Here is a 218513-nt window from a genome sequence, read left to right as displayed (position 1 = left end):
CGTAAATGTGAACTCATGGAAGAAACGTACTTCGAAACTTGGAGTTTCGTATGGACGACGAAACGATTGAAAAAAAGGATAGAACTTCGAAGCTCAACCTTTGTTCCAGCAGAGAGTTAAATTTTCAACATAAATGAAGGTCGCACCTGGGGTGGGTTTATTATGTCATTTCGACGGTAGAACTTAGGGGAGGGAGAGGAGAAATATATAAAATTTAATAACTTAAAACAACCGATCTCGAGTAAATTTTGAACATAGATGATGATGTTTGGGCCTGTTATGATTTTTATCATTTTACTTTGACAGTGCAACTGGGGAGAGAAGTGGTGGACGATGCAACTTAGGGGAAGGGGACATGTAAAAAATAAAAATAAAAGTGACTGTCTTTATGACTTCATTTCTGTTGAACTACCCGACTAATCTCCATCAAATTTTCAACATAGATGAGGTTCGGTTCTGGGATGTTTTTCATCCTATAATTTTGACGGTAGAACTTAGGGGAGGGGGAGATATATATATAAAAATAAATAAAACTTAATAACTCTTGAAACACCAAACTGATCTCGATCAAATTTTCAACAATGATGATGTTCGGGCCTGGGTTGATTTTTATCATTTTACATTGACGGTGCAACTTAGGGGAGGGGAAGGAACATTTATAAATGACCGATATTAGTGTCGAATCTATAGTTTTCGGGGTCTCTGCGATACACAGTGACACTCCTGATGCTGATTAAATCCAAATTCAGCACCGCAATTCGAGGGAGAGAGAGGAAGGAGATATAAAAAAAAATGATCGAAAATTACCAATATCAGTGTCGAATCCATGGTTTTCGGGCTCACTGAAATGAACAATGACATTTCCGATGCCGTGCCTCGCAACATGGAGTAGAGGTAGGTGGAAATATATAAAATAATCGAAAATGACTTATATTAGTGCCAAATCCTTAAATCCAAATTCAGACCTGCAACTTGGAGAAGGGGGTGTGACAGGGGTGTAGCCAGCAGGTTTGTGTAGGGGGGCCCGTCGTTTTTCAGGGGGCAACTACAATGTACAAAGCAAAACAATGTGTTGCTGCTAGTGTTTTTGAGGCCTGAAAGAAGGAAAATTTTGGTTTCCTTCTGGAAAACTAAAAACACTATTTTAGCTTCTTCTTCTTCTTCTTCTTCTTCTTCTTCTTCTTCTTCTTATTATTATTATTATTATTATTATTATTATTATTATTATTATTATTATCCATAAATTATATCCAAGATAGTTTTTATTATGCTTAATCAAGAACTACTGCCCGGGGCCAAACGCTATTCTTTTGTGCATAACTATAAAGGTAACCAAGAAAGTTCTGTCCCTTTCGTGGAGGTCTGTGTTCAATTGGACCTCACACCGTGAGTTGAATGCGAATGGAGATAAGGCGAACGTCAGTTGTTGGTGTGGGTATATCCAACATACTACCTGGTTGTGGCAATTCAGACACACCGTGAACTTGCGTAAAGACAAGAGGGAACATGGGACATCCACAGAACGTCCTAAGAGCATGTATGCTGAACGAGTTCAAATGGAGGTCGAACGCCGCTGTAGCGGAACAGAAGATATGCCAGGCCTTTGGTGAGGGTGTCGTGACGACACGGGCATTGCAGCGATGGTTTAAAAAGTTTAAGGACGATGACGAAACACCCGAAAACATCACGTGCCAGAAGACCAACACATGTACAAATTGGAACTGGGACTACAATTCAGTGTGTGGAGAAACCATTCGGCAGCACATCCATCAACTTGTGAAGCACTACAAATTTGGTCGATGGGTCTCTCATATTTTGACTCCGGGCCAGAAGGCAACGCGGCAGTCGCCTGTGTTATTTCTGGACAGGGCGTTGACATGTGATAAAAAGTGTGTCCTATACGAAGCTCCACGGTGCCGTCATCATTGGTTAGCATCCCATGAACCGATTTCAAAACAGCCGAAACCAGCATTATACCAGAAGAAGGTCCTTCTATGTGTTTGGTACATCGTGCATCGGGAACTGCTACCAGCTGGTCAGAGTATCAATGCAACTGTGTAGTGTCAGAAGTTGAGCTGAGCTCAACAAAAACTCAAAACTCTGGACCCATCACTTCTGAATTGCAAATGGGTCCTCGTTTACGGGACAACGCTAAATCCCACGTGGCTAGGATGACTCAGGACTATTTTTCCCCTTGGATGGGAAACAATATTGCAACCACTGTATTCCTCGGGTATTGCACCGTCCGATTATCACCTGTTCCATTCTTTGGACAATCACCTTAGAGGACGCCAGTTCAAATCCCTAGTACAAGTCAAAAATGCACCTGATACTTTCTTCGTTTCACGGCCCACCATGTTCTACCGCGATGGATTCCATGGCCTTCCAGAACGTTTTCTGAAGGTCGTCGATGCTGATGGGGACTATTTTTGATCTTCCAGGTTAGGTGACATATCGATGTTCGAAGGTGGTGGGTGAAAAAGCAGCAAAACTTTTCTTGGTTACCTTTATATTTAAATTTAAGACCTTGTATACAGAACCTATCTACACAAGATTGATTTTCTTTGAAATTTCACTTAATTTCTTTACGGTTTCCTGACAAAAATATTTATTTATTACTCGTGACTAAAAAAAGATGATTATTTTATTACACTGAGTAGAAATAAAAGAGAGAGCGAATGAAATCCAAATTGAATAAAAGCATTGTTTCTCACCAAATTTTTCATCCTCTATGTCTCTTAAAACACTTGTTAAAGCATATAAAAATATACTGTACTTAGAAATCAGTTTAGTACCTTTGTTTTATGGTTGTATTTGTAGTACCTTGTTAAAACGTTTGTCTTCAAACTCTCAAATATAAAGCGCAGTAAATTGTGTAATCTGCTGTCACAAAAAATATCCTATTTTTCGATCGGTATAAGGAAAAGATGCTATACTATTTTTCGATCGGTATGGAAAAACAATATTTCTCCATAGTATTTTACCATCAATTATTAATTGTCAATAAACTTTGTTACTTTTAAATGAATGAAGCGAGATAATTTTACTATGATGTTTTAAAAGCTGGTCATTTGGGGGGAAGGGGGGCTGGCCCCGATCTATCTTATTCACATCTACCTTCAACACCCATTTATCAGGGTAGTGTTGAGGCCATTGATCTTTAAGAACAAATCGTGGGAGTCCAAGCCTCTTTGTCTTCAGTTACAAATACAGAACATCTGCCTCCCATATGGGGAATACGAAAGAGTTAAGAAAAATAACAAAACAGTATTTTACGTGGCCAAGATACGCTAGTAAATTTATCATTATCATCATAGGGTAAACACTGCTTCAATGCGGCCAACTTCCAAGGACAAGTGGCCAACTTACAGAGTAATAAGTAATGAATATATTATGGGAAAATGCAGGTTCAAGACGAACCAGGCCAAAATAAGCAGATGGCCAAATTAGAGAGGTGGCCAGGTTAACAGGTTTTACTGTATATAAGATTTAACTTCATTGATGATGTTCTTTCATGTAAGTACAAGGTATGAGAGACAAAGTGCGATATAACTGAATATATACATTACAATAGCACACAACATGTTTCAAATTGAGGTTACACATGTACATAAACTATGAACGAACACATAATACGTTCCAAAGTTCGTTAAACACCAGCACAAGTTGAATAATATACACGCTTGACAGTAACAGCAACATACTTTTCATAAATTGTTTTTTGGCATTCCTCACAGCTGGCAGAAGTCTTATTCTATCCCTTCAGCAGTTAAAGGTCATATTTCTTTCGTTTTGTGTTGTGCATGGGAATGATTGGAGGGCATGTATTACGCAAAACACCATCACAAGAATAAATCTTCCACGCTAAATTGTGAAACACAAGGTTTTCTTGAAAAGTATTCCAGCATTGAATGTGGCAACGTCAAGAACGTTGTAAAATACTTGAACAGACAAATGCGAGTTTCATATCTCGTAGTATATTTCCTCAGCACCTGACCTGTTACACTCGTATGCCATATTTAGTGCTATTGTAGTAAGTGACAGTGTTCGGCTTCTCGTTTGCGGACACACTCATGTATTGTGCTTATTAAAGTGCCATGTCCAATAGGAGGCATGCATCGTCTTAGTAATTGTGGTTTTCTTCGACGGAAGTTCATCTCCAAGTTTCACAGAAGAAAAAAAATCTGTAGTGACATCCCATCCCGATGTGTGGTTGCAGTAATTTGAATGCTACACTCTTCCCAAGTTGTACATCATTTGGTCCTTATTCATCCTTACCCAATTACGAATAGTCGCTCAAGACATAGTTGGATTTTACATCAGTTGAACTTGATGCCATATGTTGGATAAATCTGCATCTTGATTTACGTGGCAATAACTGTTCATCAAAGGTTATTTCTGATCCAGGACTTAAACAGCTTTCCATAAGCTTATACCAAATATCAGAAGCGAAAGCAAACTTTTTAGTAGCTAGACAACTCTCTACTTAGAACGTCAAATCTGAGATACTGGGTAGCTTCACGGGACCGATTGCGTAACATTGTTTCTTTGAAGACTGATGGTTCCCGATTCTTGTTCCATAATTAATCTGTACAAAATTTCGAATCACCTACTGCACCACGGGCATACAAGAACTAAAAATGCATTCAGTTCCTCCAGAGTAACATCTCAGTTGCTGTCATCTTCGAGATAACGTTGTGCTTCGGAAACTATACATGTTTGAATGTGTTTCATTATTGATTAATTCATCCTCAAGCGCCAAGCTGAAACAGGGTTTGATCTAACATGGTGTTGGTTCACTTGCAGCTGTCACAATATTGCGAGCAAGCGTGCGATCTGTGCTGCTAACGTTAATCGAGATCCAATCAAGGTGGAAAAAAATCATGATTTTTTTAAAAATAATTTTTGTTGATTTTTTAAATTTAAATCAAATCTTTCTCTTCGTACAATACAAGTTGCGAACTGAGGTAAAAACATTAGGAATTAGTATTAAATGTTAATTATGTCATATAAGTGAAAGCATTGGGGTTGAATTTTGAATTAATCCCCAATCGTTAACCTATTTCAATCACAATGTTTCTTAAGCATTATGAAGAAAGTACAGCAACATTTACCAACATACTTTTTTTTTTCACAAGTTACTGATATTGACAGGGGCATATTTAAAAAAAAAAAATCAGAACTAGCTTGCGGCACGAAATACATAAATTTCGCCTAAAGCTACAAAATAATAAAAAAAAAAGGTATCGGACCCCTCTAAATACGTCCCTATTATCTAGGAACAAACAAACAGACGCGCGCAGAAAAGAATTTTCGTCTTAAATATCCATGATGATTTCCTCGTTGGAATATTTAACGATTCAAAATCCCTATGTTACGAAGAGAAGAAAGCAGGATTTCCCCGTTACCCGTTCAAAACGGATTTTCCTTTGCATGACACTCGTTTTCGTACTATGCTGTACATACATTTGAATCTCATTGTATTATGATTATTATCTTCCATAATCGAAATAACAGAGCAGAAACGGGATTTTACTTATTTTCACTTTAAATTAATTTATTTCGGAATTCGATTTAAATCAATGATTTTTATTTAAAAAATCAAGTGGTTTAAATCTTGATTTAAATCAATCCACCCTGCAAACAATACCACTGGATGTATACTTATTGTCACTGCTACAAACAAAATGAATAAGCATGTTGTTGCCTCTCCCTTGCACACGACAACGCCCACATTCGCTTGAAAGTTTTTTCCGCGCATGCTAAAAGAAGTAATGTTAACGGAATTTCCGTCGGTATCACTGTCACTACTTTCAAAGAACGACACATTCTGTAACTCATATTAGGAAAACGAAAATCTTCATTGCTGCTATCGTCAGCACTGTTACCTGAATCTAACTGTTCCAGGTAGGGAAGACACTCCTCTACAATCAATCCTCCCTCGTCGTTTACACAGAAAATTGCTTGCACACTGTTCGAAATTTACATGAATAGTGCTGTGGAAGGTTCTGATGATATGACTACCATCAAAACAAAGCTACCTAACGTTTTCTTTTCTCCTCTCTGATACAAGTGAGTTATCAGAAACGCAAAAGCAGACTTCTCTGTAAAGCATATCATTTTTCTTATGACGATCAAAATGACCCTTACTGGCTGTTCTAGCTATTTCTATGATTATTTAGGAAAAGTAAAACCTATCAGCTTCGGCCTTGCATGGAATGTTAAGATAAATCATGGTAAATTGGAGGAAAAGGGTCAAATTGGCCCCAACGGCACATGTTGATAGCACGAGAGTGGATAGCAGTAGAAACACTTCTAGACATGTAAACCCACTATATACGCTTAAGATTATGCACACGCTTTTTCACAGCCGAGAGTATGTGACGTTTGGTTATTGTCATTCTGGCCGTCATTCCAAGATTTCCGTAAAAACATTACGGACACTGATTTGAGATCAACCAATCTCGTCTCAAACTATATGATACCTGCAAATTTATTCAGGCAGTTACTCATGTTAAGATAGTTCCGTTGGAAATTGTTACATATAACTTTAGAACTCAATGTTATCATAGCAAATTTGCAGCGAATTTTATTTTCGAAGCAAGCTTGTGAAATAAACTTTTTCCTGCACAGCAACATTATCACAACATGTTTCAAAAACTATGATTACAATCGACCTCATTCGAAATATTTTCTTTAATGAATCAGTTCAAAGCGAAATTACGTATCTCGTGTTCAACATGTTATACAAGGGGGTATCAAAAAGTTCGTGCAATCATCTAGAAGAAATTCATTCTGGAGAACTCTGACACCATGATGGTATTAGCCCTTCTTTCCCCAGTCACCATGCCTAGCAACACTTTTCTGCCAGCGGTTCTACCTTTTCGTAAGCCTGTTTTATAAAAGTCTGCAGTTTGGCTTTGAAACCACAGTTGAATCTCAGAAATGACGTCATTCCTACTGTCAAAATGACATCCTCTGAGTGGACGCTTCATTTCTGGGAAGAGAAAGAAGTCACTTGGCGCTAAGTCTGGGGGATGGGCAATATTTTATATCTTAATTCCACTGCCTTCATCATGGGCGGAATGAGCTGCTGCATTGTCTACCAACAGCAGCACCCCTTTTGTGACCAATTCAAGACGTTTCTTCTACAGTTTCTCTCGTAACTTAGGAGATGAGAATAACAGGTTCTAGTAATAGTTCGCCCCTGTGGTAGGTAATCTGTCATGATGATTCCTTCACAGTTCCAGAAAACGGAAAGCATCACCTTGGCGGTAGACTTCTGCACCTGTGCCTTTTTAGGGATGCAGGAGGAAGGATGATTCATTGTTTTCTCATTTCTTTTGTTTCTGGCCATAAAGATAAACCCAAATTTCATCCATTGTCAGTAGTTGCGAAAAAGACTCTTCATCCACCTAACAGCGACGTATAACATTTTTCTTGCAGCATCCTCGCAATTTCTCTTCTGGAAAGGTGTGAGCAGACGTGTCACCTACCGTGCTCACACTTTCTGAAGATACAGCTCGTTGTGAATGATATTCCGGGCAGACTCATAACTCATACCTATTGCCAGTGGCGTATTTAGGGGGGACTTCCGGGCTTAAGCCCCCCCCCCCGAAATCTAAAGTATATGAAATATCTTGCAGAATTTTCACCTCCCCCCCGAAAGTTAGCACAGCCCCTCCCGAAACAAAATCGTAAATACGCCACTGCCTATTGCACACATAACACTTTCAACGATTATCCTCCTGTCTTCCATTATGATCTTCTCAACTTTCTCCGCCAAGGCGGCATGATCTTCCAGATGTAGAGGCGTTCGTGGTGGTCGTGTATCCAATTTGAAACTGCCGTTTCCACTTGGATACCGTCTCATAGGATTGGCTTTCAGTATCTAGTAATTTTCCTCAGCCTGAATCCTAAACTGTTGTTTATGATTTATTCTAACCTATAATGTTCGTCTCAACTAAATAAATAAATAAATAAATAAATAAATAAATAGAAATAAATAAAAGGAAGTGATACTGAATAGCTCTTTTTTATGTGACAGTGTAATATAGCAAAGACTGAAATTAACAAAAAAAAAAAAAAAAAAAAACTAAAAAATAAAATAGTGCATTGTAGACCTGCTAGTATCTTTTTTAATCAGTAAATAATATAACAAAAAAGATATAAAGTGATTTGTTTTTATATATATAAATAGAAATCGAATCTACATTCACAATTAGTTTCATATAAATAATGTTCATTCACACCATTATAAGAACTACAAAGGGAAATTTTACAAGAAAGGAAGACATTTTGTTTCATTTACATCGATTAAAAAAGTAAATTAGAAAAGTAACATTATTGTTTTCTTTTAACATTAAACCATAACAGAGGAAACTAATGTATCGACAACACATGATAGAACATTTACATTATGTTCTTTCCAATTATTTTAATTAAATAACTATATTAACTAGTAAACTGGCAAGATATATCAGGAAACATATATTTTTTTTCTGTTTTAGGCAATGGGCAAGATCTGCAAATACTACGGGGAGAAAAATTACACTACTTCACAGAAGCTAGGAATAGTTTGCACTACAGTTTTTTTATACTTAGTTTTGTTAAGTTTAAGTTTCAGTTTTTTAACAGTATGTTAATATACAATAAAAAAATTGCATACTGACGGAATTCTATGGTTGTAAAAAAATAATCAGCACCGTTATGTATTTTTATATTGTAATATTTTTAAAAAATGCTAGTGTATATTATTTTAATACTGTCATCTAACGCACTATACAAAATTACATGTATCACTATTATTGTTTCTCTCTCATTACCCATCCACAAACACACACACACACTCAGATATACATAAAAAGAATTCACAGCCACATTTCTCATACACACTTCTCACACGAAGTTGAAGTTTGTGTTTACTTTGTGATTATGCATTATATATATATATAGTTCAAAAGAATCAACATATTTTTCTGTTTTAACTCTTTAATTTACTTTTACCCTGACGACCGTTTTACTAGTTTTACTGCAGGAACATTAAGAAAAGACGTAAGACAGACATTTAATATATAAATTTAGAATCTACAATGACATTACTGATTGTCAGCATTTAGGCAACGTTATGTAAGAGTCTATGTTACGTCTTTCTCTGAAGTTACTGGAGGTAAAACTAGTGAAATGATCGTTGAGATAAAAGTAATTAAATAAACAGGATATTACAACAAAGTCACATTAGTCATGACAATTGAAGTCTCAAACTTGCTTCGTTCGGAACACGGATTCCTTCTTCTTCTTCTTCTTCTTTTTTTAAATTACGTAACTGTTATTATTATTAATATGACGTAATGATTATAAGTTTAACAATTTCTTTAATATGAATTTACAGCATTCATTTAAATTCGCCTATTAAAATACATATTAGTAATGCTCCATTGAGAAATGAACAAAAATGTACGTACTTTATATTTCATATTTTCGTTTCATTTATTATGTAAACAATTGCAATAAAACGTACCACAATATTTAGCAGTTTCTTAAAGAAAGAAAGAAAAGACATTTATAAAGAAATTACTTACTTTGTGTTCTTATATTTCAATTTTCCTATACGCATTATGTCGTCCAAAGGCAAAAGACCGTATATGCAGATTTGGCCGAAATTGAGCTGATCATATGATAATGAGGGGCATCTATTGAGAAAAGCAGAAAGCTGTATCTATAATAATGACACAATTATCTTATATATAAAAGAGAACGCACAAATCCTTTGTTCCCTCATCACGCTAATACGGCTGAACCAATTTCTTTCATTTTTGGGGGGTTATTAGGATTTGGACCCTAGATGGTTTTTATCATATCACTTTAATTTTTAATTACCAGTGTCTTGAGATAATTGACCATTCAAGTGTCCATAACGTACAAATCCTTTGTTAGTTCATCATAGGTAAAAATAAACGTATTTATATGCAACCCGCATGACCGTGTCACTCGGCGGGTTAACATAAATGACAGGCGATATAATGTTAACATTTACTGCAATCTACTATGGTTTTTATCATATCACTTGAAAGCGAAAAAGTAAAAATTATCTAAGTAACAAAGTTTATTGCGTTCCGGGGTGACCGCAGCGAAGCGGGGCGGGTTAACATAAATGACAGGCGATATAATGTTAACATTTACTGCAATCTTCTATGGTTTTTATCATATCACTTGAAAGCGAAAAAGTAAAAATTATCTAAGTAACAAAGTTTATTGCGTTCCGGGGTGACCGCAGCGAAGCGGGGTGAACGCTGCTAGTTACTTATATAAGCCTTACCGTATCCGAAGTTTGTGACTTTTAGCTAAACAGAAAATCATGATTTTTCTTAGGGTTGCCAACTGGCCGGTTTTTCAGCGGCCTGGCCAGAAAATATTGCTGTTACTTTGATTAAAGCCGGTGACCGATACAAACTTACCAACCCCTTTAAGACCGCTTTTTTTTTTTTTTTTTCAAATGTGTATCTAGTTCGAAGCAATTTCATCTAGTTCAAAGTATAAATTTAAAAAGTAACTTTAAACCTATAAATCCAAAACTGTCATCTTTCACCATCTATCAGTGATTAATATATTTTGTTTATCTGTTCAGATAAGTTTAAAGAGATGACAGAGACTGTATCAGGGAAAATTTGAAATTTACTTGTAAGGAATTTATTCAGAGTAAAAAAGGACTTCTTAAAGCGATTTCCAGTGGTTGAAGTATAAGTTTAAAAAATAAATTTTATTTTCCAAATCCAAAACTGTCACGTAAAGATTAATATGCTTTTTTAAATCTGTTTCGATAATTTTAAAGAAATGGCAGTTACTGGTAAATACAATAAAATGATCAATGCCGATTTCACTTTCTCATTTATAGCACAATGTATATCTTAAGTTTGTTAGTGAATGTACTAAGGATATGCGGAATACAGGTGCTAATGCACTTTTGTTCAGGATATATGGACCTTTCCATGGATGGGTCCGAACAGAGATACTTCACATTTAGACCTATATCATAGGGAATTTTGATGGGGTGCCGGTTTTTTATTTTCCAGAGTTGGCAACCCTACCTTCTGCCTTTGGACGGCAGCCTATTTCAAATTAATAACACTAGTTTTCTTAAAATCACTACTGACAAAGAAAAGAGAGGAGATTCTGAAAATCTTAGTATATTTTATTACTAATGCTTTCGTAACAGAAAAAGGGAGGGAGAAAAAAATAGTTATATTAAGTACCTTTAAAAAGAAAAAAGGTTTATAATTGCTGCCGCTTGCAGACAATCGGCTTATTGATTAAAAAAAAAATTAAAACACGTCATGCAATTAAAATTTCACTTTAGGTACTAAAGGGAACAGTTAGAATGATACAGTAGCATAAAGGAAACTAATAATAGGGCAAAATAGTTACGTGCAGAAAAGATTTTCGATTAACATAAAGACCATTAAACGAGTATAGTCCCAATTTATAAATAATAATTCTGTCAATGAACAAAATAATAGACTTCACTTACTACACACGGAAAAGGGACGCGAATGAAACATGTTACGGTAACAAAATCTGACAGCAAAAACAAATCTTACGACACATTAGAATCTCCCAATCAAAGCAAGAGTAAATCGAAGGAAAACTGATTATTGAAACAAGCACTGAAAAACTGCTAAGTGAGAAAATGGAAGATTTGGTATTTGTAAGATATAACAACAAGACAGTTCAAACATTAAACTTTCAATTTTCTTGTTACAGTTTACGTAAGAAAAATCATGCTAAGACTCAATTCATTTTTTATTTTATTTTTGTATTACCATCAAGTACTTATTTGCCTATTGAATTTGTTGTTGATAACGTTATTCAAGCACTTAGCTACATTCCACATATTTACACGAATAAATTTCCAATGTATGTTTACTGGTCTCTTTTACCTCAACTTGATTCACGAATCCAGTTCATGACTGTTACCACCTATGTAACAACGGCTTTCTGTGTTAATTTTATTTCCGCTTATCAAAACTCGGCCCGAGTTTACAAATATCAATGAATTGTATTCGGACCATAAATCTGAAAATATAAGACAAGAGAAATAAGACGCCGACACTCTTTATTTCTATATGAAATCCCCGCTCACTTGAATAGTAGTCAAACGGAGATCAAACATGAGAAACAAATTTCAGAGTTGGTCAAGGCAGGATAGCGCTTCAAAAATGCGGTACGTGCAGACCTCTACTGTATTTTGTTCCCTTTAGTTTTGTATGATTTTCGTTCGTTCGTAAGTACACATATCATCCCCTTAATACTGTGTATACATCCTGGAATAATTTAAAACAGAGAAAAAATCTGCATTTAAAATTTCATTATAATTAACCGATACTATTATCTTTTAAAAATATTTAAAATCCTGATTGGTAAAATATTATGCTATTACAAATAAAATTGTCAAAATGTTATAAAAGTTAAGTTAAACAGAAATGCATTTAAAATGAGTATTCTTTCTCTCTGTGACAACATATTATTCAATTTTTCCATAAAAAAAATATTTCACATGCTTGCACACTACATACACATGTAACATATATACATGTTTACATTCACACACTTTACTACATCTGTCACCACATCAGTTGGGAGTGTGCGTTCCTCATGGCTCAGAGGTTACAGCCCATGTCGCCCGACTGTATTATTCTCATCCCCACAAACAGGAGAAAATTTTCTTGAAACTAGATTTCCGGAATGCATTTAACGAAATTAACAGAGACTCTATGCTTACAGCCGTTAAAACGCATTTCCCTTATATATACACCTTCATACATCAGTGTTACTCACAGCCTAGTCATCTATTTTTTGGTGAAGATATCATACTCTCCCAACGAGGTGTTCAACAAGGCGACCCCTTAGGACCTGCCTTATTTGCGTTAACACTTCACTCTATTGTCAGAAATATCAATACGGAGTTAAACATTTGGTACCTCGACGATGGGACTATAGCTGGTGACAAAAAAGATGTCCTCGAAGCTTTGTCAAAGATTCGTACTCAATCTCGTGATATTGGATTACAGCTCAATTTCTGCAAATGTGAAGTCGGTTTCTTAGGAGTCTCAAACGAACAGGCTAACACCCTTTACTCCCTTTTCAACGAAGTTGCACCTGGAATTCAACTTATATCATCCGACAGAGCCTCTCTTTTAGGTGCAGCGCTACACACTGATACTCGACGCATTTTGTTATTGGACAAGATATCTAAATTAGATCTCTTCTTCACTCGCCTATCTAAGATATCTACCCACTCAGCTTTTTATCTCCTACGGGCCTCATTAGCCATTCCTAGATTGTTATATTTCCTTCGTAGTTCTCCATCCTGGCATGAGACAGATCTTTTGGAACAATATGATGAATCCATCCGACATGGCCTAGAATCTCTTCTAAACTGCTCTCTCACAGATAACTCATGGCTACAAGCATCTCTCCCTGTGGATCACGGAGGTCTAGGAATTCGTCGAGCCCTTGACTTGGCTACTCCATCTTTCCTTTCATCCATGTATAGCTCTATGCCTTTGATTACTTCTCTTCTTCGCCAGGATATTCATCAGGATTCAGAAGCTGAGATAAATGATTGTATCTCCCAGTGGATATCGTGCGGCGGACAGGATCTACCTGATTTTGATAAGAGAAGTTTTCAAACTTCATGGGACGCTCCTCTTATAGACTCCAGATTATCTTCTATTCTTCAGTCCTCCACCAATCCTGAAGATAAGGCACGTCTTCTTGCTACTTCTTCCCCTGAAGCAGGTGCCTGGTTACAAGCTATCCCATCTTCATCCCTAGGGCTGCATCTTCCCGACGAAAGTTTTCGAGTCGCTTGTGCGTTACGTTTGGGAGCAGATGTCTGTGAACAACACCAGTGCCCTGCTTGCGGAAGTTTAGTGGATAAGAAAGGTATACATGGCCTATCATGTGTTCACAGTGCTGGCAGATACTCTCGACACTCCACTGTTAACGATCTCATTATGAGAGCCCTCATCTCCTCTGGAACGCCTTCCGTGAGAGAGCCAATAGGATGTAGTCGCTCTGATGGCAAGAGACCTGACGGAATGTCTTTGGTGCCTTGGAAACGAGGGAAGGCTTTAATATGGGATTTCACTTGTACTGATACCCTAGCCCCTTCTAATCTTCCTTCATCTTCCACAAAAGCTGGGGCGGTTGCAACTCGCAGAGAATATGAAAAGAGACGAAAATATAACAACCTCTTGGACAAATACCACTTCGTCACCATAGCCATTGAAACTTGTGGGTCCTGGGGTCAGGAAGGTCTAAACTTCATTAAGGAAGTTGGACACCGCATAACTATTAACACAGAAGACACCCGAGCCTCATCCTATCTTATTCAAAGAATAAGTATGGCTGTGCAAAGAGGGAACGTAGCCGCGATACTAGGAACTCTCCCTCCGGGAAAAGCTTTGGATGAAATTTTCCTTTTGTAATCAATCTCCTCTCACCAAACTCTTTGTGGCATTCACTTCGAAAGTTTTCGATTTTGGACAGAATATTTTATGTTACAGAAATAGCTACATTCCTCATCAAATAATAAGTATATTTGATTGTTAAATTTTAAATGTAAAATAACTAGGCAAAAATCGCTTTATTTGTGATTAACAATTTATAATATATGGAGCATGTGCAATTAAAATTGAACTTTACTACATAAATTTTCATTTGAACAACAATATGTAGCAACTGTTGAAAAGTACAAGACCGTTTCCAGTAATTTTGGAAACTGTAGTCACTTGTTTAAAGAAATGTTTCTAAGTTATGTAAGTACGTTTTTATATACATATATATATATATATTTAAGTTATTCATATTTTATTGAATGTTCACTGGAAAACTATTTTTTATACAGCAAATAACAATTCAACAATTGTATAAAACAACTCTACTATAAAACATTCATATTATGCTTTATTTTTAGAAACGAAAGAAGCATACAATGTTTAAAAATTCAGAAAATTTTCTGGCTTCTGATGGGTAGTCAACCAATTAATTTAGTGTAAAGATTAAGAGGTAAAGAATTACCTTCCTGTAACCACAAATAAACTAATAGTCTGCAGAAAGAAATCACGGACTGAGTACTTGAGGACATGGATTATGAAATGCACAATGTATCGTTCCTAAAATTAGATAACTAGAGAGATCCATTTGCTAAGCAGAATATTGAGATTTCAATTCATATCAAAACCATTTCAACTTGTTCACATAAAGTATGACGTGAAACAAAAATTCAGTTTCAATTATACGAATATGCAACTCTCAGTATGTAAATTTCATAATTACATTACATACATACATACATACATACATGCACTCCGTTAACTTCTATTCTCATATACATATACAACAAACAGTATAACAATATCATTTCTACTCAACTTCGGCAGAAAATATTGTTCTTAATTATTATTTTTTACACCTACATTATAATGTACTAGTGTCAAATTATTCCCAGTTTTCTACGTCGCACCACCTTGGTAAGTATTCATTTGAAATGGGTTTACACTCAAAACGGCACACATAAACGAGATTTATGGCAACTAAAAATCGTAACAAAAGAAGTTTATTTGTAACACCCTTAATTAAATTATACATGTCCAGTCTTTAATTCGCACATATCTAGAAATACTGCACCAAATGTCACGAAAACAAAAAAAGTATCTTACTCAAACACGATTTTCTCATCACATCACATACACTCATATCGTTATGTACTCCCACACTTAATTTCACATTCACTCATACAGCACAGAATCAGGGTCAATGTTCTGATTCATCTTGGTCATCTGTCATCGCGTCTTCTTGTGGATGCTCAGCGACCGGGTGGTTTGTGATATCACTTAGTCTGCCTTCTGATTCACTGCAACTAGGAGGAGCAAGCAATGGAGTATTACTTCCATCTTGAAGGGTAACTGGACGGTTATTGTTCTGACTTGTTATGTACGACATCTCCATAACATTCTGCTTCTAAAAATCAGAAGAAAAAAATTATTATTACTCGTGTTCACTAGAACTCTTCAATTATTGATTCATTCATATGTTGCTTACATTTTTAAAAGGATCTACTTAAACTGTACAAATTAAGTACTTCTAACAATCGGTGAACTATATTAATCTTTAACTGTATTTCGTTCATTACGTAACTTAGGCTCTCTCTTCGGGTGTTATACGACTCTCATATATATTTCACATCATGATTCACAATGATTTATTATCGACTTAACTAGACCAAACTACTTCTTCTGTTACTACAATAACATAACTCAGTTGTTTCAGTGGTTGCTTATCATAAATTCCTCAACAACAGTTTACTTGCGTCTACCTACCAACCGATCGGTCTGAGTTAATTCCCTCTGGGAACAGATTTCTTTTTCATTCTACTCCGTTCCAAAGCGGATCAGAAAACTTGGAGAGGAGGGATAAAGGTGGTCATTTTCTATACGTTCACGCACCGAAATCAAGAAAATGTGGAGCTGTCGAAACATGTTCTTGCATGTATTCTTTAGTAACACTTTACGAGAATATTTTTCTATGCAATACTTTCCGGTGTGTATGATTATGTTATCTTTTTTAATCCTCATAATTAGAATGTGCTTTTACGTAGCTACTTTACTAATAATTTTATGTTGTCTAGTATTATGTACGTATTCGCAATTGATACATAGAACTGTTAGCTTCATAAAAGATGATACTGACAAAGCTCCCTAATAGTTGCTAAACAATCGCAGTAAATATGAATCCGTTGTTTCTTTACCCTGAAACTTCACTTTAAGCTTCACTCCTGAAATTCACAAGAATAACAATGAAAACATCAGATTATTTCACATCATTCTTCACTGCCCTGAGAATGCTTTGAAATGTTATCTCATTGTTTTGTAGATTCAAGTTCTTTTGTTTTATCTTCCTTGATTGAAACAATCACTCACGTGAAATAAAAGACTGCCTCTCAATCAAAAATATTTTTACATCCCCTAACTTGCACAATACACTAGTAGCTTTCAGTATGATGTTTCTGTTTACCAAAGGACAAAATCATATTAGGAATATTTAATATTGTTTTAGATGTTATAAATACATGTGGAGTACGCAAATTCTTACTTTGTCTTCGTCCACATCTGCTAGTGGGTTAGTGGTAATATTCATCTTATCATGATGAACATAACCGTTCCGAAGACATCCATTTGTCAAACTTTTGCCATTCAGAGCATATGACTTCGGTTCTCTTCCAATTTGTGTTTCCGCAACTTCGTACTTGTCATCCATATCCTGGTCCTCAGGATCTATAGGAAGAAATAAAATTCAATCATGCACTTGAAACAGAACACAAAACACATGAAAATTACTTACCCAATTCTTGCTGATGAATATTACGTGATACACATTTATAAATTAAAAACAAACACTACATTGTGTCCAGCAGAATAAGTAATATTTTTCAAAAGAGTATATTACATATGTTTTTTTTTTTTTTTTTTTTTTTTTTTTTTTTTTTTTTTTAATTTTAAGTTTCAAAATCAACAGAGAATAATCACAGCACAAAAATTTATTAGATTTTTGGCAGATTCTGTGTTCTGATGTTTCAAGAATTCCTTTTACGCGAATGAATAATTAAGAAAAGAAATAGTAGCAAGACAGGAGTTATTTAGGAAGATCCCAGAAAGGGTCATATACCAAGAAATAATTTTTCTGGTTACAAGGTCAGTGCTTATTTTTTACTTCTTGAATCCTTTTTGACCTACGCATATCTCGATCAAGTCTCATCTTACAATTTTATTAAAATACCGTTAGAAACTGGTACAAAGCTTCTGTTCTTTATTTATTAATTAGTAAGCACTTAAATTAGAATGAACCATAGTCTCCTTCCGTAAAGATAATGTATTCCATTTTTGACGATCGTTTTACATATGGAAGTAGAAATAAAGCGAATAACAACTACAATTAGACACAATCTACTTGGCAATCAGTTGTGTGCATAATATATACAATTTCTTAGAAGTCTGCAAAAGATGAAACGCTGTTACTTGTTACTCGTCATTGAAAAGTCCACTGACTGTAACGCTTCTACATTTAACAGTAAATTATCATTTATAACACACCAATATTGTAGTGCATTGACAATTGAAATCTACAACGTTTCCATAAACATCTAACAACAGTTTTATAACAGTTTGTAATGTATGTTTTCATATATTTAAAGTACAGTAGGTGCAAAATAGTTATTAGGTAATATCTTTATAACGCTTGTAAGTCGTGAAGTTGAGAATCCAATGGAGACATTTCAAAACTGTGTGAGAGAAATCGTAGTGCCACTTCTCGTTTTGTATTATATAAATGGAAGTTGGTAAATATACGTAAAGCAAAGGAAAAAGTGGAAGTGGAATCAAAGGTCGTTCCTAGGAGAAGAGGCGCGCAATGTCAATATTTATTTAGTTCTCAGGCACAGCAAAGAACTCTGTACTTAGGATCCGTTTCTTCAGAAGAACTAAAATGTACATATATTTAAATAAAATATCTATGTAACAGATGGTATTAAAGTCCTGTGATTCTCTTATGAGACGATGATACATTTTTCTCCATATTGTTTTGCTGAAGTCGTCATATGCTGCTCCAATATAAGACAACCTTCTAGGGGACAAGAGTGTGAGATGTAAATCAGTCATAAATGTACAACGTAAATTGTAATTATTTTTAATATTTATTTATTTATTAACTCATTCTGTGTGGTTATGACGTCCGTACTTCTTTCGTGATACTTCTTTTCTTGTGTGTCAGGTCAAGGTCAGATCCCTCTGGAGAGCTGCTATGAATATATTAGTGCAATATATTTCGGTAGACCTTATAGTAATTCCCTACATAAATCTTAGGTACAAGCCCACCATATGAGGGCCACTCTCACTTCTCTACCCTATTCACTAGAATAAAACCGGATAGAAAATATATTCCATTTCGTTATTTTAACCACACACTTCTCACTCAAATTTTATAAGTTTCGTTTGATAGTCTTAACAACAATCTTTCTCTATTACAGGCTTACAGGTAACTCCTGAAAACACTTTGATTTACCTAACTTTCAGCTCTCTCCCGGTGCCTCGATCACGAAAGTTAAAAAAAAAGTAGAAATAAAAATATCTAGAAAGTAAACGGAACGGACTCAACAGGGTCGAGCAGTGCGAAAAAGCACACCTTGTAGAACATCTGGTCATTTACCTAATGTATGTGATTAGATGAGTGACAGAAATTTGACAACTTTTTTTTTTTTCTGCACTGCTCAATCCTGGTGAGTTCTTCCCTTTTGCGTTCCAGATAATTTTATTACTATTTCTCTTGTGATCAAGGCTCCAGAAGAGAGCCGTAAACTAAATAGTGTAAGGTGTTTTTAAAAAAAACCACAGTTACCTGTAAGTAAAATGATTGTAAGAATTCTTGAGTGTGTTAGTATATTGTATGAACCTTTCTCTACTTCTTGATCTCGGCTAGTAAGAATACAAATGTAAAAACATTTATTGCTAATGGATACAATGAGATTAATATCTACCAACTGTAAATAAAATCTGTCACACTTAAAAACATCCACAAGAAAAAAATCTGCGGACAGTATCGACTCACTCTTTACCTCTTCTTCGGCGCATTGCATCTAAAGTAAAGATTGATGCTACATAAAATAAATTATTTGTTTGTGCATCTCGTAGGAAAATAAATAAATAAATAAATAAATTTAAACGTTGATGGGAAAATGTTCTTCTTTCCCGATTTTATGTAAAATGAAGAATGCTTAGTATGAATTTCTTGTAAGATCACAAACAGCAAACACTCAATAGACGAACTTGAACTGACACTCAACAAATGATCAATTAAAGACCGTCCGATTAAATCATATCTTTACGCAGTTATGTAGTAGCAAGTATTCTTTCGATGAGAAGTGCGCCGAAAAAGAGATGAGGAGTGCCTCGAAGCTGCAGGCAATTTTATCCTTTGGATGTAGTGTATAATTTTAAACACAATTAATACACCTCACACCTCTTTAATGCTATTCTAAATACTCTCACGAACATCACAAATTTCACCCTACTTAAATATATATATATATAAACGAGGTTAGTGAAGATGTTATTAATGAATTTATTTTTTAATGAATGTGAAAGCAAAATAGCTCAACAGGGTTATTTGCTCTTGCTGATGATAAACACGCATTATGCATGCCAAAATTAAAATAACAACAAAACATGAATGACTTACCATTATCCTCAAGAAGACGAAGATTTTCTTTGTGTTTTCAATGTCGTTTAACACACAAAAGAACTTCAACACTATCATTTCGTTAAGCACTTCCCTTTGATATTTTGAATATAGTGTTTATTTTTCTTTTGTATTAGCGAAGCTCAACAATATAAGCTTTATCAAAGCGTATTATCTGATATAAGCTATTTAAAAGGGGTTTCCAAGCATTGGATGTTTGTTATGTATTAAATAATAGTTAATGAAAGTCAGTAAACTCCCGATTAGTGTATAATTAAAATCATAAAGCAACCAGAATACAAGGAAAGGTTAAATTAAACAGAAGCCAACAAAACTAAACGCTGAATTTCAGGAGAGCAACATTACATAAAATAAAAAGTTGCTTGTAAAGAATAAAGTGCACAGTACTAGAATGATTTGGTTCTATTGGGCAAGAATATATTTTACAATTGTTCCATCATCTTCTAATGTTGAACTGTTCTTCATTAGTTGTGTATTTCATGTAAAAACATTATCTCATGAGTAATTATTGACAAAAGTATTCCCTAGTATTTCCGAACTTAATTTCGCTCTTCAATTTTATAGTGTTTATGAACAGCTAAAGAATTTCATACATTTGCGTCTATGTAAATGTATTTAAATACTTTAGAAAATAAATATCTGTAAAACGGAAGTAACCGAAGTAAAATTAACAAGCTACATCGACACTTTTGATTCAAAATTAACCAGAAAAAAATTATCAGCAAGGATTGAATAATCGGGAGTTTACTGATAATTTATGTTGTGTCAATATAAAGCATACGAATTAACTGGCAATTAAAAATGTATGTGTGTACCATAACGTATACAGAATCAATCTGTTAGACTATTACAACAGAAAAAAGGGTAAAAGGGTAAACACACTGTATTACCACATGATATGTGTTCTGACATGTGATGTTAATTGTTTTTATATGAATCAATAATGAATGTCAATTTTCATAATGATATGAATTTCGTAATATGAATTATGAAATAGAATTCAAATGATTGAATTTGTTAACTATTATTATGAACAGGGAGATGCACCTTGCAGGTTTCCCACTCCCTTTGCAACCCTACGTACCATGTGATGCATGCCTCTGGCGACAAATGTAAAGTGCTAGAAAAACGAGTAACAGAAGAACCAGACCCCCAAGCACTGCTCCCAACACCATATAGAGCTGATCGTTGGACGGAGATTGATTGGTGCTGCTGGCGATATCGCTACTGGGATCATTTTCATCTTCAGGCACTTCAGCGTCTGGAGAACCTAGAACGAGATAAATTAGTTTTATTTTACTTTTAAGTTCTTAGTTAATTATAGAATATACAAATTACTGTATTTCACTTCAATAATTATGTTGATACGGATCAGTAAAGAATTAGGGGACTAGTTTATGTTAAATGGGCGATAATTATTCCAAATATTGAGAAGGAATCCTGAGTCTTGAAGATGAGTTTGTTTATCGTTCCGTTGATGTTTAAAGTAGTTTTGCTAAGTTTAATGTTTACTGGATTATATTTATGATATAAAGCGAAGTATGGGTTCATGGTGAACATGTATTTAAAGTAATAAATAATAATAATAATAATAATAATAATAATAATAATAATAATAATAATAATAATAATAATAATAATAATAATAATAATAATAATAAGGCTAAGAAAAACATCTTTCGGGTTCAAGGGACATGGGAAATTTTATCGGCAACTTCGACGCAAACTATTGCAATTAAAAGCCATTTCCGAAAAGAGAGGAGAAAAAAACAATAAGCATGACGCTCGATTTACATTTAACATTATTTTTTTACTCTTGATTAATAATTATTTCAATATAATTATGTTCTCTACAAAATCTAATTCATTTTTTGTATTTTCTTTAGCAGGTAAGCTATATAATATATGAAATATAAAAAGTTATAATAAAGTGATAAGTCTCTAATTCCTGTCTTCTCTGACTTGTATGGTTCAGGTGACATTTTTCGTAAGGACGCTCCACGTCCCAAAGTAGCTGAACAGAGTAGGAGAAGTAGTAAGTGGCCAATCACGGGATAGACTGACCAAGAGGTGCCTGTTGAGTGTCTCTTTTTATTTGTAGGTTCGTAGACACATGTTGATCCTCGGCTGTAGAATGATGTCTTCGTACTTCGTTGACATGTGACACCAGGTAAAGTGTGGTCTGCTTCTGTTGATATGTAGCAGGTAGTTTGGCACATTACAATATATAAACGACAAAATTTTATCTTTGTATTAATATAAAACATAGCTATAGTTATTATTTAGTAACTATTTAATAACTGTTTTATAGTTATTATCTGACCAGGATAACAGTGTTGATTTTGACTGGAGGTAGTATTGTGTTTAACGCAGTTATTGGGTGAGCGCGGGAAACAGGGGAGCGGAGGGTATCACCGCTGCAGTGTAACCAACAGTTCTTTAAAGTTACAGTTTAGATATTACAAGTGGCTTGATCTATTTACGCTTAGTAAAGAGCGCCATAAATTATATAGGCGTTATTGGATGTAGGACCTGCAGTAATGAAGACATATTGTGGATAGCAATATATGCATAGAAATTACCAATACAGGAATGACATAGCACAATTGACAATTCAGTGAAATTCTACTGTGATTTAAGTAGAGTGCATAAAAATTGGATACATTTTATTCAATTTCAATTATACAACACGAGCAAATGTGAAAGGCAAGAGTGACGATGTTAATGATTAATAGATTAATTTAAGGCTGATGATTTAGAGCAAAGCTTTCCAACTTGGGTGTTGTGTGGAAGCATCGAGAGTGTCGCGAGATTTTCTTTTTAGAAATTCAGACTTTTAAAGGAATAAATGGCTTGTGATGAAACAATACTAAATATCCTCATTAATTTTCGTTCAGTGCATTAACTGCGTGATCGACATGATTTCTACTATTTTGTGTGAGTAATATTTAATGATACCAATGAATGCCTCTATTCTTAATGTTGTAAGAACACTAAATTTACACTTATGACGAGAAATGTTTATAAATAAGTTTCACGTGCTGTATCGATGAGGGTTATCTTCTATACCGAACTTCTAATATGTGAAGAAAAACTAGTGAATAGGTGTTGTACAAGGGAACACTCACCTGGGGTTCCAACAGGTTCGAACCCTCTCGAAACTTCGTAACTTTTTAAATAATATAGTTGTTTTATCTGCGTCAAGGGTGCACTCTGTCCGGACCTCCTCCTATTTTTCTAGTTTGGACCCCCCCCCCCTAACAAAAATTTCTGTGGGTGGGTGCCTGGTATCGTGTAAACTTATGTGTACTAATAGGGTGTCGCCGTAAGTGAAAGGTTGGAAAACACTGTTTTAGAGAATTATCTTGTAAATGTAAGTCATTAAGGCTCAACAAACTTTATGATGACTGTGTTTCTGTTTCAACAGTATGTTTATCGATTGATACATAAATAATTTTCTCGAGTTTTAGCTATAAGAGATTTCAAGTACATTTTCACTCGTGAAATGTGAAAGTCTTCTCTGCTGCTCTAGTGGCTACAACGTGTGTCTGGTGCACCTGATCCTGGGTTCGATTCCCAGTGGGAGAGAATAAAGTAATTTCACAATAATCCACTTTTATTAATCTCATTTAGCTTAAAGAACATATTCATGAGACATTAAACTAAAAAAATCACTATTTTTTTTTTTTTAAAAAATGTTAACACTGTGGGGAAAGGGAGGTAAAAAAGAAGGAATTTTTTCTAGATTTTTTAAAGCATTATGAGATTGGGATGCCTGCCTTTCGGGACTGACTTGTAAAATTTAACTAGAGTACATCTTTCTGTTAGGATTATAACCGTCACCAGGTTATAGAAATATTTTTTGTGGAAGCTCTGTATATTTCGTAAAGAATAATTATTTTTCGATTTATACCTTATTCTGGGACGCAATAATTTCTTTCTTCGGTGGGAACTGCTTCTTTCCCACGCAACAGGATAAAGAAGTCTCTCATCGTTTATTCATATATATATCTAAAACGTTGCTTTGTGGTGAGAACATTTTAGTGAGCGACGAAGATTCTCAGTGTTTCTCCCTGACTTATTAATATGTAAAGAGTATGTTCTATGATTATTTGGAACTGAATTAAGTGTATCTTCCAATCAGTTATGGAAATACTGCGATCCAGAGCACACCAAGTGTTTGAGCTCCAGAACGACGCCAACCATATCGCTTTACCAGTTTGTTATCTAAATGTTCCCACAATCAAGTTATCGCAATGTCTAGTGCGTCGTGGCCAGTGGACTAAAATTAACGTTAATTCTTTTTCATATTCTATTTGCATGTATATACAGTTGATTTAACCTGAGTGTTTTTTGGAATGAACTGCCAACATTGATCAGGCAATCAGTGGAGCTCCTACCTCGAACCTCTGAGTTCGAGGAGTGTTACTCCGTACTTTGAGGCAGCAACCACGTACGTTACATCGGGCATCAAGTAAGTGCTAAGGGGCATACGTTATTAACCAGTCAAGGACCTAGTTATGGCTAGCCCCAATCAGTGAAATCCCAGGTTCACATACCTAATGCGTCTTAGTTATAAACGCGCCCTCCAACATTATCATTCTATTTTGGCGACTACATATTTTTGCTGAAGACTAACGTCGACCTCTAAGGATTTTCTGGAGCAGCAACCGTACCACTTCGTGGAATCATCACGATATTACTCCCACAGTGCTGATTCCCCATGTGCATTAAGAGTGTGAGAAAACTATCTATAGTGGAATCCTAATCCTAATTTTCCATTCTAATATACCGTCTGATCGTCCGTGAGGTTTCCGAGACGAGACATTCGAACCTCTCGGTGCCTAATGCTCATCTCGTTATTGAGACCGGCGGGAAACGATTTTGTAATCCCTTTTCGGAAATGTCCTTCAACGTTTTACCCAGGTAAGTCCAGGTCTCCGGAAAATACTCATTGGCAAGACAACGGAGGACAGACCCCGAAAAGCGGTTATAGGATTATTATCGAAATTCAGTCCTTTTGGGATAAAAGTATTTTATAAAACATGAACATATGAATGGTGATAGCGTAACTATCATTGTTTCGGCATATAATAAATTTACAATTTTTATTTATGAGGACAGAAATTCTTCCTATTTCCCCTCCTCTAATGAATTTATCGCTGGTTCAAGCACTCAGGTGACAAAGAATTTAATTCGATTAACTGTTTTCACACATAGTATACTTTGAAAATTGGTAGCCTAGTGTTATATTTGTGTCTTTCTTTCCAGATATAATAATGGTAACATCTCTTTCTATTGAACATCTTTTTTATGCCATTTGTCGACTGACTCGAAAAACAGAGTTTAGCCTGGAAGTACAAGATGCTTCTAGCTTAATAGTATCAAATGTATGGCCTTGTTTAATAAAACCTGCTCCCCTTTCCTCCGTTCTCTCTCTGAAAAGCCCTGTATTGTTTTCAAAATATTAAAAATTAAGATACGGTTGCAAGAAAGTCGGTGGCTAGTTGATATTATATATTAAAATACTGAATTTACATAATTCACATTAGCATCCCATCTACTTCATGAATTAATGTAAGAAGAGAGCGCGTGATTTTCGACTAATTGCTTTATCACTGCTATCGTCGAGCATTGAGATAACATACTCTACACGTCTTCTTGTCAAAAACTTCGGAACGAGCCGAATCGACCAATTTTAATTCAGTTTTCTTTGCCATGGAGAGAATCTGATCTATATATATAAAAGAGAACGTACAAATCCTTTGTGAACTCATCACGCTAATACGGCTGAACCGATTTCTTTCATTTTTGGGGGGTTGTTAGGATTTGGACCCTAGATGGTTTTTATCATATCACTTTAATTTTTAATTACCAGTGTCTTGAGATAATGGACCATTCAAGTCTCCATAGTTCATCATAGGTAAAAATAAACGTATGTATATGCAACCCGCATGACCACGTGACTCGGCGGGTTAACATAAATGACAGGCGATGCAATTTGAAAGCGAAAAAGTAAAAATTATCTAAGTAACAAAGTTTATTGCGTTCCGGGGTGACCGCAGCGAAGCGGGGTGAACGCTGCTAGTTGGTTATAAAACACTGAGGTCAATTTATTCGCAAGTTTTTATCAAATGAATACTTAGGGTGTGTATATTTTTCTCCGGGTGACTTGAAATGTTCCAAAAACGAAAATGAAATGACTTTCGAGACTTTTGAAACAGTGTTTGTCTTAAGAACATATGCGTAAAGTGATTTATTACAAACAGGACAATAAAAACTGTGATAGATTAATTACAAGTTGGTAACACTGCTGTTTACATTTTAGTAACAAAACCTGCGGTCTGCACTCATTTGCTGGTCGGGATATAGTACAATATATTGTACTAGAAAATTGATTTGATAATGTAACTTTTAGAAATATATAACTAGATTGTATGTAATTAGACACTTCCTTGAGGTCTTATGTCTCTTGTGAGTATAACAAGCAACTTGAAATAAAGAATTAACATTACTGAAGTTTCTGAAAAGCACTATACTCATTAATTTGACTTATACAATGGCGTATGTAAACAATAAACCAAAAAAACTGCTGCTCTTTGTTCCTTTTATTTATAAACAAAAGCACAAACTAATTGAAGTCATAAACTCAAAACTTACGATTTTATCTGCGGTATTCTATTTTCTAGTGTTATGGTTGATTCTTACAGCTTATATAGAGTCTCATTTACTAGTAAATTTCAACGCAGTATTAATCATTGAAACGGCACATTGTTTCATTTCTTTATAAATTACAAAGCGGTTCTAACATTAACCTAACATATCTACGTATGTGTTGCTACACGAAATATTTATCACCAAGAGGGAACAATAATCTCATATCCTTAGTCAAGAACTAATCCAATTAGTAATACGAAATATTTATCATCAAGAGAAAATAATAATCTCATCTCTAGTCAAAAGCTAATGCAATAAATAATATGGAATATTTAAAATCAAGAGAAAAGAATACAGGTAATCTCATCTTTTGTCAAAAATTAATGCAAAAAATAATATTTAGACAAACTATCTGTAGCTGATGAAAAGTAAAAAACGAAACAGTGGTTAGTTGCTATTTAGTTAAATGTAATACATATATAAAATAACTTACGTAAAGTCTTCTGTGTAATAATGGCACTAAAATCTGAAGCACCGTCTAAATTAAAGCACTGCATTTTTATTTCGTATCCAGTGTCAGGCAGTAAGTGGGTTATGATATGTGACTGAGTCTGTTCGCCCAACACTGTGTCTTTCGTGTAAGCCCCCGCACTAGTGATGATCCGATAATAAATGAAATATCCTTCGATTCGAACATTATCCACAGTAGGTTGCTGAAAGTAGAACAGAGAATTCAGTTGTTAATAATATTAATAATAATAAGTATTGTACGTTGTATTAAAATGTAATGTAAAATCTACTCAAACATGAACATTAGTGAAATTTTCAATTGTACGGATTTATCAAATTTTCCTTTATAACTTGCTTCATTTTAAATCCAAATTATTTGATAAACTGGAGACGAAATATTCAAATAAAATGTGTACAAGACATTTTCAGACCTTTCTCCCACTGGAAATGGAAAACGGTTAAACTGTTTATGTTTAGGCAATATTTAAAATTTATGACAGTATTATAACTGAACTCATAAGCACGCTTTGTTAATGCATAACTGCGTAGAGATTGTAGACACAGAAGAATGTCGTACTCCGTCTTCCAGTTCTTGCACATTAGCGAACACCAATAACTAATTAACTAATCCATGGCCTATGGAACCCTGAGGTTCAATGCCGCGTTCACAAACGCTCTCCATCAACTTCTATCCTTAGCCAACTGGGTAGAGTTTCTACTTTATGTTCCTGTTTCTGCGAGGTCCAATATTCATTCGCGAGTATCAATAAGAAGAACAAATCACAAACATGAATTCAGGGCAGCTGCTAACAACAGATCAATTTTGCTGGTTCTCATACATATTACGAGAACGAGACCGAACAAAGTAACATTGAAAGCATTCAATAAAGGGAAACAATAAGTTAAACAATTTTCCAAATGAACATCAGTGTGACTCAGTTCAACACTTTAGTCAACTTATACTACACTTCATGCGGTTTTGTACTTTTTTCTCCCCTTTTTATTCATATGCAGCATTGAGACTAGAGAGGAGGAAATTGACTACATCTATGTCATCCAAAGGGTTTTACTCTCAGGATTTGAATCTTCTAACACTGTTCAGAAAGCAGGTGAGGGATGACTATGAGGCTACAGGTAACTTTCACTTTATTAGATTGGCGATCTACAAGATTCCAGTATTATCACCTTGGGATACATTACATAGCCCACGTGAATTACATGACATTAACATGGAAACACAGATGACTGGTATTGTGTCGATTGGTATGATGATTTTCGGTTTCAGCCGTCTCGAGTCGATTATTATGCGTATTTGAGGCAGCATCTTTATTAGCTAGTGGATAGCAACGTGTCGTATAAAATGGCATGAACAGCAAGGATCTACTATTTGTTACTACTTGCAAGCTTTTATACTTCCCCAACCCAAGTTCTTTCTATATATTAAAGAACCAGCAAATATTTAAATACAACTTGGTCGAAAATCAAACATTGTAATACATGGTTTTCTATGTTATATTCACGTTCGATTTAAATAAGTTAGTAAGTTTTAAATGTAATTTATTTATCATTTATTTCATTATATTAAAAATACACACAAAAGAGTAATGAATGATTTTGACAAAATTCACATACACACATAAAATTGGAAAACAAAAGTGTTTAATAGTATTAGGTACATAATACATACAAGCTACAACTAAATGTATGTCGAACTTTATCTGTTCACCGGCTGGTGTGATCAAGACGAATGGCCATTAGGTTCGAGATTCCACCAAGACCTGTTTTGCCGAATTCTAATCTCACTCAGAACATGTATGTTATGTACTACTCATTCACCACATATTTCACTATTATCGTTCATTTTTCATCGTCTCTAACATTAGGGATGGCCATACTATTTCGAAAAAATGAATTTTTCGAAAACGAAAAGTGAAAAACGAAAATTTTTTACAAAAACGGAAAACGAAAACTTTGCCGAAAACTTTGCTGTCTATCCATCTGTTCGTCTGTCGACAGGTGTCAGGGCAAGAGCGGTAAAAAATAGCGAGAAGCGCAGTTTTGCAACACGAATGGATTCATCTAATCCATTTTGACTTTTATTTAATCCAGAAGTGGTAGAGATCTATCACTTTGTGTTACATTGTTGATCACCACAGAACACAAACGGAAATATATAGAAAAACGCGGTTTTCCAGAACCAATTCAGTGTCCCAAAAATATATTCAACCTTCACCCTTATTACACTTCCAGCTTACGCTATGCATAAGTGTCGGAAGTCTTATAGAAGGGCTTTGTCCGTCTGTCTGTCGACAAATATCACAGCAAAAACAGTAACAGATATGGAGGAGCCGTTTCTTGCAGTCAATTCAGAGCCCCGAAAATAGATTCCGTCTCCTCTATTAACCCTCCATTCAAACCGGAAGTGGTTTAAAATACCTTTTCTGGTTTCAACTTTTATCGCTATAAAACGGAAAGGGTAATACATAGCGAGAAGCGATTTATTGCAAATAATTTAGCGTCTTAAGAAAACATATAACTATCCACAACATTCTATCAAAACCAGAAACTGTTTATTATTATTTTCGGTTTCAATATTGAACTATATAAAGCAGAAACAGTAAGAAATATCGAGATGTAGATTTTTGCAATCGATTCAGCTTCCAAAATATAGGTCTATCTTGTCAATTAATCCTCTATTCAAATAGGAAGTTGCTCAAATTAACCATTTTCGGTTTCAACATTAATCGGTACAGAACAAAAATAGTAATCGATAGCCACAAGTGTGTGTGTGTTTAATCGAATCGATACAGCGTCTCAAGAGTATATATATATATATATATATATATATATATATATATATATAAAGCGAAAGTGGCTGAATTTACTAGTATATTGGTTTAAATACTGATTTTTATAAAGCAAAAACTAAGAGAAATCGTGAAGCGGTTATTCGCGATCAACTAAGCGTCCTAAGAATAGGTTCTACCTTCTCCCTTGACTTCTATTCGCACCAGAAGTGGTTCAAATTAACGATTACAACCTTTAACATTTATCGCCACAAAACAAAATTGGTAATAGATAGCGACAAGTGGTTCTCCTATAATCCATTCAGGATCTCAAGAGGAAATACCATTACAATCCGCAACACTCCACAAAGGCAGAAGTGTTGAAGTTTATTACTTTATTTTTTATTTTATAGGTAATACTAATTTCCATACAGCAAAATCAGTGGAAGATATTGAGATGCAGTTTTTTGCAATCAATCCAGCGTTCCAAGAAGATATTCCACCTTCTTCGTTAACCCTCTATTTGAACCGAAAGTGTTCAAATTAACCATTTCCGGTTTCTACACTTGTCGCGATAAAACAAAAGTTGTAATAGATAGTGACAAACAATGTTCTGCAATCGATTCAGGGTTTTAAGAGAACATACCGTCATAACCTGCTTCACTCTTTTGTGACCGGAAATGCTTGAAATTTACTACTACTTTCGGTTTCAATACTTATATTCATAGAGCAAAAACTACAAAAGATATCGAGAAGAGGTTTTCCGCAATCGATTCAGCGTCCTAAGAATAGATTTCATCTCCTCTCTTAACCCTCTATTCAAGCCGGAAGTGGTTCAAATTAGCCATTCCTGCTTTCAATCTTTATCGCCATAGAACAAAAACGGTAAGTGATAGCTAATAATGTCTTTTTGATATAGATTCAGCATCCGAGGAACATATTCTATCTTTGATCTTATTAATCTATTTCCAACCAGGAGTTTTAGTTGTGCCACTTGTTGTATTGAAGTTTGAGTATTCAATTCGCATAGATTGGAGGTCTACCGTAATTTTACACTGTGAAACGAAACTCACTTGTTTCTCTATTAAAACAGGAAGTGGGAGAAATGTATCACAACTCCCGGTTTCAGTATTGATCACCATGGTAATAATTAGCGAGAAGCATGAATTCAGTACTATGGGAATAGACAATCTCCAAGTTTTATCCTCTGGTAGAAATTTACTACTACTTCTAATTTCAATAGTGATCACCATAGAACAAAAATGATAAGAAATAACGAGATATATTTTTTGATATGAATCTAGGATTCGAAGATCGTCATCTCGATCTCTATCCCTCTATGTAAACCGGAAATAGTGAGAAACTACCATTTCCAGTTTCATAATAAAGAAAAAACGATAGCCGGAAGCAGTTTTAGATATGGATTTTGTGCCACAATTGTAGTTTCCATCTTTAATGCAACCGAAAGTGATAAATACTAAATCTCCGGTTACAATATTAATTCTCATAGAACGAGAGAGATACTAGAAAGCGATAAACGTTTCTTTTAAATATATAATTTCATAAGATTTCAAGAAAAGATTTCAAGCCCTACCCACTGGTCTAGTGGCTAGCGCGTATTCCTTTGATGCACAGGGTCCCGAGCATTGAACGTGTTATGTATGCTGGTTCGGATTCCACTTTAAAATGTAGGTCCACGTCTTGTATAGTCTCGCTCGATACTGAAAAGGGACGCTGAACTTTAACAACCAAATAAAAATATATATATATTTCATCTTAGTAGTATTTTACTGAAATTAGTAGCAGGAAAAACTTATACGAAAACGAAGACTCATCTGTTTAAAATCTGAATTCTCGTTTAATGAGATTATTATAGTCAGATACTTAGTTCTCTGTCCTACCGTATATAAAATATCTTTAGAACAAATAAACTATTCAATAGTATTTTGTTACTATTAAAGTGCCTATTTTTAAAAGCAACCAGATTCTTTTAGATACTGAGTTAGTTAGTTATAGAAAATAAGAGAAATGAATGGAGAATCTTAGTGAGGATTGTTTAGAATCAGTACCGGTACATATAATCACTTCGTGTTTCATATTTTATTAGAATCAATTTAATACAGAGTTGCTTGATACAATCACGAACAGTTTATACAAGAACCTTCTTTTTGGTAATTTGTTAAGTCCTTTTTTTTTTTTCATTATAAATATACGCATCATTTTATTATTCTGTAAAATATAAATTTTACTATGTTTACCTTTGATAATTATTATTTCTAATTTATATCCCTCGAGAACCGAGAACCAAAGGTCTGTGCATCACAATATTTCGTGTTGAGCTCGCACGCATACCAGGCTCGTCAAAGTCTATGACCATATCAACTTTTTCCAATATCGGATGAGTTTAACGCGTTTTAATGAAATTTCTTGAATTTTAGTAAGTTCAAACCCAAATTTTTGGGACAATATTTTGGGAACCAAAAAATCCATACTTCATAATATTAACCATGTATACTAAACGCGTTAAAGTCTATAACAATACAAATATAAGTCACGATTAAATTATTTCCGTCGATAATATGCATTATATCGACGGAAATCCTATCATTATTTAATGGTCAAACTTTGATGGTCAATAACTCAGGAATCAAAAGTTTGCTCATCATAATATTACATATATAAAGGTAACCAAGAAAGTTCTGTCGTTTTTTGCGGAGGTCTGTGTTCCATTGACCCTCACACCGTGAGTTGAATGCGAATGGAGATAAGGCGAAGACCAGTTATTGGTGTGGGTATATCCAACATACTCAGTTCAGTTACACCGTGAATGTGCATTAAGGATAGGGTAAACATGGGATCTCCGCAGAGCATCATAAGGGCGTGTATGCTGTACGCGGCGCGGAAGATATATCTGGCCTTTGGTGACGATGTCATGACTACGCGGACAGTGTAGCGGTGGTTTAACAAGTTTAAGGACGGCGGCGAAACATTCGAAGTCGTACCACGTGACGGAAGATCAACACATGTACAAAATGAAGATCTTCAGGCAACAATTGAGGTGAACAGTGGCCAGACATGTGAGGAACTAGGACTAAAATTCAGGAGAAACCATTCGGCAGCACCTCTATTAACTTGGGAAGCAAGGGTTGATGGGCCCCACATGATTTGATTTCGGGCCAGAACGTAACGCGAGAAGACACCCGTGTTTCTTTGCTTTCTCGTCTGAGGAAGGAGCCATTTCTGGACAGGGTGTTGACATGTGATGAGAAGTGGGTTCTGTACGAAGCTCCACGGCGCCGTCATCATTGGTTAGCATACCATGAACCGGTTCCAAAACAGCCGAAACCAGCACTGCACAAGAAGGTTCTCTTGTGTGTTTGGTGGACTGCTCGCGGTCGTGCTTCGGGAACTGCTACCAGCTGGTCAAATCATCAATGCAGTCAGCAGTTGAGCCGTGTTAAAGAAAAACTCAAAACTCTGGAGCCAGCACTTTGAATTGCAAAGAGGTCGTCGTGTTACAGGACAACGCTAAGTCCCACGCGGCTAGGATGACCCGGGACACCATTCTACACCTTGGGCAGGAAACACTATTGCATCCACCATACTCCTCGGACATTGTACCGTCCGATTATCACCTCTTCCATCACTTGGACAATTACCTTAAAGGATGCCAGTTCAAATCCTTAGTAAAGGTGTAAAATGTACTTGATACCTTCTTCGAATCACGGCCCACCAAGTTCTACCCCGAAGGAATACATGGTCTTTCAGAACGTTGGCAGATCGTCGATGCTGATGGTGGCTATTTGTGATCTTCCAAGTACGTCTTAGGTGACATATTGATATTCGAAGGCGTTAGGCGAAAAAGCGACAAAACTTTCTTGGTTACCTTTATAGTTACTACGCTCGTCAAGATCTAGCACCGTGCCAAGTTTGGTAAAAAAAAAAAAAAAAAAAAAAAAAAAAAGTTCCATCTTTCTTGCTTTAATGAAATTTCTAGATTTGAGTGATTCCAAACCTAACATTGGTGACTAATAACTCGGGAACAAAAAGTCTGTACACCATAGTATTTTATACTGAGCTTCCATGAATACCAAGCTCGTTAATATTTACGATCATACCAACTTTCGTCAAGATCGTTTGAGTTTAATCAAATGCGTCTTAATGAAATTTCTTGGTATCACTGTTAAAACTCAAATTTGATGAGCAACAACTCCGGAACCGAATTCCCACACACTATAATATTTAACGTGCGTACTAAATACATCGCAGTCCATAACCATACTAATTCTTGGTCGTGATTGGATGAGTTTCCTCAATAGTAGGCATTATACAATATCCTTTCATTAACTCCAAATCGAAGGGGGCTCAGTGGGTCAGTGGTAAAACGCTTACCTTTCGTGCACGGCCAAGTAAGTTCGTGGCAGACAACATCGTGTCCGTGGGTTTTCTCGGGGTACTCCCGTTTCCTCCCACATTACCATTCCACCAATTCCGAAAACTTTTCGTAAAACGAAAAATCATCGAGAAACGAAAAATTATCGCAAACTGAAAAATCATCGAAAAACGAAAATTGAAAAACAGATTTTTCGAAAAAGGCCATCTCTACCTAACACTTAAAAGGCAAAATTGTCGGATGTATAATTTAATAATAATTTTATCTATTTGTTGAAAAGAAAAGATCATTCGAACAAAAAAGAGTTTATTACTTTTTCATAATGGCTGTATCTTCTTCAGTTATAGTCTCTTTTAAAATTTTACTGATACAAGATTAGACCGTTCATTATCAGTAATTAATATTGGTACATTTGAACTCAGATTTTTGCGTCTTCGTTGATGTCGTTTCTTCTCACCCATTGCTAACAATATATTTCTATTATAATTCCGTTACTACTGATTCTGCAAAGGCAGGCTTAAATTGTGAATTTGAATAAAAGTAAGCTAACACTTTCAGATAAGCAGAAATGCTAATGATAACAGATAAAGATATCTATACATTTTAGTATATTTTATCCATTCTTTCGCACTAGAAAGAAAAGCATTAGTACTCTATACGCGTCACTTTGAACTTCACGTTCACCAGGTTTATAAAAATTGTGTATATTCATTCTGGTCTTGTATTCAGTTGTATACATATGAAATATATTCAAGGAGTTAGCAGATGCTCACTATATTTATAAAACTAACGATCTCTTCGCAAGGCCAGTGATGGAGGAACTAGAAATCAACTTTTGAGCACGCATAATATCACATTAAAAAACATGAATATTTTACCATTAGTTATAAAAAATAAAGTTACCAGTAAAATAGTTGCATATACTACAGAAATACCGTGATCACAGAGAAATAACGCGCTTTCGCACATTACAATCAATTTCAGGTGCATTAGATATGATGAATATTTTCTCAGTTTCGACATAATTGAGAGTATTCTGGGAGTTGTATATGCAAATTCAATGTGAAACATTTATTAAATAAATAAATAAATAAAAATTAAAAAAAAAAAAAACTCTTGACAACCTCGATATATTGATAAAAGCAAATACTTCCTCGTCCGAAATTTATTATTTGAAATAGGTTTTATTTATTGGAATTCTATCTCACAAAATCTGTTGTGAGTAGGGTTATCATTTTATTCATATTCTAATAAAATAATAAGCATGTATATGTTCTACAAACAAACAAACAAACAAACAAACAAACAAAAAATCCTATTTGTAACAAACTTATAAATGGATACATAGATCGTGTTTTACACCTTTCCATGTACCTATTGGAAATAAGCAGCACATTACACCCTTTCCATGACAACGGAAACGAATTTACAAGTTAACAAAACCCTCCCTTATATAAACAATGTATTTAAAAAAATCAACTATTTTTCTACGGTAATAAACTTGTACCATATATAATTTAAAAACAAGAAGAAGTAATCAATATGTATTGTTAGTGTTATTTTCTATTTGATGTTTTACCTTCGTGTAATTGGAACATATGCACATATTAGCTGTGGACAAAATAAATCAGATCAAATCAAAGTATTACTTACTTTATATTTGAGATTGAACTTTTAAGAAAAATTACAAAGTTAATTCATCTTTTAGTTTCAAAATGTTTCTCACAATTAAACGGTAAAACAAATATGTTTTAAACAAGATTTTCACACGTGTTTACGTACAAAAACATTAACAGATAAACCAGAATAAGACTGTATTAGAAACTTACCGTCCAGTGAACAACAATAGCAGAGGGACTTTCAGCCTTCGCAAGTGTTAACGTTGGAGGATACAAGAGTTTCTTCGTAGGTGGATCCTTCTGTAAGTGGAACTTGGCAGAATTGGCCCCTAACTTATTATCATTGTTGGAATATACAGCAGCAATACGGAACCTATGCATTACAGTATAAAAAAAAAAAAAAAAAAAAAAAAAAAAGCGCAAAACTAATATTAATATTGACTTTCGCTATGGATTTTCGATATCAGTGATTACAAAAGAAAAACAACTATATATAATTCGAAATATACATATTTAATTAAAAACCATTTTTTCCTTCTTTTTAAAGGTATAGCTTTTAGTTAATATTTGTTTACAATTAAACCACAAGTTTCGGGACTACCTCGAAATAAAATACTTAACGATACCAGAAAAAATATTACCACGTTAGTCCCGTACATCCATCCCTTTCCCTGCGACACCTCAAGGAAGAGACTCTGGAACAACCGAGGTAAGGTGTCAACTGAAATGCTGTTCAACACCACCGTCACATTCTCCTGAATCGATACAACATCCTCAAAATGCTCTCCCTTGTGGAAAAATTTGAACTTAGGTAAGAGCATGAAGTCCACTAAGGCCAAATAAGAACAATACAGGGGGTGTTCAAGAACTGTGGGCCGGTGCTAAAACATGTTCATACACGTTCTGCATCTTTCTGTATTTTTCGGTCGCGGTATTACCACATTTAACACAAAACTCGATTGAAGCATGTTACTCGATTTTCCCTACACTGACAATGGATTAAAAAAAAAAAAAAAAAAAAAAAACCGAATAAAGAATAAAGAATGTGACGGTGAAGTTGAACAGCATTCCAGTGGAAGACTTTCCTAGGACGTTCCAGAATCTCTAGCACCAGTCTCACGAGTGTTGGCGCGGGAAGAGATGTATGTAACAAACTAATATGGTAATAAATTATTCTAGCATCGTTGTTGAAGTATATTACTTCGAGGTAGTCCCACAACGTATTCAATGCACCGAGTAAACAATACACAACAAGAGTTAGCGTATGAAAATTTCCATGTTTATTTACATATTGGCTTTAACTAACTTTGGTTACTAATTCAACAAATATGTAATCAATCTGCATATATACAATCTGATATATTATCTATTTCAAAATAAGCGCTAATCCAGGCATACTTTCACATTTCTTAAAAAAAAAAAAAAAATATTTCTAGAACTTCTAAATATCCAAATATTTTGATAAATTAATATTTCGAGAAGCTCATCAATATTAAAATAATGTAATCAACACATGAAAACTAGGAGGGATATTTGCATAAAATAAAGAACTACGATGGGTGCAAAATGAATACATCTGTACATAGTCAGAGCCAGCTCAAGAGTGTACAGCGCCCTGAGGGCAATTCTTAGCTTGCGCTCTAGAAGCTGAAAACGGAAAAGAATAATCTTTACTGTTGATTCATACTACAACTATATCATAATTATAATTAAGACACTAGACCTTACATTACGATCAATTACAGGAATGTATCTGTAATTGATCAATAAGACAGATCTGTAATGGATCGTATTGATCAGACCTTACAGTACGATCAATAAGTCTTGCCTTAACGAATGTATCAATCAAATCTGTCATGTTAATTTCATTTAATAAACTAAGCTTGATGGAAATTGTTACTAAACTGTCTACCTTGTCCTGAGTCACTCTAGTTTACAATTACGTTTTAAGCCATTAGCGCGGTCTTACGGAGAAGTTCCGAATGTTTGTAAAAAGGTAAATGGTAGACTTGCAAAAATTTTCCGTTTCACCTCCCTTCGTCCCGTTTTCCGCACTACTAAATCAAGTGTTAGTACTATGTTGCATGATTCATAATTATGTACTTTTACTAATATGTGGCATGACTATGCAAGACTTTACTATGGTCTTAAGTTATTCTCTCTCTCTTTCTCTCTTAAAAGTTTGAACGCATTTTAATTTCCAGAAAATATATGTGCCAATGAATCAATTAATTTTAATTTTGAAAAATTCTGCTCTGCGCTATTTACTAGTATAGAAAAGTGTGCAAGTATTTGCAACGCTACAAACAGATTCAGAACAAACATACATTTTTTTTAATCGCAAATATAATTCAGCAACTGTATACGCGATAATTCGTCGTTGAATAACTATCTCTAAAACTGCAGTTAAATTGAACAAGCAATGGTTCTGATTTGGTGCAAATCACTTTCACTCATCGTCATAATTTATAAATCACAGAAAGATTTTTTTTTTTAATAGAAAAAATGTGCTCTTATTAATTCAAACCGTTCATGCAGTGCGTTTCTTACCTAATTCTAAACTTCGTAAGAGAGAAAAAAAAAATGAACTTTTCTTTTTCATCGCTGGTTTCATTTTTAAGTTTTCGGTTTCTGGTCGCTTCAAAATGGATTGGAATATCCAATCTGCGGGAGATTTTTTCTATACTCTAACTATTGATTCATTTTTTTTTTAATTCATTGATAGTATTGTTGTTGTTGAAAGACCTATATTATGAATCGGCTGTTTTGACATTTAAACCTGAAACTTCACTGATACAGGGTTCCTACTGATCTGGAGAAATAAATTTCCCTGACTTTCCCTGACCTTTGCCAGGAAATTTCTTGACTTTCATGACAAGTGTCGGATGACGTTGACATATAAATAAGGATTAAATAACGGTGAATATTTATATGAGAACATTTATTTTATAGAAATAAATCGTAATTAATGTTTCATACCTACATTCCACTTACCTCCCATAAAAATCTGACCAACGTCCTATACTCTGATCATTGGTGTACAATTAATATTAAAAAATATATATATATTTTATAAAATTTCCCTGACTTTCCTTGATTTCCAGTCTTTTTCCCTGAGTTTCCCTAACCTGCACTATTTTCCCTGACTTCCCTGAACCCTGTGGTAACATTTATATTTTGTATTACATCCTTTTAAATAATTAGTGAACAAAAACAAACCTAAAAATTTGAGATGTATTTTAACAATCCCTCTACCAGGAATTTATTTTTCGGCAACTGTCATCATATTATTTTTCTTGTTGGATATTCAAATAAGTAGCTGGAATATACTACTAATTCCGGTTTCAATACTGTTTTCGATAGAGCAAAAATGGTAACAGACAGCGACACGCTGTTTTCTGCAATCGATTCAGAGTCTTAAGAAGACATCACACCCCGCAATATTACCAGAACCAAAAATGGTAATGATTAATGATTTCCGGTTTCAACCTTTATTGCCATAGAACATAATAAGGCATAGCGTGTAATGGCTTTTTAGTATGGATCTAATGTCTGAGGAATAGGTTATGTCTTGGATCTTATTAATTTATTGCAAGTACTACTTAAAGTTTGAGTATTGCGTTCGCATAGTTTGGAAGACCACCGTAGGTGAAACAAAACTCGCTTTTCGTCCAGGAATGCCAAACAAAAGTTTATATATACAAGACTAATTAAGTTTTCACCTTTATTTGATTTACACACTACTTGATTGTTTACAGATAATAATAACAATAATAATAATAATAATAATAATAATAATAATAATAATAATAATAATAATAATAATAATAATGATGATGCAAATAAGAATAGTACGAAAAGTTTAATAACAATAAAGAAAAAAAAGTCATACGAGTAAAACTGAACCAATTCAAACGAGTTATTTTTGTGATTTTTACCTGTAAGTCCGCCCAGGTTCTAAGCCATACACTTCATGACTTCGAATATGTGACGGAATATCTTCGTTACTGGTAATCCACTGAGATACTTTTTGAGTCACATCTCGATATTGCACTTTGAAAAACTCGATGCGTAGTCCCTCATTCGGCGGAACACTCCATCGAACCATCACTGATTCATCAGACACTTGAGTAATGTTCGGACGAGAAGGAGGAACCATATAATCTAGGTGAAAAGAAAAAAAATATATTAGTTAAACAGAAAAATATGAAAAATAATATTAAAATTAAAATTTTCTACGTATAACGTAGTATTTACTTTTGTTTTACTAAACCAAGAATGATATGTCCTTTAATGTTACTAAATGAAATAAATCCAATAAATATTTTAAGACACGAGCCTGCTACAAGTACTGGAACATATTGAAGTCGGTCACTGTTAGCTTACAAAAAATAAAATATAACAAGCATAATTTAAAACAGAAAATAAATATATTATATACTATTTTTAGTGATCTTATTGAATAAATAAAGAATGAATCCTAGTGAAAATCGTTATTATAAAATATATTTATGTATGTAATTAGAGCAAGAACTTATTGATAAATTCAATTCATTAACAGTCAGAAACATGGAAAATATTCTCTCTTTTACACCTATTGCCTAGGCCAATAATATTGTACATGAATTTGAGATCCTACCGACCCACTGCAAGTGTTCATCAAAGATACAAATTTTTAAAATACAATACCACGGTGTTATTTTATGTCGGCAACATCCAAACTTCAGGAATCCACTGCTTACATATCTTTCAAAAATTATACTATTTGTCAATTTTCGAGCTGCTGGAATTTTCATGCAAATTATGATTTTTTTCTGTAATTAAAGGTAAACAGAAATGTTGTTCTCCTTATTACTGTTGTTTTAAACAATTAAATTCAACACTCGAACAATTGTTATAACTGAAATTTAGTTTAATAGTGTACAAATTCTCTCCTGTATATTTTTATTGTAAACTTCATCGTCCTTTTCTCTTGATCTGCTATAGATCACGCAGAAGTCCTCATAGAAATAGTTTCTTAGAGTGTAACCAAATTCCAAAATAGATAAGTGGCCAACTTATTAAGTTTTATTTTATTTTGGTTTGAATAAAAGAAAAGAAAAAGAATGTAAGAAAAAAGAAAAAAGAAACTTATTATACTGCAAAGAACTATGTATTTACTCGAGAAGGAAGTCCTGACTCGTGGTGTGTGTTGATTAATTATCTGCTTATGAGTATTGTATACCCGAATTTTGTACATTAAATCAAGGAAAGTAATGTCATAGCTGTGAAATAATAGATATTTTCATATTAAAGCAAACTATGTAGGATCAACCATTTTAAGCCTAATACTTAATCCTTATGAATAAATAACTGTATCATCCACACAACATATCTTTTTCATATCCACCAAAACTTATAAGTATTTATTAAAACATTTCGAGCTAAATGGGTTATTCATCACACTCCGAGCACCAAGGCTTTATGTAAATTTCTGCTAAAATATTGGTACACCATTAACTCTGTGTTTACAATAGAAAACAGAAACAACACACATACACAATAAAGTGATTGCCCCATCATTATTCTAGTAGGTGCCAATCAAGGAAATACTTATTACTCGTCAATATAACTTCCGCTTTCCAGCAGTGCAATGTGATGTATTCTTACACGTGATGTTTTAAGAACGAAAAAAAGAAAATTTGAACTTGTTTTTGAAAGAAAGTACTCAAAGTACTAAAACAACTCAATCAACTAAATTATCTGTCTTATAAAAATGTGTAGTTTTGCTGCAAGTTTTGCGTATCTATCATATGCATAGCTCGCCTATTTTGTTTAATACACACAGCAATGCCATTGTAATATTGAAAATGGAATTAATTTATTACGGAAATGCCTATTTAATATTGAAAGATGAACTCTGAGCTTCATTTTAAAACTTTGAAGAATCTGTCATTTCCGAAACTTCGCACTAGCGGTGCTGGTATGCAAAATAGCGGCATCAGCGACAGAAAAATTTTACTGTGTGTGTTCAAATACGATAGAAATTCATCGATAACCGTTGCTCAGAAACATTTCCACACAGAATTTGGTAAACAAGCACCGTACCGGCAGATTTTGAGAAGACAGGCTGCTGGTGCGAGGGAAAAAGCACAAGCTGACACAGGTGTGGCAAGAACTTCATTATCATTTAGATATCTGTCGCTCTGCAAAAGGGATTCTCAGTTTAGAAACTTACTTCTATAGTTTGGGGTTGAAATTGATGAGATAGAGGATCACTTGCTTCAACAATGCATGGCATCATTAGCAATAGCATATTAGATATATAGGCTGTGTGTGGTGATAGTGAAAAAAAAAAACAAACTATAAAATGAAGACGGCATTTCAGTAGGAGGTAGAACGATTAGATGTATACGGTTTGCAGATGATATTGCGCTTGCTGATCAATATCTGAAGAGAAAATCAATAAGATGTTAAAAAACGTGAGGAAGGACTGTGAAGAAAATGGAATGAAAATAAATGTTACAAAGACAAAAGCCATGGTGATTGGAACGAAGGGGTCGGTGTCAAATATAGAAGTAATATGTGAGAAAATAGAACAGGTGACTAGTTTTCGATACCTGCGTAGTATTATTAGTGATGATGTGAAAGTGAAATAAAAGCAGGGATAGGAATGGCGAAAGAAGCCTTTAGGAGAAAGAAAAGATTATTTTGTGGAGTCTTGAATAAAGGGTTGAGAAAATGACTTATAAAATGCTTCGTGTGGAGTATTGTGTTATATGGGTCAATGGTGGCAGGAAAGAGAGGGAGAGGGCGAAGAAAACTGCAATTAATGGACAATATCAAAACAGAGAAATTGTATATGAAGACGAAGTAATTAGCGAAAGGTCGTGGAGCATGGAAGTTTCTCAGTTGAAGCAAGTGACCTGACAATAATGGCAGAATACCTATGATGATTTTTAACGAACAAGAACAAAAGTTATACTCACTATCAACTCTATGCTTCTTCTCCTTCTTCCTTCCTCTTCCCTTCCTTCTCTCTTTCTTTCTTCCTCGTCTTCGGAAGCTCTTTTGGGACGGAATTGGTGTGGTGAAGTTTAAACTGGTGCGAGCATCTGGTAATAATAAAAAGTATATTGAAATAAATAAAGCACTACTGCATATAATATAATTCATTAATTATAATGGGGTCGCGGTAGGCTCAGTAGAAGAGTGCTCATCTCTATTACGTGGGGTCCCTGGTTCGATCGTGCCAAATGGGATTTGTGGCGGCCAAAATAATCGTATATATGGGTTTTCACGAAGTTCTTTTCGTTCTCTTCCGCTTTCTTTATCCAACCACTTCGTTCATTATCATCACCACCGTTTCCCTTACCTCGGGGTATAATCGTGGAACGTTAAACTAATATATATATATATATATATATATTCATTTTTCATGGACAATAATATATTATTACTAATTTCTGTACTAATTTCCAATCTTGAGTTCTAGTATTTACGTACATACAGCAAAATTTTAGAATTCATGTACAAGATAATGTTTTAAAAAATAATGTCTTTCCAAGTTTCAGCACATGCATATCATATGTGTCAAACGAGCTGTACACTTCTTTCTAATTGCTTTAAACATAATAATTTTCTTCCGTTTTCTACTTATATTATTCCATTGATATTTGGATAGAATATTTTTATTGTCGTTAAGTCTAGTTTAGGCAGTACACAACTTCGTATGTATATTTTATATAGTTAACGTCACGCTTATAATAAAACATACTCATTTTACTTATACACACATAACAGATCAAGTCATAACATAATGCTTTTACATTCAAGAAATCAATTAATATTATAAAAAGAAGTTGAAATCAGCCATTTATACAGTTTAATTTTATCAACGAACACATTACACATGTATGTTAGATATACACTCATAAATTTTATACCTACTAAAATTAAGAGGTTGTTAACTTTAATTTTTGATAATATCTAAATAGAGCATCAATACATTTATCAGAGTAGTATTATATAATGTACATCTTGTTTATAAAGCATAGCAAATGCATTTTGTTTTGTTATGAATCAGTAAAATACGGATAAATAATTATTAACAATCATGATTTTGAATTTAGTAAATGATGGTTTCCAGTGTTTATTATAAAACATTTCATTTATTATTATACCGTTTTTTCTTGAAATAACGCTATATACATCATTTACATGAATCCAATGTTTCAAAACATCACCGGTATACTATAATATTTAAGCAAAATGCACAGTATGCTGACCTTAGGTTATTTTAGACATCGATATGAATTTCTTACGACAATTTTCTAATGTTATATTATTCAAATCTTCATTTGAGCATTCACTGAGACTGAACTGGTTAGTTTTAGAAAAAAAGACATCATTTCATAGCCTGAAACAGTTTCTTCTTCTTGATTTATTTTTTGTAACCTTATGAACTTTAATTGGTCAAGTTTTGTCTTCCTAGAACCCCGTAATACCAAGTCTAATTATCCATAATAAGTAGGTTCGTACACCATTCTCATTTAAAGACTAGTCTCACTAAATAATTTCAAAAATTTATAGTTTTTTGCGTGTTTGTTTTTCAATGGGAATTTTATACTAAGTATAAGGAAAATAATTATATATGTCTTTCTCTCTTGACTTGGAAATAGAGCAGTAGAGTAATGACCTCGTCCTCTTTGAAACCATTATATATATATACAGAGTGTTAATGAACTACACCGACAAACTGTAAGAGGTGATTCCTCACATCAAAATAAAAAAAAAGTTCATATGGACCTATGGGTAAAAGTGCATAGTTCAGAGCTAGGGCCGTCCAAAATCGCGAAACAGCTAAATTTCAACAGACCCTATTTCGAATTGCAGAAACCATGGATAATGGTCCTTATCAGCGTAAAGGAAGTCCGGCATGCACAATCCAAAAATGCATATTTCATCCATTTTCAATGGGTGTGCAGGGTATTCTATACAGGGTATAATTCTCAAATATGCTCTCAATAAAGTTTCCAGATATACTCTGATTTCAAGGAAGGTCCAAAGTAGGCAGGGGGTAAGCCTTGACAACAATCGGCATCCAGTGCTTCGGAGGAAAGTTGGAAGTGTTAGGAACCGGGAGCTCCATGCTTTTTTGTGCTCTGAATAACATGTGATACGATGTATTTCGTCACGGTATATTTCGCGTTTTCTTCACTTATAAGCGTGAAAGAAAACATTACAGTATGCTTTTTCCCCGAGTACGACAGACCGTGCTGCTGACGATCCTTAACATTTCCGACATCGTGCCAAAGGATTCCGTATTCATTGTTATCAAAACTTATTGTTTGCTTACTTTGGACCAATCATAAAGTCAAAGCATATCTCAAAATTCGTTTTTTTTTTTTTTTTTTTTTTTTTTTTTTTTTTTTTTTTTTTTTTGTGATTTTGGACAGCTCTAGCTCTGAAACTATGCCCTTTAACCCATAGGTCCATACGAACTTTTTGACTTATTTTGATGTGAGGAATCACCTCTTACAGTTTGTGGGTATAGTTCATTAACACCCTATATATCTATCTATCTATCTATTTATCTATCTATCTATCTATATCTATATCTATATATATATATATATATATATATATATATATATATATATATATATATATATATATATATATATATATATATATATATATATATATATATATATATATATAGGGGTAGACAAAATAATCTAAAAAAAGCGCTTTACACAGGACACGTAAGTTTGGCCCTCACTGTACAAGCGTATTGCGGCTGCAAATCGTTTTTTGTTTTCAATGCGTCATGTGGACCTTTCTCTTCCGTCAGCAGTAACCCGTTCACCTGTGAGTGTCGTGGTGTGAAAGTGGTGCGGTAAAATGGGCGACTTGACAGACTTCCAAAGAGGCATGATCGTTGGTGCCCGTCTGGTTGGAGCTTCAATGGCAACAGTAGCAAACATTGTGGGGGTATCGAAAGGCACTTTGTCCAATATCACGAGGGCATACACAATTCATGGGCAAACGACGTCTGCAAAGCACAACAGTGGTCAAAAGACAATCCTGCCAGATAGGCACCGGAGGGCATTAAAACGGATTGTAGCAGCTAAAAAGAAGACCACTGCAATGAAAATTACGTCTGAACCCAATTCCGGTCTACAGAACCCGGTTTCATCGCAAACAGTGCGACGGGAACTTTGTAAAATGAAAATTCATGGCAGAGCCGCTATCGCCAAACCCCTGGTCACAGCAGTAAATGCGAAGAGGCGTATTCAGTGGTGCAAGGACCACAAGGCGTGGACTCATGAGCAGTGGAAACACGTAATGTGGTCCGATGAATCGACCTTCACCTTGTTTCCAACAACCGGTCGTGTTCACATATGGAGAACACCGCCTCAGGCCTATGATACAGACTGTCTACTCTCAACAGTAAAGCATGGGGGTGGTTCTGTTACAGTATAGGCAGTGATATCGTGGTTTTCTGCAGGTCCCATCATAGCCCTGAATGGAATGATAAATGCTAAGGCCTATGAGGCCATTTTGGGGGACCAGGTTCTATCCATGGCCCAAATATTGTTCCCTGATGGTGATAGCATCTACCAAGATGATTTGGCTCCCTGCCACGCTGCAAAAACTGTGAAATCATGGTTTGAGGAGCATGACCAGGAGCTATCACACCTCTCCTGGGTTCAACAATCACCAAATCTGGACATCATTGAGCCATTGTGGTCTGAGTTAGAAAGGCGTGTTTGGTCTCATTACCCTCCACCAGCGTTCCTTAAGGAACTGGAGCATGAACATGTTTTGGAGGAACAATGGTACAAAATTCCACACACCACGATTCAGGAGCTGTATACGTCCTTTTCACGTGGGATCCAAGCTGTTTTGGACGCAAAAGGAGGCCTCACACCATACTCCCATAGGATTTTCACACTTTTGCAAACGTTTTAGATTTTTTTGTCCAAACCCTGTATATCATTGCGACTATCAACAAGCAGACTCAGTCAACGTGTTCCTTACATCGTAACAAGACAAACGTTATTTTGCGCTTTGCTGAGAAGTGTCTAGTTTCGGAGATACAGGTAGTTTTAGGAAATTTAATGATAATGACGCCAGATTTGTTATACTGTGACCATCAACGAACACACTGAGATAACGTGTTCCTTACATATGTTAAAACTAAAACTAATTATTATAACTGTTAACTTAAAAGAAACCTTTACTTATGAAAGTTACAATATTAGATCATTAAGCATTGTGCATATTACTTTTCAAAAGACAAAAAGTAACTACAGTTATTAAGTTACAGTAAAGGTACATTATTCATTGTCCTTTACCTACATCTATCCATTTATGACTTATGAAAAGAAATTAATATAAATAAATATATATTGTAAATACAATTTACGATAGGCACACTTTGATCTCTCTCTCTCTCTCTCTCTCTCTCTCTCTCTATATATATATATATATATATATATATATATATATATATATATATATATATATAATAGATATAGATATAATTTTCAGTTTTAAATAGTTAGAACTTACCTTCTGGTAAGATTTCTCCGTCTGGTTGTGCGGTTATTTGTTTAGCTAATACTCGCACTATGGCATCAGCATACACTGAACCCACAACGTTTGTAGCGAAGCACTGGAAAATACCAGCATGTCTTTTCTCTACGTGGTGAATCTCAAGTTCACGACCTAAAAGATGGAATTATTAGACATTTTTCTACGTTTAAGTAAGATTAAATCTCTAGTATTAAAAATAAATAAATAAAAAATAAAAATAATGAAAGGGGATATTAGGCGAGAAGTTGAAATTACAAATAAGACAACAAAATTGAAGTACAGGTATAAGCAAAGAACGTGCTTTAGCACCAAAACTAAGAAATTTTAGTCTGAGAATTATACCATTATGTTTTATTTTTCTACAGTGAAACCTCTGAATAACGGACACCGATGGGACGTGATTATTTCTCCAGAAGTGAAAGGTGTCCGTTACAGAAAGGTTACACAACTTTAGATTACCCATAGCCCATGTGATAATTGTGTGCGATATACAGTAAATGGCATTAACTATAAACGTAAATATAGGCTAATATAGAAATACAGATTGCATTGTTCAAATTACTAGATGGATAGGGGGGGAAAGAAACAACTATCGCTGAAGGATGTGGTGAGTATGTGCTGCAAAATATATTGCATCTGTAGTATTTTTCTTCCAATGTCATACCCCTGTACCAATTCCTTAATTCGCATACTGGTTGTACTAAAAATACAAGTAACGCAATAAAAAATACAGTTTGTAAATGTTCTGTGTAGTGGTTCATCAGTCAATAACTTATAACGAAGACATTTTGTGGGGAAGGTATTTTCTGTGCTAAATATATATGAACTGAGAATAATTCTAATCCGTTATGGAGAGAGACTAAAATGTTGGGAGAAAATAAGACTGTCCGTATTTGTATCTAAATGTGTCCATGAGAGGGAGAGTTTTGTCCCGTGATAATAAATATATTTTTTAAAAAGTCTGCAATATGGAGAAGTCTGTTTAGGAAGACTTCACTATACTATAGTTAAGTGTACTGTTTGTTACTTGTACGGCTGGACCTTAGTGATCTTATAAACTGATTAATACATCAAAAAATATACTATCACAGATTTTACAGTTTCGTAAAATTCATAAAATTTGCAAGTTTTGATTGGATTAACATTTATTTTTCCCACGAACATCTTCCCCCTATACTCCCTCCTCTCCTGATTGACAATGTTTGACACATTGCGCAGACCTATTTTCTAGTTTCATACTTTCCGGACCTAATTCATTCTTAAGTTCGTATGCAATGTGTGTATTATTACTATTACAGCTACGGGTCCATTTCTGAGAAAAATGCTATACGAAATCACTATCTGGAAATCGTTAATATATGAGGAAACGACCACGTAATTAAAACCATAAACAATGTTCTGACAGGTTGAAATTATCACCACCCAATTATAATCTCATTGATACGTCATATATATATTTGTAGTCTTCTGTTAAACACTTTGTCTTGAAAGAATTAACACTTTCCTTAATTATATTTTTCCCTAACCCTCCGTTTCTCGCATCTTTTGTCATAATTATTTTACAACGAACCTCTCTTATTATATCCAGTAAGGTTTACCTCTCCTCCACTTTTTTTTTTTTTTTTTAATACACTATTACTTTTACGTTCTAGTCAGCTAATTTTCTTCCTGCTCACTAAGAGACAGCTTAATAAAATTTGAAGGATATGTTTGACATACTTTTATGATTGTCACCAGCCGGGGAAATAAAATCTAATTTTTAAGTTACTCCAAGAAAGTTAAGATTTTAATCCTACCTGATGATTCTACTCCGGTTATATTTTCTACTGGTTCGCCATTAAAAACCCATGAAAACTGAGGTTCCGGCTGGCCAGCAGCATCACACCTAAGCTTTACTTGGCCTCCTTCTTTTACGTCTGTACTCACTGGTTCAACTATAATCACCGGAGGTTCTGTAAAGAAAGAAAGAAAATGAATTCCAATTTTTATTATAGAATTAACAACTCCTGTACTCACAGCAGAGAATAAATTTCAATACGCATTTGACAATAATACTAGCACTTTTCAATATTTAAACTTAATAAAACTATTAAACTTTTAATTATTGACATTATTTTCTGCATGCTTCATTTTTGGGATTATTTCGGCCTAGTTTGATAATGTTTTTTTGTTAATCGAACCCAATTTAGACAAGAATACAAGCACTAAACACTCCAGTCGTAGGTGTATTATCATCAATTGTTGCTTATGACTGAGCGTCGAGGTCCCACTGGTGCGTATTAAGTTGTAATTTTGATGAGATGACTCTATCCTGTGCAGTCCTCGGCTTTCGTCAGGACACTCTGCAATGGTAGGTCAGTGATTGTGTTCAGTTGCCCAATCCAACGGGCTGCGGGTTAATCTGACATAAATTTTATTTCCTGTTTAATATTGTCCAAAGATGAGACATATCTCAATTGATTCATCACATTGAGCTTAATAAATGACTTACTTGAGGGTGAATTCTCATGCGTAGTTTTCGAGAACTCGAGGAAAACTTTATGGCGCTAAACAGTAGGTCGCTCGTTACCAATAATAACTAACAGATTTCTTTTTTCAGGAAGAAATTGTTAGTTACTTATTTACGTACTGTATATATAGCAAAATGCATTGTTAACTAGGGGATTGTTGTTTGTCTTTTCCTAACGGTGACACACACACTCTTTACGCACACATTATTTGTAAGTGAACAGAATCCAAGATTGGATTCGGTAACTGCAAATGGCCGAGTAGTTGGATTCGGAAACTGCAGATGGCCGATTCGCCGTGCGACCAAGTCGAATAAATAAAACAGGGTTTAAATCTAAGAAGTAGGAATAAGGAGCGGACTAAACAACTTATCGCTATTGAAGCACTGTTAGCAGGAAAACAAAAGTATCAATTGTGGAGTCAATAGTTTCGTGGAAACAATGCTCACATAGAACACCTAATACATTGTCAACACATCTCGGATCTTCTCCATTGTAGGATAACAGGCGCCAAACAATTTTCTACAGAAAGATATATGAACTGATGTTGTAATATTATTAAGAGAAAAATGTTACAAATTTTGATTTTGCAAAGATATTTTGAAAATATTAAAAAACAAATTAAATTTCCCGGAGCAAATAATATTTCAGACTACAGAATCAATTAGTAAATGTTAGTACATTGTTTTTCTTTAATGACACCTATACGACAATTCTATAAAATATCTGTAGTTTATGCTTCGCTATGTAAAAAGACGTTCTACATCTGTGAATTTGTGATATAATAAATGTAAAAACTTGTTATGTGTCTATAACACAAATTACCTTGTGAGTTTTTACATTTATTACCAAAAAAAAAAAAACTATAATACAAAAATCGGAGATTCGAAATCAAAAGTAATTGGTAATACCGCCGTTTCAATTATATCAGATTAATGTTAGCACTTTATCTTCATTGTTTCACGTTTTGGTAGTAAAACTACATAATACAGTTTGGGAAATGTGTACAGAAAAAGTTCATATTCTGTCAAACACATTTATCACATATTAAAACGATATCCCGAAGAAGGGTAACCGAGGGTCTTACTGGAAATACCACAGGAAAGATTGAGGAACATTCCAAGTGGGTGATTTGAGGTATGACAATGTGATCCATACGCTCGATAAGTAAATACCAACCTTTATTTAAATTATACCATTCCAAATAAATAATAGTTGGCTAACAAGCTTGCGTTCTATCTGCGCTATCCTAGTTGGCGTGTGGGAATTTTTTTCTGTGTTGACGCAGCGTCATGCGGATAAAGACACACTTGCATTATTTATTTTTTAAAGTACAGAACTGAATGCAAAAATAATAGCATTAGGAATCGATGTGTGAATCAAATTATGCTACCTAGTGAACAAGAGAGCACTGTTGTGGTTCCTCAATATAGAATTTATCTCCATAATAAGTGAAGAAAAGTAAAGGAATCAAGTGTTGAATGTAGTGAGAAGACGCTCAAACGTTTATGATCAGTACATAAGCATCTTAACAAAAGATGTCTCTTCCTTAATAAGAACTGTGATGTTAACAGTTTCTACATTCCTTATACAGTAAATGGTGGTTAGAACTAAATGGTCTTAATTTAAATACATGAATTACAAAATAAAGATACTTGAATGATTACATTAGTCCCTCCTCAGCAATACTGTAAACGCTGCTCTGTATTACTTCGTTCATACTGACTCCACACTAAAACTGTGTTCGATCTGCTGCATGTGTATAAGAACTACTACACTTAAAAATAACAAAAGAGAAAAACGATAGAAAACAGCTAACGATTTTGTTTCTCCTTTTAATCTATCTCAATTTCATGTTGTAATACGCAAGTAACCAAACAGTATTCCATTGTACATAACGTCCAAGATACATATATAGTATCTTTGAGATGTAGATTAGTTTCCATTTTAAATTTTTAATCTTCTATAAGTTGTCAATACAGAAAAGCTCCGAAAGTTAATTATCTTTGCATATTTAAACGCACAGTACATTGTTCTCTATATACTCAACCCAGCCTATCTAAAACGTTTCTCGTATCTCCCGAACTTAATATTTTACCCTGACTTTACCACTACCAGTCCAAATTTCTTGTTCCGCGTCTTCCAAAATATTTATAATGATATTTCACTTAGGGTGACATACTCCAACTTCACGGACGAAATCAGATTGAATCTGTAGGAAATATTTACTACTGATTTTTAGTCATAATATTAGATTTAAGCTTCAATATATATGTATTTTTTATTTTTATTTTTAGTTGTTCATTTTCATCTTGTTCGTCTCAACTTACCTTGAAGTTCAACCATGGCAACCGTGGTTAAAGTTTTCCCTACATCGTTGGTGGCTTCACAAATATAGGTGCCTTCGTCTCCATGTGTAACATGGATCAGCTGTAAACCACCAGGAACAGTCTCACTTCTCTTCCACGGCAATGTCCCACCATACTTCTTCCACGTAATTCTTGGGGGAGGGTTTCCAGATGGTGCACATTCCAATGTTACATTGGAACCTACAAAAATATGAACACGACAAATTATACATTTATTTATCATGAGTAACCATCTATTTATATTTTAAATCAAGAACAAATTTAGTATTTATCATACATTTTTCTTGAAGTCGCTAGTTAAACTCACAGAAAAACTTAATATATAATCTTACTATACGTTACGGAATTTTGCGTTTTACTAAACCTTAATCTACCAACGTCAAGTTTACTCTACTTGTAACCAGTGGAAGTTTGTTTTAAGAATAACTTCTATTTAAACAATAAACTTAGCAGTATCTTGTAACCATTCTAATCATCTTCAACACTATTACTCTATTCTACTTCTTCTAACATTTTTCTAATCCCTTCTCAAAATTACTCGTTGACTGCAGCAAGAAATCTCTACTGTTTATTTTTTAAATTTTTTTATTTTTGCTTGTAAATAATGAATATTATCAATAACTTTAATTTGTTTAACTAAGTAACTTTATAGTTAATTAATGTTAAATGCTTGTACTATCTTTGTTTTAACTTTCCCTTACATCATTAAATTATATATAAAATTTAGTATTTAATACATAAATTAAAACAATATTACGTTTATAAATAATGCAAATTCATAATGAAAAAGCAAGAGGTGTTTAATTAGACTTGAAGGAGAAATAACTAAAATCACATGCAGTTAAAAAAAAAAAAAAAAAAATCTCCATGTAAATCAATGAGCTAAAAAGCAAAGACGGCGCTCATTTGTAGTCAACATAGTTGGGAAACTTGAAGGTATCTAACCACATCTAACACCAAGACTAATCTAGGAGCTAATCTTTGATTCGGTGCAAGCATGTACGATTTCACAGTTGCACAAATTTCGTCTATATCAGCTTACGAAGTCGTACAGTGAGAGTTAAAGAGAAAGATATGTCCTTCTTTCCTCGTTTTTTTTTTTTTTTTTTTTTTTTTTTTTTTTTTTTTTTAAGTATATCACTTTCATTTCCTTTAATCATGGTGTTTTCCGCAAATATTTTCTGTGGGGGAGGGAAAATTTCTGTTGACAAGCACAAGAGGAAAGATACCTACTCTCAAACCTATACACCAATTTGTCTTTCTTCTGTACATTTCCATTGCGAAAAGTATATCTTTCCTGCACTGCCGATCAATATATATATACATATATGCTTTTCATTACAAGAAAAAGAATTGAAAGCCATTTTTAAAATAGCAGTATAGAGCCAATACTTGATATGGATAGGTGTGCGTGGAAAGTGCTATAACCCTACCTCGGTAAAAGCAATCAAGTAAGCCCCATCCTACAACAAAACGAAAATGAAATGAAATGAAAACTTTCAGTTTTATGACCCACGGTTATGTCGTGTAGACAAACGGAGAGGTGATAATGAGAATGCACAAAGTCCACTTGGAGCGAGCTGAGATCGAACCAGGGACCTCATATACCTGAGGCGAATATACAACGTAATAAAATATATTATGATGAAGCATCCTTCTCAAAATTATCCATTTCAAGCATCGAGATTAAACACAATACAGTATTACTTTTCTTTCTTTGCAGGCAGATATGTAAACAATTGTAATTCACTTTAATGATAAGACTGCAGCCATTGTTGTTGATCCAACCCGGATCTCCTCTATTATTAGAAATGAAATAACGTCAATGGTAAGGAATGTTAAAAGATGTTAAATAAGTTGCGCATTCTATGGTTTGCTTTCTTACATTATTACTCAAACATAATTGAAAAAAAAAATAATGAAAAAGGCGGGAACTCTTATTTCAGCTTCGTTCACTCACAACCCAAGTAGAAAAGCACGCACAAAAGGCTTCGTGAAAAAGCACCTGTTTCACACCTTCTTTGCAAAGTATGAATTGAGAGAAACAGTTTCTTTCTCAAAAGATTTTAAGTTCCGAAAGCCAGTCGAGTCCATTAATTTACTTTGAAGAGACCATTCACATTTCAAACTCAATACTCAGCTGTAAAAACTATAAATGAATTAGACACTAAGAAGTGTTATTTGTATGTCCGCAAGAAATGGACGGTCATGTATGGAATGTGCTAACAGTTTAATCACGAAGGCATGCACTTAATTAGTTTTCAATTAAGCTTATTATTATCTGTTGCATTTCTACAAACATTTTGAGTGTTAAGTTTCTAAACTAAGCTCCCAGTTATTCTACAAACAGCTGATAATTACAAAAATGGCATAAAGAGAACGGGGTATTAGTTAATGTGAGTCACATGACACTGGAACTAAATAAAACGGATTTGCACATACATATAAAGAAAGTTTGCAGTGAAAAGTAACTTGGTAATTCGCATCTTATCTTTTGTTTTCTGTTTTTTAAAGTGTTAATTATTTTTTTAAGGTTCTTCATTATTCCAAAATGTACGATAATATTTGCAAAACTGAAATTTCATTCAGTATCTTTCATTGAAGAATTCATAACATTGCAGAAGTATCAAAAAAAAAAAAAAAAGTCCGACAACAGATTCTTTGCCATGCCAATCCAATCTATTTGAGATTACATTTACCTATTTTCCAAAGTCTAATTTATCCTCCTTTCCCATCCAAAGATATTTTACCAAAGTCTTTATGTAGTACTCTACTTGCTCGCATATAAGCGATATGTAACGTAACTTTCTAAAAGTGAGTTTAAAAGAGCGCTATTAACTAACAGGTGACAGCACTTTTCCTTCTATCTTTTCAGTGCATTTTGTATGGATCGATAATATTCAAACTTTAGTTAAAAAAACAATTAAATCATTAATCAGAGAATAATCCGTGCCGTGTTCTATGTTTCCTTTATTTCTTCGTTAGAAGCGAGTTTCTGAAAACGTAAAATTAAGTGCATTCTATAATTTGAAACAAAATGATCAAAAAGTGTACCAATTATTCCTTGATTGGTACACTTCAATTCAATTTGCCTTTGGAAAAAGTCTGAATATTGATTTTTCAAATTCGATTGAATAATTTTGAGTATTGTCTCCCCATACAAAAATATATTGAAAAGATAGAGGAAACGTACTGCCATCTATTGGCGATAGTTGAGCCTTTATATTTACTTTAACTCACTACTTTATTCCCCCCTTTCTTCTTCACATAATTTCCTCAAGACTTTCGTCTTTGACTCTAAACCTGTATTTCTTTATAAAAATAGAGTCTTAATTTTCATATTCGTAAAGTACAACAGGCTGAATGAAGGAAAGCTGACTGACCAATATTGACAACCTAATAGATTGCATTGAAATTTTATACAGTGATGCTTTCTATAACTTTTTGGGGATATAAAAGCCTTATCTCTATTTGTAGAAACAAAATTAAAACAAGAAAGACTGAAAATTATCCTAGATTCTGGCATCTTGTGAATTAACTGAAAAATAAAGAAGACAAAAGAAGTATACCGATTAAAGATCCATAACAACAAGTAAATTTCCTTTCTCGATTTACAAACCATGCAAACCCTATACTGAAATTGGAAATTGTAATAAACTTCTATCAGTTCTGGTTTCAATAGAAGGACAAAAATGGACATGGAACCTCTTCCTGGGGTGTCAAATCCATACAAAAATTTGTTTATCGCTATGTAACGCCGCTTTTAAACTACGGAGACAAAGAATGAAACTGGAAATGGTTTCAACAAATGGATAAGGAAAGAGATGTAATCCATACTAGAAAGCATTTATTAACATTTTATTTTTATTTAATATCATATATTGTTATTAACCTTTATAAATAACAGAGATAACGTCGTTTATTAACATTATTTATTAACATTTTTGCTTTAACATTGAAGCTGCCACTTCCCGTTTAAATAACAAGATGGAACCTATTCTTGGGGCGCTTAATCTGAATCAGAATGGTTTCTTACTACCTCTGACCACTTTTGCTCTATGGGAATTAATGTTGAAACGAGAAAAGGGACAAGAACGAAGACAGAAGCTATTTTTGAAATGCTAAAGAATTAATATCACAAAATCGTTTATCGTTATCTCTTATAGTTTCTTGCTATCTATTGCCATTTCTGTACTATAAGAATCAATAATGAAATAAATTTCTACCACTTCCGGCTTCAGTAGAGGAAAATCTACTCTTCGGACTTTGAATCCATATCAAAAAAGTTTCTTGTTAGTTATCATCATTTTCACTCTATAGAAAATGAAAATGCTGAAACTGCAAATAGCAGATTTCTACTTCTTTTAGTTTGAATAAAGAAATAAGAACCGAGATGGCGTCTGTGTTGGGTTATATGCGTAGGACCAAAATGGTGCGGCGTAGGATTGAAACGGCATAGGACCGAAAGCAGTTACCTGCGTGCTCTCGAAATAATAACAAACAAATTATCATATAATAATGCAATATTAAGTAACCATCATTTTCTTGAAGACATATTGGGGAAAACCGCCTTACGATCGAAATGGTATAGAACTGAAACGGCATACAACCGAAACAAGTTTCTGAGCTGAAGTTTTCGCCGTATGTCGGTTGAGAGGCTTTCGAACTTACGACTCTTCGGTCGTACGCCGCATTCCCGTCTGTACTGACAGACGGACACAGCCGCTTTATAAGTCTTCCCATAACATGGCACAGTTTAAAAATCTATAAAACAATACTATGTACCTGAAACTGGAATACTATGTACCTGTTCTTTTATTGTAGGATTGCAATTTTTTTCTTAAATTATTATTATTATTATTATTATTATTATTATTATTTTTTTTTTAAAGACGCAAACTTACCTGAAAGCACGGTGTAGCTCCTAGTGGGTTCAGTAAGAAAATATGGCGCTTTCTTTGCAGTTGCTTGTATGACAGTCAATTGCATGTGATGCCTGGAAGTCACAACCTGACCAGTGATATGATTGCATGCCATACATGAATAGCTACCTGCGTCATTTGCAGTAACATTGTGTAAAATAAGACTGCCTGTAGACAACACTCTTGTCCAACCTACAAAATAATTTACAACAAAACAAAATTTTGTAATTTTTGTCATCTTTTTGCATTTTCAAAGATTAGTACAGAATGCTTAGTAAAACTGTTTAATTGCTCAATTAATAATAGTAACTATATTTATAACTATCAAACCCTTGACTCAGATCCAGAACGTTATCCGGCGCAAGAAAAAATTCACCATTTGTTTCTAGCCTATGCTAATCCAATCAGCATCATTATAACTCTCCCCCTTTCTCTCTCTCCTCTCCAAGATCCACCTTTGTGTTGTTGTTGTTGTTTTGGTGTACTGAAAGGCCTTCCTCTTCGAACTCTATATATTTCCATGCGAAATACATGTTTTGATAGTAATCCTTAAAATTTGTGTAGGTTTTGAGAATCCTTTTATTATGCGCATATAAACACCCTGTGTTAAGATCACTACAAAAAATTCACGCAACTAGAGGGGTATGCAAGGGGAGGTTTCGGAATTTTAACCCCTCCCCTTTGAGCAGGGTATTATGTAACGATAAACATTTATCATATATGTATAACAGGCTTGTAGGAAAAGCATCCGATCTTTGTTTCTGGGAAAACTACATGATACAGATTGGTAAGATTTTGCGCGGTAGAAAAGGGTCTATGATGCCTTTATCCTGCATGTGGCATAATTTTCACATGTATCTTTTTCGGGGTGAAGAAGTGGTTATGTTGGGTGTTCCTGTGTGGTCTCGGCGCGGATCTGAAATGATGAAGTTGTTTGTGTAAGGATAGAACCCGAAAACCCACTCACAATCGACTCAGTGGATCGATCCGAGCTTGCCAAGGCCTGGCAAGGCTCGCAAAGACCTAGAAATGTTCGCCAGGTGCGTAGTAAAATCAAAGGAATGTTGATTTGTTCTTAGATTGTTATGACAATGTGCATCATGAGTACTCACAGAAAGGACACTCAGATACAAAGGACTTCTCTTTAGGTATTTTCCATCATGTACGTGACGCTGTTTGCCTGAGAAGACCAGACCTGAGGATCTCAAAGCCCAGAAGACTACAACAGGATAGTAATTCAATTCATGTGACTCATGTGATCGCCTTTCTCGGAATAGTACAGCATTTGGATGGTTTGTCAGGATCTCAAAAATCAAAAGGTACCAGAAAAAACTCGCTTTCGCATCCGAGAGGTCTACCGCAACGCGACGGTTGCTCTCATAGCATTTCCTCAGGATGGGATGCAGGATTTTTCGAGCAGTGGAAAGACCTCCGAACTATGTGTCTGAAAATAGGAAGGAACTAGTTTGAAGGAGATTAGGACGATAGAAACGCCAGGCGAGTGTATTGTTTCCCAAACAATAGTTAGATATTTCTCCGACAGGTATCGTACAAACACCAGAAATTATATGAAGTTGGGAGCTTGAACCTCCCATGACTTACTTTGCGGACGCCCTACACAGACCTACGAAAATAAACTTTACATTGTCGAAATTATAAAATCAATGTTACTGTTTACAATTTATTATAAAGAACAATCAAAAAGCATTCTACCAGTATTTCTACCATAAAAACATATTATGCAATTTATAACCGCCCTTCAAGAATTTTAGTGCCCTACATTTTGGAGGAAAAGAGGGCGCTTACGAGTAAATACGTATGTGATAATATGAAAAGATATTAAAGCAGGGATACCTATCCCCGGCTTTCGTCCAAAACGCGCCCCCAACTGTAAATCATTTTGGAATTCCACCCCTCCCAAAAAGCAATACTACTTTTAAACATACTCAAAACTTTCCATACCCCTGAATATGGCTTTGGTTATAACGTGATAACGTACATACTTTACGAACAAAATAATAGTTGCAAACTAGTTTAAATTTCAACTATTCTTTCTTAACCCCTTTTAATTCCATTTACGTACTTTGTGTTACGACCACCCATACTCTTCATGTTGTAAGCATTCCGGGTTAACATATATTTATGATAAAACGTTTCACTGAATGAAAGAAAATATTTTTCTCAATCATTTCTATGACATTTATAGGCTGTCTTTATCAAGTGCAAAATAAAATACAAGAAGGAAAATTTCTTATCACTTTAAACCTAATTTTCTTGTCCTTTCTTCCATGACAGTGCTACTCTCTAATAAGTGGTTCCAGGTTCAATTGCCGAAAATAAGTATCGCGTTTTCCAATATCTATCTATTATAATGTATCCATCTGTTGTATTATCGTTTTGACTGATCAATTTAATTTAAAATCTTGGCAGCGCATAAGATTGTGACGTGAGGCGCCAGAAAGGAAGGATTTTGAAATTCGACGAAGGGAAGAAGGGAATAGTGTGGTAATTATTATCGTAAAATGTCCCTATCTTCGAATTTCTGAAAAGTAGAGATACGAAATTTGGTATTTAAACTTTTCATTTAAAATAATTAAAGACGTGTTCCAGTGGTTTTAGATATTTCCCCTACAAGGGAGAAATAAAAGCGGGAGTTTCTATTGTTAAAGATGGCCATATCTGAAAAATCCCTCATGGTTAGAGGCATAAAAATCGGTATTTAGCTTTTTGATTTAAAATAATTAAAGACGTCTTTCATTTCTTAGAAGGGAATTTAAAAAAGGGTGGAGGTTACACTTGTTATAATAAGATAGCTGTATCTCGAAATCCTTTAAGATGAGAGACATGTTAGAGATATGAAAGGTGCGAGTCTGTAGGCCGATTAAATGTGGGGCTCTGGGGAACGAAGTCCCTAGCTAGCCGAATTCTAGTATTAAAAGTGATAAAGATCATACCTCTGTATTAATCATGAACAAGAGACTCTATAGGAAACCAGAATGTCTATATCAGGAATATTAATTGGCATATAGTATGTTTAGAAATTATATTATCGAACTCTGGGAGGTAATTTTTTATATCAAACAAAAGAAAAAAATGTTCTAATAAACATCGGTTGAGAAACACCTCCTTTCAAAGTTATAAACAACCGAAAATGCGAAATGTCAAGTTTTAAAACACCCTGGCTTGAAAACCATGAAACATATCGCAAACTGCTTATGGAATTACACAGAAATTGGTATGCACTCTATCTATATATCCATGTTTTACAATCCTCCGGTACTGACGAAACGAATTCTATAAAGTAAATTGGAGTACGGAGATATAATTTTAAATACAAATTGAAACCCCCTCTGGAGCCTTCCTTAGTAAAGTTCTCTAGTCGCTCTTCCATCCTTACTGATTCATCCGCGAAGAGAGATAGCGCGTGTGCGTTTGGTACACGTGGTCTCGGGTTCGATTCTCTGTGAGACAGTACAATCAATTTAATTTCATAATCACTCACTTTTATTAACCATCCGTCTCCTATAGCCCAAAGAGAATAATTCTGGGATGTTAAACTTAAAAAAAAAAAAAAAAAATCATTTTATTTCATACACTGAGAAGTTTACAGGGAGGAATATACGAGTACATAATAGTTGAGACTTTGTATGTATGTTTTATCTGTATTTAACTTGACTTTAAATCCATATGTTGATGTTTTGAAATACTATGACTGTTTTCATCGTCTGAGCTGTTACAACTCTCAACTCAGTTTTATAAAAGTTGAATGAACACCAAAAAAACTCTCATTCATTCAAGTTTAATTGATGTTCAAATTCTTGTCAGTTTATACAAAATCAAAACAAAAGAATAATACTGAAGAATATTCACACAGATAACGTTCATAGATATATTTTTACTGTGAATGACGATTGAGGTCAGTAAAATATTTTTAAAATTATGTCATTTTTGAAATTAATTTGACTCGACCACTGCACCTAAATTTAATCAGAAAGCGAAGAAAAAACATTCGAAATAATACTTAAAGATTGGAAACATTCTGAAAGGCTTTAGTGTGCATAGCTGGCTTGAAATGAACATTAACTTATTGCTGGACTAGTATGTATAAGAAAGTATGTTTATAGTTCTACGATTACATTTATAATTTACATTTTTTTTTTTTTTTTTTTTTTACATAAAATTATTTATCTAAAGATGGATTTACGAATATTGAAACAAATAGATGAAAGAAGTGTTTTACTGTTGCGTTAATGTTGCTTTCTTGACACGTAAATACTGTATATACTTAAAAGTCACACAGGTTTGAAAATAAAAGTTCTCGAATCACGTAAATGTGACAAAAAAATCACGAACAAATTCAAACTGATGTAAGTAAGTACTACACATCAAATTAAAAAAAAAAAATGTTATGAAGATATAAAACATTAAACAAATGTTATTTTCACACATGACTTCCAACCGGGTGTCGAATCTGAAATTCGTATATAAAGGAAACATGTAACAATCCATTCGAGTTGAATAATTCAATAAAATAACAATACCAGCTATGACTCTAGCACGCATAACTTACTGTTTTTGAAAAAAAAAAAAAAAAAAAAAATAGATAAACATATGCCTTACCTGGCGATAAGTGTAATGGAAGCTCATCCTTCAGGTACTGAAGTAAAGCAGGGGGATTACTGTTGGGAGATTCACACCGTAACGCAACAGTAGTCCCTTCAACTGCTTCGTAATATACATCTGGCTGTGGTGGAAATTCACTTATTTCCGCAATGCTTAGTCGAGCCGGAGGGGAAGTAAGTGCCACAGCACCGAACCAGAATACGCACTGAAAGGAAGAAAAACAAATACAATCATATTAACATACAATCTCACTTTATTTTTTACTAATAAAAAAATGAGTTTGGATTAATTTAGATACATAAATTACACACTGAAATTCTAACAAGATAATAATCAATCATGAAGATATGCATATTAAAAGAGATCAGGAATTTTCTTTGTATTTACCAAATATTTTAGAAGTATATCTTCACTTGTTTTTAGTACTAATAACTTGTGAAGCTGGAAGAACTGTGATTGTGTCATCCATTGATACTTTACAGTCATCTTTATCGTTCTTCACAAAACACATCCCTCTCGCTACTTACACACTTAAGCCTTACTTCAAATTTGTCTTTAAAGAGGAACGTTATAATCTGACAGGCATAATTGCGTACATTCTTCTTTTCTTAAAATTTGGCAATTATGAAAGTCTGAACACCTAATAATAATGTATGATCGTTTACTTTATTTATACACCGAGCGCGATTCCATAAGCAAAGTGTTTTTGGTCTAATGATATGTATGTAAAATATAACCATATGTAATATATGATGCCCATTCCATATTTTCCACTAGATCTCTTTAATATTAATGTCCATCTTTAGCTTCCTGAAGAGCTTTCTCCAAATTTTCAGCCACATAGTTCTTGTAATTTCGAGTAGCACATAGTCTTAATCTGCTACCGGCCATATCCAAAGTTACTTTTCTTCTACCCAAGAATAATAAACGTTTATTTTCATTACTTCATCATCTTAACCTCAAACTGAAACTTTCTACAACTAATAAGAACATATTCCCTATGATTAGTAAAGAAGAAGCAAATTCAATGTTGAACTGTAATAGAAATATTCGTACCTTCAATGGGCGATCGAAAAAGCAATAAATTAGCACGATAATATTAATTTTCTGTACAGCATCAAAAAACGAAATTAACAAGGACTGAAACACACTTTGTAATTACCCTTGCATACACACTTGCACAAAAAAGAAGAAAAAAAAAAAAACTACACTGTTCGGAAATGAGGGGAAATTTGAATATGCCACGTAATGTCCAACTTTGCCCCATTTTTACAGCGAAATGAAATGAAAAATAATTTTAGGTATCATTTAAGTATACTATTAGCATCCTGGAAACAAAATACATAAACCATCCCATGATGAATAGTTTGTAGCAAATATCATTGCTTCAAATGTTCCTGTTCCAATCCTTATTGGGGACTTCAATGTATTGTGAACATTTCTTTTATGGATACAATTATGCTTGCCGATAACATGCCGAAAGAAATATATAATTAAAAAGAGAGGCAAGATATGAAATTTCGTATTTTAGAGCTGCAATGGGAACAAGGATATTTATGTTTCATACTATGTAGAATCGAAATAGCGACTTTTCGACTTTTTGATTTTCATATTTTATATTTAACAAAAAAAAAAAAAAAAAAAAAAGTTTCGTAAAAATCTTCATATGTATGTCTAAAGTGAATTTCTAACTTCTTGAATGAAATGAATCAGCTTCAAGATTAGGCGCACTTTTCCTCCCCATGTAAAAAATGCTTTTTTTTAACAAGTTTCTGACTGAAGTCCAATAAGCATCTGTACATCCACTCTCTTCTTACATCATTGTTTAAACTCACTTAAACGGATTGCATTAGTAGTGGTTTCGTGCGCGTAGTGCAGAGTATATTGATTGTTGATTTTGAATTTGAAAAGATGTAAGAACATTGAAACATGCCTAAAGCTAAAGCTTAACTTCGTGACTGGGTATCTGAATTCAAGTGCTTTACAACAGATGAAAAAGTTATCTAATGCATATATTACAATAAAAATGAAACTAAAATGTATGATTTGTCACTTATATTAGACTTAAAGATTGTATTATTCATTCCACGTAAGTCGATAGGCAATCAAAATAACTCTATTTTCCCCCTCCCTCTATTTGCCATTGCAAACGAGGAAAACAATTTGCTGATCATATCAGGGATGGAAGCTCTTTTTTAAAGATTAAAAAAAAAAATCGCATTTATTTAATTTCCATCCTGTCATTGCATTTTTCAGTCACTAGCAACAATAACAATACTAGGTAGTATTACACATTTAATCTTCAGAAGTATTGATAGTTATTTTTGTATTCAAGATTTGGTTTTACTGTATTTTTGAATGGAATTACTAGAAATAAGCATTCGATAGTCACGAAGTTAATTTTAGGAATTCTTTCATCTCAGGGTTGGCGAGGTAGGGTTGAGATAAAGTAATCATGCAGAGATTCTATCTTCGTTTAAAATTTCAAAGATGGTAATCGAATGTATAAAGTATTGATATACCGGTATGCAAAATATATTAATTTAGTGTTATAAATATTAAATATGGTGTCGTGTGTAATACATATGTATTACTAATAGAGTACATTTATTTGTAGCATCTTTAGTCTTTAGCGAAGTCACCAGAATTCATGATGTAACATTTTCACATTTTTTAAACTTGTGAAAAGGGTCGCATGAGACACGTTTTCTTCTATTTGGTTGGTGTGAATAAAATATTTGTTTCACGTATGATGGGAAACTCATCTCAGCAATACAACCCACGGACGGACTAAAGTAATGCTTCTAACGTCACAAATTCTTTACATGTCCAGCAAAACGGCTGGGGTACCCAGACAAACAAGGAATAGTGAGTTCTTGAACAAAGTCGTATGAAAGTGCACCGCAGAGAACACAGAACTGCGAGTGAGGTTTCTTTACGACTTGAAACTGGAAGATTCAGTATGGCGATAAACATTCTATACAGCAAAAATTAACAGTGCATTTGGGTCAGGAATGGCGAACGATCTTATCATTCGCCGTTTGTCAAATTTCGTTTCGCTGACACAGCGTTGCAAAATGAGATCCGTGGGCACCGACCAATATTTTGTTTGGATAAATTTTTGAGGAACATTATGGAAGTGAACCCTCAAAAAAAAGTGTTTGTGTCGTTTAGATGAACTAGATATACACCATGCCACTGTCGTTTGGCGGCTCCGTGCAATCGGAAAAGTGAAAAAGTTGGATTCGTGGCTGCTATATGAGTTGATACCGGCTAACAAGAATCACCGTGTTCAGGTGTGCAGCTTTCTGAGTGTAAGGAACAACCAAGAAATTTTCTACGTCGTATTGTCACTCTTAACGAAAAATGGATCTGCTTCGACTATCGTGAACAGTCAGGACTGTGGTTGATCAAAGTTTCCAAAACTCTTAAATGATGTGATCATTGGGTGATTTATGTCAAGGTTGATTCATCATGTCTTTCTCCGTCAAAGCGAAAACATTCCTACATCATATTGTCACTTTTGATGAAAAATAAATCCGCTACGAGTATCATAAACAGTCAGAACAGTGGCTGATCAAAGTTTCCAAAACTCTTAAATGATGTGATCATTGGGTGATTTATGTTCGGGTTGATTCAATATTGTCTTTCTCCTTCAAAGCGAAAAGATCACTGCGGTTTGTTACAGTGCTAAACCCCGCGAAATGAACAGCAACATTGCCTTCAAGCACATGGTGTGACGTTGCATGATAGTGCATGTGCAAATGTCGCTCAAAGGACGTTGCAGACTCTACATGAATTGCAGTGTGAAACTCTTTCTCATCCACCGTATTCTCTTAATGACTCTCCCATTGACTGTTATCTCTTCCGGCATTTCGAGCACTTCTTGGGAGGGGAAAACCTTCCCTGATAATCGGGCGGTGTAATACGACTCCAGACTTCTTTCACCACACATTTTTGCGTCTGTAGTTTTTGATTAACCTTGTATTGTAGTTTTCATTTCTTTGGCCTTTGGAAATTACTTTTACAAAGTTTTATTGCTGAAATAAATCATCTAAACCTACGCGTAACATATTTCAAAAAGGTCACTGGATACATGGCATATAAATGTAAGATTATATATATTAATATTTGATCTAAAATTATATCAGTAAACTTCTATTTTTCATATTTTGGACTTTTAATTTTCATTCTTATATTTTCTCCATATTTTGCTTCTTTTTAATTATATCACATAGGCGATATATTCCACAGTGTTACGCAACGGTCCATCAAATCACATATGATTAAAAGATTGGTCCGCTAAATTTCTGATATTAGCTGTACTTACCATAATAATTTCTGTCCAACTTCTTTTACAAAATTAAACGTTTAGTAAGGAAATTCATATTTTATCATCATAGTACAGTCACTGAATACTACAATTCAGTAAAAGGAATTCACATGTCTAGACGGATATACTGGTTTAGATGTATGTATAGCAAATTAATGTTTTTACGAACAGCAAGCTTTAAATATGATTATATATGGGAATCTGTCTGAAAAGCTTATTATATTAAGCAAAAATTGATGTAAATATAAGAGATGTGTGTAAATATTTAAATGCTTTTCGATTTACTTAACAAGATAATTAAAAAAATGATCAAACATAATAACGGGTATAATAAAGTGGTTATTATAATTACTATTTATTTATGGATCAAATCAACAAAGTGAATGAATCAAAATACAGTCCAAAATTAATCTAAATCCTGAGATATCTTACGATATATTTTTGATTATATGAGTACCTTTTATGGCTACAACACAACGGTACCTAACCAAATAATAATAATAATAATAATAATAATAATAATAATAATAATAATAATAATAATAATAATAATAATAATAATAATAATAATAATGATGATGATGAGGTACGTTCGTTTTAAAATCAAAATCTTTTGTAAAATTTGCTTTCTTTCTAATAACGAAACTTAGTTCTTTTCGGGACTGAAGAAATATATGAATGAATTTCCATTATTCAAAGATAATTAATTCGTGAAAGAAAGTACATGGTAGATGAAGAGATTTTGTAGAAGCTAAATGTCATGTGCACATTTTCTTTTATCCCTCCGATATTCTGCACTTAACATCAAATTATCTCGTGTTGTCGGCTTGTTTCTTATTCTTCTGCCGTATATCTTATTAGATGTCACTGTTACTGGCAAGTGGATCTCATTTGTATTACTAATAGGCAGAATTCAGCTGCTCAACATGACAATGACTGGAATCTGATACAAGAACCTGACATGAAAATGGAGGTGCCGACGTATAACTACACATGAATGTAAATTAAAGTTGTAAGGCAGCACGAACATCGAGTAACTATAAATATCTACCGCATATGGTAATACAAGGAATGCAAGTGACGTTTAATTTTCATCAAAAATTATTTGGAACGGAAAATAAATGGGAAAAACTTCAGTTACTATTCCTTTTACATTAAAAAAATGAATTTCTAATCAGAACTTCCCGCCGCTAATAGTAAAATTAGGCTATAAGCAGTCTTAATGGTTTTGGTTTCCAGTCCCCAGGATTTTTCGCAGGAAGATGCAAAGGTTGTACTCCACTGTTTTTTAAAAATTATTTTATGGTCTTTTGGCGGGAAGGAAAAATACGTGCAGAGAATCCAGAGGCTGATTTGTATTGTACCATCTCGGCATTCACGGCATAGCTTTCAGTAGAAAAAAAAAAATTGCTTTTATATTTTGGTAACCAATTAGTATCATAAAACAGGTATTTTTAAAACTGAAGTTGGAAACGTAAAGAAATAAAGAAAATATTGGACAATTAAATTTTTAAAAAAATATTGCACGTGTCCGGAAAATTGAAATTGTTGATTTACTTGAATTTCCGAGAGGAAGCATGCCACACTTTTGAGCAGTTCAATCGATTTAGTGATTCTACAGAGATAGACAGTTTAAGTATTCAGCATGTACTTCAGTGATACTCCCTAAAACTTCACACCGGGAAAAACATTGTCAGATATTTTCGTAAGTATGCTTCTCAAACCTACTTAGCTAGTTTTATTGTTACTGTTTTAAACAGGGTTGGCAAAAACTATGTTTTTTATTGAAAAAAATCTTCTTTTGTTTAAACCCGTTTTTCTGGTTTAAACCAGACTTTTTGTTGTTGTTTGTTTGTTTAAATAATTTGCTATATGTAGCCTATTTATATTATATATGGACAGAAATAGGTTATTCGCCTTCGTGTTATTACGCAACAACGGGGTTATGCTGGAAGCGGTCACATAAGCTTAAAGCGGAATCCAAACCGCTTCTCGGCTTACATTCGAGAGAAATTGTTCTCCATTTGGACTCGAAACCAGGACTAATTGGCCACAAATACGGTAAGTCTGCCGACTCACTCACGAAGGACTCCTGATAAAAATACGTTGTACTGATCTTTACATATTTGTTAATATAATTGTCAAGAGTCACTTCAGAAGGACAAAAATAAATAAATAAATAAATAAAAATAAATAAACAACTGCACAAATGAAACCATTATACAGAATTATATATAAATCAGGAAACTCCCGCCTTAGCTATTGGCAAAATCCTGTTATTACTTTAAATGCAAAGTATTCCCGTTATTGTTTGGCATATAAAATTTTATGGTCAACGTATCATAATCAGTACGCTAAAACTGAGGTATTAAATTACAAATTGAGTATGTAGATATCATTCAATTAAATTAAAACTTGAAGTCCAATCCAACCTAATGTTGGATGCTACGTATGCAGTCGATAAATTTCTATCAATATATTTAAGCAACCTCGGTTTCTTTATAAAACAACAGGCATTCAGGCAAGCAGAAATATACAATTTTGTTTCGTTGTTTATGTTTAGGCTTAACGTCCTCATGTAACACCTTGGTTATTAAGGAGAAGACTTTCGCTTAAAGTAACATCTGAACCGCTACTAGGTTTACACTTGAAAAAAGGGTTGTGGTTCGACCGAGAATTGAACATGGGACGCCTTGATTAAAAGGTGAAAAGGAGATAAAACTAATGCAGATCGTTTGATATGTGGAAACGTCACGATTTAAATCATTTTTTCGATTTTTCTTTCTTTCTTTCTTTTTTTTTTAAAAAAAGACAGCTGGTTTAAATCAAGGTTTAAATCATGGTTTAAACCAGCCAACCCTGGTTTTAAATAAGCTAAACATGGCATGAAATAATAACTTTGGAATTATTTTGAGAGAATAAATGTGACAGAATCACCACATTTACATATTACTTTTATGAGTATACAGTACAGGGTATATTTATATATAGGGAGTGAGCCCACTTTATAGATCTGTTCCGAGCCCCAACGACTCGAACTATGAGTTTGTTTTCGTATTTCTAATATTGCAGGTATTTTCTCTTTCCACGCTTAGGATTCCCGAGTAGCTAATTGTTTAACACACGTTCTCTTTAGTTTCAGTTTCAGTATCCGGTAGAGGAAGATATGATTCAAATCTCACATTAAAATTTAAATCTGTATCACATAACCTCGGCGCTGAAAAGATTCCCCGACCAAATAAACATTGTTTCGCCTTATTACCTAATCAATTAATACGAAAAAAAAAAATGAAATGTTAAGTTAAGAAACATTCACATGGCACGAAACAGTGTAATCTGTTATATTTACAGTACATAAATAACAATTTCTTAGGTAACGAACGACATCTGTTCTAGTGCCATAAGAATTCGTTTTTATAATTAATATTATTATCGATTTTCTCGTAAACTAAGCATGTGAATTTACCCACAAGCATATTATTTTCTTCAGCTCACGAAAAGGAAGAATGTGAACTATCGACTGATATCTGTCTTATCCTTGAACAATGTTTTAATTCAACTGAAGCTAAAATGGAGGAGTTAATTATACTTTTAGCTTATATCTCAATAACCATGTATCATTTATTGTCGTCGTGCTTGTGTCAAAATGAAGAGCTTAATGCGGATATATTTCAGTATCAGCTTCTCTTCAATATATAGCATGATTCTTATACGAAATAATTGTTTTAGGTTAAAAAAAAAAAAAAAAAAAAAAAAGTTTCCCTCCCTTTTTCCCAAAGCAACGACGGAGCTTTTATGCTCATGAATACCATATTGTTCAGCTCAATACGTGCTATTGACTAATATATGTCTTATTTTTGGACACTCTCTCCCCCTGTTAAACGCTACTAACTTTGTAGAATTTGGCCTATTGTATATCTATGGAAGTATAACGTTTGGTGTTACACTTGAAATATACGATATGATAAAATGTATGTTAGAACAGACGGAGAGAGGGGGGGAGGGGAAGAAGATATAATTGATAGACGATATTAAATAGAAGTGACCTCCCAGTGACGGCAGAATCTTATGATGATGAATATAGTTCATTTCCAAACACAAACTACATTATTTAGTATAAACAGTTGATTTAATGTAACCACCATCAGAAAAATTTAGGAAATGTACGAAAAACGTTTTCAGATTTTGCATTTTTCAAAGAGTATAGAAATTATCAGCACTCTATATATTACTAAACGCATTATCAACATTTCAAGTCCACGAAACATCTTTTGGATGTCCTGCAGATCCCATACTTATCCCGAGACATTCAAGCTCAAAGAAGAAACTTTAAGAATAATTAAAAAAAAGTATTCACGAGATTTATCTTGGACTTTAACAGGATGTATGTCACGGAATAATATTTGAAAGTCCAAATATCATCCTTTGATTACCCAACGAAGAGCCCAGAAATGTTGCACATAAATCTCACAATAAGTTCCGTTTCCGGGACATAAGTGGACATCTCTGCTATGGGGGATAGTATTGAATGTTGATAAACACAACAGATCATCGTTTCCAACGGTATCACAGAGTAATTATTTTATTATAAAAGAATCACGGACAAAGTATTATGCTACAATTGGAGCAAAATGTCTAGTTTTTGAAATTTCTGTTTCATACTTTTAAAAAATTCATTACATTATATTATTATTATTATTATGAATTTACTCTGATAGAGAACTGATTGATTGAAGTTTTTCAGAACCTAGTTTTCATTTGAAGCAAAGTATTCCTACTAGGGCTCAAATCTGGGACCATACGAGTTAGTTATTTAACCACTAGAAGACATTACTCAGTTACCAAAGGCATGCTACAAATAATTATTTTGCAGAACAATGGAGTGTATACATTAATAGCTGTAAAAGAAGAAATCGTTTCATTCATTTCCGTCATTCTTCATCTGTAAAATAGTACACAACTGTCCTTCTAAACTCTGTCACTGATTAAGACGGAGTAAGAAGAATTCAGTTTTTTTTTTTTTTTCCTTTCTAAGTTAATTGAAAAACTTGTTAGTCAAGGATAACTGTCATTCGTATTGATTCAATAGTCACGGCACTGCATCGGAAATTCCCAAAGTGTTTGCATACAATCCTTATATTGCTTTTGTTTCTTATCCGAAAAGGATACGATTGTTCGACTCAAAGAGAGAGAGGTATTTTATCATTAAAACTAGTCATGCAGTATTTGTTTTAAAAAATGAGAAAATATTCCCTGGAAAGTAACGTTGGCTGAAATGATGGAAATTACTTAAAGAGTGTGAAATTATTTTCTAACGCAGAAGGTTGCTTAACAGAAGAATATGAGTAAGTAATTATATAGGTGTGTCAACAACAAGGTCTATTTGCACCCGTTCAGAACCATAATTAGGGTGGATATAATTTTAACAGCTAAAAACGGGGCAACTAAGTTCGGAATATAAACGAACACAACAGTAAAACCATAAATCATATTCATAAGCAAGATTTTTGGCTAACAAAAACTCAAAACTCGTTACACCACGGAGGAATAAAACTATATAATAAACTACCAAAATCTGTGAAACAAATACCAAATTCGCAGTTTAAAATTCATTTCCAATTATTGTAACATAATCACCTATTTTGCAGCATAGAGGAGAAGTTTAATCAGACTTTCTAACAAAACAAAATTAAAATTTACTTTCTGTGTCGCACAAATATATATTACGGCAGTTATTGAAACGTTTTGCATTGCGTGACGAAGATATGAACTCAAGAGTTCCTAAGACGGATAATTAATGGAATACATAAATTACTCCAATCGTACTTGCTTGAAATTCCTATTGTATTCAGTAAGTCAGGTTTACTAACTTGGGAGGTCCAATGTTGCCGTTTCATCAAGGTGTTCAAATAGGCGGGAGGTAGGGGGGTGAGCCAATTAATTCCGAGTGAATTAAGCATAAATTATTTATCAGAGTGTAGGAATGGCCATAGCTAGGGATCACTAATTTTAAAATATCCGCGTGTTCCCCTTCGTACACACGACTGGAAATAAATACAGGATTCCTGTTCCCGCACTTAAATTGCATAACAGACTGCTCGGGATGCACACGATCCTCAGAAGAAAAACCCCTTCTGTAGACAACGAACACTTCATTGCGTTTTACTGACTTTTGCCAGTGTTGCCAACACCCAACCAATACCCTCGCCTCGCCCACCAGATGCCAAACTAAAAGCGTCTCTCGCCATGGCCGCAAGGTCCGGGTTTGTTATTTGCTTGTGACAAAACAACACCAAGATAAAGCGAATCGAATAGCAAGAAAACCAAAAAGACTACAGTAAGTAAAATTAGTAATATCGTAAGGAAAGATACGAATAAAGATACCCATACACAAATTAAATCACATGCAGCAATTGGATGCGCTGTAAAAACCTCATGAGTCGAGGAATGAAATAGATTCATTGCCAAGTAGTGATCTCATTGAATGGGATGTCGTAATGCAGTCGAAGCCGAGCCAAAGCGAGTAAATCGACAATAATGCACCACAAAAGGTACAATTCGGAGCTGTAACCCCATGCAAAAGATATGTATGCGTGAGATGGCTATGTCCAACCCGCAATCGGGTTAGAAGTATTTGTTCTCCACGAGACGGTCGCAAACTAATGACAGTAATTTGTTGTCATGTTACATCCCAATCCAACTGTCATTGTTGCAAAAGACAAGAACTGAACACTGGGTAAGATCAGTGCAAGGCAGGGGTGTCAGGAGTTCAATGCCATGAAGAGCTGAATCTTTTGCTACAGAATCCCCCTGCTCATAACCAAAAATACCTACATGGCTGGGGATCCCACAAAATTGGAGAACGTAACCAGCAGCGAGTAGAGAATGGCGTTTCAAGACAATACGTTGAACTAGAAAGTGTTGCATGTAAGCATTGGTATGGATGGTAAGAGCACTTTTGAAGTCAACAGGATCACAATATGGGCAATAGTATGGGTCATAGGGCTTGGCTTGATGAATAGCATAAAGTTCAGCACTAAAGATGGAAGTAAAGAAAGGGAGCGGCCATGGCTAAGGGCAAACGCATAGCCAACAGAGCCATCTTGTTTCGAGCCATTCGTATAAAAAAAATGATAAAAGTCAGCATAGTGGTGTAACTCTTTACTGATATTGGTTATCAGTAGCGGTAGACTTACTAGAACTGAAATGATATATTAAGACAAACTGCCAAGGCAAAATAGTAGAACTCAAGAGATAGAAGTTCAGTATACAGCAATACCCTAATTCATCCACAAGGTCTAATGCACGAATCTTGAAAAGGTATAGAAACACGAGGCGTGCCGCATACTGACAACAGCGATCACTCGCTTAAAGGACAGAAGAAGAAGGGAAATCAGGAAGTGCTTTAAGACGTGCAAAATAACGGAGGATAAATATAGGGCGAGTACGGAAAGTACTTATAGACAAACTAATACCAAGATGATGGACCGTATCCAGCTCATGTAGAACAGACGGTCTAGCGAAAAGAGTAAATCACACAACCATAATCGAGATAAACAGATGGGAGTACGGTAAAGACGTAAGAGTATTGTACGATCTGTATCCCAGGAAAGATAAGAAAGAACTCTCAAGAGGTTTAGTGCTCTAAGGCAAATAGGCCTATATTTCAAGTACGTAAATGTTGAAACCAAGTAAGTTTGGCATCAAACTGCAAGCCAGCAAGTGAACGATAGGCATGTTCCGTCAAAATAAGGTCAGAATCGGAAACACAGGTACGTAACCGACAAAAATGGATACATTTTGTTTTGTCGACAGAAAAACGGAACCCAATTTTAATTGCCCACATGTAGAAATGATTCAGAAGAAGCTGGAATTGTCCGGTAGATGTGCGATGCTCATGGGAACGACAATAGATGGTAAGATCATCCATATAAAGGAGACTGCGAACAGGAATAATAATATAAGGCATAAGGCATTACAGTATTCACAGCCATAGCAAACAAGATCATACTTAAAACACTATCTTAAGGGATACAATTTTCTTGAAGGAAGTGACCAGAAAGGGTAGAGCAGCTCGTAATCCATAATATCGGTCGCCTGAAAACTGTTCAAAAAACAAGGCCATAAAACTGCGCAGTTCTCAAGAATGAAGTTGATGTACGATTCCAGGGCGCCAGGTAATACATAGGCGTGTTCGAGTTCGTACACGACAGCCAATAAATGTTCCCCATGACGAAAAACTCCCAAATGACAGTTTCAAGATGGACAAGATGATTAAGTCCAACGAAATTGACGGAATTCACATTGAAGGTTCAAGAGTAAAGAATTCCGTTCCAAGAACCAGATCAACTGAAGATTAACCAGCTTTTCAAAAACTTTGCAGACACAGTTCGTTAAGAGCAATAGACCTTAGCTGGAACTACAAGTTGAAACCTTACTAGGTTTTAAAAAGGAAGAAGATGATCCTCTCACTATCGAAAGGTGGCTATCAAGCCAGATATGATTAAATAAGTTCAACCATGAGAAGGTAGATGACGTAACATAGCATAATGGATGTAATCCGGATCTGGAGCAGTACTCGTAGTAGTTGAAAAGAACATAGTCTAGTTGTTTAGCAGTAAAAAGGCGATAATAGGGTTCCACCGTGCGTTCAGCTTGGTGTTTATAGCGAAGAAAGTTCCAAGAATAATTGACAGAGCTAGAGACAGAGTCAAAATAACTCATTGACTATTTGCTTTTGGTCAGTAACCAAATTGTCATCAACGAGGACAGCTGAGATTCATAGCAGTCCATCAGAGCCATGCAAATGGCGGATTGGGGACCAAACATCAGTCATCGAAACAGAGGTAGTTAATAAGAAGACATACTCATGCGAACATTGACGTTTAGCTTGTTTAGTCAGGTATCAGGCTCGAGTACGAAGCTGACGAAACTGCCCAATTATCATCAGTTGGAAAATGTGTAAATCGGCGAAGTGCATGACGCCGAAGAAAAACAGCAGGACGAATTTCAGGAGACCACTAAGGAACTCTGTGATGAAGTAGTCCACGAGAAGGAATAGAAAAATCAGCAGCTGCCAGCAAATTTTGCCGAACTGATGCAATACGCCTATCAATAGAGAAGTTGGAAAAGTTGTCAAAAGTAAATATTTGAATATTCTCCAACAATACTGCTTCTTCTGCACTAACTTCTTTTTGGTTACACCATATCATCATACATCACTTTTAGTTTTACTAAATATCAATTCAGACTTTTCTTGTGTCAATATAGGGACTTCTTTGTTGTGTATATATATATATATATATATATATATATATATATATATATATATATATATATATATATATATATATATATATATATATAGGGTTCACATTGAAATTTATATATTGATTTTTCTGACCCTTGACACTACGAAAAAACCATCATTTATAGATAGGTTTAATAAAAAATATATTTTTTTTAACTCGCTTCCATCATTCCCATAGCCGTCTAGCGCTCTCCTTTTCATTTAATTTTTGAAATACAGTATCGGCTTAATCTCTTACTGTAAATACTTAGTCTATTATCAGTCAAACTTTCTCTATTTGGAATATAATAAAACAATAGTGCCAAACAATAATCGTAAAGATTTCTTTAATAGATCGGCATTATGAAAAGAAACAATTAATATATATTATATTCTGGCCTATTTCTAGTTATCACAACCAACACACCTAACTTATTTTTCTTCTGCAGCATTAATTTGTTCATTTTCACAGCTTAAGTTTCAGTACCTTTCGTCGCACTTCAAGCTTCTTTATTTCTGAATCTGTTTTGATTTTTTGATGCGTAACTTCTGTAGGTTAAAAAAATCCTTAATAAAACAGATCTTCCTGACTTTCGATATATTTTGAAGCATTTCTCTAACATTCTCTGACTTTCAAGTTCAATGTAAACGCTGTATAAGCGCGAAAAATAAGACAACTTTGTTTTCAATACATAATTTATATACTCTCCTTTAGAGTATAAGACAGACTCAGACTCGTGGGCCGTGAAACTGAATTATTTACATACCTTTAAAAATCCACCACTAACTTTATTCTTATTATTACTATGAAGTATATGTCAACTATTTTTCCCAATTACCGTATTTTGTCGTGTATAATAAGCACACAATATTCAATATTTTTAAGGGGAAAATAAAGAAGCGCATTATATACGGGAAGTACTAATATTCTATCTATATAAATGTTTTTTCAGTTTTTATATTCTGTGCTTAAGCGTTAAAAGTGTGGTTCCAGAAAACAATAACGACATCCTTATACAAATTATCATTAATACCATGCAATATGAAACGGATTTGTTAAGCAATTGTTATTGATTAACTGTAAACAAACGAAGAGCGACGTATTGTTAACCGCAAAGTAAGCACTATGATTATTATGGGTGGTGCCTACTTTATTAAATAATACTCCATGAGCAGCGGGTAATTTCTTTACGTGCACTTTACGCGGGAACTAGCAATCTACATTAGCAGACATTTTAGGAAAGTTGTTGAAAAAATATTTGGAAAATGTCGGAACAGTTTTGGTATACGGAGAGTTTAAAGATGAAGGTTATTAAATATGTGCTAAAGGAAATGGCAATATAGCTGCCAAGAAACATTTTGCAGCTCTCGTCAGATTGTGAAGGCAACGGAAAGAAAAACTTCTCCAGATGTTAAGAGAGACGGCAAGAAATTACTATGAATAATAATAATAATAATAATAATAATAATAATAATAATAATAATAATAATAATAATAATAATAATAATAATAATAATAATAATAATAGAAAGAAGAAGAAGAAAAAGAAGAATTCGACCCCAAAACTTGATGCGCATTAGCTACGGCAAAATACAGTAATCAGTGATGTAGGAGTCTTTTAAATATGTATGTACAGAAATTAACAACATTATTATTATCATCGGTAACAAAGTTAGTGGAGTCCACAGCTGCTAAAGATTTTATTTTCCTTTTCGTTGTTTCTTTGTGTACATAAAATCACTTTTCCTTGTTTTAATACATACTAAATATGCGGATGAGCACAATGAACAACCATTTCTTATTACTTACAGATGTCGTGGTTAGTCAGAAAACTATCAATAGATAGTTGGCGTCCTACTCCAGGGAATTAAAATCACGTATAAAGTAACGATATGATTTGAGCATAAATAAAAGTCAATAACTTGTGTGTCATCCAAAGACAAAAGCAAATTACTCATTACTTCTAAAATATAATTTGCATTTTTTTCGGTTACATCTAACAATTTATATTCATTATGTACATTGATTACTGTTATTAAAATATGTCCAGATCCTATTTACAATGAGAATTCTCTATGACCAAAAGAGTGCACTGTCTACATAAAACATTCTACCATTACTCAGATATGAAACGAAAACTACGACCAATAATTTGCTTCAAATGACAACGTTTGACAACTTTACTACGCAGATAAAAACAACTGTATGATTTTACTGATAGGAAAAAAAGAAAAAAATGAGAAACAATAATGAAATGTCTCCTGTAAACCTGTAAACGTGCCATTCGGAGTTGGCTATAAAAATAAAATATGCTTTTAAAGAAATACGGCTACGCCCTACAGTCTTCAGTCAATCTGTCCTCAAATGATTATGTAAAATACTATTTTAAAATAATAAAGTTATCAACACATTCTGTTGACGCCTTATTCAGGTTTTTTTATTGTATGAAGCGAAGACTAGAAAATGAAAATGACAATTACAGTACCTGATATTCGCCTATTTGTTCCAGGTAACGTTCTGGAACATTGCTGAGCTTAACCATCAAGTGGTTTCCATTTTCCCTAATATCACTATCATTGCTTAGGACTAATGGATGCCCTTGATGAAGCCACCTTACTTGGTCCGCTGCAACATTTGGCTGACACTTAAATGACACAGTGTCGCCTGGTGGAGCCACAATTGGCTTTGGGCTATGGTCAAACCGCAGCCCAATATCTGAAATAAAGACACAAAACATTAATATTTTCCAGGTTGTCAAGCGCTACGATAGCTGTGACAAATGAAATTTAGCCTACATAAATCTAAATTGAACGTTTCAAAGTTCCTATTATCGTACATTGTATCTTTTATTTAATGTTTTCTTTTTAACATGAAAACATATTCAAGTTGTTTCTCTATTGAATTATAAATAATATTAATTTAATATTATAAAATAAATATGTCAAGAGATTTATTTGAGGTGCATTCCTCTGACAAACAAGGCATAATGAAGGAAAAAAAAGAGCTTTACTCTATAAAATACTTAATCTCGTAAAAACTTCCATAAATAGCTGTCTTTAATTTACATCCTTAGGCTTTCGCTTATACCTGTAAAAGAAAGCTTTCCACAAACATTCTATGAATTTTCACAGAATGCTAATTATATCACAAAGTAACATGAAATTCTCTTATAAAATTTAATTAAAATACTTCAAAAGATTATTTATGTTATTTTTACTAATGTAAGGATATAAGCTAAGTTATTCTTTACATCAAACAATAGTGCTTTTTCTTGTAATAGATAAAAGAAACTTTTTTTTTTTTTCAGATTTAGTGATAGATTGAAAAACTAACATAATATTCTTTGAACCTTGAATGCTTTCATAAAACTGGGACTGAGAAGTAAAGTAGTATAAGTTATAAAATATTAATTTCACAGGAGAAACGAAAAAGTGTTTTCAAGACAATATTTTGCTGGATTGAGTCGACTGTTTATTGATGGAAAAAATTTTCACTTCCTGCGTTCCAGTTGTCCACACCTCAAAACTTTCCTAGTGTCCCTCGTACTAATGTAAGTACGAAATAACATGATAACTCAATTTCGGCCAAAAAGTGACTTGGTATAGTTTACCTCTCAGCCCCAGAAATGTAGTTATCATACTACAGAATCAGTATGTACGAAGCATTGGTTTTTTTAAAAAAAAAATAACCAATCTCGTTTTATTTTAAAGAAATAAATACAGAAGAAATACAGGAAAGCAGTTTTTTTTTTTTAAAAAAAAAAAAAGAGATAGTGACTAGAATTTTTAGAACAAAACTATGTACTTAATACAAACAATAAGCAGTAATGTCAGATTGTCAGTAAGGGAAGAGAGAGCACTTGAGTACCTGCCACGTTTCATGCCCGTATTATGGAATCAGAGAGGCACACGAGCAACAAAATTTGTCTTACTAGAGCGCGGTGCAGAAAATTAGGAAAATGAAAACGTATAAGTTTCAGTATTTGCATCATCTAGCAGATTAAACCTTAAACGAGACTCAAATATGCTAATATTTCCAACTTGAAATTCAAAATACATATTGCTTGGAGATAGTCGTCTTCAACAAGGCAAATTGTTATGAGAGAGGTGAAAAAGCAAAATTTCACGTGTTGGTCAAATGGGAACTTACATAAGTTTGATCGTGGCATATACTTACTTGCCTTTGTCGAGGGAGGCCCGGGTACAACTCCATTCCCACGTCTCATACAACCTCGATGCTGTTGTTTCGAACAAACAAGCAAATTCTCAGAAGTCTACCAACGCAACTAAGACTTCGCAAAATTGTGGGTGTAAGATAATTAATGTGTGAAAATTACGTATCGTCCATTCTTTTTCGGAACTACAACCTGTGGAGAATCATCTTCGATATTGAGTGCTGAAATGATACCAGCAGTTAATGTGATCAAATGTTGTTCTGACTACTTCACGCAAAACTGTGCGCTATCTCATTACGCTGAAATCAAGAGCTTATAGAATGGGGACCATGTCATATGGTCTCAATTGGAAGGGCCTCACAAGAAGGACTTTGAAATCTAATTTATACGCTCTGAAAAATCCGAAATTTGATGTCTGGTAAAATATGACGACGTCTGCATCTATTCTGTCAGACACTGAAAAGAATACTGCTGCAAATGTTTCAAGAATGGTGGTACACATGTGAAGGGTATTACGTAATATCTGTTCATCACTTCTACCATTAACTCTTGACTTTCTAATCACTATAACGCATATGTATCTTGCAAATCCAATATTATGTAGTAATTTAAAAATATAATTCTTATTTTCTCAAAGGTTCTTTAACATTAATATGATTTAATCTTGTGAAAGTAAATCTAGCTGTCTTAATATTTCATTTTTGTTATTATTATTTTATCTGTTAAATCTTACATCTTCATTTCCCAGTTTCATTGTTAATTTTGCTACACTAACAGAATGAGATCTGACATTTTAAATGTTAATATAATATTAATGAATTAAAATATAGGAATGAGGAAAATGAATATACTTTTCATCACTGGAAATAAATAATAGACAATGGTTTACGTATTCTTTGTATTAGTAAGTTGTATGAATGCATAAATCAATTTTTATGCACAAACAATGACTTCTATCAGCTTGATATAAATTATTTGATATCCAAAATTAAAATCGATCAACGATATTTCTTCATAAATATTGCACGACTTAATCTCCCCGAACATTCAACATGGATCATTTTGTTACCCAATTCATAGTGTAAATATTTTATTCAAACTCAAATGCTAGGTTATGGCTTACTGTGTAAGGAAAATTATCCAGAATACGTATCTTATACCGGCGTTAGAAATTCATATCTTCGATCAGAACCGGATTTAGGTTTGATGAGATCCTAATCTTTTGAAAGTAATGCGGCCCTTCATAAGTTCAGCCCTGCTTTTTAAAGGACAAATCATCGCTATTTTCTGTATTGAATATATGCTCCATGGTAATTTATGGGCCCCATTACTTACATCGTAGCAGCCTACATTAAGCAAAATACTGCTGCTGTATAGGTTTTATTTTATTTGTTTCTTATCTTATATGTTTCTTTAAATTTTTTGGAGTCCCCAAGAGAGTGGGGCCCTAATCTATAGCCTGTTTAGGTTATTCTTAAATATCGCACTGCCTTCGATATATAAACCTTTTACTACACTCCAAAATCCCGAATCTGCAAAGAATACCTTCTACTGCGAATGCAAAACAAAAGAACAAGAAGGCGGCTCTCTGTGTCATATGACACGATTTCTCTGCATATTTTGATTTTTTTTTTTTTTTTTTTTTTTTTTTTTGTATGGGTTAATGTGTCAATACAACGGAGTCACGACATAGTCTATTTACGGAAGGGCGTATCGTAAAGTTAATTTCTCGATACACTACACTATATTATCAAATGATCACATCAAAAATAGCATGCCCTTTAACACAAGATGATGTATTCCTCGCCCTTCCTCCTCCCTCCCTTATAATATGTAATCACAGACACACTTATGTGGCATGTTTATTTCGAGAAGAGCAGCATCTGCATAAAACACAATGTAAAAACTTTTGTCAAGAAAAGCGTAAGGGTGAGGATAAACTGCATGAATATATATATATATATATATATATATATATATATATATATATATATATTCGCCACCGGGGGTAACTAATAGCCACTGGTTTACAGTCATGTGCAGGTGCGTGTACGTGTGTTTGTGTGTGATGTATACAAGAGTAGTCTTAGTAACGCATGTTAAATAGCATGCAGTGGCGCACACTTCCTCTCCAATGTTAGAAACACGCAATGTTGTCTGACACTCACACTTGTATATGTATCTCTTTTCACCAAAGCTACCAATACGTTATTAAACATAAACTAAGGTTTCACGAAAGCTATATCAGAAGCTTAAGAGGCGTGGGTAAGTTTCAACCTTGAATTTATTATATGCACTTGTGTAATTACTAATACCGATGAGTTAGATTTTCGTGTCTTTTCCTTTCTTACTTGAGGCTTGTGCACGTAGTATAGTTTTATTCTAGGCTACAGATAAATTTCAGGCAAACTATTTTCCATCCTATAAAACGAATTCCTATTACTCCTACCGTAGCAGAGTGGGAAAATACACTCAAATATAGTCGAGTAAAATGGGGGAAAATACATAAATTCTTGTCCACTAACAGGATTAGGACGCAATTCGAATCAGTTCCTCAAGAGTGTACCTCAACCGTTCTATTTCCCGGCAGTTTCCAACTACGACTACCACGTGCGTCGAAAGAGTACTATATATGACCGCAGGTATCGGGGACCTCTTTATGCCCTTTTTTATTATATTTTCTCAAAATACTGCAGAAATGAATAAAATAATAAAAAATAGAGTTACAATTTCTATACGAGATTTTCTAATACTTATTTCTGATGTCAGCGGTCCCTGGTTCGATTTCAAACTATGTTAGTTTGTGGTGACGTCAACATCGTGTCCGTGAGTTTTGTTCTTCCCATTATTTCTACGCCACCAATTCTTCTATAATCACTCAGTTGCAGTTGTCACCCATCCCATTTAGCCTACATTAAACTACATCTTTAATTTAATCTTTCCCCTCTTACTTACAAAATAATATTCATTAATCAATATCATAATCATCATCATCATCAATATCATCATCATAATATATTAATTATAAAATAATATCAATGTTTTCATGCCGCTTCATAGTCGAGTGACAAATGTATGTGGACCTGGGTTTGATTGCCGGTGGGGATACTTGTTTCGGATACAAATCCGAATACTTTCGGATACAAATCCGAATACTGGTTCGGATCCCACTTGAAACAGCTAGTACCGACTCATATAGCTTCGATGCTAAAAAGGGACTTGAACTCCAATTAATGAAATAGTCGAGATAATCGATTTTCAGAATATTTTAGGACAAAAGAAATATCTGGATAATATTGAATATTTTATTACTTATTAAATCAGAGAAATTACAATAATGTGCTTTGATTTCTGTATTTAGAGTATAAGAAAATAGTTGGGCTGGAACTATTCGTAAAAAAAAAAAAAAAAAAAAAAAAAAAAAAAAAGGAATATAGATTCGAATTAAACACTGTCAGTTTACTGCAGTATTTCATAAGCTTTTATAATTACGAGGCGCGTTGGGAAAGTAACCTCCGATTGGTCACTGTGCACAAAGTAGTGGGGCAGCGCTACCATCTTTGCACAGATATGCGCGGTAGATCAGTCTGCATCCAGCTGTGGTAGAGTAAAGGTTGTCTGATTACTACGGTACTTCCACTTTTGTAGTGTCTCAAAATGTGTGCTGCAATAGAAAACCCCGCAAAGTGCGAGGTGCGAGCTGTTATACGTTTTCTTATGGCTAAACAATATTCGGCAGCAGCTATTCATTGGGAACTTTGTGCCGGGTATGGACCAAGTGTGATGAGTGAAGGAATTGTTCGTGAATGGGTTCGTTCATTTAAAAGTGGACGAACAAACATTTATGACCAAGAGAGGAGTGGTCGCTGAAGAACTCGTTCTGAAAATTGATGGAAAAGTTCGTAGAAATTGACATTTCACAATCTCGGAGTTTTCCGATGAATTTTCACAAATTTTCAGGATGTCAGCGCTTTGGGGATGATGAGAAGCTGGAAGATGCGGTCACAGGCTGGCTCAAGGAGATTTTTTTATGAAGCCAGTGCAGAGAAAATGTTGAAAAATAAAGCAAAGAAGTAGTTTTCAGATGTATATAATAAATTCTTATTATTTACTTTAGTGTTTCTTTTTTTTTAATCAATCGGAGGTTACTTTCCGAAAAGCCCTCGTACAATGATTTTATTAGATTAGATTTATGTTTGTTTATTAGAGTCAAATCTTCCAACTTAAATTTCGCGCACTAGAGCTACGACACTTTGAACATATACGTAAACCAGATGACAATATAACATTTTCACATAATTTTCACTCTAGTTAGTTTTACTGTAAAATTAATTATTTAATAGGGGTAAGCATTATTTAGCAGAAATTTATTTATTAGTTTCACTGGAATATTTTCAGAATATAGACCTAATCCATAAAAATATTTAATAATTATTGAAGTCACAGCTATTTTTTCCATGCAATACATAAAAACACGATTGAAAAATGATATCATATTAATATGTCAAAGTTATATTTAATGTTCTTTTCAATTAATTAGGTTTACGCTTCAAGCCTGTTATATAGACAGGAAGAGAGAGATCATTTCAAATATCTAGGAAGTATTTCGACGAGAGACGCTTACTGCAGCAAAGAGATAAGATCATGAATTACCGTAGCAAAACAAGCATTCAACAGAGATATATCACTCTTAACTAGCAGATTTAATATTGCTCTAAAGAAGAAATTGGTCAAGTGCTATGTATCGAGTTCAGGGACTTGTACATTACGGAAGTTAGAGAAGAAATATTTACAGAACTTCAAAATGTCGTGTTATAGGAAGATGAAGAAGACAAAATGGACAGAGAGAGTAATAAACGAAGATATTTTAAAACGGCTAGAAGAGAAGAGGACGCTTTTAGTTAGTAACCTACGGAGGAAGGCTAATTGGATTGGACACATTTTGCGAAGAAACCGTCTTCTTCATACCGCTATAAAGGGAAAGATGGAAGGAAAGCGAGGAGCAGAAAGAAGAATAAAACTGATCGATTGATGATTTGAAAAGTAGAAAAAAATATTGGGAGGCAAAAGAGGAAGGGAAAGATCGAGAAACATGGAAGAAGTATTTCCAGGCCCGAGCCTAAGAAATAAAAAGCGCATTAGACAAGAACCTGCTACCAGGTAGAATACTTAATAATATACTTAGGTATATATTTGAAATTCATTTTGAAAAAGCAACGGAGATTTAACTAGACTTAAAGAAGAAACTAGTAAAATCGTACGATTAAAATTTCAGATCGTTTCAAAGAAAACAGAAAAAAATCCCATATGAATAAATAGGCTTAAAAAATAACATATAGGTATATACGTTAAGACGGAATCTTCTGTGGTGTTCCCTCTGACCTGAAAACCTTACTATATTGACCGAGATTAGAGATTCTGTATATAATAGATACTTACTATCACATTGTGTAATGCATACTAGAAGGCAGGTCCAAAAGGCAATCGGAAGGGACCACCTTGTCCATGCCATTGTTTCAATATTGTCACCCCTGAAAATAAAAAAAGAAAAGAAAATGAAAAATACATATTAGTATAAGTAAATAAAATGAGTGTACACATACAATTATATTAACATCTATTTCATTGACATGAAACCTAAGGATAATGCATAAAATATAGATATGCAGTACCAGTATTATTGTGCATCATACACTTTTCTGTATAAAGTAAGAGATGTTCTTTAGTTCTTGAATATGTTAATGAAGACGTATAGGTGGTTCGAAAGGTAAACTATTTTTGTGATGCTCAGTAGTACAGCGCTCGACTCTGGCGCGTAGGGTCCCTGGTTTGATCCCAGCATCTGCCAAGTGGGTTTTGTAGTGGACAAACACCGTATATGCGGGTTTTCTCGGGGTTCTTCTGTTTCCTACCACTTTCGTCATTCCTCGCTATCATTCATCTCATCATCACCTCTCCCTTAATCTAGGTGCTTAATCGAGAGATGTTAAGCTCAATTCTTTTTTTTAGTGATGTTCCAGTTACATTTTACAACATATAGACTATATGCTGCCAGCTCAGTGGTAGAGCGTTCACCTCCGGTGCTTGTGGTCCCTGGTTCGATCCCAGCTCGCGCCGTGTGGACTTTGCGGTGGACAAATACCGTGCTCGTGCGGTTTCTCGGGGTTCTCCCGTTTCCTCCCACTTTCTTGATTCCACCATTTTACTCATTTCCCATCATCACGGTCTTCCTTTAGCCTAACCGCATAACCGTGGGACGTAAAATTTAAAGATTTCATTTCATTTTTTATTCAAATTTCTCCATAATGTGATAGGGAAATTTTTCCATGGATCTTAGATAATACAGACAATGTTTCGCGTAGACAATGTTGAAGTGATTCGCAGAAAAAAATGGCAACATTACTTTTGTTGGATAGCCCACAAATGCAGTGAGAAATCCCCTTCACGCTCTGCTCTGATATAAATCATCGTTATGAAAACGGGTTTTATTGAGCAATCCAGCTACAATTTACAAGCTTTACTTTTTACAGCAGATGCTTCCATAATTTCCATCAAATCGACCTTAAGACAAACGTTCGGGTCTTGTAGCGTACTTTTCAACACTTCTTCTGTAACAATTCTCAAGGCTCTAACGTTTTGAGGGAAGTTTTTCCCAGATAACATGTGTGATACTCCACCGAAGGCAGATGGTATGATCTCTTCTAAACCAATATTAGGTCATAAGAGTCCCGACACAACCAACCAAATTCATTAAAGTATGCATGCCCCCTCCCAGGAGTACAACAAAATTATGATTAAAGCCCCATTTGTAACAACGATTTAAAATTCAGCCTTAGCAAACTTCATGACATCACATGTAAGATATTTTGTCTTTACTGTTTCTATTTAAGATTTCTACGTTACTGAAAACTAAACCATTATGCAAATTAAAATTTTATCAATCAATAAATAAATAAATACAAAATGCTATTTTAGTGTCTACAACACGGGCTTATCAAGTATGAGCAAATTATTATTATTATTACCATTATTACCAGTGGCGTATTTACGATTTTGTTTCGGGAGGGGCTTTGCTAACTTTCGGGGGGGGGGTTTGCCTGAAAATATGAAAATTCTGCAAGATATTTCATATACTTTACTATAGTAAGTAAGATTTCGGGGGGGGGGGCTTAAGCCCGGAAGCCCCCCCCCCAAATACGCCACTGATTATTACTAAAGATTAGAGAATTCAATGCTGCATCTTAAATCGCAGAAGAGGTCAGACAAAAAGCAACTATAACCAACGAGCGAAAAGGAGGAGAGGCGTACGTTCGGTATGTAAGGTTTACGAAGGGGAAGGGGGAGTGCAAAGTAAATAAGGTTGGGAACTTTTATAAAGTTCTATAAACTAATGTTGACTCTTTAACACCTGCACGTTTTTCTTTTTAAACCGATTGCTTTATATGGGGAATTATTCTCCTGTTTTCTTTGAAATGAACAGGAATTTTAATGTTATTGTATTGACGTGTTCTTCAAGTTTTAGTTAAATGTCCCTTGCTTTCCAAACTGTATTTGCACTTATATACATTTAAAATTACTTAAATTTGATAATTAAATATTAACATTATGTGTAACAAAACTTCATTTTCGTGAAATTAAGGGACATTTAAATAGATTTGAAATAAATCAATAGACTGAAAAGACATAAATTCATAAACTCAAGAAAACTCCATCGAAATACATACTTCCCGCGGTTAATAAATAACGTTTCATAGATGCGTTTAATTCAATGAGATGCAAAAGAAAAGCCATTTAACAAAGCGTGTGTTAACTTTATCACTCACAACGAGTGACTGATGGCTTATAAGCATGCAAGCGTCAACACCTCTCACCGGATATCATGTAATTTGATTAGAATCCCTTTTATTCATCCGAACGCCCACTTTTATTTGCTTATCGCTATTGTTTTGCGAGCCACCTTTCACTTTTTTTTTTTAATAGTTAGTTGCTATTAATTCTTATTTGTGTAAGAAAAAGTCGTAAAAGTTCTACTTTTATTCAAACATAGTAATCGTAGTAATATTCTTACGGGCATGATGATCGTAAGTGTTAAACGTAACAAAATGAACAGAATACCATTTTCGTAAAGGTCAAATCCTGTCCCTCTTTTTTCTTTCTTTCTTTCTAATCCCTGCGGGGGAGAAAAATTTCAGAGGTAAAACTGTTCACGTTGAAAATATGGAAGAGTATAACTTCCTGGATAATAAACACACAGGTTAAGAAACAAGTCACAAAATTATCAAAACATAAAATAAATACATGTATGAATACAAAGAGTGAGAGACTGTGGTTAACCTCATGGTTATTCGTTTTCCCACAATTGTTTTTTTACTATTAGTTATATTTCATTTAAAATATTTTTTTATTTTTTCTGTTATGATGACGTCATGTGATTTAATACCATGCCAGAAGTAGGAATACAATCAATTCAAATTTATTTAGATTTAATTTACCAATTTTTTTTGCAGACTAATTAATTTTCTATATTTTGAAAGAATTATTTATATAATTTCGTAACTAATTTTTATTTAATACAGCTAAATCAACCTCTCGAACTAAATGAAATATGAAATTATTTATTTAACCATATTCCATATGTTGAAGTGGGCGTTCCTTTGTTTATACAGTTGTAACCCCTTTAGCACCAGAATTAGTAAATATTGCGTTTAGGATTACCGACTAATTCAGGAGATTTTTAAATGGATCAGACACTTAAGTTTTAACGGTATGTGGAAAAATTGAATTTTTCCCATTTTAGCTTCGACTTTGATATAAATACATATATATACGTGTTGAAGAAGTGTCTCCTTATTTTAGGCATAAGTTATTGCCTAATATTTGACAATTTTCACAGTATGACGAGATAAACTAAGTGACTGAGTGTTCTACGTATGATCCATCTTTAACGGTAAGATTAGAACAATAGAAGCATTGATATTAAGAAGTTACTTAATTACATTTTAATGGTTGATAATTATCGGTGGTGTTGACAGTATACTTTTCTTCAAATATGGAAAATACATTTACAGTATGTTTTCCTGATATTTGCATAGTGAACACAATGCTCGTGTAAAGAAATTTACAGCCTCCCGCTTTCAAACCTAATACCGATTACCTGCATATTTCGTAATAGTACATCCGAATAATTCTGTAGTACGAATTTTACAGTATGGTTTTGATTAGTTAAACTAACCTAATAAGCGATGTGAAACAGAGAGATCTTGGCTATTTCAAAATTTTCTGTAAAATATATCTTAAGAGCATGAGTATTTACTAGTTGATTTTTGCATGTCGTTTTATTTCAAATTAGTATCGTATCCAAATTATCTGAAATGTTAATGATTCAGCAAATACATACATTCAATCATTTCTTACGGTTTCGAATCGCAGTTCTCTTTTGCTTAGTGTTTTTTTTCTGATCAAATCTAAATAGCAGAATAATTCTTCGATAATAACATTTCTTTCTATTTCTGATTACCGGTAAAAATATGAACTTTGCAAGATATGTGGCCTACGATTATTTTATTGATATAATTGTGTTTATAAAAACAATAAGAATAATTAAAGAATTTCTTCGTGAAATAAAAATGTAGTTAATTTTTAATGTATGAAAAATGAATAATTTATAAAAGAAAAGAATTATGACAACCTAACGTAAGACAATTTTAGCGTAAGGTATGTATGAAACATGTTGTTAATAATTTAATGGCCACTGCAAAGTAAATCTGTACCTATAATTAGTATAAATTTTCCTTCTTGTTCACATGATTATCTGTACAATTGAATAATACGTAAATTCTATGAATTTTGAATATTATATCAAAAGACATAACTGTTCTGTGTTTCGACTACATTATTTGGCAATAATTTTAAATCCCTTGAAAATTGTGCATGCTTAAAAATCTCATTTATTTTTCCCTTTTGGAAATCTATAAACTAATAATTTCTGTAACTTCTGTTATGAAGTAGCAAAAGCAGAATTTACTGATTTTAATGAATTTCGACTGTCATAATAAAATGGTATTTGAAAAAAAAAGAATTATATTATTTCTTAAACAGCATTGATTCAGTTATATATAACAAATTGACTTTCTTAAACAGCTATAGAGTACCCACTAAGATGTGAGAGTGCCTAGATAGGTAATTGAACATTGTAATCAATTTTGTCTTATTTTTTTATGTAGTCAGATAGCACAATTATTTTCCTTTTGCGGTAGTTATTTTCCGTTGCCGCTGGCGACCTATTTCTTGTAATCAATTATTAGTATTATTTTTCGATAGTAGAAAGTGTCTACTACAATAAGTGGCTCCCCTTTAGCCAGGATTGTCTCATATCTTATGATGCTGTGCTCTATTGTTGTTATTATTAGATACAGAAAGAAGTCAGCCAAGATCAAATGCAGGTAAATATTGCGAAGTAGCAGGTTTTAGGTTGGGTTCTTGGAAGCGGGATAGGCTGTGTTTGCATGAAATAAAGCTTAACAAAGCTAGTGTTAGTAAAGTGAAGAACTTGAATTTAGCAAACTGAAGTTTTTTTTTACGACATTTAATGTTTTAGATATTTTCTTAGTGTGCGTATTGAATAACACAATGCGACGTACTAGGAAAGCTAAAGTTAACGAAGAAATAGCATTAAAGTGCTGTTCCGATAATAAAAGGGATGATTCGGTGCTTGAGTGCAAAAGCTGTTCAAGTGCTTATCACAGTACTTGTATTGTTATTAGTGATGAAGAGTTTGACAAGTACAGGGCTGGAAATTTAATTTGGTTTTGTGAGTTTTGTAGAGAAAAAGCGGCACCTATTAGCGACGACAATACTGAGAATGAATCTTATGTGGATTCAGAAAATATGCTAGGTTTAGTGGCGACAGTGAACGGAAATCCTACTTCAACTAATGTAACTGTTAATACAGAAAGTATTGTATCTTCTGAAGGAGGTAGTGATAAAGTACGCCAAAACACTGGTAATTTCACTATTGATGGTGATGCTTTTCAGGTGTTGATGAATAAACTGTCGGAAATAGGAATAGCGCAAACTGAATTAGAAAAAGGAATGAAAGAACAGGTAGACAAACTGGAACAAAATGTAAACAATAAAATCGAACAAAGTCAAGCTAGGTTAGAGAATCAAATGTTACAGGGACAAAGTGAATGTAAAATGGGTATGGAAAAGTTACAAAAGGATTTCAACAATTTCAAAGGAGAAGTACAAATGAAAATAGACAAAGTACATTCTGATTTGATTGAGCGGGTTCAAATTGTACAAAAGAATACCACGGAAGCCTTATCTCAGTTTGATGTACAATTTGATAGTGTGAATGCCGAATTAATTTCTCATAGTTCGGTAATAGATAAATTAAAGAACACTGTAAAAGAGACTAGCGATAGAATGACGATATTAGATACTAGGGTAAATAAGATAACAGACATTGTGAAAGATGTACTTAATGCCGATCAGAAATGGAAAGAACCGGTATCGAATCTAATTCGGGATGTTACTAAGCATAAGACCGACTTAAGTAGGATAGAACGAGCGATTCAATCCGGAGAGGTGAAATCCGCTAGTTTGGAAGAGCGTATGTCCAAGCTAGAGGATAGACTGGAAGAGGTAGATGTTAATAAGGCAAAAGATTCAGATAATTTGAATACACGCGAGACGAATCATGCTCGATCGGTAAAACGCAAACGAACAACTTTTGATATGTATAGCCAAGATCCATTTGTTTTCCTGGGGGGAGATAATCACTCAGAGAATGAGGATGAGATTAAAGAAATTCCTACAAGTAATGCAGTTAAAACTTCTACAATTAAACAGACAATTTTCCCTACCTTCAATACTTGTTTTAATCAGTTATCTGATAAATTTCAACCGCAATTTCCACGTTTCGTAGATGAAAGGAACGTAAGTCAGAATGATAGTTTCAGAATGCCAATGGAAGATTATCACAATAGTAATAATCCTTATTTCCAAAATCCATATCATGCCATGATTCCCAATAGTTGTAGAACAGACAGAGTCAGTGGAATTTCAGAGACAGTTCCTAGACTTAAAGCTAGTGATTTAAGAGCTTTTCCACATTTTTCAGGAAATTCTAGTAAGGAATCCGCTAGAAATTATTTAAGAGATCTAGAGCAAAGCCTGGATTATTTTCAAATTACAGAAAAACGAGATTTAATGTTCGTTTTAAATCAAACTTTAACTGGAGCAGCTAAGATCTGGTTTCTTTCGGCGGAAAGCCGAATAAATAATTTTTATGATTTTGCCCAGTGTTTCACACAAAATTTCTGCTCAGATTATAAGGAGCGTTGGGAGTTGAAACAGCTAAAGAACGAGAAATATGATAAATCTAGGCATGGGTCGTTGATCAATTACGTGTGGAATTTAATAGGTAGATATCAAAATGCAGTCAGCAATCCTACAGAGAGAGAAATAGTGGACATTGTCTTAGATGCAATTCCTGACGAGAGATTTGGATTCTTAAAAATAGTAACACCTAAATCAGTAGATGACTTAATTTGCCATCTGACTAAGTTGCAACCGCAGAAAGAAAATAGTTCTAGTTTCAATGATACGATTAAGCCTAGAAATAAGTTTAATGTGCGTCAGGTAAAATCCACGTCCACTAAGGAAAGAAAACCTGATCGTATGAATAGTAGTTGTCAGACAGAAACTAGATTTGTAAATGCATCTGTTAACAATAGCACAGACAATAGATTTATTGGCAAGAGTAGTAACAGATTCGTAAGTGATAGAAATAAATATTTTAATGGGAATTTAGCCAATAATTATAGAATCTTAAGTGACAGAAATGGTACTGAGAATTTCAATAATTGTAATAGAAACACAGAAAATGGACAGGATAGAGATGGTAGATATAAATGGAATAATTCTTTTAACAGAAATGGCCCATTTGCACATCCTTTTTCACCATTTCCTTGGTTCCCAATGGGAGTAAACTGGCGGAAATTTCCTCAATCTAGATTTAGGGGTAATAATCCTAATTATTTCAGTGACTTCAGGCGAAATAGAGGGAATAATCAGGAAACAACGCGGAATGAAAATACGGAAATCCCGCAAAATTTGGAAAATGCATCCGGCAGTCAGTGAGCTCTGATGGGGATCCTGTCTGCCTAAATATGATTTCCCCATCGAACATAATTTCTGATAGGGAACTACATGAGGCTAATATGGTGGATGAGAATGAGACTTTAATTAAAACTAAGATGTCGGACAATAGTATGGCTTTGAATATTCATTTTGTAATTGATGATGAAGAAAAAGAAACGAATGTGATAGAAACCTACCCTTCACCAATCATACATTGCAATATAGCAGATATTAAATTAAAAGCCATCCTTGATAGCGGAAGTGATTTAAATATTCTTAATTACAATATTTGGAAGAAAATTAATGAAAAATTTCCATCTGCTAAGTTAAAACCAATGACTTCTTTATCACTTAAAGGTTTTGCAGGACAAGAAGAGGTACAAGTAAAGGGATTTTTAGTTTTGAACATTGAAATTAAGGGAAGCATTTTTGAGGTACCTGTTTATATCGTAAAAAGTTTGAAAGTAGATTTTTTGCTCGGATATCCATTTTTCATACGTCATCATGCAATATTGAATTGTAAAAATAAAACATTAGATATTACAGACAATTTCAACAAAAGCATTATCATTAATCTAGACGAAGATCATACCTTGTATATAAAGTCGGTCACTACTGAAATAAAATATGATAAATTGCAAGACGATGAGAGTATAACTTCAGAAAAAGAAATCAGGGAGAGCATTGGAAGTAGAGAGGATTTGACGGCAACTATTAAAGCTAAACTATTAGAACTGCTTTTACGTTATAGGCATTTATTTTCGAGTGATCCCAGATTGATAAAGACAGACCCTTACGAAATTAAATTAACTGATAATGAACCAGTTGTAGGCAAAATATACCCAATTCCTCAGGCATTACAACCAGCTTTTGAAACGGAGCTAGAAAAATGGTTGAAATTGGGAATCGCTGTTGAAAAAAGCAGTCCGTACAGAAACCCCATTCATTGCGTGAAAAAATCTAATGGTTCTCTAAGACCAGTGATTGACTTAAGATTACTCAATGTTAAGGTAATAAGTCCAAAGGTACAAGTAGAACCAGTGCAAGAGTTACTTATGAGATTAGCAGGATCGAAATACTATAGCAGTATCGATATAACCCAAGCCTATTATGGAATAGCTTTAACTCCTTCTTCTTATGAGTGTACAAGTTTTGTATACTTAAATAGACAGTATTGTCTTTGTCGTTTACCTATGGGACTAAAATCTAGTGCTGCAGTATATCAAGAGGTTATGAACAAATATTTTGGGCCAAGATTTAAATCATATGTTATTAATTTCTTAGACGATCAACTTATATTCAGTAAATCCATAGAAGAACATTTTCTACATTTGGAAACCGTATTGCAAATTTTTGACTCAGCAAATTTTGCTTTAAACTTTAAAAAATGCGATTTCATTAAGACAGAGATAAAGTTTTTGGGCCATATTGTGACTGCAGAAAAAATACAAGTTAATCCAAAACTTAATGAACCGATTAGATATTTTCCATTGCCAAAAACAAAGAAACAAATTAGACAGTTCTTAGGTTTGATCTCTTGGAGAAGGAGACATATAAAGGGGTTTGCTGAGCTTACTGCGCCTCTGTTTGATCTCCTAAAGAAACAGCAGAGAGTAGGATTTACACCTGAACTATTAGAAAGATTTGAACAATTACGAATATTAGCCAGTGAAGCGCCCTCGTTAGCTCAACCGAATTTTGATTTACCATTCCATTTATATGCAGATGCCTGTGCTCAGAGTTTATCCTCATATTTGGCACAATTTCCAGAAGGTAAAGAGGAGAAGGAACCAGAAGTAATAGCCTACGCAAGCAGGAGAATAAGAGCGCATGAGTATTCCTTAAATATATACCAACTGGAAACGCTTGCAATATTATATGCATGTGAACAATTTTCTCAGTTTATTTTAGGCAGAAAAGTTATAGTTCATACGGACAACATGGCAGTAACTCATTCGCTAAAGGTACAAAACTTAGATCCACGAACTACAAAAATGTTGTTAAGATTACAACGTTTTGATATAGAATATCACCATATTTCGACACAAGACAATAAAATAGCTGACATTTTGAGCAGAAATCCTCCAGAACCGCCACTAGATACAGAAGAACATTTAATTAATTTTATAACAGTCAGTGATTACAATATGCTTAATTGGGAGGAACTAAAAGTAGAGCAACAAAAGGATGAATACTGTAATAAGTTAAGGAGATTACAGTTAGATAAGACATGTTTACATGAAGGAATATTATTCCATAAAGATGATAGTAGCAATAGCTGGTTGTTGGTAGTACCGAAAACTATGACTAAACAAATAATAGAAACAGTTCACAACAAAGCTCATTTCGGTTTGAATAAATGTTTAAATTTTATAAGGAGATTATTTAAGTGGAAAAATATCAGGGCAGATTTACGTCGTTATATAAATGATTGCATTGAATGTTCAAGAATAAAACATACTAATATAGTTATTTCAAAGGAGGAATGTCATATTACAGCCGTCAATAGCCACGAAAAGCTCTGCATTGATATTGTAGGTAAATTGCCTAAAAGCGGGAATTATAATTATATTTTATCCGTAATAGATGTCTACTCCAGATTTTTAGTTTTCTTGCCATTGAGGAAAGCAAATTCTAAAGAAATAATTACAGTACTAAAAAATAGATATTTTCACATAGTGCCATATCCAATGATGATAATCTCAGACAAAGGAGGACAATTTTCTTCTAAGAATTGGAAGGAATTTTGTAAAATCACTGGTATGAAACATATAATGACATCTCCTTATTCTCCTTTCTCTAATGGAATATTAGAGAGAGCTCATAAGAATTTGAATCAATTGATAAGACTTCGATGCCACAGTGATCACACAACCTGGTCTAAATTTTTACAAGAGATCCAAGATATGTTAAATTATTCTATGTGTGAAACTACAGGAAAATGCCCGTCGGAGTTATTTTATTCCTACTCAACGGATATGCATCTGAGGAAAAAATATCCATGGCCAAAAGTTTTAGAACAAACACCATTGCAGGATAGACATTTTCAAGCAGAAATACATGTTCCAAACTTACAGGGAAGTAAGAAGAAAAATAAAAGAGAGGTAACCTTAAATGAAAATGATCTCGTGCTAATAAAAACGCACGAATTATCTTCTGCACTGAAACAAAAAACGCATAAATATTGTTATTGTTATTGTGGTCCATTTATCGTATATAGAATACTAAGGAATAGAGCCATTCTCAAAGATCTCAAAGGAAATGAAGTAGGAACACAGAATTTTACAAACTTGAAGCTTTTTAACTGCTCAGAAGAGAAGAAGAATGAATTACTGAAAGACTATAAGCCCTGATTTAGACAGATAAGCTATTGTATTATTGAGGAAAAGTAAGTTAATTCTAGCTTTATAGGAATGCTGCTCTGAATAAAAAAATAATTATTAGAAACATTAGTTTAGATTAGTTGTGTTTAAGATTACATTTATCGTGTATTCAGCGTTTGACAAATAGATGCAGTTAATGTTAGAAGAATTTAAAATAATTTCATCATTTCACTAATTATGTTAGATTGCATGTGAAATTATTTTTTTCCCCAGCGAGGGCTTTGTGGTTAACCTCATGGTTATTCGTTTTCCCACAATTGTTTTTTTACTATTAGTTATATTTCATTTAAAATATTTTTTTATTTTTTCTGTTATGATGACGTCATGTGATTTAATACCATGCCAGAAGTAGGAATACAATCAATTCAAATTTATTTAGATTTAATTTACCAATTTTTTTTGCAGACTAATTAATTTTCTATATTTTGAAAGAATTATTTATATAATTTCGTAACTAATTTTTATTTAATACAGCTAAATCAACCTCTCGAACTAAATGAAATATGAAATTATTTATTTAACCATATTCCATATGTTGAAGTGGGCGTTTCTTTGTTTATACAGTTGTAACCCCTTTAGCACCAGAATTAGTAAATATTGCGTTTAGGATTACCGACTAATTCAGGAGATTTTTAAATGGATCAGACACTTAAGTTTTAACGGTATGTGGAAAAATTGAATTTTTCCCATTTTAGCTTCGACTTTGATATAAATACATATATATACGTGTTGAAGAAGTGTCTCCTTATTTTAGGCATAAGTTATTGCCTAATATTTGACAATTTTCACAGTATGACGAGATAAACTAAGTGACTGAGTGTTCTACGTATGATCCATCTTTAACGGTAAGATTAGAACAATAGAAGCATTGATATTAAGAAGTTACTTAATTACATTTTAATGGTTGATAATTATCGGTGGTGTTGACAGTATACTTTTCTTCAAATATGGAAAATACATTTACAGTATGTTTTCCTGATATTTGCATAGTGAACACAATGCTCGTGTAAAGAAATTTACAGCCTCCCGCTTTCAAACCTAATACCGATTACCTGCATATTTCGTAATAGTACATCCGAATAATTCTGTAGTACGAATTTTACAGTATGGTTTTGATTAGTTAAACTAACCTAATAAGCGATGTGAAACAGAGAGATCTTGGCTATTTCAAAATTTTCTGTAAAATATATCTTAAGAGCATGAGTATTTACTAGTTGATTTTTGCATGTCGTTTTATTTCAAATTAGTATCGTATCCAAATTATCTGAAATGTTAATGATTCAGCAAATACATACATTCAATCATTTCTTACGGTTTCGAATCGCAGTTCTCTTTTGCTTAGTGTTTTTTTTCTGATCAAATCTAAATAGCAGAATAATTCTTCGATAATAACATTTCTTTCTATTTCTGATTACCGGTAAAAATATGAACTTTGCAAGATATGTGGCCTACGATTATTTTATTGATATAATTGTGTTTATAAAAACAATAAGAATAATTAAAGAATTTCTTCGTGAAATAAAAATGTAGTTAATTTTTAATGTATGAAAAATGAATAATTTATAAAAGAAAAGAATTATGACAACCTAACGTAAGACAATTTTAGCGTAAGGTATGTATGAAACATGTTGTTAATAATTTAATGGCCACTGCAAAGTAAATCTGTACCTATAATTAGTATAAATTTTCCTTCTTGTTCACATGATTATCTGTACAATTGAATAATACGTAAATTCTATGAATTTTGAATATTATATCAAAAGACATAACTGTTCTGTGTTTCGACTACATTATTTGGCAATAATTTTAAATCCCTTGAAAATTGTGCATGCTTAAAAATCTCATTTATTTTTCCCTTTTGGAAATCTATAAACTAATAATTTCTGCAACTTCTGTTATGAAGTAGCAAAAGCAGAATTTACTGATTTTAATGAATTTCGACTGTCATAATAAAATGGTATTTGAAAAAAAAAGAATTATATTATTTCTTAAACAGCATTGATTCAGTTATATATAACAAATTGACTTTCTTAAACAGCTATAGAGTACCCACTAAGATGTGAGAGTGCCTAGATAGGTAATTGAACATTGTAATCAATTTTGTCTTATTTTTTTATGTAGTCAGATAGCACAATTATTTTCCTTTTGCGGTAGTTATTTTCCGTTGCCGCTGGCGACCTATTTCTTGTAATCAATTATTAGTATTATTTTTCGATAGTAGAAAGTGTCTACTACAAGACAATCATATTGCATTTGGAGTTCAGTCTTTATATGTCTACATAGGGAACAGAGGTGCCTTGTGGCCCCAAGTTCGAATTCTTGTAAGGACATATATGTAATGGTTCGGATCTAGCTCAAAGACAGTAGCCTCGGAGCTCAAAAGGGGGCTTAAATTCCAATCAACCATCCATTGTCCCTATCTACGGTTACCATATGATAGACTAAAAAGCAGGACACTTTAGGCTTCAAAGAAAAATTAATAGTATTGCTCAACAAATCTCTAGATGGCACAGCGAGAAAATACACTGATTCCGATAATATTGAGCTTCTTTACATCTTGCTTTAAGATGGATGTGTACAATATTCCCTCGAAAATTGCACATTGCAACATTATTAACATTATTGACAATATTATTAACAATCAATATTATTAACATTCCAACAAATATTATATACAAATATATATTTATACATTTACGAATCTTGAATTCGAAGTAGTTATTAGTAGCCCACCGAAAAGAGGACATCTCAACCATTCTCCTACCAAATCGTCCGGACCATATTTAGGACCCGAAAAGAAGAATATGTCAGGATAAAAGAGGACGTCTGTTAACCCTATCCCTAAGTTCTATCATGTACCCCTAAATTCTGTCCTGATTTGTCCCCAAAAACAAATATCTCATTTTAAATTTATTTAATATCCTCTCTCCTAATTTTAATTAGTAACTACTGCAGTTTAAATATTTCAACTCAATTTTCTCGATCTCTTTAAATTTCAATGTAATTTTCTGGATCAACACCTCTTAGTATGATGTATAAAAACCTCATGAGAGTTAGAAACATCATAATTTCATGTATATCAGAAATTAAAGCCTGTGACAAACATCTTGGCATTTCAGCTAAACGAATAAAACGCAAGCTCTGGCGTGACGTTGCCAAGTGTTAAAGGGGTGTGGCTATGGCTAAGCATACAAACTACAGCGCGATCAGATGGCAGGGGATGGACGTGGATGTGTACAAAATAAACGTGGCAATATCGCTGGCCTCTCATTTGTTAGCAGCATTTAAGAGTCTTCATCCCGGCGAAATTAAAATACCGCTAATTTTACAGTAATTATGTGATATCTTCAAATAGATAAAAGATAATCGAAATGTGGAACAAGAGCGCCCTAGACAATATTATTTTACATGAGAAACCGTTATCACGACTCACTTATCTGCTTTCGATTTCGAGCCATTTTGAAAATCGGCATTTATTTTCGCGTTTCTAAACAGCTGAAAACGGAAAGCCACTAGGTAACTTGTGATAACGGTACCTGACGCAAAATAATATTGTCTAGGGCGCTCTTGTTCCATATTTCAATTATCTTTTATCTATTTGAAGATATCACATAATTACTGTAAAATTAGCGGTATTTTAATTTCGCCGGGATGAAGACTCTTAAAGGGAACTTGGAGCGCCGCCTTCAAATGCCAAGATGTTTGTCACGCCATTTAATTCACATTCTGTAATCAAAACAAAAAACTACTTAAAAAGTAAACTTGAGCTCATATTCTGTTTCGAAAGTAATCTTGTGGAGCTTTTGATGGATCCTCATTGGAATACGATTCTGTTTTAGGCTATTTCATAGTACTGTTGTTTAAAATATTTGAATAACGAATATAAGAATAATCCATTATTCGATTTTTGACAGCACTACTTTATAGGGCAAATAAATGGTATACCAACAAAAACTAGTGGCTGAAGTCAAAACTTCGCCACCAAAAATCTCACAGGGAAAAAAGTTTTGCCAGGCCAAAACCTCACTGGACGAGTTCAAGCATATATTAAATCTTTCCTGCCAAAATCTCGACAGGACAAATTCATAATTATTTATTCAGCAAAGAATATTCAAATTATGTTCAAAAAACTTAACTCTCACATCAACTTCACAAGCTGCGGATACAAACCGACTTCTTTTCTTAGCATAGCGTCACTGCTTTGTGCGAATGCTCATCAATTTGAAACTTATTCTTGAGTTTGTTTCTGTTCTGCGTCTTTACCGATATTATGAAGGATGGGATCTGTTATTAACGTCGGTTCCGAACAAAGACTGGGGTTTGAATCCAGTTCATGGACCATCAATCAAGATCAACGCATATAGTATATGTCATTCCCCACCATCCACTGTCTCACTTTCAAGAGAGTAGTTTTCACTAATTGCACAATTGCGGAACGTAAAATTTAACTTATACTTGATGTAACCGAATATTGTCGCCCAGTGGTAAAACACTCACCATTCAGAGGGGTTTCTGCTTCAAATCCGAAGTCAAGTAAATTTGTGTTGGACAATAATATGTCCAAGTGCTTCTCTCAAGGTTCTTCTCTGCACTTTCAATCTCGTCGTCATGTCATTCCACTAGCTGTTCTATAATCATTTATTTGAATTTGCGTAGCGTAAGTAAAAGGATCAGTTTGTGCAAAACACATGACTAGATTTCGCCTTCGCTCTGTCTTTGGCGCGAGCGGTCCCAGGTTCGATTCCCGGTGAAGACACTAGGTCGAAAAAGTGTAAAAAGCTTTTTCAGGCCAGCAAACCTAAATCAGTTTTTTTGGGGGGGTTTTCCTCATTTACTCCAGGCAAATGCCGGGGTGGTACCTAACACACAGACCCTAGGCCGCTTCCTTCCTTCTCCAATCCTTTCTTCCTTGCTTTTCCTCGGATAGTGTGATCGCCGAGAGATGTCATCCCTCATACATGACGGGCTAACAGCCATATACGCCGAAAGCCCAGAAAATCTAATTTCTAACCCTGTAATCCTAGCTTTCGTCTTTACATGCAATATTAAGCGAATTAAAGTTCGGCAACAATCTAAAATAAACCACTTCCTCTAAGAATTTGTTTCTGCACGCTATTCAAGCGAAAAAAATGTTGCAAAAATACAAAATAAGCGTTTTTCGTCGCATCAAAAACTTAACATGGGAGAAATGCTGATAAATAGAACTTTTTCTTCAAAAGATTTTTTTTTCTATCCGTTAACTTTGGTGGAGTTAATAAACACATCGTTGTCAACGACTTCTGTAATTAACACGATGCCGTATGTTATTCTCAAATAGTCGCTTCAATTAACACTGTTTAGAGTGTAATGTAAATACAACAACGATTACTTGATTCTGAGAAGAAAGAAGGTTAGTATGATTTAGTGTTGGCAGAATGTATTGTTGTATAGGGTAGTAAAAAAAAAGTCGTGTACTCTGACCTTGAAGCTTAAGTCGCTAATTTTTTCTCATAAGATACTAATAAATTACTTCCGTTGTATGACGATTCAAAAAAAAAAAAAAAAAGCCATTGACATGTATACGTACACACTGTAGCTAGCATATAGGGTTTAAGCTCCCTCTCCCTTTTTTATGCGAAATATAAGAAACTTAAGGTTTCTATTTTTGTAAACATGCAAACAGATTAATCATTAATCAAAATTCTAAAAAAATAAAATAAAATAAAATAAAATAAAATAAATACTTAAGGCTCAGAAAAATCAATGAAAAAAATACAAAATTTTAGCTTAATCATTCTATCAAAATAAGAATGTACTATGTAAAGGTGTCGAATTATAGGTCCCATTTTTTTCGACACTACAATGATGACGGCTACAATCCACTAGCAGTGTGCGCTCATGGTATATAAAATAAAACAAGAGCGCACACCATCCAATCCTGCATTGCCACTTTTTTCTCTTTCTTTCTTTTTTTCTTTTCTTTCTTTCTTTTTTTTTTTTTTTTTTTTTTTGACAAGTATAGATGAGAGGTTGTTCTTATTGCACAAAAAGGCAAAAGTTAATTCTGCAGTAATACAATGGCTCCCGTACAAATCCAAATTCATTATGATATATATAAATAGTAAGATCTACTGTGTTTGGCATCTGCTGTCGAATAATTTTGTTTGACCTTTCCCATATACAGATGGTGATCAGAAAAATGGAAACACCTGAACGAAATTGCAACTTACCAGATTAATATGGTGTCGGGCCACCTTTCGCCTTCAGAACAGCCTTGATGCGACGTGGGATGGAGGCATAGAGGTCGCGAATTGTAACAAGTGGAATTTTACACCATTCCTCGTGCAGGGCATCGGCCAGTTCTGTGAGAGAGGATGGAGGTGGAAATCGTCGCCTGAGTCGTGTTTCCAAGACGGACCACAGATGTTCAATTATGTTGAGATCTGGGGATTGGGCGGGCCAGGGGAGGTGTTGAACTTCATCCCGATGTTCCTCAAACCACGCTGCAACAACGCCAGCTGTGTGAATGGGTGCATTATCATCCTGGAAGATGGCGTCATTGTCCGGGAACAACATCCGGACTATAGGATGCAAGTGGTCTCCTAAAATTGCGACATAATCGTTGGCAGTGATTCGTCCGCTAAGTGACCACAGGACCCAATGAAAACCATGATATGGCGGCCCACAGCATCATCAAGCCGCCGCCATGTTTCACAGTTGGGCGGAGACACTGCAGATCATAAGCTTCTTTGGGCGTTCTCCACACATAAACACGGTCCGTGGTTGGGAATAGGGTAACGGATGACTCATCCGACCATATCACACATTTCCAGTCCTCAACGGTCCAAGTTGCATGGTCGCGGCACCATTTGCGGCGTGCAAAAGCGTTATGGTCCCTGATGAGCGGTTTGGCCCGTGCAACACGACCCCGTAAGTTCATGGCATGTAATTCGCGGCGGACTGTGATTGTCGAAACAGGGTGGGGGAGGTGCTGATTGAGTTCCTCCGTCACTTGCTCCGCAGTGGCACGACGGTTCTGCTGACAATGCGCTTTAATACCCGGCGTGTTCTGTCACTCATGATTTTCTTCCGCCCACTGTTCCGCTTTCCCGATGTGGTTTTCCCGTGTGTTGTGTAGGCTGCCATCACCTTCGACACTGTCCCACGCGACACACCTAACACAGTAGCCACTGCCGTCACACTCACTCCACATAACCGCGCACCAACAATTTGCCCTCTTTGAAAATCTGAGAGATTTCCCTTTTTACACTATCTCCGTCTGCTGCAGCCACTGGACACTGCTGTTCCACTGCGCCTGACGTAGTATGGAGACCGACCTAACACACCACCACCAGCGGTCCGGCGCTGCGGGCGCCACGAAACCACTTCCAACCCATACATCTGACGTGTTGCCAACTACAGGTGTTTCCATTTTTCTGATCACCATCTGTATATATATTTAGTATTTTTATTTACTTTTACAGCTTCCTCCAAAGATCTCCAGTTCGACGGTACTAGTTGTTATACCGGTACACTAGTAATTAGATCCTATGAGTTGAAGCTCTATAGTAATATCCCCAATTTGTTTTCAATTGAGATTTATATGTCTTTAATATGCACCTACGAAAAAAAAAAAAAAGAATAAGGAATTAGATTTCTAGGTTTTCAGCATTAAGGCCATGTCAGCCCGCCACGTATGAGGAATGACATTCCTTGATCATACTACCCAAGGAGAGGGAAAGAAGGAAGCGGCCAGGAATCTATATATTAGGTACCATCCCGGCATTTACCTAGTGTGAATGAGGAAAAAAGAAGAAACTGTAGGATGGCTGACCTGAAAAGGCTTTTACACTTTTTCGACCGAGTTACCCCGCCGGGAATGGAACCCGGGACCGCTTGCACCAAAGGTGAAAGTGTTTGCGACTACGCCACGCGGAACCACTACGAGAAAAAGAAAGAAAAAAGTGGCCACAATATAAGTACCGCTGACTATCACACAATATGTGTTGCTGAAACTATGTTTTCTCAAGGGAAAGATATTTAAGTTCGTGTGTGTATACTATATTTTTACAAGTTTAAATAAAACAGACTTCTTGAATTGCATTTATGCACAATCATCCTTGCTCTTTAATTTGAAAATGATTACCGTGCATGACAATAGAGCACAGCCAGTACCTTTTATTATTATTATTATTATTATTATTAAAGAAGTATTAGCCAAAGCAAGGACATGAAGCGTAATGTGCTCAGTTACCTCCAAGTTACGTTTTCCATTGGAACTTATGCCCAGTGAGCACAATAAATAGAACACCCTTTGACGAATGTGTTAGTCTTGGTTCCATTATGTTCTCTTTCCTTACAAAAACTGAATATTCATCTGCGATACGCGTCATTTTATCTAATTGCAATTTGTGAGAGACTATACATCAGGGATAATGAAATATTTTGCCGTAAGGTTGGTCAGTGGTGCTTCTGTACCGAAAGATCAGTCCCCTAGTACCAAAACTTGTTTGACAGAATGTGGCATCATCGGGATGAATTCTGTGCACTTATATTTTTTTTCTTACATTACGATCGCTCACAGCCCTTTATAAACTCCCGGCCTACGGCCGTGAGGACTAAGGATTTTATACATATTAGATTTGTTGAGAATTTACAATTCTTTACATACTGGTTCTGCATTGGAAAATAAGTAACTCTTGGCAACACGAAGTTGCTTCAGCAAAGATTGTTCAGTATAGTTCAACAGAAAAAATTTGGAACAAGTTTCCCTCCTTAACTTGTAATAATATCTAGATTTGTAATCTGTTTCTGCACACAATTTTACTAAATATTTGAATTGATCCTTTGATATGCGCTAATGTAAAGTCTCCAATGTGGGTGACTGCATGATGTATCTTACAGAAGAGACTTCTCCTGCATTCATTAACAAATGTTGAGTGCTTGCAGAATAGTAGGGCTACATAAATATAGTGAACAGTTGAATATGTTCGTAGAACTGTTTAATATATTTGACGTCACTGCTTTAAAATTTGTTTACAACAGTAAGGAAATTTCTGACAGAAGATTTATATATATATATATATATATATATATATATATATATATATATATATATATATATATATATATATATATATATATATATATATATTCCATTCCTTTATTTTACCGATTCCATAACAACATGAAACCGTGTCGCAGCCTGTAAAAGCATGGAAAAACGGTAGCGCACTACATACATCTCATGGTCTTCTGTGATGTCACTTGGGGAATTGCTTTCTATTTGTTCGTACTCCAAAATCACACCCTATTTCATTTAACCAAGACTTCTGAATTTTGTTAACACCCCCATGGTTTAGATCAGAGGCATGAGAGTCTACATTTTCAATACAGATCCATAATCAATACCAGATCCATCATCAGTATGGGATAAATTAATTGATATGGCAAAGCCCTTAAACTTTCAAACTCCTTAAATCCTTCAGATAAAGTTTCCAAACCACTTCTTGTACCTTTCTGAAGACGGACGCCAGTCTTTCTCGACAAATAACGTACTCATTCAATTGATAGCTGGTAAAGACGTTTCTGATTAATTGTAATCAATAAGTTGTAATTCTCTTTTTAGTGGAATTTCAGTTTTTTTTTAAATGAACCTTCCTTAACCTTCAATATCATAAAACATAAGCTGAAAAGGGAGGAGAGCAGGATATGGAGTAAGAGAAACAAATAATTATCATCAAAAGGAAATATTATAGAATTTTCTAAGTACTTATTTTGAAATCAATATGGTAGAAAATATTAAAATTAATCCCAAAACATCAAATCTCAGATATTTTTATTTTAGCCGCTATTTTGAATTATCCCATCTCAGTTGGTCCCACAATTTGCCTTCTGGCATTTTTCATTCACTACATCATCGCAGACAGACATGTCAAATTCTATGCTGGTACCCAAATGTGCAGAACTGTTGTGCTAAGTTACCCGACTATTTGTCATACTGCGGTTACAGCTATGAATTTTGGCTAATATGTTTATAGAACATAATAACTTCAAGAGAAGTGTGGCATGCAAGATCTGATCTTACGCGAGGGACTTTTTTCTTTTCAGATTTTTAAAGGAAACGAGTCTATCGTGTAAAAGGCAAGAAAGTGGAGCATTTGAAAAACACTGTGTCCTCTACTGCTGAAATCATTCTTATTGTGCTGCGAAAGGTGTTTTCTGACCTGTGTAAACGTTTTCGCCTCAGTGAGAGATAACAAGATGATCCAGTATTTACTATGAGGTTTTGTATCTTGTAAATATTCTGATAAATAGTAAATATATTTTCTGAATGCAGTCGGGTATATCTTACAGACAAGAAGAGATTGAATTTTCGTGATTGGATACGAGACAAGACAGAGTGCTACCAATAGAAACAGATATACCTTTTGATATATATATATATATATATATATATATATATATATATATATATATATATATATATATATCACATCCTTCGTGGACCTCTCGTGGCGTGTAACGATTTCGACAACTTCTAGATAGAATTTAAAAAAAAATCAGAGCATAAATTTTGTACATAAATTTACACAATGAGATGAGAAAAGAATCGAGACCAGACGAGAAAGAATTCCTCGAGAATAGAGACGAGGTTTTACAAGATTTACGAAACGAGACAACAAAACCTTATTTCTCGTCTCATTTCGTAACACTAATAAAAAGTAATTTTATGAAGGATTTAAGCCTTCTTTATGAAGGATTTAAGCCTTCTTAAATTTGTAATTAAGTAAGTTTAGAATGAAAAAGTTACCAAAGGATGAACGTGTATTTGTACTTTAAAAGTTGTGTTTACATGCCTACAACTTTATTATGTATTACACCAATATGTGATTGAGTTATTCATGTAGCGTTTTCTCTCCGGAAAACAATAAAAAAAATAAGAAATTATCCTGAAATATTCGAATCTGGAGCATTTAAAGATCGTACTACTTCTGAATTCGGACAAATTATCATCAAACAATCTACAATTTTTGCCCACCACGCATAATCATATAAATGCATAATTTGACAGCTACAAAATAAGTATGAACCATACGAAACAAGAAGAGATTCATGCGAAGTATTAACGTGTATTCTGGAACTCACCTTATACACATTTTTAAAAAAAAAAAAAAAAAAAAAGTTATTATCTATTGCAAAAGAGAAACGCAACGTAGTTTTAATTCCGTTTACAATTTCAAGTCACAATCACACATTTTCTTCATGCAGCACGCGCAAATAACTTAAGACCTTCTTTGTCCACAACACTTCCTTATTAACCCTACGCAAAAACGGTTACATGGTACATGCACAATACCAAATAATAATAATAATCAGCATCATTGTGTGTGGCCACGGTGTGCTGACTTATCAATATCGAAGTTGCGAGGGTAACAGAAATAGTGATCTTTCAAAAAATATAAGGTTGCGAAAAGAATTGAAAAAGGGGGAAAAAAACGAACAAAAGAAGAAGTAGTAGTAGATAAATCTTTTCCGACAGACTTACACCATATGATCGTCCATATTGTATTTCCTTGTGAAACTTGATCATACTTAAAGTGAAGATGAACCCTTTACAAAAGCGATAGTCTGATGCATTACAAAGGAATAGACATCACAGCAATTTTGTACCACCAACGATGAAATTAAAGTGTATATACTCATTGACGTGATATATATAAAAGAATACTTAAAAAAGAGAATTCTAAGGATGTCTGAATGCTAGGGTAGTGTAATGAAAGTGTTAATTTATACTTTAATATCGCGGTTGATGGAATAAAAATTATGTCATGTGTATATACTGTATATATGCGGTTGGGGAGGAGGTGTAAACAGTGGTTAGACACCAAATAATTGAAATCTTTACATATTCCACATATTTTTAACGAAGATAAAGTACCTCACAGGCGGCAATTGTTCTCCTGAGTTTGACATGTATATACATTTCAATCAGTATTATATATTTACTATCAATAAGTAATATATTGATATGTAGATACTATGAAAAACGTGAAATTCATGTACATCGGAGAGTCTTCCCCCCTTCCCCCGCAAAACCTGAAATGACATTAGATACCTGTAACTAATTACATTATTTTTTTCTTTGGTATTCCACCTCTGTGATTATATATTTTCTTTTAATTTACGTTTCTAATGCATTCATCATCATAGTTCTACTAATTTGGAGAATGTAGCATTATTGTAGTTTAATTTTCATTGTTACCTTTTCATAATTTTACATTTCAAATTGAAACTATCAGATATTGTTACAATTTACGATTTTACTAAAATTCATAACATAACCGGTTACTTAATAATAATAATAATAATAATAATAATAATAATAATAATAATAATAATAATAATAATAATAATAATAATAATAATAATAATAATAACTATTATATTCTTATAAAACATTTTAAATATCACATAATTTCAAACCTTCCATTCTGTTTAATGCGGTATTACGTAATTTTACTGTCATTACTTCTCTTTATAAATCTTTTATATCCATGAGTGAATCTGCATTTAACATACAATAGACAAACAGGACGTACATTAGAAACCAGATGTGAGAGCACACACGATATAGACAACTAAATTAACCAGAAAAGTCAGCATTAGCGCAACATACACTAGAAGAACAGCATAAAATTTTTATTTGAAAATACATCGGATATGAGTATACAGATACAATCATTCATATAAAAGGTTATTAAGAGAAGCAATGAAAATAAAATTACGTGATAGCACATTGAACAGAGAGAAAGGTTTGAAATGAAGCGATATTTTGAATATTTCATAATAATAATGATAATAATAATGCTTATATTATAAATCTGAATAAAACAGTAAATTGTAACAATATTGGACTGTTTCAATTTGAAATGTAAATTTATAAAAATGTAACGATTAAAATGATTGTATAACAATTCCTCAAATTAGTAGAACAGTGATGACCGAAGTCAGCGTGTTGGAAACTTAAGTTTAAATGAAATAAATAAAACACTGATGGAATATTAAAAAATTAATGTAACTGAAATGAATAAATATTTATTTCTCTTTCTTCTTCTTCTTCTTTTTGAAAATCTGTCGAAAAGATAATAAAATACCTCTTAACCACATCGCGTACTAGTTTAATTAACATTACGAGTGAGCAGATATGGATACAGACAGTTAGTATGGACTAATAGTTTCGATGTAACACGAACCCTAAATACTTTTTTATTACGCTTCTTGGGTTAACGAAGTGTTTTTGAAAAATGGCACAATGGTTCGGGTGCGTGAATCTCATTTATTTTAAACTATTGTGCTTTTTTTTTTTTTACATGCAACTTTGTATATGTGTGATATATAACGAAAATATTCATGGTTCATGTTAAAGCGAAACTCTTAATCCATATTAGGCTGTATCTATTCCTGTTTCCTCTTAAAATGGTGGAATATCATCTCGTGTGAATCAATATACTACTATCGTATTTACTCGAATATAAGCACCCCTTAAAAATTCAATGTCTCTTTTGAGAATTCGTTTAATATGAGAATATAAGCACCACCCCAAATAGAGTGAGTTAGTAACTTTATTCATTCTGAAAAATACACGCTTGGACTTAATACATGCAGTGTTATGAACTGAAAAATTAAAACTTTACATTGTCAACTCGTTTTCGTTTTCCATTCTTACATATTTTGATTCAGTTCAAAGTCCCTTTCAGAAAGCGAGGCTATATGAGACATGAACCCGGGCCTCTCACGCGGTGGTATTTTGACAGAAAAATAAACAATGGCAGTACTTTGTGACTGACAATGGTATTACGTTGTTTCATCACTTGCTATCGATATTTTCAAATAATTGTTAATAGTTTTCGTTCCCATTCCTTATTTCGGCAGGGGAAAATTGAATAAGAGGTAAGGGCTACCGCAATAATCTTTTTTGCTCCAATTACTTAAACTAAATCATGTGCTGCAGTTATTAATGGAACATATTCTTGTGAAATATGAACAAAATTATAAGTCATTTTCGGAAATTTTCGGCCAAAGAAAACTCATTCCCAAAAGTAAACTATCTATCCCTTTTGGATATTTTCATGAACGTTACTTATGCAGCATTATAGGAATATTAATGAAATATATATTTATGAAATACGAACTAAATCGCATGAGTCGTTTTTGAGAAAATTTGTGAAAGAAAAAAACTCACTCACAAGAGTAAACCATCCCTTCTCGATTTTTCCCAGAGTAACTAACGACTACTACCACTGTACGAGGTTGTTACTGAAAAGTGGATTTATAATTTATATACAAGATCGCTAGAGCCGTTTTTGAGAAAATTGCAAATTTTGATTTTCACCCTTCGGTAAACTACTCTTATTTTTAGGGATAAAAAGAAATTTGGAAACACTCTTTTAGAGAATCACATAAAAAACCTTACAGTATGAATGTACACTCATGTCCAAAATGATTGTCGCATATCTATAACTGTCTTCTTGTAAGAATATAATTTGATAATGATTTTGCAGGGTACTTTTAATAGTCTACTGATACTATGTGTATAATCGGGAAATGTATATTTCTGGTAAATTTCATAGAAAAAGAATTATAAATACGAAAATTAGAATGAGTAAAACAAAATGTTGCTAAATTGACAAGAAAGTTCTATTTTCGTTTTATTGTTCTTATTTACTGCTCTTTTGACATGAAATTTGCCACATACATGTCTTTGCCGATTATACGTATACTAACATTATAAACAATACCGGGCGAATTCGTTATCAAAATATATTTCTACAACAATATATTTATAGACATGCGACAATAATTTTGGACATAAGTGTACATCAGGACGAACAGTACTGACCAGAGAAGTCAGCATACATACAACCACTTTTTCGATACGTATCTGCTATGAAACATGTAAATTCGTTGAAATCTGTAATTAGAGTTTTTCTTTTCACGACTTATCATGCTTTCTTCTCTCCCTTTGACGCTCGAAAGTAAAAGGCAACGTTACAAGAAGTAAATGGAAAAATAAATAACTATGCAATTATAAGCGCTCTTCAAGAATTTTAGGTCAAAAATTTTGAAACAAGAAGCTTATATTTGAGTAAATATGATAGTTTTAACAGAGTATAAATACTAATTGTAATAATTACTGTTTCCTTCAGTAACTACTATTTATTAAACAATTGTCCCTTCTTCGTCCAGTAACAAAAAATAAACGGAAACGATTTTAAACAGGGTTACCACCTATCCAGCGAGAACAAATTCCCTGATATTTCCACGTCACAACTTACAAATTTCCACGTCTTTATATAATGTACCTATAGAAAATAAACTATATTTTTCCCGCCCTAACAGTAGGTTCCGAATCTACCATGCATGTACATATATATAATGTGTGCGTGCGTGTGTGTGTGTGTAGGTACGTACAGAAGGTTTTCACAACAAATTAATTTATTTTATAAAATATCATCTATCAAATGGCCGGGTAAGATAAAAGAGAAACGGGTTCTGAAACGCAGAAATCTGTGCTTAAAATTCCCTGACTTTTCCAGCACATTTTACGAGTAGGCTCAATTCTCTGATTTTTTCAGGTTTTCTAGGTAGGTGCGAACCCTGTGAAACTATATACAGTCCTCTGGCTTCCGGTTCGAGAAACTCGTTGTCTTCTCCCGAATCTTACAGTCGACCCAAATAACTTTTCCCACAGTCCAGATATGAATGAATCAATTTTTTCGCACTCACTCCATTCATTAAAAAGTTAGGCAAAACCGTAACGATCTCCCGAAATTATGTTTTCTCGAAGTCTATGATCTAGTAGCTAAATCGTCTTCTTCACTCGAAGATGGTAGATTTATCCATTTAATGATGATAGGTTCGAAGTAATTCAACGAAACAAGAGCAGTAATTACATCTGGTGCAAGAGGTTCTTGGTTTGGATTCCACGTCACGTGAATCTGCGATTGAAGACATCGTGTACGTACGTTTTTATGGAGTCCTCCTGAATTCCTCAACTCCTCCTCAACGCAATTCCTCAACTCCATAATCATTCAGTTTAATTAATCGTCCGTCTTTTTTTAGCCTAAAAGGTGTCAGTATACGTCAACCTAATTCCTATCACAACTCTCATTTTATCACATCCTCTTGCCTGCGACCCCCTTATAATTTCTGGTTTGTAATAAGCTTGTATGGAAATTTTAATATACCTAACCTTATTGCCGAGATCTCACGATATCCATCTATTTCTATAATATTATAATCCGCTTCTTGTATATAGTGGATATAGTAACTTCCCTAAAAGCGAACAGATTAAAACCAAATTTAGTCAGTTCATTCATATTACAAATATCGAATCCGATCCGTCATACTGTTTCAAAATGGAGACCGTTTGAAAATTTAAATTTTTATAATTCCCTTTAATTTTTGGATCAAATGATAAAACATAAAGTGATTTTTAATTTTGTTTAATTTAGTATTTTAATTTTCGAGAAGCCGCCACTTTGAGTTACGGTACGTCATATTGTTGTGAATTTGGTACTGTTGTGTGTTTTCAGTATCACCAAAAACTGTTAACAACAACTTGTTTACTTTTAAAATTTAGAAAAAATAAAATCCCACACCAAAGATCTATCTCCATTGTGGCCAGCTTGCTGAAAGAAAAGAACAAAAAGGATCCTAACAAAAGCAATCCCTTTTATTGACGACAGAATAATTTGTCCATTGTTGATTTATCAAGAAACGCAACACAGCTATTTGTAGCAAACGCAACATTCATTCAATGTTTCAATTTTAATTGTATTTCAATATGCAGGGTTTGTTGCATTTGTATTTTTCTAGTATTTTAACATGCAGTTCTCATTATTAGTTTCATATCGTACCTCTTTCATTTAAATTGATTTTTAAACAACTCTGAACCTGTTGAAAATGTTTAGTAGACCTATTTTTTGTTCTTAACAGAATGTATAAAGATAAAAATATGCCAATCAGAACAAAATTCAAAATAATATTTAAAAATATTTTCCGGTATTAGATTCTAATTATATTTATCTCTTCCGCTTATCTTCGCAACCCTCATGAAACTCGTGAACCAAAGGTTAAGAAACCCTGGTATATGGTACCTTGTATATGTGTAATTTTTTTCCCTCTCCCTCGAAGGCGAAAATTAATTGAGTATGGGTAAAGCATATGTATTCTGAACATAAGCGACGCCAGGATTTTGGTAAAGTGGGTGCAGACTGGGAATAGACAACACAATCTAACATTGCTGCCAGAACGCTCTGCAGCATTGAGCCTTCTAAGATCTCAAAAATAATCCCTAAGTTTTACTTAAAATAGAAAAAAATCTAGAAAAACACGGTATGATAGCAAGTGACTTATGAGAGACTTAAGAAGTCACTCAAATCCAAACAGGGAACAATAAATATACAAAATAGAAAGGATTATTGTAGGAAATCTGAAAATCGAAGTTAATGTGGGTGCAGCACCCAATGTGGCGCTGCCTATGATTCTGAATGTCTGTTTCGTTTTGCATATAACGGTAACTATTTTATGTGTTTAGTATTTGTTTCTTATCTAAATTGTATGGAAAATAACTATCTTTAATGAAAATTGGCCTGGAAACCAAAAGTTTTTAACTAACGAAAAACATTCCCTTTTAACAACGATTGATTCAATTCTTCCATTGATTTTTATTGATCATCTTCTTGTGTCAATGATACAGAGATAAAAATTATCGTTTTTGAAGAAAAGCGCTTCTGACGGAACCCTTTTCTTTTTACAGCACTGAGGCTGTACAAGATGAGGACAAGTGTTGTAGTTTCTCAACGTTTAAAAGATGGGTATTAAAATATAATGGTTTTCATTACACAGCAACTAATGAGTTAATGATGATGACGATATATTAAAAGAAAGAAAAATTAAAGGAAAGAAGAAAAAAAACAAGGAAACTATTTTAAGTATTGAAGCTGCTTATTCTAAACAGAATTCATTTAAAGCTAAAATTACAAATTCACTAGAAAACAAATACAAGTTTACATAAAACACTGGCTTATTTGTTTCGGAAGCACGATCCATCTGCAACAAATTTAATTTCCGCACGTGATGCAGTAGTCACATCGCCTCATTAGGCATTGAAAACATTCTACTGCCCAATTAAATTGCAACTTCACTCACTGTTGCCAGCTCTGCACCTAGACAAACACTAAACATCCACAACATAAACTTCTTGTAATCGTATTTTAACCCTCGCTCAGTTACACATTCTTCATATTTTCGCAATAGCACTTTTGATTAACCTTACCTACACACGAAATTTGGTGAATGTCACGCAACTGCCCTTGGAGTTACCACATTGTTATACTGGCAATTATGCCTTTCTTTTTAAAGTGTTGTATGGAGTTATGGTGGGTTTATTCAGAGATCAGATTCTATAAAGTCTAACTCTAAATGATGGTTACCTTGTTAATCGGTACATGTCGTTATATTACTATAAAAGTGCTCTTTTATTTATGGCGAAAATGTTTTAATTTTTACTTTCGAGCGATGATATAAGAGAAGAAAGTATGGGATCGTGAAAATAAATAAATATAAATCGAATTCGATATCTCAACGGATCTACAGGTTTCATGGCACTTACACGTAGAAGAAAAATATTTTGAGTGTTCTGCCCGTCTGCTCATCTCAATGTCTATACATGTCTAGGAGGCATACCGTTCAATGTGTCTGGACCAAACTTTCAAATTGAGGTTTTCATAAGATTTTCCAAAAGGTGAGGGGGGCGCGGTGGCTCAGTGGTAGAGCGTTCACCCCCCGGTGCTTGGGGTCCTTGGTTCGATCCCAGTTCGCGCCGTGTGGACTTTGTGGTGGACAAACACCGTGGTCCCCCCGTTTCCTCCCACTTTCTTCATTCCACCATTTCATTCATTTCTTATCATCATTGTCTCCTTTAGCCTAGCCGGCATAACCATGGGACGCCATTGAAAACATTCTACTTAAAGATTTAATTTCATTTTTTTTCCCAAAAGGTGACTTTTCGAAGTTTCTATGTATCTCCCAAAATAAGAGTAGTTTGCTGAAGGATGAAAACAAAAACGTGTTTTCTAAGCGGATCTAGCTACTGTGATAATAATTCATAAATCAATATTTTATGAACAAACCTATCATACGGTATGTGATTTTTCTGAAAAAAAAAAAAAAACTAGGTATAGTTTACTTTGATTTTCAGACGATCTTCTTAAAAACGACTCAGACAACACTGTATATTTCATAAATAATTGTTTGATTAATGATCTATAATAGGACATAAGCCATAACTCTTTCGAAAAAAAAAAAACATATGGGGTAGTTTATTATTGTGGGTAAGTTCATTTCAGCCATTTCGTTGAAACAATTCAAGCGAATCTGTTCATATTTCATAAATAGATGTTCCATCAATAACCTCCAATATGACGTGAAAAATTTCTCTTTAATTTAAAAAAAAAATAATCCAAAAATGTTGGTTTACTCTTTTTTTGTTTTTATTTTTTTCGTAATTTCTCAATCTCTTGAAAATTTTTTTCATATTTCATATAACAACACTACAATAAATCGTCTCTCGTGGCCCTGTGTAGTATTGTCGCTTTTGGTGCAAGTAGTTCCAGTTTCGATTCCCGGTGGGTATACTCGGCTGAAAAAGTGTAAAAGACCTGGGACCATTATGTTAGATACCATTTCGGCATTTGCCTTGTGTAAGTGAAGTCTTCCTCGATTTCCTTCATTTACACCAGGCAAATTCCGGGACCGGGATGGTAACTAAAATAATGATTGAAAGCCACTTCCTTCCTTCCTTCCTCCCCCAATTCCCCAGGTAGCGAGATCGCCAAGAGATGTCATCTCTCATATATGACGGGCTAACATGGCCAAAGCTGACGAAAAGTCCAGAAATCTAATTTCTACTCCTAATCCTAATGAGTCGTTTCTCACAAAAAGAAATCCACAAGATATGATTGACTCCTGAGGGTGTTTCCTTTACATAAAGTTATCCGACAACACCTTTTGTTGTTTGTATGTCATAACTGCAACATAAATGGACGCTAGAAAGTTCAGTGTGATGACCCGTACCTTCTGTTAGTTTTGTTTTTTATATATTAATTGAGACAAACTTAAAAGAAAAATAAGAAAACAATAAAACGATTTAATATAAGCAATGATTTTCAAGATGGGGTGAAATTAAGCTCCTGGTACGATTGCATCTTGCTTAATCTTTGGGTAGGCTCTCAGAGTATTTTAAACGAAGTTCTATGAATCTGTAGTTATCTAAGATCATGGCTTAAGTTCATGAGATAATTGCCACAGAAATAGATGACCACAAGTACATTCCAGCCTGTGAGAAAATAATTTAATCAGCATCACATATATCCATCGCTTCAAATCCTGCTTCATATAGAATTCAAAACGTATCTTTTCTGTGGCCTTTTTAACTAAATATATGTGCCCTGGGCGTATTTTCCACACGAGTGAATGCTATTTTAACATTTTACGTCTGTTATAAATTTTTCATTTTTCAATCAGAAGATTAATTTTAAATCACTCTTCCGAAAATGTCCAATGTTTGGTCAACCTTGAAATATCTCTTAAACTTTGATAAATAATAATGGTCCTATAAGTTATAAGCTGTACCAGAAGGGAGTTATTTCCTTCTTACTTCGATTTGGAAAATGTACTTGTAAATATCTATTAAACGAAAATGACCTTTGTCTTATACGATGGAAAAGCACTCTACAAAATATTGATTGCGTAACTTACAAACATACGAAATTCCATTACGTGAAACAGGTATTCTTGTGAAGAGAATGGATATAACTAAAGCCTGCATTGTATAAGACATACAAAGAGTTTTAGGCACGTACTGTATGCTCTAACAATCACTCAGTGTTTGCTTTATTAAGGAGTTCTACCATCACAAGATTTGTGAAGTGTATGTGCAAATGTTTAGACAGCCCTCTTCTGCTTACAATAACCTGTCAACGCTCTTTTACAATTAGCGGTGCGTTTGTCTATTTACAACGCACTTTTATATTTTGTCAATACAAATCTCGAAGGTTTTTTTTTTTTTTTTTAACTTAACCAATATGTCTGCGCATACTACGGAACACAATATATTATTAGTCTATATAGTTGACAATGGATGGATATACGAGTTATTTCTAAACCATGTAACAGAGAACGATAAGGTTGTATTTAAGTGAATTTACTCCTAATTGATATATCCACAAAATTATACTCTGTCTGTTTAAAAATGGGGAGAAAACTGACAGTATCATATAGAATTCATTCGGAATAGCCTCTATACCATTCCCTAAGGTAAAGGGCAACCTCGATTTGGGATACGCATAAGGGCAAGGTTCATGTAAGGCCTCACATCTTCGAGACTTGGGCATCTACAGGAGTTAATATGGTCAGCAGTACCACACTCTAGCCGCCTGTACCCTCCAGATTTACCCAAGAACCCATTTTACAGAGGTAAAACGAGGAAATTTTTTCGTGTCTTCACCGTGTATCGAGCACAAGTCATCCATTTGCTACGTAGAAACCTTACCGACTATGATCCTAAGGCTCTATGTTTTTCCATGCTTTACACATTTACGTTGGTGACCTGCGGCTCTATGCTTTTCCATGCTTTACTCATTTACGTTGGTAATCTGCGGCTCTATGCCTTTTCATGGTTTACACATTTACATTGTCGACCCGTACCTCAGTGCCAGAACGCTTACTTCTATCGTGTGAGTTTGATTACATGTCGTACAACTGGCGCTTGCATCAAATACATAGGTATAATCCGTTTTATGGCTCACACAAGTATAATTTTAATACCAGCATTTATTTATCATTGTCTCCTTAAGCTTATGAGCAACAGGCTCTAGTTTTAAAATTTTAATTAATGTATACACATTTAATTGTATTGGTAAGTAACTATACGTATAAACGCTATTTACAATGTAATAATCTCTGATAGAGACAGCAGAGATAATCATGCAAAATATTTCCACATTGGAGATCAGGATTACCTGTTACGATATCGCCAATAACCTAATCATCCATTACCAAACAGTGTTAAACTATTTGCAGAAAGTTGGATACAAAAAGAAGCTCGACGTTTGAGTGCCACATGATCTGGTTCAAAAACATTTACTCGATCAAATTTCCATCTGCTAATCTCCACTGAAACATAACGACCTCGAGCCACTTCTGAAGCAGTTATCATGAGTGACGAAACGAGAGGAGTAGCTCCACAGTCTATCGTAAAGTACACACTAATTCCCAGGAAGATTATGTTGTACGTTTGGTGGGATTGGAGGGCATCGTGTATGACGAGTTGCTGCCGGAGGGCGGAATGATAAAACTAGGACCTGTAGTGTCAGCTATTCGCAAGAATGCATTTAGTAATTCAAAAGAAACGGCTGGAACTGGTCAATAGAAAGGGTGTCGCTTCTGTCGCATTCCACGCTGAAAGCGCCAGACCACACACATTTTTAACGACCTGCCAGAAATTGAGAGAACTTGGCTGGGAGATTTTAATGTGTCCACCATATAACACGGACCTGGCACCATCAGTTTATCATTTGTTACGGTCTGTGCAGAACTAACTCAATGGTGTTACGTTAATTTTAAAAGAGGCCTGTGTTACCATTTTTTTTTAAAAAAAAAAACAGAAACCACAGAAATTCTATTGCAAGAGTATCATTGTATTGCAGGAAAAATGGCAGAAGGTCGTCGAACAAAATGGTGCATATGCGGTTTCATAATGTTATTTTCAAATAACAAACAATAAATAACAATAAATGCATTCTCAATTTTGATCTCCGAGTGCTCAGTCCTTTTTAGACAACCTGATAAACTACTAAAAAAAAAAAAAAAAAAAAAAAAAAAAAAACACCTTAAACTTGAAATTATGATTTCTCGTATTGTTCCTAACAAGAACATGATTATCAGAAGGCCAAAACATTCAACGTGTTAAACTTAAATAAAAAGCTTTGTAATTATTATTATTTTGTCGTAATTAGTTTCAACATAAAAATTAAAATAGTTAATTCTATTTTAAAAACCGTCATTAAGATTCGGAAAGGTCTGTTTGAAATCCCTGTCTGAAACAAGAATTATCGAGACAAGAAATCTTATTTACGAGGAAAAAAGGAAAGAATCTGAAGGTCACTGAATGATGAAAAGAAGAGGTAAAGCATCTAATGTTGTAGCCCTTAATAAGGTAAGCATTTCATGTCATAAAAATATTTTCCTTTCTAATTTTTATTTCTTTACAGGACGTGTCAATAAAATGGACGTGTCATAAAACTGCGCCTACATTTTATACCTATCTCTAATGCACCCTATAAAGCCCTATTGCTTGCTGTATAACAGAGACGAAAGTTATTTTTATTCGACTGACTGAAAGTTATAACGCTTGTGATATCTTTGTTCGACTTCTAGAATATACATTACAACAACTTTCGTAAACTTCCTTTTTCGCTCCAAAAAAGGATAGATTATTGTACATTTGTGTAAAGAAGAACAATGTTAACAGTTACTTACGCTGACGATTTGAACTTAAGTTATTTAGTCCAAACATACAACCCAAAATAAATAAACTAAAAACCAGCCAATATCTTGAAAGATAAAGAAAATTATATACATAGTAAGCCATATAGTATAGAAATGTATTATTTAAGTTCACTATTTCCTAACAAAGCCACATAAGTTTGGTGTTAGGTGAGTTTTTACGAGAAATACGGGGAAATGGTGGTAAGACTAATGAAGACTTTTAAAATGATATTGTAGCAATTGTGCTTAACAGTACCAATGAATGAATTCATCTTAAAATAGAATGTTTAATGTTTTATTTACCATGTATTTCGCATGCCTACCTCTCTTCTATTACCCGAAACATATATTTTAAACAAGCGTTAAAACTGCTAGAAAACTGGAATTTGCTTTGTAAGCCCAGGAGTGAAACTGTTAATATATTCGCCACCTCATTGAACAGAATATGTAATGGAACACATTAACACATGTTACAGAAAGAAACTGAAAACCGCTTATTCTAGCCTTGAAATTATGCATAACTTCAAAAATAAATAAAATAAAATAAAACCTGACCGAAGTAATCACTTGTTAATACTAGGGGGCGGAAGTTTGTCTAAAATATATATAGATATAAGGTCTATAAAATGCTCTAAAAACATGGAAGAAAATTACCTAAAATTGCCAAAAATGACAAGTAAATTTGTAACTGTTTTAAAAGAATTCAAGAAACATACCGAGTGACGGACACTGTGTACACGATTCGAAAAAAAAAAAAAAATAACGTAGCTTATTCAGTTCAAAATTTTGATTTTAAATGAAAATAACCAAATAAAATATAAATTTAAACAATTTAATGAATAAGAAAAGTACAGTAAATTATTTATAGTAAAATGCAACTAAATTCATGCATGTCGGCCTCCTATCTAGCATGGTGTGTTTCCGTGTTTTACGCATCATAGTAAAGATAATGCCTCGATGTAAAACGTGATATTGTTGTTTAGAATTAAACAAATTGTGTGTGGAAAATCGGAATGTGAAAATCAGGGACACTTTCCGAGGGGAAGGGGGAGACTTAGGCGCGCTGCCTCTTTCTACCAAAATACAAACCGCCGAAAAAGTAAAGAATTTTCATGTGAGAAATGATTTTTAAAATGTTACGCACACACACACAAATTAATTTTGGAAATATTTAATGAAAATTAAAATTTCAATTTTTGCTCCACTTACCCTTTACATAAGGATGCAGTACATCTCCATTGTCTTTAAAAGATAAGAACAATAGACGATACCTGTAGTTTGGATCCTTTTTGTTTTGCTTGTAAATTACCATTCTATTAGAAAATATGGTTACTTCGGTGCAAAGTCTCCATCCATCATCAAAATTGAAATAATAATAATAATAATAATAATAATAATAATAATAATAATAATAATAATAATAATAATAATAATAATAATAATAATAATAATAATGGCAAATTACCGAAGCTTACCAAAAATGACTACATCACCGAAATGTAGGAAAAATGACAAAAATATCTCTGAAAATTTGGCAAAATATGCACTTTAAAATTACTTCTTTTTTTTTTCAGAATGAAAATTGTATTATCTGTATTTGATGGGCATCATGTTTGCGAAACCAGAAAAAAAGATGACCTTTCATCAATCCCCCACCCTTAGTTACTACTAATATGTTTTGCAGTTTCGGCAATATATTATTGTCTTCATAAGACAAGTTGTCTTCTGGCATGTATATACATAACGCGCCTTGTGAAGGTAATGATAAATTGTAACACAGGTTAATAATAATAAAGTTTTTTTTTTTTGGGGGGGGGCCAGATTTTATCTGTATTTAAGGATGCATTATATTTCGACCGTTACCAAACTTTTATTAAAATTCATTTCGTACCCTCTTTGCTGGCGTTAAAAATCCCATGCACATCCACAAAAACTATGAATAATTTCGAAATAGTGGTTCCAGACTTGATGGCATCCTTGCCTGGAATGTGGAAGACCATCAAACGAAAAATTGTTGAAATAATTAGAGTGCTTCCCTACCTGGAGTCGAATTCAGGGTCACATGTACCAAAGGAAGAAGAGGTATAGTGGTAATATTGTGGGCGCGAGACAAATAAGATAGAGACTTGATCTACTATGTGGAACCCAACAAAAGATATCACACATTTTTCTTGTTATTCTCTTTATTTAATTTAAACATTTTTTTTTAATTTATTTATTTAACAATCATCAGATACAGCTCCGAGGCCATTTTACACTGGATATCCAACAACAACAATAACAATGGAAAGGATTTGGGAAGGTATCGGCCAGGGCCTGTTTAGTAGGTACCATCCCGGCATTTGCCTGGTAGGACTGAGGGAAACCCTGGAAAACCTCAGTCAGGATGGTCGGTAGCGGGATTCGAACCCACGACCTCCCGAATACGAAGCCAACGCTCTACCACTTGAGCTAGGCAATATAATTCCTACAGTTCGGAAAAATCCATTATATAGAAGCATATTAAGAAGTTAGCAATGTTAGTGCATCTATAGATAAATAGAAGCGTCTCTCCCTGCGTGGGGCTAGTTTAGGAAATGTAGCTCTCCCCAAAACGAGACGTCGTACCACTTAGAAGAACCACTGGTTACAGTACGAATGTCAGTAACGTATATTAAGTACGAGTGTCAGTAACATAAATTAAATAAGTAGAAGCGTTAAGTATTTTATTAAATACTAGCTGAACCTGCGCTCTCTACACAGCGCATCATTCGCATATGAGCATAATTCTCCTTCTCATTCCTCACAACATACGTACATGTCCCTTTACAGACACAAGTGAAAGACGTCTTGATTTACCAAAAAAAAAAAAAAAAAAAAGGTAAGGGGTATCATAAAGGGGATATTTTTCCGATTATTTTTTCTCAATATCTCGCACCGTTTGCAAGATTTGAGCCTACTTACGGTTGGAGTTTCTAATTCATGTATGACCAGTGTTTTCTTTCTTCTTGCATGCAGTATGTAATAAGCAAATACATTACATATACGATTAATTATAATGTTAGTTATATATGGTGTTCATTGGGCAAAACACACAAAAAATAAAGATTGATCTTAAGACTCAAGAAATGGTTATCCTTCCTTTTTCACTATTATTTGGCCATGGAACAAACGCCTGAGACATATACAACCCCAATATACAACATTGTGGTGTTGGAATGTATAACGCATAGGATATGATGCTTTATTTTTTTTAATTTCAACGCTTCCAGTGTACCCTAAAAAAAATGTAATAAAGAAATAATGGCCATGTTTTTTTAAAAAAATATTCAATTAAAACTGGACAATCTACGCAAAATTTCCAATCGATCAGTGAAAAAATTTTTCTAGAGCCTGTAGTTTCCGAGATCTCATTGTCGAAAGGATTGACCACAAACGAATAAACATAGTTTAAAAGAACTCGGAAGATGGAAGCACAATTCACATGCATTGATTTTGGGGAAGGTTTATTAAAATACAAAGGTTTTGAACAATAATTTTATATCATAAACTTTATGAAAAAGATATAGTTAACTAATTTAGACTATTTAAAGTACAAATAGGGCCTACTTAAAATGTTTGTCTCTGTTAAACGTGAAATGACACACAACCGTAAATGAAAGATTTGAAAGCCAAAGTTATAGGTTGGAGTTCAGGCGCTTTTAATTGCTATTGTAGCATTTTAATACATAGATAGTAGTTGATTCCAAATTTTTGCTCGTGGGTGTTAGACGGATAAATTTTTATCTTATAGTTATGTTTGCCGATTGAAGAAACTGAAATAAGTATACCCTATGCATATTTAAAATATTTTAAAAGAAAAAAAAAAACAACATGCGAAAAGATATAGTGAATCCAGAGTGGCCCTATAGAGGGAATTATATTCTTCCAGATTCAGAAGTCCAATGAATGAGTTAAGTACACTACTTCCGGCTTTAACTAAAGTGCAGGTACTGTGCGTAACATATATCTGTTACGCACAGTTGTAACCTTAAGAAGGGACAAGGAACATAATAAGGCAAACCACAAGAAGCACTTCAAATCAAAGACATTCAACATTATAATGTTTTTTCTTCCTTCCGAAAAAAAAAAAACAATGCACTAGGGAACATTTTTCCATTCAGCTCTTCAATTTCAACAAAAATTAGAAATTTTCTCTTTAGTACAAAATTTATAATGCAAATAAAAAATACGGAATAATAATTCTGCTTTACGTATATACAGTAGTATACTTCTTTGGGGCCCAGAGAAAACAAAATTATGCCGGATTTATTGGTGTCAGCACTCATGCTTGACTCCAGAAAGGACCAATTAAAAAAAAAGCCTATCTACGCTTGTTGGGCACAGGACATGTTCTATTTCTTGTAAATGATGAAAGTGTTTCTATATGACACAAACTAAAATACAAAAATATTGTAGGATTTAAAAATGATCACTGGTTTTACGTTACTTCCTATACATACCCTGTAATTTAAAACCGATATACTACGTCAATCTGGATCAAATTACTGATTAGATTTTTTTTTCTTCAGGATTTAACCCTGTTAATTGATGCAGTTAACCATACAGATATGGACTGTTTAAATCATATTTGCAAACAAAACATGTTTATAAGGAATGCCTTTAGAATACTATTATCAGAACTTTGTTCTTTAACGAATATTTATTGCATTATATTCGCTTCTCTCTTAATTCATTCAACCTAACACCTGAGCCAATCCGTGAGGTCAACTATTTGCATCGTCATTCTGGATGGCAGTTCCCATAAACAATCCAACAGAAATTTTGTTTCAGAAGGTAAATAAGCATAGGTATGAAATGCATCTCGGAATCCTCGTAGTCTCCAAAAATTGCACATGTAAATTTATGCGACTGTAACAGCGACCTATTAGGAAGAGGAGCTATATAGAATGCAACGTTCGGTTCGGCTTTGACTAAAATTACAAGACTGGTGGCAGTACTAATGCAAGAATAGGGGATCATTTGAAGCCGAAGAAGCTGATGTAATGACTGCTCTTCTCAAGACCCTCGCTAACACCTGCTAGAAACTCAATGAACCTTGCTGGCCTGATCACCCCCCGCGGTGTTGCCTCGTTCGCAAGATGTTCCCCAGTTATTGTTCTGACAAAACAACAGAAGAGCCGCATCATCACATCAGTTTGGCAACAATGCTCTTCAGAAAACTCAGATGCTTGGGTAAGCCAAGGCCGGCGCCGAGGCATTATACATTTCCCGCCTAACAAGGTGAAAACATTCCACGTTCTCGTTTCAAACCCAAAAGGAAGGAACTCAAAAAATTGTAAAGATGAATTGTTCGGCGACTGACGTCACTTTGATTTGGCATCAACAAAGAAATCAGAGCTTTATACGAAGAATGAAAGAGAAAAAAAGCAATGACCTGTTGTATTAGTGCTGGCCACTGCTGTGTCAACTCTCCAGCCAACCTCCAGCGGTAAATCTTTTTTACCTCTTGCGAAGCCGTTAAAAAAAAAAAAAAAAAAAAAATACAAGAGTTCACAGGGAGCAGCACTTTCGGCAAATACAAACGATGGGGGTTTCGTGAAGAATCCATATCGAATTACATACAAAAGAAAATACATTTGAATTTGGTCATAATGGTTACAAGCAAAATTTATGAATTCACGCTATTAGTGAGAAAAATACCATAAGGCAGAAGAAATTCTACGCAAATCGAAATAAACTGTCCGTATCTAATAACGGAATCAACAAATTGGTAATTATTCATCCCAGCATCCCCGAATAACTTTGGATATAACCTTGTCATACTTGCTATCAGTGATGACGCTAACCCTTTTTCAATGAGAGTTGACGCCCCTACAAATGCGATTGAAGTTCCCCTTTCCCATCAGATCAAGACATTAATTCTTAAGCTACGTATTATGTAAGAAACGCAGAACGGATTTTTCTTAATCCCATGTAGAAACTGATGTCTGTAATGTAAAAAGTTAACATTCTACAACTACGATTATTCTGACTGATGCAATTTTTTATATTGAGAGATATAAAAGGCCAATGTGTATGTTTGGTAATAACATACACAGTAAAATACGCGACTGGGCAAACGATCGAATACAGGTCTCCAGCTTACCGTGCCAATGTGCTACTCCTACACCACCTACTCCTTTCCCGACCAGCGGTATAATTTTAGTCCTGTAATTGATATTCAGCAAATTTTATCCATATGGACTGTACCATAGATGTTATGCATGAACAAGACAGTAATATAATACTGAACACTAACATAGTCGCGCTGGCTCAGTGGTAAATCGCTCACATCTGGTGCGTGGGGTCCTTAGTTTGATCCCAGCTCTCGCCAAGTAGGGTTTGTGGTGGGCAGACCCCGTGCGCTTGGGTTTTCTCGGGATTCTCCCACCTTCTTCATTCTTACAATCATCAGCGTCTCCCTCAATCTCGAACCATAATCATGGGATGTTAAACTTTAATAATAATAATAATAATAATAATAATAATAATAATAATAATAATAATAATAATAATAATAATAATAATAATAATAATAATAATAAAACTGAATGATACGCCGATCAGTAAGAAACACAGGAATCAACAGGAATTTTAAACCACAACTTCTGCAAATATTTTTTTTTTGTTAAGTTCTATAGATTATAATTCCAAAATATTGTAAATTGTATAGGCAACTTCATATAGGCCTAGTTAACCTGTCATCTTTGCTCCAATATACCTACGGTAACATATTCGTACTGATTGATAAATGTCCTTTACTTGGTCTTGCTCACTTCTAACTTAGTTATTAACTTTGCTAATGATAACAACAATAGATTCATTTCCTTGTATTGAAAAGAAAACATCAACTCAACAAAAAAATAAGTCTTCAAAAGTCTTGAACCGCACGTTGCACCGCCCGATAACCAGGAATAGTCTTTTATCGCAAAAAGTGATCGAGACGACGGAAGAGGTGGTGTTCAGTTGGAGAGATGGAAGGATAATACGGTGGATGAGAAAAAGTTTCATACTCCAACATTCTTTGAATGACATTTGCACATGCACTGTCGCGTAACGCAAGATCACCAGGTCTTTTGAACTTTTTTTTTTTTTTTTTTTGCAAATTCACGGTGCATTTCATTGAATTCAACACAAAAAATTTACGGACGTTTCTGAATAGTAAGCAAAAATTTACATTTTAGAATTAATTTTTGGCTACATAATATATTAACTGTACTGCGTACTGTCGCCTTGCTAATCTCACAACGATAAGTTTGATGAATATACTTTGAATATACTTTAATATCAATTTCATTTCAATATCTGGTGAAGTTGTCGTGCAGCATTACAAAACAATTGTTTTCCTCGAAAACTACGCATGAGTATTTAAACTCGACCATATCATTTTGCTCACCTCAATCAGATTATCGATTAGTATATGGATCATCTTTTAACTTTTTTCTTTTTTTGTTAAATGCTAATAATCATAACACTATAGATTACGTATATTTGTGTACTACAGCAATTAATTGCATCTGCTCACATAAATTATCTCCAAACTCAAAATATATATCCTTCTTCTTTTTCACGTCTCTCTATGAAGAAAGATGGGGAAGAATAAGAGCAGGCACTACCATCACAATTATTTGAAGCAGAAGAAGAACAATCAAGGGATAATTACTTCTTGGAACGCGTAAAATGATCCTTTGGTCGTAACAAGAGCTCTCGGATAATACGATCGGCGTGAATCAACTAACCAAGTACGCACCCTCTTGTTAATCACGGCAGAGTGTTCCCACAGGCAATGCTTTTTTTTTTTAAATTGGCACCACCGGCCCCTTTTTCGGTCTCATCAACCAGCACCAAATTATAAAAGAGACAAAGGAAAAGGAAGAGGGAGGGAAGAAAAAAAGAAAGGAAATGAGGATAATCATTATTTCAGCCATTAATACTTTTCATTCACTCTCTTAACTACCTGCCGATCAGACCTTGCGCACCATAACAAGACAAAAGAGAGCAAAGACAGTTGTACGCCTCCTCATACACAAAATAACATTTGACAATCTTCGTGATCATTTCCTATACAGGGAATTATATAATATAGTATTACCCTTAATATATAATTACGAACGATGAAAAAAAAAAAGAAAAGAAACAATAACGCTTCGTTCTGTAGAATATCCAAAACCACAAAAGCAAAAGGTAAGGGGCTCAAGTTCACTTACACCTTATTTCTAACTCGATGTACGAGAGTGATTCAGAAAGTAATACCTCCAAACCCATTACTTGGCCAATAGTATAGCAAACATTCTGAACTGTTTATCATTAGTGCACTAATGTTTGAACTATAGTATGCCACTTGTTTCACCTTCATATCTCTCCTCCCAGAGTAACGGAGCAATTCATGGCATCCAGTGGTGACGTCCAGTCAGCGTTGCCAGACTGTACGATAATTATCAAAACATCCGATAATTTTGAGCTCCAGTTGATAGAAAATAATAATTACAGAACATACGATAATTTTAGGGTCGAATAGAATATACAGTTTCCACTGGTATTTTCTTTGTGCATAAGGAAGAACAGCTGTTTGTGCGGAGATGGACAGGAACAAAAATATCGACTGTAAAACGAGAGAGCAAACAAAATGACATTTTCCTTTTTGAATCCCTAACCGCTTCAGCGGACAAATCTCAGGTCAACAAGATGACTATAAAATCACAGTGAAACTCGGTTCTCTTTTTAGTGGGCGAGAAGAACAAGCGAATTGATGATCCTAACTGCTTTTTCACTTTTCCCTCCCATTATATAGCTTTATAAGTAATGTGTGAAACATATACACACACAGACACACACATATATATACATATATATATACTTTCTGTGTGCACGAAAAATACGATAATTTCTTCTGATATTCGATCATTTTTAGTTATTCTGATGATAAATTTGTTTCTGTAATCTGGCAACGCTGCATCCAGTTGAAACAGCGGGTTGTCATTGAATTTCTGACCGCTTGTGCGCCCAGGAACATGCATCGCCGGTTACGAGTCGTGGATACACCATTACGAGCTGGAAAAGAAGTGTCAGTCGATGGAGTAGCGCCACAAGTACCCTTCTCTGCCAAAAAAAAAAAAAAAATCAAAATTGTCCCATCTGCTAGCAGTGTTGTTGACATTCTGCTTCATCCTATCTATAGTCCAGATCTTGCGCCCTGTGACTTTTAGCTCTTCCCCAAATTTAAGGATCACCTTAAGGCAGGGTTGCCAGCCGTCCAGATTCTGTCGTTACTGTACCGATTTCTGACTTATTTTCTCGTATCCCGACTGGACACTCGTCGGGACGCACATTGTCCCGATTTATCGATTTTCAAAGTTAGGGTCTAATTAATATTTTACTGGGCCATTTTTACAAAGGAATTAACTTATGCGTTTACACCCATGGTTTTATGTTTAGAATTAATTTTAACAAATTTGTGTTTAATTTGACTCATGAAAAAGTAGTTAGCAGCTCGTGTTTAATTTATAGCTATTCCCTAATTGTTTTGAATTGATAATTTAGCCGATTATGATGATAGTTTTTTTCATGCAGGAAAATAATTACTGAGTTGATAATTTAGCCGATTATGATGATACTTTATTCCATGCAGGAAAATAATTACAAAAATAATAAGATGACGCATTCATTCAGGTTCATGTTATTCAGCTGATTATTTATATTGTTTTCAACGACTTGCCGTACGTATAGTTGTCCCCGAGGGTAAAGGGGGCTCCAACCTAGATTGTCCCATCCCGATTTTTCTTTAAGAAAAGTTGGCAACCCTGCCTTAAGGGTCAATGCTACTCTTGTGACTCGGAGGTGGAAGAAGCAGTTCGACAATGGTGTCGCCAGTAGCCACCACAATTCTCCGCCACCAAAAATCTTGTTTCGCGTTGGCACAATTGTGTTGCCCGTAATGGGGACTATGTTGAAAAATGATGCAACTATTTGTAGCTGACATTGCAAACTTTTCACTGATACTTGTATCGGTGTTATCTGTCAAACACAAATAAAAGTATCACTTTGGAGGCATTACTTTCTGAATCAACCTCGTATTTTGCCAAAGTTTGTTTAGCATGTTTCTTTGTGTTTGACTACTAGGGGTATTTTTTTTTTTAATTATTTACCAGCTTCTGCGGGAGAGAGATTTTAAACTTTTGGCATGCTTGTTCATCTGTAACGATTATACTGTATACAATCTGTTCATATGAGGATGTGGTGAGTCACTGGGAGAAGGCTCACCTCTGGTGCTAGGGGACTCTGGTTCGATCCAAAGTCATGTACGTTTGTAGTGCACAACTTTGTGTCCGCGAGTTTTCTCGAGATTCTTGTTTCCTCCAACATTCTCATTCTATCAATTCTTTCATAACAATTCATTTTTATTAATTGTCACTGATCTATAAAAAAAATCACTATTCTTGTTTTCCTCTGAAGAAAAAAGTTGTGATTCATATAGACATTAAGAGCTGTATATACTTAGTTTTTCTATATCATGAATGTTTTACAAGTAATCAGGTTTATAACATATTTAAATATTTTTTTAAAAAAATAAATACTCGACATTATGTGATTGCGAAACTTGTAATTACAATTACCTAGCGCGCCCTGACGTTATTGCTGCAATGTTATGAAAGCAAAGAAAAACGAAACTAATTTTACACAAATACGCCATGTTAAGCAGTGTTACAAACTTTAACAACACTTATCATATATCCGGAATGGTTTAGAGATTTCAACTTACTACAAATGGCAAAATAATTAGTTTGTTTCTTGGAATTTCGTTCGATTGATTTTAGCGTCCTTTTCAGTAGTGAGGCTATATGAGACATGGACCTACAGCGTAACGTGGGATGTAGTCTGATCCGGGTCTCCCATGCCAAAGGTGGATACGTTCGTCTATTATATAAGCATTTACATATTATAGTTATCTAAACATTTTTTTTTTTTAAATAAAGTCTTTCGAAAAACAGTCAAATTTCAACTCCTTGCGGTAACTTCATTTTCATTTGTTCAAAACAAGTCGTATCTTGACCATGATATCTTACACTAACGTACTTTCGATGTGCATTGTCGCGTTCGTTTTTGTTGTGCTGTTATCGTGATAAATGATTCTTAAATTTCGAAGTTTAAACTGTAGTGTCCTTAATTTGCAACACTGAATAATAAATGTCGTATTATACGTACTGTTTGTTTTAACATGTATATTTGAAATATGTAATAATCTGACGTAGTGCCGAGTGCAAAAGTGTTCATCTGTTGGTATGCAGAGCATGTCATACGATTTCCTCGTGTCGATAGTTGCTTAATAGAAAATTTCATAATTTATTATTATTATTATTATTATTATTATTATTATTATTATTATTATTATTATTATTATTATTATTATTATTATTATTATTATTATTATTAGTTTAAAAGTTATACGGTTGTCTCAAGTTAAAAACTCACGCTGCATATACAAAAATCTGGCCTACTCTAAAAGGAAATGAAATTCAGTGCTTAAATCCAATCTTCTGACCAAATTCAGCGTACTTACTGTCCACGAGGCGAGATGAATATTTGTGACGCAATACGAGTCAAGACAAGAAAATCTACCAATAGAAACAAATATACTTTTCGAGACGAGACTACATTTTTAGGATACTTTTTCGAGACGAGTCTGCGTTTCTAGACAACTTTTCGAAAGAAGGCCATTTTAGGACACCTTTTCGATACGAGACTGAGCTTTCAGGGCAACTTTTCCAGACGAAACAGCCTCAAACCTTGTTTCATGGGCAACACTAGTACCCGCTGATTATATGATATCCAATATAGGCATGACTTAGCCATTATGCAATAATAATAATAATAATAATATGAAGACAATCTTATTGTATAAAGACTTCACTAATACAGGGTGTTTCGAAACAACACCGACAACGTTTGGGAGGTGATTCCTGACAACAAAATAAGATATAAAAAAAGTATAGACCAACCTGGGTGCATAAACGCTTCCTTTCGGAGTTATAGGCTGCCGAAAACATGAAAAAATGAACTTTAAAGGTCTATAGATCCAAACCTATGGGGCCTAACGTAGTCGGGTCAAGACTTCACTTAGGAACTAACATGTGCCCTATCCAAAAATCCATGTTTCACAATCCTGAAGTACTCACACAACAATTTTTATAGAAGTTTGGCTACGAGCATATAGGTTGAAGTACTCACCAACTACCTCTATAAAAATTGTTGCGGAAATACCACAGGATTCTGGAACATAGATATTTGAATAGGAGACATACCGGTTCCTTAGTGAAGTCTTAACCCGACTATGGTAGGTCCCATAGTTTTGGAGCTATGAACCTTTAAAGTTCATTTTTTCATGTTTTCGGCAGCCTATAATTCCGAAAGGAAGCATTTATGCACCCAGGTTGGTCTATACTTTTTTGTCTTATCTTGGTGACAGGAATCACTTCCCAAACGTTGTCGGTGTTGTTTTGGAACACCCTGTATAGAAAACTAAATTCTAATAAATGAAACTACCGGCGATTCATAACTGAGTTTTAAGACTGCAGTTAAAGCACAGGAAAGAATAGTCTCGAAAACAAATCACTAATACAAAGTAAAAAAAAAGAAAGAACTTGTTCTCTTTCTTATATTCTCTTGGTCAATTTTAAGTCTCTTTCTCTCTTTGATTATCCTTCTCAGAAAAAGAATTCCCAGGAAAGAAGATTGAAACACCTGATATTATTGCAGTGTGTTTGGCCATGTCATTACTATTATTAATTTTTATTTTCTTCTCTTTCACTTTGGATTAAGTTACACTTCGGAACAAGAAAACAAGAAGTTAACTTGAAAGAATGTAACTGTACAACAAAACGAGAAAAAAAAAAAGCTAACCCACAATGTATCATTGTTTCCAAAGCTTTTATGTAAGGAGTAGCATATTTTTACAGTGACACTTGTATAGTGGTTTAGTTGTTTCCAAGTGACTACGCTGTATTGCAATACCCTTACACATATAATATTTTAAATACGAACGCAAACTATTCTCTAAGCTAAAATAACATTACATCCATTTCAACCTTTATGACCGGTATACCTTTAGTACAGACCAACAGATATTCTATTCTGAACCAAGTACAAGTAAAATGGCTCTGCGTACAGAACACAAACGTACATTGAGATTATTACTTACATATTTTTTGTCGGGGTTTTTGATGTAAAAGAAAAATAAAAGTAGTTAGGTAACTACCACGGCGAATAAACGAACATTCACGAAATCCAAAATTTGTATTACGCGTATAAACAAATAAAATATTTTTTTTAAAAAAATGTTTACTTATAGGCTTATTTTAAGTTTCACAGTTCAGTGCATGTAATAGATTGATTTATTTCAACATTTTAAACGTTTATCAATCTTTTTAGGCACCGTGTACGTAAGAGAAAAACCCAATCCCCTTGCAGGCAAAGCTAGTAAAACAATCTTTTGTTTTTCATGGATAATCCAGTATAGTAAATGCACCTAAACCAACATTTATGGTGCGCACTTTGATTCCTTAATAATCTTCCTAACCCTTCCCCTTTTCTTCTGAATTTTTATTATTACATAGGCAATGAACTATAGATAATTTTTATGTGTTGGTACTTTAAAACAAGTAGAAGTTTTATGTGTATACTAAATGAAACGCTAAAACCGGAAGTGGTTGATTTATACCACTTCCGGTTTCAATAACGGGTTAATAAAGAAGATGATACCTATTCTTAGAGCGGTAAATCGATTCCAAAAATACTGCTTATCTCTTTCTTTTACCATTTTTGCTCTATGTAGATAGACTAAATGTTGAAACCGGAAGTTGACGAGAATTTCTATCACTTCCAGTTTTAGATGAGAGTGAAGGATGGAAATGAAATGTATTCTTTGGACACTTAATTGATTACAGAAAATCGCTTCTCGCTATCCATGACCGTTTCTGCTCTACAGTGATCAGTGTTAAAACGGCTGGTTTGTGCCAGTTGCATCAACGTACTCGAAGCTTAAATGTTGACCCTTGCGTTCTGGCCAAAATTAAGCCACATTGTCACGTTAGAAAAACTTGTAGCTGTCATAAAAAAAAAAAAAAAAAAAATCTTTAAACCCTACCATATTTCACCGTGTACACATAGTTTTGAAAGGGTCATAAAACATTTTTTTTCCATCTTGCAATGAGTTGAACGATGTGCAACTTTCTGGGACGTCTTGCTTGCTACCTGCTATCGCCCTCTCGCTGACATAAAAGAAAAAAACAGTTTCGCCGTTTCCGAAGCAACGGATTCTTTTGGACAGGGAAGGGAAGTGCGCCAAAATACACGTTTTTAATGAGGAGTGCACTGCTTGTCCACTAGAGTGCAGTGGTGCATGTGTGGAGAAACCTTTCTTGCCTTCAAGAAGTTGTAGCATGTAAAGAGTAAATAGAAAGATCAGGTTGAAAGGTTTACATATATATTTTAGGGTGATCAGTCAAGCAATTCTTGAGATTTCTTTTTCATCTTCCGGACGGACACATTTTTTTTTTCGGGACGGATAAACGGACAAGATGTAAATAATTTTTGTAAACTGAATTCCTTAAAAATTGCAATTGAATGAACTAAAAAATGTGTTCAAGACCTTTTAGAGTGAATATATATTTGAAAACCTGGCAATCATGACATCACAAATCAGGATCACTATTTCCGAGCTTAGAAGCTCTAGTTGCTTGTATTGACTAATTCGAATTTAACGTCCGTTTCTACCACTGAAGCTATATTATAGACGACATCTATTGCTTACAATAGAATGCAAACTACTACTCACTGTCAGTGCTGTACCCGAGGAAAACATCATCATTGGGGTTTAAATCCGAGACCACGTTCGCAGAAAGCACATATTATCCACTTGGCTTTGAAAATGTATTAGGAATTTAATAGGCATTTTGTAGTTACTTTTTAAATATTCGACATTCTTAACTCTCTTTGTGTTATTTACATTATTCATGAAAATTGGAAAGAAGATACATAAAGACTACTGATTGAATAGTATAAGTAACCGTAATTGTATCAACTGAAACGTTAACACAAATAAAATTTCGTCTGAATAAGTATTTCTGATTATAGTGATACAACTTACAATTATCTTTATGACTATTTTTTTAACGTTCTTCCATCAGTAGATTTATTACTATAATGAATCAATAGAAGAAAGTAGCCGGACCCTTATCTTAAATCGGTACCATTGTCCATTTCGTCTCTGTAAAGAGCGAACAACACAATTCGGTGTTGTGGCAACACTAATATGGTACGAAATTACTAGCGCTAACATGTGAAAATGATCTTACATATTATAAAAGTTTAAAATGAAGTTCGTTCTAATGACAGCGTTCTCAAAACTTTTGCATTATTTGGTGATTTTACGGTTAATGGAATGTAAGTATGGGTAAGTGCAATTTTCGAATCTACCACGTTTGTTTATACCATGTACTAAGAGAAAACCCTAATTCGACACCCTTCTTCGTGTCCTTAAATCGGCTCCTTTCCGGCAATGTAGCTATTAGGCTACATGACACGTTATTTGAGTTTTTTTCTACAAATACTATTTTTGCACCTTATCTCAAAAAAGTAAATTTTTAAAAAAGAGCGGTGAGATCGAAAATAAATGAGATGGAAAGAAGCATGTATGGTCTATGACATCTCTAAAATTAGTCTTAGAGGACTATTTGATGAATTACATTCTGGACAAATTGCTCCTTCAGAAAATTATATTCTATATGTGTTCTCAGGAAAGTTCTTTAAGGATCATGGTGTGAAATATGAATCATGTCTCTTTAGTGGTAGAACTGGCCAAAAGTTTAATATACCAGAGTGGACAAAAAAAAAAAAAATAAATAACTGTATGATTTTCGCAAATAAGTGAATGAACGTTTTCATTATTTTACTAAGCAACCAGATTTTTATTCAAAAGTTTTCAAACAAAGTGTGTAACGAAAACTAACATCAAGAACTTTGAAAACTTTTAGTTTCTTTTCTTTATAATTCCGCTCCATTAAATTAAATTTTATTTTATTTCATTTCATTTCATATAGAAATAAAACCTAGTACGCCCTAACTAGTCACTTTTTTTAAATTAAAACTTCCAAATTTTTAACTTTTTAAATTAATTTGATTAAGTAATCCTAGTGACCCGAATTAAGACTCTTTTCCCAATCCATGGTTTTTGAGTTTTATATAAATCTTTTATTAAAAAAATCAACCTTGGTTCTTCAACCTTCAATACCGAAAAAGGTCTGAAAATATTCCCAAGTGTGTGTTGACAATGCTAGTAATTACCAAACTGTATTCATAATCAATATATGGCGAAAAACAAATAGGATACCGGATTCGGCTACTTTCTTCTTCTATTAATTGGATTTTGTGCTGTTAAGAAACCAAGACAGTTATACTTCATGAAAGATTACGCTCGTAGGTTTATTGAAAGGAAAAGTAAGTTTTTCTTCTGCACGTCTTTGCGATGATCAACAGAAGAACAAAAGTATGTTGAAGGAAAAGTTTTTAAAATGACTCGAGTCTCAGAGAGAGAGAGAGAGAGACAAAATGTCTTGGAAAAAGCATTTACCTTCCAACCTCGTATTGATAATCTTAGTTTTTTTTGCAAAATGAATTGCTTGATACAAAAGTATGTTTTAAATTCAAGTTTTAAAGTTTTTTATTGAACACTTTGGAAATGTAGTATTTAATGTAGTGTAGTGAATATATATTTGTCCATTAACTTGTTGACGATGTAGATTTTTTTTTTTTTTTTTTTTTTTTTTAACGAACCTGGAAACGGATTGTCCTTGTAGATTCAGATTGTGAGACTAGACGCAAAGTTTACCGGATTTATTACTTATTTAGTGCGATTCAGAAAATAGGGCAGATGGTAATTGAGTGTCAACTTTTTATACGACTTGCTGAGCTTAGAGTTAGCGTTACGGGCTCGACTGTTTATTTTTGACAGGTGAAGGTGTTGATTTACTACTTATGGTAATTATACTATAGAAGAGATCGAACTTAACTGACGGAAATTAGGAAGTTTTTTTTTTTTTTTTCGTTTATAACATGGAAAAGTACCTGTGATGTTTTAAATTTAAATTTTCGATGCGTGCAGAAAAATGTTAGTTTGAGATAAATACGTTTATTAGCATAAATAACTAGCAAGTTTATATACACAGTTTATTACAATTTGTTGCATACATAGTTTTTACATGACATGAAAGTTATACAATGGAGACAAATAATATTTACATACGGTAGACATAATGCTACTTTTTCCGGCTTGTCTGGATACTTTAACAAGCGAATAGAAAACAAAAACTAAGAAATCCACATGCGCGAAATAAACATAAAGCTTTTGATCAAATTAAAATACTGATTTCAGTTTTTTTTAAGTCCACAATATATATATACTACTTTAACTTGGCATTTTTTTACTTTACGGTTATTGTTTTGTGAATTATTTAATGATTACTAACCCTTGTAAAAAAATACATTTAGTAAATGCGCTTCTTTAGTAGTAGATTAAACGAATTATCTAATGTAACTTATAACGTCCATTTACCATTATCACAAAAATAAACATCGTGTAATATACGACAACCTCTTCATTACTTGGCTTCGTCGATATTTTTTATTTTTTATTTTTTTAACTGGAGAGAACTGGCTTTTCTTTGTTTGCACAATACAAAATAACTTCTGCTGTTTTTATCGCACATTATATAGTCTGGTGCAGGAATGCTTTTTACCCATGGCTATGAACTATCAAGGTCGAATATATGCGTTCGCACCAACAATGGCAGGAACAGTTCATTTGAGTGGCAGTTCTTCCTTAGCCTTGTTCAGAAGCACAAGACTTGCATTAACTCAGACCATACTGCATTTATTACATATACGTACGGTATACTATATATGCCAGATGACCAAATATTATTACCTTGTGATTCTCTAATTTTCTTTCTGCAGTTTCTAAACTACTGGTTTCGTTCTCGATTATTAAAATTAGTTAGGAGAGTGCATAAACTTTTCAATCTCACCACTAGGTAGGAACGAGGATTTAGATTTCTGGGCTTTCGGCATCTATAGCAATTTAGCCCGTCACGTATTGAGGGATGACGTCCCTCGGCGAGCACACTATCCGGGGAAAGAGAAGGAAGAAAGGATTAGGGAAGAAAGGAAGTGGCCTGGGACCTATAAGTTAGATATCACCCTGGCATTTGCCCGGTGTGAATGAGGAAAACCCAAGGAAACCTCATTCAGGTTGGCTGGCCTGAAAAAGCTTTTCATACTTTTCGATCGAGTGCCCCCACCGGGAATCGAATCCGGGACCACTCGTACCGAAGGTGAGAGCGTTAGCGACTACGCTACGCGGGGGCTAAGGTAGGAACGATTATTCTCTCTTTTCACCCACTGTACTTTTAACATAGCAACAATATTCCCAATAATTCTGTCATATTGAAGGAACAGTCATTGAACCCGTGTATTTTTGTTAATATTGAAAGTGTGTTGTTGGAGTGCAATGCAAAATGCCTCTCATACATCAAAAATGAACAAGATCGATGCACCTTCTTCAGCATCATATCTTATGCTTTATGTAACATAACAAGAGTTATATGTAATAGGTTGTGTGTGTGTGTGTGTCAGGTGTGCAATCACAAATAAGTTTTTTCTAGGTACAAGTATATTGCGGGCGGGTTGCTCAAGCTGGGAATCGCGAACCCTAGGATGTCGCAAAGGGAGGTGAAGAAAACGTAATACGGACCTAGTAGAATAAAAAAATATATTGGTATTTGATAGACATTTTTATTTCCATACTTATTGTAAAATACTGCAAAATATATTAAACAAAATACAGAATCGTTTTAAAAAAGAATTATAATACAGGAGGAAACAAACTATCGAAGAACTGCATATTGAAATACAACAAAAATTCAAAACTGTAAGCGATAGGCAAGATCAAAAAACTTACTACAAACCGGAAATTACTTATGGGGGTGGTGATGATGTGATGAAAAGGAGTTCAATTTTCATTGAGTGCTACTTATCAACTTCATCCCCAGTTTATCAAATCTTGAATGTGACCCCACTAATAATTTAGATCCCACTTTAAGCGAAAGATCCTGTCTCATATGATCTCAGAACTGAAAAGGGACAGTAAACTGTATCAATCAAGTGCAATGTTATAGTTCAATTCGTGCCTGCTGAATCAGTGTTATCCAATACCACCCGCCAGATAACGTAGCAGATAGTGCTAGAACTGTACTTAATCGAACTGTAATACAGTTGTTACGAATTTCCACTTATTAGCTATTTTCTTTGTTCTGCTCACCACAAAAACTCTCATTCGTTATCTTCACAAATATTACGGTACTACTAAAACAATAAATTACTATTAAAATATGTTTTACTTCGAAAGAAAAGAATGCTTTATTACTATTTTACTTTTCTAGGTTTACTTGACACTACGGTATGCTAGCAGGAAGCGAAGGAGGCTACAATTGGTGGATGATACAAAAGCAGAAAAATAGTACACGAAGACGAAGAGGTTAGCGGAAGACCGCGAGCATGCAAGCTTCTCATTTGCAGCAAGTGGCCTGTAATTAAACTCTTTTTTAATTCCTATTAGCACTTTTATTGATTATGTTTTTATATATACATTTTTAAAATGCTGTAATCTTAATAGTGATTTTCTGGTTTAATCTCATGCTCTTCCTCTTTCCATGAACTTGGCCTATCTTATTCCAAAATACTCGCTCTTCCTTCTAATTGACGTCAGTTTCTGTCTTTTCTTATACAATCGGTTGCAGTAAAAGAACAAGAAATCTCCCATGAGAATTTCTAAACTGTCTGGTGGAACATTAAAATTAAGTTTCGGAATATGTAGGCACCAAACTCTGCCCTAGTGGCTACGACCGCGCCTTTGGTGCAGTGGGTCTCAGGTTCAATTCCAGGTTGGAGAGTCTTGAAATATGAACGCTCGGATTCCACCTTAAACTATAAGTCCACGTCTCATATATCCTTAGTGTTGGAAAGGGGCGCAAAACTCGAAGCAACCAACTAGTGAAAAGATAATTAATTCAGTTAATACCGTATCATACATCAAGTTGAATCAAAAGTAACAAATATAATAGAAATACACCATATTAATAAAATATGAAACTATTCTACTTTTTAAGAGTTTTGAAAAATATTTTTAAAAAAATCGATCATGTTCTTATTAATAGATACAGCTTATAGCAGTAAAAATGGAAGAGGAATGGTCTAAGGTATTAGGGATCGCATGTTTCATGCATGTGCTTTTGTTGTATAAGGGGTTCCTAATTTCGCTTACAGCTTTTATTTATTTATGATGTGAATTCGTGTCGACGTGGTAGTTACTTTGACACGTAATTTCTGACACGCGCAAGTGAGGTTTTACCTTTTGTTTCCGGGAATACAACAAAAATTTCTTAGTTGTAATCCCTCCTCCATCCTTCTTCCACCAATAATTATTAAAGGCTTCCCTCGCCTTTAGTTTGTAAAGAACTGGTTACCTTGCAATCACTAACACCTTATTTATTTATATTTTTTTTAATGCTCCAAGTGTGCTTTCTTCTGACATTTGCATTAAGAGGAATTCACGTCGATTAATAAAAACGTTTAATTTAGCGTCACATATCTATCCGCTGGAGACTAAATAAGACAGTGAGAGTGATACAGGGGGGAAGCAGAGGACAACTGCCCCCCAGGGAAGCTCCTCGCCATTCGAGGGGGGGGGGCATTTTGAGACGAAATTGTCTTACTCCATATACGATACGAACATGAAATTATAAATGAAGAATCAAACAGGTTTACTATATTACATAAACAAAACAGCACACAAAAGGTAAATAAACTAAAAATGAGTCGTGGGCTCATTTAAATAAAAAAAAAAAAAATGTTTACTATTAGGGACACTAGAAATATTATTTATTCGTATGGCTTTGAGAGTGTCAATATTGTCTCCTTAATTAATTTGTCATTTATGGAATGGGCCCAGGGGTGTAGCTAACGGCCCCGCAGACCTTGCCGTGCGGGAGGGCCTACAGGCTCCGGGGCTCCAAGAAATAGAAAACTTTTTTCTAGAGGGCCCAAATACGTGTATTAACGCTTGTCCCCCCAGAAATATCTGAGTTACGGCGCTGGAGTGATATGATAACCAATCAAACGAAATACTGTGAAGAATTAGCTTTTGACATGCTTCTACGTATTTTAATGCATACTATGAATTATCTTAAAAGAGCTCGTATTATTTGTTGAAAACTGCACCTGAGAAAAGCCTATTTCCCACCCAACCAGGTACATTCGAGGAACGTGCCATTTAAGTTCCATATGTACCGTTTACGTACCTGGTACTTGAAACATGTACATTTCATATGCATAGCACGTGTCGCTAGGTACGTGCCTTTCGAGGAATTTCTGACACTTGCAAGGTACTTTTACATGCTTCACTGGAATGTGAGGAATGTGAATGGCACATACCCCATGTACCATGGCATGGTTGTGCGTAAGTTGCTTCGTATTGCGACTAGGGTTGCCAATTTAGCCACTTTGTGACGAGATCTGGCCATTTTGAGAACGTCGTTAGTCACATAATTTCCAAAGAGCCAATAGTGGCTTTTTAGCCATATGCTTTTCACTTCTATAGCCACTTTCTGAGTTTAGCCACATTGTAATATACATACAAAATTAATATATTGTCAGTTATATATGGTGCTTATTGGGAAAAACACTCCCCAAAAAAGTTCATCTTAGACTGGAGAAATGGTTATCCTTCCTTTTCCATGATTATTTGGCTATGAAACAAATGCTGGAGACATATACAACCGCTATATACAACAGTGTGGTGTTGGAATGTGTAATGATTAGGATGTGATGTTTTATTTTATTTTTTTGAAAGTTCAACACTTCCAATGTACCCGTAAAAATGTACTAAAGAAATAGTGCCCATGTTTTTTAAATATTCAATTAGAACTGGACAATCTATATGAAATTTGCAATCGATCAGTGAAAACGTCATCTTTCTAGAGCCTGTAGTTTCTGAGATCTCATTGTCGAGAAACATATATGTGTATTTTAAAAGAGCTCCAAAGATGGCAGCACAATTCATTTGCATGTATTTCGGAGAAGGCTTACTAAAGGCAAAGGCCTTTGAACAATAATTTAAAAGGATAAACTTTGTGAAAAATATTTATTTCAGTAATTTATTTAAACTACACTCTTTTAAAAATATTTGTCTATGTTATACACGTGAAATCACAAATAACCGTAAATCAAAGGTTTGAATGCTAAGATTATAGGTTAGAGCTCGGTCGCTCGTAAATGTTACTGTAGTATTTTAATAGATAGTTAAATTGCCACACAGATGCCGGAGGAGGGCATATATTTTCAGAGTTAGTTGCTTGGCTTTTTTTAAAAGTACAAGCTTCTAAATTCGAACGTAAAAATGAAGCGTTAAGGTTTTAGTATTTAAGTACTCGCACCCCCAGTTGCATAGGACTGCCCTAAGGAACATTACTGACATGCCTAGTACATTCCTGGCACATGCCAATGCCAAGTAAATGTGTCAAGTACATACACGGTACGTGATATACACATAATAGATACATTCCTCGGTATGTGTCATGCACGTACTTTTGGGCGGAAGTAACCTTATTCCTTACATGTGTATTTCACATGATTGCTCTATTCACGTACCTATCATGTACATTCCAATGTACCTCGAGGAACATTCTTTACACATGATCAGTATGTACTTGTGTTGGGTGGGTTCTACCAAAAAAAAAAAAAAAAAAGATTACACTTGTGGTATACACACATCAATCGACAGTTCTATTACATGATAACACTATTAAGCTATCAATGCACTCTTGTTTCTTTCAAATGCTTGGTGGAATTATTCTTCAATTTATGCACAAATTAAGACAACAATAATATATATCTGTCAATCGGTAATTCATGCATATCCTCATATGTTAAATAAGCTGAGTAACTATTTTTTCTAATAAATGACTATTTTACCGACAAAAAATAACTGAAATGTATCCTTTCATGTTAACTGTCGCAATATTCTCTCGAAGATATGATTGACACATGATTCTTGATTTTAGTATCGCTGGAAGTCAACACTAAGCTATATATATATATATATATATATATATATATATATATATATATATATATATATATATATATATATATATATATATATATATATATATATATATATATATATGTGTGTGTGTGTGTGTGTGTGTGTGTGTGTGTGTGTGTGTGTGTGTGTGTGTAGTTTATAAGGGCCATAAGGGCCATCCTGCACGTTTTGACGAAGAAGGAAGCACGAATCTTGCACTGCGGTGTTACAGCGTCGCTAAGACACTGAAACAACTTTCTCTACCATAAATAAATAAATAAAAAAAAAACATAGAGATCATTTGTTTCCTCTTAAAGAAATAATCTGTCTGCAACTCCCCTCTACAAGCAAAGATATTGAAAGCACAAAAATGTACGCACACTTGTTCTTGTGTGATCCCAATACAGTGTAACAGAAGAAATGCTCCCACGTTGTTAAAAAAAAAAAAAAAAAAAAAAAAAAAATCGTGACATTTGGAACTTTTGAATAATAAATCACTTGAGAGAGTTGGTTATTGATGAACAAGAAGACATGGAACAATGCCTGACAACAAAATATCCGATAAAGCGACGTCATTCTACAAGAACCGGCCTTGTAAGATTGTCAGCGTTAACTCTAAAAGAGTGCCTAAGTAGCTCCAGTGGCCAACGTTAGCTTTGAAAGGCAATGTAAATTTTATATACCTTTCAGAAGAAAAGACTATATAAAAAGAAAAGAACGAATATCCTTCAGGATATATAAAGTACGTCCATTTGCACCTGCATTGCTTTGAGGATTTATATATATATATATATATATATATATATATATATATATATATATATATATATATATATATATATATATATATATATATATATATATATATATATATATATATGCTGTATGCGTGTACGTGCCGGGGGCACCTTTTGACGTTTTTCATTCGAATCTCCTTTGTCTTCCTCCCGAAGAAAATAATCTTTCCTTAGCTTTCGTACTGTAACAACAACAGTCAAATAACGCAATAGACTGTTCTTTCAGTAATAGCGAATTATAACAAGTGTTGCCAGCTTATTGCATTCATTGTAACCGGAAATATTTTCGCACTATCGTCATTAAGTAATGTTCTCAATTTTCCGCTACAAACTGCTTCCTGCAAGGCAGATGTCTGACAGATTGATTGTATTCCCTTCCCTCTTAAAAGCATTTTTTGTTTCTTTCATTTTATTATTATTATAATTATTATTTTACAAGTAGCAGTTATGACACGAAACAGTAATATTACCTCTTACTATTTTATAATTTGAAGAGTTTCCTCGTATTCACATCTACAGAGAAACTAAACGGTTCTTTGTGCTTGGTGCTGTATCGTTCGTTTAACATACAGGTAACCCGCGTTCTACTGCTGGCGAGGGTTAATGTGCTTCTACCCTTATTGTTAAGTTGTAGATACTTGTGACAGGCTCAAAAACCGATTTCTAGTCTTATATGAAAAGCTGTTTTGCCCATCCCTGGTAGTTTCACACCTCATATACCCTCGGTGCTAAACGAAATACGAAGCTACACATTAATCAACCATAGTCTGAAACCCAATGGTGTATCAAAATGATTTATTTTGAAGAGAATAACATGGCATTTGAAAGAAAACTCTTATAGTCAAAACAATTCGTTGGAAGTTCAGAACTCTGACTGTATGTGAACCTACTGTAAAGTTTAACATAGGATCCGAACATGTGCTCCCATCGGAAATCAAACCAAGGTACAACAGTAAAGCTAGTACTTTGTACGTGTTTGTTTACTTGTTCGCTGAAGGTTCCTTTTCAGCATCGAGGCAATACAAGACATAGATCTACATTAAGGTGGAATTTGAACCACCGTAATGCGTTTAAATTTAAAGATACTCCCAGCAGAAATCAAACCTGGACCTCATACACCAAAGGCTTGCACGGTAGCCACTAGACCAGTGGAGACGGTTAGTAGCTGGTGTCTATTTAATGATTTTTATACAAGTACGTAGGTTCTTGTACTCGTATAAGAATTTTAATTTCAGATTTAATAGCAAAGCTACAGCAATATTTGTCGTATATAAGAGAAAACGAGTTCAATTCAGACCAATACGTTTATTTATATTAAGAAACGAGTTACTTGTCATTACTTTAAAAGATTTATTTACGCAAACAAGCAAAGAACCGGTCATAAACATGGGTCTCGTAATACATGACCTTTCAATGTCCTTATCTGCAGAAAACTGGGATGTAGCAATATCTAAAGTGTCTTAGATCGAAAACTATCAGGCTTTGAGAAAACTTTTTAAAAAATGTTTACACGTCTCTTTAAATATCTCTAAACCGTGAAGTTACACAACAGATTCTTCTAAGTGAAACCCTAAGTCACATTTAAGCTTGCTATTCTTCCGATATCATAATGAAAACTCCTAATCTAAATGTGAAGAAGAATAAAATAAAAAAATATAGAACCGTTGTATATTTTAGTCCAAGTGGCGAAGCAATCATTTTTGTATCGTCACCATTAGACAAATATGAATTTAAGATGTGGTGAATATCAGTCAAGAAACACTGAAGTTGATGCTGGTTACACACTATCATAGAACTTGTATAGAGTCAGGGAGTTTTGGTTTTATTAGAGAAGAATTGGCCTGCAAAGTTAGTTGAAAAAATGATAGAATACTCTCTATATCCTACAGGACAGAAGATGTGCGTGTTAAAAGTAGATGGGCACAGTCTGCTTCCAACGTGCATAGCAATTACACTTACAAAGCCTCAGGGATTGCTTTCAATAATTATGTTAACATTTACACTAATTTGTTTCTTACACCTCCAAAGTTCGCAACCCGAGAAGGGACGGAAAAGCACATGTGTACGAAGTGTCATCACACACGCTCTCTTGTGCGACACAATACAAAAGATGGCAACTCTGATGGTTTGTCTATACTCTCCAGAAATGCAGGAGCTTGTCTTGAGAGGACAAACGAGGAATAGTCAAACAAATCCCGTTTCTCCACATTCCTCCAGCCAAAGCATCAGATTAAGCTATCTTTTAAAACCTACTGGGTCGGTCGGTTCTCTTTTTTCGAATTCATCTGGCGTGGGAAACCGCCCCCACTTCACTCTTTATTTTTTAGCTTAGGCACTTTTTTTTATCTATCTTTATATATAAAGGATTGGGACCGAAAAACTTGTGCTGTCATCTCAAGTTTTATCCTTCTTTATTCGTTGTTGCCCATTGTCCCTTTCTGTCAGTGGAATGCTGTTGCATTTCGAAGGTGAAACGTCTACACATAACACATACTTCGTTCGCCCAGCAGTCATTGAAGCATCAACTCAGCGGGTAAAATTACTGCAATCCACTCAGCTTGTATAATTTTTCTTCTTCATCCTCTTCTTCTGCTTTTCATCTTATGAAGAACTAAAAACGCAGCACAAGAGGTTTTTCGAAGCTTGTTCTCCATTCGTGCAGAAGAATCACTCGACTGCGAAGGAAGAGAACGAAGATGAGGAGGACAGGACAGCAGGTTGCACTTTGGCATTGAAGTGTGAAGCGATGTTTCATCTGATGAGACAGACAAGATTTTTAAGTAGCCCCAACTTAAAAACTAAAGAGATACACAAGAGCCCTCTGTGTTGGCCGTTTTAAGACGTTTAGTTTTCATGGCTCATTATTACGTTCATTTTCATTCTTCTTTTTAACCAAGAAAAGGAGGAAACAAAAGCAACCCTAAACATATCTGGAGAAAACTGTTGCCAGGTCCTGCCAGAAGTAGAGGTTGTTAGTGAGAGATAGATAATACGGATAAATATATAATTCTTTCTTTCTTTTCCGATCTGTCACCTGTCAGATGGGGGTAAATCTTTTGTGATGTTTGACATTCTTTATGAACATGTTTTATTCATTAATTCGAAGAAGTTCGATTCAACGTGTGTCATATAATGGAATTTGTCAGAAGATATTGAAGAGAGACGTCAAAATGTAAAATGTGAGGCAATTGAAGCGAACGTGAGAAAAGGGGGGATATGTATTTCAACATCTCATATTGCTTTCTTTGATGTAAGATAATCGAAACGCCCTGATATGGAATTTGTCTTCGTTGAAAAAAAAAAAAAAAAAAAAAAAAACATTCCTAATTATTTTATAGTCTTATTATTATTTTAATGTACGGCAATTCTAGCGAAACTATATTGCTCTTTTTCTAGAAATTTAAATTCAAAATTTGAAAATTTGATTTTCCAGGAGAAAACTTATTTAACACATTCAGTTTATACATCAATATCTTATAAGTATAATCAGGGCTGGATTAACCCATCTGGGGCCCAGTGCTAGAAAAAATATATGGCCCCTGCTGACTAATCAATTTCCGTGAAAATACAGTAGGAAAGTTAGAGGAATATGTTTTCTATTTTTGGTCGTATTTAATCTTATGACGATGACTGTATCTTCATGATTCTTTTTAGACAGCCAGTTGTGTTTTTGATCAGAGTGGAGGCCCGGGGATATAGCCCCCCATAAGCCCCTTCCTTAATCAGGCTCTATGTATAATGTATGCATAGCTAATATGTATATAAAAAGCTTACAAATAACGCTAGTTTAAAAAGTACTGTATACTCATACGAGTATAAGCTTAAGTACAGTACAGCATTTATGCAGTATGTTGTATGTTCCGATTATATGCTTGCTGGAAAAGACTGAACGTCACAGTAACATATTTTTACATCTTGTCCATTGTTTCACGCGGGTTACGAGCTATGGTATTTCTATTAACATTCTCACTGATGTAATGTTAGACGATATCTAAGAAATGAAACACACATACTCGAATGCCCCTTTACCCTAAAGCAATATAGAAATCAGCGCCGCTGTTGCTTTATCGGTGTGTTCAGTATAAACGAAGGTTCTAATCCATTTACATAGCGTAGCTGGGTGAGATCACTAACCTCGTAAATCAGGGTTAGAATGGGCATTTTCCCCCATGTATTTCTAAACAGAATATGGAAAACTAGAAATGAGTAGTATGCTAGCTTGAAAAGACAGATCGAAAAGCAGGACTAGAGATATCACCAGTGGCGTAGGGAAGGGAGGGCCCGGAGGGGCCGCCCCCCAAAAGAGATCCGACAATGTACTTTGGTACTTTGATGTTTGTATTTTTTTTATATATATTTTTATGTTTATATATTTTTTGTTTGTAATTTTTCTATATGTACCTATAACAGCACTTGCTTCCCCCCAAACACACATCCTGGCTACGCTACTGGATATCACGACAAAAACTGAGTAATTATGGCTTGATTACATAAGAGATTCACTTGCATATCAGAAGGTACGTCTGACTTTCTTTGTTGACAAGAAGCTTAGAACAAAAAGATCGAAATTCCACGGAATGCTCCCCCCCCCCCTTTCTTTTCAACCAAGGGATGAACATCATGGAATGATAGAATTCTCTATTCTGTTCCATTATCTTCTTGTTACTTCTGGATATCAACCAGATATATCGACCTTAGTCGTCCACGTTCGATTCCTTCCAATCGTTTGTATTAATTCGCATGTAATGTTGATCTCCAGAATACGAATAATCACAAACCGATAAAGGTGCTGAATCATAAAATAATTTTCAACTACCTTTAAAATAGGGTCTGTTTCATCTCATATAAATAAAATAAATAAATAAAACTGAAACTTTTACTTTCAAACAATGATAGAAAAGAAAGTATGGTGATCGTGAAAAAAAAATCGAATTCGATATTTTAATGGATTTTCACGTTTCCTGCCTCCCCCCCCCCCAAAAAAGTTATTTTTTAATGTCGATCGTTCAATATATCCGCACCAAATTTGAAACTTAAGGATTTTATAAAATACTCCAGGGAATTGTCGAATTTTCTTCCTATCACCAAAAATAAGGCTGACTTATTGAAAGGTGAAAATTTTAAACTATACGATTTTCTCAAAAACGGTTCATATGATGTAGTTCGTATTTTATAAATAAACATTTCATTAACAACCTGACAATACGAAGTTCACAACGGATAGTGTACTTTTCGGGGTCAGTTTTCTTCGGACGAAGTTTTCCGAAAACACCTTATAATTCTGTTTTATTTCACAAATCAATATTTGAACTCCCTTATGGCTAAGCGGTTGGCATGCGCGTCTTTGGTGTGGGAGAAGATCCAGGTTTGATTCTCGGCGCGAGCTCATGTGGTTCGGTTGCCACGTTAAGCTATAGATCCACGTCTAATACAGCCTCGCTGCTGAAAGGGATGCTAAACTAAACATTAAATCAAACAAATCAATATTTCAGGAATAACTGCAGCACTAACGTAGTTTATTTTAACACATTGGCTCCCATATCTGATCATGATTAGATCAGAATTGAAGTATATCACCTACCACATCCGACTAAAGTCAAATCATACTTGTTCATCATCTGACGGTATCCACAAAATTTCACAGTTTTCTGATTTAGGTATATCTAGAAGTAAACCTAATCTCAATTGAAGGAGCTTTTAATTACGAATGACTGGCATAGGTATGGAAATACCTTGTTTAATTGCTAGTAGTGAACCTGTTAAGAAATTGGGAGTGAGAAAAAAAATGAAATGAAATATTTAAGTTTTACGTCCCACTGTTATGCCGGTTAGGCTAAAGGAAACAGTGATGATGAGAAATGAATGAAATGGTGGAATGAAGAAAGTGGGAGGAAACTGGGGAATCCCAAGAAAACCCACGAAGATGGTGTTTGTCCACCACAAAGTCCACACGGCGCGAGCTGGGATCAAACTAGGGACCCCAAGCACCGGAGGTGAACGCTCTACCACTGAGCAACCGCGCCTCCCCGGGGAGTGAGAAAGTTTGGTGCGATGTCTCGTACCTTTTATTAGCATTAAATTGAATACAACAATTGCATAACGTACTTATTACAGGATTTAGTTCCTTCAGGCCGGTGAATTAATTCTAATGGTCCAATGATATTTCTTGATTATTCTACTGCAACCAAAATGCATGTGATTTTTTTTATCTTCTCTCCTTTCGTTCGAGGATCCATACACGATATATATATATAGATATATAGATATAGGTATATAAATAGATAGATAGATAGATAGATTTGATGTCACACTTAAAATTATTAACAAAATGTAATATTTACATTCGCTTAGCATTACTTTCAGAATACAGGTCCAGAAAATTGCGTTGGACAATTATTAACTACGCTTCATTTTTCTGTAATACGGTATTTTTAAAATGATATGTATATATATGAAAATATAATAGTATTAATGAAACACTTACATAAACCATATCTACACATTCACGTATACTCATATTGGGTTTATTTACACAACTGCTAATGAATTCAGTTATATTTATTCGTTATTATCATTTAAAACGCATTTGTGCCGGCATTAAAGTGTTAATTGAATTCTCACGGAAAGAGAGGATCTAAAATTTCGTTCTGTGTTTTTCTCAAGAGTAGTAAAATATAATGTAGAGTTGAATGAACCATGCTAATTATTATGTTTTTCTTAACACCTTTTATAATATACACCAGCAAAGTTATGACTTTAGGATCTGTATCTTTACGACTTAAACTGTATTTTTGAACTTGGCAGTAATATTACACAACAGAAAGAAGATTCATGTGTTTAACTGCAAAGGAATGACAGAAGAAATAATGGGAAGACCATTAAAGGTGACAAAATTATACCATTTAGAAATTCAAAGAAAAATCTAAAGACGATATTTTTTTAGATACTTATCGAGTTTTCCAAGTACATGAATTATATCACACATATGTGTTACGCTGTGGTGGTTCTTCCTTATAACTTTAGTGGAAATAACACTAATGACTTAATATTATCGGCGCTTTTTACCTCCATGAAGAAGAGGAATATCATCGTTATTAATAGTATCATCGTTGTTAATAGTTATCACGATGGTAGTAATTTAAAATTTAACTTGGCATGCCTTTATACATGCCAATATATTAAAGAAGAATATGATCTTGTCAAAAATTGAACTTAGATCCAGGTATCTATATTTTACTAATACTGTGCGGGAGTAAATCGAATAGATGATAATATCTTCAATGGCTGTTTAGCACCTTTGTTTCACATCAAATATTATATTGTCTTATGTAGAAGTGAGTGATATTATTATTACTATACAGTTCCTATTATCTATAGAAATCTATTTCCCTGACTTCTCCTTCACTTTTCCTGACTTTGTCAGGAAATTCCCTGACTTTCATGACAGGTGTTAAATGACGTTGACTTATAAATAAGGAATAAATAACGGTGAATATTTATATATGAGATAATTTATTCTATACAGACAAATAGTAGTCAGTTATTTATACGTACAGCAATAAAAACCAAATAGGTACTATAATGGTTGGCCAAGTTGAAATTGGTGTACAATTAGTTAGAAAAAAATATATTTTATAAAATTTCCCTGACTTTCTCTGATTTCCAGTCTTTTTCCCTGAGCTGCACCATTTCCTCTGAGTTTCCCCTGACTTCTCTGATTTCCCTGCCCAGTAGGAACCCTGTATTATTATTATTATTATTATTATTATTATTATTATTATTATACAATAAGTGAACACTTATGCAATAAATTCAGTGCCAGAACATTTTAAAACTCAAATAGTAGGTTTCTCCACGTAACAGATTCAGTTTCGCAGACAACTTCAGCTAAGTTTCGATAGTGTTCAGCTGACATGCTCTCAAACTTTTCTTTTTCTTTCTTTTAACATTCTCACCCAATATGTTAATAAAAGAAAAAAAAAACATCCCATTTATAGTTGTGGAGATTTCCTTTGATTAGTTTGATGAAAACATTAAATACTTGACAAAGACATTTACTGTACGTCCATCACGACTTCCAAAAATGGCGGGTCGCAAAGGATACTACCAATAAAAAAATCAAACTAAACGAAATGTTCTATTATATCAGCGTTTAACGAGTGGAAATTGTCCAAGAATGGGGCAAGAACCAGTCGATATACATATTTCATTAGACTGACGAGTATAAGTTCTCATGTATTGTTTTCGCGAATTATTATTATTATTATTATTATTTAAACCTAAAAATTGATCCTGCAAGATAACCACGACGAACATTATGATGAAACACAGTGAAGAATAGAAATCAAGCTTTTTTTATTATTATTATTATTAATGAAACTACAAATACGGCAGTACGCAGTATATGGTTAATGAGAGTAGGACAAGATTATTATTAACTCTTAAAAGTTTACTTTCTGAAAGATGAGACACATATCAACTGATAGGTAACCGTCCTGAAGACAATTATACTCCTGAGGGTAAATTATTACGCGTAGTTTTCGAGAAAATTAAAAAAAAAAAAAAATGGCGTTAAATGTATGTCGTTCGGTGCCAATCTGATACAGTTGATAGGTTCCGTTTTTATTCTCCTTACATAGATTTATTTGTTCACCGTAAGGGGATATTCTAGTGGTTAGAGAGTTAGACTCACGTGCACGTGGTCCTGGGTTTGATTCCCGGCCGGCGCCTCCCAATTTTTGGCGTCCACGCAGCGTCGTGAGGCAAACTGGGGAGTCACGTGACGGTCTAGAAAGCTTCCGATACGCCGACTAGTGACACGACTACGTCGCTAGGCTGGTCGTAGTTTAGCCGGTTGCTAACAGATGGAGCGACTCAGGTCCCTTCAAATGACCTATTACGCCAAGTAGTTTTGGTTTAATTATTTATCTTTAGTAGATTGTCTATTGTTTCATTTTTGCCTATTAGTGACACACTTACTATTTATAAACATAGCCCGATAAACATCTTCTATCAAACTATAAGCTTCGAAAAAATGCAAAGATTTTTTTTTTTTTTTTTTTTTTTTTTTTTTTTTGAAGATCCCTAGCTTGCATAAATGCCCACATGATTTTGTTTCAAGGGGAAAAGGAGCCGTAAAAGATCGATACACAAGCGAAGTAGCGAATATACGCACTATGATACATAATTAACTATATTAAATGTATTAAATACTGTTATGGGTGAATAAACAAATATATATTTTTTTGACATGTATTTCGAAGAAGTGAACCCCTTTCGAAAATCCACTGGGGGCGTCCATGCTTGAGAACTTTGAGAGAATTACACGGAAAGCATTAATATTACAATTCCTTCTAAATACTCACTTCAACAAACCGTACTTAACTTACAAAGCGGATTGTTTTGATTGTTTGAAATTCATTTGATACATGGGCTAATCTTGTGTCAATTATACAAACATAATTATTATGTGTAATTAATACAACAGCTCTTTAAACCTCGTCTACAATTTAGTTTTAAAATTTCAATTAGATTTTTACATTCGTATCACACTATAAATGTCTACCTCATTTTTCAACTTGCGGAACAAGGACTACAAAAGAATATGATTTTCGCTTCATTAAACAAATGGCTGATGAATTTTTCGCAGTACGCACCTGAGTAGTGATACAATTCTCATTTTCAAAAATAAGGATATGCTTTAAAAAAATCAATCAAATAATTGCTGTCACAAATTAGTTTTCTTCCATTAATCTCAAATCAATCTTTGACTTATGGCATGTAAAATGAAAAATGAAATATTTTGGTTTTACGTTCCATGGTTACGCCCTTTACGTTAAAGGATACAGATGATTAATGAAATTGAAGTGACTGTGAAAGAATTGGTGGAGTGAGAATGTGGGAGGAAACGAGATAATCGCTTACGTAAAAACACTTACGGACTAGAGATGCAGAAAGCCGACTTTTGAGGATGGAGTTTTTTTTACGACAGCTTTTTAGGGGGAAAAAAACGTAAATTTTCGCTTTTTACCATTTGTCATGATTTTCTTACTCAATTATCACCTTTGTTTTCCTGTACTCGATTCTACAGTTTATAAAACTCCCTTAGAACATTGACTACTTATGAGTTCTATATTCAGTCTCAGACTGTCTGTCTTTATTGGTTTTTGAACTGACATTTCATTGGAGGCCAGCAAATGTATGTTATGCAACCCACCATATAACTAGGGTCGTGGTGGTTGCCTAGCCACCGTTTATCAAGTTTCTGAAAGTTATACATTTTGTCGTGTGTGTTGTAGAGTTGCCTAAATTCAAATTGGCTGTACAGAAACGATCATAAACGAAGAAACAGATACACACAAAAGAATGATTTTATTATGAGCTTCAGATATTCTGCTAGAATCTAATGTAACTTGTTTACAAAATTTAAATCTATAAACGGTAATTTTGATATTAGTTTAACGATAATAAAAGTATATTATTTACAAAATTTATTCCTTTTTTAGTGTTATATTGTGTCAATATATGTGTAATAGGAAGCTTTGATAATAGCGTTTTTAACCTCCCGCTTGACTTTCAAAGGTCTCAATAAATGGTATATATGTATAGATAAATACACGTGTTCCGCGTAACTTCCTACGTAAAAGGCATCTTTAGCACTATACATATATATAAAAAAGCCGAAGGTTTAGTTTATGCATAACTCTTAAATAATAATTTTGTTCCATTAGGTCTAATTAAGAACTTACTACATTTTCAGAACAGTTTGTTGAAATTCTCACTGAAACATTTTTTGTCGTAGAACCCTATTCTAATAGCTCCTTAAACAATTCGTTTGAATTAGAAAAGTCACTACGTCCACCTATTTACCCTTTCCTTTTCTATTCAATGCTTTGATTACCCTTAATTATTGAATTTCTATGTTGTTTTCTTCAGAATGTAATACTGTAGTTGAATGCTATTTCATATTATAATGGAAACAGAAAGGTGTAACATAAAGTAGGTTTTTTTTCCTTACTTTTTTAGTCCGTGTATCTCTCTACTACGGACTCGTGTTATTCACCACGAACTCATAGTGGCAGGCAGGGTGGATTGATTTAAATCAGTCTGATTTAAATCACGATTTTAATCAAGATTTAAATCACTTGATTTTTTTAATAAAAATCGTTGATTTAAATCAAATCCCGAAATTAATTAATTTAAAGTGAAAGTAAGTAAAATCCCGTTTCTCTTCTGTTATTCCGATTATGGAAAATAATAATCATAATACAGTGAGACTCAAATGTATGTAAGCACAGCATGAAACGAGTATCATGTGGGAACTATCAGGGAAAATCCCGTTAGAACGGGTTACTGGTGAACCCTGCTTTCTTCTCTTTGTAACACAGGGTTTTAAAATTTCTGTTCCAACGGGGAAATTACCATGGACATTTAAGATGAAAGCTCTTTTGTGTTCATGTCTATTTGTTTGTTTCCTTATAATAGGGGTGTATTTAGAGGGTTCGATCCCCTCTCCGAAAAAAAAAATTAGATTTTAAAATTTTGGGCGAAATTTATGTACTAAATACATAGAAGTTCCTCGGGATCGTAATACGACAAATTTTGGATGCGTTAAAATATCGAATAATACTTTTGATAAAGTGGATACTTGACCCCATTGCAGAACATGCCGCGATCTACGATGTGATAGCAGAAAATTTGCCGCGCCTGTGCAGGAAAAATTGTAAGAGGAAATAAAATAGCCAACAGAAAAGTATAAAAACGTGCCTGCTATGTATAGATGTCTTAAATGCACGGACAACTCGCATTTGAACTGTTTTTCACGTCACATAAAGCACATTTTTAACAATCACAAGTGTTTCTTCTTCTGGAACTGATCATCTTGATTTTTTTATTTTGGAATTCCTGCAGGGAATTCGTGTTATTATTCAGTTCAAAATCTCTTATCATCGCGAATTGTGTCGAGGAATTTGAAGCTTTAAAATATATAAAACGATAATTATGTCTGTTGTGCTGTATGGTTGTGAAACATGGTCGCTTACGCTGAGGGAAGAACGCAGACTGAAAGTAATTGAGAATAAAATCCTGAAACGAATATTCGGAACCAAAAGGAACGGAAATGAGAAATGGCGGAAACTTCATGATGAGAAACTGCATAATTTATACCATTCACCAAACATTGTTAGGGTCATCAAATCTTGGAGGTTCAGGTGGGCAGGACTGTAGCGAGAATGGAAGAAAGTAGGAACGCTTTCAAAGTTTTAACTGGAAGTCCAATCGGAAAACGACCATTAGGAAGACCTAGTCGCACATGGGAGGGCAATATTAAGATGGATCTCGGAGAAATAAGAATACAAAATAGAAACTGGATTCAGTTGACTAAGGATAGAAGTCAGGAGAACTTTTGTGAACATGGCATTGAACCTTCGGGTTCCATAGGTCATAGAGTGAGTTAGTTAATTTTAGGCGAAATTTATGTACTTTATATGTATTTCTGCCGCTAGCTAGTTCCAATTGTTTAAAAATATGCCCCTGCCAAATGTCAGTAACTTTCGTGAAAAGAAAAGTGTCATGTTGATATACATTGCTGTACTTTTTCCTTAATGCTTAAGAAACATTGTTTGGGATTGAAATAGGTTAACGATTGGGGTTTAATTCAAAATTAAAACCCAATACTTTCACTTAAATGACATAATTAACATTTAATACTAATTCCTAATGTTTTTTCTTCAGTTCGCGACTTGTATCATACGAAGAAAAAGATTTGATTTAAATCAAAAAAATCGATTTAAATCAAAAGATCAACAAAAATGATTTTTTTGAAAAAAAATCATGATTTTTTTCCACCCTGGTGGCAGGGCTCCTCAGAGCAGAGGTAAGCGTTTTATCATTGAGCTCCTGTACATGTTCATCAGCTGTTCGCATGGTATAGCAGAACTAGTATTTCAAATCTCCTCCGAACTTCACTACATCGCGATTCAATAAATACACCACTATTAATCAACCATACAAAAATTTTCAATATGAAATTGCATTTACTCATTAACTAATGCACAAGGAACAAACAAAAGGAAAGTGGAAATGAGCGAAGTTTCCGAATGAACGAAGTTTCTCTGCCATATTTCGTTCTACCAGAAAATAAGGAAATACGTTCTACGGTTTCGTGCCTATAAAACGAACGAATTGAAAGGAACGTATCTTAAATGAGCAGCAAGAAACAGACAAATAGCTTCAAGAACATACATTGAATCCGGGCCACCTAAATATTAAAAAAAAAAAAAAAAAAAAAAAGTCACTGTAGAAAAGTGCTTACAAAAACTCCCGTTTTATACTAAAGTATATACGTACGTATATTTAATTGAAAATATGTTGCTCTCGAAATTCTCTGGTCTAGTTACTTGTACTAGCCATAATGATTGAAATTACGTAATTTCCTTCATCATCTGATAAAACTGTTGGGATGGTGTCTTACAACTACCCAAATGATACTTTTAATTTCACCTATTCAATAAATAAAGAATTATTCCTGACAAGAGAAAACTGTGTTACAGGAGTTCCTAAGTACCTAGGTACAATAAATTTACCAAATGAGTTTATAAGAATAAATTATTCACTTTTATAGCTGCTTATTCATAAATCATTCAATGAAATTAACGGCAATACGGCATTTATTATTATTCATTTTTAAAAAAATGATAAAAGAGACCATTTTTTACCCGAAGAACTGCTTCGGGAAAGAAAAAAATACAAGGCGAGGATAGTTCTGAAGAAGAAGAAAGAGAAAGAAAAAAAAGCCTTCCGATCTTCTTGAAATGTGTCAACTATTAAAAAGCACCGGATCTACTTCAAATGAAGCGTTACTACTTATTGTCTGTAGCGTTTAATTTAAACAAGTTGAGGCGTAGAAGCACAACCTAGCTGGAGAAGGATGTGGCGCCGATTTCACCATTCCTCATAGGTTTTATCGCCGTGATCTTAGGCCTCGGGCGTACAGTTGAAGGCCATGGCCGAGCCGAGTCTCTCTCTCACATGCTCTCTTGGGTCTCCAGCCATCAGCTCCGCTCCAGCAAAGCAAGAGTCTAGAGCAGGCCCGACCTTATTGCCAGTTGGTTAGGGTTAATTTCACAGGCGCTTCAGTTTCAACTAAAAATTCGAGCACGTCACGTTCTATACTTTTTTAAAGAAAACGAAAAATAAATGGATACAAGGTACGTGAGGAACAACGTACGTATACTCAAGTATACAACAATTCTTGTCAACTACCATATACGCCCAAATGCACTGAAATTTATAACAAAAGGAAAAGCCATATAATTTTTAGTAATGCGCTTTTAAAGTCAGGTGCCTAAATGTGGTTCGCGAGGTTTTTCAACTTGTTTCTCTTTTTTCTTTCTTTCTTTTCTTCGTATGTTTCTAGAAGTACTAAAGGGATAAATTTTTGCCAAGAATATGCACGACTAGGTTACATACAATAACCTGTCAAACGAGCCGACGGAAGATTTATTCACGTTTAAAAGACCCTCTTTTTCTCTAGCTCATTGAATTGTGGTTCGCACGATTATCTTCGTCTTACGAGAGCAAGAAAAAAAAAAAAAGTACAGTGGAATGCACTGCATCTAAAACTGAAATTCAACGTTACGCGTATTTATAATACAGCCGTAAAATTCTTACCTTTTAGTTTTTAAGACCTTTTATTGGCTAATATTTTCTACCTGAAGCAGTTAAAAATAGATGTAAGAATATATATATATATATATATATATATATATATATATATATATATATATATATATATATATATATGTGTGTGTGTGTGTGTGTGTGTGTGTGTGTTTCCTTTTCAGTAGTTACGCGGAAGGCCCTAATATCAGCTTCTACATTATCTTTTCTTCTATGCAACTATACGTTCTCTTACAGTGTAACTGATCCTACATGTATTTTAAATCGAGGCTTATTTTGGCAAAAAGTAAATAAACACATTTGATTGTATGAAACAAACTAACTACGAAATTTTATTTACGATCCTACATGTATTTTAAATTGAGGCTTATTTTGGCAAAAAGTAAATAAACACAATTGATTGTATGAAGCAAACTAACTACGAAATTTTATTTACGATCCTACATGTATTTTAAATTGAGGCTTATTTTGGCAAAATGTAAATAAACACATTTGATTGTATGAAACAAACTAACTACGAAATTTTATTTACGATCCTACATGTATTTTAAATTGAGGCTTATTTTGGCAAAAAGTAAATAAACACATTTGATTGTATGAAACAAACTACGAAATTTTATTTACGTAAGATCTTACACAAAGCTCCTTCTTTTTCTGAGATCCTGAAAGAAAGAAAAAAAAATTGGATCTACCCTATAAGTGTACGAAGTGTGACGTTTTAATTCCAAGAACAGACGCGTGATGTTGTCATCTGACAATTACAACAATCGTGTCTATGCATGTTTTAATTAATGCGTGTGTAAATCGTAAGTCAATTCAGCTCCCCATCTGTCATTTGTATATTGGGAAATCACTATGAGTGTGAACTTTGACGTAAAAGTTAAGAACTGAGTAACACTGCGTGTTCGTAGTTCGCGAGAAAGTTTCTGGCAAAATAATTCTAATGTATTACCAAGTTCAATCATCTTGCTTGTTCACACGACTTAGCCCTTGTGATTTATGGCTGTATCCAAACTATGGACCGCGCTAAATACGAGCACGTTTCTTATACATCAGCCTATCCCTTCAAAATTCCCCTCCTCGGGTTATATATATTACATTACTACAACTAAAGGATAAAGCAAGCAAGTCTTTCCCATATTTTTTCTCTCTTTCATTTACGATGTGAATCTATAGCTTAATGTGGGATTCAAACCACAAATAGGTAATCATGCCTGGGTCTCCCGCGCAGAATTCGTGTACAACCAAGAGAGAATTCTCGAATATAAAAGGAACAAAAATCTTTCAGTTTAACGTTCTACGTCTATACTCTTTAGGCTAAAGGAGACAATGATTAAAGCAAGTGAACACTGATGGAAGATTTGGTCCCTGTGGGCGAAGTGAGTCCCTGAGCTGTTCACTCCATTGTGAAATTCGTGGTGAACGTATAACAATGAAGTGGAGTGACTACGAGAATCCTGTTGTAGTCATAGCGCTACACAAAGTGGCCATACCCAACCACGGATCTTCGCCATCCTGAAACCCCTGCAAGTTAGTGAACAATTTTGTCTACCGCACCATCCAGCGTTACAATGAAACGGGAAGTGTTAATGGGTGGCAGCGTAGTGGCAAACCGCGCACAGTGAGGATACCATAGGCAGTCAAAAGCATCGCTGTAATGATTCAACGAAATCCCGTCAGGACTCAATTAGTGATGTTCCAAGAGATATCCATTTTGAGACCAACCATGACAAAGTGCTCACTCAGAACCTGAGACTTATGCTATTTGAGAAAGCGTTACCCCCTGTAGCGAACGCGAGCAAAGTGGCTATTCAGTAATTTTACTTTCACCAGATTTGTAAATCATACTGTGAGACAGTCAGGGTTTCCAGGTCCTTTTGCCAGGTCCAGGTGTGTAATAGCAGAGTTCCAATACTCTGCACAAACCACCTTCCAAGCAGCTGTTTCTTGCTACAATCCCTTTGCCTGGCAACACATCTTTCCTTTCCCCCCCCCCCCTTCCTTTTGAAATCTTTTAAACAGCAGGCGGTCTATTGTTTCGAAATGCACCAAATACGCTCGAGCCGACGTTTTCTCCGCATTATTATTGCTTTCGCGTTTGTGATTAGCCATCTACATTTAAATACATGGTCAACGTATTCCAAGCGTACGCATGAGCAATAAATACGCTTTGCGATCGCCTCAAATAGCCGGGTACTTAAAGCCTACAAACAACGTACAGGTCAGAGGCCATGACAATTCTCTTTTTCCGACGAGCAGTTGTCCACAGTTGAGCAGTCCTTTAAATGACCATGGTACACATCATCATCAGTGCAAACTGCAAAATGTGTTTCCAGATCCAGAATGGGAAGGTTCCATCACCCAGCATCAGTCATGGTGTGGTAAAGTGTGAGTTTCACCGGCTCAACACAGCTCCATCTTTGTGAACACGGGGTGAAGACATCGGATACCGTGTAGCAAATTACAGCATCGGAGTCCACTATGAAACCACTGAGTAGCACCATGTTCCCCTACCAACAGGAACAGGATTCTGGTCCCGCGCACACGGCACGGTCAACACAGGATTGGCTACGGGTCAACGTCCCAAATTCATCTTCACATCCCGCATCTGAACCCATTCGACTACCAACGGTAGTCAGTGCTCCAATCTACGGATTGCAAAGAAACCCGCTACTTCCTCATCTCAACACCGTTCATAATTATACTTACGAGTGAGCCGCCAGACTCCGGGACTGCATCCAGGCTCAAAATGGACATTTTGAGAATTGATTGGTTGGTGCTCTTCATGCTTCACACTTCCATGTATCATCTTGCAAAAGAATGTCAATACATCTCAACAATTTATCTTTGTTTTATTTCCAAAGCTATGTCAGTATTTATGAAATAACTAGGTATATTAGTATTCATTTTATTAAATATCATGTTTCTCAAACTCAGGAGGCAACTGTCTCCAAAATGACGCCCCTGAATTAGGCCTATTAATACATGCTCTTTACATCGTTAATTAAAAAAATATATATTTCTCTATTGTCATTTATGTACTTTATGCCAATGATAGATGTTCACAAAATATTAGGACTGCAGCACTGAATATTTATATCGATCGATAGTCCACATCAAATTGAACAAAAATGCTTGAGAGACAAGTTTTCGACAAAAAACGGACTTTTAGGGGCTAAAAGGTACGTTGTTCGTTACCAACAAAATAAACCATAAAGTTTATTTTTTGTTAGTCCGAGCCTGGGGACAAAGAACATAGTTTCTAACGATTTCCACCAGAAAACCAATTTTAAATATTTTTTTAACGTATTTATATTGGAAAACGTGAAGATGCGCCTAGGGGACTAGTGTATAAAATGTACACAATTTATCTGTGCATAATAAAATATGAAGAGTCGCGTGGTGACACAGTCGCTAGGGCGTCTAATTACTAACTATAGGGTCCAGCTAGGTTAAAGTGCGGGTGGAGGGACGGGATTTGCTCTCCGTTCTATTCCCCCTAGAGAGGATCCCTCAGTCTGACAAGTTGATATCTAGAGATACTAGCGGTCAAGATGGCGCTGCCTACTAGTGCACCATCTTATAATTATTCGAATATTTTTCTTCTTTTATTCGAATAATGAATTATCCCAATTTTAACAGCATTACTAGTTTTACAAGAATTATCTTTACACCGCACTTGAGCTACAGTTGTCCGCGAGGAGCAAGACTTTACCATTTACTTAATAAATTATGTAGATACTTTGATTTTTTTTTTCAATTAAAAAATACACAAAGTATTAGAGGTGAAAAATATATGAAATATACAAACCGGTCCATCCTTGTCAAGAAAAGTTGTTTCGCAAGTTATAAGCACATATATAGTATCAAATACCTGTGTGAACAGCTTTTATTCAGATCACAAACCTAAACGGGATTGATGTGTTCCAATCTCAAGCAAATTACTTTTACATATGTTTGTATGTGACATTTTCTCTTGGATTCACATATGACCTCTCTCTCTCTCTCTCTCCACTATATATATATATATATATATATATATATATATATATATATATATATATATATATATATATATATATTCAACACATCGTTGCCTGTATGTATATAGTAGTATCTCGTACGTACGTTAAGTACAATGATACACCAATAAAATAAATTCTTTAGAGAATGAACATTTAACTGTCTCTACCTGTCTTCGGATGTTCTTTCATTCTGCGCACGTGTAAATTTATTTTTATATTTGATTCGTCAAGATTTATTTTGCATTTAATCCTCGGCAGGTGTGGCTATTTTTCATTTACAAAGCCTGTTACGAGAAGAAGCCTCACCCAGTCTACCGATCACAGAAGAAATAAAAGAAAAATAAAAAAAGGTGGAGGAAGGAGGGGGAGAGAGAGGAGAATGTGTTGTGAAGACAGCTAAGCTACCTCGGCATTCTGTTCTGAGTTGGTGGATGACTAAACGCAGAAGAACCTATAGCCGGCCGGCTCCAGAAGAAGGAGACAGGTAGAAACGAGATGAAGGGCGGCAAACATTTCGACACGATAACAGAATAGAACATTGAAAGGATTTTTATGCTTTGTAGTAAAACCATTGTTCACTAAGTAACAACAAAGTATAGCCGTTTTTTATTCTTGTTTCTTTCTTTTTAACGAAGGGGCTGTCATGCTGCTGGACTACCAAAAATTTTCATAGATGAGAGGCATCAGTTTCACAAGTTATTGTATAGTGTGTTCGGGGAATGGTAGAACATGTAGCTTTACTAAACTTAGGTATAAGTACTGTAGTACTATTGTTAGAAGTTTATTGAGAAGAAGAGTTTTGTAATAACAAACGGTAAACATCTCAGTCCTTAATGTGTGTGTGTGTATCAAGCTAATCGAAATTATTTAAAACTCACGCTAATAGATGTCGCCACCTCTACTATCGCTTGGCTGTATAACAAAGACTTTGAATTCGTTAAATGCATAGATATAGTTTGGAGTGCTTGTTGGCTAAACTAAAATATAGTAATAATAATAATAATAATAATAATAATAATAATAATAATAATAATAATAATAATAATAATAATAATAATAATAATAATATGTCAAATGTAAACAGTTAAAGCTTTTAATTAAAAAACAATTTTAATCTATGATGTATTCTGGCTGAAGGGTCGCGGGCAACGAGTAGCAACAGTGAAAATGACAACAGTACTGTGAATTTTCAAAAGTAAGGAATATATAACAAATGCTTTTATAACTAAATAATGTTCATTCAATGAGCAGTAGAAATAGAAGCGTCATTTTCATGTTTTGAGTGGTGGGGAGACAAGATTCTCCACTGACGTAAGCAGAGCTTCATATTTTTCATTAATATATAACTAAACTATAGAATAAAAACTAAGGGGGGCAATTGATAATCTTGCCCCCCTCTAAATGACGCCCCTGAGTAAATACAGCATAAGTCAAAATAATATTGAGCAAGATACAAAAACAAAACATACCGAAGCAACCAAAGGAAATGCATGATTCCCGAAACTCATTCACCACAGTTTATGTTTAATTTTGTCCAAAATAAAATGTTCTCTACAAATTCCTCTATAATCAGCATTTGCTAATTTAGTCAATAATCTATCTATTAAAATGTTACAATACCAATAGGAAACGCCTGAGCTCCAACCTATAACTTTGGCTTTCAAATCTTTCATTTATGGTTATGTGTGATTTCACGTTTAACAGAGACAAACACTAAGTGTGTGTACTTTAAATAAATTATTTAAATATATCTTTTTCATAAAGTTTATGTTTTAAAATTATTGTTCAAAGCCTTTGTATTTTAATAAGCCTTCTCCAAAATCAATGCAAATGAACTGTGCTGCCACCTTTGGAGTTCTCTTAGACTATATATGTTAGTAAACGTTTATATGTTTGTGGCCAATCCTTTCGACAATGAGATCTCGGAAACTACAGGCACTAGATAAATAACGTTTTCACTGATCGAAAATTTTGCGTAGATTGTCCAGTTCTAATTGAATATTAAAAAAAAAAAACATACCAATTATTTCTTTATTACATTTTTACGGGTACAGTGTGGAAATGTTGAAAGTGTTGAAATTAAAAAAAAAAAAAAAAAAAAAAAAAAAAAACTAAACTAAAGCACCATATCCTACGCATTATACATTCCAACACCAAATAGTTGTATATGTCTTAGGCGTTTGTTTCATGGCCAAATAATAATGAAAAAGGAAGGATAACCATTTCTTCAGTCTAAGATAAATCTTTATTTTTGGAGTGTTTTGCCCAATGAACACCATATATAACTAACATTATAATGTGTATGTAATGTATTTGCTTATTACATATTGAATGCAAGAAGAAAGAATACACTTATCATAAATGAATTAGAAACTTCAACCGGAAGTAGGCTCAAATCTTGCAAACGGCCCGAGATATTGATAAAATAATCGAAAAAATCTCCCTTTTATAGTATCCTTTGCCGATTTTTATCACGACGTCTTTGAATTTTGTCTGTAAAGGGACATGTACAGATGTTGTGAGGAATTGCAAGAAGATTCATGCTCATATGCGAATGATGCGTTGTGTAGAGAGCGCAGGTTTAGCTAGTCTATCTATTAAAATGCTCAATTTGTATGTTTGTCCCTAAATACTTTCGACAATGAGATATCGAAAACCACACGTGCTAGAAACGTGCCGTTTTCACTGGTCGATTCCAAATTTTGTGTAGATTGTCCAGTTCTCATTCCAATTTTCAAAAACCGTGTCGTTATTGTTCTCTTCAACATTTTAGGGGCCGTTTTGAACCCATAAGATTAACATTATTGCAGACCGAAACTACGGTGTTAGGCAACCAGTAGAGAAGTTATGTATGGCGGGTTGACGGAGATTGCAGGCGCTTTGCTTAAATCTGAATGGCAAAACCTATTGCATGCTGGCAACTTCAAAGGCCTCAAGAGACGTAATGAGGCGTACTCGGTCGGATATGGATTTATTAGAGAAAAAAAAATCCACCTGATATCATGTTACTTCTACAAATCTGCTACAAACTCACTGCAACATTTATACATACCGTAACAATTCGCTTCCTTTGTGAGTCTCCTATCCTTTACTTGTGTGAGTAAGGAGACATGCACAGTGGGAAGGAGATTCATGGTCATAACAGAATGATGCGCTGAGTAGACAGCGCAGGTTCAGCTAGTATATTACATTGAATCATTAATAGTAAAAGACAAAAGAAGGACTTATATCAACAAACGTTTTTCTGCAGTCTTTCATAAAAGTTAATGACCTCATAAGTAAGTGGTGTAACATTTTATTTCTAACGAAATATTTGAAAATGTTAGTTTTGGGTAAAGCTTATGTTACAGAGAATCACAAACGAATTTGACATGCGTTAAGTTGATTAATTAATTCAAGTTTGAAATGGTTACAAGTTAATACAGCTGGTTAAATTCGTGGCAGTTGCAGTGCGAAAATCTTCGTCTTTACAGTAGTGTGTACTCCTGCGCAATAAATTAAATTTTTCTCTTGATTGGGGCTAATACATTACGGAAGCATATTTTAAGAAATTTCTGTATTATATCTCTGTACTAATAAGATATTTTAGTCACTGTCAGTTATTTATTTATTTATTAGGACACTATTGCCCTACAGCAATATTTTTCACACTTTAATATTTACAAGTAAAATAACTGCTATAGAAGGCGTGTAAAGGTATGGGTGTGGAATTTAAAGTATACCATATTAACAATAATATTGAAAAGATTCACAGTTTTAATAAATTTCTGATTGGTAAAGATTTTTTTTTAAACGCGGGTGAATAAAAAAGTAACTCAACAATAAAATAATATACCGCTTTTTGAACGATCTATTCACCTTCTAGCGTCTCCATAAAAACGAGACTTTGTCATGGGAAAGCAATCAACTATCAGCGACTTAAAAAAAAAAAAAAAAAAAAAAAAAAAAAACCTAAAAAAAAAACTGTCAAGTTTAGGCCTATCTTTTCATATTTGTGTAATAATTTATCAATGAACAATAGACCATGTTTAAATAATTTAATTTAGAATTTGACCTAAGTTTTACGTTAATAAAATTTTGACTAGTTCTATATACACAATATACATAGTTTTATGTTCCCTAGAATTGCGTTACACATTATAAAATTTATCTTAAAATTGTGTACAATGTACTTGCATTTTGAACTTCCTTTTTCTGTAATAATTTTTGAAACGTACCATACAGCACATAACAACTGCACTAACAGGTCGGAAAATATGAACAAGAGCAAGTTTTGGTATAAAAAGTATGTTTTTAATGATATAGGTGGGGTGCAAGAAGTGGTTAATTACAGAACTACGCCATATCTGTCCTCTTTTTATTATTATTATTGGATCAGCCTCCCGCCATACTGGATCGGATAGTTGGAGTCTACACATTGAAAAAGTTCGTGTTCCTTGTTGTCAAAAAATACGTCTTCAATGATGATGATGTACTCTTAGATGACACATGGACTACTTCACTGAGTGTTCTTTTAATATTTACTCTAAAGGGCATAATCGTGGGACGTTAAACTGAAAGATTTCATTTCTTTTTCTTTTCTTTCTTTTTTTTTTTATTTTAATCTTGAAAGAGTGGAGGAAGCAGGGACAGAGTTCATGAGTAACGTTGAAATAGAGAAAAGAAATGCCTATATCTAATGAAACATACAGAATGTTCCGGGGACAAACTGATATTCTTCATCTTCATCGAAACAGGGAAGTTTAACTTGCCTTTGGCTAAGACAAAGTTACGAAATTGTGGATAAGAAAAGGTGGGTCTACCAGATACATTATTTACACTCGTGGACACTAAAAATACATCGCCAAGAACAAGAAAAGGCATTACCCCAAATGTGACAGACGGATGGCTTAAGAAGGAACTGTGAAATGATAGCAGTGGCAGCGTCGCGAAAGTGAAGTACTATTTGTTTGGGGTTTAGCGTCCCCTTTGCACCAAAGGCGCACGTGCTATCCACTACACCAGCGAGGAGCGCTCGAGAGTTTCAGTTGTGCGTAGGCACAACATGGACGATCGGGACGGCTGCGACAAGACAAGATAGAGAGGATGAGACCCTGTATATTCTTCTGCGGTATGGTGAACTATGCTTCTGCGACATGTTGTCAAAGCTAATTAAGCACAGATGAGAGAGATGCTAAATATGATCAATCAACGAGAGATTAGTTGAACGCGCCGGCCAAGGAAATGGTGGAACATCCTGTTCATCTAGAAATTGTACTACGTTGAATTCCACATGCGGTTACTTATTGCCTTGATCTGCTGTACTATCGATCTATATACCGTTAGCTGATCATAACCCTTCACCGCGTATTATCCTCAACAGGGCTCACGCTCACTAATCTCACTGAAGTTTAGTTAGTTTGGGCTCACTGTGCTCAATGAGTCTCACACTCGCGTGGACTCATTAAGTATAGTGAGCCCAGGCTCGCACTCTTGTTCACAAGTGTTCGAACTCAATTACTGAGATTGAAGCCATTGAGCACGAAAGCTGGGTTCGTGAGTCTGGACATCTTTGCTACTTAGACCACTAACATGCAAAGATAATCTAGTTTGCTAAATTATAAGTGTTTATATCTTGGAAATAATTTCGAAGTTCGAAAAGTTTTTCATTTCAACCCCTAAACTTGAAAGTCTGAACAAGAAAGAATGCCACATGAAACTTTTTTTTTTTAAATATAATATTTCAATAATCCAATTTTAATTAATAGTTACAAAAAGAAAAAGAAAAATGTCGAATACAAGTTTCCTTGAGAAATTTGTTGTTCGTGTAAATCACACAAACTGATTGTAAACAGAAAGGTATTAGGCATTGTCGACAATTCTATACGCCCTTTGTGTAACACAATGGCTAATAATGTATCGTGACCTTGGAGGCATCTTTTTATCCTTTTGGAAGCATATTTCCAAGAACAGTTCTTTAAGAATCCTCTGAGCAAAAAACTAATTTATAGTCCATTGTTAATGTTCTTTATGAAACGGTTAATAGTTACAGCAATGAAGACTATTAGAGGTATCTGAAATGCACTACCGCTTACAATAAAACCCTTTAGATGAAAAGAACATTAGTTTTCTAGCCTCCTACAGTGGCCTGCTATTAGATATATATTTTAGTCAGGGTTTTCCTCATCATAATACATAATGATTATTTGTTGACACTGGCATTGAAAATGTATTTGCAAAAACTGCAACAAAACAGGAATATGTTTTGAAAAAATATTAAGTTATATTAATTATCAACTCAATCTTTGCTAATTAACGGGAATAAACATTTAATGAGAAAATACGAGTAAAATACATCTTCAGTGTATCCACTTACGAGGAAACCGATTCAAGTGTGACACGAAATTGTGGTCCAGTTTATGCGCAAACGAAATGTTTTTGTGTACAATTAAACCCACTAAACGAAAAAACCCTCGATCTCAACCGTTCCGAAGATATTGAAATAAGGGGAAGAATGGTGCTCCGATTTTTGCGTATGAAGTGATAGTAGAAGTGAAAGAGACTTTAAAAAATGAACAATTCCTTCATCCACGAAACTTTAGTAATATGTCGCCTTAGACATGAGCGTTACAAAACTGAAGAGTAAATGAAAATTCTAGGGGAAGAATGTTTTGGAGGAAAGGCGAAAATACCGGAGATCCATTGTTGCTTGAAATAGGCGTGTAAGGTGTCTATGTATAGGTTTCTTGGCACGCTGAATCGAATAAAAGAATCATCAGGTCAAATAAGATGAAAAATGTTTTTTTAAAAAAGGAAAAAAAGTGGCCGTTCGAACTTACCAAACATGTATAATTTCTACAATTATTATCGGACCGGAACGAAAAAGGGCCAGAAAGTGTGGGTTTTGCTTTATAATAGTTTAGGGTAAAAATCGGAACGATTGGGAAAAAATGAAAATAACAGCCGTACAGCCATTTAAACTTTCCAAATAATCGCAATTTCGCACCGGCACGCTATCGGTAGAGTGCCAAACGCACTTACTTATATTATTATTATTTTGTTCATATTTTAAAAACAATGTTAATGTCGAAACATAATCTAAGGCAAGATACAGAATCCGCGCCATAAATGTTGGGGGTCCGATCGGACCTACGTGTGTGATTAAGGTTTATGGGCAAAGGGATAAATTAAGTTAAACTGGCAACACTGTTTGGTACTTAGTTGTTCATTACTATATGTGCAAGCTGGTTTTGTGTGAAGAGTGTGTATGTATTAATCTTGCTTTTAGTACTACTAAGTAGTTCCTTTGTGCAGTAAAAACAAAGTAATATGCGCAGAACTCGATCTCATTAGTAAAAACAGCATGGTGGTCTAGGCCTTTCTGAAAATTCAGTAAATGACGGGGACACTGGCATCTTATCAAAATAAATTAGAATAAATGAAGAATCCTTGTTAAACTTTTCACACGTCATTCAAAAAGCAACACGTAGGTCCAATCGACCCTATAAAAACAGCAAATACTTGTTATTTGATATTTATCGCTCCTAGCGGAGTTAATCACCTACAGCGTAAATCTCTCCCCCATACTATGTGTGATAGAAACTCTACGATTCATTAACACTAGAGGCAGCACTTTACAACACAAAAACTCTAATGACAACTCAACGAATCAGAAATTGTGGGTCCGATCGGACCCACAAGGACATTTTCTTAGACCACTCCAGTAGATCCAATCAGACCCACATGGCAGCTAACGTGTAATAATTCTGACACGCTGGTCCCAAAACAAAATATACTCAAAATAATCGCATTGATAAAACCTATGGACAGGAAGCATGATGTTTTAAAAGATTAACTTTTAGCTCCCTTATATTTCCAGGAGGAGATGATGTTTTACTAATGCGTCCGTCTACTTAATGGATCTATCCTACACATGCTCACTACTCCAGGATGTTATCCCAATATCTCCTCAGCCCCAAAAGTCTGGAGGTTATATGGAGATTGATCATAATGCTGCCGAACACCAAAAAATTATCACAAACTATTGCTAAGTGATTCCTCTCCTTGATGTTTGACAGATAAAACGAAATTAAACTTTAAACGAAATTTGCTCTGGCCGTGTAGCATTACAGCTTCTCAATTTCCAATGACGACAGCACAGTTCTGATGATTGGCTACTTGGTTTTGAGTTTAACATCCCTTTCAGCACCAAGTCGTGGACATACACCTAATGTGGGACCTAAGCCACAAAAACTTCCACCGGGGATTGAACCCAGGTTTTGCACGGCGAAGGCGCGTATACTAATAATATAACCATAAAGCAACCCTACTTACGATGATGCACTAACATCAAAGAATATGTTAATTTCAATGGCTTGTGACTCTTGAACATTCCGTCGAATATATAAGATTATATTATATATGGTTTACGAACCATAAAAATGTGTATACAGTTCACCTTTCTTCGTTTACAAATTGATTTCGAACACCGCATCACTTTCGTAGCATACCAAAACATTCTCAATATTTTTTACCGAAGTCCCCGCTAGTAATTGGTTTAATTTGATTCGGAGATTATAAACTGGAAGAGAATGCCGTAAAATTAGCATTCTCAATTGACTCCTAAAGAATTCACCTCAACTAAAAGAATTACCTAAAGGAACGTGAAAAGAAAAAGGGAAAATCCTGTAATTTAATAATTATGGACGCGTGAAACAGCGACTGCTAATGACAGACAATTCGGCGACGGATAACATGACAAGAACTGATAGTGGCCACTAGCAATGTCACGTTCCATGTTCACGCTATAAGCAGCAACACTACAGGCAATTGTTCGGATATATTGAGAAAGCGTTAACAGGCTCCTCCTGGCGATGGGCTTTTACCCAGTCAACCTATTGATTAATGAAATGTGTACCGTGTTCAAACAAAAACCGTTCTTTGTACTTGTCATCAAAGAATTCATTCGATTTTTTAGACTATTTGACTCAAAGTAACTAATTGGAAATTAACTACAACAAAGCGACTTCGAGTAGCTTTTTTTCTTTGTAATTCTATGAGGATTTCCACAAAAGTCCTGGCAACTTTTATTAAGTTATTATTTTACGAATATGGGAACGAAGCAAGAAATTCTGAAATATACAAATGTAAGATTCATATATAAGGGAAGTTCCTCTAAGAGCGCGCGGCCTCTAAGAGTACGCTCAACAATTTGCCAGATCTGGCAACGCTGTACGACGTTTGTTTGTATTCCTGCAGAAGCGTCGTTGTATGAAAGGTGGTTGTACGCAAGTTGTCTGCTGCCAGCATCTGTGCCCTACGTTTTATTGGTAAGTAAATATTTTTGATACTTCCAGTGTAATAATTGAGTTTCCACTAATTAGTGTGTGTAGTTGAATACAGATATATTCTGTTTCTAAACTTAGTATCAAATATTAGGTGTCACAATCAAGTTTGGGCATAAGGCAGATAATACCATCATATCTGGAAATTACTGCACACTTGCGATAGATTTGTAAAATGAGTGCGATTCCTCTAAGAGTACGCATTTTCTTTCCTTCAAGAGTACGCGCGCACTCTTGGGGACCGGTGATGCCGTACTTTTGGAGGACTGTGTAGACAATTGAATTTGACTATCAGAGAAGACACCTTGTCAGATTCTTTTCCAATTCTGACACTGCGGGGTTACTTTGAGGCAAAATGAATAGGTTTCTCTAATATAAACAATAGCAGTGTGCATCGCTGTTGATTCGCATAGCCCGAGAAAGTAGGTAGGCCTAGGTATGATGTGAATCGCTGGCGATTTACATGGCTCACTGAAGTAATACTAATGTGAAATCACCAATGATTTACATTATAGCAATGTGAAATTACGCTATTCCTGAAGTGAATGAAGTAGGACAAAATCTCAGAAAAGTGGGTATGATTACTTTCAGGATCAGAAAATGACAAATTTGAACCCACTACATGCGAATTAACCTCGGAAAAGAGTCAACTAACATACTGCAATGATTTTTTAATGGTTTTTGTTTAGCTACAGTTTCTTTTTTAAACTTTTCCAGAAACTGCCCCAACGTCCGTGCAACAGATAAAGCCAACATTCAGCCCTCTGCAAGAACAAGAATTGGCTTAGTACGTAAGGGACCTTGATTCTATGCTTTACGGTATCACATGCCAAAAATTGATGGACTTTGCGTTCGACTATGCAAAGAGAAATCAGATCAACACAACTTCAAGAGAGAGAAGAAGAAAGCCGGAAAGAATTGGATATATGCATTTTGCAAAAGGAATAATAACATTGCGCTCACCGGAGAAATGCAGCCTTGGAAAAATAATTGACTTCAACAAAACTCAATACACGATATTCTTCAGCAACTTTCAGGCAGTGTTACAAGACAAACAATTTCTCTCATAGAATGTTTAATATGGATGAAAATGGAATTTTAACTCTCCCAAATAAAATTCCAAAAGTCGCAAATCGGTAAAAGGCATGTGGGTAAAGCTGTGTAGTTAGAGGGGACAGACAATTACTGTTCTCTGTTACATGTCTCCAACTGGAGTTTACGTGTCTCCAGCCATCATATTTCTCAGAAATAGAATGAAAATAGTGTTGTATGAAGATGGACCTGAAGGAATTTTACCTCTGGTCTCAGATTTTGGATACATAACCAGCCAACGTTTTTCGGATTGGTTGAAACATTTCTCTCACCTAGTGAAGCCAACTCAGAATGATGAAATGTTGCTCGTTCTTGATAACCACACCACACAATGCACTTGGAAGCATTGCTGTATTGTAGGGATAATTACATTACCTTTCTTTCTCTTCCTCCGCATGCAAGCCACATGCTGCAGCCCCTTGACAAGGGGTTTGGACCTCTGAAGACTGCATTTGCAGCTGAATGTGACAAATGGATGGTCAACAACCATTGATCACCCGTGGGAAGAATAACACAAAGGGACATTTCCGGCATCATCCACATTGCATACGAAGGGATTGCAACAATTGAGAAAGCTTGGAGTTCGTGTAAGCTACAGGGATTCACTCTTTTAACCCTGACGTCCTGAGCGAAGTAGACTTCCAACTTTCGGCACTGATCAATCAAAAACTGTGCTCTGTGACAGCGAAGAGAATGGTGTAACAACATCAGATGTTCCAAATGAACCAGTAGCAGTACATCGTCAGCATGTCTGCTCTTCCTAAACACTCAGATGTACAGAGCAAGGAAGAAGTCTGAGATTATGACGTTTCCACCGTTTAAAAACAAACGAAGCATCCACAGAAGCAACTTGCAAGAGGAATAGGCCTAACGATTAAGTTGATGCCAAGAGTGAAGGAAGATATCGTGTTTCTTCAGATCAACCACGATCTTCATCCAAGAATTACTTCTGCCCTGGATGTGATGAGCAGTACAAGCAACCCATCATTGAGGTTTAGGTGCAGTGTCATGCCTGCAAGAAGTGGTGGCATAAGGCCTGTTCAAATTATGAGGGCCTCAGGGTTTTTAAGAGTGACAGCTGCTAATGATCATAGAAATGTCAGATTTTAGATGAATAATTTTATTGTAATGTTCTATTTGTTTTATTTGCGCATATAAGTTTCTGTTTAGTTTAAAAGCAGTGTCAATTATACTTTGGTATAATTTGGCAGTTTTCAATTTTATTTTGTAATTGTAATTGTAATTGCAGTTTTCAATTTTATTTTGTAATCTTTTTGTTTCCCTCATTATCAAGAATTTGAATACTTTTGATGTTACACTTATATTTGTAACATAATTTATATCAATTTCTCGCAAAACCAAAAAACTTTGTACCTCTTTTCGTATTTCTGTCATAATTTTCTTTGAATTGTGTAATATCATCTTCGTTTGCTGCCTTGTAATAGTATTATTCTCACATAGCAAATGCGTACTCTTGGAGGACATATTGCGTACTCTTAGAGGCATAGTCCTTCAAGAGTGCGCAAATGCATTGTTTTATAACAATGCGTATATTGTTGTAACTATTGCGTCACTGTCTTTATATTTGCCTCCAATTTTGATCTTAAGGAATGAATAAAGATTTGTCATAGAAATTATCACTCTGGGTGATTTCCCTTTTCTTCGTTACGTGTTTAAAGACTAAGTGCGTACTCTTTGGGGAACTTCCCTTATATATATATATATATATATATATATATATATATATATATATATATATATATATATATATATATATATATATATATATATATATATATATACAGTGAAACATCTCTAAAGCGGACAGCCATGGGGAATCAAAAATTGTCCGCCACCTCCCACTTTCTTCATTTCACCATTTCATTCATTACTCATCATCACCGTCTCCTTCAGCCTAACCGGCATAATCGTGGGACGTAAAACTCAAAGATTTCATTTCCTTTCCTTTCCTTTTCTATGTGTTAAACCAAACAGTAACAGCGTGAAAATGTTTTATTTTAATTTATACATATTTCTTGTTTTACGTACTTTACGCATTTTACGCGCCACGTAGAAAACTTTTGTTTTTATTTTAATTTATACTTGTTTCTTTTTTTACGTAGGCCTACTTTATATATTTTACGCGCCACATAGCAAAACTTTTGTTTTGTTTTGTTTTACATGTATACTAAATACTCAACCCTGACTATTACCAATTCTGTAATTTCAACTTTGGAATTTCAAAGACAAATTGATTTTTCGAACGGCTTCAGTATAATTTGTATGACGCAGTCACTTCCTGTGTTAAGGCAATACAGAGTATATCACATAGCAATAATTATATATTTTTATAACGTTATAGGCACAATAAATCATGTTATGGAAAGAAATTACTGGGAGGATGTTTATTTATATAAGTAGGCGATTTTCCATGAACCTACTCCTTCCTAACAACCGACACACCTTCTTCATGTACTTCATAAATTACTTCTCCCTTCCAATTTCAATGACGTTCTGATATTCAATCACTTCTTTCTCTATCCAACACTTTTAACAGGACTGAACACTTTTCGTTTTCGTATGCATATCATACTTAACATTTGCACACATAGTGGCATCGTTAAAAGACCAGAGCTCTGAACGGTGTTCTCGAACTATTTAAAATTTATCCAAATTGAAATTCAGCGATTTAATGTAAGGTTGCGGAAAAGTTAACTCCAACAAATTTTGTGACATGATTCCTTATACTATAAGAAATTTAAAAAGTAGGAATTCCAGCAGTACTTCATCCATCTCTTTTCGACTTCGGGGAGGACTCTAAAGATCATGTTCATCACCTACATGCTACACGGGTAAGGACTATATGTAGGGGACCCGTTATTATCTTAAGGGGAGGAGCTCAAAGTTTCTCCCCCTAACGTCTGGAAAAAGACTGGATTCCAGTAATGATTGTCCGCCACATAGAGAACTTTGAGAATTTCGTTTCACCTAAGGCGCACATGGCGGCTCAGTTGTAGAGTGCTCACTTCTGGTACCACGGGTCCCTGGATTCTCACGTTTCCTTCCACATTTTCATTTTACCAATAATCAGTCATTTTATAATCTTTCATTTTCGTTCATCACCCACCTCCATTAATTGCGCACATTCATGAGACGTAAAACTACAATTTCATCTCGTTAAGTTTAACTCCGCTGTTAATTCCTTTTGTCTTTTATCATATTCACATACAAACTACAGCCCCTGGACCAGAAGCGACCTCCTGAAAAGTTCTATCCGTCCTGAGACATGATTCTTAATCTGAAGAAGGAAAAAAGGACAAAGGGGTTACCAAAGTCTTATTTTACTCAGACATGGCCTCTTTTTCAGATCCTAAAATGGTCATGGAGGTTTTTATGGAAATGGAGAAATATCCTCTTTTAGGGGATACAGATAACTGCTCTATTTTTTACCATCGTTATTTTTAGTAAATTTTATTGTCCCGCCTAAAGTTTTTTCTTTTCTTTTATGTTGATCCCCTTCTATAAAAGTTTGTCCACCGCTAATTTAGATTAATATTGTATATACTTTTTCTAAAATGTCGACTTTCACCCCTCTGACTATTTTTTTCTTCCCTTTCTTTTCTTGCACCAAATCTTAAGAATTTCTCGCAACTTTTCGGAAGAAAAAAATATTTCTTAAGTTGTATCCGACAAAAATTACCTATATAATATTTTCCCGTTAATGCATATAATGAATTTTTTAACTGAAGTTATCACCGGATAAGTATCAATTTTGTATTTTCAACTTGTTGAAAAAAATCTAATATAAATCTTGTTAATTTTATAAAAGAAGTATTAAATAGAATTGGCAATCGAGTCATTTTAACAAAATTAGGAACAAGTAATAACTTTTTTTTATTTATTTAGATCGAAAGTACTTGCATTATGAAAATCTAAATAATAATAATAATAATAATAATAATAATAATAATAATAATAATAATAATAATAATAATAATAATAATAATAATAATAATACCTTGAGGAAGACAAAAAGAAAAAAAAAAGAAAGAAAGATCCTAACGCACGCCGAGTTGCACGAGAAACTTTCAACGAATTCAGAATTGCATTACGGAAAACTTGTCTCACGTAGCACACATTCCTTAATATCTGAATCATAAACCAGCATCCTGTTATTACATGCATACCTATGACATCATGTCCAGTATAATAATAATAAAAAAAGGACTTCGATGAAAATAAAAACAAAAATGAAGAAAAATGAAAAGCGAATCAGAAGAATATATTTTTATCAGATTGGATGCCTCAGTTGAAACAAAAAATGTAAAGTGTAAAACATTACTTCAGAACTGCAATTTATTTTTATGAAACAGGTATGCAGCAGGGGAGTTACCAAACAATTGATCACAGAACAGAGACAGACACAAAATGGCGCCCCTGCATACTGAGCTGAAACTTGCACACCAGGTTGATGAGTGAAGGTATAATATAGCCTTAAACTTTTATATTTATATATTCTTTTTTTGTTTCTTTTTGTAGCATTTTTAATGTCTTTGAACGCCTTCTTCAAATGGATCCAGTTTTCAAGCTGACGAGGGTGTGGAGGTAGTAGGTTAAGCTGAATGTTAGTTTTGTGCTAACGTAATTCTTTCAATAGCCATTACTCTTGTACTGTAACTTGTGGCATTTAGTTAAAAGCCGCAGGAGCACCAGACTTTTCAAGCGTGCACAAAAACTGGAGCCAAGCAAGCGGATTTACTACCGTAGACCTGACAACTTCATTCTCTGCATACCGAAACCAAGAAGAGAGAACCTGCTGCTCAAGTCTCCAACTCAACCAACCTATAAGCCATCTTTTGATCAAAAAACCTGCAGGCTGGAATTAAAAAGAGACTTGCCCCGTTTATAGCTCGTAAAGCCAAAAACTTCGGGAAAAAAATGTTTTGTACTTTGTGTGCTTTGAAGACCACTAACAACTTTACAAGCAATTCTTGTAAACTGTACAACATCTATGTACTAATTATATTGCCGCACTGAAAGCAGAAGAGAAGAAAGAATTAAAAGATAAGAATAAGAAAAGGAGAGGGGAAATTCTTGTGACGCCAATTCAGAGAATTTTATATTGCACACCTGACAACATGATTTTGGTGGGCACAAACTCGCCATATTGGGACAGATAACAACGAAATAAAGAAGAAGAAGAAAGTCGATACATAACGTAACAAGTTTCAACAATATAAATTGGTATTTAAAATACATTAATGATGGCTAAAACCAAACAATAATCTTTTTATATCCACTTGAACGAAAAGGAAGAAATTTGTATCGCTAAAAATTAAAGAGTTAAATCGTCGTAGAAAATCAACAGCAAATGTCAAATCAATACTTGTGGTTCGATTACTCTTTATCTTACGAAATAGTGTGACATAACAAAATCATGTCAATGAAAGAAACAAATAAAATGAAACAGGAATAAACGTGCGTTGCAAGTCAAGTATTCAAATGACATACTTAAATTATTTGTGATCAAAAATATAGTAAGACTATAAATAAACTGGATTTCAGGGAATGACACAGAAAACAGCTGTACAAAATCACACAATCATGGTTTCTTTACTTCTATGTATATACCTATACGTCTATTTTATTGCAATTTGGACAAAAATAATATAATCACATAAAGTAAAATTTGATTGTTTATTAAAAGTTTAGCGCCCCCTCTCAGCATCGAGACAACATGAGACATGGATCTACAGTGTAAAGTGAATTTGAACCACCGAAATGTCCCAGCAGGAGCTCACCTGGTTCGGATTCCACGTTAAGCTGTAGGTCCACACCTCATATAGCCTCACTGCTGAAAGGGACATTAAACTGGAAATCAAATCAAATCAAAGAACCACCGCAATGCATGCACCAGAAAGCTGCTTCGCGTTCGATGAAGTGACATCGAATCATGTTATCATATGACATAGTCTTTAGTATAATTACATTGCTACCTTTAGATATGACCTAATACTGTGTTCGAGACAGGAAGGAACTTATTAACAGTTAACGCACAAACGTGTATAAACATAATCAAAGTCAGTAATAATACTATTAGCACCAATTGGTAGTATTTGATACTGAACTTTCGTGAAAGTACCTTTTTGAGAATCTTGATCCACATATCGTACAACATGCATATGTAAATGACAAGCTTTGTAACGAATACTTAAACGTAGAGTTCTTAGAATTAATTTATTAAATTATTGTAATTCAATAATTTATTTTAACAAAATTTACTATTACTTTAAAAGATAACCGCTCTTCCTCGAATTTTAACAAATCTCAATAAATACTATGTACATAGATAGATATACTTCTTCCGCGTATACAAGTATGTTGCTATGCACATGTCTTTAGCTCCTAAAACGTTATCAACTTACATTTTAGTTTATGCAAAATTGTAAACGATAATGCTGTTGCACGAAGTTACTACATTTCCAGAACAATCACTGCTAACACTATTAATATTTTAACAAGTATTACATTTTTATCGTTGAACATTGCTCTTATAGATCTAGAAAAAATTCGTTGGAATCACTGGCGCAAATCCCGGGGGTCATGAGGAGAACATATCACCCCCCAATAATCCGATTTGAAATGTGGTTTTCATCTACATTGTGGACGTGGATCATTGTGGATGCGTAAGTAGAAACACACCAATTACGAGCAGAAATATGTATGTATTCAGATTCCAGAATGTGTTCGCGACACTGATATGTACCACTACTTCATCTACATCGCCTGATATATAATATAGAGCAGGTTCACCTCAGAAATCAGAATCACCTATCGTAATATGAGTCTCATCTGCCTCCCCCCTTCCTCCAGAATAAGCCTCAAATTTGCCCGCCTCCCAATGTTGAAGGCGACTCTGCTCCTCTGATCCTCCACAGCACTGTTTTTTAACTTCATAAATATTTTGAACATCGCTTAAAAAATAAATAAATATGGGAACGGTCTTAGCCGTTCCCGCCACTGTTGAAGACAGATTTGCGCCGCTGATTGGAACTAGAAAACCACTGTGTACACTAATTTGCCTCTTCTCTTTCTTATAAAGTGTCCGGTTTACTTTCTTGAATTGTTTGTGCTTTTATTCTTCAGAATATAGTAATTGAATGAATTTTTCGTATTATAATGGGACAAGAAAGATAGAACGTACTGCTGTTTCATTATAACTCAAAATATTAAAAGTCTTAAATTTCCCAGTTAAAAAAGTCATTTTTAAAAATTTCATTAAAAAAACGCCATTTTTTCCGGACCATTGTTTCTCTAATTTAAAGTGAACTAAGTTCTTACGAAAATTTTGGATATTCCTCGATAGTAAACTAGAACGATCGAGACACTTGAAACAGCACAAGCATAAGAGTGGAAAATCATGGTGGAGTAAAATCCCTCCACTCATTGGGAAGGAAGGGTAAATCAAGTGATACACTACTGACAGAAGACTGCAAATTAATTTCAGTAATTAATTGATTGAGATTTTATGGGGATGCCAGAATTACAGTAATTAAAGGGCAAGTTAGTGGTTAACGGTATCCTCAATTTCAGCTAATTCCAAATTGTGGATGTCCAAATATGTAAAATAGAAGAGTTTTTATCTTCCTTCTTTAATTCCTGTGCCCCTCCCCCCTCACTTCAACTATGATGACTTTCCATCCTGTTTGGCATAGTTTCTTTACATTATTATTACTACTACTAATAACAAAATTCCACAAAGAATTCGATTGTTCCGTTGTTTAAAAAGAACAAACATTACTTATGTGAAAGACGCCAATAGCTCGAAAACAATTTTAAAAAAAGAGCCATAAAAATTGTACGTATATCCAGAAAAAGAAAGGGAAATTGACTACGGTCTGCTATGGGCGACAACAGAACAGACCTACATAATACACGCATTTCTGACTGACACTTACAATCACCAATTTCACGCACCATGTTTATAAATCTTCTCTGGTTACGAAATCTGTTTACGTGTAAGAGTATATTACCTATTACGTATATGTAGACTAGAGTTTATTTCCAGTACAGTTGTGGCTTGCTTTTAGAAATTTGAATCCTGTCACACATTTAGTACGGGCACCACTAACTGTACGGACAACAATTTACTTTTCTCTTAATATAACTACCATAATGTTAAAAAAAATAATACCTGCAATACGGTTAACGTTTTTTTTTTTAATTAAAGATTATATAATATATTATTATAAAGTATTCTGTCTTGCGGCAGGTCCCGGGACTAATGAGTTTTTCTTTTTTTTTTAATTTTAGATTTGGACCTGGAAATGTTTCTTCCGTGCTTTTCGATCTTCCGCTTCTTCTTTTTAATTCCCAATATTTTCTTCAATTTTTCAAATCAGCGATCAGTTGTGTTCTTCTTCTTCCTATTCCTTGCTTCCCTTCTGCGGCGGATTAAGGAGACAATTTCTTCGCAAATGTGTCCAATCCAATTGGCTTTCCTACAAAAGATGCTGACTACAAGTGTCCTCTCTCTCTCCTATCCGTTTTAAAACATCGTCGTTTGTTGCTCTCTCTGTCTATTTTATCTTCTCCATTTTCCTCCAACACCACATTTCGTACCTCTCCAAAACTTTCTTCTCTAACTTCCATAATGTCCAAGTCTCTGAACCATAAAGCCCAATGCTCCATATATAGCGCTTGACCAATTTCTTCCTAAGTCCAATATTAAGCCTGCTAGTTAAGAGTAATCTTTTCTTGTTGAATGCTTCTTTGGCTATGGCTATTCATGATCTAATCTCTTTGGTGCAGTAAGCGTCTCTCGTCAAAATATTTTCCAGATACTTGAAATTATCGACCTTTTCAAGTTCTTTGTTCTACTCTGACCCGTAAGGGCGCGTTTCCATAGGATATATATATATATATATATACTAATCGATATATATATATATATATATATATATATATATATATATATATATATATATATATATATATATATATATATACTAATCGATATATAAATATATATATATATATATATATATATATATACACTAATCGATATATAAATCAATAGATCATGGAAATCTTCATGCATAGTTCCGAGAAAATTGAAACAAACTAACTTTTTATGGCGTTAAAACGTATGCAGTTCCATGCTAGTTTGATAGTTTATTTTTTTAAGTCTACTGGAATAGATTATTCATGTACTTACTGTACATACGTATATGACACACACACACTGTAAAGTAGTAAGTTGTATGTATTGTTATTCGATTTCTCCTAAGAGTGGTGTACACTACTCTAACAGAAATACACATACCACCTGCAATATCTTGTTCAAATGAACAATGAGTTCTGCGGTGGTTCAGTGGTAGAGCGCTCATTTCTGGTGTAAGTGAAAATGCAGCGCTCATTAGAACAAATATTTGCGATCAAATTTTGCGTGAAACTTGGTAAGATCACTACGGAAACTGTTACTATGATCAAGATTGCTTACAAAGAACATGTCCTGTCAGATCGGCAAATGTTTCAGTAGCACATGGCCTTTTTGGAAGGCCGGGAAGAGGTCGACGATGAGGACCGCGCCGGACAGCCATCCACGACCACCACGGCTGACAATGTGACGCGAGTGAGGGAACTGTCGAACTCAGACCGACGATTAAGTGTTCATTTAATGGCCGACATGTTAAACATTCCGAAAACTCGAGTTCATGAAGTCACTAGAAACAATATCGGCATGCGGAGTGTGTGCACAAAAATAGTTTCAAAAGTGCTTACCAACAACCAAAAGTCACTTTTGGCTAAGAGCTGGTAATGTCGGTACGTTCACGTTGTTAAAGAATCCGAATTATAAAAGAGAAACTTACCAGTCATTCACTCTGTGGTTCACACTAATAAACAGTGGCTTTAATAGTTGTCGCTATAAAATGGATTATTATATTTGCTGTTACGGCAAGCGCCGTCACTAGATTTACAGTTAGATTTTAGTATTAAAGTATCATATTTGTGTAAGCGCATACTGGAAGGTGAACTGGTAGGTACACTTTCATTAAGCAGCCGTCTCCTTTAAGCTACAGGGCACAACCATAGCGCAATTTTATTTCATTTTCCGAATGGAGTGGGTCTTTATCTGTGTTTATCACAAAATACGGTTTCAATACTCACAATAGCTCCAGATATTTATTTTATTTTATTTTATTTATTTAACCTGGATCGCGAAGTCGCTTAACATTACCAATCATACCATTAGAGTGGTTGATTTTGAAGGAACGTGACTTTCAGCAAAAAGTAACATTGACTTTAACCGAACATGGAAACTTTTGTTTGCTTTTGAAAGACAATAGCAAGAAAATACCAAACACACTAAATAACACTGAATTACAAATAATTAACTCAAAAAAAAATAAATAAATAAAATAAAAACAACTGTTTTTAAAGCCATTCATTAAATTAATAACATGATACTGATTTAACACCTGCTACATTTTCGTTACTTTGGAAAAAAAATAACGGGAGAAATCAAACGTGGTCACTCTTGTCAAGATCCCATTCCAAGACGAAACCCCACAAAAATTAGAACAAATTGTGACCACTGAAAGTATACATAAAACGTTAGTTCATTACTTGACGTTACAGTGATTTTATTTAACAACATTATCACCTTCTGACAAACAACTCGTGGTAGATATATTTCTAAATAGGGTATTTTTTCTGAAACGTTCATTATGAAAACAAATGACTGTTTTCATTATTCATAATGATCTGTAGGCTTAAGAAAATAATCTGTAAGTTTTCTTCTTTCCGTTGTTCTTATAAATTATTCAAGTATGTAATACTGAGTACATAAAACTAACTTCTGAGCCTTAAACTTAGCTATTAGATTCTCAAACTAACTACAGTCGACCACACAATATTGAAAGTTGACGTCATGACATCATCCCAGAGGACGTTAACATTCGTTTTCTTTATTTAAACTATATCTTAACAATTTTCTGAAATCAGAATTGAGAAAGTTAGTATCATTATAAGATAAAAAATTTCGAAAATGTTGTGGTGTCTCCGCTGCTCAAAAGATTTTCCCCACTACTTTTGAGTCACCAACTACTGGATAATGACGCGAGAATCTGTAGGGCATGCAGTCATTCATGATCTTGCCTTTCATAAAATGCAAGCTTTGGAACGGGGGGTATTATTACAACTATCGCAATGCGTAAATAGTATGTAAGTGTCACTGTTAAGAACGGACGAACAATAATCTGCCATTTAACCGCGTATTTTTGCTACATAAATAAATTATATTTGGTCTAGGAATTAATTCGTGCGGTTGGTACGCACACATTGAAGCTGTAGTACAAACACAAAATACATAAATACCTTAAGAAAAATATTGTCCATCGCTAGCCACCACTTTCGCCCATCTGTCAGGCAATGTACGGATTCCGTGGCGAAAGAAGTCCTCATCCTTGGAAGCGATCCAGTCAGAGACCCATGTTTCGATATCTTCTGAAGAAGTAAACCGCTGTCCAATCAAATCGTTGTTCATGCAATCGAACAAGTAGTAGTCCGAAGGAGCAACGTCTGGTGAATACGGCGGTTGGGGTAAAACTTCCCATCCGACATTTTCTAAATAGGTTTTGACCGGTTTTGCGACATGTGGGCGAGCGTTATCATGTTGAACAATAAGTTTATCATGTCTGTTCTCCCATTCTGGTCGTGTTCTGGCCAGAGCTTGCTTCAAACGCATTAATTGTCGTCGATAACGTTCTCCATTCATAGTTTCACCCGGTTGCAGCAGCTCATAGTACACCACACCTTTCATATCCCACCATATGCACAGCATAACCTTTGCACAGTGAATATCTCGTTTTGGTTGTGATGGACCTGGTTCACCTGGTTTCACCCAGGCCTTTTTTCGTTTAGGGTTCTCGTAATGGATCCACTTCTCATCACCCGTAATAATTCGATGCAGAAACCCCTTTCTGCTCTGTCGTTGAAGCAGCAATTCGCAAATGGTTTTTCGTCTTTCAACGTCTCTGTCTTTCAATTCATGTGGAACCCAATGTGACATCTTTTGAATCATTACCATGGCTTTCAAGCGTTTGGAGACTGTTGTTTGATCAACGCCTAATGCTTCTGCAAGTTGTTCCTGCGTTTGACACGAATCCTGCTCGAGCAATGCTGTCAATTCTTCGTCTTGAAATTTTTTTGGCTGTCCAGCTCGCTCTTGGTCTGCCAAGCCGAAATCACCACTTCTAAACCATGCAAACCACTTCTGACACGTTCGCTCAGCTAGAGCATGGTCACCATACACTTCCACCAAAATACGATGACTTTCAGTCGCACTTTTCTGCATGTTAAAGTAATGCAGCAGGACACCCCGCAAAAACACTTTATCAGGCACAAATTGCGCCATGTTCACTCAACTACAAACTGGTGTTGTTGACGCTTTAATCCACTGCCCTATACTACGAACGATACGCGATGACAGGGGTTTGCAACACATGTGTGGATACACGGAACTGTGGGACGCTCCGTTCGTTGCGCCATCTCTTGTCCACCCGCACGAATTAATTCCTAGACCAAATAATTTCTTCCATAAGCGTAAAATGATATCTTTTAAGTTTTACATGCGTCGCGTGGTTATGCTGGATAGGCTAACGGACACGGTGATTATGAGAAATGAAAGAAAAGGTGGAATGAAGAAAGTGGGAGGAAACGGGACAACCACAAGAAAAGCCACGACACGGTGTGTATCCTCCATAAAGCTTACTCGACGCGAGATGGGATCGAACATGTAATAAAGATGAACGTTCTATCACTGACTACCGCCCCCCCCCCCCTCTTCCATCAAAGTAAAAACTCAAATTACTGTTGGCAACGAGCGACATACTTCTTAGCGCCACAAAAGTTCGTTTATTTTGATTTTGTCAAAAACTACAAATGAGAATTTACCCCCAAGCATTTTTTTTGTTCCGTTCGATGTAATCTATCGGCTAATATGCACTATGTCTTATATTTGAAAAAAAAAAATTAAAATCTAAGAGATAATAAGTCAGGCTATATCTCTTTAACCATACAATCTACTGTCATCTTCAGCTTGTAGTCCCGTAGCCAGAAATTGCATTCATGGGAGGTTCGGCTTGCCTGCTTGCTAATGTCGTAATGAAAAGCTTTATGATGCGTATATTTCAGTGTCAGTTTCACTTCAATAGGTAGCATGGTTCTTGTACAGCATATTTTTTTTTTAAGTTTACAAATAAATTTGATTTCCTTCATTTTCTCGAAAACTACGCATGAAGATATACACATTTTGATCTGCCTAGTATCTATTGATTGGTATGTCTCAACTGCACTTTTTTTTTAACGCTCATAATAATTGTAGAATTTCAGGTTAACTTTGTATTCAAGCATATCGAGAATCCTGAAATTTGTAAGTTCGTTTACTTTCTATTTTGTATTCAATATTTATAACTTGAAAACTTTTATATTGCGAAAACGAATTTGTTACACTATAATGTTTTTCAGTTAAATTACAAACAATCATAGACAAAAGTACATTGCCATAAGGCCGTTGTGAAATTCAGTTCATAGTAATACGACAAATACGGTTGGTATTGAAATAAACAATGCCTGATCGTTATTTTAATATATATTTTAAAAAAATAAATAATAATTGTAATCCTCCATTAATCCTAAATTATAACTTAGTTCATCAGTTCATTTGTTGAAGTTTAACATCCCGTTCAGCAGCAAGGCTATATGAGACATGGATCTACTGATTAACGGGGAATCCGAACCACATGAGCACCCGCTGGGAATCGAACCCGGGTCTCCCATAGCAAAGGCGTTAAATTATAACTTAATATAACAGCTTAACATTTACAGTAATTAAACCACAGCTTAACATTTACAGTATTTGGCTTTACTTTGATAAGCTGTTAGCACCTGAAACGATTTCAAAATGTTTTAATCATGTCTACAGGTCTCATTAAAATAATGATGATGTCGAGTGTTAGAATTTGGAGATTGGAAAATACAATACTTTTGTTGCTCCTATTTGCCAACAAGATTTCTTTGGGAGAAATAATAGCTATTTGTTGTTTTATAAATACATAATGTATTTTTGAAATTTATTCGTCAAACTTTAATACCGTATTAATATTTGTGTAGCATCAAAACTAATTTCCAACAAGTGTGTTCTTTAGTAGCATTCACAAGGGAAAATATGGAGATCACAAAGAAAAATCAAGAAATCTCGCGAGAAACGCACTGTTGGCAAAATCAGGATTTTATAGTTAAGAACTCATGCTTCTTTCCCCATGAATCAAAACTACATTCGTCGATTGTTTATACTATCTTATGTGGCATTCCTCGGTTTTTCCCCTGTATCATCGTATAAGTATCATTACATTAAAAATAAAAATCATTCACTTGTAATTCTCAAAGCGAATTATCAAGTTTATTTTTACAACAAAAGAACGCCTGTAACTACCACAATAATGTTGTGCAAGCTTTAACGAGTATTTTATATAAATAAACAGTACTACAGACTACAGACTAGCTACATTTTTGTATACATAAGATCTTTACTGCCAATCTCATACTTATCACATGTACCAGAAAATTAACTTCAACGGAAAATAACACTTGCAAATATTATTGAACTTTGAATGACCCACATTTGCTACCAAGCATCCAACTTCTATTTAAATCCATAACCTAAGTGACAATAAGCTTCTTACTGCTCTTGTAGAAAACTTAACAATACAAATGAAAGGATATTTTTGGGCTGCTGAGTTTCTTTTCCTCTACAAGAACTGAGGGAACACCTGTGCTGTACGACAGGTACGGAACAGAACAGAGCAGTAGGGTTGGTTTCTTTGTGAGTGAACCCCCAAGGCCTCAGAGCACCTGCTCCTCCCTACAGTTTAAACAAAACTGAAAACTAATATTTGTCGTGTGCCAGGCAGACACACTTGTTTGAAGTCTCAAAAAACATGATTGTGGTGGGTCGGGTTTAATCAATTTACTAATAATACCGAAGTCATTGCTTTCTTTTTCTTTTAATTTGTCTTTTAATACGGAGGATTAGAAACCAATTGCCTTGTTTGAGATAATATTCCTTCTTGCAAATTATTCAAAATATAAGCCAAAGGACAAAATATCTTTGTTGGCTTCTTAACAGAGAACGCCATCAATGTTAATTTAACTTCAGAGTTACGTCCAAAATACTTGGGAGATTTCTTAAAACGCCAAAAGTCTCTTGGACACAACTTTCCAGAAATTATTACCGTTTAATCAATTTTTAACAGTAGAATTAATTATCTAGAGCTACTGATAATTTGTTTTCTGTCTACTTGTATTTATATTATTCTTAATATTAATATTATCTTGATCCTTAGCATGTCAAAATATCGACTTAGAGAATTGTACATTAATTCATCTTTCTATCACTTTACAATGATGCCATACTAGCACACCTCATGTGAAAGAAAGTCTCGTGAATTTATTTAATAATAATTTATTTATTTCAGAAAAACAACAGGCAAATCCCTAACTATAGTTTTCCTTCATTGTCTGGTAATAACTTTAAAATACACATATAATAGCATATTATGATCTCAATTGTATCGTAATACACACTAAAATACATACATAATAAAATAATAATATGAAAGCAAAATATATTTTAAAATACAGACAGCACGATATACAGGATATAGTAAATTTATATAGAATGAAAAATTTGTTTATAACTAAAAAATATCTATATCTGGGTGTTTTTGTTACATCTTATTATACAATTTACACATTTTTCTGACAGGCAATACATCCAATGCATTAGTCCTTTGGGCTGAGACATTGAATATGCCATTATGGGGTCTCGTTACTGTATATGGGACGTGAATTTTGATTTCTGATAACAAATATTCTGAATCTATTGCACTATGAATTATTTTATGTAAGAAAGATAAAATGAAATGACTCCTTCTGCTTTCAAGAGACTGTAATGAATATTTGTTTCGAAGGCCTTCGTAGTTCTCAAATTTTGGATATATCTCTGTTTCTTTATATGTCAAAAAACGCACAAATGTATTTTTAATTTGCCGATTACACATTTTTAAGTGAATTTTCCGATTGGGTAAAATGAAAACAAAAAAATCATAAAAATACATCAAATATCCTTTACCCTGCCCTTTAATGAACTATGCAAACAACCAGCCTCTACAATAGTTCCCTGCTTACTTACCAGGACTACGCAATATGATTGCCCGTCCTCAGATAAGTGACATCGCATTTGTGTCCCTATGCTGAGTAAACTAAACTTCGTACGAGCTCGTTTGATGTAGTTAAGGCTCGTTTGATGTGTGTGTCGCTAACCTTACCCCCCAAGGGTCTTTCCTACTGTGTAGAGATTTGAGTAGCCAAAAATTATTTACGTCATACTCTAAGTATCCAAATTTCTTGTCTATAAGAAAAAAATTGGAAACAGTTATAATTTATTGCCATTTTGTGGATACTGCCTGCTCATTTTCTACATTTTTTTATTCTTTTTAACTTGTTCACTAAAATTTTTAAAAAGTGGGAGGAGGGATGAATTTAGCTAAGATCCTCGATGCTTAATCGAGTTCTGTTGAAAGCCTGTGAGAAAACGAACTAGTCATCCTACATTAAAAAAAAAGAAAAGAAAAGAAAAGAAAAAGAAAGCAAGCAAGAAAGAAAGGAAGTTATCGTTTATTACTAAATTATATCACTTCATAAATATTCCATGTATAGTACTTTGCAAAAGTGTCATAACAATATTTATTTCTTTAACAAATTTCTAGCTACAACTTGCGAGAAGAATTTCACAAATTATTCGTCTAAAACAATTAACAACAATGGAAAGGGAAGTCACCCACGGCTTATATTTAAAAGGTATTATATTAGCATTTATCTGCTACAATTAAGGAAAAAATAGAAAAAAACTTTTTTCGATCCCAGGATCCCTCGATTGAGAAGCAACAATGTTAACAACTTCATTTAAAAAAGTCGTCCAATTCATGACATTTGTCTACATAGTCTTCTAAGTAATTTTATGACACAACAAGGATACAAAGACCAGAACTTCGAGGGCACTTGAAAATATGTCGATGTTCTTCAGAGAGACTAGTCTCCGATGAGCTTCGATTCAACCCCGAAGCCCGCTCGACTACACGACACCAGCAACCACTGATTACGCTCGCTCAGTGAAATTAAAATTATACTATGAAACTTGTCATGCAATATAGTACCGTATTAAGAATTTCTTACTCCTGGCAACGCTGGTAAGAGGCTATTTTCTCAGAGTACTAAAACGTCCTCTTTTATTATCCCTCGCCCGTACGAGAAGAAAAAGGAAACCAAGATTGAATTTTAAATGACATCATTCTTGTTTTAGTACATAAGTAACCCAAAGCAAACCGAAAGCACTGGACAATACTGTTTCGTAGACTAAGAAAAAAAAATAGAAAGGTTCAACCCAAAAAGGCATAAAACAGTCAGTCAAGAAGAATCTATTCATGTGATTATTATTCTGGAAGGTCAAAACAAAAGGACCATTACAATGTTGAAAAAAAAATGACAATCTCTTCGGTTTCTTCACAAAATCAAAGGAAGGAGATTGGGGGACTTTACAAGCCGAAGCAAACAGTGTTTACCTGCGCCTTTAATTTTCCCGTTATAATCCAAATACCTGACGAGACAGCGCTGCCCTTCAATGTCCATCAAAATACGTCTTTACCTATACAGGTAGGGAACCGGTACACCAATTACAAGGTTCCATGCGGAGAGGTGGCTAATTTCGAATAGTATTTATTGTACACGTAAAACGAACCACGCAGAAACAGCCCGAGTGTACTTTTGTAAATTCTTTCTGTTCAGAATACCTGAACTTACCTACTTCAGTTCAGAATAAGTAAGCAGAAAATCTATTTTCTGCTGGATTTAACACCTGCTCGGAAAAAAAAGAAAACTACATTAATCTATTATATTTCAGAAAAATAAATAAATAAAATAAAAATAAAAATTAACGTTCCACGGACTAAACTCTGAAGGAGACGAATGAAGATAATGAAAAAGTTGATGGAATAAGAATGTGGTAAGAAATTCTACGATCATGACGTTGTCACCACAACTCATATGGGGCTGGACCCGTCCGTCATACTAGAGATAAGCGTTGTAACTCTAAGCCACCGCGCCCTCTGGGGTAAATTTTGAAATCGAACTACAAATAAACAAATTGCACAGATTAAAATTATAACATTAATTTTGCTGACATAAACTAATTTTAAGAGGTTTGAATTTATCACATATTTTTGTCCAACCTGTCAATTAGCTATGGATATAATTTCTTCATTCCTGTTAATGCCTATAATATTATTTTAACTTAATGACGAACAGCTATATATTCAATAACTATAAGTGCTCCCATATGTCTAAATAACTAGTTTCCCTTGCCTCGCTTAATAATAATAATAATAATAATAATAATAATAATAATAATAATAATAATAATAATAATAATAATAAAATCACTTTTGTTGATTTTTAAAATTTACCTTTGGCTTAAACGTGTATAATGCTTGTTAGATGGCCACTAACGATCTTATATTTATCTTTTTAAAATAGTATATGTTCTTAATACAACTTTATGTCCAATTTGAGAAGTACTTTCCAGAGGACACACATCACAACTGGGTCGTGAACCCACTCAACACACAGAATCCACCAAATGTCACCACCCGAGAGGAAGAACAGCTCATTGATCTCTCTTCAGATAGCACATTGAAGACCAAGTTTCTCTTTACATCGTTCCCTGCATTTTGGAGCTCAGTGAGAAATGAGTATCCAAAATTGTAAGACCTTGCGAGTGCTCTTTCCTTTTGCAAGCTCCTATCTCTGCGAAACTATATTCTGAGCCATGGCGGTGATCAAATATAGGTCAAAACTAAATCTCCAGAAAGAGATGCGTCTTGTCATTTCAAAATATCTGCCAAGATTTGATAAACTGTGAGACTCAAAACAAGCTTATGCATCCCATTGACTTTACTTATGTAAATTCCATCTCTGCTCCAATTTTTCAATTTTAACATAAATACCTGGATTATCACAATTTATAATTACTAACACCGGCTAATAACATTAAAATGTGTAGTCAGTGTGTACAATGTAGATTATCTGTGTTCAGTGGCGTATTTAGGGGGGAGCTTCAGGGCTTAGGGCTCCCCTCGAAATTTTACTATAGTAAAGTAAATTAAATATCAAAGAATTCCCACATTTCCAGGCAAAGTCCCCCGAAAAAATCGTAAATACACCACTGCCGTGTTAATGAGATATTTCCATTATGGTTAATAAACGAAACATAGTTTGTCATAGTGATAGTCTTTCTTCTCGGGACACACGTCATTTTTGACAGGGAAAGTGCGTTCAGACTTTGTTGGTTGAGGGAGCCTCGACTGCTAAAAGTTTGAAAACCTCTGCTTTAACGTATTGCATACAGGGGAAACCTACTGCATGCTGGCAACTTTAAAGACCTGAAGAGCCGCAATGAGGCGTCTTCGGACGAATATGGATGGATTTATAAGAAAGAAAAAAAAAAAAAATACACCATCTGTCACTTCTCGAAGTTCGCCACAAACTCAACCCAACCCTATATACAAAAATAACAAAAAATACATAAGACATAAAAAATTAAACAATACCTATTCCATTAAAATGCTACATTTATATCTTTGTCCTCTGGCGTCGTCAGTTTTTTAAATCGGGAAGGGGGGTCGGATGAATGAAAATCAAAATCCTCTTTCCGACAAGTTATATAATACAAAGTAGTATAGTTTCTTTAAAAATATCTGACTAAAATCTGGAGGAGACGCGTCCTCCCCGCTAATGATACCCGAGGTTTGTCTAGAGTAATTTATTCCCTCTATGAGTCGTTTTGTCCTTTAATTGTGAGAGTAAAGTAATATGGTCAGATATAGTGAGGACGTGGACTCAGAATGATGCGCCGAGTAGACAGCGCAGATTCAGCTAGTAGGAAATTAAAATATTATAGAACTGTTCCTCCTTTAATGGGAGAATTTTCGAAAACCCTGGGATACACCTCAACTTATGTTCAACAAGGATTTTATATACATCGAGTTCCATCCACTTAACTTGAAGGCCTTGTAAAATATAAAATTTTTGTCATAAATTTCAACCCCTCTCCCTTAGGATATGAATGTCGGTGAGCGACACGACAAAAACGGCTCGAATCAAGTGTTAACGATACTCAAAAAAAATTCACGGTTCAGCTGGTTTCCTGTGATGATAAAACATCGAATTGGATATGGAAGGAGTGTTATAGGAATTTCCTCCTTCCCCTCCCTCCTTAGAAATAGAATTTTTGAAATCTCTGTAACAATCCCATATATCAAGTTTCATTTTCCGAACTTGGAAGGCTCCTGAGACACACTATTTTTGGCATAAAATTTGGCATTAAATCAGTGCATTATCACAATTCTTGCCTCATTAATTGCAATTTAAAACTATATACTTTATTTAAACTTGCATTATTAAGATTCTACCATCACACGGATTAAGATGCGAGTTTCAGACTTATGTTTGCTTAGTGTACCAGAATGATCAGAAATATCGTATCTTATTTCTGTTTTATGCAAAATAAATTAGATTTAAACCAGAGATTTAAAAAAAAAATGATGTAAATATCGGTAGCAATTTAAATCACTTTGATTAAATCAATAAACCTTACTTGCATTTCGTAACATCTGAATTCATCATTAAATTGAATTCCATGTCTCCAATGCACTCGATGCTGAAAAGGCACATTAAAATGTTAATTAAAGAAAAATCATTGTCAATAAGTTTGTGTGGTACATAACATCGTGTCCACAGGTTTTCTAGGAGTCTTTTCGTTTTCTCTCACATGCGTACCAATTCCCCTTATTTTTTTTCCTCCATCTTCATTCTACAGGGTATATTGTGAGACGTTAACTAAAATTTGCATCTGATTTCAAATTAATGCCAACTTACATAAAGTTCAATGGATGTTAAAATTTTTAAAGCCAAGGAATCTTTCCGTTATAGGCAGAAGCTGTGGCCTGTACTATAGCCTATATTCTATTCCAGAATATAAAATCTTAAATAATCAAATTCATTGAAAATATTTCTATGATAGGCATATTTGACACAACACATGCTGACAATTCATAACATGGCTGCTACTGCAATATTTTGGCCATCTTTTTAATTTGGGTAACGCAGGGCCGATCCAGGAAGGGGGGCGATCGGGTAGTTTCCCCCTCCCCAGAAGAGGAAACTTTATTTTATATATAAATAAAACCCATCCCAGAGTTTGGAGCTCTTAAATGTAGCTCTAAGTAGCAGTATTACAACCCACGCCCCCCTCCAGAAGTTCGTCCTGGATCCGCCCTTGGGGTAACGGTAAACTATTGAAACTGGTGTCATCAAGATCGGCAGTGACCCTGCGTAGCGTTGTCGCTAGCACCCTCCCCTTTGGTGCGAACGGTCCCGGATTCAATTCCCCTTGCAGATACTCGGTCGAAAAAGTATAAAAAGTTTCTCAGGCCAGCCATCTTGAGGTTTTCCTAGGTTTTACTCACCCGCATCAGGCAAATACTGGGATGGTACATAAGACAATTATCCCAGACCGCTTGCTTCCTTACCCATTCCTTTCTTCCTCCGCAATTCTCCGGGTAGTGTGATGCCGACCGTGGTACATTATCCTTCATACGTGACGAACTAACATGGCAATAGCTGCCGGAAACCCAGACGTCTAATTCGTAATCCTAAACAAGATTCGCGTCGGGGATTACACTAAAAATCTGGCATAGTTCTATTTTCCATACTGTTATTTTAATAAATTCTATGATAAGCCAGTCCAGCCTGAATGATCGTTAATTCTCCCTCCTTCAGCGAAAATGTTGCTTTATATTATCCGTTCATGTTCTCCTTGCTCTACACAACTCACTCTATTAACCTTATTGACTGACGATGGGGGAAAAAAATCTCTTGCTATTGTACTGCTAAATTGTACGGAAGCCTTACAGGGACTATTTTAAAATCATCCTAACTAAATGTTATAGAAGTCATATCATGTGAAAACAGACACTGGCTGAATGTGAATATTTCTTCTACTGAAACACCATATAAGTGACATCCTGTAATCGGAAAGGTGTTATCTTGGGAAAAGATAACTTGTGATTTGTAAATAAAGAATATGTGGTCCCGTTGGATTCACGTATCTTTATTTACATAAAGCAAAAAATAGCTATATATATTACTTCACGTTTGTCTGTAAAATTGTAAATAGAGAACATTTATTATAAGTTTAATATGGGAAAATAGCATGGAATTTTTAAAATTCTACAGGGACTCAAAAAAGACAATATGAATCTTTACGATTCCACAACTTTCACGCTTTCTTCGAATTCTGTCCAAATATTTTCTACACAAGACTTCAATTATTTTGTTCAAATATGAATCTGAATGGGGCTTCTGAAGAAATCTTCTTAGCTACAATTTTTTTCCCACTTGATTGGATGTATTTTATTCCTTTGAAACTTCTGCATGTATGTAAATATTGCATTAATTAAGGAAAAATACAATTTTTGTAAAGCTTAACTTTAATTAAATATTTACTGTCTGCATTCTCCGAGTGTGAAAATATTTTGTGTATATTTGATTATTAAGTAAACTTTGAAAGATATATTCGGAAATCAATTTCCACTGCAATCATTAATACAGTGCCGGATTTACGTATAAGCTAAACAAGCTATAGCTTGGGGCCTCACTCTCTTGGGGGCCCCAAAATTAAAGGAAAGACCTGAACGTACATTTCCAAAATATAAGGATTACAATAAATAAAATAAAATCTAAATATAGCATCAATCCTTTGTGTTGCGTGGGCTCTTTCATAAAATATCACTAGTTTCTTCATTTCTGTATATAGGGTGCCTACCTTCATCTGGGTATATAAGGGGCCCTATTACTTTCAACAGCTTAGGGCCCCACCAAACCTAAATCCGGCACTGCATTAATAACAACATTTAGGGGTGCCCATCCTCCCCTAAAATTTACCTTTCCTCCCCCATAATTACTATACTTCCCCCTAAAATTTACCTTCCTATTTTTAACCCCAAATTTACCTTTCTTCAGTTTATTTGTATTATTTTTAATGAAAAATTATGTCTCTCCATCCCCAAATTATCTTATGGGTGCAACCTGCTACTTGCATCTTAAAACCTGCCTATGTCAACATCGATTAGGTAACAATGCAATATGCAAAAGTAAATTGTTCAGGGAATACATTTACAGACGACAGTCCGATATTTGCTAGTGGTAAAACTGAAATCTGAATCTGAAAGCACGGTAGGCGAGACAGTTCCGATTAGTAAGAATATATAGGCCAAACTTTAACTATTAAACATTGTAAGAAATCGTCATACTGTAATAACCGTTCGCCAAAATCAAACATTGTGAGAAATTATCTTTTAAAACCTTACTTAATAATCTAATATTTTACGAGGCTGTATACCAGATTTTCTTTGTGGATCTTCTACAGATGGTGCTAGCTTAACTAGTGGAGGTGAATATTAGACAAATGAATATTTTTCGGGGGTAGCTACTTTCCTTGTACACCAAAACTGAGTGGTTACATTTATTTTCTTTTAACAGATATAGATATACCTATGAAATTATGTTTTAATTACCAGAGTGTGTTCCTTTATTTAAGTTATGTTTATATGCATAATTCTGCAAACGAAATGGAAGAGGCACGCATTTGTTCCTCTTGGCGTTGTCACTGACTGATTTATTCTACATTAGAGGGGCCACGCTGGCTCAGTGGTAGAGCGCTTACCTCTGGTGCGTGGGGTTCCTGGTTTGATCCCCGGCTAAGTAAGTTTGTAGTGGACAACATCGTGTCTGTGGCTTTCCTCAGAGTATTCCAGTTTCCTCCCACATTCTCATTTCTTCAATTCTTCCATCACCATCCATTTGCTTTAAACGTCGTCTCTCTTATCCTGAAGGGCATAATCGTGGGACATTAAACTGAAAGATTTAATTTTATTTCAACTATTCTACAGTACAATTATGCTTCAAAGACTTGATTATTTCCTTAAATCTGTATGTATTCACACAATATGTATCTTTTCCTTTATAATCCAATTACATCCAATAACTTTCTCTTCTCGGGACACTTTTCTTCTTTCATCCGCATCTCACACCATATCTCAACACATTGCATTAATATTAAATAGATGAAAGAGAAACTGAAAAGCAGTAACTTCACTAAGAAACAAAGCAAACGATCAAGACTTGTTCTATCAATCCACAACTGTCTCCATATAATCCTATATCAGATCTGTTACCGTAATTGAAATCTATCAGACTTCATTCTACCTACGTATGATACGTGTGTGAGTGTATACTGTGTAATTTTAAAATTATATAGTAAAATTTGGTATAGGCTAACAAAAATAATAGAGTAAGAACGAAAGTCTGCCTTAAGTTCCAGACATCAGTCTAAAATTTGTATATGGTCCTTACATCAATTTGCTTGAGAAACAAATTTGGTATCTTAAATAAATAAATAAAAACACATTGGGGAGGGAGCAAAGAGGGGCATGGTAAATCTGGCAGTGGAGTTTAACATATCGTCCCAAGGCAGTCGAGTTTAACAAAATACAGTGAATCTGGCTCAGAAAACTTCTGAACAATTAGCCTAGATATTAAAATGTCGATTTTGCATATAGTTTAGTGGTAAATAGTCATAACCTGGCAATATTAGTGACCAGACGTCCCTTCCAAATTTCTCAAGTTTACATTGAACAAAAAGTAATTTTACATAATTTTCGGAGACTAATAATTTTTTTCCTTCTTTATATAAACCACTATCATCTAAGACTAGCACAGCTCTGATATCCAATTCTGAATGTTAATCTTGCTCATGCTTCCTCATGTAGCCGTGCTCATGAGAGTTTTTGTGAACAAGACATTGAATTTTCAGGTTCCACAGGCCATAGAGATAGTTAGCACTTGCTTCCTCTGTTTCAAATGAATGTCGCTCTACTGAGACAAGTCTTGGAAATCCTATCATATTGTCCTTCCTTTCTTCCAAAATCATTTTTTTTTTTTTTTTAATTTTTAGAAGCAGTCGCGGTTTTTGAAGGAAGTCACATAGATGAAAATATTATCGCTACAAGCTACATTAGGATCTAACGTCCTAATTTTTGTACATAAAGAGTTTAGAGCATCAAGCGTTTTTCCCTTAGCTTGAAGTGAAAAACTAGTTCTTACCTGAGTTGTTTCCCTCAAGAATTGCCACTCGTCAGAAAATAAATATGAACCTTAGACGGTCGACTGTAAATTAGGGTTGCCAATAGGCCGATTTTTCACCGACCCGGCCGGAAATATTGCTGTTATTTTCATTAAAGCCGGTGACCAGTACGAACTTCTTACCAACCCCTTTATGACCTTTTTTCTTTTTAATTTGTATCTAGTTGGAAGCAATTTCATCTAGTTCGAAGTATAGATTCAAAAAGTAACTTTCAATTCTGTAAATCCAAAACTGTCATCTTTCACTATCTATCAAGGATTAATACATTTTGTTCATCCGTTTAGATAATTTTAAAGAGATGGCAGGGTCTGTATCAGGGAAAATTTGAAATTTACTTGTAAGGAATTTTATACATTTATTGAGAGTGAAAAAGGACTTCTTAAAGCTATTTTCTCTAGTAGAATTATAAGTTTAAAGAATAAATTTCGTTTTCGAAATCCTAAATCCTAAATTTTCAAGTAACGTATTTTAACATTTATTTTTGTTAATCTGTTTCAATAATTTAAAGAAGTGGCAGTTACTGATAAAAACAATAAAATGATCAATGCTGACTTCAGTTTCTCATTTATAGCACAATGTATCTATTGAGTTTATTAGTAAATGTACTAAGAATATCCAGAATATAGGTGCTAATGCAGTTTTGTCCATGATAGTACATTTCCTTCCCATGAATAAGTCCGAACAGAAATACTTCGCACTTAGTCTATATCATAGGGAATTTTGAAGCGGTGCCGGTTTATTATTATTATTATTATTATTATTATTATTATTATTATTATTATTATTATTTTATTTTCCAGAATTGGCAACTCTATTGTAAAGCCACAAGTATGACTTACGTCATTACCAGGGCTATTTCTCTAAACTAATTTTAAAATTCACCAACAGGTAACGTTATAAGCACGACTAGTATATAACACTGAACAATCACGAGCTTGCAAACAGTCGAATGGTTAGCACGTCCTTTCTATGCATGTGCATATAAGTTCAATCTCCTAGGGAAGGAGGAATAGCAAATACTTCGGTTCTCACGGTCTGGTTTTATCTTACATAGCCTTGTGCCGAAAAAAGGATAACGTTAACGTGAAACTTTCGATAAAGGAAAAAAAAAAGTTTTGATCTACTCTATTATTACTATTATTTTGCAAAATAATAATATATGTATAATATAATAAATATGGGCCTACATGTTTTAATGTAGAAATTTTTCTATGAGTGAGTTTTCTTCCTCACATAATTTTAATTCTTTAATTTATTTTTATTATTTTATTTGTTTATCATTTGCATAGAAAAAGATGTGTACTGACGCCTGCACTCAGTACCCAACGGACACCGGCATTTTCATCAACAGAATCATTAGCACTACCTACGTAATGTAAGTGGTTCCAAATTTTATCACCAGTTAAAGAATTATGTCTCTTTCAGCTTATATAGCTAACATAGACATCTACTAAAGAACAAATAAAACAAAACATCCCATACATCCTTAATTAGGTTAAAAACTTACATTTTATAATATGATGCAGCTAGTTTAGTCTCATAATCTAGAACCTTCCCTAAAACTAATAATAATAATAATAATAATAATAATAATAATAATAATAATAATAATAATAATAATAATATAAATTTTTGATAGAAGTGCAGTACTCGAATGCAAAAACCCAGACTTCTATAAACCCAAGTAAATGTCTAAAATTAAGTAGCTTAAAGCAATCACGCCCCATAATTAATTCTATTTCAAAAAAATTTAAATAGAATTTTTAAAAAATCCTTATTTCAACATGTGATAGCTCGATTGGAAGCCAAAACGCTGGCCATATCCTTTGTTACACCATATGAACAGAATTAAAATACCGCTAAACGCGAACGAAAACAAAATCTGTCCCTACTTTATTTACTTGGCATGCTCTTTCCTCCACGTACGATAAAAGAGGCTGACAATATATTTTTTTTTTAATTTTCTATTAAAAAGAAAAAGAAAAGTTTTACACTTCAGAAAATAGGAAAGAAACAACTCTATCGTATTTCCACATATGAGAGTGATAATCTAATTTTAGCCTTCGTACAATTGGAAGACATATAAACACTAATTCCGTAACTTCTGGTGTGTCGTGTTCCGCTCAAGCATCAGCAACACATATGACAACATCTCATCACACGTGTGTTGACAAGCTTCACGTGTTATTTTTGTCCATACCTTTTCACACAGTAACAACAGAACATGTTCCAGCTGCTCTTGATGAAGAACGTATGCCCTTGAGCTTATGACTCCAGCCACAAACAAGACATAGGTAAGCTTGTTGAATATGCAAAGTTCTTTTCGAATAAATAAAAAAAGAAAAAAGAAAAATACTGCTTGATAAAAGAATAGTACTTACCATACCACGATCCGGCTTTGTAACTTATTTTTGATGCACTTTGATATAATCTAAGAACACTTTCCAGTGAAGCTTTTCACATTTGTAACCCGTGTTTATCTTTAAAACTTTATAAACTGTTTTGCCGAAAACAACTCTTCTACGAAGCCATGATGCACTAGTTGAAACACTTCTGTAACTTCTTGGAGCGATCATCAAAGAATCGTTCTCTTATTGGTGAAGATGCTTACCTATACGATTCACTGATTCGTTGAAGTAACTGTAGGTGGGATTTGGAAGCACGTCAGACTTCTGAGTCATGTCCTGCCATCTATGATCACAATTCGGAATTCTTTGTAAGAGATACGTTAGAAACTTCCCTCCAGCGGATCGGATGCCGTACTTGTTAACGAGATAATCCACAGCACGTGCTCAACATTGTCAACACTTGTCATATTGATATTAGGTCACCTAGACGTAAGTATTTACGTTCCTCAGCAACTGCGCAGGAATTTCCATCTGAATAAAATACAGATTACAGACATCATTTAGTTGACTATTTGCATTTCTCTTTTAAATATTTGGTTGCACGCTACCGTCGTTAGCTAATACGTATTGGGACAGGGGAAGCCATGCTACATTTCACATGCAGAAGTTTTTTTTAAAACACTTTTTTTTTTTTGTCCCACGGCTATGCCAGCTAGGCTAAAGGAGATGGTGATAATGAGAAATGAATGAAAATGGTGGAATGAAGAAAGTGGAAGAAACGGGAGAACCCCTAGAAAATCCACGCACACGATGTTTGTCCACCACAAAGTTCACATGTCGCGAGCTGGGATCGAACCAAGGTCCCCATGCACCTGAAGTGAACGCTCTACTACTGAATCATCGTAGCCCCCACACTATGGCTTGGTTTGGGTAATTTGATAGAAGGGATTTAATGATTTATCATAACACATTCAGTGCAAAAAGCTTTTCACAAGCATACAACCAGAGGCGAACAGAGGAGAATTGGGAGATACATCCCCCTTCTCCCGGTATAAAAAAAAAGAAAAAAGAAAGACATTCAGAAAATTGGATTATAATATGAGAAAATACAATACAATATAATGATATGTTCTGAAAAAATTACCCCTCCCAGAAATAAAATCCCAGGCTCACCGAGAAAATTGTTGGATGGGACATGTCACCCAGCATCCCCCCTCTAACGACGGCCGTGATTATAAGTGCTAACCATTGGCGTAACTAGGACATTTTCCTGGGGGCATGGCCCCTCAGTTCTGAAAATTGGAAGAATCTTATATATATATATATATATATATAGGGCCTACCGGGTGTTCAGAAAGTAACTATGCAGTGCCATATTGTGGTGTGCTAAGTGATGACTGATATGATTATCAATTAGTAATACAACATTTTCCATTGTTTAACACAGGGATGCAAATAAGCAACAAAATTTTAATCGCCCCAGAAAAAACTGCTAGCCCACATCTCAATAGAAGGGGGCGCGGTGGCTCAGTGGTAGAGCGTTCACCTCCGGTGCTTGGGGTCCCTGCTTCGATCCCAGCTCGCGCCGTGTGGACTTTGTGGTGGACAAACACCGTGCTCGTGGGTTTTCTCGGGGTTCTCCCGTTTCCTCCCACTTTCTTCATTCCACCATTTCACTCATTTCTCATTATCACCGTCTCCTTTAGACTAACCGGCATAACTGTGGGACGTTAAACTTAAAGATTTCATTTCATTTTTCATCTCAATAGAAATCATTTACATACCTTTGGTATGATATTAAATACTCGCCCGCACCAATGAACCACTCGCCTCAGGCGAGTGGGCGAGTGCTTATTTGCATCCCTAGTTTAACATATTTGAACCCGGCCCGATTTGACTCCAACGGATTACTTTCTATGGGGTACGTTGAAGGGAAAGGCCTAAGGCAATGGAAAATAAAATACGGCAAGTTATTAAGTGCATAGTTACTTTCTAAACACCCTATATATATAATATATATATATATATATATATATATATATATATATATATATATAGAGAGAGAGAGAGAGAGAGAGAGAGAGATGCAAAAAAGCCGGCTTTTTTGAATCGATGGTTTTTTTCACATAAAAAGCCGGCTTTTTTGGAAAAAAACCGAGAATTTTGGAAATTTTGGCTTTTTTCATTTTCATGATTTTTCTATCCAAATAGCTTTCTTATAGTATATTCTATAGTTAGATAAGATTTCCACGACCTGAATGCCATATTTAGCTCTGTAATTCACCATCAAGATGGATGGAGCACATATTTTACGAATTAAAGCTAACATGAAGAATGTAGTATTTAAGGGCAATTTTACAGGTTATTTAACTTTATTTTAACTTTTGAGTTATCGACATTTTTTTCCTTCTCTAGATCATTTTAGTTTGTCATCCGTGTTTCATTTCTAAGAGCTTAGTACTCCAGCTTCTAGCACGAAAGTTAAACTTACGTTTTTCTATATATCCGTCAAAGCATACGTTTTTCAATATGTCCGTCAAACCGTATTTCCACATTTCTGTTATACTGTAGTTGTGCAATGATTTAGCAATAATTTTCCAGATACAACCTTGAATACCAATTTATACAAATAATCAATAGCGGATTTAGAAAAGTACTTTGGGAGGGGTTTCTCTGAATGTTTCGTTTTCTAAAAAGTCCTAATTTTATTTGGGAGGTGCTTGAAGTTTATGAGTACAGGCATAACTAATATTTCGTTTCGTTTATATGTTTAGCAATAATCTTCCGGATACAACCTTGAAGATCATTTTATACTGAGAATCAGTGGCGAATTTAAAAAAGTGTTTTGGGAGGGGTTTTCTTACTACTTATGTTTAGTTTTTCTAAATATTCGTAATTTTTATTTGACGGGAGCTTAAAGTTTATGAGTAAAGGCATAACTAATAGATATTTCGTTCGTTTTAGACATTCCACAACTTTGGAGAACAGGCTTCAGTCCGAAAGACCGATCCTCTAACCTTCGCAAAACCGTCACTGCTGGTAATTAGTAATAATAACGATTTAAAAACAATAAGAAAGGAAGTCGGCCAACTCCTACACTCCTAGTCGGCCAGTACACGCACTATTTCTACATTCTCAGATGGAATGAAGGAAGGCTTTGTCAGAATGGTCGAATGCTGGGTTGAATCCCGGACTTCCCGATAGAAGCGCAAAAGCCAACCACTCAGTCACGTTTGTTGTGCAGTTGTATTTAGCTTAACTTAAATATATTCCGTAGTCTTTTTTTTTTTTTTTTTGTTCCGTAATGATATGTTGAATCCCTCTTGTTAAAAATTCAGAAAACTTGAGGACTGGGTAAACCGTGATGGCGGTCAAGGGCGCCATTGTTGTGGTTTCCAAGGAGGGGAAGTATAAGCGACGTTTCAAAAATAGTTTCAAATTTTGCTGTAACTAATGTAAAAATCCTATTGGATTTTCAATATTCTGAAGTACATTTTCCTCTAGGGGGAGCAAGCGCCCCCTTAACCCCCCTGATGGGCGCCCTTGATGGTGGTTATAAAAAACTTGACTGTAGAATTTCAAGAATATACAGAACCATGTGCAGCCTTTAATTGTATCATACAAATCTAAGTATTTCTCTTACGTTTTATTTTAATTTTATTTTGTTTCAAAAAGAGGGTATGGAATATTTTGAAGTAAAAATACTACATACAATTTTGCTAGTTATTTGTGTATTTTTTGAAAGAAGTTTTTACTCTTAGGGTTGGCTCGTTTACACCAGCTGTTTTTTTTTTTTTTTTTTTAAATAACTGGTTTAAACTAAAAAAATTAAAAGAACAAAAATGCGAATCGTGTGAACTTCATAGTGACGTTTCACATGTCAAACCATCTGCATTAGTCTTATTTCCTTTTCACCTTTTAATCAAGGTGTCCCATGTTCAATTCTCGGTCGAACCACAACCCTTCTTTCATGTGTAAACCAAGTACTCTTTCGGATGTCACTTTAAGCGAAAGTCTTCTCCTTGATAACATCGGTATTACGTAAGGATGTTAAGCCTAAACATACAAAACGAAACCAAATTATATATTTCTGCATGCCTGTTGTTTTATAAAGAAGCGAAGGTTGCTTAAATATATTGATTAAAATTGGTAAAATTTATCGATTGCCTACTTAGCTTCCAACATTAGCTTGGATTGGACTTTCAATGATACCTACATACTAAATTTGTAATTTAATACCTCAGTTTTAGAAAAATAAACACACTGCTGAACAAGACTGCACTTATTTAATATAAAAACACATTTACACCTGACGTTTCGATCTTCTATCCAAGATCCTCATCAGACGTACACTCACGTCTGATGAGGATCTTGGATAGAAGATCGAAACGTCAGGTGTAAATGTGTTTTTATATTAAATAAGTGCAGTCTTGTTCAGCAGTGTGTTTATTTTTCTGATTTTATTCGCAAGACGTTGACTATGATTGTGTGTCACTCAGTTTTAGCGTACTGATTATAATACGTTGACCTTTAAATTTTACATGCAAATTAAATTTTACAGGATTTTCCCGTTATTGTTTTACATTTAAAAGAATGACGGGATTTTCCCGATGGCTAGGGCGGGAGTTTCTCAATTTAAGAAATTTACTGACCGGACTTCTTTAAGCTTATGGGACCTCTTCCAGCATAACCCCGTTGTTGAATAACAACACCAAGGCGAAACAAACTTATTTCTGTGAATATGTAATACAAATACATAAAGCAAAATATATAAATCAAAAAATCTGGTTTAAACCCCAAAAAAGCCTGGTTTAAACTGCCCCCCCAAAACGGGTTTTTGGCATTTTCAGAAACAACCATGGTTCTTGCCAACTCTGCTTACTTTTGTATATAGGAGGTTAAAATGTGTTTATTATATACATTGGTTAATCCTTTGGAATTCATAATGTAAAAATGTTGAAGTAAAATTGTTTAAAATATCTTTTCGAAATTCATGGTTTACTTTCGAGGTTTTATATTATTATCGGCATCAACCACTAATTAAATGACTTTCTGTGTTATAGAGAAGCGAAACAAAGTCTGCTTTATCGATTTAAAGCAGAATTTTGAAAAAAGCCCAAAATTTCCCAAGCAAAAAAGCAAAGCAGAAAAAACCGAGTTTTTTTCCAAAAAAGCCGGTTTTTTTCCGAGCCCTTGCATCTATATATATATATATATATATATATATATATATATATATATATATATATATATATATATATATATATATATATATATATATATAGAGAGAGAGAGAGAGAGAGAGAGAGACAAAATCTGCTAAATCCATTTTCCAATTTTGTCAGGAAATGAAGAAAAAGTGACACCCTTTTGTTTCATAATTGGACGGTGTTATGCCCCAATTGACATAGCGCCATATATATAGGCGCGGATCCAAGAGGGGGCTATAGCCCCTCTTGACGCTCAGGTATACACTGAATAAAATGGGCTTCAATCCTGCTTTACACTGGATAAAGCTGCAAACTATGGTTTAGCCTCTCCCTTGATCATATCCTGGATCTGCCACTGTATATATCCTTCTGAGTCCTCCTTACTCCGCACTCATTATCATCTCTTCAAGTTCTTTAGTTCTCCTAACATGATATTGTCATGTAACAGTTCACTGAAAATCTATTACATTAGAAATTTGCTTAAAATTGTATATTTCCTATATTCTGTTGCTACTAAATAACTACCTAAAATCTACTCTAATTATGAAAACTCACAATTTTCTATTACTGTTTTACTCATGCAATTCTGAGCGAAAATATACTATTTGTAAACGTTAACTATCACGTTCTCAGTTTACTCTTCCATCTAATAGAAACACAAATAAATATACAAGCAATGACATAATTTAAAAATCAGTCATGGACTAATATTTCAGGGGTATAGATGCAAAACCTGCTAAATCATCCATTTTTCAATTTTATCAGGGAACGAAGAAAAAGTTGAGTTTATTTTGAGTTTAACGTCCCGTTCAGCAGCGAGGCTATATGGGACGTGGACTTACTGATAAACATGGAATCCGAACCACATGAGCTCCCGCCGGGAATCGAACCCGGGTCTCCCACGCTAAACGAAGAAAGAGTTACACCCTTTCTGAATTGTTGAACAACTTTTTTCTTTCTTTTTTTTTTCTTTAAGTGGTAAAGCTCACTCATCTGCATTAAGTAGTGACCACCAAACAAAAAATTGTTCAACTGGACGGTGTTATGCATCAATTGACCAAGTGTCAAAACATGGTTCTGAGATATTGAAGGAAACACAAACATGTTATCATTACGATCCAGTTCTTGGTGCTTGATCGAATAGCTTTTCCTGAACGTTTAAGCAAATAGTAAGGTTTCAAACAATTTTTCTTACATTATTTACGGTCTCCCACACACTGATGTAAAAATCTCGAAAATTGAACAATAATGCTATGTCAATTGGGGCATAACACCATCCAATTATGAAACATAAGGGCGTCACTTTTTCTTTGTTTCCTGACAAAATTGAAAAGTGGATTTAGCAGATTTTGCCTATATATTCCTGATTTATTCATTTCCGTATTTAAAGTAAAGTGTAAAATTCTTTTAAGTTTTACAATAAAACGTACTGGTTTACTAGCGTTGCAGCTTAATTACACAAACCTTTACGAACAAAGAAATACAATCATTTTTTTATACACTAAAACATTTGCAACTAAAAAAAGATACAAATAATGATATGTAAAACTGCCGAATCGGAGAAATATACTTGACTAACTTCCTGTACAACTTAAATATATAAGAGAAGCAATTCAACAATACGAGAGAAAAAGACTTGTAGACGGACTTGAGGGATTCGTTTTCCTATAAAAGATGTTTCTTTCCCATTATATTTTCAATGAAATATTAAATTACACACTTTACAATTTAAAATTTTCGGAAGGACCTATGATAAGTGGCCCTGATATACAAGCAGAAGTGATTGTAAAATTTGAAACAACAAAGATTTAATGAAACAAAGATTTAACAGCAGAATTGCTTGATAATAATGTTGATCGCAATATTTTAACAGAGAGAGAGAGAGAGAAAGAAGGCGAATTAAATGGTATAAAAGGACTTTTATTTTAAATCATTAAATCAAATTTTATAAGCAGTACAGGGTGGCTCAAAAGTAAGTATAGCCTACACCCCTGCATTGATCAACTATAACATTCTAGTTTATGGGTTTATTTGTTTCTGCTCTTCCGAGCTTAAGACATAAGTAAAAACACATTAAGAGCAAATAATAAAGAAACTAAGTCTACCTGATGGATAACAATAAGAAATGATATAAAATCCAATGAGCTTATCAGTACGGTACTGTATACCTATTTTTGGGCTACCCTGTATATTCAACGTTTTACAGATATAGAAGTCAACTCTTGTAATATTCCTGAATTACATATGAGCTTCTTAGCGTACTGTTGTAGTTGCATTGTTAGTATTAACCGTCGGGAAATATGGTCATAGCCAGGGGGCACCCACGGAGGAGTCCACGGGATCCATACACTCAAAACATTCTTTTTAATGATTGTGTTTCGTCTGTACCAGGGCTTACCCATGCAAAGTCCATCGAATCTGGACCGTATGCAATCTTAGTAACTTGCCAGACATTTGCGCACTTAATAAAACTATACTTGCTTTAGTAGAGAAATTATTAATGTTTCTTAAAGATTTGATCTTACACTATACATGTATTCTTTCCTTGCTAGGGATGGTATCGAGACGAGACGAGACGAGACTTTGCAAGTCTCGGTCTCGTCTCGGTTGATAAATAATGGTCTCCGTCTCGGTCTCGTCTCGAGTAAAAAATCACCATCTCGGTCTCGGTCTCGTCTCGGTCAACAAATGCTTGTCTCGATCTCGGTCTCGGTCTCGAGTACCAAATCTCGGTCTCGTCTCGAAAGTCTCGAAATAAATAGTGTAAAATTAAAATAGTGAAACTATCATTCTCGTACAGTCTGTCATTTCCGCTTATTTTTTCCTTTCATTTTGACTTAGAATTATGGTATCGTGTACCTCTTCGTAGCTAATTTGCTAGTGGTAATGCTTTCCATGCGCGTATTCCAGGTTCAATGATCAGTGGATATATCACGCTAAAACCCTAATAGAACTCATATTTGACTCTCAGTAATAGACTTTGTCTCATATAGCCTCAGAACTGCGGATACATTTAAACTCTATTAAATTAACTCCAGTACTCTACAGTAGTTTATTTCCTTCCTTTGAATCAGAATTGTTCAATACCTCCTAACGGATAACGCAACACATAGCAGCACGAATGTATTTAATCGTACCGAAATTGAAACTTTACAATTTCTCATTTATTATTCAATACATTCTGGTTTGACTGTCATTTTAAAAACCAAAAATAACGTTCACTATCTTAACAAATAGGTTAAATTATTATTACAATATACGTATTTTGTTTGAAATTGATGAAATGTTATATTACCGTTTCACATCTCCGTGTTTAATTGACACTTTATAACACGAACGTCCTGAACCTTGTGGTGGGAGCTACTACACTCATCTTTGCTATCTGAGGTCTCGAGTTGGATCACAAAACAAGTTAGATTCAAAGTCCGCTGTTTCATATAGTTCGCGTCTCATTTTAAGTGCATTCTGTGTCTTATACAAGTTCATAAGGTCGTAATGCATTACGTAAGCACATATCCAGTGCCATAACATAGATTAATCTTATTCCTGAGCTCTCGACGGTGCATGCAATCTTTATTCGAGAAAACTAATCTTGCTTCATTACCTAGAAATTTTATATTGATTAAAAATTACTTGCGAAACATGGACATACATATTATATAAGTATATAGGTAATTCGAGCTATCTCCAAAACAAATCATTCTTAACTTTCTAGTTTTCTTTTGTATTAATTTTCCTAGATTTGCTGTAACATGATGAATTGAATAGTCAAAAATATTTTTTTCGCTCTATGATTTTCATTAAATTTTGGATCCATTTTTACCCTACCTTACCTAGTAAAAGTAATATATTTAGTCTTAGTTGAGGAACCGGTTTTTTGCATCTGTAAAATTACGAAATTATGACTTGGTTTAGTTTACCTCCGAGGTCCAGATATAATAAAATCATCACCATCATCATAATCAACAATTATCAATCCATTGCTAGATGAAGGTCTTTCCAATTCTTCTCCACAACTATCTAACTTGGGCAATTCTTTTCCAGGTTACTCCTCAGTGGCTCTTGATTTCGTCACACCTTCTTGTTTGGGGAGGTTTCCTAGGCTGGTTTTGTCTCGTGGTATCCAGTCTAGAATTGTTTTCGTCCGTCAATCATAATTTATTCTTGCAATACGTCCAGCACACTTTCCAGCTCATATTAAATTATTTCATTAGCACCATCAGTATTCGTTTCTATATATTTGAGCTGCAAATAGTTCGAATTCGCTACTTTCGGAGTACAGACACGCTACTTTTTAATCTTCAGATCTGGAAACACTGACGGAATGATTTAAATCAACACAATATGAGGACCGCCATTTGGTCTGGCGACTAGCACTTTTGATTTCGGTTCCCGTGGTCTGGAGTTCGATTTCCGGTAGGGGTAAAGTTGAACGACCGAAGTGGTTCCGATTCAACTATAATCATTAGCTCCACGTCTCCTTTAGCAGCCCTAGCATAACTGTGGGACGTTAAACTAAAACAAAACAAAACAAAAGTGAACACTGTGTATTACTAACTGTAAGTCCTTGAATAATTGCATATAGCTATATGGTATAGATCGAGTTTGAGGTGGTCGGTGGTCAAACTAAAGCAAGTGAAATGTAATTAGAATGTAATTAAAACTTTTAATTAAGTACACTCTTAATCTAAAGTGTACACCAGGCATAAGGCTTAGCGGGAACAACTAGTGTTACTGAAAATATATCAGTTACATTTAATTTCAGTTACAATTTGCATTTACATGTATTGCTGGAACGAAGACTTAAACATTAACGTTATAAGTAGCCCAAAGACTATGAAAAACGTCGTCTCTTGAAAGCATTCTTGCACCATGAAACAAATTACGAGTAATTTTAAAATATTTTTCAGTTTATCTATTTGCACATATTTAGAATAATATTTAGAAATTTATTTAAGTGAGCAACACTGCTTAAAATAATGTAACTGCGACTCGTAATTAAAACCACCAGAAACTATTGTTGTAATGTTATAGAAGCAAAGAAAAGCAATAATCATTATAAAAATTTAATACAAATACGTCATAAGCCGTATAACAATCACTACCAACGTGTTTGGTATCTCTGAAACGATTTGAAATAACAATTGTTGTAAATGGCGTTATAAGCATATAAGTCTTTTGGAAGCATCTGCATGATGAGACGTGATATGTCAGCGCGTTTTCGAAGTAAAGTCTTTAGAAACATTTAAATTTTCCGTTTCTTGTAGCTTTGTTCCTTCATTCATTCGAAATATATTATACCATGATCATAGTATTTGACGCTAAGGTACAGTTGATGCGCATTGCACTGTCCATGTCATTTGAGTTATTAGAGATTTCCAAGCTACACTAAATAATGTGTGGGCTATTGTGGTTTAGTTAAATAACTAAATTAGAAATATGTAATACTTTACGTAGCACAATTTGAGAAAATACAACTTTATTTTGCTTTAGTAATATTGCTTGTTTATCTAGTGATATTGCAGAGTATATCCAGGATGGCTATATATATATCCAGGATGGCCCATTTTAATCTTTCCACAGAGATATCTCGAAAACGGTTGATCATAAATGAACCAAACAAAAACTCAAATAGGAAATGCCATGGGGGACACTGAATGGTGTTGTCGCGGTGCCTCCCGGGGCCGCCTTTCATGGGATACCAGGGCCAAACTTTAAAATTTTAAATGGAAACATGGGGCGAGTAATACCTCGTTCCATAGATCTTTAAAAAGCAAAAAGCGTTGTGGCAAAAGATTTTTCATATCGGTCACCGTATTCAAGATGGCCGCCAAGACATGATGCCTGTATCTGATAAAACGTCCAGTACTACTAATACGAAAACAGTTGGAGATAAACGAACAGTCAGAAAGTGAAACAGGAAAGGATGGGGCGCGTCGAATAATGTTCTCGCGGTACTCCCAGGGCTGCCTTTCGAGGAGCCAAACTTAGAAATTTTAAACCGAAATATGGGTCAAGTGATACGTCGTTGAATAAATCTTGAAACACTAAACAGTATTGTGGCAAAAGATTTTTCATATTGGTCACCGTTTACAAAATGGCCGCCAAGACATGGTGCCTGTATCAGATAAAACGTCCAGTACCATTAGACTCCTAATATGAAAATAGTTGGAGATAAATGAACAGAATAAAACTCGTATAAGAAAGCACAGAGGGTATTTATCATTCCACGGCTCGAGTATAATGTAACGGAGAAAAAGATTATTAAAATATAATTGACATGATGCAAAAGAGGAAATGATAGAAAATTATCTTTCCGGTCTCTGTCCGTAAGTAGGTGAAGCGGGAATGAATGGTAAAATCTCAAACGAGAACCTCACTTTTATTTGCAATAGATGTGGTTTGTCTGAAACACTTGTGTGTACAAATGACTGGTACTATAATGAATAAAAATAAAGTGAAATAAGGTGAATAAAAATAAGGTGAAATTTAAGTTTAACAACATTTTACCCGCCTCTTCGCCCTGATAATTTAACGCATTGCGTGCAAGATTTTTGGGACATATCTGCATCAGTATGTACCGTTTCGTTACCAAGGATCACAACTGAAATTACCGCTGAAAGTTATTCGGAATGTAGCTGTGGACATTTCAGTGAAACTCATCACATGGAAGGAACAGAAGACAGAAGGAAAAGAATCGAACCAATATCATAATATCATGCAGAGGACTGTTGAAGAAAACCAACGTTCGTAAACATTGTTCTAAAATTGCATTGTTCGACAAATTTGTTTTGCATTCCAGTTGATTCATTTCCGCATCAAACCATTGCGCGCAATCAAAATGGAAGGTACCATTTAACAAGAATTTTATATACTTTATCCCATTACAAAGACATTTATCTCTTTTAAAAACATATTTCAAATAACTTTGTTTCGTAGATACAATTTGCAAAAAACTAAGGCTCTCATTTGCAATTACACCGATCCTTCCCGCTTCACTCACTTACGGAGTGAGGTTGGAGCGATAATTTTCTAGAAGTTAAATTTCTTCCTTTCCATTATGGCACTTTCACTCTAATCATCTTTTCTACTGTTTCAACATTCCCGAGCTATAGAATGATAAATACCCTCTGTGATTTCCCATTCGAATATTTATTCCGGTGTTTTCATATTAGTGATACTGGACGTTTTACCTGATGCAGATACCATATCTTGGTGATCATTTTGAAAACGGTGACCCATATGAACAATCTTTTGCAACAGCACTCTTTAGTTTTTAAAGATATGTCGAACGAGGTATCACTCACCCCATGTTTCCATTTACAATTTTGAAGTTGCGCCCTGGGCCCCATAAAGTGTGGCCCTGGGAGTCTCCGCGACAATATCAATCGATGTGCCACATGACATTTTCTGTTTGAATTTTTGTTCGATTCATTTATGTTCAACCGTTTTCATATTAGTGTACTGCACGTTTTACTGTATCCGATAGAGGCAACAGGTCTTGGCGGCCATTTTGAATACAGTGCCCGATATAAAAGATCTTTTGCCACAACGCTTTTTAGTTTTTCAAGATCTATCGAAAGAGGTACCACTCACCCCTTGCTTCCATTTAAAATTAAAGTTAGGCCCCCGGGAACCCGCGCAGGGCGGACCTCGGTGGCAACGCGACCAGATCTATCTATCTATCTATCTATCTATCTATATATATATATATATATATATATATATATATATATATATATATATATATATATATATATATATATAGAGAGAGAGAGAGAGAGAGAGAGAGAGATGAATTCTAGTTGCATCAGCAGTGGATTTTGTTTCGGGAGAGGCTTGAGGAACGAGTAAGAAACATTTGCGTTGTACGTGCAATGCAAAAAATTATCACATTTTTTTTCGGGAGGGGTTTGAGCCCGATAACCACCCCCTAAATACGCCACTGTACATGAGTCAACCGTTCTCAAGTAGAAGCTGACAAAGTATTCTACAGGTACCGTTAGGTACTATAATTAATATAGAAAGTAATGGTCTGTGTTGGCAGCGGGTTGGGTTAGGTCATTAGGGTTTGATGACCTTGTTACGTGTATTAGAAAGTTGTTATATTTCTGTTTTTAGTTGTGCTGACATGGAAAGGTCATGTGTTCTTTTTCGAGTTTGTATACGTGTGTGTAGAGACTTTATACTGGTTATTTTTAAAAATAATAATAATGGAAATTTGAATTAAATCCATATTTTTTATTGGTTCATTTGCTTAGCAAATTCAAAAGAGAAACTTGTTTCGAACAATATGTGAGAGAGAATAAAAGATTACACGAGCAATATGTGGAGAGAGAATAAAAGATTACACGAACAATATGTGAGAGAGAATAAAAGATTACACGAGCAATATGTGGAGAGAGAATAAAAGATTACACGAACAATATGTGAGAGAGAATAAAAAGATATTCTCCTAATATATTTAACGGTTCGATTTCTATGAAATCTCATAAAGTGGTAGGAAATTGTTTTATTTGTTAAAAATAAGAAGCTCAGAACACTTATAATGTGTGATACGCACTGGGATCGAACCCGGGACCCTTATCATTGGAGCTGAATACTGTATGATGGGAGGGAAATATTTATTCATGCGTGACTTTTTAATTTGTTGGATCGTATTTTTTATTCTTTCGTAATGATTACTCGAACACTGTGTGAGCATACTCGGTGAGCGTGGTAAAACCTCGTGTACGGTATGATACACTATGATGGTACATATACAGAGCGTGGTTTCCGTACGTCTGTTGCTGATGAACTTAAGACATGAACTGAACTTTTCGCGCGCTTTTGGAAAACCGGTTGGGTAGGAGTGATGATGTGTGCTTGCTAAAACTTGAATTTAAATACAAAGGAAGACCGTTGACACGTTTGGTAAACATTACAGAATACCGCCAGACTGATAGAAATAACTTTGGCGCCGCGGTAGGTGAACAAAAGGAAGATTGCGGACGTGTGAGATAAGCATCACAAATTGGGGACAAACTAATAAAAATAACTTTAATGTTGGGAATGCCGAACACGTGATTACCTTGCGGTTATGAAAATACTTTAAATACAGGTTATAAGAGACAAAATATATAAAGATACATCATGCAGTCGTATGAGAAGAAGGATCTTTGCAATAGCAATATTGAAGCAATATCTGATGCTGAAACAGAAATATACGAATTATCGTCAGATGAAGAATTTGATTTCGATGCAATAGATTCACCAGCGCTAACAGTTTCACCAACACCGCCATCATCTCCAATTGTATTATCAAGAACATCACGATTTTGGGCTTTAGATTGTTCTTGTAATAGTGAAAAAGTGGATCGCGAATGTATAAAGAAGGCTATTGAAAAATGGAATTTTAATGAAACACTAATATGTGATGGGTGTACGACAGGATCTAATCATGATTTTGATCATGATTGTATGACGACGCGTCCAGAATTATTGGAAATCCGTGCTTGGAGTATTATAGCAAGTCCTAGTGTTGAAGATGATGTGTTTTATTTGTACGCAAACACACATATTATCGGACTATTAACAAGAGAAAAATTTTATGACGCCTATGTGGAATTATTAAGTGATACAGACTATTTACCGGAATTACTAGAGATCTTCATAAGAAAAGACAAACGGAAAGCGAATATTTCAGATTGAAAAAAAAATGTATTCGAATAGTGCTAGTGTTTCATGTGTGTTATGTAATGGTGAAAACATTAATGTGAACTGTGTAATAAAAACTATAAAAGTATACTTACACAACAATAATCCAATGGAATGCGTGGAATGCAAGTTACATCTTCCTCATGAATGTAGACATTTTCATAATACTGGATCATTTGCAGTGAAGTATTTATCTCTTGACAAAACTCTTAGTGAACTCTTTGATGTGTTTGAACAAGAACATAGTGAAATCTCATTTCGATGCTTTATGCAAAAAACTTGTGATCTTTTACAAAATACAGAATTTGTTGGACAGATAATTCCGTTTTTTATTTTTCATACAAATGAAATTTCACCATGTGTAAATCAGTATATTATCGATATTCAAGGTTTTAAAATGTCTGATAACGAATTTATTATTCGTGAGTTTTGTTTAACTGCATGCGATGATACAGTAAATTTCCATTGCTTGGTAAAATCACCAGTTGAATATAATTTATTATCACTAGGATGTCAAAAACAAATTGACTGGTTAACATTAAATTTGCATGGATTGAAATGGAATAGCAAAACTGGATATACTGTATCATGCATACGAAACCTTGTATATCAATTATGCGCAAAGAATTCAACCTTTTATTGTAAAGGTTTAGAGAAATCTCTTTGGATTAAAAGAATATTTGCATTAGATAATGTCATTGATTTAGAAACAAAACATTGTCCTTCATTAAATGAATTATGTGGAAATACATTTAATGAATATTGTTCTTTTCACACAAGTATTGTAAAGAAATCAGGATGTGCATATCGTAATGCACAACAGTTGAATTATTGGTGGAAATATGAAAGATCAACAGCATTAACTAATGCATTATCAAGATTGTAATGAGGAATTGTAAATAAAATGCATGGGTGTAAGTTTAAAAAAAATTTATTGTAAATTATTTGGTCTAGGAATTAATTCGTGCGGTTGGTACGCACACATTGAAGCTGTAGTACAAACACAAAATACATAAATACCTTAAGAAAAATATTGTCCATCGCTAGCCACCACTTTCGCCCATCTGTCAGGCAATGTACGGATTCCGTGGTGAAAGAAGTCCTCATCCTTGGAAGAGATCCAGTCAGAGACCCATGTTTCGATATCTTCTGAAGAAGTAAACCGCTGTCCAATCAAATCGTTGTTCATGCAATCGAACAAGTAGTAGTCCGAAGGAGCAACGTCTGGTGAATACGGCGGGTGGGGTAAAACTTCCCATCCGACATTTTCTAAATAGGTTTTGACCGGTTTTGCGACATGTGGGCGAGCGTTATCATGTTGAACAATAAGTTTATCATGTCTGTTCTCCCATTCTGGTCGTGTTCTGGCCAGAGCTTGCTTCAAACGCATTAATTGTCGTCGATAACGTTCTCCATTCATAGTTTCACCCGGTTGCAGCAGCTCATAGTACACCACACCTTTCATATCCCACCATATGCACAGCATAACCTTTGCACAGTGAATATCTCGTTTTGGTTGTGATGGACCTGGTTCACCTGGTTTCACCCACGCCTTTTTTCGTTTAGGGTTCTCGTAATGGATCCACTTCTCATCACCCGTAATAATTCGATGCAGAAACCCCTTTCTGCTCTGTCGTTGAAGCAGCAATTCGCAAATGGTTTTTCGTCTTTCAACGTCTCTGTCTTTCAATTCATGTGGAACCCAATGTGACATCTTTTGAATCATTCCCATGGCTTTCAAGCGTTAGGAGACTGTTGTTTGATCAACGCCTAATGCTGCTGCAAGTTGTTCCTGCGTTTGACACGAATCCTGCTCGAGCAATGCTGTCAATTCTTCGTCTTGAATTTTTTTTGGCTGTCCAGCTCGCTCTTGGTCTGCCAAGCCGAAATCACCACTTCTAAACCGTGCAAACCACTTCTGACACGTTCGCTCAGCTAGAGCATGGTCACCATACACTTCCACCAAAATACGATGACTTTCAGTCGCACTTTTCTGCATGTTAAAGTAATGCACCAGGACACCCCGCAAAAACACTTTATCAGGCACAAATTGCGCCATGTTCACTTAACTACAAACTGGTGTTGTTGACGCTTTAATCCACTGCCCTATACTACGAACGATACGCGATGACAGGGGTTTGCAACACATGTGTGGATACACGGAACTGTGGGACGCTCCGTTCGTTGCGCCATCTCTTGTCCACCCGCACGAATTAATTCCTAGACCAAATAAAAATGTAAATTAAAAAAAATAAATAAAAAAAATTATTTGTGTTTTCTTTTTAAAAATTTGTTTACATGTTTATAAACAATAGTATCATTCTTTTTCAAAATTTTCTTGTTAAACAATTTTAAACACTTTTCAAATGATTGGGTGCGAATAATATGATGCAGAAAATATAAGACAAAATAACCACATAACACAGAATTATCATGTTGATATTGTTGAATATTTGTAAAGTACATTTTAGTATTTTTCGACAAAAAGTTTTTTATTTCCTTGGGAATGTCCATAGCGAGACTATCAAAGTAGTACCCATGTTTTTT

General features: G+C 34.5%; 1 protein-coding gene across 1 annotated transcript; it reads right to left on the bottom strand.

The window, feature by feature from the left end:
- Positions 1-8115: 8115 nt before the first annotated feature.
- LOC145694897 (interference hedgehog-like) lies at positions 8116-201298 on the bottom strand. The gene is made up of 15 exons (XM_081771633.1): positions 201094-201298; positions 85519-85610; positions 78391-78620; positions 62280-62487; positions 57642-57851; positions 52699-52917; positions 49658-49813; positions 47838-47993; positions 43247-43372; positions 40217-40442; positions 36489-36651; positions 27464-27683; positions 21398-21583; positions 17155-17336; positions 8116-16023 (listed from the first exon to the last, which is right to left on the bottom strand). The coding sequence occupies exons 2-15, from the start codon at positions 85589-85591 to the stop codon at positions 15817-15819; spliced, it is 2562 nt and encodes an 853-aa protein (XP_081627759.1). The 5' UTR covers positions 85592-85610; positions 201094-201298; the 3' UTR covers positions 8116-15816.
- Between the last annotated feature and the right edge of the window lie 17215 nt (positions 201299-218513).

The sequence above is a fragment of the Thermobia domestica genome, chromosome 9, assembly GCF_964235325.1.
Source record: "Thermobia domestica chromosome 9, izTheDome1.hap1.1, whole genome shotgun sequence".
Classification (NCBI taxonomy): Eukaryota; Metazoa; Arthropoda; class Insecta; order Zygentoma; family Lepismatidae; genus Thermobia; species Thermobia domestica.
The sequence above is the reverse complement of the archived record's forward strand: the minus strand, read 5'-3'. Positions and strand labels throughout refer to the sequence as shown.

Excerpts from the sequence above, each read along its gene's own strand:
- LOC145694897 (XM_081771633.1), bottom strand. The coding sequence starts at position 85,591 with ATGGCATGGACAAGGTGGTCCCTTCCGATTGCCTTTTGGACCTGCCTT. Across the intron at positions 78,621-85,518 it reads ATGCATTACACAATGTGATA|ATATTGGGCTGCGGTTTGAC; the intron begins GTAAGTATCTAT and ends TCTTTATTTCAG. Across the intron at positions 62,488-78,390 it reads AACAAATAGGCGAATATCAG|TGCGTATTCTGGTTCGGTGC; the intron begins GTACTGTAATTG and ends TCTTCCTTTCAG.